This window comes from Hoplias malabaricus, chromosome 2, assembly GCF_029633855.1.
Source record: "Hoplias malabaricus isolate fHopMal1 chromosome 2, fHopMal1.hap1, whole genome shotgun sequence".
NCBI lineage: Eukaryota > Metazoa > Chordata > Actinopteri > Characiformes > Erythrinidae > Hoplias > Hoplias malabaricus.
Window position 1 is genome coordinate 308,347 of NC_089801.1, and position 288,358 is coordinate 596,704.

Below are 288,358 nucleotides of genomic sequence, written 5' to 3' on the forward strand. Positions count from 1 at the left end.
CAAGATGCAAAGCAAGAACACATACCTACTTTGCCCATTCAGTAATTGTTTTAAAAAAAGCATTGTGTATTAAATTCACTTAATTTAAATGAAGTGGAAACTGTGTCAGGAGCAGGACATGCAGGTTTTTAATAGAAAATGGTTGTAACTTAAATATTATTCATACGTTCACGTTTACAGTAAGAAGACCTCTGTTATCCTGCAGTAGCCCTATGATGGACTGGCCCCAATGATTGCCGGTAGGCTTAGGACACACTGAGAACCCTGATCTGAATGAATGACCCTGCACCTCTTATTATTTCAACTCTAAATTGTTGTACAATGACAAATTATTATTTTGTGTCATGAGAGTGATGGCTTTTCACAGAACTCAGGTCTTAAAACATTTTATAATCTGCTGTATGACCCAGTAGAGGGAAAGTTGTTTTAGGAAAAACATCGTAAGCCCTGGGCTAAGGGCGTCAACCGGAAGACAAATTTACCAGCTAGAGAATAGAGAGAAGATTTGAGTGCTCCCAACAAGACATTTCAACAAACTGATGAGACTGGTCTTGCATAGACTCATAAAATCATTAAGCTTAAGCATTATTCAGATGCCTTGCAGCAGTTTCTATACTCACGTGACCATGCTTTTTTTAAATGACTTGATCCTCCTTCAGACTAAAATTGAATACTTTTTCCATTCACAGGCTCAGTACTTTGTTCAGTGTTATATTTACACTTGATCCATTCTTAATCTCATACTGCTCTTCTTGTGCTATTGTTTTGCTTTGATGTAATGCAGAGGAGAATGACTTGCCCATTAGGGTCCTGATTCCCCTCTAGGTTTTTTTCCTAATCCTCTGAGGGAGTCTTGGCTTGCCCCTGTCACATCATCTGCGCTCACTTTAGGATAAAACACTTGTTGTAAAAATAATTTTGTGTATCATTACAGCCTCTCCCTCCTTGCGCCCAGTGATTGCAGGTAGGCTCCGGACTCACTGCGGCCCTGAATTGGATAAGTGGTTACAGACAGTGAATGAATGAATGAATGAATTTGTATTTATTTATTCATTTTTATTTCTTCACTAATGTTTTTATGGAGCATTGTATTTTAAAGGGGACATATTCTCAACCCTTTTTCCACAAGCTAACATAACTCTGTGGTGTTAATGCCATGTGTGTGAGCTGCTGTGACTTCTGTCACTCCAATATGAGTCCACCGAAGTGAAATGAGGAGCAGGATGTCTGGGATTTAGTCCCCCCCCCCACCCCCCACCCCCCCAAAAAAAAAAAAAGTCTCTTCCTTCTCCTTTCTTGCTTTCTGTTTTTACTCAGTACTCTTCTCTGTGCTCGTTGTCTCCCGTTCTACATTTAATCTCGTCTTCATGTTCTCACATAATTGTGGGTCGAGCGCTGTGGTTGGAGAGGTTCAAATGAGGATGCAGTAGTATTCTGAAATTTCCACACAGAAGTTATGCAAAATCAGAACAGCTCATTTACCCTAGAAGCTGACTGGGTGGTCTTGTTTCAGTTTGTGGATTGGCTCCAGATTTTCAAAAAAAATAATGTTTAAATGTACTGAACATGTGATATTTTTCATAATGTCACCTTTATTTTTTTTAAAACCTGCTTTAAAAGTATTTAGCATACTTTATTTACTAATATTTATATTCAGAGTTAAAATATACTTGAAATACTCTTGAGTGGTTTGTGTAGTTAAAATCCAGTAGAGTCCATTCCGATAATGAAACACACATTTGGAGAGCGGCTAGATTACTAGATTTAATCGGTTTCGACGTGTAGTTCCAAGTGCAGCATTTATGTTTCTTCTGTGGCACAGAAAATAGAATATCCATTTGAGATTTTTTCATACAAAATATTTAATAAATATGGCTTAAAAAAATCCATGAATAAACTTGGAGGGGAAAAAAAATTGGAATTATAGAAAAATGTACATCGATAAGAAATTGACTTCTAAGGGATCTTTGTGATGGGTTGTTGTTGCCTGCATATTTCTTCTTGTGGGGCAATAATTGGAGTCAATTGAGCATCATTTTATGTGAAAGGCTTCAGTCAAACATCTAAAAGCAAAGGCTGGAACTGTGTATACACTTGTATTTTTAACACTTGCATCATTTTAAAACTAATCCATTTCAAGTGTAGTCAGCGGTTCTAGTCCAGACAGGCTCTCTCAGGTACTCAGGGCACACCAAGTGGTCTCAAAAGTATAAACTCCCAACAAAGGAATAGAACAAATGTAGGTCATTTGGAGGACCCTGAGGACTGGTTTGAGAGCAACTGATTTAGGGAACCAAAGGTGGTTCCTCTATGGCAGGAGTCACCAATCTTATCCACAAAGGGCTGGTGTGGCTGCAGTTTTCATTCCAAACAAACAGGAGCACACCCTGTATAACTGATTAGAGAAGGTGACTAGTTGATTTAAACAAGTAAAATCAGGTGTGCACTGCTTAGCGCACTGACCCTTTGTGGATAAGATAAAGCCCAAAGGACTCACCTTTACTTTTAAGACTGCAAGAACGGGGACTGGGTTTGACCCACTGGGTACTCACTGATCATCCTACTGATCAAGTTATAATGTGAGTTATGCAATATAAATAATAAGTAAATGACTGCATATGAGCAATGATTTGAGGATTTTCGCATTTCAGTGGGAAAAATTTGGTTTCCCTTGTAGTTTTTTGGCAACTAATAAACCAAAAAAACTGCTGTTTTCCTTCCATCATTCCCTCAGCTACTATAAGTAAGTCCTGGCAAAATAGATACTACAAGTGATGTCTGAAATAATAATATCTGACAATGAACAGGAAAAACAAACCGTTTCAGGCACACGCATGCCCATCCTTGTCTTTAAAAATAGACTGCCCTTTTTCTCTTCAAAACTGTGGCATCTATAAAACAGAGTTGTGTTGAAAATAAGGAAGCCATAATCTTACAAGGCTATCAAAACGTTCAAAAGAAGACAGTACATATAAATAAAAGGAATGATATTTTAAGGCTCTTGATTATTAAGTTAATAAAACAAAAATATACACAGTGATTAATTAAAAACAAATGTACATATCTACACATTCCTAAATACACAATTCTTCATATTGGCAGCAGCTGTGAACAGACCCTCACCTGGGGCCAGACTGTGCCAATTTTTGAACCCTCTGCCTTATAATCTAGTGCTGCTTATGTGTAGTCATTGCCCACAGTGGCATCTGTTGTTGCTAATGTAATCCAGTCAGGTAGCAGATCTCAAACTGATATTAAGCCAAACCCTTTTAAACTGCTTTTTTTGGTTTGTAATTATGTATAGCACAATTAGCTGATAGCTTTATAACTAAGAATTCTAATTCTGTAGCTTCTTAAGAGACTTAAACCACGTTAAGCCGTTGTTTAGGCTCATGCTAAATGTCAGACAAATCCTCTCTTAAAAATATGTAAGGACATTTATTGATATGTTATGGGTCTTATTATAAAAAAAAAAATACAAAAAAAACCAAATTTTTGAGTCTATCAAGTTTTCTGAGGTTTAACACATTATTTAAGGGCAATAATGTTTGCTGCTTCATTAGTTAGGAGCTATTAAGCATTGACAACAAGAAAGAATTAGCCCATTTCACCACTTTTTGGATTTTACTTTTCCAAACTAAAAGAAGATGGCGGTTCATATAACATTAAAATTTTCAAATTACATGCTTGTGACAGGTTCCCATTGTACCACAAACCACAGTGTGCTTGTCGAGAGTAAAGGTCTCGTGTTGCATTTCTGAAAATTGATTTGGCTACATTTGGTTTCCTGAATGCAGGAAGCAATACTGTAGCAATATCTTTACCCCACAATTAACAATAATTGAAATGATAAATGTGCTACTGGGAATGAATATCTAACAGACGAGCCATTCATTGGTCATGTTTCAGGTTTTTATACAGTTTAATATACTGCCCCCCTGGAGTGCCTGCACACTAACTTGAGGAACAGTACATTTCTCAGTGATAAAACTATCAGAGGTTGTGCTATGCATAATTACACAAAACGGCAACACCTCATTTCAAAAGGTCTAGGGGCGAAAAGAGTGAATCTAAGGCAGATATCAATTACATTCTGAACATTCTGGACCCAGGCAGGACCAACACATCCTGCACCGTGAAAAGAAATCTAATAAATAATTTTTTACTTTTTTTTTTGCTTGTCTTTTTGTCCTTAGTCATGTTACAATAACAGAGCTGCTGCAAGGAAGAACAGCAAAGGCACTTTCAGTACACAATAATTGTAAAATCTAACCGGAGCGCTCCAACAAGGGGGGGGGGAGGGGACACGCTAGAGCAGTGATATTGTCATCGTAATAACAATCATAATAATATTTATAATAACAATAATAATAATTATAAAAAAAAACACTTAAGACTATTTGAAAATTGTACAATAACTCAGATACTCAAACGTATCCACAAAAAATAGACATTGGAAATGTATGTGGTGCTGGTAGTGTTGTCATTTTCGTGAAGTGGAAATGCACTCGCAGACTAGTCTTTGTATGGACATGGAATACAGCACTTTGGTTTGTCCAAACAACCACAACAACCGTCAGTTGCCAGTGTAAGCCAGCGTGTCAAAACTTAAATTAATACAAAGACTCTGCAAATAATAACCTTAGGGTCAAAAGTGACACAACAGTTTTACTTGCATCAGCCTCCTCCAGCCTCTGAATGTTCAGTACATGGTTAAAGGAGGAGGTGTTTGGTCACACGGCAACACAGTTGCCTGCTATACGATGTACTCCATCCTGTTTAAACTGTGCACTGTCTCCAGGTCTCTGTTGTCCTGTTTGTTAGTCCAGTTGGACGTTTTGTTGGGTGTTCGCTCCTCATTGTCCACTAGCGTGTACGCTGGTTGCTTTGTGAATCGTGCTTTCTGCACATGCTTCTCCATCTCCTCCTCCTCTCCCTCTGTATTGTGTGTCCTAATTTTAGCAATGATCGAGTTCTTCCCCTCGTAGTCTTTTATGGCCACGCTGTGGGCCGCGTGCTTTTCGATCGGGTTCTTGATCTGGTTGAGCTGCTCCCGCACGTTGTTGGTGGTGTTGTCCTCAGTGGCCAAAGCTGCTGTGTTTCCATGGGCGTTCTGTTTCCGCCGCCGACGGATGCACCAGAGAAACAACGTTGCCAGAGCAAAGATCCAGAGGAGGATAAAGATAGAGCTGAGAAGAGGAACCAGATAATCTAAAAGAAAGCAAACAAGGGTTAATTAAGAAATCTTAAAAAGTTCTAATTAGTTCTTTGCTGAAATCTTCATTCATTATCCGTAAACGCTTATCCAGTTCAGGGTCGTGATGGGTACAGAGCCACCCCGGAAGGCGGGAACACACCCTGGACGGGAAGCCAGTCCATCGCAGGGCAACACACATACACACCTATGGACAATTTAGAGTCGCCAGTCCACCTACACTGTAAAAAATTGCTGTCAATTTACAGCAAATCAGCTACAGTATTTTATTGTAAATCACAGTATTTACAGTAAATTATTGTATTACTCAATTACAGTAATATGCTGTAAATTTGAAATACTGTAAAAATACGGTAAATGGCTGGGAAATCTGCTGCAAGTATTTTACTGTAAAATGTACAAGAATTTTTTTACAGTGTACTAACGTGTTTTTTTGGACCATGGGAGGAAACCGGAGCACCCGGAGCACACCTACGGTCACTTTTGAGTCACCAATCCACCTACCAACGTGTGTTTTTGGACTGTGGGAGGAAACCGGAGCACCCAGAGGAAACCCACGCAGATACTGAGAGAACACAGCAAACTCCTCACAGACTGTCACCCGGAGCAGGGCCTGAACCCACACCCCAGGACCTTGGAGCTGTGTGAGAGTGACACTACCTGAACTATGTGATGCTCTATGCTATAATCTACAGTTCTTTTAAACTGATGCTATCATGGTATTACTCCAAAGAAGCTCTTCCATAATCACATTCAAACAGCCAATCAAAAGTCTGACATCATTGTAAAATCTAGGAAATGTTACATGTGTCCCGAATGATGAAAGGCACTGCATATAAGCATTGAGTTTTTCACACAGGCTTGTTGCTTTTGGACAATTGGTTTTCTTCAGTAAAAATAAATTGACATTTTGTTTGAAAATATGAAGTGACATAGGCATGACATTTGTCTCATCACTGATGCAATTTAAATGCAGTATTATTGTTTTTAAGTTGAAGGCCTAGTTGAAGGTTAAAATCTCCCACATGTTAAGACACTGAAAAATGTCATTGTAGCTCCTGCTGTTGGACAATTACACTCCAAAGTGTAGGGTGTCAGTTTAACAGAAACCAAAACATTCGCAGTTGGTGAACAGATAACACTAACAGTTAATATGTCTACGTCTGTTTTCATAAACAAATACAAAACTTTGCATAATTTTCCCAGTGACAGCTGGGTATCGCAGACTCCAATTAGTATCAATATGTCCACCCTGCATGGCACACTGGCCAGAATCACTCACAATTTCGCAAAAGAACATGCCATGTGGCACAAGCTGAAGCAGTGTAGGGCTCTGAATTTTGATGAATGACGTGCATAAAGAGGCATCTGATGTGAAATTGATGCTGTGTCCAGCTGGCAAACTTTGAGGTTTCATGGAATATATGACCTAAGACTCCAGCTTGGAAACAACGTTAAGCCTTTATTTAATGGTGTACACAGAATTGACTTAATAGAGATGTGACTGTTTTTTTATTTTTTTTTTTAGGTCCAAATGGTACAACATAGGGCAATAGAACTGTGAAGTTAATACACTCTACTGCACATTTAATAAAGGACTATGCAATTCCCTACCTCAAGGAATCTTTAGAACTTCTCTTTTTCCACTGGCTCTTTATTTAAGTTGTGGCATATCTGTAGATCCAGACTCTCACTGGGCCGAGTTATAACAGTATAAGATATCAGTGTTATATAGTAACTGCAGACAAATAACATTGTTGTTGTAAAATGGCGACCAATACCTTTTGAATATTGTTAACGTATAATTAAAAAATTCAAGTCGACCTTTCAGTTGACCGTTGAGCAGTAATTATAAACAGCCAGATGCTTGTCTCTGCAAAGCTTAAATGATCACCCATTGATGTATTGTTTGTATGTTTAACAGTGGGCAGCACGGTGGTGCAGCAGGTGGTGTCACAGTCACAAAGCTCCAGGGACCTGGAGGTTGTGGGTTCGATTCCCGCTCCAGGTGACTGTCTGTGAGGAGTGTGGTGTGTTCTCTCTGTGTCTGTGTGGGTTTCCTCCGGGTGACTGTCTGTGAGGAGTTGGTGTGTTCTCCCCATGTCCGCGTGGGTTTCCTCTGGGTGCTCCGGTTTCCTCCCACAGTCCAAAAACACACGTTGATAGGTGGATTGGTGACTCAAAAGTGACCGTAGGTGTGAGTGACTGTGTGTGTCTGTGTTGCCCTGTGAAGGACTAGCGCCCCCTCCAGGGTGTATTCCCGCCTTGTGCCCAATGATTCCAGGTAGGCTCTGGACCCACCGTGACCCTGAATTGGATAAGCGGTTACAGATAATGGATGGATGGATGGATGTTTTACCAGTTCATACCTGTTTTGGGGTTTTGTTGCAAACGCACTCCAGTGACAGCTTTGATGATGGAGCTGTTGCCAGCACGCTTGCTCACCAGGTCAATAATTCTATTTGTAATCTCTTTAATGGGACTCCTGTCTGACTGGGGCTCTTCCGTTGACTATAGACAAGGATATGAAAAATAGAAAAAGACTCTTATGTAATATTTGGATTTGCATTAGCCTTCGGTAACAAAATCAATACATCACAAAAATAAATTAAATAAATACATTTTAATGTGTGGAGTTTTACAGAGGACACCTTTGAGCATGTCAACAGACCCCATCCTTTGTAAGCTACCATTTAAACTCACACCAATAAAACATAAGTTGTGTACTCACTATGCTGACGTGAATCTCATTGCTGGCAGAGGAGGATGGATCACAGCTGATGGAAACAGAGTACTCTGAAGAGAGGTTCTTCACTATGTACACTTGCCTCAGTTCATTACACACATCTTCTATACTCAGACCCTGCAAAGACAAAACTATTAGGACAAAGCTGGAATAATTATTGAAAGCAAAGCCCTCAGAGCACTACACAGAAGAAAGATTTTGTGAATGCTGTCTGAAATCGTATGGAAGAGAATATAAGAGAATAATGAATATAGAACCGGATTTCTTAGACTGAGTGTTCTAATAAAATTCAGTCTTGTTTTCTGTCACACTCATTCTTTGTAAGAACGCACAGTCCTTCAGTCTTAAAGCATGGTAGTCCTGTCTTTGTTGCCACTGGACAGTAGGTAAGGTATATTTCAGTTCAAATACAGATACTGTGTCCTGTCTGAATGGCCAAATTCTTGTTTGAGCCTGTCAGTACCCTTTGCATCGGAGCAGTGGTTGATGACTTGTCAAAAAGGGCTTTCCTAAAACTTGAAATAATATTTGTTTTTTATAAGAGTAGTATCTGTTTTGTTAATATTTGCCAAAACCCGAAACCTGAATCTGAATGATTTTGGCCCAAATCCTATCATATGTAGTGTACATATTGACGTTCAACAGTTCGGCCTTTAAGCTCTATTCTAGTTATTCTAGTTTCATGCATGGCCATTCTGTTATCTAATTTGAAAGGGATGTGACTGATTTGAATACAGTATTCACAGTTTCCCTGAAATGATCCACTGTGGAAAGCACATACTGAAATGTAATAGCCTAATGGTACCTCTCAGTGTTATATGATAGCAATAGCAACAGTGTATAATATTAGCAGGTTAGGTGGGTACAATACAGTGGGGTTGAGAAGGAGCTCTAATTTCAGCCAGTTACTGAACAACCATAACTGCCAGAAGCTGTTTCAGACCCACAGCCGATTTAAAACGATGGTTCTGTTTGGGAATTACTCAAATTACAGCGTCCTCTAGGGTTTGGATTAGACTAACAGATTATAGGGGCATTAAAGGCAATACAACCACAAATTGATAATGGATTAAAATCACAGATTTCATTGGAAATCTCCCCAAGGTAAAACAAACCCTCCCCTTAAAGGCATTCTAATACTAAAATTATAGGGTTTACAGATTCTAGTTAATGATAAAAGCCCCTCGTCTGCCAGACAATGCAGAGGCTGTTTCTGTGGCAAAAATATCATGCAATTACCACGTTCAACAAGAAAACAAAGAACGAGAAATGTCTCTTCTTTGCAAGGGTGACTCACTCGAGGCAGGGTCTCTTTACTGAAGGTTAACGTGATGTTGGCACAGATGTCATCCTGGTAAGGCAAGCTGTGGTGGCATTTTGAGTTTGGTAGAGGTGGTGCAGAGGGCCAGCATTCTCCCAGGCCATGGCACGGCTTCACAAAACAATGCTCCTCTTTGATGGGGAGACAAGACTGGCTCAGCTGGCATCCACTACGGCTTGTACCAGTTCGACAAGACAGTGGTCCACACCACATCTGAGGAAAAGCAAAAACCAGGCCCATTATTACCTCCAGATAGAGATAACATTTAAATTAGATTAGCGTTCATTAATTCTACTGTAGAGTAGAACAGGTAAATCTGTGATTACTAGCACTTTAAGTGTGCAGTTAAGTGTAAAAAGGCCTGCCATTCGCGAAGAACTACATTTGTGGCATATTGTACAGTTCTGACAGTTTGCCCCTGGTTACTGTTGCTAACCTAAAACTAGACAATGAATATTTAGGGATTGAGTTTCACACATACCTTAGTGCAGTGGACCTTTCCATTGTGACACTGACATGTGTTGCAGTCTTCTTCCCATTTAGCGCCATCAGCAGTAACTTGACCTCCTTCAGAAACGCAGGGCCTACCTGTGGCTGAGTGGCAGAAAGACGAATTTAGGTCAGTTAACCTTTTAATGAGCACTTGAAGCAGACCCAGGCCTCCTTTTGGATTAAGCTTTTTACTTTGTCCTCCCTGCTGCAAGGTGCTTGGGAGGCATCTGAGCAAATGCCCTTGTATTTAGCATATTGACAATTAGCTGGCAACTCCTGGCCTAGGGCTTTTCTCTTTCCTGGCTAAAGAGTGTCCAGTTACTGTGGATTATGTGGTAACAGAGGAGAGAGTTCTGTGTGGGTGTGTGTGTAAGGTGATACCGCACTCACTTTCTTGACAATGAGGCCCAGTCCGCCCCTGAGGACAAAGGCAGCGGTAGCCGTTGATCTCATCCACACATGTAGCACCGTAAGCGCAGGGCGAGGACTGGCACTCATTAATATCTGGAAGGAAGTACAGCCATCACAAACACTTGCTTTAGTTTGTTTCCAGTTTACTGCCCTTCTTCCAAATATAAACACAAAACTGGGGGTAATTAGATGGTAAGGATGGTGCATGGGGGGCATTTTACAAAGCAAAGTCTGAAGTGAGCAACCAGTCCAATTTTAAAAGCTTTGATCTAACACATAGCCATGTTCGGCTGATAGTAATTTCATTAGTGCTGACTATATTTACGGATAGGCCTGCATCAAACAACAAAGCCTGAGGTATGTCGCGTAATAAGGAGCCAAGTGGCCAGATGAAAGCTTTTAAAGGGGACAAAATGAACTCTAATCAGTGCTGAGCACCGAGGCTGAATGGCTTTTGGATGCTGTAAGCCTTTCCCCTCTAGGAGCTATGAACCCAGAATGGAAGGAGAGCACTGACTGTGTTTGGCACTCTGCCAGAATGGCTGGGTAATTTGCTGGCTAGACCGTGCATTTATATCCCAACCCTGACTATTAATGAACTGATCCAGGGCCAGGATTGGCCGAAGCCAGAAGAACACATCTCATAAGGCTTGAACTCACTTATGCGACAGTCGGGGCCTGCGAAGCCGGGGGCGCACTCACACCGGTACCAGTTGTCTCCGTCCACACAAGTCCCACTGTTGTAGCTAAAGAGAAAAAGGAAAAAGATGTAAAAACCACACTAGCAAACACCCCACCCCCATCCGCTCATACTTTATAATTCAGGGGGATGTTTAAACAAAGCTTTTACCAATACAGGCTTGAGTCTTTCTAATGTTGAATTTGATACCTTACAGTGGAATTCCCCCCTCAAGAAGCAATGCCCAAAGTGCAATGAGCTATTTTTCTTTCGCCCCCCCCCCCCCCCCCACACACACACACACACACCCGCCAACCCTTATGCTGTACTGAACTCAAACGATCTGAGTCAGTCGAAGTGGAAAATGGAGCAGGGTGCGCGATAGACAGCGGGGCTGAGCGCACCTTTGGAATGACAGCAAGAAAAGGGCGTGACTATTTCCCAGCACATTGCCTGCAGAGTGTGAGAAAGTTCTGCACAGCTGTACAGGCTTGTTTACAGGCACAAGCTGTGTGCACAAAAGTGATTTGCCTGGACTTACCATGGGTGTGGGCTGCAGTCGTTGGTATCTGAAAGAGAAAATGAGCAAATGAATAGATTTTTGTGTTTGTTAGTGTAAAGGAGTTTGCAGCAAAGGAACGTGTCCTAGCTTGTCTCTGCGCATATGAGTTGTTTTTCACAAACCTCATTTGGTTTGTCAAATGGTTGGGCCCTAATCAATATACAGAGCACGGGACTGACTGATGTCTAAGGAAACCTGGCTGATGAAGGTTAGCCATTTATGAGGATTTACTGGTTTCATGATTATAAATTGACAATCAAACTCTTCAATCGCTGCGGTGCAGGCTGAGCAGGTACACCTGAGCAAAAAAACACTCAGCTTAAACCAGTAGAAAAATGTATACTGCATTCAGACCTCACCTTTTACCACAAGAACAACATTACGCTATGAAAAACCAGAACAGACTGAAAACAAAACAGAACTGCTACGTATGTGAAGTTCAACCCTCTCTGCAATATTTATATTAAAAGAGACTCTCCCTATTAGAGGTGTAGAGGAAGACAAGAAGGGAATGTGCAGAGAAGAAGAAGCACAGGGGGTGGGCTGGGGGGAGGGAGCGGGGTGGACATCTGTCTCCACTTTCCTTATTTAATGTTGTTGTTTTTTTTTTTCATGGCTGGAGGCATACAATGTTAAGCCAGACTGAGAAAACTCTAGGAGGGCACAGAAGAACAGTGGAAAGGAACAAGCGAGTAAGCCAAAGCCTACATTGTCCAAAAAATGATGCACTGGCAAAGGGAACACCTCATATTTATATAGTATATCTCATAATTATCATAATAAGATTGGTGTAAATAATATTATAAGACCCAGCAATATGTGAAATTCAGTACAATGAATTTGTGCCTCTGCATTTAACCCATCGTGGCAGAGGAAACACATACACACAGTAGTGCACTGGGGCGGTGAGGACTCTCACACCTTACTCAAGGGCAGTTCAGCCTTGGATGTTGAGGAAGGAGACAGTGCTGTTCCTTCGCTACCCCACCCCCATGTTACTGTTGAGGGAAGGGTACCGGTGATATTCCAGCCCCCTAACCCTTAGCCCATGGCAGCCCCACAAATGTTTAATCTATTACCCACACTGGGAGGTGAAATCGAGTCACCTCTGTGATAACCAGTATTCCTATTCTAACACACAGAACTTTTCTCTATCAGTTCTTTACGAAGCATGTCTCCACCAAAAATGCTGAACTCTTGATGCCTCAAGGGAGTTATACTTACTCTGGGAACAGGTGGCTCCCTCCCAGCCTTCTTTACATACGCAGGTGAAGGAATCTCCACTAACCACACAGGTGCCTCCGTTCTCACAAGGATTGGGCAGACAGCTGCTGTTTTTAGCTGTAGGGGACCACAGAGAAAGTTCTAGGTTCATGTACCATGCAGGGTCTGCATGTAGCGGAGAGTATGATGACAGAATGATAGTTGAGGGGTTGATATTTATTATAATTGACATGTGTACAAACCTATAAACCCGTCAACTGAACTCACCTATATTACAAGTCGCTCCCTCCCAGCCTGGCGAGCATTTGCATTTGAAGGTATCTCCCTCATCGTGGCAGGTACCTCCATTGTTACAGGTAGCTTCATCGCACTGGCTCTCACCTGGAAGGAGAAGGTCTTACTGTGTGTTGCACACTATGTCAAAAACAATTTAATACTCATTCAATATTTGCTAGGCAAGCGTTCCTGTTACATTCCACCTGAAAGTTTATTTATCAAAACAAATATTAAAAGATTCATGCTGTCTTTAGTTTTTTCATTGTTTCATTCTGATGTAGATTGGCATATTGTGACGTTAGTTAACAAGTGTGGTATTGTTACAGCCCTGTTCTTAATAGGGCTGGGTCGGAGAAACTTACGGGAGTGGCAGGTCTTTCCCTTCCAGCCATTTTGGCACTCGCAGTAAAAGTCATTCACCAGGTCTTGACATGTTCCCTTATTTAGACAGGGATTCAAGCCGCAGTCATCTATATCTGGTAGAAAAGAGGAATGGCTTGTTAGATATAAACATATGGCTTGTTAAATATACAGATATGTAAGAAACAGACCAAAGAAACATTGCTGCAAAGAAAAAACATACTGGTTTCGCAGTGGGCTCCTTCCCATCCATCAGCGCAAATGCACTGATACGTGTTCACTTTATCGATGCATGTCCCACCATTTCGGCATGGGCTGCTCTCACAATCGTTTATATCTAAAAAAGGAAGAGTAGACACCAATAGTTAGGTTTCCTTTAAAATGATAAAGGAGAAACCAATGGAAATAACATTCCAGTTGTGCAAAGGTTTACATGTGTTTTATATGATATCCAGGTATAAAATTGCTTTATCAAATTCAGATATGGACGTACTACCTGTACTGCAAATTATATCTGAAGCAAAAGTGGCCCACATGTGGTCATTTGCTCGTTTGCCCAAACATCCCTGGCCCACGTCTGGCAAAGATATAGCTGTACTGGCCCTTTGGGAAACTGGATATGATCCAAATTGACCCTGAAAATTACTTCTAATTTTGTGTTTATGTGACCCTCATTTGGCAAGTGGGAGTGGTCCGCTCAAGGGCTGTCATTCCATGTGGCAAGTGAGCCAGGAAAATGGTGGATGTGGGCTAGACCAGCGTCAGAAACATTTTGTTAAGATCTATTGTTGCAACAACTGGAACAGTCAATCCACAAATATTATTATTACTGCTGATCCTGTCTACTAACATGATATATATTTGTAAAATGTGGCTGTTTAATTCAGTGAAATGCAAACCGAGTAGAGTAGAATGGATCAATATCCAAAGATGGGCCAAAGTATATATGTCTGAAAGTGATGCAGCTCTGTGTGAAAACAACAGTAAAATCTTACTTTCATGGCAGTAAGTGCCTCTGAATCCCTCCTGACACTCGCAGGTGAACTGGCCTGCAGCTTGGCTCCTGCAGCGCCCATGAGGCCCACATACATTAGAAGAGATGTAACGCATTCCCTCGGGTGTGCTGTTGGACGCAACGGCTACAGTGCAGCTGTCAATCACTGATAAACAGGGAAAAGAGATTCAAATATACCCATAGAAACTGTGCTCTACTTTTGAGATCTTCTGAGTTAAATGAAAATCCACCATTTTATGAATTTTTCTGCATCATGACATTAATTTTTGAAACCGATCATAATGTTAATAGTTAAACACCGTGACAAAGCAAAACCGCAGCCAAACAAAACTTAATTTTTACACTGGTAATAGATGGTACGTTTCTCTACAGCGCACCATGTACAACATTCTGATTAGCATTCTAATATACATGTCTGCTGTATTTCCAGCACACTGTAGGGCTTCTGCTGTAAGTGTTTTCTATTATACTTCTGTTTTCTAAACATACAGAAATCCATCCACATTATGTTCTGTAGTTGACTGAATAATATGGAAACAGCAGATGGGGATTAGCTGTTCTCTTTTGAAATCAGAGGCAAAGATGTGTGTAGCCTCCTGAGATGTTTTTCTACTTCATTCTAATCACACTCCTCTTCTGCTCACATAGACAAAGACCTGGATCTTATGGCTGTATAATAATCATCAGTCATTCTCCTCCTGTGAGTAGACTGAGTGGCATGATGGGCTTATCTAGCTGTGGTTGGTCTGCCTCACACAGCCATGAAACCACCTGCACCGCGACCAAAATACATCCCACCGAGGGATTAGACATTAGACGAAAGAACACACACAGAGCTGAAAAGACATTGCCAGACCTTCAGGAAGATCTTGGAACATATGTACAGTAAGAGTGTGTGTGTGTGTGTGTGTGTGTGTGTGTGGAGGTGTTTCTGTAAAATAGTTCATTCTGGCAGTTTCACTTATGAAACCAAATATGACGCCTCCACCATCCCCTCAGGAAGCAGTTTGGAAAATGGCATGCAACAAACAGATCACCTTACAGCATGTTTATGAGGGTAGGAGGAGGTGTGTTTGAAGATCATCCGGGTGAACAGAAAGCCTCACCTTGGCACAGAGTGGTGCGGCAATGGTCCTTGAGGTGAGAGCAGTTTTTTCCCTCGTAGTCGTCCGGGCATTTGCACAAGTAGTCAGATGCCAGGTTGAAGCAAAGCGCGCCATTCTGACACGGGTTGGGCCGGCAGTAATCAATATCGAGCTAAACCAGAGAGGAGAGGAAAAAGAGGAAGAGGGGCTAAATGATGAGGAGAAAGCGATTTCCAGACATTCTTGGTGACTTACAAAAACCAACTGCATCCTCCCTACTGGCTCTGCCAGGAAACAACACAGTGAAATGCAAAGGAGAATGAAAACAAGAAAGAGAAATATTTTAGAGAAACCGGCAGTGGCTGCTGTTCACTCAGAGCTTTGTGTATGTTTGGTGGATGTGGGATTTGTAAGACCTTTTGAAACAGCTACACTGTTAACAACAATCATTCCCAAATTATTCGAGGCTTGGAGGTATGGCACTTGGAAACAAACTTTAACTGGTATAACATGTTTAAACTGTGGAGATAAAGCAGGACAAAACGTTTCACAGGAGATGAGAAGCAGATCTTAGGCCTTGCCACATGTATATAGATATTTTTTCCTGTAAGTCCTGGCTTTCGGTTCACATGAAAATACCACTGGAACCAAAAGAGACATTATGTAAATTCTTTCCAGGGCGGAGATATTTCCAAAAGCTTGTACTTTTTCTGGATTTTGTGTAGACTTATCTTTTGGAGGGCCATTTCTCTTACCTGACAGAGCTGACCAGAGAAGCCAGCAGGGCACAGGCAATGAAAACCATTCACTTCGTCCTGACATCGACCTCCATTAAGGCAAGGACTGCTAGCACACTCATCAATGTCTTTCTCGCAGTGCTCGCCTGAAAATCCAGGCGGGCAAATGCAGTGATAGCCGTTGACTAAATCCTGAGAGAGGAGAGAAAAGTGATATTAATAGTGATTATTTTGTTAAATTTGAAATATTTCATATATTGGATATTTTCCAGAATTTGTAATACAACATATAAAAAAACCAAGTTGTGCAATGTGTCCAAATGCCTCAAACACTGACACCGACACAATGATGTTTACAGTAATCCAAGCTCGGTATCACTTCACAGCTCATACTTTCACACTAGAGAGCACCGCCAAGCTCTAATAACTGTAAAGAACACTTTGAGTAAATGCAGTTTGAGTAAATCATGTGGGCTCATAGTCCATGATTAGAGCTTGAAACACAGCTTGTATGTTTCAGCAAATGTGATACACTCACCCTGCAGGTTCCTCCGTTCAAGCACTGTCCCTGGCAGTCATTGATATCTGCAAAACAGAAGAGATATCTGTGAAGCTGCAAAGAATAACTGCTTAAAAGACCCAGCAGAACGGAGCAATGAATAAAAAACAGTGATAACATCAAACATATGATTTCTAGTAAAAAACAAACAAACATATTTTTGCCTTTAAATTTAAAGTGACATATCTCTCAGAATGTAGCAACAAACAACAACTGCCATACACTACGTCAACAATGATAGCTGGATGGATATATCCATCCATCCATCCATTATCTGTAACCGCTTATCCAATTTAGGGTCGCGGGGGGTCCAGAGCCTACCTGGAATCATCGGGCGCAAGGCGGGAATACACCCTGGAGGGGACGCCAGTCCTTCACAGGGCAACACAGAGACACACACACATTCACTCACACACTCACACCTACGGACACTTTCGAGTCGCCAATCCACCTGCAACGTGTGTTTTTGGACTGTGGGAGGAAACCGGAGCACCCGGAGGAAACCCACGCGGACACGGGGAGAACACACCAACTCCTCACAGACAGTCACCCGGAGCTGGAATCGAACCCACAACCTCCAGGCCCCTGGAGCTGTGTGACTGCGACACTACCTGCTGCGCCACCGTGCCGCCCTGGATGGATGTATATTATTTTTAAATAAAATATCTAATAATACCAAAATATCGTAATATAACCTCCCCTTTTCCTGATAGAGGAGTGTTTGTGGTCTACAATGACATAATTTAAGCAGTTTTTGATTAACTTACTAACTAGTTTGGAACAGTGAACATTAATATGTACTTTCAGTTCAGCTGTGTGTATTTTGACCAGTAGTGCATGTGCTTATATCATAAAGCAAATACATTTGTGATATCCGCTATGTTTATATTGGTAAAAGAGCCATCACTAAGCTGTCCTCAAGTTCAGTAAATCCAGAGCAGCCATTCTGATATCACTCCATTATGTGTATGGTGGCAGTATACTGCCAGATTACTGTACTATATATATATATATATATGTTATTAATGCTTCTTTCTTTTATTTATATCTTGCTGAATTCCCTCCCCAATAATAAGTCGTCTCCATTTTCACCTGTCGGTGGTTCCCTCCTATTACACATAGTGCCACCAGCCTTGGAAATGTATGAAGGAACATGTGCCAAGGCGCTTGCAGCCAGCCCACCCCTTCTTTCTGAACTGCCACTAATGCAACACCAGTGAGTGACACACATGGCCCAGATCTATCACATCGGCTGCTAGCTAAGCCCATGAGCAAAGAAACTGGGGACAGGAGGGGCCATCTTACCCACCCAGAGAGCAAGGCCAATTGTGCTTGAATGGCTGTGGCTATCACCGGGGGTCAAATCAGCCGTATTCTAATGCTTAGCCACTGCCCTGTTTCTTTCCTTTAAATTAATTGAGAAACATTAATTGAGGTAGTGTCGCAGTCACACAGCTCCAGGGGCCTGGAGGTTGTGGGTTCGATTGCCGCTCCGGGTGACTGTCTGTGAGGAGTGTGGTGTGTTCTCCCCGTGTCCGCGTGGGTTTCCTCCGGGTGCTCCGGTTTCCTCCCACAGTCCAAAAACACACGTTGGTAGGTGGATCGGCGATTCTAAAGTGTCCGTAGGTGTGAGTGTGTGAGTGAATGTGTGTGTGTGTCTGTGTTGCCCTGTGAAGGACTGGCGCCCCCTCCAGGGTGTATTCCCGCCTTGCGCCCAATGATTCCAGGTAGGCTCTGGACCCACCACGACCCTGAACTGGATAAGCGCTTACAGATAATGAATGAATGAATGAATAATTGAGAAACTCAAGCTCTGGTCGACTGACTGATCTGGCTGAAACTCAGGAGCAAGAAATCCAAGGTCATCAACTCACTTGTGTCACAGTTCTGACCAGTCCATCCTGGGAGACACTCGCAGAAATATCCACCAATCAGGTTACGGCAGGACTTTGCGTACACACAAGGCTTGTTGTCACATTCATTGGCGTCTTTGAAGAAAAATGCAATGGTAACGTTATGCTTGAAGAAACCTACACAACTCAAACACTGTGATATATTTTATCTTTCCAAAATATTTCCAAATCTTTCTTATTAGTTTGAACTTTCTCACCGATCAGACATGTCTTGCCGATCCACTGAGGAGGGCAGAGGCATTTAAATCCATTAACCGCATCCTGACAAGTGCCTCCATGGTTACACGGGTTTGGTGTGCAGTCATCTACATCTAGAAAGAAGAGAGAATGTTGGACAAACGAAGCATGCATGCCAAGTGGAGGGATTCAGTCCAGTTTTCCACTAGTAGTTTAAGGGTTAATAACAAGGTTAATGTTATGATTAGGTTTTCATCTGACACCCAGATTAGGATTAGGATTATGGCCAGGTATTAGGTGTCGAAACAGAGAACTGGGTTCCGTTCTCACTGCACTCTGTTACAGAGTTTACCCTGAAGCAAAGTGAAGTGTAATTATATGTACAAAATAAATTGTGATCATCAGTCACACAGTTGCAGAAATGCTCTGTAAATATTCTTACTGATATTGCAGGATGGGCCACTCCAGCCAGCCGCACATGAGCACTCATAACCCTGACCGGTCTCTGTGCAGCTTCCCCCATTTGCACATGGGTTAGAGAGGCAGGCACGTTCAGCTGTAAACACAGACACATGCACATCACTGACAGTCCAGCACTTATACAGCAGAATGTTTTCTGTTCTCCAGACAAATAAGCTTTTTTCAAGTGGGAAGTCATTGTCTACCACTGATTTAAGCTGGTGGATATGTGGTCCAGTTAACTACAATGCATTTCCTCAAAACAGACAGAAAGCCCTCTCATCATTACGTCCTGATAGTTTGTGACATTATCAAGCTGCACACCCAAGAGTAAGACAGAGGGTTAAATGTTTATGCGATATGTGCTTAATTTCTTGAAATATCCTTCCCCAGAATGTATTAATAAACAAACAAATTCACATACAGTGACAGAATATGGCTGTATGTGATTGAGTGATATTAATTGCGTGTATCTGAGGTCTGGAGTAAAGGATTCTGGCTTCCCATTTGGCAGACTTCATCACAGAACCCATCCTGCCACTTGACTGTCAAAACAGAGGAGACTGTTCCAACAGAGCAGACACCTAACACCTTCTGATCTCTCACTAGTGGGTGATAGCTAGCATTTGTTTAAATCAACAGGGAGTAAAGCACCCCATATATATGTAGGTCCAGTCAATACTGACTAATACCATCGAAGTTCCCTTTAAGGAAAACCGAAAATGTCAATTTCAGCTAATCTAGGGCGTTTTCAGAAACAGAACACCACAGCAATGTTCTGCACTGCTGGACCATTTCTGTAGAATTTCACTCCAAAGTCATAGATGCATGCACTCACCTCTTTCACAATTGGCACCAGAGTAGCCATCAGCACAGGAGCACTGGTACTTGTCAGGTCCTGTGTTGCTACATGTCCCTCCATTCAGACAGGGCTGGTGAGTACCACAGTAGTTCAAATCTGAGAAAATGAAAAATATATATACACTATTGGTACTGATTTACAATGCATTTCCTCCATTGTACCAATACAGCAAACCAAGTTCCAAAACAGCTGGGACAGTATGTTAAATGCTAATAAGAAAAGCAGTGATGATTTTATATTATTTACTTAGAAAAGTGCAAAAACACAGTAGTTAAAGGCTAAGCACCAGATATATGAATGTGTCAAACAAATAAATACAGTGGAATTTGAGTTCCTAACTTGTGATTATTTATAGTCAGAAAACATGTTATTTCTTACTAATTGAAGGAATAAGGTTTAACAGACCATTGTCCCCCCCCCCCCCAACGGTGTTGGGAAACTCTAATAGGCGTCTTGCCTGTGACGTAGATGGTGGACAACAACTCTAGAAGCTGCACTTAATTTAATGCAAAATGAGGAAAAGGTGTGTTGTTTTTGGCTGCAATCATTCAATGTACAGTGGGACATCTGTGCACAAATGACCCAAAGATCCCAAAATATCCAGAAAATGGACTAAATTTGTCCACTTTAAACGGCACTTTGGAAAGGACCATCCACTCACTCCGTTATCTGTAGCTCATTTCACTGGCGCTTTTCCAACAATATGGGCATGTAAGGACACCAACGAAAGGTGTTCAAGAGCCTCTGTAACATGGAGGTAAACAGGGTAAGGACACTCACTTCGCCTGTTTTAGTTGGTGTTAGTTACCGTTAGCTTGACTCGCTAAACTCGGTGCTCAGATTATACTCGGCTACGTAGCTGCATTACGGAGGTTTATAGTGTCGGATGAATTCGAGTTCGACTTCGATCACATTTACAAGAATAACGGTACCTCTACATTTGAGTTTAGCTTATTGCTAGGCTATTGTCATGAATAATGTTGGTTATTTAGCTAGCTAGATACTGTCATAACAGTCAGTCATAACGGTGTTTTACCACGGCGTTGTTCAGCTGTTGTCCACCAGTGACGTCACGGTCGGGTTTGAGAATTTCTGTAGCGAACTCAGGTTTTTCTGTCAATTTAATAAAATTGTCAGTTTTAAAGTAAATTAAGCTGCTATTTTCATTTTAATTCATACTTATATCTGTCAGTAACTACAATAATGTGGAATATTCATGGAGGTCCATTAAGTGGTGCTTAGCCTTTAATGTCTTTATTATGCCTTATTAACATGTGTTATTTCATCTTTGCTTCAGTAACACCATTAATGATCATTTGGAGACTGAAGTTGCTGATCCAGTTTCTGAAGCTGAATTCTTTTCCATTCTTTTGTTATAAAAGTCTTTAGTCGCACAAATGTACAGACACAGCTTTTGTTACCTGTTTTTCAATGTGAAACAACCCTGGTCAGTTAGATGTTCATTATGCGCTGACAAGTCCCTCTACCATGACAGACATTAGCCTGCACTTTGCATTACTAATGATCTGGAAGGTTTTTTTCTACTTTGGCCCGAGTCTCCACTCTGAACCAGGCCGTTTCAGATGAGCTCTAACCCTGCAGTCAGTAAATAATGTTTTTGAACATTATTGACAAATGGCTTCCTTCATGCATAGTAAGCATTAGTGGATGCCGTGCAAAAATGTGCTTATTGAGAGTAGTTAGTCAAAGTATTCCTGAGACCACGTAATGCTGATGTTTTTATTTTATCTTTACACGTACTATGGCATTTAGAGACCGAAATGATTAGAAGTCTTACAATCATTTAACGAGGAACATTATTTATAAACATTTAGATTATTCATGGCAAAGTGGCAAGCCTTGGTCCAATTTGTTTTATACTGATGTCTTTACATTGGACATTTCCTTCAGTAAATACATGTAACCTGTTCATCCTCCCACCTCAATGTACCACAGCATTGTTGGTGGCACTGCTGTGCTGAGAAAGATCTGAAACCAAAGCACAAACCCAAAATAAAGCTTGTAATGAATTAGGTTTTAGTTTTTAATTGCATTTTAAGGAAGTGTCTCAACTTTTCTGGAAATGGGTTTGTATTCCTAGGGTGTTCCAGTTCCATTACGGAGTAGAGGGGTGATATGTAGCAAAAGATGAGCTGCATTTGGAAATATTTACTGTAAACCTACTCAGTGAACCCGTATGGTTGGTCTACCACAAAAATCTGATTTAGGAGAAAAACAAGCACCTTTGTTACAGAGTTGTCCGCCCCAGTTGGTGTCACAAAGACACTGCCAAGGTTCCTCACATGTTCCATGTACACAGCCTGGGTGAGGAATGCACTTATCACAGTACACACCCTGCCAGCCGTACAGACACCTGCAAAGAAATCACACAAAACACAGTGAGACCTTCTCTCACATGCAGTGATTTCTATCCTTAACAGAAACTACACTGTTTTCACTACACAGTCTGAAGAGATGAAGGTGAATCTGACTTTCCTGTTTAAAAAAGAAAAGCAAAAGGAAAGCTCTCCTGAAGCATTTCTCACACCACTGAGTTATTTCAAGACGTTCATAGAAAGTTTACAGCTTCCCTTTTAGACATCAGGCTTAAAACACTGCCATGGTTAGTTGGTGAGAAACAAAAGGCTGTCAGCTTCTATTGGTCAACAAACTATTTAGCGCCAAACCATACAAAACAACAAACAGCAGCTTTTAAAACTCCTCTAGGCCCTTTAGCTGAGTTAATATTAGCCTGTGGCAAGACACGCTCTTTGAGTCTGAATGTGGTTTCCTGGCATGGGACTGATCAGACAGCTGGGATGATATGTGTGTGATTTTGTGTGTGTGTGAGAGAGAGAGCGGGATCAGAATGTTGAATAGTAGTAATGTCAGCTCACAGAAGCATGTCTACCCAAAGTCTTGCTCAATCACTGTAGGGCTAAAAACCCAACAGCCCTTATATCCAACCTGGCACTGATATTCTCCGTATAAATGTATGTAATTAGGTTATAATCAACATATCTAGCGTTTTTGGTTACGATATCACAACAATACAAGTATATCTTGTGTATATGAATCTTATAACCTAGAAGCAAGAAACAATACTGAAGAAATCTGTGGTAGGTGCACCCTCAGCACTTCCCTATGTATAAATATTAAAGCCTAGGGGCTTTTGTTGTCTACTTGGCTTTGAGGAATGTCACCACTGAGAACTGATAATCATCAGTAAGTAAAGCCCCCAAGGCTAATTTCCACCAATTTCCTCCCATTAGCTAGGTCTCCCTCTTCTTACAATGCTAAGAAGATTTAAGGATCAGGGCAAGTAATCAATGTGAAGTCAGCCACCATTTCTTTTTGAACCACTGTTTAAAAAAAACCATTCAGCTCAACACACTCAGAGAACGGCATATTCTCAATTCTACAACATCAGAAAACAGGTGGTGTGTTGGCTAGCATTTCTCCAGGTGATCAGGCAGAGAGGAAGGGTAGTGTGCGGATCGCGGTTGGTCCGCTGTGGCGACTCCGAATGAGAGCAGCCGAAAGATGAAGAAGAAGAAGTATTACAAATGTGTATGAATGTTAATAACGTGAATAGCATTATGTAGCAAATTTTTTTCAATGCTGAACTTTGAACGCACAGTTCTTGTGTGTTTTCTCAGACATAATTCATAAGTCTTTCTTTTTTACATATACAGACGATCAAAAACATTGCCAGCTCAGATATATCTGTGCATTAATCAAATAATTACTTTAAAAATATATATATCCGCATATTGTAAATATTTGCATATTTGAAAGAAAGCCCATTGAAACGTGCATGTTTCTGTTAAGTGTCTCCCAAATAGAGCAAGGGATGAGAAAGATGCTTGGACCATGTTGTACCACTGAGCACCAAATTAAAAGGCTTCTCCAAAAGCCACAGTGACAGTTTTCCAATGCTTCCCTCTTTAAGGCAGAGGCGACTGTAATTAAATAGGGCTTCTTTGAGCAATTAAAAAAAATACAGCTGTTTTATGGAGTGCTCTTATGAGATAGAGACTCTCTTGAGAACTCCGGCAGGAAAAAAGACTGCCCTCTGGGAAAAAAAGAAAACAATTAGCCTGGGGCAGCGACTCAGCTGTAAAAATAAACACGGTGGTTAAGTAAACCTCACTCTCTGATTAAAGAGGGTTATTCTTAAATGTGAGCATGGCTTTCTCCATGAGAAAAAAGTGCAAAGAAAAAAACACACACATAAAAACATATTTCCGGTCAACAGTTCACTCATTCTTCTTTTACCCTCCCCAAACTCTTGCAGAGTGGGAAGCGGACAGCTGGCATTGGAGCAGAAAGTGGCTGACATTTCCCATTCAAGACTGATTGCAGGCCACTGAATGGCCGAGCAAATCCATGTGAAATATTAAGCTCACAACAATCTTACCAAGTGCAGCCCACGGCTGTTGTGTTTTTATTGTGGTTACTGTTGCTGTTGTTTTATTATATTTTGGATGTATAAATGCAGAAACCTAATTTTAACATTGTATAAGTAATATGAGAATGATAAATGACCTTGAGTAAACATAGCAGTGTTTACATCAATAGGGCTGGGCAAGGCTGACCTAGAAAACATTCATACTGTGAAACTTCATTAGCCTGAGGCTGCTGACCAAGTGGGCATTCCACCATACAGCATTTCTCTTCAGCTGGATGACTTAAGCCCAAAGGTGGGGATTGTCTAATAGAAATGTACCTCAGCTCCTCTAATGGACAGGTTTGACTTTGGGCTTCAGTCGTCTGGCTAAACTTATGTCAAACAAACAGGCAATAATTCAAGCAGCCTGTGTCCTATACATTAAATATCCAAGCTAATAAGCTAATAGTCCTGTAAAATGCAGTGGTGGGTGGAATGTAGAGAGAAACACAGCATTGATTCCCTGCCCTGGTTACTACACTAATAAGTGGTCCTTGGGCAAAACCCCTGAAACTGCACTTGTCTAACTCTGTAACTACTAAGCATTCTGAATCTGACAACTGTGAAATGATGATTTTAGTGCTGTTGTCAAAGCGAAGAATGGGCTAATAGGCATGGCCATCTGCAGTGGAAGATGAGAAATTGCAGTACAATAGCTCAAAAATGATGCTAAAATCTTCATTCCACAGCTTTGTGTGATAATATGTCACAACTGCTAACTGCTGATTACTAATTATTTGAACATTTACTGAAATAAGGAAAACTCTTTAATAAGCCCCAAAGGCAGAGCCTGCTACAACCTGCAGAGAACACCCAGGTCGAGAGTTGCGTAAGATATACTTTGTTTATGAGCTTGCAATAACTCTCCTCTCCTTGACACACATGACTTACACATGACATTTCTTTATGACTGGGTCATTCTGTGATAAGTAAGTTTGGAGGTATGCATGTCAAACTATGATAGCTACTTTTTTGTTTGGCATGAAAAATAAAGCGATAGTTCATAAAATGATCGTATTTACATAATTTTGCCCATCTTCCAAATATTATACATCTATGAACTTTTTGCTCAGTAGCTCAACCTTTTTCAATCATGGCCCTAAGACTGAGAAACAATTTACAGTTGGATATTAGGGGAGCATCTTCTGTGCCTTGTTTTAAACCCAAATTGTATTCTCTGGTCTATGAATGTAGTTGAGAACAATATCATTGTGGTATTGTGTTGAAAACTACGGCTTTAACTTATTTAATTTGGTTTTTACAAAATGAATACATATAAAAATACATAAAAAAACAACAATAAAGGTATCAAATTTGAAATTAATAGACATTAACATTTACTATTATTGATTTATTTATTTATCTTCTCTCGTTTTATTGTAAAATACTTTGGTGAACATTTTTGGTGAAACCCAGAAACTGAAATTGTAACAGTTTCCAAACTGCAAGGCTAATTCTGCACCTAGCTGCCACCAATTTGTGTGGTTTATGTCCACAAATTGGTCCCTTGATCCCCCGATATTTTGCTAATGCTAGAATAGAATGTCAGCAGGCTTTGCTTTTCATTGTCTGTGGACAGGAAGAGAACTGGAGCTGCTCTGAGAGACTGGCAGCACAGGCAGGAGACAATATTCAGTTGGGATTTGATCATGACGCACTCGCTGGAGCTCTGCAGCCTGGCAGTCAGCTGCAGGAGGAGACTCTGAGCCTGTACTGTTTCTACTCCCACTCTTCAATAAGGCTTAAATTACCCCGAAAGCTCAAAATGTCAAGTAGCCAAGCAACATGGCCAAGACGACAAACAAAAAAACCATACAGACTGTCTGGGAACTTGCAGACAAGGATTCTTTCAAAATGTTAATTGTATCATAAAGGAAGAGGCGGATAAAGTGACTCACTCGCAGTCTCCTGGTTGTTTGCAGGATCCATGCTCGATGCTGCATCCCTGTCTGCATATGGCTGGTGGGAAAGAAAGAAAGAGGGAAATCAAGGGAAGAGGAAGGAAATGTGAGTGTGAGTTGTGGTCTGTCCATCTTTGTTGTATCATGTCAGATCATGCCGCTCTCCCCTCACCCTTGGGAATGGTTCTGGAATGTAAGAGGGTATCTATCAAATCCCTAATCCACCCACAGAGCCCATTCAAACCCAATTTGGGGCCTGTCATCAAGCCTTGAGGCACATTAACCTCAGCAGTCTCCATTGGCTGGAGCTTTACGTAATAGCTTTGTAAGCCAAACCACGCTCTCTAGCCTTCTAATAGTTTTCTTCAAGGAATAATGAGCTCAAAACTGGACTGTAACTACTCTGACCCTTTTTGTTGACTAATGATAAGGTTTCAAGTGGGGGAAAAAAACAAGTTGTCAAGATGCTAGCCAATGTTTAACTTCTGGACACATCTAAAATGGGGGTCTGGGGTAAAAGCTGAAAACTTGACCTCCATTTCAGTACTGTTTGTTACACACTGACACTGACTTCATCTCACAAGTCCAAACTGTTTTCATGCTGTAAACTGTTTTCGGGGCCCTAGTGTAATCTCGATGAATGAATAATTGCTATGGTTGGCTTAAGAGAGCAATCAGTCATCTCCAATGATTCTTCATGTTAGGAACAGCCGTTATACTGACACCTAGTGGCATGGGTGGTTGGTAGGTCAAGAAAATCTAAGAGCAGGGCTTATGCCGGTTTGTTTAGGAAGTACTGAGTAGCACTTCATTGAACAAAATATAAAGTTAATAAACGATCACTTTCAAAAATATGGGTTGCTACATTTTGGTGCTAAATATGACCCACAGCTTTTTAAGGTGGGGGTTTAGAATGAGATTGTTGGGTACAACCCTTAGCAAGCTAATATAGCAAAGAATCAAAAACAGCTTATGTATTTTTCTCAGGTTAGAACAGCAAATCCCAACAGTTCACAATGATTTATGCTCTCAGAATTTACATTTATGTCGACTGAGGCAAGTTATCACTGTTACTTTCCATATTTTTATGGAGCTATCCAAATGATTTCAACAATAAAGATTTCTGCCAAACTTTAGTGTTTAATTGGTTGATAATCAACAGGAATTCATTTTCCAAAACCTGCAATATACATTGTGCACGCCTAGAACTAACATCGTGGCTTTTTCAGCAGCTTACAGCCATATGTAGAAAACACTTTATTTTAAAAGGAATTTTAAAAGGACATTGGTGCACCTCTTTTAGCACTTTTTAGTACACTATTGATGCTTTCAGAACAATAAAGTCCTCATTTTTGTTTGTAATTGAAAATGTGTTGGGCAAAGTATAGTTTGTGAACTAGTTTTAAAGCTGAAATACCTGTGCTGTATATTAAAAAAACCCAGCCAGGTTTAATGCTGATTCAACTCATTGCACCACCAGGGAGTTGTCAAACAAACTTCACAAACTTTACTTGGGATAAAGCTGTAATGGAATATTAAGTCAGGGATTACTCTGAAAGGATACAGTGAGAGCAAGTTGACAAAGACGTGTTAAAACAGTACTGAAACAGTGGGTTGAGCCAGTCTGGATCTTGAAATACAACATGACTAATTTACCTGTGTTGCAGTCAGGACCCGTCCATCCTTCCAGGCAAGTCTTGTTGCCGTTCTGGTCGCAGGTGTAATGTCCAAAAAACTCATCCCGTGGCCGGCAGAACTTGTTGCAACCAAAGCCGTAGTAGTGCTCCTCACACGTCACCCGGATTTGATACTCAAACTGGGCCACAGGCCCGTTGTGTGTCAGCTTCTGCCACTGGTGACTGGGGTTGATCATTCCAGAGTGATAAGCTTTCTCTATGAGTCTTCCAGTTGGACCTGCACAGGTGACAGGACATTGTAAACGTTCAGAACAATAAGAGTTTTGAAGGAGCAAGGAAACTGTATTAGGACCTGGAGGGTCAAACATATGATAGAGGCCCAATAAACGTTTTAAACCAGCTCACAAGATTAAATTAGACTGTGTCCTAAACTGATTCACACTGATTTGAAAGATCTTGCATTACAAAAGAACAGAAAGCTCAACTTTCACTAGTGAGTTCAGCACAGCAGTGATAAAGAATGCAATATTTGGCAGCGCCAGATTCATCATTCTGAAAAACTAGATGATTTACAGTGTTGGACAACTTATAACACATCACTGGTGTTGTTGAAGGGCAGGCTGTTTTTAACCTTAACACTGACATCAGTGATGCAGCTGTGTGTCACACTTCTACAGTCTTGGCAATGAACCTAAGACTGTTTTGATGGTGATAACATTCATGTGAGATTGTAATATCATGAACACTTCAGTATTCTTACCTCACCTGTACTACACTGTCACATAATTTGTGTTAAATCACAATCCTTTGTTTACACTCTGTCAACCACTGCGACATGAGAGTCCTCGATATGGAAGAGCATAAACAGGACAATGGTTCATGAGCTTCTGGAATGCAGAGGGCCACTGTGGCATTTCGCTAGCAGCCTGCAGCTTGTGGCCCGAGCCAGGTATCATGTCCTTACTACCAGCAGCCTACTCCACTTCGCCGTGCAGTGAGGAAGTAACATTAAACAGACAATACAGTGTGTCCCAAATATAAGAAAGCAGAAAAGTAAGGAAACACTTATATGGAAAAATGGTGATCCAATTTTAGACACAAGATGTAAGGAACAGGGAATTCCTGTTAAGCCATGGTTTCCCTGAGCCTTTTATCTTTTATATGGGTGTTTCCTTACTTATTTATGACACCCTGTAGAACTTCTACCCTCAAAGATCACACACAGGAAAAAGATACAGAAATCTCTGTTGTTAGTTCTTCTAAATATGAGCTTTAGAGATGTTCAATGCCAGGTGACGTGGGTATGTTGTTGGTGTCTGTTTACAAATGAAAGGAATACCGTTATTTAGCGTAGTCTCTTAGTAAAGGAATGAGACCATGTTTATCCCTTTTCTAGTCTTTAATACTGAAAAGTCTTATGTGAGTGTACCAACACAGAAAAACAGCATAGCTTGCACACTATATCAATAAGAAACATGTCTTTCATATCTGTCTTTTGCTTACTTTTTGTACCGCAAATATCACCCACTCAATCATTAGTTGCCTACCAAGTCATGTGACCACTTGTGGGGCCAGATGTGATCTCATCATGAGAACATCTGGGTTTCAAGCATGAGAAAATATGACTAAACATGGATGGGAACGTAAACTGATTAGGGTAGGAAAACACGAATTTCGCAATTTAGAGACTAATACAATGCCTTGTGAAGTAGAGAGCAATGATGCACTGGTCAACGCTATCCAGCAGACAACAAGCCTCTTGAGGATTTTACCAAACTGAAAAGTCTGGCCAGAGAACTTGTGCACTCTTGCAATTTGAATAAAGCAGAGTATACTTTCACTGTACTCTTGGATGTACCAAGGATGTACTCTTGTTTTTTATAGCAGCATACTGAGTAGTGTGTAAGATTCAGTAACATCTTGTAGTGAGGTTGCAGAATACCGCAATAGATACCCCTTGATAAGATCTATATCAGTCACCCCTCACCTTCTAAGCCTCGGCAACAACCACTGATTTTCTTTCTTCCGACTGGTGCCACAGCACCACCAAACTCTGCCATATAAAGACATATTTGCCAGTGGTTTGTTTATCTGTTTTAAGCTACTGCAGAAATATGGCGGCACAACACGGCAGCTTCTGTTGATAGACCTACCTGCTCCCTATATAGAAAAAGCTCATTCTAAGCTAAAGATTACACAAAGGTCAGTATTAGCAGGTGATTATACACTAATCAAGACTTGGTTTTGGATACCAGATTCCATTTCTGCTCAAAGGTCTCCTGAGGTATTAAACACTACGACTTTAATAAGTTATGAAATCTTATTCTGCAAGACAGATTCATAGCCAAATGTGGTCAATCTGAATGCTTATCTACAAAGAAACAGACTTCCAGTCAAATACTGACTGGAGTTTGTGTGGAATACTCCTTGAAATGTCGGAAATGGAAACTTCAAGGATTGCTGGGAATAATTCCAGAAGACTATGAACCAAGAAATCTGAGCTATGACCTTAACCTGGCACACTGTGGATGCTGGTTTTGTTTAGTCCTGGTGTGCAAATCCTATCTGGTGCTCAAACTGCGTGTTCACCCTAAGACTTCCATTTTTTTTCCCAAACCACATTCCAGTCTATTTCTTTTGTCCATTATCAAATTCAGAGGCTGTTTGCTTTCAGGGACACTTCGGTAAATCAGTACTATTCAATGTTATTTTCCAAATAATTCAAAATTGTTCAAACCTACTGGCCATCTCTTCTCTCTGTTACGACCCACATCCTTGGCTTAAAGTATGGTGCAGGAAAATTCCCCCAAAGCAATGACGGTGAAGGCCATGGCATGTTGTTCTAAAGGTAATGGTAATGAGTCTCTCACATTCCTACAGCCCTTCCATGGGTAAATCATTAAACAAACCATCAATGCATAGTGTTACTCCACAAGGGCCTGAACAGGTTTGCAGTTGCATTGGTTCCATGTGGAAGTAGGGGCTCAGAAAGGTCATGGCCAACAAATGCATGCTTAGCTAAAGTTGTATCACCCTGACCAGCACCTGCCATTACTCATCAGCCCCATTTAAAAACATTTTCATAAGCATGAGACCAATTCACCTCACGCTCTTTCTGTTCTGCCCCTCACCACACAATGGAACACTTCTCCACACACACACACACACTCTTCCCCTTTTCTTTTTCCCTGTTCAGTTGCACCTGTCAGCAAACTTTAATGGCCAGTGGGCTGAAAGAGGAGGGGGTCCTGGAACACAAAGCTACAGTTTCTGCCTTTTAACCCTTAGGAGTCCAGTTATTGTATTCTTATATGAATACATTGCCTTGTCACCCCCCCACCCCAATAATTGACTGTACTCCATCTGTGGCTCTGAATACTCTACTAGCCCCCTTTCACCATGTTCTTTAATGGGCGGGATCCCCATAGAACCACAGCAGAGCTGGTACATTTTAGGTGCTGGATCATACTCAGCATTTCACTGATATTGACATAGTGGTCCTATGGGTTCCTGATCATCAAAGAGCATAGTGAAAGCAGGCTTACAGTGTATGCAGAGCTACAGATGGACTACAGTCTGTAAGTGTAGAACTAAAAAGTGCCCCTATATGGTAAATAAGGGCAATGAAAGTAAGGGTTAATATTAATGTTTGAGACTTTGTCTTTGTATAGGCATCTCTCTATTAAATAGAAGAGGTGCATAATATAATATTCTGAAATATTTAATAAATATAAAGGTTTTTGGTTGTGCAGTAGCAATAATAATTATCTGTAGAAGAAAGATTCAAAGACATAACTGCAGCCCAAAGTTACTAATTACAAATAATATCAAACGAGAGACAGAGGAATAGATACAGGTATAACTTACTTTCACCAGCAGTACCATTATGGAAGTCCAGGGCCTCCACGATCAATGTGTAAGACCTCTGTAAAACATAAGAACAAAATGGTTCTTGTCAGAAATGAAACCACAAAAAAGAAGATACCATAAAGTACATCAGACATCAGTAAGCTGTCAGCTGTGAGGCTAATGCTCAGGTTCTAAGCTACAACAACTTCTAACCATGAGCTCAGAGAAGAACAATATTTTGCCGTAGAACATTTGAGGCCAAGATTCCTCCTTCACTGTGAAAGAGCAGTCAGCTGAGGAGCGGTCATGTTTATCCTGATTTGTTTTGAATGCGGTTGGCCCCGTTAGTGATGATTAGAACACAGTCAAAATTAACAGACGCCCCACACACAGCAGGAAGCCGTCTGAACCGGGGCCTGTCCCAGTCAAACTGTCAACTCCATAGATGACATCTAATCCCTGTAAAGCTCTAGCCTCCACAATACGGGATGACCAGGTCAGTGAGGTCACTGGATAATTTCTACTGACTCTCAATAGAAAACTGCTGTGAGGCATTGTCTTTAACATAAAGGATTCTTGCCATAGAAGACCTGCGTTTTTTTCTGCCGAGAAACATTCATTTCTTTTTATTTAAAGGAACTATATATATATATATATATATATATATATATATATATATAATTCGAGAATGCATGTAAAAACAAGTGGCAGTGACTTAACATGTGTAGCTGAATATGGCATGGTTTCAGATCCCATTTCTGAAGACAGGTTTGTGTGGTTGGTAAAGCACGCACCCTGGGCAAGAGACTAAATGCTTAATGCTTTCCTCTGTAGCATGATTATAAACTAATGTCACTTTCGAAAGTGATGTGAGTATCGACAGACATCTGTCCAACAAGATCTCTAAAGACTAGTTCATATATTTCCTACAGATTTCCTTGTAGATTTTAATTGTTTATGATGCATATTTATGTGATGATCACTGAGCTCCTGTTCATTGGTGCTGCGGTTTGAATATGTCTTTTACCCAAAGAAGAGCTACAGAAACAGTGCTGTAATCTGTCTGTAAAAGCATTACACCAAAACAGACATTGAAAAGAAGAAAAAGGAATTTGTAGGGTACAGACTGGTTTATGGATACCTTCAGTGTCAGGTTTCATGTTAGGTTTAGTTTTATGGTGATGTGAAAGCAATAGCTTTAAATAAGCACAAAATGCTAATTTGTCCTAAACATTTGGTCCTTAAGTATGCTTATCTTAACCTTTGGGGTTAAGATAAGCATTAAGATTAAGTTTAGGGTGATGATTAAAATTAGTGTTAGGGGAAATTTATATAAACATCCATGAATATATTTTGTACACTTATTGCACATGCTAATTATAATTAGCATATATTGTATGAATCCTAGTAATGGTCTTAAACTAAAATATGTACCAATTCACCTTGAGACCAGCTGGTCTTCATTCATTCATTCATTCATTATCTGTAACCCTTATCCAGTTCAGGGTCCCGGTGGGTCCAGAGCCTATCGGGAATCATTGGGCACAAGGCGGGAATACACCCTGGAGGGGGCACCAGTACTTCACAGGGCAACACACAGTCCCACATTCACACCTACGGACACTTTTGAGTCGCCAATCCACCTACCAACGTGTGTTTTTGGACCGTGGAGGAAACCGGAGCACCCGGAGGAAACCCACGCGGACACGGGGAGAACACCCAGGCTTAGGCTTCTTAGGCTTCTGTGTATAAGTTATGGCACACGTCTCAATATAAGATAAAGCTTATTGCTTGTACTTTGTAACTCTGCCACATGGTTTAGCTTGTTCATGTTCACTAATTCACTCGGCTTTGGTCACAGGATTTCATTAGCAGCTGGAACTGACTTGATGCCATCATAAGTAAAAGGTACTGTAGAGTATATATCACCTTAAGCCTACTGCCAGGTCAGCTTATTTTCTTAATTAAAGACATAATCTAGGCAAACATTAAGCAGTTAAACCTCCCAATGGTTATCGTTGCTGGACTCCGTATGCTGACACGGAGGCTTAACTCATGTATTCCCAAGACACATCGCTAAGTTTGGTCGGTTGTGAAAATAAACACTGGTGGAGCACCAGCTCTTGCTCTCGTCTCAGTTACACAGGAGTCATTGTTGACTGAAAGCATGACCTCAAGCTTGTCCATTAATAAAGCCAGCACTACTTTACATTCATGTTAATACCTCACACTATGCCCATTCTCAGGATTCATTCATATTATTATATTATTTTGGGAATTTTTCCCTCTAAAACCCACTGAAATGAATACGTTAATCTAGGGGGGGAAATGATATAAGAATGGAATGGCACATTTTCCTTAAATCTTAGTGCTTTTATTTTTTCCTACTATAGATTTCTCTGACAGGCAATCAATAGAGAAATATCCCTTCTGTCCATTTCACAACTGAAATACAATCAGAAATTTCCTGATATAGTTTAATCGAATTCTTCATTCACATTAAGCAGAGCAAATATTATCCATTAGAAGGTGGTATTAGCACCTGAATATTATTTATACACATTCTAAGAAGAAAAAAAAGGAATCAGACATGGACACACACCAGCTGAATCTTACAAATGCATATGTTTATAGTAAGGTTGAATCTTCTTAGAGTATGAAAAAAAAGACCTGAAATGCATATGACATAATTACACAAGCACAGAGAATATTCCATGCTGCTGCTGTTCCATTTGTCATTAAATGTGCAACAGTAGGAACAATATATTTGCTGGGTTTATAAAAGACAAACAGGCTAACCCCAACACTTTTACAGAGAAGCAGGACCTAAGCACTGTGCTGTTTATGATGAACATAGAACATGATTGAAGCCTTTGTTCCCTCACTATCCAAATTATAATTCTATTCTGCAGTGATGCAGAGAAAACGCTAAAATTCTGTCCACCTTTTCGAGGGGCAGAAGGGACTCTGAATCTTTGACCCCTCGTTAGGTCAGACAGGGCTAAACACATGTCGATTCAATGTGTTTTTGAGGTCTTTTATGTGTTCAGCAAGTTCCTCCCTGTCCCTGTAGAAAAGAACCTAATGCAGGGATCTGTAAGCTGGGTGCTGGATGCTGGAGGGGGTATCTGCTTTTAGGAGGACTCTCATGCAGAATGAAATCTCTGGGGGCCCTGGCTATGTTTCAGCACTTCTAAAACGCTTTGTCTGACTTAAGGTCATCACGTCTCTCACCGGTATCAGGTAACAAGAACCAGATAGAGAGAAAGAATGAAAGAAAGAAAGAGAAGAAAGCAGGAGAGAAGGCTACCACAGCAGAGGGAAAAGAGTACGGGGGAATGAAACAGAGTTAGGACACTGCGTTGGACCATGAGAGTAGTTCGTTTATTGTACGTCACTCTGCAGGAGTTGCTGCCCATGAGGTCTTGTCCGAATTCTCTAGCAGATCACATAAAGTCTGTTATGTTCAAATGTTATGTCAGTTATGGCAGAACTAGTTTGGAAGAGAGTCCTCAAAGTGGGCTTGGAAACGTGTTCCGGTTTTGCTTATTTTGCTTTGTGTGTCTTTTCATAGAACTAGGGTTGCATTTTTAGTCCAGGATTTTGGACACTACCACAACTTTGTTGTAAACAACATTTGGTCAAAATACCTCTAGCCATCTGCTGGGGACCAGTGTTACATTAAGTCTTCTCAAACTACTGATTACGGAGCACTAATTTAATACATTCTTTTGTGATTTGCAGTTATGGCAAAGACTTTTGTGTATAAACCTTAAGCTACAGAGGGGGAGAGAGAGCATGTCAGAGAAAAGTAGCATGTATTAGAGACAAAGACTATGTGTGTGTGAATGCCATTATATCCTCTAAGCACCTCCTTATAGCACCTACTTGCCATATTCGCACCCTCCGTCCTCGCAACACAACTGCACAGAACTTCCATCACGACCAGGTTCTCACTGGCTAGTAATGTCCGACAGCCTCACTCATCACACTTCTCTTTTACCTTCAGGTGTCTGAATACTGAAAATCATGTTTTATATTCCTTTTCAATTTCCAAATGCTATGATTTTGCTCATTAACATGTAGCTCAATGTATATAGGCCCCATTAATAGCTATCAGTAACTGAGAGGTGGATCTTCCTTAACACAAGAGTGACACTGAAATATTGGTGTAGACGCGTGTTTGTGTATTTTGTTGCTGGGATGAGAATGATCTGATTAAAAAGACCAGCCAGCAGCATGCCAATGCCATGGCCAGAAACTAACCAGTAACAAAGGACGACTGACACAAACAGTGCAGCAACAGGTGAGCTACTGGGTTTCACTCTCCTGCTCATCATTTGTATAAACTAAAGCTGCACTTCTTTGTAATCCGCTCAACACAGTAACAAGACACTAAACTGCCCGTGTCACTGGTGCTGAGAATAGTCATTCACCCAAACAATACCAGTGGTCCATGTGGGAGTCTTAACCACTGATAGCTGACTAATTAAACAGAGAAACATATGTAATACAATCAGTAACAGTAGAACTACTACAGGGAACGTGATAAAGGGGCCAGTGAGTGTACAGTGAGTGGCATGTCCATCTGTTTTTCTTTTCTGTCACCCTCATTCTGCTGCTCTCAGCCTCCCTCCAGGCATTCCTGCCAAAGATTCACTTGTGCCCTCTGAAAGTGTTAAGAACATGCCCGGACACAGAGCCCATTACTCTGCCTCTGTAGCTGCATCAACAAAGCCATGTGGTGAATTCTGTGTTGGTGTTTTTGCAGGTCTGGCTAAGCATTTGGTAATATGTCTTATTTATGAATGAGCATAATTGGGTGGGAGTACTGTCAGGAAAAAATATAGAGGAAAATCCATATACGAAAGTAATGAAGTCAGAAGAAAAAGAGGCATACGCAATAACTAATACAATTAGAAAAGATTAATACCAAGTATCAATACTGAGCTGATATCAGCAGAAAACACAGGGCTGGATACAAAAACGATTAACCTGAACCAGTCTTGTAACATTCATTCATTCATTATCTATAACCACTTATCCAGTTCAGGATTGCGGTGGGTCCAGAGCCTACCTGGAATCATTGGGCGCAAGGCGGGAATACACCCTGGAGGGGGCGCCAGTCCTTCACAGGGCAACACACACACTCACACCTACAGACACTTTTGAGTCGCCAATCCACCTACCAACGAGTGTTTTTGGACTGTGGGAGGAATTGACTGATTGTTTTTGGACTTGTTTCTGGAAACCGGAGCACCCAGAGGAAACCCACGCGAACACGGGGAGAACACACCAACTCCTCACAGACAGTCACCCGGAGTGGGAATCGAACTCACAACCTCCAGGTCCCTGATGTCTTTAGATGTGTTTGAAATGTGCAGCTAATCATTGTTTTTGGAGCTTTGACAATATCCACAACTGGCTTGAAAAAAGTGTATTATGGCTTCATAAATCGCAATAATTATTCATGCGCAACAGAACTCAAAATGTGTGAAATAAAAATCACGGCCACATAATGCGTACGTACGATGTAAATCGACACAGTAAGCACAGCTGGCAACACAAAAGCCTGGTTAAGAAAAGACTGCTCAAAAATATTATTTATGCAAATGTATGCGTTTTATGTTCACACGAAACTTTTATTTTTATCTGATTAGACACTCAAAACATTTGTGGAATGTTTCAAATCTGATTCAGATGGGAACTCTAGACCTGCAGCTCAGTTTGACCAATCAGATCAGATTTCCTTTTTCTTTTCAGCCTTCCAACCCTCAGCATACTGATACCTGCCCTGTTATATGAGGACTTAGTAACTTGGTGTCTCTCACTGTGGACACCTGGCTAATAAATCAGACTGAAGGAATACATCAGATTTGCTTGTTTGTGTGAACATAAGACCTTAGAATCTTAATTTAAATCTTCTTTAAGGAACCCAACCTGAGTCTTTCCTCAAACTTTTATTTTGAAAACTATCTGTGCATTTGTTATTTGCATAATTGTTTTGAAAGGCATTCTTTGTTTCATGCAAAATGCCTTTAGATGAGATTCCACGATTTAAAATAAAAGGTTTAATTTAAGCAAAACGAACCAAAATACTCTTTGAAATCTCTTTTCATGGAGATGTTTTTGGCAAGGTTACTGCAGAGCTAAAAAATGCTTGCATAGTGCTAGTTCAATCCATCTCACTCCATAACTCACAATCGAGTTATCAGTTCTGAATGCCTGCTGCCGCCAGGTTCATTTTTCCCATGCTCGCCACTGACCTCTGTGTTGTCTTTGAACTCTCTAACCCCCCACCCCCTCCACCCCCAGCCTCCCCCTCCTCTACCCCAACTAACTGCAACTCCTCCCCTCACTCCGTCCCAGCTAGCGACAATCCCCGAAATAGGCTTGTGTTTCTCTTATCATCCTGAGCCTGGCTCTGTGTGTCCAGGACTTCACAACAGCAAACTCATTTCATCTGAGCTGCTAGACAACACTCTTCTTTCCCCTGGGATTTGCACTAAGGACACGATAGGCAAAAATGCAGTACTGTTGCCATAAATGGCTAGGCCTGGTCTGCTGCATGGCCAGAGGCGGCCTGTGCTTGGCACGATGGAACTGACCGTGGGAATCTATTGCTGGCTCACAGCTTCATCGATAAGATTAAAACATGATAAAAAAAAAAGAAGGGTGAAATGTAAAGTGAAAAATGTCAACATCGGCTGTGGACTTACTGAGTCAGATTCCTATCAATCAACCCAACAGTGGCCAGCTGGGTAAAAGTTCTCTTATGGCCCACGTGTGAACATGCTGGCTGTTGTTGAACTTCCACTGTCAATAAACTGGCATTCTATTAATCAGGCTATCTAAGGATCTAAAGCTGTTTGAACTCCATTGTTGAGGAAAGCAGTCACTGGTTAATATTTAATTTTAATATTAATGTTAATATTTGCAATTTTCAAGTACAGATCACACCTTCAATAGCTGTAATGTGAACCATTATGTGGACCTTGTTAGCAAATTCTTTATTTCCCAACTAGTTTTAATTCCAAATCTGATTCTAAAACAACTCTACCTCGTGAAAAAGATAATAGTTTCACTACAGAACCACATCTGAACCACAACTGTTGCTAGTTCTGCTAGAAAAGCCGAAAAAAGCAAGTGGCTGAAAAGCAAGTTGCTTCTCACTCCTATAGTGAAGTACATAAGTCAATAAACTACAATGTACATGCAGTTAGAACTAGATTTTTGATTCCCACATATGAATAAATATAAATGATGCTGTATTACTGCTGCACTTTTAAGATTGGGAAGTACATTTCATAGAGAATATGGAGTGCTTTGAGATTAAACCTGTGTTTCTCTCATGTGTAGTGGTGTTTTGAGGTCTCTCTTTAAGAGGTACTATGGCCCCCTACTGGACCGGCATGAGAATACAGCCGTTTTTCGTATTCGTCTGGATGGGGATGTTTTCAAAAACTGAGATTAAATAAAATAAATAAATAAAAACAAATTCGTGTGGACAGGGCCTTGGATTCCTACGATCTCTGTCCTTTCCCTAGCTAACAAGCTAAAAATACCTAGCTAACAAGGAAGCTAAAGTAATAACTTATCACATTGCCATCCTCCTCATCCGAAGTGTTGTGTAACTAAATCATGCTCACTACATTATTACATATGATAATATGAAGCATCAAAAGCCCAATGGCATAAATGTTAATAAAAGTAGAAAAGCCTGATTTCATGTATCTGCCTCAAAGGGAGTGTAGACTATCCTTCTGCCTTCAAGGTATGTCATTCAAGGTGTTGTCTCAATCACTGTGGACACACAATACTTGAAATCCCACTCTAAAGGGAGTGTTAGCATGATAAGAAGCAAGCAGACTTGTTTACATGTGCAGTCACATTAAACCTTTTCCCATCAGCATGTTCAGAATCATGTGACACATTCACAAGCTTCAGACTTTCCCCTGCCTTCCAGTTCTAGTCTCAGCAGTAAGTTGTGCAATCACTGTTATTATTATTCTCATTCAAATCTCTTATGAAGCCATCATTAATTGTTTATTTAGTGTGTTGATACAACCCTAATAGGGACTGCAGAGATTGAGTAGTGTGTTGGAAGCTCAGGTTTTGCTGGGAGATATCTATCAGAAGCTGCGCTAGGAGATAAGGGATTCTGTGAAAAGATTTTGACAGTCCTCTCTCTGCTCTCTAAGCCGTAGATAAGGAGAACCCTAAAGCTGATAACATTCTCTCTCACTCACCAGTCCGCACTCAAGAACCGCAGTCACTCTTGTTATCCCTAGAGTTGTCACTGACAAGAAAAATTCTACCAGTTATTAAGTAACAACAACAAACCACTGTACTGCTGCTATATAAAATGAAGCAAAAATTCAGAATGACTCATTTTTTCAGGCAAACTGATGTTTTATTTCTGACGTTTGTGAAATGGTAGGCTTCACAACTCCCTATTAATGTGCACATGCGCTCAAAAATTGTGTTTATTTCATATGTCCCCTTTAATAAACAAGTATTGATGTTTAATCAAGTGAGTAATTAACCCCCGGGCTTGTGACAACCAACTGTGGTTTAACAGAGCACAGCATCGGTCCGATCAGCTCACAGATGTTGAACCTTGGTCAAAGCACTTTTTGGCAGAGCAGCAGGTAAAGTGCACCAGCAGATCTTTCACAGTAACTGCCTATTCTGCTACATGTCAAAACTACACTCGGGTTGACAGCAAGGCCAGCCCTCAGCCGAGGTATGCTCACTACTTTCACAGCAATCAGCGTAGGTTTAACTGAGCCCTTAGAGGTGTGCCAAGAAATAGCAATTAAAAAAGAAAACGAGACGAGGGCTTTCGTCATGTGGTAATTTGCTCTTGCACGCCACATCAAGACTCCCTGTCTTTATTCATGTCATTAGAAAAGCCTGCAGGGCTTTCCCTCAGGGGCAGACAGTTTACCTGTTCACTATAGACTACTGACATCCACCATTAAGCCTGACTGATATGAAAACAGAATCGCTGTTTCCTTTTTATTACAGTGCAAATTTTACAGTACGTCACTGTTCTTTCATCAAATATCAGCCTGGCTTTAAATGAAAAAGTAATTAACATTGATAGTGGGATGAGCTTTTTGTTTGTTTGTTTGTTTGTTTCCTCTTGTCTCTGCAGACCCCAGGTGTATTCAGAGCCCGGGGCCAGAGAAGCGTCCCGCAATGCCACAATGTGCTGAAGCGGCCAGAATGCGAAGTAGGGTCAGGGCTGGGTTTGTCTAGGAGCCCATCTCACCGCTGCTGAGTCCAATGCTGCTTCCTGTTGCTTGTTCTGGGTCGGCAATATTCCTGGACCAGCTCCATTATGTACAGTAATCCTCCCTGTAGCCAGCTTGGCCAAGCAATTGTTCACTTGCTCCATGTTCACTGGAACTGACCCTGGCTGGGTGGGCCTGCTCCAAAAAAACCCTCTTTCTCTCTCGCTGTGTCTATCCCTGTGCCGCACTAAACGGCCAAAGACAAATAAGACAAAAGTGCTAACAACTTTTTGCTGTATGTTCAGAAAAGGGTCAAGCTGGGTCAAAGTTGTACCCAATACAGAGCGTCTTAATATAGGCAGGTGATGAGTAAACCACAGCTAAATGCATTTAGATTTCACAGTTAAACATCTGTCCTCATCAAGGGTAATCACAGGGACATGCGGAGTTTATCCGAAGTAAATATGCACATGATGCTGAAACATCAGAAGAAGTAGGCCTACTATGCTAATTTCCCAGAGCTGATACCAGCTCAGACCTCCTAACGCCTTCTCTCTGTAGGAGACCTGCATTTTTACCACCTCTTGTTGGGTTTAATTGGTAAAAGTCCCTCCAGGTAAACACACAAAACCGTTAACTGTAACAATGTGTGGTCCAGACCAAGGGAACCAGACGACAGGTTTGAACACACCCTTAATCAGTTCTTAGCTTCCTGTTTTTTGTAGCAAAAAAAAAACCTTAAATATTGAATCTTCCCAAACTGCTTTATCAAAGCTGAAACTTTCAGAATGTTGACCGCACTAGCTATCACATTCCCCTACCTCATATTTGCCCTTCACGGGTATACAATTACTGCCTGCGATCCATATCTTGCTTTGTCAGCCTCATTATTTCCCATTGTCATGGTTTCTCCCCTCCGGGGAATGGTTCGGTCCTGCTCCGGCTCCACCCTGGTGCCAACCCTTCACACCCACACACACACCTGCAGTGACTCATGGACTCATTTACTCACTTCTCCATGAACCCTCTGTTTTGTCTGGTTTGTGAAATCTGTGCTTCACATTTGTTAATCTTCCTGATCTCTGTTGATGACCATTTGTGTTTGGATTGGATTTTGGATGTGAACCTGTCTGCCCCATGTTCTGACCCATGCCTACTTTGAGCATGACTGTTTCTTAGCCCCCATGTGCACGTGCATCCTGCCACCACACCCTTTTCATTGCATCCATCCATCAGTGTTAGTCAAGTCAGTTGGTCCACCACCCAAAGGTGATGTCTCTAAAAAAATCTCTCCATTGATGCTAAGGTAGAAGCTGGCTTATAAACTGGGCAGCAACCGATGGTATAATAGTAGCTATTTCTGATAAAGTGGCAAACAGGATGTACACAGCTGATAAACTGAGCAGTCAGGGAATAACTGTAGGGGTGAATGATGTCCACTCAGAAGTGTGGGGCTTAATGGAACTCCTCAGTGAAGGAATCACACAGGCTGGGGAATCAGTCCATACAGCTTTGTTTAGAGTTTGAGGTCTAGTTTTAATTGCGACCTCAGTTTAACGTAATGCCATTTACCCTGCTTTCTTTCATCTAATGAACGTTAGGTGCAGTTTCTCACTGCTTGTTTGTTTCATTGTTCATTGCTTAGACAGACTTTCTTTTAGCATGCCACAAACACGTCTAGTTCTGTCCTTTGTTGTTCAAGTGTTCTCTTTGCAAAACAGTAGCTTTCCATCTCTTCTACAGTCCATTATTATCTTACAAGTCTACTTCATCATCACACTAATGATACTTTTACTAACACTCTTGATTAGTGCCAGAGGAACTGTTTTGGACAAAAGCAGGATTCGGGTTGAACGATGCTAATAAATGGAAAAGCCAGTTTTGAGCCTGAACACTGAATTAAATACAGGATATATTACAAAAAATGGAAATGAAAAACCAGTGGATTCGATGAGAACAACTGAGGACTTTACATACAACCGTCAATCCGGTTCCTCTTACTAACTGCCTTGTTTTGTTTAGTTGTCCTGCTTTTCAAGCTGTTAAATGCAATCATGGTCAATGTCAAACACGACAGCTTTTAGACACATTGAAGCTATGTGAAAAATAAAATCAAACCCACTGATAAATATGTTAAATAAATACAGTAGCCTTTCCACAAAAAGCAGCAAAACATCTAAAATTTTCAAATAGTTAAACTGCCTGGTCTTTTTAAAAAAGAAGTTCATTAACACAGTTGCGCCACTCAAATCTAGAGCCGAATCGGTGAATTCCACTTTGACAAATAACGGCATCCAAACCAGGATGTGATTTTTCTGACCAATAATGTGATTGAGATTTAAAATGCAATAGTTTTGCACTTAAACAGAGCAGTGTTAAGTTGCCTCTGATTAGTCTAACACTGCCATTTAAATGTTAAATGAAACCTCACAATAGTTTGCTTTTAATAATATCCCGGTTTGATCACACACTAGTAATCTGCCATGTTTGAAGGTGGGCTTGAGTAAGGGAGTTGCCAAACTGTTTGGGATAGAAACAATGCTATGGCATCATCCGTAAAGCACAGGTGGCTTATTCCCTGCTCAGAAACTGGCGAATGTATTTCACACCCCTGATCTGGTGGCCATAAGGTTCCTTGAAAGCTGACTGAAGCCAGACAACATGAGCATGGGGCTTGGGAAATCTGAACACTTTCTTCACATATTTTAGAGCTGGCAGTCGGACCCTTAGGGCATGCTCTCTCGTTTCACGTCAAGGATAGTCATTTAAGGTCAAACCAAACATCCACCATGCCCTGAAAACCAAACATACCAAGTGTGACACTATAACCCGCAAAACCATCAAAGGGGCAAAAGCAAAGCATGGAATCTACCATATTCCTAAAGATAAACTAACATTCAGCATGCGTTTAACTAAACAGAAATCACACACACACACACACACGTCAAGTACATGAAAGCATTAAAGACCTCTGTCCAGTCCAATCTATGGCGTGCACTCTCTTGTTATTCTAACTGTTCAAACAGTGAAAATCTACATTGTGGTCGGAAAATATCCCGGGCTGGTCTTCTCCACTTTTAAGTAAGGGATGTTTGTAAGTAACTAAAAGACAAATGCTGCCTAACAACAATCCAGCCAAGCCCAGCCCGGCTTGGTATGCACCCCACTGTTATAGAGGCTGTATTGGAGCAGGAAAACACACATCCTAGAACACTGGTTCTCAGCTGGACTTACCATGAGGTCCCCGTTTTCCCTTGGTCATTAAATTCCAACCCATGTCCCATTTAGCACTCCTTAGTGGGCCCCACGTGGCTAGCTGGGTTCAAGTCAGACATGGGCTCATATAAGAGGGACCCAGGTGGGCTGCTTATATCTGATCAATGTGCACAGCCCAGTAGCTCTATATATGTGGTCAACATTGGTCTATAGTGGGTTATCTCAGTTTGGCGAGAGTTTTGGTTTTCAGGTGAACACTCTATACTGACCCAAGGTTTAACCCCTCCTGGTCCCATCACTGACCCTAGAGGGCACCCAGAACTTGCTGGTACCCAGCTGGGAACACACTTCTGATCATTAGGCTGGTTTTCCTTATACGAAAATATCCTGAAACTCAAACTATGCCCCACCCACTCCAAACATGTGCTTAGCTCCCTTACACAATACTCAGGTTTAAATAATCTGATGACTGATGAATGCACACAGGTCGCCTGAGCCTGTTCTATCAATAGGAGATTGTAAAGATGTTAATAACATAATTTAATCCAGGTAAAAGTTACTTTTGTGCTACAGTTATTTGTCTCTAAGTCATTTCAGATGTTTACAATCGGCAGATCTTAAATAACTTAAGTTTTTTGAAGAATTTTTAAGTTTTTTCAAGATTGTAATTTGGATCCAGGATAAAGCCAGATATAAACCATATTGGCACCATTTTGTTCTTACAATATTAAACTCTTTTAGCACAAACATCTGAAGAACGTCGTCATTAAGGTCGGCCAGAGCTGTCCAGCCTTGTGCACCCCAGTGTCCACAGGTCCAGAGCAGAAGCACGTGGCATCGTCAAAGGGCGCTGCTCAACATCAACCAACAAATACAACCAAGAAAACGGAGCCCGCCACTCACCGGCCACGCGAAACTGAAGCGTAAAACAATCCTGGCCTTGTCGGCGGCGCCCGTGCCTTTGGTGCTGAACGTATTCCCGCCGAGGACGGGCGTCGTGGCGGTGCCGAAGCTGCACGGGCCCGCGGCGGACACGCGCGACTGGTATTCCTTGAGGCAGACCCTGAAGTACGTGTCGCACTGGTCGGGGGCGCACGCACGCTCTGCTCCGCTGCTGCGCGCGCCCCCGCAGCACGAGCCGCTCTGCAGCTCTCCACGCGCGTTGTGCACGGACAGGATCTCCAGCTCGAAGTGGCCAGCCGCGCCGGACACCTGTGTGAGGACAGAGGAACAGAGACAGAGAGACATTGGAAAAACGGGGGTCCACAGGAAGCGAATGAAACAAAATAAAACAAGCTGGCTAACGTACAACAACCATACTCTTACGGAGAGTTTATCAGCGGTTTAAATTAGCTTAAAAGGCTATTAAAAACTAAATACACACCTATGGTTTTGCTAATTTGGACATAAACACATTCACAGTGAATGTAGAGTTCAAATACGTCAATTAAAAACCAACAGTGTAGTTTCAAAACAGCAGGTCCAGTCCGGGTTATACCCTACTCGCTAACCACAGCTGCAGCACATATTCATCAAATATGCCGTAATAGCTCACTCTTTACACATCAACGCGTCCGTGTAAACGTTATGAGTTCCTATTTAACACTAAAAGCCTGTAAGACTAGGTAACTCTACAGCACTATCAACCGCTTGTGTTGTAAAATGGCTCAGAGCTTCCCCAACGTCTGCCGTAGGTTTTCGGAACCGAAGACGTCCCGGACAGCGTTTATGGTTTATGACACGTTGTAAAAAAGAGCGATATGAAGAATACGTGGACGTTTTTTAGACTAACTACATAGGGCCGGGGGTTAACGAGTTCAAAACACTTTTTTTAGAAAGCCAAAGTTTCTGCTCTTTGAATAGAAGGGGGTTCGAATCCGCGCTCGGGCACCGCACATAATATCGCACCAATAGAGCCCAAATAATAGGTTCCCCAAGCTACTATATCCGTCCACGTTATGGCTGTAAATGTAAAGTAACAAAAACCCAAATCTCAGGAGCGCGTGCATGGCAAAGAAACAACAACAACATCATCATCACTAACAGCGCAGGAACTTCGCCTACCTTGGTCCGCAAGCACAGCAGCAAGGCATGCAGGTAAACGGCTGCAAACGCTGGGCTCCGTCGCCAAAGCATGCCGCTGCCGCTCCGCTTCCGAACCTGCGCGAGTCTACAGCCGCCTCACGGCTAAGATACGGTCCTCGTTCTTCACATGCACGAGCGGAGAGCCCCACGCTCTTTCTGAAGGGTCCTTTCTGGGTTTCTCCTGCTCCTTGTGGTAAAAAAAAAAAGGGGAAAGAAAAAACTCCGAGTGCACCCTTAACTCCAGCAGGTTAGAAATGTGTCTCCTCTCTTGCTTTCCCCCCACCAATATGTTTAATTTATATTTAGGTTTGGGAATTAATGCTCTCTCCGGCGAGGATTCCCACGAGCCATGAGCGCGAACGTCCTTCTCGAGCGCCTGCAAAAAGTGAACTGCGCACTGTGGAGAGAACTGAGCGCTCAGAGATCCCGAGCAAGACTAACGCATGCGTCAACCCTCAATAGAGTCCCCTCCCTCCCCGTACACACAATACACACAACTTCATCCTGCTGGAGTGGTGAAGCCCTGAGAAAGGGCTGGAGGGTACAGACCACACGGCCAGGGTTAACTATGATGGTCTGCACTGACCACTGAAGATCCCAGTGATTTACTCAAACAAGAGAAAATGTCATAAGAGTTTCAACATTTTGGATACAGCACGTTCTTCAAAGGAACAACATCTGATAGTGGGGAAATATAACCATTCTTATTTAACTCATAAACATAAACATAACCATACCCAGTAAACATTTAGCCGTTGATTCAACGTTGAAATAACGTAATGACTGCCGTCTAATCAACGTTCTCTTAAGGTTGAAAATGAAAGTTGAAAAGACGTCCAAACACAGACATTAAAACGACGACTTTTAGACGTATTTTGGACGTCCATTGACGTTATTAATTGGTCCCGAAATAAATGACTTGTATAAAACGCGTTTTGGACGTCCACTGACGTTATCGATTGGTCACCACTTAACTAACTTATTAAGATGGATTTTGGACGTCCATTGACGTTTAAAATATGTCCTTCACAGACAGACTACTTTTAGACCTATTTTGAACGTCCAGGGACGTTCCTTGTTTACTGGGTTGCATGATTCTTTGAAGCTGAAGATTTAACTTGTATATTGGCTTTGTTAACGTCTCTGTGTGGTGTTGTTTACCATTGCATTTCTGTTTTAAAACTGCAGTGTTACAAAGACAGATTCAATGAGCTGATTCAAACAGCCAAGGTTTCTGACATCATATACCTAAAGAAGTAATCCACTCAATGTGAGGATGTGTCTTTCTAGCCACAGGTGTGTGGTGTAGTGGGAGACCCACGTGTACTGAATGAAGGAGAAGGTGTACAGTTTCATCTAATCCAGCTTTAAAACATGAGGAGAAAAATTCTATATATGTCACTCTAACAAACAGAGATGAGGTGTTTGATGCAAACCACTGAGTAGCGCCCCCTTGTGGAGTAGTCCCTAAATGTAAATAGCCCCCTTTAGGGCACATTCCTAATGTGAGGGAGTGAATGACTGAGTGAGAATGAATGTGAGTGGGTAAGAGAACTTGGGAGTGAGTGTGTGATTAAGGCCCATCCACATGAAAACGTTTCTCTTTGTTTTTGAAAACTAAATAGGGAGTGAGGAGCTATTTGAATTTCAGCCAGAGACCGGCAGTTTACCTTCATCCTCATGAGAACAGTGACAACATTCATTCATTCATTATCTGTAACCCTTATCCAGTTCAGGGTCGCGGTGGGTCCAGAGCCTACCTGAAATCATTGGGCGCAAGATGGGAATACACCCTGGAGGGGGCACCAGTCCTTCACAGGGCAACACACACACACACACACACACACACACACACACACATTCACTCACACACTCACACCTACGGACACTTCTGAGTCGCCAATCCACCTACCACTGTGTGTTTTTTGACTGTGGGAGGAAACCTGAGCACCTGGAGGAAACCCATGCGGACACAGGGAGAACACACCATACTCCTCACACACAGTCACCCGGAAGAAACCCACGCAGACACAGGGAGAACACACCACACTCCTCACAGACAGTCACCCGGAGGAAACCCACACAGACACAGGGAGAACACACCACACTCCTCACAGACAGTCACCCGGATGAAACCCACACAGACACAGGGAGAACACACCACACTCCTCACAGACAGTCACCCGGAGGAAACCCACGCAGACACAGGGAGAACACACCACACTCCTCACAGACAGTCACCCGGATGAAACCCACACAGACACAGGGAGAACACACCACACTCCTCACAGACAGTCACCCGGAGCGAGAATAGAACCCACAACCTCCAGGCACCACCGTGGATGGGAGGCCAAAACACAGACAAAAAGCTCCGTCCATCTGTGTGGATGTGGCCTAAGTGTGTGTGCACAGTTGAGAATGTAATTGAGCTATGTAAGGCGGAGAATACAGTTGAGTGAGGGAGTATGTCAGTGAGTTACATGAGGTGTTTCACATCTCAGTTCAGGTCGTGTGTGTATGTATGTATGTGTGTGTAACAGTTCTTTAGGCATAAATATACTAAATAATTATGCTTACAAACGTAGTCATAAAGTCTTTTGTGCTGTAAATCACCGTTTCTCTACATGAATGAGCCCTGTAGTAAAAATGTAGTATTGAAGTCAAGGCTTTGAAGATGGTGAAGAAAACATCATGCAGAGGCAAGAATGCCTTTTATTGGGAATAGCGGTTCCAACTGTCAAGACAAGACAAGAATAGCCCCCAGCCCAGTGCTTACAGATCACATAAAATGCATGGGGTGTAACACCTGAAGGTCAGGTGTGTCTATAGACTCGGGAGAATAGTTGAACCACACATCACAGCAAAACCACCGTCCCTGTAAAAATAAAAAACTAATACAGGTGAATTCCACATACAGTAAAAAAATAGCAATGACAAGACTCACTGAATGCTTGTTTGAGTTTGTGGTGGACACCACTATATACACTATATTATATATGCTTATTGACTCTATTAGCAGATTTATGATGTTGTTGATAGCATTAGAGAAACCTCATAGTTGGTCACGATGTGTTTCAGCTCAGTTCAGTTTTGTCCATAGTGGGGTCCACAGACATTGTCAGAGTTAACACCTAGAAGAGCATGACTAATATCGATAGAAATGATTTTCAAGGGCTTGAATGTCAAGCATGACTTTGTCTTTTTTGGAATTTTAACTTTCAGACTCTTGCAGACTGAGTGGTCAACATGCCTTCAAGCTGAGTTCAGTTCTGTGTCTAACAACAACTCGCAGAATATAATCATTTATATCTTAAAAGGCCCTTTAACTGGCCATGGATTTCTCAGTTGCGGTGTGAACTTTGCCACATTAATGTGCAGCCACTCCTAAGCAAGATATCCCTGCAGCATCTGGGACTGCACCAACCATATAGGCATATCTTTATTGTCCCAATAGCCCTTGTTGCCCCACTGTGGACATGTGGTAAAACCTAAGAACAAAGCAGTAGATACACAGGTATTCAGTCACACACAAACACACACACATTTAAAGATGGTACTACAATACTGCTTCTGTTAAGGCCCACGAGTTCTATATTGAGCCATTTGTATGTTTAGATGGTTCTCATGGTGAACAGGTTCTTCAGACTGAAGGAGAATGCGCTGTATATGGCTCTCTATAGAATCTTTTAGAAACTGTTTCTATGTAGCACCAAAATTGCTCTTCTGTTGTTCTAAGCTAGACATTGTAACAATCAAAGAACCCTATTTGGTGCTGTAGAGAACCACAAGCAATAAATTCTTCATTAATATGGTGAATATTAATAAAAATATTCTAGAAAACACCTCATGGTTCTAAATAGAGCCATTGTCTTTAACCCAAAACCGTTGAAGACATCTTTTTTTAAGCTTGCAGCCGTGGGTAAATATGTTTAAGAATGCAGTGAATTATCTGCCATTTTCCTAATTACACAACATTGACTCTGGGCCTGCCCCCAGACCCCAATGTCCACCATCATCAGGCAGTGTGTGAGAGAGTAGTTAATCTGTAACTAGTGCAGTATTTCACCATCTCATTTTATAACCAGTGTGGTGTGTGGAACAAGCAACATATTGCTTCTGATAAGCAGCCAGAACTGTAAGTTGTCTGCCAGAAGACATTTCCAGATGTCTCTCAAACTACTCAGTAGTGCACTGTCACGGGAGCCCATTGTCCCTTGTGCTGAATGAAGACGAGTGAAAGTCTAGCTCTTGTTATCGCTGCCTTAGATCAGAGAAGATTAGAGGAAAGAACAGAGAGCCGCAGGAACAATAGACTGCGCCGTTGTCTTGTGAGCTTGAGGGTTGTAAAAAAAACAGAAAACCCTGTGAATCTTAAAATGATAAAAGATCATTGGCGGGATTAGTTTAATGTTTAAGTAGTAAGCTGCATACACTGTGTAGGAAAAATAGTTTGCCCTTCGTGTTTGTACAAGTGATTTTCACCTACAGAGTGTGGAAAAATAGCCTGAACACTAACCTCTAACCATGACTTTATAAGTAACCACAACCCTAAAGTCTGTATTAATGCGTGTGGGCACCTAAACGAGAACATTTGCATGTTTAAGTCCATGTGCCCTCCTGATATTTCCTGCCTGTGAGGTTCAAGATTAAAGGTGAGCTAACCCCTTTGTCCGGGCTTCGGTACCTCTGCGACATTCCAAGCCCTTAAGGGGTCTCACATTACTCGCTTTATTCAAACGGTCGCTGTGTGTAATGAGGGTTAATTAGGCTAACTCTTTAAACCTTGAGGCTTGAGTACTTTCTCCTCAAAAGAAAAGAAAAAAACACGATATTCTCGTTTCCTTTTTGTCCAAGGCCTCTGACCAAAGGCTTCTGAGAGCCACACGTTTTTTAGGCTGTTCTCGGATCCCATGTTCATTGCACCTGTCCTCTTTGGTTCTATAAAAGCACTTATCGTTAAAGATGAACCCAGCTAACGGCTAACATCTCCAAGAGCAAAACAAACGTTTCTGGCTGTTTCCCAATGTTTCTCAAACTCCCCAGAGTCAGTTCTTAAATGTCGTTAAAAAGCTTTTACGAGGTTTAGTTTGGATGTTTCAATTCACATAGTTTTGTTATCTTGAGGTTTGGACGGGCTGGAAAAGACGTGCACCATGTTCTAGACCAGTGGTTCTCAGCAGGTGGGTTGCAAAATTGCTCTGAATGGATTGTTGGGTAAAATTTTTCTTTGAAAATTACATTTGCTGGGATTGAATTGTATAAAATATATGGGTCGTGACTTAATGACCACAGGAAAACGTGGTTCCCAAGCTGAGACCATTTAAGAACAACTGTTCTAGACTTCTAGACCACTAGCCTTCTGGCAACTTCATGCAGTTTTTCAATATTACAACATAATAGATTACTTTCAGCTTCTGATTTCAGAAGGAAAAGACATTAGTCACCAGTGACCTGTCTTCTACTTGTGTTAATATTGAGCACACAGGTGTCTTACCATCCAGGAGAGTTCACAAACAAAGCATCTAGACTGAACATTCAGATAGGCCTAAAGGCATTTATTACTTTATTACTATAGTTTTTTAAATCACTAGATTTTTTTGTATTATAATTATTAAGAAATGCAACTTGGGCACGGTGGCGCAGCAGGTAGTGTTGCAGTCACACAGCTCCAGGGACCTGGAGGTTGTGGGTTCGAGTCCTGCTCCAGGTGACTGTCTGTGAAGAGTGTGGTGTGTTCTCCCTGTGTCTGCGTGGGTTTCCTCCGGGTGCTCTGGTTTCCTCCCACAGTCCAAAAAATAACGTTGTAAGGTGGATTGGCAACTCAAAAGTGTCCGTAGGTGTGTGTTGCCCTGTGAAGGACTGGTGCCCCCTCCAGGGTGTAGTCCTGCCTTGCGCCCAATGATTCCAGGTAGGCTCTGGACCCACTGCGACCCTGAACTAGATAAGCGGTTACAGATAATGAATGAATGAATGAAGAAATGCAACTTGAAACTCTATTATGCAAAGTGGAAGACATACATTAAATCGGCACAGAAACTGGTGAAAAACATGGAAACGTGTTATGTGGTCAGCCACAGATTAAAAAGACCAGCCAGACCCTTACCAATCAAAAATGCTAAAACCAGCATCTGTGCTGACAGCAAGGACGATCCGCATATATGTGAAGGTACCATTGATGCAGGAACTCCATGTCTATTTCAGCAGGACAATGCCAGGCCTCATTTTGTACGTGTTACAACAGTGAATGTGCTTGACTGACCTGCCTGTAGTTCAGATCTGTCTCCTATTGAAAATGAAAATGGCAACCACGGGCTATTGAGAAGCTCATGCCTTGTTTACAATAATAATGAGCAAAAAGTTGGTATAGTCCATTCCCAAATTATTACAAAGTGTAGCTAGCTTTAAAGTTATTATTATTATTTTTTTAATCTCTATATGCTTTTTAAAATCAAACAAACAGATTTAACTTCGTTGTCAAAAACTAAAAAAATCTTTTAAATAGAGTGTCTTTTAAATAGAGTGGATTTAGAAGGGACCAGATTTCAGCTCCATCTTGGGTTGTATCTTCGGGGAAGAACAAAGAGACAGACAGAGGCAGTCAAGAAGAAATAGACAGCAGTGCAAAATGGACAGCTTGCTAAGCTAACTAAAAATGACCTGGTGAAGAGTCATATAGAACGAAGCCAAGAACACTGTGATGAAGAGAGAAAGATAAACAGCAGTTATTTTTCACAGGAAACTTACTGTAAACACTAACTCAAACAATGACTCAGCTCCAGTGACAGTCTCCCAGAGTTAATGCGATTATGATAATGACAACACAAGTGAGAAGGTGTGGTTGAGGAAGCCCAGATTTAAACAGGGATTAAAATCCATCGGTAGGGGTCATCAGACTGGCCCATAATTTATGGACCTCTGTGCCCGGCCCTGTGCTGCAGCCCGCCAACAGGATCAGCAGAGGTCCTTGAGCGTAACTAAATCGACCGAAGCCGCAGGAACAAAGGGCTCGATGGCTGCTGGAGAGATGGCTATCTATTGTTGTCAGACACTTAATGCCGTATACCAATCCAATTACTTAACCCTGTTGCCACCTCTCGTATTACAGTGGCCTATTGAGGCAAGCTCGAGTGCAGTCCCTTTGAAAAGAATGTAGTGGAACAGATTACGTTCTTAATGAGAAAGACCCTGCGCTTTCACTCAAAGCCCACTCTTTATTCTCTCAACACCACTGACCAATCAGGGCGCACTTATAATAAGGGTTCTTTGGAACCAGTTTTGATTAGTTGAAGAACCAATCAGGGATACATCTTTTAAAAACACCTTTATACATTCAAAAGATTCCATACCATTAAACAGATTCCCTGTATTTAGGCCCAGAACCGATTCGTTTCAACAGTGTCCATTACTGCAGACATTTACAGACCTTTACTGACACTCCTTGTCTGCAGTCGTAAGAGTTCACAGATGTTTATTTATTGGCAAACCCCTGCTCTTGTTCTGTTAGAAACTCAGTGTCTGAATTCTCTCTCTCTCTCTCTCTCTCTCTCTCTCTCTCTCTCTCTCTCTCTCTCTCTCTCTCTCTCTCTCTCGTCCTCCACAACTGGCTTTATTGCTTTACATCGTCTTCAAGCATACACTTTAGGATCAGTGTAGGGAGGGAATATGAGTAATTCACATAATCAAAAAAAGGGTTGTAGAACAGAAATATAGGACAATAGTCTGTAAAATGTCCTCCGTATTGCAGATGGGGAAATGCCAAATGAAAATACATAGAGTGTGTTTAGAGCTTTGTTACCTCAGTCTGGGTGGGTAGTGTGGAGCTCTTTGCTCCATCATTCTGCTCATGATGCTAACTAGCAGGCGTCTGTGGGCTGATGTGACAGATCTGGGCAGTTTGCATTCACCTCAGCCATGTTAGGCTGTTCAGTGGCATTGCATTAACAGCAGCAAAAGCACCCTCCTCAGACTGGTGACACTGTGTGTTACTGGGGAATACACATTGACAGTGGGACTGGTAATAACTAGTAATTGAGGAGAAAATCTGTCCAAAAATGGGGGAAACAAACAAATTAATAAACTGATTAATTGAAGGAAAGAAACCAACTGTTGTTATTCAAAGATGGAATAAAATCTGCAATCTGTTGATTTTTCTTCTTCAGGGAACGGCTGGTGTTTATTTAACAATAAATAATTAAGAAGCTTCAGTAACTAAATGTATCATTTTTGCAGGCATGGTCTACACTTCCAAAGTTCAGTCTTAGAAGTTGGTGCATTTTTCTGGTCTGGTTTTCTCAATATAAATTATCCAGAAAATTTTGAAGCAATGCTGAGGTCGCGGATCTGAAGTGGCCAGTCCACAGTTCTGGGAACACCAGCAGTTTTTTAATTACATTTGCCAATTTTTCATTTTTTGTCTCTTACCTTTTGTCTCAACCCAGTAAAGGTTTCTTCACAACTACATTTCCCTTCAGACCCACAGTGTGGAGTTTTGTGTTCTCACAGTAGTAGGCTGGCTCAGGTAGGCCTTCATGATTACTAGAGCTCACGGAAATTAGTTGGCTTTATTTGTTTTACCAATTGCTTTATTTTGAAAGGGATTTCATTTATAACATTCCAAAGTGAATATATGATTCAAGTACATAAAAGTAAGGTAAGCAAAATGTAAAAGCTTTAACAAAACACAGCACTGTGAGGTTTTTCACTGCGGTTGGTCCAGATCCTACTCTGAATCATTGGGCACTAGTCTGGAACACACCCTGGACAAGGCGCCAGTCCATCACTAGGAATCGCACACTTACTGTATTTGTATTAGACTCCAGGAACGTGCTTTATCTCTGCAGTGGTTGTGTACGCACAAACCACAGATCTGTTTAGAGTCATAAATAAAAACTAGCCTTTGGTGAGTTTGGCAGTCTCCAGCACAAGATGGACAGCGAACACTGTAACATGTCTTTGAGCATCAATAAAAGTGCAAACAGCTGGGTTCTTGGACTATTCCAGAGTTGGACATTTACTGGCAGACAAACAGAGAACTGTGGAGTGCGGGGGATGGTTAAAGAACTTCAATGCCTTTCGGAAATAATGACGTACTAATGTTTTTCCAAAAATAATACTGTTGTGGACAGTCAACATGTGCTCTCGCTTGGGAGAGAAGAAGGGAAATGATGAGGGGACAGGACAGAGAGTAATGAGCAGAAAAAGCAAGGAGTCATTTAAAGCTTTTAGACTGCTTTGTGAGTCTTTACGCTGTACGCGTTTCCGATTTTGCAGTCGTTTAATTCCAGTTTAATTATGCCACACATTTCTGTCCAATCAAAGAGGTGAGCAATAAAGCACCTACAGACTCTGTAACCTCGACATACTATGATTATATTCTTAATTCGCAAGTCAAAGAAGTTCAGATTAAATATTTGACATAAAAATCTAAACTTCCACATGGTTTCTGTTTGTTATTGTTTTTAATAAAATAATTTAATCATTTTAAAATGGCAACTAACAGTTAGAAACAGTCCAGAAGCACACAGTAACATTAGGTAAATAGTCAAAGAAAATGACATCACGTTAAAGTACTTTCAATAAAGCCTTCCAGCCATAACATTATGACCACGTCCTTGTTTCTACAATAACAGACTGTAGTTCACCTGTTGCCCTGCATACTTTGTTTGACCCCTTTCACCACAGAGCAGGTATAATTTGGTGCTGGATCATTCTCAGTGCTGCATTGTTAGTGGTGGTGTTAGTGTGTGTTGTGCTGGTATGTGTGGATCAGACACAGCATTGCTGCTTGAGTTTTGAAACACCGTGTCAATTTCCACTTGACACACCCACCTTGTTTGTCCACCTTGTAGATGTAAAGTCAGAGACAATAGCTCATCTGTTGTTGCGCAGTTTTAGCTCGTCTTCCTGTAGTCCATCAGTGGACAATGGTGCCTTTGGCTGGATGTTTTTTAGTAGGTGAGCTATTCTCAGTCACACACCACCACCATGTCAGTGTCACTCAAATCATACCTGCTCCATGGTGGTCTTTTAAGGGCCCTGACTATTGAAGGGATTGGCCAAGTTTGCAGAGCAGCAGGTGGACAACAGTCTGTAATTATCAAATTAAAACGTGAACCTACATGGTCAGTAGAGCTGATAAAATTAGGAACTGATTAGATAAAGTGGATATTGGATGGTAGCTCCAAACTTGAGGGGGGCGAAAAAAAAATTGACATATTTTCTAATGTTTTTCAGATGTGTAAGGGTTCTGCAGAAAACTTTATGGAGTTTATGTCTGCATGTGTAATGTGCACTCATCTTTATCTGCCTGACTGTGAATTAAGCTGTCCAGAGATACTGAGCTCTCTTACCCGATAATGCAGCTGAGATTTGGGAAGGGGGGGGGGTCTCTGGTGCTGATCCTGGCCAGATGACTCACACTAAAGCCAGCGGTATTTGGGGGAGTGAGAGAGCGAGAGAGAGAGAGAAAGAGCTTGGGAAAATTTCTCGGCTCTGAGCTCCTCACACAAGCTTTTGGAACATTTACCCTTTTTGTTTACGAAACTAGCTTTTACTGAGCAAGGCTCAGGCGGCCCAAACCATTGGCCCTGGAATAAATATTATTCTCCCCTGAGATGTGGTATCTCCGTTGTTATTTTCAACATTTATCCTAAACCTGTCCTTGTGAAATGAATAATGGCTATTTCATTGATGTCGGAGTGTGTGGGGTGATGGCAGCTATGTGTCTTTGTATATGGTGATATATATTCTGTGTGGAGAGTGAGAGAGATGAGGTAGAAGTCTAATTGGGGAGTTGTTTTATCTCTAGGCTGCTCCAAAGACTAAAAGGAGAAGCCAGAAATTTGAGTTTCTACTTTAACCCATGTATACTAGTAAAAAGCTCATACCCACAATTGTTTGGTAAAAACTATACATGGGGTAGTGTCCAAAATCATTCCCTAACCTCCTGAATTCACTTCCCATTATAGTGAGTAATATAGGGAGCCATTTTGGATGCAGCATTAGTGTCTCAAAGAACCTAGCTCCAGAGCTGTGGCATTCTGGCACAATCTCCACCTTGTTTGTGTTATCTCTGTATCTGCGGTGGTTTCTTTCAGGTGCTTTGAACTGCTCACTGTCACTGACCGGCTGAGATTAGTCCACGACCAAAAAATAGCCAGGCTATCGCTTCCTGTGTCCACTGATGAAGGACTAGAAGACGACCAAAAGCAACTGTGCAGCAACAGATGAGCTACTGCCTGTTTTTTTTTTATAATCTACATGGTGGTGGTAGGTGTGTGAGTGAGTGGATACAGTGTTTAAAAACTCCAGCAGCACTGCTGTATCTGATCCTCTTATACCAGCACATCACACACTAACCTACCACCACCACATACCTGCCCTGTGGTGGTACTGTGGGTGTCCTGACCAATGAAGAACGGAGTAAAAGGTGGTTAATTGACAGAATAGCTGATCACAGCTTCTTTTTTTCAATACTAGGCAAGATTAAAATCAGTCTGGTAATTTATGAGATGTCCCAGAGGGTCAGGGTCAAGGCAACAGGCTCCTGTGGCCCTCTCAACTAAAACAGAAATTGACCACACTCACCAGTCTTCCTGACCCTCGCTCCAGCAGACAGAGGGTGACCAGATAACGTCATGTAAATGGTCTTAATGGCCAAAGCTGTGTCTGATCGCTGCACATTCCAGCTTACAGAGTTATGGACTGAGGCCCTGGGGGTTAAAGGGGGAGGTTATGATCACAGAAGGTGACTAAAAAGACAAGATTTAAGGCTCTTCCTCGGCCTGAAACAAGCACTGAATATAAATAGGTGTAAAGTAGTGACTCTGTATTTGAGTGAAATGACCGAATGTAGCTCTACTTTAACAGACTAGACTTTGCTTAGCCCCTGGTATTATTCTCAATGCTGCAGTGACACTGGTGTGGTGGTGGTGTGAGTGGATCAGACACAGCAGTGCTCCTGGAGTTTTTAAACACTGTTCCCTCTATAAGAAGCAACTATTTTATTTGCTTCACCTTGTAAAGTCAGTAAAGACACATCTGTTGTTGCACAGTTGGTCATCCTCTAGTCCTTCATCAGGACGCTGCAGGGCAAGGAATTGGGATTGGGTATGTTTACCCGAATGGGGGAAAACTCTGACTGGACTGTCACCTATATTTCCAACACCAACTTGCACTGAGATAGCAGTTTTTCTATAACTGCAAAATTAAAACACAAAAAAAGATTAATGTAGTGCATAAAATAAGATTATTCTCAGAACCCATTAAACCTTCTCTGAAGGCTCTGAGGGTTTCCCCTCTCTTGAATACAATAAGCAAATTCCTGGTCTGCTGTTCCCCCTGTTCCGCAGACTCTGTCTACGTCCTAATCCAGGGTCAACCTAGATGTGGCTAGATGTGGGCAGTGGCTGTGGTTCCTCTCCTACATCCTTGCGGTCTCTGCATGCATGTTTCACACATGAGGAACCATGCAAAATACACATTACAAGATGGGTGTGGTGAAGGAGTCTCCAGTGTGTTGACAGGCCAAAAGGACAAAAAGCCAAAGAGGTCAGGAAACGAACGGTTGTTTTCCACTTTGTACAAGCAAAGAGTGTTAGTCATTACAGACTTCATCCAGCAATGTTTTCACCTCTGTATATTCAAATGATGCAGAGGGAAAGAGCTTAAAGCAGATTTACCTATGGCTAGCTCTCAGGGCTATATCTAATGTCTCTGTACGGTGTACGTCTTATACCTGGCACTGACAGCGTGACTAATATGCTAAGGCCTGGTTTTCTGTCTGTACGTCAATGAGGTTAGCACAAGGGGAGCGGATCAGGGCTTCAGGGCTCAGTGCAGGGATGAAAGTGGGTTTGGATGTCTGTGGGTCAGAGAAAGTGAGTGCAGGTCAGTGAAGAACGTGCTCAATAATCGACTGACACCCGCTGCAAGCCAAGCGTGTTTTGATCCTGTTAGGGAAGCAGCAGCAGTGGGGAAGCCTTCTACCTACGCACTCAGGAAGACTGATCTGATTATCCCCCGCTAATGCTACCGTAATTACGTTAACACTAAACGTCCTGGCGTCATTCTCCCCTCAGTCTGATGTCTCACATGAAGTGCTGAGTAGTGATGTACGGCATGTACTCCATTTCATAATTCATGCTTGACTGAGATCATCAAGTGATCTTCTAAAGAAGGTGTTTGTTTTTACCACCAATCAGCACAGAGAAGATCTAGATTACCATGTTATACCCAATGTGAAGCAGGGTTACAGTGCTGTAAGGACACATGTCTTTGTCTGTATTACTAGTTTTTTTACAACATCACTCTGTATATGGCTGTATAATACAGTGATACACAGAGGTAGGGTGTGTACTGTGTGTTTTCTGTATAACGTATACAGAGATAGAAGCTTGTTTCAATTTCCAATAAACTGCAACAGAATTTATTTAGAAGGGGAACAAAGCCAACCACCTCAGGGGTATCTCCCTCACTCTGCTTTAATTTGATGTGGTCACACTGGGGTTCGTATCACAGTGTTCTCACTCTTTCTCACCATTGAATCAAAGCTGCCAACTTTTAAACTGGACTTAAGTGTTTTATTTTAAAACCCAAGGGATCCCAAATGTTTGGTTGCTTTTTAATTGGGTTAATTATGGTCTTGTGGATAACGTAAAAAAAAAAGAAAATCTTCTACTTATTGTTCTTGGCATGATTTTCGGTGACTGCAGTCAGGACCTTAACCCTCTCAGATCTTTCTCTATTTGTGCAGATCTTCTTAAATTCGCCTCTAAATGCACGTGCACAGAACCTGATCTTCATATGTTTTATATCAAAATGTGCAGAACAGTCTCAGCTCTGGTTGGAACCAGACAATGTTTGACCTAGAGCTCTGTGAAAAGAGATCATTCAGACCTAAAGCCAGGTTGTAGAAATTCTTCTTACCTCTTGGGAAATCTTATCTTTACTCATGGTCAGTGTCACACAAAATATAGACAGACACACGAATCTACCATTTACACACGGTGAGGGGCAAATGCCACGTTTCTCGTGTATCTCAACAGCTTTAACCGTTAATGTGAGTTGTGTATGACTTGTAATTAAGATTGATGGAAATGGGTTTACTCTACAGATTCAGGACATGTTTGAACTGTCTTATTGCATTGCATTATTGCAAATATCTTGATATAAACATCGGTAAACCTCAAATTAGATGCTCTTCGATCAAAGGGGATTAACTGCAGCTTTAATAACCCCTTCATACATTTCTTTAATGTGTCTTATAGACGGTTGATGTTTCATTCAAAATTTTGAATAAATGAAAAATATGGAGGTCTCTGGGAAAAAACAAAAAACTATACTACGTGGGAAACGTGTTGGCTTTGTATTAGTTACTTTCTTGGTACCTCATGTAAACTCTTTTCTGTCCCAAACAGTGCCCTACTCCCTAAATAGTGCACTTAATGATTTATAAAAGCAAAACTAAAAAAAAATGGCGGTGTAATTGCAGAGCAACGCAGACACCAAACTCAGAAGTATAGACGCTCACAACAGCGTAGGCTCTGCATCGAGTAAACGCAGAAGTATATTAGTCATTAGTGGTTTGACCAGAGGAGGATGGGTCTCCCCTGTTAGTCCTGGTTCCTCCCAAGGTTTCTCCCTTGAAAGAGCTTAGAGAGTTTTTCCTTGCCATAGTTGCCTTTATCTTTCTCACATGAGGTTCATTCAATTTTTGTTTGAATTCTCAGTGTCTGTAAAGGTGCTTTGTGAAACCATCAGGTTATTCCAAGTACATATTCATATATTTATAAAAATGGCTGACAGTGTTAAAAATTATAGATATGAGTTCACACATGCCTTGGCTTCCACTCTCAGCCGATATCATCCCAGAGGATAGAGAAGGAAAAATGTTAAACTGATTAGAGCACTTTGGCTGAGAGAGGGTGATATGGTGAGTTAATTGACACAGTGTTTCCTCAGCGACAAGTGGGCCATTTTGAGAAGTGATGAATGCTCTCACTTCATGCGCGCAAGTGCCCTCTCTATGTCCGCTTGAAGCCTCCGTGAAAAGCTGCATTAGCCCAGCTGTGTGGGAACCCCACGTAATGGCTGAGAACTCTCGTTGCCAAGCGTACAGTCTGAGAACCTATTGACAGCAAGATGGGGTGAGGGGGTGGGTGTTGGGTAGTGCTGGGAGGAGAAAAAGAAAAACAAGCATGCAACTGCTGGAACTCTGTCTGCAATGTTAGGAATGGAGATGATTGATGTGATGTGGTCATTTGATGAGGAAACAAGAAGAAGGGGGGTGGATTAGAGGATGTGAAGATGGCTGAGGGTCTCTGAGCGCTTGCTGAAACAACACAAGCTCTATCCTACCATGGCCCCTTCAGTGGGAACGCTATGGGACCTTGGTGGGGTGTGTGTGGGGAGGGGGTGAGTGCGCTTCTTCACTTGCTCAGTGTGCCATGTGACAGGCGGGCAGTGAAGTGGAACTGTGTCCCCTTCGTACAGGAAACGGGTCGCTGGGGCTCGTGAGGCCAATTACCAACATTTCCCATGCACAGGAAAGGACGTTTTGATAACCCTCCCCTCCCCTTCCTTATTTTAAACACTTCCTTTCTCCTTTAAATCCTTTGTGCTTTCACCCCACTCCCTCCCCCAGATGTTTCATTTGATCTTAGTCTACAGCTTGAACCACCGCAAAAATATATCACAAGATGCAGATCACAGGTGGGTTTAGGGTATGAGCTGTTTATGCACAAAAACTTTTAAACATTTGACACAAAAGTGACTGTTGCATTAATCTATATTCCAGAGGCTTTTAACAATAAGACAACAAGCTAGGGGCTAGAAAATAGATAGATAGATAGATAGATAGATAGATAGATAGATAGATAGATAGATAGATAGATAGATACTTTATTGATCCCCAGGGGAAATTCAAGGTCTCAGTAGCTTACAGACTTAGACATCACATACAACAATCACTAAACAGCAATGGACTAATAAAGTTTAAAAAAAAAAAACCCTAAAACAAATATCAAAATCAAATACCCAAGAAGTTGACAGTGTGCTTAAGAATAATCAATCAATCATCAGAATAATCAAACATAGCCTGGCAAGAAACTGTGATACTGTGAGCAGCTGGGAATGATCTCTTTAGTGCAGCATATGATTTAAAAGTTGAAAAAGTGTGGAAATATGAATACCTGCTTTTATTGACCCGACTCTTATAAACCAGAGAAAACAGTTAATCCAAAAATCATTGTATAAGTCACACTCTGAAGCAAAATGCTAATTAGCAATTTGTGCTAACACTGCTGCTGTTTTTCTTAATTTCTCTGCTGGCCTGGGTATAATTCCCATGTTTGGCAAAAGAAGGGCTTTGTGCCTGTGCCAACTCTGGCTCTACGTCACTTGTGTGCTTTCCTCATTTGAGTATATTTACACAGCAATTGCTCAGCATGGAATGAACAATGTGCAGCTAATTAGGCTTTGACAGTGGGAAAGTCAACAGCGCCGGGCTAACTAATGACGACATTACTTTAGCGTTATAGAAGCTCTCTTAATCTGCTAGTTTTCAGACGGATATGTTCAAAGCCATAGCTGTTACAAGCTCCCCTCATGACTTCTGACACCACCATTTTCCCCAACCCTGCCCTCCTTGACCCTCTTTAGCCGCCTGGCTATGAGGCATGGGAAACGTCAAACAAAACAGCCTTTTGCCGTCCTTAGAGGTCTGAAGCAGTGCAGATTTGTGACTTGGCATTTTCCTTGTTGTGGACTTTGCTGCTTTTGTTGAAGACAGAGCTCTAACTTAAAAACTTTATGATGTGTGCCTTATTGTAGAAAACTAATGCTAATGTGCTGTTGAACCTTGGTTGTGACGTTCCATATTCTGTGCTTTATTCGGAGTTTCCCAATACGTACTGTGCTATTCCCTGTGACTGATAAAATGTAGGTTAGGTACAGTATTTTTAAAATGCATTTTGTTGCGTACAGTTACACAGTGTGAAAAAACAATGTGCCAAAAAGAGGGTCACTGGAGCAATGCCATAAAAGAATCAGTTCTGGTTACTTAGCAAACTTTTAAATGCATGGTTCTTTAAAAAGTTTATTCGTGGGTGTTACGAATGTTAACCTTTATAGACTAGAGATATAGTGGAGGGTATATAGTGGAGTACATACATATGAAAAGTTTACTTAATCTTTTAAGTATGGATTAGCCTTAACCTCATTTTGTCGATGTGTTTGATGCTGCTGACTTGTCTTAACTGCTTCTAATTCATCCACCATTTTAAATAACAAAACATTTGTTGCATTTTACACTTTTTTTAAAAATCTTTTTTACTACGAACCACTTTGGCTGACACTTTCTACGTTTTAAATGTGCCATATACATAAAACTGTCTTGTCTTAAGTCCTTAAATCACACACATTTTCCAAACACAAATGAAATTTATAATGGACCGACAACAAAATAAAAACAGAGGGAATAGCCTCTCCACACAATTTATCTCCTTTCATTACATGCGGTCCGGTCTCAGAGCCTGTAAAACATTTTCTATGAAAACAATGACATCACTCAGCAGACAGTTAGTTTGTTGACCTGTGCTTGTAAAAAAAAAAAAAAGCTGCTTAGCAAATTGACAAAAGTAAGCTGAAAATGTTCCAAAATCTAAAACAGCGTCTTCAAAATTGCTCTGTACAAATAAATGTCGACCGGCCCCAAAACCGATCCTTTAATTCTGATTCTGATTAAAGATGACTGGACTGAGAAATATGTGTTCATTTGTCTTGCTCATTTGACTTCTCTGGACCTTTAGCTCTGTGGAGAATTGGTAAGTGGACCTCTAAGATTCATATTTAAGTACCCCTGATGTACTATAGTCATTCGTTAAAATTTCCAACCCCCACTCCCAAAAACACACCACCCAGTTCCATTCACCTTATGTGAAGGAGTCTTTAAGCTCAAGACACTTGAATAAACCTTCAGTACTCAAACAGCCCCTCTTCCATTTTATTTTAGTTCATTAAGTGGATAACCCTAACTCACACTGAAATAATACATCTTTTATACAGTGAAAGAAAACACAGTTACTAGGTTCTACAAACTAATACATTTTACTGTGTCAAATGGAAACATCAAATGAGTAAAAGTGGTTTGCATCTGAAGCAAGATGACCAGTGCGTTAATATATACCCCATATAGAGGGAAATGTTCTCTATGAGTTTAACATTTTCCCTACAACTATTTATCCAAGTTAAATGTGTAGAACCCAGGGGTAAAGGTGACAGTATAGAAGTAGGAAATGCACATCTACACTCACTCAAGTTTGGCTCAGTTATGTAACTTAAATTGCCCAGTTCCTTTTGCTGCATTCTCAGTGTGTGGGAAAAAGGGAGAGGGAGGAGAAGAGGGAAAGACTGAACGAGAGAGAGAGAGAAGTGAGGAAAAACGAAAACTGCACCTTCATTACATGCACATGAGAACCTCCTCAACTCACTCTGAAACTTAAAGATGTTGTCAGACGACAATGTGGCTTATTGAAAATATTTTTCTTGCCGGATTGAACAAAAAAAAAAAAACGTCCACTGCGGCTCATGACGTAGCATTTTAAAAAATTTTTTTAAATCCATGACACTGTCGATGATTGTTTCCAAATGGCCCTGTCACAATCAATAAATCCAAAGCCAGAAGGTCCATTCGCTTTTAATGTAAACAGAATCCTCTGACCTACGGGGCAGACGGCTCATATGAACCCATAAAAGCAATAGCTTGAAGTGGAACAGGCAACATTGTAAGATGATGTATGCGCTCTTGGATGAAGGAATGGAATGTATGGGCTGGTGGTGGCTGTGGGAGGGTCAGATTAATTCTGTTTTCCTAACGTACAAATTGAAAAGCATAATGTTATTTCAGGCTAACAACATTAACCAATAAATTTGTACAGTGAACTTTAAACGTGAGACAACTTAGTTACTCGGCTGATTAATCCCTTTAATATGTCTAAAGAAGTGCTTAATGGTTGATTTGAAAAAATGACCTCCTTTGTTTCTACCTTCATCGTCCACGTTATCAGTTAACTACAGTCAGTTATCAACAGTTAAAGACTGTAGTCCATATGTTGCTCTGCATGTTTTGAAGCCCCTTCCACCCTGTTCTTCAATGTCCATAGCCCCAGGGTACTACCATAGAGCAGGGGAGTCATTCTCAGCAATGCCGTGACACTGATGTTGTGGTGGCTTGTGAGTGGATCAGACACAGCAGTGATGCTGGAGCTTTTCATATTAAATCAACCAACTATGCAGCAACAGATGAGCTACTGTCTCTGACTTTATATCTACAAGGTGGGCCAACTAGGTAGGTGTGTCTAACAGAGTGGACAGTGAGTGGACCAAGCCTACCAGCGGAATACAAACAGCAGCGCTGAGAATGATCCCCACCCACTAGACTACATTCTGTAATTGTAGAACATAGCACTGTATGGTCAGTGGGGCAAGATACTTTGTAATTACAGTGATGGGAAAGGTGTATACAATTCAGAACTCATCCTCAGAGGCTCATATTCCAACGGCATCGTTTTCTTACAGAGCTGTTCGGTTGCATAACAAAGGACACATCTACACTGTCCTTCCTCCAGAAGATGCCGGAACTCGTTGCCTCCAGCTCATTGCCAGGACAAAGATCAGTGCAGAAAAGCCAACAAGCCCCTTTCATGGTCACCCATAAAAATGCAGGTCTCTAGGGTCAGCTGTTTATCCTGAGTGATTTTTTAGAAATACATTTCCACGCACAACTAACAAAGCCCATCCACTGAAAACAAACACAGTGATATATGGCGAATACCGAGCAAGGGCCACAGTCATTTCTGGAAGCGGACAGGGTTGCTCAACACGTACAAATGTACTACAATGGTTGTGAAGCTTGTCTGTGCGCCAAGTATTTGTGCACTATAGTAATACCAAGCATTAGAGGTTGCTGGGTTTATTTGAAAGAAAGGCACAGACAGTTTGAGTTATGCTTCAGTCTGAGTCTCGGTTGTTGTTGAAGCGGGACAAAGAGCCGCAGCTCTCAGGGAGGGACTCAATAAACAGCACATTGTGGTGATGCAGTGCTTTCGGATGTGGCAAGAATGCAGAAATGTCTGTGAGAAAATGGCTCTCCTCCAAGAAGATACTGCCCGAGTCTGAGTCAAGTTACAATACTGTAGGCATTGTGGACCAACATGGTTATATCTGAAAATAGGAATGTTTTCGGACATACCCGGAATTGGAAAAAGCAGAGAGACTGTACAGTGTACGAGTGGAAATGGTATGATTTTTTTAATATTAAAATCATTTTAGATATATTTTCATTACGCTTATTCAGAATCGTGACTAGGAATGTCTTCATGTCACTGTTTTAATGCATTATTGTTATTTGCAGCCAGCTCTAATTGGCTGCTGCCAGCTTTGTCTACAAACGTCTCATCATTAGCCACTTTCTAGGTGCTTTCTGTTTTTCTGAAAATGGAGAGGCAGTAACAGACAGTAATGACAGACTTCATGGATCTTAAAACCCAGGAAAAAAAGAGTGTTTCACAGCCACTTGAAAGACAGGCCGTAATGGAAACTGCACACTTACAGCATGTCGCTACTGTTCATGTCGAATGACGCAGATATTTTCCAACCGCCCTAAGCTTTTACAGCAGACTGCCTCTTACGGAACAGCACTTCTCATTAGCATGTAAAGTCATGTCATGCCATGAAAGTGACACCTTTTCTTTGCAACTTTCTGCATTTAGAACAGAGCAAAGTGTACAGGATTCGAGACAAGTATACCCTTCAGTGATGGCTAACTCACCTGGGGATTTTACCACAGCCTGTGTTTTTACGTATGGATGCCCTGTGTTTTTAATCCCATTCACATTTTATTTATCTGTCGTTTTTTACATTATTTAAGTCGACTCGATCCCCAGGAGTTGCCTCAGCCATCTCTAATATCACTCTTTCTGGGGACTTAGTATGGCTCTCCATCTCCCCTCATCTCAGCATCTTGTGAGGCAGCTTTTGTTTGACATAGCACTCTCCTCCAAGATTGTTGAGCTCTCCAGGGGAAGTGTCAGCAGCAGATCCAAAAGAAGCAAAAATGGGCTTCACGTGACTCAGGGGACGCTTGCGTTCATCATTGTAGTGGAGTGTTATTGTATCTGCTGGTGGGCAGAAGCAAAATTAGTTTTGAGCCATTGTATCAGTGAGATTTCATGTAAATGCCTCCAAACTCATGGAATGGCTGTCAAGTTTTGTAGATATGCCATTGTCAGGTTTTGTTTGGAAACACAGTTGTTTAATTCTGGAACATTGTCCAGCCCAGATTTATTTCTCAGTGGTGTCTACATAGATTTAGGTAACTATTTGTCCTATCTAGATTTTTTTTTTTTCAGCAGTGGTGTATAACAGATATAGCCTAGGAAGCTCTCCCACTGGTCAGGACTTTAGAACCTAACATTGTAGATTAACTACCAACATAAATAGAAAGTGACAAAGCGATGAACCAATGCAACTTTTATTCCCAAAAATGACCAAAAAAAAAAAACCAAAAAAGCATTCTAGTTGCTTTGGATGAACTTCACTGATCAATGATAAACTGCACATAACCTTTTTCTACTGAGAAAGCGGATGGCTCCATTTGTGCTTCCTGTTATTTTCCCACCACTTTGAAGTCAGGTTTAAGATCATGAGCAAAACAAGAGAAATCCACTGGAACTGTTTGTTCTCTCTCTGGGACTAAATGGCCCAAAGCAAGGATGAATGAGAAATTGAGTTACTATGAGAAACAACAGGGGGGAAAAGAAAAGGGAAAACAAACAAGGAAAATTGATAAGAAACCTGGCAGGCAGCATGTTTGATACATGATGCCAGGCTGTGGAGCTTTTAGAGAATACTGCATCAGTGTGTGGAATATACAGATGTAGAAGAAGACCGGCTGAGAATGCAGCAGTTATCAGTTCATAAATGGGCTTTTCAAACAGTTGAGTGTCACTCCGGCCCTGGCCAGAAATATCCAGCCACAAATATGAACACTCACAAACTGTGCAGCAGCAGATGAGCCTGCAATTTTACATCTGCAATGCAGACAAACAAGGCAGCTGTGTCTAATAGTAGCTGCCTGATTTACCTTAAATGGTTCTGCAGTTACCCAGAAGATTCATGCACAGCTGTCGGAATGTAACTAAGGCACCAATTAAAGTGGAACAGCGGATTCAGAAAAGAATCAGCTTCAGATTAAACTGCCTTAAAGGCTAACTACAGCCCCTAGATTCAGCTAAACCCAAGGGACACAGCAGAGATGCAACTGATAACAATAATCAAGGTTTATCTGATTATTTGGAAAATATGTTTTCATACTGATGTTATACTTGGTTGTTACTTGAAAGTTCATAGTTTGGGTGAAGTTACTCTTTAAGCCCAGCTTCCCAAGTGCTGTAGTAATTATTACAGGGTCCTGGTGTTGTGGGTCAGCCCCCACCTCGGGTCACTGTCTGTGAGGAGTTTGGTGTGTTCTCCCTGTGTCTGCATTGGTTTCCTCCGGTGCACAGTTTCTTCCCTCTATCTATAATTGCAGGCTGCTGTGTGGATCGGCTAGGTGAAACTGTCCACAGGTGTGAGTGACTGGGTGAGTGTGTGAAACTGTCCACAGGTGTGAGTGAATGAGTGAGTGTGTGAAACTGTCCACAGGTGTGAGTGAGTGAGTGAGTGACTGGGTGAGTGTGTGAAACTGTCCACAGGTTTGAGTGTGTGAAACTGTCCACAGGTGTGAGTGAGTGACTGAGTGAGTGTGTAAAACTGTCCACATGTGTGAGTGTGTGAGTGACTGGGTGAGTGTGTGAAACTGTCCACAGGTGTGAGTGTGTGAGTGACTGGGTGAGTGTGTGAAACTCTCCATAGGTGTGAGTGTGTGAGTGACTGGGTGAATGTGTGAAACTGTCCACAAGTGTGAGTGTATGAAACTGTCCACAGGTGTGAGTGTGTGAGTGACTGGGTGAGTGTGTGAAACTGTCCACAGGTGTGAGTGTGTGAGTGACTGGGTGAATGTGAGATGCCCGGTGATAGACTGGTGCCCTATCCAGGTTGTGTTTCTGCTTTGTTCCCAAAAATTTGGGAAGGGTCTGGATCAACAGCAACTCTCAAAAGGATGAAGCAGGGTTGTAGAAATTGAACAAATGAAAGTAATTGAGATTAACTACACAATTATATGAAATATCAATTCAGCATGATTGACTCAGCTGTTCCATACATTTAAAATATCAGACTGTATTCTCTAAATTATTTATGTTGTTAGCTTAATGGATCAAGAATGACATGATATCACAGTTTAATTCAGAGTGAATAAAGACAACAGGTGGTGGTGCGTTACTAATGTATGATGTGCTCTTGCACAGATGTTGAAGATTGTTGGCTAATAGGCAAGGTGTGTTTTGACAAAGGTGTGTCTATCAGGGCCTCAGCTGAAATGTGTTGAAAGAAACTACTTGCTGCTGAGAGGAACTTTGCTTGAATTGCCAAATTTACTCGTGTAATATGACAGACAAAGCCATTTTTGTGTACTGTACTGTTCTGCACTTCATTCAGAGGGCTCTGGGTCACTGGCGGTCATGGAAGCATAAGTGGTGTCTGAGTGACACACACTGAACTTATTCAACATTAATGCTAATATAAGGACATTTTCCATAGCTACAAGTCGTAAAATAATACTCACAATTTTCTGCCCATCTCAGCTGTAGCTGATCAACCAAGACATGTTTGTGGTCGAATTCTGACTTATTTTATTTAGCACTAGAGCTATGGGGCCTTGCTAACAAAGAGTACATACACAAATATTTTCCATAAACATAGTATTGGTTACAAACCTCTGCTCCAAGAAACTGTAGTTTACTGCTGACAATTATTTTATGAGTTTCAGTGTGCAGAACCAGAGCTTTTTGTGCCATAGGAACTTATACCATGGGTAACACTACAAACCCTGGCTTTCAAAATTTATGATGGTAACAATCTGGACTAATGTCCGTTTGTTCTATAAACAATCTGAAACATTGACACGTCTAACCACAGTTCAGATGGGAAGACATTTCCACACTTCCTGAGCCAATGTACTGATTTCACTGAAACATGCCCATTAATGCTGCAGAACGGTCTGAGGGATCGAAGGCTACAGGACCTTCCGTGAGATTCCTTGAAGTTCAGATTCTTTTCATTTTTGGAGATATTCATACAAGTGAAATACCTAAAAGAGTGTTGTTCTTAAACGGCTGAAGTATTTGCTTTAATATTTTTTGGCAAACGGCAGGCCCTGACCCATCCTTACTTCTACAGCACTAGGGACTAGGAACATATGTCTTAGCAAGATGACTTTACATTTGACAATTGTCTTGGAAGGTATTGCAGACAGTTATTTCAGAATAATAGTTTACAAAAGACGTTGAATAGATAAATCATTTTAGGTTTATGTCTATGTACTATTTTTGTATGAATACAATTCACTATAAGTTCTTATTGGTTTTACTTGCTCATGCACTGCCCGGATATTTTTGGATACAGCCGTTGTGTATTTAATATTATAATCCTGTAAAGCATACAGATTAATAACTTATTAAAGAACATACCTCACCATCTGCACAGGGTTTTGTTTTGTGTTATCTTTGCACATCTTGGCTTACTGAGGAATGTTAGTAGGAGAAACACAAGCATGTGTGGAGCTCATAAAAACTCTATATTTAGTATAATTATAGAGCTAATACAAGATATAAAGTCCTATATGTTTTTTGGTGGTTTCCCAGACAGGGATTAAGCCTATCCTCCTACCAATGGAAAATCACCATTCAAAAAGCTGTATAGGACTAGGCTTAATACCTGTCTAGGAAACCAGCCTTTTATGTTTATTTTTATAATCCTGACCCATTTTTATTATATGTTAGCTTAATACATAATTTGCATGTTTAAATGTGTAGCACCTCATGGGATTGGCTTGTAAATTAATTAATACACATTTTCACTCACTCACTCCAATACATACTCAATGACATTTAGTAATTGCTCCACAAATAGCACGATTTCGTACATACTCTCACTTAGGAACTGCACCACAAGGGGGCTGTGTTCAGTGTTTTGCATCAGACACGGTGTGTCTTCTTGGAAAGCATTGTAAGCCCGGAAGAATACCAACCAACATCTGAGGCTTTGTCAGGAGTTAGAGTTTCCCCCGAAGTTTGAATGTTTTAAATCTTTTAAGAGAGTCATGACCAAAAACTAGCAGCACAAACAGCCAAAGAAGTCCCTCTCCAAAATGTCCCTTTTGTCCTTGATACTTCAAAAGCTAGATGTTTCAGTAATGTCTTTTGTGGCTTTCTGAAATGTTTCCTTACTTTTGCCATCATGTTTCACAATCTACCAAAATCCCCATATTAATTCTGGCTCAATTAATCCCAAATCCACTCTCAATGGAGGGCAATCATTCTGCTTGGCTGATCTGAAGGCCATTGTCATTGTGCAACTTGAAGGATTCTTTTATGTAGGCGAAGAATGGGGAGCTGACCCTCAAATGCCACAGATCAGGGCCACCGTGTGTGTGTGTGTGTGTGTGAGGGTATGTATAGTGTTTCTTTGCCCAAGTGGCCATGGGCAGCGCTGAGTGACGAAGCAAGAGAGGGATCCTAAACTTTATAGCTTTGATGATTGAAGTGATACGAACAGAATTCGTTTGACCAGAGTGGACAGTCCTTTTGTGGTCTTTCTTTGTGGGACTGAAGCATTATTCTGAGAAATGTGTAGTTTAAAGAAACATCATTTCTCTTTTAGACACCTGAAGGTCTATTCCTTTAAACTCATTTGTGTCTGAATTGTAATTCTACGCTCTCAATACCACCAACAGTTATCTCATAAACTAGTTTCAGTGGCATATCAAGTCACATCATCTGATTGGTCGTCACTCAGTATAACTTCAGAATGTAACTATACAATGACAGTGATATAACTTCATCATGGATGTAACAGAGAAGTAAAAATGGAGGTACTGCAGCAAAGTAACAAAGTTATTGTTCCAAAGTAACCAAATGAAAGTCCCCATTTCTCTGGTCACTGATTAAACCACTAAAAACTCACCTCTGTTCATCAGATCTACACAGAATGCACATCTCCTCTTTCATTCAGTACCCATGGATCTATGACTATGCAAATAGTCTCTACCTCTGTCTCCACCCACCGCCCCGCCCCCCCAAACTGATGGGATTGGTTTCTTAGGTTTATGATGTCAAAAAGCCACGCTGTCGAGTTCTTTGTTCACTTGAGATATCTTCTAGCACATAAACAACGCAAATTCATATTTAACCAATGGCTGTACAGTGGAAGTGAAGGTAGCATCTGGAGCCACAACAGCTACATTTGGCTCAGTGAGGGTCTTAAACATTACTCACATAATACAAAGAATAATTTGTTATTATTATATAATATATATAATGCTTGAATGATCTGGCTTGCAAAGTTACATTCCTGGACACATGGCTTGGCTCTCTTCACCATGGGCTTTGTCTGCCTTTCAGTAAAATAATCCATCACACTTGTGACACTCTGATTGACAACTGCTCTCAGCACTTCTTGTGCATGTGAATGTCCATGGGTCCACTGTCTGCAGTACAATGGTAAAGGGGTCCGGGCCACTCTTAGCAGGCCACTCTGTCTGGCCTCTGAACCCTGGCCCTTCTTTCGGGCACAACTGGTCTTTATCTTCATCTGAGTTCCGGATCCTTTTTTCAGGGTTCCGGATGGTGGACATGGCTTTGGACTTTTTCTGTGTGTGTATGTGTGTGTGTGTGTGACAGAGAGAGAGAGAAAGAGAGAGAGAGAGAGAGCGCTTTAGGGTGAGACGGCCTCAGTGTTTTGGCTCTTGCCTCAGGGTAAGTGTATAGAAGTGTGTCGAAGCAAAAGACAGACAACAGCCCACACAGACAAACACCACAATTGATGTATTATAAATCACAGCTGCCATTGCTGGTTGTATCTCAGTGGCTGAAGTGGCCATGTGTTTTCTTTCTTACTCTCTCTCTTTTCTCTCTCTCTCTCTCTCTCTCTCTCTCTCATTTACATTTATACTTCTAATCATATGTTCTTTTCCAGAGTGACTTACACTTTTAATGTAGGTAAACAGACTGTTGTAATTCTTGACTGAGGACTTTTAGCTTTAGTGCGCTTACCTGAGCAGGGAATCAAACCCCAATCTTCTGCATAGAAAGCAACAATACCAGCCACTACACACTAGTGCTGGATGGAATGACCAAAATTCTATATCATGGTAGTTTTCAATATTATATCAGTTTCACTGTATTGGATGTTTCCATCCATCCATCCATTATCCACCGCTTATCCGGGTCCGGGTCGCGGGGAAGCAGTCGGAGCAAAGAAACCCAGACCTCCCTCTCCCCAGCCACCGACGCCAGCTCCTCCGGGGGTATACCGAGGCGTTCCCAGGCCAGTCGAGACATATAGTCTCTCCAGCGTGTTCTTGGTCTGCCCCGGGGCCTCCTCCCCATTGGACATGCCCGGAACACCTCTCCAGGAAGGCGTCCAGGAGGCATCCGAACCAGATGCCCGAACCACCTCAACTGGCTCCTCTCGACGTGGAGGAGTCAGCAACTGACTCCACTCCGAGTCTCTCCCGGATGTCCGAGCTCCTAACCCTGTCTCTAAGGGAGAGTCCAGACATCCTGCGGAGAAAACTCATTTCAGCCACTTGTACCCGCGATCTCGTTCTTTCGGTCACTACCCAAAGCTCGTGACCATAGGTGAGGGTTGGGACGTAGATTGAACGGTAAATCGAGAGCTTTGCTTTTCTGCTCAGCTCTTTCTTCACCACAACGGACCGGTACAGAGCCCGCATTACTGCTGACGCTGCACCGATCCGCCTGTCAATCTCACACTCCATTTTTCCCTCACTCGTGAACAAGACCCCGAGGTATTTAAACTCCTCCACTTGAGGCAGGATCTCACTTCCAACTTGGAGAGAGCACTCCACCCTTTTCCGACTGAGTACCATGGACTCGGACTTGGAGGTACTGATCCTCATCCCTACCGCTTCACACTCGGCTGCAAACTGGTCCAGCAAGAGCTGGAGGTCCCGGCTCGATGAAGCCAACAAGACCACATCATCTGCAAAAAGCAGACATGGGATCCTGAGACCACCAAACCAGACACCCTCCGCCACTTGGCTACGCCGAGAAATTCTGTCCATAAAAATTGTGAACAGAACCAGTGACAACGGGCAGCCCTGACGGAGTCCAACTCAGACTGGAAACCAGTCGGACTTACTGCCAGCCATACGAACCAGACTCCTGCTCTGTTTGTACAGGGACTGGATAGCTCGTAACAAAGAGCCCAGTACCCCATACTCCCTGAGCACCCCCCACAGAATACCCCGAGGGACACGGTCGAATGCCTTCTCCAGATCCACAAAACACATGTAGACTGGTTGAGCAAACTCCCATGCACCCTCCAGGATCCTAGCGAGGGTAAAGAGCTGGTCCTGTGTTCCACGACCGGGGCAGAATCCGCATTGTTCCTCCTGGATCCGAGGTTCAACTATCGGTCGGACTCTCTTCTCCAGTACCCCCGCATAGACCTTACCGGGGAGGCTGAGGAGTGTGATCCCCCTATAGTTGGAACACACCCTCCGATCCCCCTTTTTAAAAAGGGGAACCACCACCCCAGTCTGCCAGCCCAGAGGCACTGCCCCCGATGTCCACGCGATGTTGCAAAGACGTGTCAACCAGGACAGCCCCACAACATCCAGAGCCTTGAGGAACCCGGGGTGAACCTCATCCACCCCGGGCCCCTCCGCCAAGGAGTTTCACTACCACCTTGGCCACTTCAGCCCCAGTGATAGACGAGCCCCCCCCCCCAGGGTCCCCAAGCTCTGCTTCCTCTGCGGAAGACATGCTGGTGGGATTGAGAAGATCCTCGAAGTATTCCTTCCACCGTCTGGTGACGTCCCCAGTCGAGGTCAACAGTTCCCCACCCCCACCATATACAGTGTTGGTGGAAAACTGCTTTCCCCTCCTGAGTCGCCTGACGGTTTGCCAGAAACGTCTCGGAGCCGACCGAAAGTCGTTTTCCATGTTCTCACCGAACTCCTCCCACACCCGAGTTTTTGCCTCAGCGACTGCCGAGGCTGCGAGCCGCTTGGCTCCTCGGTACCTGTCGGCTGCCTCCGGAGTCCCCTGAGCCAACCAGGCTCGATAGGACTCTTTCTTCAGCTTGACAACCCCCCTCACCCGGGGTGTCCACCACCGAGTGCGGGGATTGCCACCCCGACAGGCACCGACAACCTTGCAGCCACAGCCGCCTCAACAATGGAGGTCCGGAACATGGCCCACTCGCACTCAATGTCACCGGCCTCCCCCGGGATGCAGTCGAAGCTCTGCCGGATGTGGGAGTTGAAGATCTTTCTGACAGGTTCCTCTGCCAAACGTTCCCAGCAAACCCTCAGCACACGTTTGGGCCTGCCAGGTCTGTCCGGCATCCTCCCCCGCCATCTGATCCAACACACCACAAGGTGGTGATCAGTTGACAGCTCAGCGCCTCTCTTCACCTGAGTGTCCAGAACATATGGCCGCAGGTCAGATGATACAACTATAAAATCGATCATCGAAATGCAGCCTAGGGTGTCCTGATGCCAGGTGTACTTGTGGACACCCTTATGTTCGAACATGGTGTTCGTAATGGACAAACTGTGATGAGCACAGAAATCCAATAACTGAACACCACTCGGGTTCAGATCAGCGGGGCCGTTCCTCCCAATCACGCCCCTCCAGGTCTCACTGTCATTACCCACGTGAGCGTTGAAGTCCCCCAGCACTCCCTCTAGGGTCCCCAAGAAGGCATGGTACTCTGAACTGCTGTTCGGTGCATAAGCACAAACAACAGTCAGAGCCCTTTCCCCAACCCAAAGGCACAGGGAAATTACCCTCTCGTCCACTGGGGTAAACCCCAACGTACAGGCGCTAAGCCGGGGGGCTATGAGTAAGCCCACACCTGCCTTACGCCTCTCACCCTGGGCAACTCCAGAGTGAAAGAGCATCCAGCCCCTCTCGAGGAGATTGGTTCCAGAGCCCATACTGTGTGTCGAGGTGAGCCCAACTATATCTAGTCGGTACCTCTCAACCTCGCGCACCAGCTCAGGCTCTTTTCCCACCAGAGAGGTTACGTTCCATGTTCCAAAAGCCAGTTTCAGTAACCGAGGATCGGAACGCCAGGGCCCCCGACCCCGACCACCACCCGATCCACAATGCACCAGACCCGGATTACTACCTCTCCCACAGGTGGTGGGCCCATGGGAGAGTGGACCCATGTATCCCCTTCGGGCTAAGCCCGGCCGGACTCCATAGGTGAAAGTCCGGCCACCAGGCGCTCACCAAGGAGCCCCTCCCCCAGGCCTGGCTCCAGGGTGAGGCCCCGGTAACCCTGCTCCGGGCAAGGGAGGCTGTGTCCTCGTTATTATATTTTTCATTCGTGTCTTTATGGATCGCTCTTTGTCTGGCCCATCACCTAGGACCAATTTGCCTTGGGAGACCCTACCAGGGGCTATTGCCCCCGACAACATAGCTCCTAGGCTCATGCAAGCACGCAAACCCCTCCACCACGTTAAGGTGGTGATCCAAGGAGGAGGTATTGGATGTTTTTTTGTATACTGGCTGTATTGGATGTTTTTTACAACATATTTAAACAAAAAAGAGGTACAGTGGAACCTCTACCTACGAACTTGATCCATTCCGTGACCCGGTTCGTAAGTGGAAAAGTTCGTTTCTCGAGTCAATTTTCCCCATTTAAAATAATGGAAAAGCAATTAATGCATTCCAGCCCCCACCCCGAAAGTCACCTTTTTTGCACTGATATATGTTTACAACACTCTCAAATTAGTAAAAAAAAACATGTAGCATTACTAACAATAAAAAAGAAATACAGTGGTAACAGTAATAAAAAATATTTTTTTTTAGTGGTTACATATCGAAGACGTGACGACTGGCTGGAGGAGTAACACAGGCACTGGCTGTATGACGGGAGGTGGGGGGTGGGTGGAATAACGGAGAGTAGGTGGGTGAATGTGGGGAGATGAAGAGTAGATACGGCTTAACTTAGCATGAATTTCGATGTCTGCTATTTACACTAATGCTAAATTGCTAAAGCTACAATTTGCTAATCTTAAAAGCTCACTCAAGTCTGGGGGCGCTGGGAGACTCACCTATTGGGGTCAGTGGACATTTCCAGCCACCGGCTCGGCGGAGGCTCGGATTCGTTTCTAGAGTCATGGTTCGTTGCTGGATGCAAAAAATATTCAAATGCCCGGTTTGTATCTTGGAAAGTTCGTTAGTGTAGGTGTTTGTAAGTAGAGGTTCCACTGTATTTAGATATAAAGGAGCCAGGGCTGTTGTCAAAGGTTGCGCTAAAGAAGTTCCAAATACCTTCATTAAATAGGGTTAGGGTTTAAACCAATAAATAATAACAATAATAATAAATAGCAACAATGTGAAACTCCCAGCAAAAACACTATTGATACTTTAGCTTGACAGCATTTGTAGTAAGTGTTTGTTTGGTCCACGTCCGAACTTTTAAACCCAGACAACAGACATGGCTCCTTTTTTGGCAAAAGTTCTTCTGGGTCATCACCTTCTACTTCAATGTCTGGTACAACTTCTGGTTCAGAACTTCCAATGTCCAGTTTCACTGAGCTCAACAACTCCACTAATACTTGCGCTCCATTCCATATGTGTTTAGCGGCGCAGCAATGAAAAACGTCCCCTGTGAAACAAGTTACCACCACGCTGCGTTCCAGACATGATTAGGCTTTTTAAACCAGTGTGGCCAGTATATGAAAAATTAATATCATATCAAAACAAAACTAAAAACTGGTTTTTGGTGCAAACTGGTACCGCCAGCACTACTACACACTGTAATCTGGTGTGCTTACCTAGGGTGACCAGATGTTCTCTTTTACCCAGACATGTCTTCTTTTTTAGACTTAAAAAAAATGTCCGGGCGGAATTTCACAAACGTCCGGGATTTTGTTTTTCTAGAGTTTACATAGAACTTCGAGAAGTTTCGTTCACAAACTAGTCCCGCCCTCCACTACTCCGATTGGTTCGCTTGAATGAGAAGGGGGCGTGGTGAAGTAGCCTAAAATCTTCTGATTGGACGGTCTGACTGCAGAGCTACCGTTATTGGTCGATAACCTTCTCTGTAAACATTTAATTGGTCAGTCTGCACATCAGTAGTCCTTGTTTACGTCAGGCAAAGCTCATGTACCCACCCTCAGCTCGAGCAGCTATGCTGAAACGTAAATGTAAGTTCTCGGATGAATTAAAAAAATATTCCCATGTTTTCCCATGTGTAGCAAATAAAGGTGTAAAGAACCTAAAAGCACACATAGGTTCAGAGCATACAACGGCAGCAACCCCCCCCCCCTCCCGACACGAGACATTTCCTATTTTTCACCATCTCAGATCTGGTCACCCTAGCTTACCTGAATGTGTACCTAAGACCTACAGCTATATTATACCAAGCTACCAAGCACTCCCTCTCTCTCTCTCTCTCTCTCTCTCTCTCTCTTTTTCTCTCTCTCTTATGACATTATAAACCCACAAGTATCAGGTATCAGATAGACTGCGAGGATGTGTGAAAATCTGAAGATGAAAAAAAAAATACCACCCCAACCCCTGGCTAGAATTCCCCAATTACAAGACACTTCCAAGCTGCAAGAGTGTAATATCTTCCGCCTTTTCATACCTGGGAGATATATATATATGTACCTCATAGTAACTTTGAGTAATGATCTGTAAATCTGAGAGTGAATCTATGAAAGTCAGAGAGAGTGCTGAACCTTGCTAGAGCACAAAGAAGGAGAAATGCCCTAGAGGAAGCTAGAGAAAGAGAAACCTGGCACTTCAGGGAAAGTGTGAGTCAGAGCCCCTGAGCAGCATATTTGAGTGTGTGTTCAAAGTGAAGCGCAGTGCTGATAATGACATACGGTCTGTCCGCCCGCCTCCTGCAAGCTGATTTTCTGTGTAATTATGCGATCCGAGGCAAGTTAGTGCCCGGAGAAGCCTTCAATCTGAACATAACAGGGACGATTCTCTTCGCTAACCTGTAATCACCAGCCTGGCGCTTATTGGTGTTAAGTGTAATTTTAGTAGCCATCTCACATAACTCATTATTTGCTGTCTATTCCTCAACCAGCTTGCGGGGTGCGGTGGGTCCAGAGCCTACCCGGAATCACTGGGCACAAGGCGGGAACACACCCCGGAGGGGGTGCCAGTCCTTCACATGGTGACACACACTCACACATTCACGCACACACATCTTACATCTATGGACACTTTGTAGGAGGGGTGGGTTTTGGACTGTGGGAGGAAACCAGAGCATCCACCAGAAACCCACACAGACACGGGGAGAGCACACTTAACTTATCACAGACCCCAGAAGCAGGACTTGAACCCCCAGGGTCTTGGAGCTGTGTGACTGCAACACTGTTATTGAGTTATTAATAACCTGGTGTCAGTAAAAAAGGCTGAGCTCTGTTACTGAGTATTAGATTTTCCTGAAGATTTCTGGCACAGGGCGGCACAGTGGCGCAGCAGGTAGTGTCGCTGTCACACAGCTCCAGGATTCTGGTGTTGTGGGCTTGAGCCCTGATCCAGGTGACTGAGGAGTTTGGTGTGTTCTCCCTGTGTCTGCGTGGGTGTCCTCTGGGTGGTCCGGTGTCCTCCCTTGGTCCAAAAACACACGTTGGTAGGTGGATTGGCGACTCAAAAGTGTCCGTAGGTGTGAGTGTGTTGCCCTGTGAAGGACTGACTCGGGTGTATTCCCCCCTTGCACCCAGTGATTCTGGGTAGGCTCCAGACCCACTGCAACCCTGAATTGGATAAGCGGTTTCAGACAATGAATGAATGAATTTCTTGCACGGATTCTGTTTTTCTTGCCATTTTCCCCTCTGTGATACTCATTTGAGGTTAGGACCTCAAAGTTCTGTAAAGGTGCTATGTAATAGTGGCAGCTGTAGAAAGTGCTATATAGATAATAAATGTGTATTGGACTACTACCTCTGAACCCTCAGTCTGTCATAGTTCCCCTCAGAATGGGGTGGGTGGGTTTTAATATGTGGATGGGAAATAGAGTTACATCCATTTTCCCTTTTTTCCAGGGGTAAGCTTAACTTAAACTCTATTCCTCAGACATAAATTACACTGAGGTAATTAGACGCGAGATTATAAAATTGGGGCTTGAATACCTGGCCTTCAAGTTCACCTGCACATACCCTACTGCTAACAATCACATACCTTCAGCAGGCAGAACCAGAGCCTACGTTTTATATAATGTCTATCACTGTATAAAATATGCACAAGGCCTCCTTTGTTTGACGCACCATAATTTTTAAAGCAAACAGCGCTGTTGTGATGAAAAGGGCTGACAATAAAGTTGCTGTTGACTTTGAATTGTCCAGTATATCCTGCGTCCAGGTCTGGCTCTTTGAGGATAAGACCGGCTGTGCTGTTTTGTCGGAGCAGTTGGAAACAAGTTTTCTCATCGCTGTCCCATCATAGGTGGACGACTGTTATTACAGCTGATGCCTGTTGCTCCAGAGTGAAATATATGGCCTTGTTTGTTTTCAGAGACGGCCCTGGCGCTTTGCTTGAAGTTCATATTTATTTTATGAAGGAGATATGTCCACGCTGAGCCAAAACCCCATTTTCTATTCTGTTACGACCCTGCTGTACTACACCTTTGGACAGTCTGTCCAGCCAAAGCTATCAGCAGCTATGAGGGACGAAGCCCTTTCAGACAGATGTACTCCAGGGTGATGGCTTGCTCCACTGCCTGATAAAAATTGGTCATACACTCTAATTCTCTACACTCTGTGTTCATTTGACCAACTAAACTGACCGTGTAGGTGGTTGCTGTTGCTGTCCATACTTTTGGCCCCTTTTACCCTGTTCATCAATGCTCAGGCCACCACAGAGCAGGTATAGTTTGGTTGGTGGATCATTCTCAGTACTTCAGCAAGGCTTGATGTTGTGGATATGTGTTAGCTTGTGTTGCGCTGGTATGAGAGGATCAGACAGAGTTTTTAAACACTGTGTCCACATACTGTCCGTAGACACACCTACCTTGTTGCTCCACCTTTTAGATGTAAAGTGATGGTCTTGAACATTGAGGAATTAGGTGAAATGAAGTATTTTTTGCAGCAACATTTGGCAAATGCTTCGCGGTGGGTCCAGAGCCTACCTGAAATCATTGGGCGCAAGGCGGGAATACACCATGGTGGGGGCGCCAGTCCTTCGCAAGGCAACACAGACACACACACGCACACATTCACTCACACCTACAGACACTTTTGAGTCACCAATCCACCTACCAACGTGTGTTTTTGGACTGTGGGAGGAAACCGGAGCACCCGGAGGAAACCCACGCGGACACGGGGAGAACACACCAACTCCTCACAGACAGTCACCCGGAGCGGGAATCAAACCCACAACCTCCAGGCCCCTGGAGCTGTGTGACTGCGACACTACCTGCTGCGCCACCGTGCCGCCCTGCATGGGATCAAATTATATTTATTTTCATGTAATTAGCTGTGTTCCTTCTAAAGCACAAGAATCCAGAATTTACCAGGTGATCTTCCTCAGGCACATAACTGCCTTTATCTCCTAGGTGGAAAATGCTGGTAGCTTAATGTTTACCAAAAAGTTTAAAGGGCTACTAGCCTTAGTTTTCTTTGTTCACTATGAACCCAAATTATAACCCACATTTGCTCAGGCAAGATTTCTTCTAATCATGGGTGGTATTAGCGACACTGTGGACCCAATATTCTGTAAAAATAGCCTCTGAAAAAAAAGCTTCCACTGCTTCATAGCCTATTGTTGAGGGGCTTAATACCCCTCTAGCTGATGCAGTGTTTCTTAGACCAAGGTATGGTTATCCAGAACACACCTTCTATTGGCAGTGTTTTTTCATTCAGCTTATGATGTTCACATATTTTTTCCTGAGGTCTGTTTGTGATATTTCTGTTTTTGTGACATCACAGGGACAGGTTACTCAAGCAGTAATTCCAATTAACATTTACATGCTACATTAAACAATTCAGGGAAGTAAAACTGGGTTTCTGTGATATGGGCCCTTTAATTATGGAGTGTGTAGTCTCTCTGCAGGCTCCTTCAGACAGAACATCACGTCAACGTCATATTTACTGATGTAAGGCAGTTAGATCAGTGATGCAGACTACTACAGTGTTGCCCTTGTTTCTGCTGCTTACACAAATGGCTAGACAGAGCCTCATCCTCTGCAACCCCTCCATCCTCCTCACAACACACACTCACAGAAAGAGAGAGAGCATTAGGGAAGTCCCATTGAGTAATGCAAAAGGGGAGTGGGTGGAATGGGTGAAGGGGCCAGCAGCAGGCCTCACACACACACACTGACCTAGCTCCATTTGGACTGGTACCACAGCTGGGATGGGCCCACATACTGGGACAGAGTCTTTGGACTCTGCAGCAGACTGGAATGTTCCCACTTGTATCAAGCTTAGAAAGTTACAAATGACCTTGGAGGTCCATTCATTTAATTATAAATAACCCACAGAGGAGCTATGTATTGTGTTAAAATTTGGAATGGGTCCCTTTCCCTAGGGCATCTTGAAAAGGTTTGTCTCACTTGTAGCTCATGGAATCGAATCAATTCTGTCAGAGTTGCTGACTGAAAGCTTGTCTATAAATACACAGAGCATCTACATTTGTGTTCATGGGATGACAAGATTAGTTATCTGCCTTCTGTGGCGTATCACGAAGAGAATCAGACAACTGTAAACATGGACTGTTGAGTAGCTGAAGCCTTGACCGGTCAATGTGTAATTAAGTGAAAAAGTGATTTAACACAGTGGAAAACATGTCTCTGTCCCAACTTTTATGGTGTGTGTTATGTGGTTCTTCAGTAGAATAAAATATATAGTAGTGTAAAATATATTTTGGAACATAATTCAGTAGAACATAGTTCATAGCTTTTTTTGTTATATTTGCAATAATGCAGCACAGACGTACAGTTCTAACATTTCCTGAATGTATAGAGTCCAGCCCTCTGATTCCATTTCATCAAGGGATCATCTGGAGTTATGAGACTATGAAGAGGGGTTGAGATACATGAGATACACATCATCTGCCCGTCACTGTGTGTTCGTCTTCATTTTGTAGATAATTGTTGAGTCTGTTTTGCTCAATTTAACCTCATCTGTGACCGGAAAGACTCGGACTAGGAAGCGGGACAATTCTCTAACGTCAGAAGCAGAGCAAATTCAGAAAGACTGGTTTTATTCCATGATTTCGGACTTAGGCAGCCAACAGAAACTGACTGGGTTTTCTTGTTTCAGTTTATGGCTTGGTCTCCTCCAGATACACAAGTGAATGTTGAAACAGGAAAAAAACCCTTAGCTTAGGTTTGTATGTACGAGTCATTGTGTAATAATGTGTATGCACCATGCTGACTATAACACAAAAGGCAGGCTTCGTAAAAATGAACAGCTGAAAAACTAGTTTTAAACGATATCCATATTTGGCTTCGGTGGTCAAATAAAACCCAGTCCAGCCTCAACCAAACCCCCAGTTAAGACCACATAAGATACGAACGGCAAATATGCATTACTTAGAATGTGTTACATATGCATGAATTGTATAAACAGAATAAGGAATTGATGTGCATGCATTTGTGACTTTAGTTCTGGACTGCAGCCTTCTTTAAATGGAGCATTGCATGGACTTGAATGTCTGAGCTATTTTGCAACACAAAATCATATATTCCCTTCCTCTGTCTTTATGTCTCTCGGGGTGAGTGGAGTGATTGGACATGGTTCTAACTGCTGCCAAAAACCACATGCTGCAACCTTATGCTACAGCCCAGGGGTGGGCAAAATAACAGTTCTTTATTATAACATGTATAAAACCACAGTAGGCTTTACTGAATGTACCATGGGTATGATCAGTGGTTTATAATTCTGGTCCCCCCACCCCCAATCCCACCATACCTGATCAGGCTCATTAGCTTTTTATCAAGCTTTTCATAAGCAGGATAACATGAGGCAGATTTGAAGCTGGACAAGGGAGTTCCCTAAGACTTCAAGCAACTTAAAAAAGGCATATATAAACATAGCACAAAAAGTAAGGAAATGTGTGTTTGTAGATTATGTCTTTGTTGTAACAATGCTTCTTGGCAATAAAGCCTGTTAATAGTTGGAAAGCCTGTTAAGTTCCCTTTTAAATGGTGCCACATTTGTAAGGAACATACATTGTTGAGATGAGCAGTAGAGCTGAGTATGTGGGTTGCCCCCATGAAAAATTTGCCAAATCCTCTCTGCCAGTGCAAATCTTATTTTGTGTGATGGTGTGGGGCAGCATCTCCCTCACTGGAAAAGCAAGGCTTGTCATTGGAGGCAATCTCAATGCAGAGAGATATCGAGATGAAATTCTGCAACCAGTAGCAATCTCATGTCTCCACAGTCTGGGACCTAACTCTATCCTCCAAGATGACAATTCTCGCCCCACAGAGTGGGGTTTATCAGAGGATCAGACACAGCAGTGCTGCTAAAGATTTAAATCCCCTCAGTGTCAACCAACAGCACCGCCAACCAAAAATACTTAGCCAAAAGAATCCTGTGGGTAGTGTCCTGTCCCCACAGGACATGAAGAACTAGAGAATTACAAAATGGAGCTGATAAAATAGCCAGTGTGTATAAGAGAACCAGTGTTTTGGGTTTTCAGGAGTAACAAAGAAGTAAAGGAATAAGAGTGATGCAATGTTTGATTCCAGAAAGTAAAAATATACTTATATAGATTAGTCCTATTACAATTTGGAAGATGTAGCAACATATTTGAGTTCTATGAATCTCTGATGACCTGAGATGTATTAAGCACCTAAAGTATTGAAACTGAGTCTGAAAATACCTTTAAAACTGTGAGTGCATGTGTTTCGATTTGTGCAGGAATGTGTGTGTGTGTGTGTGTGTGTATGTGTGTGCGCAGGCATGTGTGTGTGTGTGAGCGTGTGTTCACTGGTGTGTTCCTAAGGGATTACTGGACGGCTTTCTCATCCGGAGCTACTCACTGTGTGTAGAGTGACAAATCATAACAGTTAGAGCAGTGTTTGACCTCTCGCACCACTCTTATTAGGCTCATTGGGTCAGGTTCACACATTAGCACAGAGCAGAGCTTAGTTACATCACCAGGCTAAGCCTAAACTGAGCTTTCATCTCTCTCTCACACACACACACATATACACTCCTGAGGCCGATTTGAGGATTATCACTTAGTGTATCACTGCGCAATAAACAAAAGCAGCACAACTCATACACTCACATGTATGAGAAAATATATGTTTATAGGGGTTTAAATGTAGCTGATTAATCATTGTACAGATATTGTACTGGTGCTACTATTTTATGGGAATGTTTTGATTGGACAGGAAAGGGTTAAAATCTTGAAAAAGAATTGATGGAAACCGATTGGTCAGGGTTAGGCCTGACATGTTAGATCAACAGGTACATGTGGATGTACAACTGAATAGTAGCAGTTTACCAATAACAGTATCACCCTACACCTTCTGGAAGTTCTAGACACATCACTGTGAATTCAAGCCCTAGTCTAACACAAGGGCTGTTCCAGAAAGCAGGACTTATGAGTTAGTTAGATAACTTCAGCTCAGGATCAGCTGTTTAATAAGGATGTCTCTCTGGTCTTTCCTATTGGACATGATTTACTTGAGGCTTAAAGGGAATATGTTATAAAGGGGGGAAAAAATCACTTATTCAGTGCATTTGCACATCACCATCCGATAAACTGTGAAATAAAACCATTCAGCCAGTTTCTTGTAAGCTGGTTAAGTTAGAAAACATGTCCCACCTTCTCATCTGAGTCTCTCCAGTCACAGCACTGTAAGAAGAAGCCCTGTAAAACAAAGCACTGAATATATAGAGTGACAATGACAACAGACAAAAAAGAGAACAGAGTGAAAATGGCTAAAATCAGAGCTCCTCCTTGGGGGGCGGGGGGCGGGGGGGGGGGGGGGGGGGGGTTGCAGCTGTGGTGATTGACATTTGTCTACACGAATTTTATGAAAGCCTGGGAAAACATAGGCCATGGAACCACACTGAAGTCTGGATCCACTGTGAGGATTCATTCTAGCTGTTTTACAGATAGAGAAATATCAGGTACTAATGTTGGGTAATATATTTAAAAAACCTTAAATATCTGTTAAATCCAGACCAGCTTAAGGTCATGTGCACCAGTGTTAGCTCCGGGCTAACATACTAAGCATTAGCTAACATAATTAGCATTATTTCAGTGTTTGATGTTTTGTTCATATGTTTGTTTTTGACATTTATGGTCCGAACTGAGGGCTTAGCTCTATAGTCACTGGATTGTCGCTAGCTGAATGGTAATGTTGCACCATGTCTCAATCTGTTGGCTTTCACTTGTCAACACAAGCCAAATCTGTATTTGTGGATCAAGTACTGTGTTGAGTCACCAAAGGGTAATATTTGTGTGCAGGATTTGCACTTTGCTGGCAGCCTGTATGAAACGGATGCTAATCTGCTTACAAACAGGCTCTTGGAGAAGGATTTTAAGGCACGACGGACAAACAGTCATGACAGATGAACTCCGTCTCTGGTTTGGCTCTGACTTCAGACGGTAAACAGGAAACCTGAGATTCAGATGTTGCACCTTAGTCTCACGATGTCCTTCAGAAGAAAGTCTTGGGATATAATGAATAATATTTTTATAAGAACTACACACACACACACACACATCACTGTTATACAAATTAAACTAGAAATGTTTAACAGTTCTGCCTTAACTAAAGTCAGTAAAATTCCCATAGGTGGGATTAGTTGTGCCAAGTTAAAGGGTGATTTGAAATCATTGCAAAAAGAGTAATCCCTGGAACTAATATAGATTCTATATATTTCTCTGTTGTTTGAAATAAAATATTATTCCATAAAATCACCACCCTACTTGAAGATCACCAACACTCCCCACAATTCTCACGAAGCTACCCCAAGATCAACACAACTCTACCCCAACATCACAACTGTTCTACCCCTAGATCACCCTCACCTCTACCCAAAGATCACCATTGTTCTAACCCAAGGTCACTATTGTTCTACCACAAGACCACCACCACTACCCCATGATCATCACCATTGTACCCCCAAGATCACCACCACTCTACCCCAAGATCTCCACTGTTCTACCCCAAGATCAAAACTACTGTACCCCCAAGATCACCACTGTTCTACCCCACGATGACCACCAGTTGAACATCCAAAGAAATCATATCATTACAGTGGTCCAGTTGAGCACCATTTGCCAAGGAATTTGCTAAGGGATGGTTTGAACAAACACAAACTTTTCAACCTGCCTGCCAACCAGAAAGCAGCTTTGGCCTTCAAGCCTGCCCTATTGTGTGCTCCATTCTTGACCAAAGTAATAATGAGACACATTGTTGCCAACATCAATATCGAGACGAAATCCGAGTGGTCTCGAACCATTGATTTGCGTGCACTTCCGCAGTAGCGAAAATGTTGGCAGCTGAACAATTGCCCCATTGAGGTGCGCAAGAACCTCTCAGGGCATGCAGAGGTCAAAAAGTCAGGTCCGTCGCCGATGTCTGCCTTTCCCAGGGCCAAGTTTTATCAGAGCGGGGCATCACAACAGCCAGCGAGAATGAGAAGAGCAGTATGGTAATGAAGCAGCTTCTGTTTCATCAGTATCAAATGATGATCGTGTGAAGCAATAAAATACGGTGCTTGAGCACTGGTTTTCAGCTCAGATCATGCAAGGATCATAATGAATGGCCCCGGCAGATTAGACAGTAAGATTCACAGTGGTGGGCTATATGACAGTGTGTTATCCTGATATACTGTAAGTCGGTACTTGTTTCTGAGGTAATCAGGTATAATCAGTGCTTCTAGAACAATTAGAACCTCCATCTACCCTTAAAAGACCAGTAGACTAGTAAAATGTAGGGATTTTTGTTCGTCTGTTCATGCCATGTTGCTTTTTTCTTATCCGTTGTATCAGTTATGGGATATTCACTGGGTTATTGGGTGTGTGCTTTACAAAGAACAGTGTTGATGAATAGTCTATGGGGTTGGCACATATCATGTTTCCTATCACTGTGTAAAAGAAACATGTGCACATGAGTAGCGTTAACATTCAGAACCAAGTATTCTACTCCAAACTGATCAGAGTGAATAACATTAAAAGGCTCAGGAAAATCGAAATATCTTTCTATTGTATGGAACATGAGGGGATATACTGCACATTCTCCAAACATCTCTAACAACTCAAGCAAGCCAAAAACCAACACAAACTAAATCCTGCCTGAGGTCATTTGTGCTGTGTGGTAGCTTGTGTGGTAGTTATTTAGTGGGATGGCTGCTGGAACTGGAAGAAGCTTGCAGACAAAAGAGGCTCCACCACTGTAATGCTCAATTTTTACAGTCTCACCAGGAACCTTCTGGCAGGTCCTGTAAGTGCTTTGATGGCTCTTTTCCTCATTCTTTAATCCACTAAAGTCTCTTTCTAACAACCTCTGGGTCTTGGCTTATTTATAACTCCAGAGAAGGATCATTTTCCCCATGAATGCCTCTGCAAGTGAGGCCAAAACTGCGTTTCATTTCCAAAAGGTCCCCCACCCCCCACCTTTTACGTATCTTCATAAATCGGAATGGAGCCTAGGCTCTATACAGCAGCTAAACGTGCTGCAGTTTCTGATGTTTTGATTTGGAGGCAGTAAGTTTTTTCTAACACTCTCTCTTTCAAATAACCAGTGCTGTGGGATCCTCAAGGATAAATGCTCTATATCTCTGTAAAAAAATCTGGACCTGAAAATGAAGCTACGTCCTTGGTCTGCAGACTCGCCTTGAATTCCGATGTCTGGATCACTTTTTGCCTCGTTAAAGAACCCCGGCTTTGTGATTTTGAATGTGTAAATGGAGTTACATTTGAACAGATTTGGAAAGAGTTGCCTTTGTCCCATCCAAAATTTACCCCAACATCCTACACCCTATACTACATTATTAAAATATCAGTACATTCTTTAGTTCAGTATAAATAATGTAGTAGTCTGTGGTTTGAGGCATAACCCCTCTCAAGGTGAGAGTATTCCTGAGCACCTCAGAACTGGACTTGACCCATTCTTAGAAATAAATGTGTCTTAAAGGGTTTTTTGAGTGATGCCAAATAAGATGTGAGTGAAAAGAATCTATGGAAAGTTTAATGAACCTTGTATTTTAAAACTGATTCAGGTTCTCTAAACATTTACATGTTTCTTTAAACTCCCATAAGTGTTACTATAAATAAACACATACATAATTTCACAACTTCTTTTCCAGCACAGTTCTCTATGTATCCAATAATGTTCTTGTATTGCATCACAGTTGTGGAGTGTATTTTTCTCATACATTATCAGACATACTATCTGAACACATGAGCATCACACCTCTATGGACTTGTTAAACGTTCCAATCCAAAACCAATAACATGGTTTTTGGAGAATGGACTTCAAACCAAAAGACAAGCATGGATGTTGGACTAGATGGTTCCGGTGTAGGCCAAAGGAGTCTAGTGAGGTTAAGGTCAAGCCACTGGAAGTCCTCTATTTCACACTCCTCAAAGTGTGTGGTTATTTACCTTACTTTATGCACAGGAGCACGGTCATTCATTCAATTGGGTTTAAATGTTGTTGTAGAATTAACATTATCCTTCACATGACACAACTGAGCTTCCCCTGGTTTAGCCCTAACTTTGAAAAATAACCATAGGCCCTTACCCCTCCTTTGCCAAACCTAATCACATAAAGCAGGGTCTCGCCCAAAGACTCCCTATGGCCAGAACTCCTCAGTGGTGTAGCATGGTGGTATTTCAATTGTGCTTCAGTCAGCCTACATGCACACTCAAGTCTGTCTGTCTGTCTGTCTGTCTATCTATCTATCTATCTATCTATCTATCTATCTATCTATCTCAAACAAGGAACGATTCTAGCTAGGTGGAAGGGAATGAATGTAGTTTTTAATCTCAGGAGACTGGAGGTCTGGCTCACTCTTCAAATGGCACAGTGTTAGTTGGGGAATGCGCAATTACGGTGCACAGGCCTTTGATCCCTTTTTTTCCATCAGGCCTAAATTGTCCTCACATTGAGCGCTGCAGTGTATCCTTGGGCACTCTCTGTGCGCTTGCTCTCTTTCATGTACGCCCCTCTGGAACTCAAACCATCCCCAGCCTGAAAACTGAGCTTTTCCCTGGCCATGCTCCAGTGCTGGAGTAAGCCCCTCTTTTGTTGTTGGTGTGTGTGTGTCTGTGTGTCTGTGTGTGTGTGTGTGCGTGCAAGTACACTGGTACTAGTGGGAGGCATAGTTAAAGGGCTTTTTAGCAGAATATGTGTGTGGGAGAGTGCACTAAACAACAGCAAGAGTCTTTGATTCCAATGAAATGTGTTTGTGTTCATGAATTACATCCTCACTGCCACTTTGAACCTTGTAACTCCAGTTATTAACTCATAATTTAATAACACAAGTTGTCCTTTAAATAAGTGGACCAATAACATATCATCTAAAATGGCTCTGAATAAATTTTTGATATATTAATATACGTTAAAAGTGAAGCAGGCTTTTAGCTCTCCTGAGACGTTAACCTGTGTCATAGTTTGTACTATGTCCATATGCTTTCTCAGCGCTATGACTACATGCCTCTGTGTGTGTTTGCATGTGTTTTCCCTGAGCGTTGCACATTCGTGTCCTGGATTTTTTCCATATGCTCCTGTATAGTTATCTGTGCTACACATTATAGCTTCCACCTATGAGAGATTAACATAGGAGCTGTTTTTCATCCTCCCATACCACTTCTATCTTTTTTCCATTTATTAATCACGAGTTGCAGACACACTGTCTATTTGGCTACAGAAGCACAAATGGTAATACTGTGTTGCAGTCTGCTATTATGTTCTGCATATTACACTTCTAATATGCTTTATGACATATTCATTCATTCATCTTCTTTAACTGTTTCATCCTGGTCAGGGTCGCAGTGAATCCAGACATTAGGTGCAATCAATGGCAGCAAGCAGCGTGCTAGACTGAGCACATATAATGTCTTTTAGTGGTGTCGTATAGAGCTGAATACGTTCTGATAAGATTAGCACTAGCTTTGAGGGAAAGCACAAGCAGAAGTGTGTACTGGCAGACTGGAACAACCACTGAAAACCCAAAATGTGCAGCGCTGACCTGCCAAAAACCTACTGCCAATGCCATAAATCTGCAGCAGTGGAAACCATCCTCAGCCAGAACTGTGAGGGATATGACTGAATTTTGCCAAGTCATGTGTGAACTAATGAGGTGGTAAATATGAGGCGTAGCCTTAGGCACCTCCTTTTGGAAGCTAGCCACAAAATAAAAACACTGAGATGATGTCCCCGGCCAGTTAAAATGTTGCAAAAGGTCCTCATTTTATAAATCTTACTGGTCACACAGGTCTAGCCGTAAAAGCTTATTGCTGACAGAAAATGTGGCCTCTGTCAGCAAAAAGCCAAACGCAATGTCCAGATAAATCCACCCAAAAATGTGCATGTGTTGTCTGTCTGCAAAGAACAGTCAGCATGAAACACAGCATTATGCTTCTCCAGTGTTACTCCAGGCTGTGGGAACTTAGCAAGGCCATGCCCGTTTCTCTAGGCTACTTGAGGCTATTTAGCCAGCTAACATTCCGCAGGAACTTCTCATTTTTAGTCAGTATTCATAAATATAACCCCACTGTATATCACAGGCATTCCTGTGATTTTAATATTTGCTGGTTGCACACCAAAAATTAAATATTAGTTATGTCACTGATATGATGGAGAGGCAATGCCCAGAGGAAACATTTCTTAAAATACAGATGGGCTCTTAACTGTGTACTTCTGTTGTAACTCTGAGCAAAGTGACAGGATCTGGTCTTTCAAAGTAAGAGCACATTTGGCCTTACATACACATAAAAGTTTTCACGTTGTGTGCAAGAATGCTTACGTTTGCATGTGAGAGGAAAGTCTGCTTGTATCACCGCCCGACTCCCCAGGGGATAATGAAACAGCTTTCAGAGTAGTAGCAGCTTGAACTCGTTTCAGAGTAGCTGTCATTGAGGCTTGTACTCTACCTGCACTGCATCCAGCCTATTCTTTCTTGTCTTGCCTATTCTTTCTTGTCGCTTACATTTTTGTACAGTCCTCTGTGAATATACTATCTGAAAAGCTCCTTCTCTGGGAGAAAACACTGAGTTAGAGCTCAGCTGTCATGGGTTGTTAAGCGGCTACAGGAATTTGATTGATGTGGTGGCAGCAGCGGCAGGGCTCATGGCCCTGTGATGAAACCACCTTCCTCTGCTTCCCTCCCAGGCCCAGCTGCCAGAGCCAGCAGGGAGGTATGACCTTGACTCACTAAACCCAGAAACAAAATGTTAGTTAGTATTTCTCTCCTAAGAGAGGGGCGCTCTCTCTGATGTGTTTTTGCTCCCTGGAACCACCACACATACAGTGTGCCTAAGATCTTATTTACAGTGCGGAACAGGGAACAGTCAGAGCCTTCTTGGCCTTCCATATTAGTTTTTGTTGGATATTTGTTTGGAAAATGATCCAATCAGGGATTTTTCCCTTGTGGTATCTAGGCAGATACTGCCAATGGAGCTATGCCATTGGTTAGGATTCAGAAGCTAAATTGAAGGCTAACGTAATTAGGAAATAATAGAGAAATTAACTACAATTTGATTTACAAAGTGAAAAACAGTCACTTTATTCCTTTTGAGAGTCCAAGCTATGTCCCTCGCTCCGAGTGATTGCACTGCAAGTGCATTTCAATCAGATGTTAGAAACAGACAGTGGAAGAAGCAGATCTCTGCTAGGGCTCATTGCTAAATGCTAATTGTTAAAATGTAATTAAAATGTATGTTAATGCCTGTTAAAACCTGACATTTCTTATTAAAAGCTTTAAATGTCCACATGTAATGCAGAAAGGATCATGTATCATAGTTAGCTTAATGCTAATGTTGTACAAGATTCTCAGAGGACTTCTATGACAAAATAGCTTTATTGTAAAGGTGTTTTTTTAGGGCTTTTTTTGTTTGCATTTCAACATTCATGAGCTGAACTGATGGCATTAAACTTGTTATTGTGAGTGTGACAATTCACTGTCTAAACAAAAAGTATGATTAATGCTAAGCATACACAAGAAGACTCTGCAAAGCCTCAGATCTAACAGCCTCTCAAATAAAACCATCTATAAAGAGTTTTTAGTCAAAGACTCTGATAATAGTAAACTCTTTATCTGAATACCTTGATGAGTAACTCACTCAAACAGCTAGGTGCCAAAACAGTAGCTCTGGTTGTAATCTATTTTTTTTTTATTCAGGCATTGGATATTTGTCCGCACCTGGGAAATCACCTGAAAAAATCGTTTGGCAAAAGGCCGTCATGAGTGAATATCTGTTCACAGGAGGTTTTGTGAGTAAATGTAATGAACTGCCTTAAAAAAGACCGTCCCAAATACATGTTGATTGTATTTTGACCATATGGCTCCACTCTTATCCTATATAGGACTCTTGTCCTATAACAGTTCTCTGGGGTGCCACTTTTGGATCTGGAGTCCTTTAAAAAAATAATTACAGTAAATAAGATGTGTTAACAGGTTTTATGGAACATGTAAAGGTTCTATAGCAATTAACATTTTATTTTTCGAAAACCTTACTTTGAAGCCAAGAACTATTTAAGAATATTTTTGCTTTTAAGAGTCTACACCAAGATGTTCCCAGCTCTCTGTTTCTCAGAAGCTTGAGGGCAATCGCCTGCCGTGGAAAGTGATTTTTCATAACTTTCCTTTACACATTGCCTTCTAAGAAATATGCAACACGCATGACAAAGCGAGGCGCTTGCTAAAAGGAACTGATGCCAAGCCTGGTGCCGGCTAGAAGCTGGCCGTCTGCCCTGCTAAGCCACAGATCAGTGTCTTTAATTGGCAGACCAAACAGAATAACCCTTTCATAATCTGAATTTACACAGTCGCTTGGTGAGGCCCTAACACACTGATGGAGCAGACAAATAGAAGTGTCTCCTTTTCTTTGTTGAGAAAAAGCAGAGGATGGCGGAAGCACAATACATCCATTGTTGGACGAAAGGCCTTAAAGTAAACAACACTGCGCTAGATTGGACAAGAGGAGACGTCCCTCAGCCTTGGGCGGCGTTTTCATTAGTAGAGCTGTTGTTTAAATGTTATTTTCTCCTGAAGCGATGATCTACGAGGTCCCTCTCGGCTTCAGTGGCCTTGTTTCCTCTCAAGGGTACACCGACACCCAGCTCATCAATTTTAATTTATCCGCTAGTGGTGTGAGTGCGCACAAGTGTAACTGGGGGTGCCTATGTCTTTGAGACACTCGATCTCCTCGTAGATGATTGATGATTGGTGCAAGGTCACTACTCCCTGTGGAGTGGCCCTGCTTCTTCCCTTGACCCCTATCAGAAGGTTGGCACTGCCTGAAACATCTGTCGTGCCGTAGGGGAGCAACCCATAACCAACAAACTCCAAGGTGAGAGCACAAGGCTCTCTCAGTCTTAAGCATTTTAAAACAGTTTTGACCCAACAGAGGAAGTCAGCCCCTGCATACATCCAAGAAAGTTGTAATGTGGAGTCACAAAATATAATTCCACATAAACGTCAGAGAATGGACCACAGCAAACCTTCTTAACTTTCAATGGATGTCAATGTAAAAAAAATTATTCCAAAAAATTTTGGAGCAAATCCACATGGTATTCATTGGACAGTGAAGATATTTAGCTCACTGTATATGTGAATGAAAATGGGGTGTGGTATGTTCTACATGTGTCTGCATGGGTTCCCTCTGGGTCTTGGAGTCTAAAACTCCAAGGTAGTAAGTGAATTGACTATACAAAAGTGTCCATAGCTGTGAGGGATAGTGAATGTGACAGTGTTTGAGGCCCTGTGGTTCTGGATAAGTTCTGTGGTTTGTGATCAGTGATTGCAAGAGCTATACTGGCCTGCCTCCAATCCAGGCTTGCAACCCACTAACACTTTATGAAGAATAGACCCCTTGGGTGGCATGGTTTTAGAATCGTGTGTTCCTGAGTTGGAGCTTCACCCCAGGTCTGTATCTGTGTGGAGTTGTGTGTTGCTTTATGCTGTGCAATGATGGTAAAAAGCATGTTTACATTTATGGGTTTTCTAGATACTTGACTGCAATTCCAGGAGATATTGATCAACATCTGGCTGCCTCTGCCAGGTATCAAAGCCTGGGTTATTGTTAGCCCTCGCACCAGAACTACAATCCAAGTCATGCCTTCAAATACAACACAGAAATGGTTTCACCAATCACAGCTCCTTGACCTAAACCTCACTGAAAGCCTGTGGCATGAGTTGAAGAGAAAGCCTTTTAAAACCGGTGCAGAGGAATGGTTTCAAACCCCTTTACATTTGTTCTCCAGTCTCATCCAGGATTAGAAGAGAACACACAGTGCTTTTATGTTGGAAGTGTGCATAAGTTAATAAATGATAAATGATCTTTGGAACATTGAGTGTCTATTTACCTAGAGATGGTCGCTGCTTACGTTATCTCTGTGTAGTTTGTGTATTTATTTTTTTGTGTGTGTGTTTGTTGGTTTTGAACTGCTGTGGAGTATTTTTTATAACTGTTACACCTTTTTCCAGTCTACTCAGTGTTGGTAAACCATACATTTTCTACAGATATTTTTTCTACTTCCTTATACTTCGTAATAGAATGTTTAAGAAGTAAACACACAGTGGTCATTAATTTGATGCTAGAGACAGTTGCCAAGGTTCACAGAAATCTATTACCTGAACCAGTTTTGCATACACTGCCTGACGCATGAGACATTGTTTTATGACAGTTTATAGTTCCGTTAAAGTGTTCATGATGGAGAGGTACATGCATAGACTAGTAAGACAATATTAGTCATCAAATTATTCCACACATTCCTAGACCTATAGAAGAAATCTGTTAAACATATGTGATGTTTGTGATTGTTTGGAACAAAGAGCATGAACACGACTGAGGTCTCATCATCTCAGCTACTAAGATGGTCCATAACCAAAGGATGTAGATTCAGACTGGTCTTCAATGAACCTAAACAGATTAAAATGTTCTAGAAAGTCTATGACTAAGACTTTATATGAATATGAACAGGTTTGTCTCCTGACGTAACAAGGACAGATCACTGTCGCTGAGGAACATGAGAAGCTCCAGCTTTTAGAGCCACATTGAGACTGAAACTGCCATCTGCTTCTGCAGCAAATACTTTGATGGTCCCCTGAGATGCATCTCCATTAAGCACTCAATACCAGTCCAGCTGCCCCCGCCTTTATATCTCATCTGTCCTCTGCAGAGGATACGTGCCTCGTCCCCCACGTCAATCCAAATGTGGTTAATTCTGCTGGTGTTACTGAGCTGCACACAAGAAATCATACACAACTGTGGCCTGCTTAACCTAACCGGGGCAGGAAACTGAGACTGGGAATGTGTGTGTGTGTGTGTGTCTGCTGCACTCTTGCATACAACTAACTAAGAGTTCTCCCCAAGTTCTTCCTTTTCCCAGCCCCCCACACTGACAAACATTTACAAACAAACTCTTGATGCAAAATATTTACAAACACAGGTTAAGGCTTTTCAGGATTTCCCATGCTGTCAAAATCCCACAGACTGCCAAGGTAAAGGAGTTGTAGAAATATATGTACAACGCGCATCCAAACTGTCCAAACCTGTGGACAAGTTCACACAGCTAATCTACCCATCAACATGTTTGTGCACTATGGGAGGAAACTGGAGCATGTGGAGGAAACCCATACAGACACCTGGAGAACACACCACAGTCCTCACAGTCAGTGACCCCGCGACCCAGGATGCCAGGATCCTAGAGCTCTCTTATACACTAGGTGGTATTGTGTAATGTTGTTGCCAAACAAAGTATTGGCGGTTGATGTGAGGGAAATGTGCAGAGCAGAAGATGTTTGTGATTTTTCTTTTTGCAAAGCAAGACTGAGCGTAAATAACACAGATACAGACCACATTCATTAGTCAGGATTGTAGGATTTATGAAATCTGTATTCATTTTTATATAAATTCTCTGTAAAATATATGTTTCATGTAAAATGACACACTACTTATAAAATAGCAATAAAGGTCTCCTGTATCTCACTCGTTCCTCGTCCTCCCCGGTTCGCCTACTCGTGTTTCAGAAGTCTATCCTTAATTGTGTTGTTGTTTGTTAAATAACATGCCATGATTTCCAAACTTCCAAATCCGGTAGAGGATGGATCTTTATGGAAAACAGATGGGTTCACCTTCCAACTATAAACTAAACAGAAGGATGTAGGCAGGACCAGCCAAAGGACCATAGACGGCTTCTCGAAACTAAGACTCAACAAGTCAAATTGCACTTGACTCCAGATATACTTACCTCTAGTGTTAGTTCATGCTTGAATATGCCATTCCTTGTGATTTCTCTCTGATTCTCTTTTTACAGTGATTAGTTCTGACAGTCTGACTGGTTAGATACACAGTCTCTGTGTTGTTATATCTGATTACTACATAACATTAGTTGCTAAATGACAACAGTGATTAGTTTTCGAGCCGTAGAAATTGCTAAAATTTGCACAGTCTATTCTCCACTCATTGTCCATTTGATTAACTCCACTAACCACACTGTTGCACTTTGTCATTACACCAACACAGACAGTAGTTCATGTGCTACTCTGCAAAATTTGTTAGATCCCTTTCACAGGATGCTGGATAATTTTGGTTTGTGGACTGTTCCCAGTGCAGCAGTGTCACTGAGGGTTTTAAAAACTCCAGCAGCACTGCTGTGTCTGGTCCAGCGCAAATCACACTAATACACCACCACCACGTCAGCATTACTGCAGTGCTGAGAATGATTTGCCCGCCAAATCATACCTGTTCTGTGGTAATTCTTTTGGGGTCTTGACTATTGAAGAATTGGTGAAAGGGGGCTAACAAAGTAGGTTAAGGTTTTCAGAAATTATACAGTTTGCTGGATGAATTCTGGTCATGTTAAGAACAAATTCTTGGTCCCTTCACCCATAGGGCACTGCTTAGATTGAGAAATTATGGCCTCACTGCTAATACAATGTCCAAAATTTTAGTATATATATACATTAATTCATTCATTATCTGTAACCCTTATCCAGTTCAGGGTCACAGTGGGTCCAGAGCCTACCTGGAATCATTGGGCGCAAGGCAGGAATACACCCTGGAGGGGGCGTCCTTCACAGGGCAACACAGACACACCTACGGACGCCAATCCACCTACCAACATGTGTTTTTGGACTGTGGGAGGAAACCAGAGCACCCAGAGGAAACCCACGTGGACACGGGGAGAACACACCGACTCCTCACAGACAGTCACCCGGAGCGGGAATCGAACCCACAACCTCCAGGCCCCTGGAGCTGTGTGACTGTGACACTACCTGCTGCACCACTGTGCTGCCCAGTACATATATATTTTATATATTATATTAGACATATAATGAAGTCAGGAGGAAGTCAGTAAATGATGAAGTCAGTTGCGAATCAGTTTCTGTTGCCACAAAATGTAATGAGCAAATCCAGACATTATCTCCGGCATTTTCTCCAAGAAAATCTATTTTTAGAAGGTTTCCCTTAAACAGAACAGCAGAGGAACCCTGCATCCCAGGAACCCTGCATCCTATTATTTGCCAAGTGACATTCAGCATTTTGGTGTATACGCTAGCATTAAGAATTCCATCTATGACGTTAACTCATATTAAAACACTACCACCCCCATGTTTCACAGTTTCCACACTCTGTGGTATTCTAGACCAGCCTCGTGCCAAGCATGGAGAGCCTCACCTGATCCAAATAAGTTAAAGTTAGTCAGATGGTCAGAGAATGTGCTGCCAGTATTTTCAGGTCGTCTTTTATGTTTGTGCAAACTGGACCTTTCTAGTGAGTGCCAGTTATTTATTAATTTTCTTCTTGGACATATTGGTAGAAGCTGACATTGAGCAGGCACTCAGCTGAATATTACTCACTCACTGAAAGGTCAATTTCTGAAGATATGTCTGTTGCTAAGCTGGAACCACTGGTGTGCCTGTAGTTCACTAATGCAGCTGTGTTTTATATAACCTATGTTCAAATTGTTTCTTGCTATACTGAGTGATGATGATTGCACACAACTCTTAAGACACCGAACAGGAGAAAATCTGTATTAATCACTTGTTTGGTCTTGTAAACTACTGGCAGTCAAGCAGCCAATTAAGGGCCAAATAGAGTCACGTCATTAGGCTTAACTGAAAATTGCACCACAGGTGAACTCACATTTCTTCAAAGAGTCTGTACTTTCAAAATAGTCTGTCTGAGTGGACTGGATTTGGTTGAACATAACAGAATGTGTCCTGTTCCATCACTCATTCATTTTCTGCAACTGCTTCATCATAACCAGGGTCACAGTGGGTCCAGTGCATGCCCAGAATCACCTAGACAGGACCAGGACAGTGTCTCCTGTTATTTAGTACACATGTAATGTTGTTATTTAAAGAAACACCAGGTAGATTTTACCTTAAAGTTCCAGTTTAAATTCATTGTGATGGTTCACTGACCTGTACTAGTAAGAATAGAGCCCCTGTTGTTGTTACTTCAGGGTCAGCACTGCACCCCATTCTGTAATTAGACTGTTTACATGTTTAGGAACTGAGGATACTAATTGTTGTCACTTTTCAGGTGAATTGTTTCGTTCATTCTCGCTCAGTACAAGGCTCAACAGTCTACAAATATGGAACAAGGCGGTTAAGCATATTCACTCTGTCACTGAAGGCATGTTTTGTAGCACGTAAAGAATGAAGCCTGGTTTTGTCAAGCTGAAATTGCCACTGACTTTCTGGGAAAGGGTGACACCTTGATGGCAGCATACGTCTTTCAAAAATCCCAATTTATACCTCATTCTACGTGGTACCTTACACTCTCATAGACCCTGGACCTTCACTGATAATAACTCTGGATAGTTCTTACTGTCTCTGGCCTAGCCTTACACCAGTGGTTCCCAAACATTTTGCAGGGTCCCCCTTTTGTAGATAAGAATATTTTTGAATATTTTTGAACATTGTTCAGGTCGATACAATATAAATAACCAAAAGGCAAACTCTTTGCTATTTTACATCACATCCATAATAAATGTTATTATAGAGGATTATAATTGGACTATTATGGGATTCCTGGATCAGAATTTAGGGTTGTATCAGTCTGTGCAGCAGATGTTTAAAAATAAAAACACTCTATGTTTATAGCAAACACGCAGCTACACTATCTCTCTCCCCTCGCTCTCGTCTGGCGTAGGCTTATGTCTGAGGTTGAAATAATCAGACGAGGGTGTCTCTGGAAATCTGTAGTTGTGTTCAGGCCCACACCCCTGGCATTCTGTCATTCCACTTTTGCACACCACCCCGAAATAAAGACATGTTATGGAGGGGATTTTCTAATACTCGCTCACTCTCCGCTTTCCCTCAAAGGACAAGCAGCGTGCTTTGTGGAATCCAGTCACCCACACACTTGATTCCAATTAGATATTTTCTTTTCTTTCTTGTTCTTGCATGTCTGGGCCTTTAGCTCTAACCCTCCTTTATTTTACTCTCCCTTCCCCCACCCCCCCACCCCCACCACCCACACTGATCAACCAAATCATTAAAGCCACGTCTTTGTTTCTACAGTCACGGTCAATTTTATCAGCTCCACTCACCTTACAGATCTCCAGTTATAGACTTTAGTCCATCTGTTATTCTACTGTACATACTTTGTTAACCCATTTTCAGGTATGATTTGGGTGGTGGATCATTCTCAGCACAGCTGTGGTACCAACATGGTGGTGGTGTGTTAGTGTGTGTTGTCCTGGTATGAGAGGATCAGACACAGTAGTGCTTCTGGAGTACTTAAAACACTGTGTCCACTCACTGGCCACTCTGTTAGACACATCCCCCTTGTTGCTCCACCTTGTAGATGTAAAGTCAGAGACAGTAGCTCACAATTTGCGGTAGTCACCCTCCTGTCCTTCATCAGTGGCCTCAGAGCACTGCCCACAGAATGCTGTCGGCTGGGTATTTTTAGTCGGGTGGCCTATTCTCAGTATGGCAGGGGTTTAAACTTCTGCCACAGATTGACTACAGTCTGTAACTCTAGCGCTAGAAACTGCACATCTATGATCAATCTATGAGCTGATACAATATAAATATGAGGGTAGAAATAAGGAGTTAGTTTTTATGTCTGACAGCTGTGCTGTAATCATTCATTTTCTGTGAACTTTGTGTGTAGCTCTGTTTAAAAGGGAATATACTAAATATGTGCATGTCATACCTTTTCATTATATTAATTTTTACTGAGAACAATAGAGCACATTTAGTAATAGGTCAGACTCAATTCCTCAGTGAAAGAATGCCTCATAAAATATGGGGGGGGGGTGGGATCTTGAATTTCAGGGAAGTAGCAGCAAATCAACTTTTAATTCAGTCCTTAATGAATGTACGTCCCTTCTTGCGAATAGTTGGGAATAGTAATCAGTTTAGCTCATTCTTTGTCTCTGGACACATCTTCGGTTGGAGAGCTACCCACTGAACCTAATGACAGCCTAGGCATACAAGGCATACAAGGCTTATATAAAGAATGCAAAGAGCATAATTACATATCCAAACACTAATTACAGTAATTAAAACATTCCATTGGTCATTATGGTTCATTTCTTACTTTCTTGTTTATTCTCTTCTCTTATTCAAAACACCAGTGGGACACCGCACTAAGAGCTGCTGGTGAGAAAATGCTGTTCTCCAGTTTTAATCACACGGCCAATTTGTAGGTGATGAAATCAGGGGGTTATTTTAGTCCTTCTTCTTCAAACATTAAAAAATTCAGCGAGTATTCATTCATTCATCTTCTGTAACTGCTTCATCCTGATCAGGCTCTGGATGGGTTCAGAACCTTCCAAGGAAGCATTTTTCAGAAGGCAGGAACACACCCCGGACAGGGCTCAAGACCATCATAGGTCTTCACACACCCCCAAACCTTCCATGGAAGCAAGGAACACAACCCGGACAGGGCTCAAGACCATCATAGGTCTTCACACACCCCCTCCATTCATTCACACTCACAGCTTTAGACAAGTTCACACACTCACCCAGTGTCTCACACACTCACACCTGTGGACAAGTTCACACACTCACTGTGTGACTCACCTGAAGTGTCTGATATCTACTTATGACGCAGCACATTATCAGACAACTCAGTTCAGCCCATATATTCAGACTGAGACAGACCACAGGATCCAGACTGAGTTGTTTTATTTCATGGTTTGTGGGTTGGTAGGTGATTCAGATTCCCAAATTAATGCGCTAATGCACTGCAAACGTCAGTTGTTTCATGAATATGTCCCTTTAAAAGGAAAATGCAGTCTCAGACTAGGTTTATTCCCTGTCCAGGAAATCACTTCATGACACCAGCTCCTCAAATTGTAGTTTACTGCTGCCAAAGCCACTTAGCAGACACTTGAGGAAGTGTGTTGGTTTGCAAGTATTTTTCTTAAGGTGGCCAGTTTAATGCTCTCAATTAAATCTGTAGCCAATGAAGGACAGCATTTAGTAATTAACACAAGTACAGCCTGTGTTCATCAATATTGCGCTGAATGCCATACGAAAGTTAACTGATTCACGAAAATTTCATACAGAATCATACAGATATCTGAGCTGAACTCATGCGCCTCATTTACATATCACTTACAGGAATCTTGGCCTATTTCACGCAGATGTTTCAGTAATGAACCGGTGAAAATTTGCAAGTCTGAGGCTTGTAAGCTAATGGCTGTCTTGTAGGTGGAGTCTGAGGTTGTGAAGTGAGGGCTCTGCTCCCCCTGCTGACCAGACTCATATTGTTAATATACAAATAGTGAAACAAACAAAAACATATTTAAGGTATTAAAATGATATGATGGTATCATGTGATCATTTTCCTAAAACAACAGATTTAAACAATGTATTAAAAGTTCAAGAAGCAGGCTTGGGACCTAAGGGTTGGTGGTTCGATCGGTTGGTAGTTGGTGGAGTGAAGGAACAGGATGTAGGGTTGCCACATCTGAGTAGTGGAAAACCATGATGCCCAGTGTGGGGTGGAGGTTGGAGGCTAACCCTAGCTGTTTAGTGAGCGAGTTTTCACTACGTATTCGAACACAGCCTACATAACAACCAATCAAATTAAAGCATTCATCCTTTACAGCAACTCAGAGGCTAGCATGCCATGCCTATGTAGGTGCGGGGAAGAGAACACTGATGCAACAGCAGAATATATGTTTATTTAAAGTTGAATGAATATGTGAATGGAAGTGTGTTTTCACAAAAACCATGACAATAGGCGTCCAGAGAAGGATGATTAATATTCTGGGACAGACAGTAAAAACAGAGAACATTCCCAGGAAAACCAGAATGTGTGGCAACACTACCCTCAACATCCACAGCTTTGAGTGGGGCACCTGACCCACAACTGCTCCCTAGACACTTGAGTGGCTGCACTTACTGCCTATGGTGTAGTTCTGTGTGTGTGTGTGTGTGTGTGTGTGTGTTTAATTTTTAAAGTTTACATTGAACTCAAATGACAAGAAAAAAATGAATGTAGAAAAAAAATGTACTCGATTTTAAAATCAAAAACAGCAAATCTGCAAACTCACAGCATGACCTCAGAGGTCTGAGCATTCAGGGTTTTTTTTCCCACCTTGTAGGGCTCCTTTTCCCTTATCTCCTAACAAGCGCCTGTTTTCCAGATGCGGGAGTGAGGGGTGGTCGTCCAAACTAATGGAGCTGTTTACACACTGTGGGGGCCACCTACCTCCATGACAGGAGCAATATGACAGAGTCAGGTTTTGTTTTGGTTTTGTAGCTCTACTCAGTCTTGACTCAGTAAATGGACTGGTGCCCAAGCCTGCAGCAAGCCGAACCCTGATTCATGTTGTCACTGCGTAGCAAATATAATGGAGCACCCAAAGTAAAATCACATTCTTCATGGTTTCCCTTCAAGGATGGCATAAACTAACTCACTGGTTATGGTTTACAGTGCCTTTTGATCTGCAGTTCTTCACGTTACCTTGTTAACTCTCTCTCTTGCACACATATACATGACATATGCCTGCCTTTTAAATTATAGCAGGGCAAATTCCTCCTGCAGTCATTTGTTTCAATTAGTGTGGTGCTCTAATGCAGAGCACATGTATGGGCGCAGTGTAATGAGGTGGCTGAGGGAATTGTCTGGGTGTGCGACTCTACAGCCATTACATCTGGGGACCTTTTTTACAACTTGTCTAGGTGACATTTCCCACCACATGACCCCTTAAACTCCTACAGAGGACCTACAAACTCTAGTCAATATGAACAATGACCGGGATCAGTCCCACGCGCTCACTAATAAAGCTGCCAACAGGGGTTTTAAAGTGATGCCGCTGAAGAAACTCATTTAGTTCTTTAAAGCAGTGGCTTTCAAATGGTAGTGTGTGGGAAACACGGCTAAATGAAGCACTTTCAACTCCTGCCCATCAGCTACTTTTATCCCACCCTATCACATAATCACCATAGGACATCTCCGTCTGCATCACATACTTCCATTCTGACCATTCTACCACCCTGGCATTGCTGTGAAACATATTTGTGATGTCACTAATGTGGTGTGGAAAATGTAGCACCACAGTCCAGTAAGGTGGCCCATTCATGAACTCTTTGGGAAAGCAGTGGTAATGTTACCATCTATTCGTGTTCATACTGAAGGCAGATGGCTAACTGTGGTTTTTAAAGAGATTGTATGTAACTGCACTGTGTTGAAGGGATCAGACTCGATTTTGCCCATTGATGATTTATTACAGAAGAAGGAAATCACCAAAACTGTGTCTCTGAAGGAATACAAAACAGATGCACTCACTTCTGAGGGAGAATCATCTACTTAATTCACACAGAGAGAAGACACTGGAGAAATGCTATACGTTATCTGAATAAACAGCAGCTCAGCCATATATCTGGCTAGTCCTCAGGGTGAAAATATACCCCATGACACTGATCTGATTCCAGCTTATCACTTTTCACATTATATGAATGCAAAAATACATGTGCAGATTGTCTGTCTGGCAAATAGGACCACAGTTTCGTTACATATGCTACATATTCTGCTGTGGTGACTGGAAACACCCACCAACAAGTCTCTGGCAAAGAGAAACCTGGGCTAAGCTGGTCTTACAACTAGCTTCACATAGCGCAAGGCTCCAAATTTTGACAGTTCAGAGGATTAATGGTTTAAATAATGACTAAATGGATGATTTTTGACAAGCTGGCTTTTGTCACTTCAATAATATTTGTTGGTAAACAGCACCTCTACCCGTGAGTTTTGGCATAAAAAAAAAACAAATTGGAGAATTCTTACACTTCCACAAATCATTAAAGGGATTGCTCTTTAAATGAATAATGCAGCTGTTTCCAGATGCTTGGCAAGAGTAATTAAAGAGCGAGAGTGACAAGAGCAAATACTCTGTCCATGTAATAATACATTGGCAGTAGTGGATGTATGTAAAGACGGTAAAGGCTGGTATGTGGCATGTCCAGTCAGTGATATCATTAGGTCACTGTGGGATTTTGCATGTATTTGACTAAAAGCATTCCCAGGATTCATAAACATTAATGTCTGATGCCTATCCAGTGTGAAAAACTCATCCTTAACCTTGTGAGAAAGCACTGTTCTTTCCTCTCCCCCTTTTTTCCTGCCAGTCCTGGAGACTTAAGTGGTGACATTCTAGTCCAAAGCCCACCTCCCTAACTTCTGTACACTGGCACAATTAGATTACATTAACAGCAGATTAGAAAGACGTGGGGAAACACTGCTGTATTTCTTTTAAGAATCATCCACTTGTTCTACTGTTTTTAAGAGCATATACTTAGCCTTAGTTATTACAAAAAGTCAGGAGTTCATTCAGACACTTAAACAGTATGGAATCCTAAAGCAGCAGAAATCTCAGCATGAGTGTTTAAAGAGAATGGGGCAAACACAAAGCGTGTGTGTGTTTTAACACTTCTCGTAACCAGAGCCTCAAGAAACGCCCTTGCTTTCAATAAAGTTAAAAAAACATAAGTCCGGGGGAAAACCGATGAAATCACTCGGTTGAATGTGATGACAATATCTGTTGTGGAGGATTTAAAGGTAATTTGTAGCCATTGTGGTGTTGTGAAAAACAAAACTGTTTGTGTGGAGGGTCTGAAATGCTAAAACTGCTGGGCTCCACTCTACCAGCCTGAATGTGTCACTGGAGGAAATTTAGAGTGGATCTGTGTATGAATCTATTTTCAGTTTGAAGAACAGCATGCCTGATTTTATTGAAGGTTTCAAATGAACACTTTATCCAAGCCAATAAAATCTGTCAGTGACAAAGCCTGCTCCACTTGTAGCACTTGTGAAAAAGGACAAACTTTAAAAGGGTCTTTGGAGCATTTATGAGATCTCAGTGTGCTTTCTTTCACAGCTCCTTCAGTAACACAGAATTATGGGTAGCATTGTCCAAGTTCACCATACGGCAGACCTGTCTAGCTCAGCCAACCCCGACCCAATGGTGAAACTTTCCAATAGCATCAAGCTAATAAAACTGTACAAACATTAACCCTCAGAGCACTGGCTCAGTCTCCAGTCAGGAGTCCACATATAGGGCATCCTCTAGTCTTCCAGGCCTCCAGATCTTCATCGGTGGTCACAGGACGCTGTTGGTTGGTGGACTATTCTTAGTCCAGCAGTGACACTTAGGGGTTTTCAAAATTCCAGTGTCACTACAGCGCTGAGAATGATCCATCACCCAATCTTACCTGCTCTATGGGGTCCTGATCATTAAAGAAAAGGGTGAAAGGGGTAAAAAACCTAGCAACAGATATCATTTTAGAACTGCAAAATGCTCCCTTTTGGTCAGTGGAGCTGAGAAAATGGACAGTGAGTGTAGAAACAGGTTGGTGGTCATAATTTTATGGCTGATCGATGTGTGTTTATGTACTATATCAGCATTTTAAGTCATTATTATATTACCGGGGTTTGTTAATAGTGACATAAGCCACTTGTGGCTGTGTGTTACAGTGATTTCACCATTGGTTGAGTTTTAACTGCGTATGTAACTTCAACTTTTCACAACAATAAAAACTCTGTTAAACAAACAGACTCTTGAGTTACTGCTTTAATAAAGTGAGAGCTACTTGCTCTTTGCAAGATCAAGACCCATGGATAGCCATTTTTTTCCAGAGTAGTTTTTTCTACCCCTAAGAGCTGGAAGTGTGTGACTGTGTGTATTCAGCAAGGTTCAATGTTCTTTGATCATGAAGCAAATTGCGAAGCTGGGCTATCTTCACAGTGCCTCAGGAGGTGGTCTGACACTGGTTCATTCGTGGGTCTGTTTACACGGATCTGAGTTTGTTTGACATGTTAACAGGTGGAGAACCATGCCATGGCTTGGAAACTGCTTTTCAAATGAATTTTGTTAAGTGGAATTTTTTCGTTAAGTTGATTGCACACTTCTGCACTTTTTTAATTTACTATTTATTTGCAGATTCGAAGTTTGTGGCCTGTGCAATATGTTATATATTTTATCATCACCCCTCATGTTGTTCTGTGTACAGTTATATACATAATACCTCCTGCTCCAATTATGGGATGTCCTGACTTCCCAAGAAAACAAGTTAAGCCATCTTCTACGGTACCAAACTCTAACTGTTTCTGGTAAGATTCATTACCTAGTTTTCACATGAGAATTCAGTAAATTCCATATTTTCACCAAGTGGTGTTAGCGTTCATTTGACAAGGGCCGAATGTGAAAAGGCCCTTTAAAAATCTTTGTTTGGTTAATTCAGAAAAAATTATGAAAGAAAACACCGTAGAAACACACCCATGAACCATGCCTCTGTAGCTTTGACTCATGCTTTATTGCTGAAGAGTGTAGTGTCCATAGTGTTTCCTGATGGCAGCTCTGATGCGTGTTGCTGCACCCCCCAGGGTGTGTGGGATTTGCACTACAGGGAGCATGTCAAAACAGATTTGGGCGAATACTTCCTGCCGTGTCAGCTTGCAATACAAAGAAGGCAGCAGCTGCAAAATTGCTGTGTGTGTGTGTGTGTGTGTGTGTGTGTGTGTGTGTGTGTGTGTGTGTGTGTGTGTTTGTGTATTGAGTCTCCCTTGGCTTCCACTCGCATGAAACTCTTTTCAAAGCACCACCCAGAATCACCCAGGTGTGTGTGTGTGTGATATTTTGTATGGTCCTTCATAGATGCCTTTAGTTTAGAATTCCTAGATCATGATCTCATATTGTATAAGCTCGTCTGTCACGCTTACAGTATGTTTGTCAGCAGCTGTATACGAGTACAATACTGTACCTGGTCGGGTAAGTGTCCACTCTCATCTCTCATCGACACAACTTTAAACACAACCTTTCACAAACCAAAGCTCCACACTTCACCCTCGGGTAATCATGCCCTGGTCTGGAGAGCACTCAAACAAAACTGGTCTGAAGTCAACGATACTTTTTTTTTTCTTTTTTGCTCTCATAAAAGCACACACCACGCACCTCACATCTGCTGCCTTAGTGCTGTTTACAAGGCAGCCTGCCACATCAGAGGGATATCCTGTAGCTCATCTATCTTCTTGGCTCTCTCTTTCTCAGTGCACTTCAGAAAGCTTAAATTAGCATAACAAATGCCTGTACATTGACAAGACTATAAATAAAAAGGCATGTCAGTATTGTTAGGAATAGATATCAGGCCAAAATATCAGGATAGTTTGGATATTGACTGCAATTAAAACGTGAGTCTGATACAATTGTGTAATGAATCTTGCCAGATGTGTGATTTGAGCTGAATATTTCAGTGTTTATGAAGGTTGAGTATGTTTTAGATGTTTGTCTTAAGTGAAGAAATTATGTTTATACAATTGTCACATTCCAATATCAGTATCTGGGAGAAAATAGTGCAATGCCATCCTTAATAATATAAATAATAACACATATTATAAACTACAATAACTGAAAGTGTGAGAATAATTGTGTTCAATATTTTCCTTGTGATAAGAGTTCTGATTGTGCCTCGCTAGCACAGCTAGCTGCCGTTTTTAAAAAAATTAGCCGAAAACCATGAAGCAGTTTTACCTGCAGAGCCTCAAGTGGCTCAAAAAAATGAGTAAGTTACTAGAAATTCTACTTTTGTCAAGCTACTGAAAAAGCTAGTTAAGTTACTAAACTTGCTACTTGAAGTTACCAACTCCCTAATCATTTTCAAAGAAACTACCTTCAAAATTTGTAGCATGCTACATTGGTAAAAGACAGACTATAAACCTAAAGCAAAAGTGCCAAATAGAACAATAAATAATTTATTTGAAATATATTTACTGATGAATCACATTGTTATGAAAGTTATTGTTGTAGGTTTGTTCTATAAATGTACGTGGAATGTAGTTAGCTGATGTTTGGTAGCCATGACAACTCAAACGAGCCATTTGAAATATGATTTTTTAAATTTTTTTGTGGTTAAACAATTCTTCTAAAACGTATATCCTGTTGTATATCATCGCTGTTCAGAGCAAAACCTGTATCTCCATTTTTGTTCATTTTCATGATGAATGGATCAAAATTACTTGGAATAAATTCTTTTTACATTGAGTTTGATTGAAAGTTAAAAGTTTTTTTCCTTCTTTTGTAAAGTTACTGTTTTGGAGATACATGTTTGTTTGTTTTTTGAAAAAAAAACAATGTATTTTTTCAAATATAAAGCACAAAAATGTGTCCCACTATCAATTCACAGAGGCGTTATAATCATCATGGCCTTGAGCCCTTAACAGTGTCTTGGGTCTCCTGAGCGTACTCTCCAGAGATTAGAAAAACAACAAAGCCTTTCTAATAGACAGCACTATTACATCTTTAGATCACAGCAAATGCTTTGAAAATGTGAAGTCTCTCCTTCTATCTTACCATGACTGAAGCTTCCTGACAGTCTTTACAGTGACCTGAGCACAACACTTAGACATGCCACTCAAGCAAACAGAGGGGGCACTGAGCGGACACTGAGCATTCGTCATGGGCGACTGGTGGAAAATAGATCCCCAAAGTACCATTACTTTACCCTGTCAGGAAGGAGTTAACCCCCACCAAAAGTGAACGTTGAGGGCAGACGTTAACAGAGCGTGTAATTAATGTCATGGGGAGCACTGACCATTGCTGGTGCTATTAAAGCCAATAGCAAAGGCTTGGTTAGAGAATCATTAGAAAGTCACTGGCACATGTACTGGCTTGGTATGTGGTCTATGTCTTTATCTCCACAGTGGGGTGTGATGGATTGGTGAGAATTGGCCTACAGGTCCTCTGCTAGCGGTCCTACAGCTTATCATCAATGCAGTAATGGGGTCTCAGAGGATGGAGTTACACTGCTCAAAATAAACATGCCTCAAATATTTGTGATGTATCAGATCAGGCTGAAAACCATGGTTCCAAAGGATGGTTTTGGAAAACATTACAGAGTTAACAGTGTCTTGCTAATGATAACAACTGCATATCAATTAATTTTATTTTATTTATCTTTTTCATTACAACATCTGCATTATTTATCATTTTTTAATGAGTTATTGATCTTGTGGTTTTTTTATTTCCAAATTTTATAGCTTACTGCTTCTGTAAAAGAACAGCATGATCTCTGTATTAAAAACGTAAATCAGGCTGAGTGGTCAATAATCACAAGTGGGGACGCGTAACCAAAATGTCAACAGATCTGTACTTAAGATCGTAAACACTGACAAGCCAGGAAGCTTTTGCATGTTTTTATTGCATCGACAAATTAGACTTTTACGACCTCCTGGAGGTAGACCAAACACAGGCATTATCAGCAGATAACGATCGTAGATAACCATAATACAGTGGTATGGTGTAGTAGTCTATAGGGAGAGAGTGGTTGTTGTTTTTTCTGTCTGAGACCTCTCAGTGTGGATGGTACACCCACATCCAGCAGGCTTAATCATGTCTACCGCGTTGCAGCATTCTTAACACCGCCAGCCTAAGGCCTTCGTGTCGACTAGTGTTCTCTGAGTCTCAGGGGGAAGTGTGATCAAGTGGCTCAATCACAATCTTTCTTTCTCAGCCATAAGCTGTACCCAGTGGGCACAGGTCTGCCTCCTCATTAAAGAAAGACACTGAGACGACACCTTTCACTGAGGTCAGCCAGCGGTCACAATGTGAATTTGGAAGTTTTTTAGGATCATTAGCATCATTTTCCCGACGCCCATGCAATGTAGTAACAGTGGTTATTTAACAAGGTCATTAAAGGTCATGTTAATGTCACATTTCTGATATTTTAACGTTGGGTTTGGACTTAATAGTGTTACGACTCAGTCTAGGGTTGAGGAAACACTATTTTTCTGTGTAGTTATTACATGAGAAAGCATTGGTTTGAAACCAGAAATAATTGTGTTCACACGATTACGTGTATTTCAGTACAAGACTGATAGGTTATTGATTACGTATCTATTTCTAATTGTTAAAGGGAAGCATTTTAAATAAACATATCCAGTGACAACAAATAAATATTAACAATTTTAAAGCAGATTCTAAAAAGCAGCACAATCACAAAATGTAGAGAGTGACATGTAAAATTGTCCTTCATTTTTTAAAGACATAATTAAAACCCTTTAAAAAATATTTTAAATTATAATATTTTAATTTTCTTTCAAGTGTGTTCTCCCTGTGTCCACGTGGGTTTCCTCTGGGTGCTCCGGTTTCCTCCCACGGTCCAAAAACACACATTGGTAGGTGGATTGGCTACTCAAAAGTGTCCGTAGGTGTGAATGTGTGAGTGAATGTGTGTGTGTGTGTGTGTGTGTGTGTGTGTGTGTGTTGCCCTGTGAAAGACTGGCGCCCCCTCCAGGGTGTATGGACCCACCGCAACCCTGAACTGGATAAGCGCTTACAGATAATGAATGAATGAATGATAATTTCCTGTCAAATTACTTTAATTTGCCTCAGAGGCCACAGCGGTTCTGGAGCAAAATAAAAGTTTGACCTCAGGGCTGGAGACAAGGCTTTTGAAAAACTCTGGCTCAAGAAGCGCTTCACAGATTCACTGATCTTTAGCTCGTTTTATGAAGTATCTCAGTGTGTGGTTAGTTGGTAACAGTGACACTACACTGGACCGAGACTAGGAATATTTTAATATATATGCAGTGCACTTGTTATAAAGCTAAATTGTGTTTCAAAGATACATCAACATCACACTTTTAACCAGAATCTCACTTCATTTTTCTATGTTGCAAACTGGTTGTGTTTAGATCATGTTCCATTCAATTTTTTTTTAAACAAAAAAGGAATGTGAAGCCCAGTAAAATGCATTTACTGCTCGTGCGTACAACTCCTCCTGGATACAATTTGTAACCTGATCCTGAGGATTACTTTTAAAGTAAAAGTGCTGCTGCTTGTATAGTAATGTAATATGACTATTGTCTGATCATTTGCTTTAAAATAAAACAGAGATCACATAAGAAACTAAAAATGATTTTCTGACAAACTGAAACAGGATTAGAAGAGATGCACAAAAGCAGTGTCAGTCACACAAGCAATTTGTTATTGCTTGAGTTGTTGATTTTCCCAAGCTTACAATGTTAACTGCATATCCTAGGCATGGAGAATGTCTACATAGATGGTTAAGGTTCAGGAACTTCAAATAAAATATTTGTTTTTCTTTTGAGAAACCTAATGTTTCCTAATGGAATTGTATTGACAGGACGGCAAAGTGTAAATCAAGTAGCAGTGAGGCACTTACCTGTAGGTGGAGCTGTGGATAATTGAGGCCCAGCTGTGATTCCACTTCAAACAGCCACAGCTCTTATCAATGTAAATGTTATATTTGGCACTGAAGAGAAATTCTTCACTTTCACTATTTCATCAGAGCTTTGTTTTGTTTTGTTTTTTTCTTTTTGAACCTGAGATTCTTACTGAGCAGGACATTTTTAAGTGCTTGTGAAGTCAACAAGAATTATTTTATTATATATATATATATATATATATATATATATATATATATATATAATAGGAAGAGGAATGCTAGACTTGTGAACACTACATCACACAAAAAACTACAAGCAAGTCTCCAACACATTATCAGGGCAAAAAAAAATCCTAAACCCAAATTAAACCCTATCCTTAAATGTAATCAGTCAGCTCAGATGTTTGGAATGCAGAGGTTGTTTCTCCTAGATTAGCAGTGGAGCTATTAGTTTAATGCGGCTAATTAATAACCATATATTCTCCATGCCTTCGTTGTCACACAGCTGCATAAAACGGCATGTAAGTAAAGATGAGAAGAACTTTCGAACTTTCTGATGCTATTTTTACGTAAAGCATGTAATACATTTGCCAATTTGGACCGACCTCTCAGTGTCAGTGTCAAACTCTAAATTGTGAGATGCTCACATTGCTATTAAAACTAATTGGATTACACACACTCACTTCTGTGGACAATTTCACATAGCCAATCCAACACCCACACTTAGGACACTCAGAGAAAACTCATGCTCCCTTACTCAGGAATTAAATATAATATTTTAAGGGTGTGGGCGGCACGGTGGCTCAGCAGGTAGTGTCGCAGTCACACAGCTCCAGGTTGTGGGTTCGATTCCCGCTCCGGATGACTGTCTGTGAGGAGTGTGGTGTGTTCTCCCTGTGTCTGCGTGGGTTTCCTCCAGGTGACTGTCTGTGAGGAGTGTGGTGTGTTCTCCCTGTGTCTGCGTGGGTTTCCTCCGGGTGACTGTCTGTGAGGAGTGTGGTGTGTTCTCACTGTGTCTGCGTGGGTTTCATCCGGGTGACTGTCTGTGAGGAGTGTGGTGTTTTCTCCCTGTGTCTGTGTGGGTTTCCTCCGGCTGACTGTCTGTGAAGAGTGTGGTGTGTTCTCCCTGTGTCTGTGTGGGTTTCCTCCGGGTGACTGTCTGTGAGGAGTGTGGTGTGTTCTCCCTGTGTCTGCGTGGGTTTCCTCCGGGTGCTCCGGTTTCTTCCCACAGTCCAAAAACATTGAATGAATGTGGATTGAAGAATGTGTCCGTAGGTGTGAGTGTGTGTCTGTGTTGCCCTGTGAAGGACTGGTGCCCCCTCCAGGGTGTATTCCCACCTTGCACCCAATGATTCCAGGTAGGCTCTGGACCCACCGTGACCCTGAACTGGATAAGAGTTACAGATAATGAATGAATGAATGAATATTAAGGGTGAAATGTATTTATATATATTATTTAAACCTGAATAAAATGCAGGATGAAACAAGGGTATAGACAAAGTTAAATTAGACCATGCAAGTATTATTAATGTAGCTGGCTAAATCACAGTATAACAGCTAGTTACAATATACACTGATCAGCCACAAGATTAATTGTGTTGTGGGTTAAACAGAGTAGACAGTGTGATCTTCTTGGGTGTGATGCCGTGTGATCCTGCTGGGAACCTTCGGTCCTGGCCTTCTTGTGGATGTTAAAGCATCTGATGCAAATGTTTTGGTGCTAGATACCACAAGACACTTTCAGAGGTCATGTGGAGTCCACGTCTCGGTGGGTCAGAGCTGTTTTGCCGGCACCAGGGTAACCTACACGTTTTTTTAAACTGGTGGTTTTAATGTTTCGGCTGATCACTGTACGGCTTTCCTCAGACTAGCCTACACGACGGGAGTGTGCCAAAACTTCTTGCAGCTCTCAAGCCAGATGCTCTTGACTGACTTTTCTGCCACTGGCCACCAGGAATTTTGATGACCGAAAGCCTCCTAACCCTCTTGTCACTTGTGGTCAGAACTCGTTGGCCACATGAGAGCATTCCTGAGGCAGCATGGTCTCGCCACAAACTCATATTTATTGTGTGTGGTGCCGCAGTGCCACAGTGGGAGCCACAGAAACACACATGGTCTAAACGTGGAAAGCACACACATACTAACAATATGGACGTGCAAAGCCACACCATGTAGCGAGCCTTCTGCTCTCACTCACACAGACATGCACAGACACTTATGAAGTGCACTCTTAAGTCTCCATTTTGAGGGAATGTAACACATTGAGTGCTGTTCCAGTAAATCTCTGTGTGGTTGTGCAGTTGATGGGAATCTATATGGAAAAAAATGCAAGAGCTAAGTATCACGCTATTTGTTTGTAGCTGCTCCTGTTGACCACTCCTGTGACCACAGTACAGGACGGAGCACTATGGGAAAAAACAAATCACAACTAAACCTTTCAACAGCAGACATTAGCTATCGTTATATCTCCTTTTTCTGAGGGTCTTACAGTGGCCCTCCAAGTAGCCACATAGCTCAAAGTTTCTGTGGTTTTGGGGGTGATCCCACCATGTCAGATCTGAGAAGAGTTTGGTATATTCTCCCTGTGTCTGTGTGGGTTTCCTCCTGTGGTCTGGAATAACACATTGATATGTGGATTGACTGTTCCCACGGGTGTGAGTGTGTGTTGCCCTGTGTGTTGTGTTGTAATGGAGCTCAGTCCTGGTCATGTTCCTGCTTTGTGCCCAATGGTTCCAAGTCGGCCCAGAGACCCCCACGACCCTGGATGACGTGGTTATAGAGGATGAATGAATGAGGTCATGCAGGTTGTTGTGAGTATTAAAGGCTTAGAATGGCACTATTTGTAGTCATACAAAAACATCTAGCTGCACCTGGACATTTCTTGGTTTTCAGATATTGCCGTATTTATCTAAAACTAACATCACGGTGTGGCTTTTCCCTCTATATGGTTTATCTTAATTTATGGGACTTTGCTAGTGGAATTAGTTACATGTTTTTTGTTTCTCACTCCAGTCCCTCCACCACCCACAAAATGCCACCAACCACCAAGCTAAACGTAATTAGTCGAAGGCTACAACCTTTTGGATTTTAATTAACCCGGATTTAATTGCGTTTAATCACTTTCACAGAACATTTCCTCTGCTTTATGACCCCTGCTGCATGTTATGAGATCGACATGGCGTCACGGCAAGCTTTCCTTGACAGAGACATCTTATTAGCAGCCAGTAATAAGCAAGGGGATTCTTTACTATGGGGTCTTTGGTTGTGAAGTGTCTCAGTAGTTTTAGTGGTCCTTGGCTATTATCATCCTCTGAGGTAACACACGAGAGCCCTCTTTTATGTCTTCAGTGAACTTTGGCCAGCTGGATGTGTTTAGGATGGCTGTAATGTGACAGAGGTTCAAAAGACTTCACTACCTTCCATTTACTTCTCCTGCTGCCCGTGTTAGGTTAGTTTAATATTCTTCCACAGGGGTCTGGCATTCATCAAAACCAGATGGGCAGAGAAACAAGAGAGGGTGAGCTGGAAGTTTGTGTGTGTGAGTGAGAGTGAGAGAAAGGGAGAGAGAGTACTGAGGTTAAAAATGAACCTTCACCTATGAAGATTAAACTTTTCCTGTGGTCGGGACTTCTAATAAAGGAGCAGAAGTCAATGACCCCACACCCACCACCCCACCCCCTCACACACACACACACACACACACACACAAAAGTTCTATCACAGTTTAGAATACCGATTCATGTCAGATATGTGGAATTTTTTACCCAGTGTAAGCACATTTGACAATGGAGAGAGGTCTGCATAAGTACCCTGACCACTATGCAATATGTGGCTATGCACTGTATGTTCTGACACTTCACTGTCATAGCGTGCTTTAATTATTTCAGGAAATTATGATACAGTAGAACTTCTGCTGGATTGGACCAGACTTATGGGGGCCCATGACCCTGCCATTGATTCACTGTGTTGTCCTTCCTTGGACCACTTTGGGTAGGTACAAATAAATACATACTGGACACACCCTACAAGACCTGCCATTTTGGAGACGCTCTGACCAAAACAGGATTTGACCTATTCAACTTCGCTTAGATTTTTAAGCTCATCCACTGTTTCCTACTTCCAACACAACAACTTCAAGAACCAACTCATTTAACCCACCCCTTGACAGGAATGGGACAGTAAACAGTGGTTTGTTCTGGCTAATAAGTGTATATTGCAGTATGTTCTTTTAAATGCAATGGTGTGAAAAAGTGTCTTGAACTTGGTCTGCTTTTGCTGCTAAGTTGCCATATATGGGCATTATGGACTGGGAGTGAACTTTAACAGTGTTTATGTACTCCATCAAACTCTTAAAATAAGGGAGCATGACGTTTTCCATGATATAGGCCCTTTAAAAATGATTCTGAGGGAAAAATCAATTTGCTTACCGCTATGTCTCTTGAGAAAACAGGCCCCTTTGTTCCGTTCCACACTTACATTCGAAAATAATGTCCTCATGTGTTGTGCGTCACTCTAAGTGGGTTACCGTGGAGATGTGGTGGTGTACTGTAAAACTTTTACTGAGGCCTAGCGGTGTGACACAAGATGGTCTTTGCTTCAGCTCCATTACAAAAGCCTGTGCCAAGCTGCTGTGGCTTTAAATGATCATTCTTTCATTCCTTTATTTGTTTATAAATAACTAAACAAACAGAAGAAGAAGAGGAATAGTGGCTGATACCAAACCGAGTGTGTCCCTCTGCGTTTTACTGGAACCGCTAATGCTAACTAGGCCTCCAACCAAGCCCAGAGAATGCAGCCAAAACCCCATTTGAGTGCAGAGAGGCCACCAATATAGTCACTGTAACTGTTCTGTTTTCTTTTTCTGCCTTTACGGGGCAAATATGTCATTCAGCTTCAGAGGCCCTGCTGAGGAATAGAGCACGTCATGCAGGGAAACAAAAGCGCTGTAGACTTAAGACAAACTCATGAAACATTAGCACTATTAATACGGCTCCTAGCTAATACGTGCGGTAATATGTTTTGCGCGTCTATGGGTGGATCAGACACAGCAGCGCTGCTGGAATTCTCAAACACCCCAGTGTCACTGCTAGACTGAGAAATGTCCCCCTCCTCCAAAGACACATAGCCAGTAGCCAGTAGCGACGACAGAGGCTCTAATCTCCTTATTACAGTTCAGTGAAGAATCACAATGATTTTGAAAATGTAAATTTAAGATAAATATAGTACCTACTGTTTCTTTGAATGAGGGAGATGCTAGAATGTTTGAGAAGTAAGGCAAGAGCTTAAAATCCAGTGGCGTTTTCTTTTTTCTTGTGATTTCGTAATCATCAGAGCTCAACACTGGCTCTTCACCTCGTCCTGTTGACAGACAGCTGACTGATACGATCCAGAGAGGAGCAGTGAGGTTTAGTTCAGGGAATGGGTGGGCCTCTTTTTGATTCTGATTTGAACCTGATTTTGGTTAGATGTTCGGCTGTTACACAGTGCCCCTGACGTGAGAAGTATCTCTGGTTGAAGGCCAAGCCCCACAGTCCTAACAGAGAGAAGAATGTCTGATGAGTAACAGCAGAGAGAGTTTTGAGTAGAAAGAGAGTGTGTTTGTGAGGTGAGGGAGAGAGCTTGTGTTTGTGAGTAGAGAGAGAAGGAGAGAGAGGGAATGTGCGCTGTATTTACTCAGGTGTGTTCCTGTGCTTGGCTGCTGTGCTGTAATAATACTGGAAGCAGCCTGCTAAGCTTTAAGCTTTAGAAACAACCTGTACAGGAAGATGATATTTCAGTTCTTAACTGGAGTGTCAGGAGTTCCCTCTATCAACCATACCATCTAATCACCTGCAAGGCACAATATGCAGTGGCTGCTTCATAATCATTATTCGTTGCTACACAAATGATAATGAATGAGAAGATATTATTTTTCTAGAGTCATGTCATTGTGAGGATGGAAATTTCCATTTCTGTTCCACGTCTACACCTCTGCATTTACATGTATGGCATTTAGCAAATGCGCTCATCCAGAGCAACTTAAAATCATGCTTTGTCACCTTACTCAGAATACATCCTAGTCCTATTTAAATTTTGCACATAAAGAAGAGTCTTCATCTACATTTGAAGACTGCAAAGGCTTGTTCAGGCACTAAATGCCAGTGGGAATTCATTCCACCATCTCAGAGCCAGGATAGAGAACAGTCTTGATGTCTGTCACCCATAAAATTTCAAAAATAGTGGTTTATGCCAGTGGATCTTGAGGCATGGATTAAGTTATGACCATTGCCATCACATAGGGAGGGGCTTGTTCATTCTTGGCTTTGTAGGCAGGCATTAGGTCTTACATCTGACGCCAGCAGCTAGAAGAAGCCAATGGAGGGAGTATACGCTTAAGAATACTACTGGCAAATAAGGTTCCAGCTAAGAGCTAATATAGTCGAGCATCTGCTTGTGTATTTAGACACTGTACATCACTGACTTTTCTCTGGTTAAATATCTTATGTTTTCAATTCTTTCATAATAAATGAATAGAATTTCTGTTTTAATAAAGATACTGGTCTTTACTTTCTGATATTTTGGGGGTTACACTAACACCTGTAGAGCAGAGGCTAGGCTAGCAGTCTAGAGTGCTACAGCAGCACTGTAGTGCATTTTATGCTGAGCCCACAACTACAAGTGCACATGAGGACCCTGAGGCTGGTGTCCCATTTCTCATTGTGCTGATCAATGAGGGGTGCTCAAGTTGAATATGACCACAGGGCTTCAGTCTCTCACCTTCTCTCCCCTCCACAGGTGTCACCTCCTCATCAGCTCTAATTAGATGACCAATCAGATCCTAACTAGTGTAATTGGGTGGAGCTAAATTGAGTGGGCAGCCAGCAAAATGGTTGCTGTGCACCCAGTTTAAATGTCTTTGTTGTCAGTTTTTTTTCCGTGTATGTTCCCAGTGGTTTTAGGGTCTGTTTTATAACCTACTTGTGGCAATTCAGCATACTTTTTTTTTTTTTAAAGCCATGTTATGCACCCCCCCCACCCCCCAAAAAAAAAAAAAAACCCTAGATACAAATTGGGGCTGTAACTTGAATCCTTTGTTTGTCAAAGTTTACAATATTTATAACCAGAAGCTATTCTAGATAAAGCTTGATTAATTGTTTTATGATAAAATACAGCAAAACTAGGAATAAACACAGCTCTCCAGAGAATAAATTTAGTGAAACAGTTCTCCGGAGCAATGTCGTTGGAGAGACACCTTTGGTTCCTTGAAACTCTTTTAGTTAAAGGGTCTTTTAAAGGGATATTTCAGCATTTTTCAACCTCAAGCTCTGCCAGTGGGCACAGTAGTCATTGGCTCATGAGCTTCTGTTTCCCTTTTGTTTTTTTGTTTGTTTGTTTGTTTTGACACACTACCAAACATCTGTATGAATTAGTTGAATTAGCATTAATGTAATATGGATTAGTCTCATGTAGGCCTGGTAGTCTGGTGCTTGACTTAGCTGATTCATCAACTGTGTTCAAATCTCAACTTGTTTCCACATCGTATACATGTTTCATGAGCCTGATTAATCAATTCATACATCATTCAGTGCACACATCTTTAGGCAACATTGATGAATAAAGGCCATTGGCTTCAACACTGTACTGCATTTGAAGCCATGCTTCTGTGCTTAGATTTTCCTTCATCACGTCATTGCCAAAACTAGTTGCGAATTTGTGACTGTAACTTTCACATTAGCAGGATATTCCTCATCTGCTGGCCATTGATTGATATAACAGCAGCCAAATGACATCAGAAATACATCATAGGCCGCGTCTCAATGCCGTTTCCAGGGATGGCACATTACAACACACTAATGTTTGAAGAATGATGGGATATGGTTTTTACAGCAGAACCCAAAACCAGCTGGAAAAGAGGTATGAAAACATTTAAACAGAGAGTTGGAGAGAAATTTGGAGAGTTTTGGTTACATGTTTAGTGCAGAAACCAAGTCAAATTGCGTATTATGAACAACATTTCCCAAATAGCTTCATTGCATGTGTGAGTCAACCAATCAGGGCTGAACTCGGCCCGTGGCTGAGTGGCTTTACTCCATTGTTAGCAGGGGGAAAAAATCATGCCACATTTATGCCTGTGCACTCTATCATTGGCCTTACTGCTAGCCACAGACAGAGTTCTGGTGAACACAGGCCTTTGGAAAATTCTGGGTGTGTTGTTCTTCAGTTTTTTATATTCTCAGTTCTCTTTTTAAGAGCCTTGTTTACAAGGTTTGTTTACAATGACTGAGCTGAAGCGCTGCTGCAGTGCTGACAAGCTTGACCCCGTCTGTGGTTGGTTGTGTCTTTTGTGTGCATGTTTCACTCAAGTTGCATGAAAGATTGACCACTGAATAATAACCATCCACAAAGCTAACAGCTCTAACAGACAATAACTAAATATCAGTCACTGAACAATTATGAAAATGATTGACAGAGGCAGATTCTGATGAAATTGTACACGAACATTAGCTTAAAAAATTTAATAAATTAAGCAAAGCATTGTGACTCATCCCATAATCTGTATAGAGCTGAAAACCACATGTATATAGCAGCTGAAAAACAGATATGATATGCACGGTCTGTTTTGAGCTCCTGGGAATTTTTGGCGCTTCATTTTAGCAAGGATATATGTTCTAACCAGAAGAGCCAACAACGTCTGCTATAATTTACACCCTTTAAATACAAGAGGTGGCTGTAAAAAGTGGCAGCAGATTGATGTTCCAAGACGTCTGGCCTACCAGGCCCTGTGCATGTACTAGCCCTGGCTGGCGATAGCATGGCGCTAAGTTTTATTTCCAATCAAACAGAAGAATACCTGATTCCACACTTCAATTAGGTGGTCCTAGTCGTCAAACAAGTGGTCAGTTATACTGAGATGTGATTTGGTTAGAATGCCAATCTGTAGCCACATTTGTGCTTTGCATCTGAGATTGGTGACTGATGACTGAAAAGAATACAGTGAAGAGTGCTTTCTCAAACTACAGTTCAGTTCCACTGTTGCTTCTACTTAACTTTTAAAAACTAACCATGCATCAATGACCACAGGGTGTAGCCAATCAGATGCTACCTTCTTTAGAAAACCTGTAAGAAACATTTTACTCTTCTGTAACTGTTTCATCCTGATGAGGGATACAGTGTGTCCGGAGAGTACCCAGAACCGTTGACCCTGTCATGTGAAGATTGGCTGATCTTTTGGATGATGTAGCAGATTTGGGGCCTTGTCTGAGTACTTGTGATTCAATTGCCACTCGGTTGTTTTGCATTAGCGGTTAAGCAGAAAGGTTAGTGTAATATTATTAGGTCTCCGGTTGCCCCATTGATTATTGCATTCACATAAACCAGTAAATTAAAACAGCAAAAAAGGATTTTCTATTGTTAACTGCTGGATTTATATCTGTTTACTGGTTAAAGATGTGCTTTCCCTTGAGCACTTTCTTTACACATTTCCCTTCGGAGATCCCCATTTGTTATTAGCAGCTGGTAAGAGAAAACCTCAAAGACGTGCCGTGTGTGTGTTTACCCCCCAGACCACAGAGGTTATTACTTCTGTTAACTAGTGTCTGTATAATGGCTTGAACAGCAGGGGGCCCATATGAGGAGACATTTTGTTGTTAATTAGAGGGCAGTGATTTTGGCCCTGTGGAGCTGCAGCCCACCAGTGAGTTCCCTTCCCTTCATCTTCACACCAGCACGCTCTGCCGCTCCACAGCTATGAGTCAAACGCTGCCTGCATCCAGACAGGAAGCGCCTTTACGCGTTTACACAAACAAACACACACATCTGCCCACTGCCCAGACTCATCATTTGCCATCTCAGAGTGGCATGATTACAGGAGAAACTCAATAACAAAGGAGGTTAAAGCCTCCCCCCACTGACAGTTACTTGTTCTTTTTCTTTCTGCTTCCCTCATTGACTTTAGTTTTAGGGCTTGCACGATGGCACCAAAGCCAGAGGCTCCCTCTCAGAACATCGTAAGTCACAAAATAAGTGCACGTACAGTCATTTGTATTTACACACTGTTAGGACATCATATATAATATGCCATGCTGACACTGACACAAAACCAGGTAGCTTAATTTCCTCTATTTTTAAATGAAATTTAAGGCTCTACTGCCCAAAGGAGAAGCCATTTCACATCTAGAAATCCTCTGACTTCTTTGGGCTAATGTGTCATTTCACCAACCAAAGAGAAAAAGGACCATGTTTTTTTTTTGTAAGCATCATTCAAATGTCAGCACCTATCATGGTATGGGGGTGTTTTAGTGAAAATGGAATGAGTAACTTCCCAGTGAACATGGATGGACTTTAGGTATCCAAAGATGTACAAATCTGGCCAGCAAGTCGCTGCTCCATTTTCCACATAATATAGTCATCTTTCTTCTGTGACTATAAAAGGAGTCATCTTTTATGTGAGAGCGTCATAATAAAAACTGGTCTATTTCATGTTTTTGGACCTCTTTATGCTCGCTGGGTTACACATTTGTGAGGGCACTGTACACTGTCATCTACGTATTGTCTTTTTCAGCAAGATGCCAAGAACATCAAGTCACATTCTGTACAAGTTCCAACACTGTGTGTGTGTGTGTGTCTGTGTTGCCCTGTGAAGGACTGGTGCCCCCTCCAGGGTGTGTTCCCGCCTTGTGCCCAATGATTCCAGGTAGGCTCTGGACCCACCGCAACCCTGAACTGGATAAGGGTTACAGATAATGAATGAATGAATTAATGTATTTTAAAGCACTTTATGACTAGTATTTTCTATTTAACTTATCTAAAATATCTAGGCTGCACACACCTGCACAAATACACATATATGCAAATGTATTTCCATGCGTTGTGAGATGATTACACAGACATACATTTAATTTTGTTAAGATTTTTCCATAACCAAAACTACAACCTGACTAAAATTACCCTTCACTGCTGTGGGAACCAGGTTGTAGTCCCAGCAAGGAAGAAATGTTTGTCCCCACAACATCACAAAAACCTGTTACACACAGTGATTTATAATCAGATTTCTAATGATATAGTTATTAAACACAGGTGCTTCATGCAGTTACATCCCGGGCCAGATGCAGCTGATAAGACGCAAAGGAACATGAGATGATTCTGCGCTTGTTTCCACCGTCTGAGTTTAATCATTGTTATTTGTTTGAAGGTTTCCATGTGTGAATCCTGGGTACCTGTACTTTTGCCCTTTTCTTTCCTGATTACAGTTTTCAGACTAATCTCCACAACTTCCATATTATTCCAGAAGTGACTTTTAAAGGATTTTCCCTGAGCCATAGGACGCAGATGCTTTCCTAAGATCAAAGAGTTCAAAGTGGGGTGGTTTCATACGGCCCTCACACAGTTTGTCTCATTTAGACTCTGAGTGAGTGAGTGAGAGAGTGAAGCATAAGTCTATATACTTAAGACTATCTAGTTTACCTCTCCACCCTTATTATAAAAAATGCATTCATAACCATTCTATGGCTTCACTTTCGGTGAAGTAGCTTTCATTCATTCATTCATTCATTATCTGTAACTGCTTATCCAGTTCAGTGTCACGGTGTGAAGTAGCTTTAGATTCATTAAATGCTTTGGATGTCTGGTTGCTATCACCAACACTGTGAACAATGGTGATGTGTTTCTAGAGAAGGGCACATTTCCCAACAAGCCGTGCTGAATATCCTTTAAAGTTTTAAATTATCATGATTTGATTATGCAGAAAGTTAGAAATACTGGTGGAATTCCCCTTTAATGATTTGCTATATCATAGGATCAGAAACGGAAAGCAGCATTCCAGTTTTTCATCAAACCCACAGAGGCCACGGCTCTGAACCACTGAATAAACAAACAGGACTCGTTCACTCACTGATGGACCCTATTTCTAGAGTTACTTGTGTTTCATTCATTAAATTCTATGTAAAAAAAAACAGTGCATGCCTTGGCTAAGAGAAGCTGACACGAGTCACTCTGAGACTTCCTTCGCCTGGCACTTCTAGGGCATCTGGTGCCAGCCGAGAAGTCGTCACACCCTTAATGAATGCCTCCCTAACTGCGACTTAGCGCTCCAATGTTGATGTCAGTGTTTGGACACTGTTAGGATAACATATTCCTTGAGTGCACGCAAGTTCTTTGTGAACCTTCACTGATGAAGAGCAGACCTCCCAGAAATCGACGTGGTCATGACCTCCTTGAGTGAATCCATTTAGCTCTAAATCCCTTGCTGAGAAGGAGCCAAGATCGGATGAACTCGCGTCTTAGAGCACAATGATTTGGCCAATCCTATAATCTTTGGTAGGTGTAAGACTCTGAGATCACATACACTATTACAAGGACAAGACGGGATAATTATTATCTCGAACTGTTAACGCAGACAAAAGAGAGATTTGATTTCTCCGGTTTCTTCTCAGTATCGGCCAAACCCTAGCTATTCCCTATAACAACAGCGGTACACCCATCAGCCATAACATTAAAGCCACCAGCTTGTTTCTACACTCCACGTTCATTTTATCATCTCCACTAACCAGGCAGGAGCACGGTGTTGTTCTACAATAGCAGACTGTAGTCCATCTTTTGCTCTGCATATTATTTTAGCCTCCTTTCCCTCTGTAATTCAATGTTCAGGACCACCACAGAGCAGGTTCTCAGCACTGCAGTGACACTAAAGTGGGTGGTGTTGTATTTGTGTGCGCTCTTATGACTGGATCAGACACAGCAGTGCTGCTGGAGTTTTTTAAAACTGTGCCCACTCACTGTCCACTCTCTTAGACACTCTTGTTTGTCCACCTTGTAGATGTAAAGTCAGAGAAAATAGCTCACCTGTTGCTGCACAGTTGCGTTGGTCATCCTCTAGTCCTTATCAGTGGTCAGTGGATGTTGTCAGCTGGATATTTTTGGTTGGTGGACTATTCTCAGTCCAGAAGTGACACTAAGGATTTTCAAAATTCCAGCAGCATGGCTGTGCAGCACCCTCCCACCTAAATCTGGACATCCTGACCATTGAAGAAAAGGGTTAAAGTGGACTAACAAAATATGCAGAGCAACAGGTGGACCACGGTGTGTAATTGTAGAACTACAGGGAAAGTAGGAGGTGGAAACACGGTGGCTGATCCATGGGACATATGAAAAACATATTTACAATGTTTGTCTAGTTTCTTTAATGCTTTTCAGACTCAGATGCTCTAACTGGCGAAGTGATTAACACACAGGGTTTATTTGTCAAGGCACGTAACACGAAAACATTTCTAAACTCTTCTATGAAACGGCTCTGTTTACACAGCAGTGCTAATGCAGATAAATGGGAATTACTCATAACTCTGCTCCAATAAATCATTGAAGGTGAAGGGAAAAGCATCAAGGGATTACCCTCACTCATAGCTGCCAATAGATTCTATAGTAATCTGAAATGCGTTGGGATGGGAACCAAGCATGCAGACATTTACAAGGCTTACGGGCTGTATTCCAACCTCTCTGTCACTGTCATGGTGACTAAGGAAGCAAAGCACTGTTGGTTTTGTGTTTGAGTGTTCTTCTCAATCTCATAATGACTGGTCTCAGATCAGAGCGCATGGGTGACTCAGCGGATTTACTGCTTGGATGCTCTCTAATAAGATGCTCTCCATTTCCTTTCAGTCTTAGCTTTGTGTTGAGTGAAGGTTTCATAGGCACGGTCGTCAGGATTGACATGAACCGATATGAGTGCTTGTCCTTTGGAATGCTGTGATTTTTTTTTTGTTGTTGTTTAGTAGACAAATCAGGGAACAGAGAGCTGAAAGGCTCAGCAATATGCCCGGTCCATCAGCACTGACACAGTTTGTTAGGAGGTATGTACCTGGAATGTCAGGAAAGATGACAAGCTAAGCTCCAAACCTGCGGATTTTAGCTTAACTTGTCAGATAAATGATTATGTTCACTGTACTGACACGAATTCATTCACTTCTGACAGGATGTTGTTGGAGCGAATGGGCTGGGTGCACAGAAGGCATTACCAGCAAGCCCCAACCAGAAGCTAATGATCAGACTGGAGGAGATGGATCCAAGCAAGGCACACCCTTTTCAGGGCAGGAACCTTCATTTCTTACAGCAATATGCAGGAATACTTTTCGAAATGTTGCTCATTAGTTTGTGGGCTTCTGAAATGAGTTTCTGTGGTTTCTCTTCAGATAGATTTCCACTGGATAAACTCTTGGACTGGATATTATGTAGGAAAGGACAAGACAGCACTGTCATCTTCAGAGGACCAATTAAAACGCTGACCCTGAATGATCAGATTTCTCTTCTGCTTCTTGGTCTAGGGCTGCAGTTCAAGCCATGTGTCCACGAAACCTGAATCCATGTCCTCCACTTCTAACTGACTTTCATTGTGCTTAAATGTTCCTGTCAAGTTCTGAAGCACCAAAATTACAAGTAATGTGATGTGATTTATTCAGTGTTGTGTGACTGCTGTCATTGCCATCTCTTTTTTGAAACCATTGCCAATGTTAGAGTGTTGCCGTTAGTCTTAGAATGACCGGTCTGTGTGCCTCCACACAGGAGCGTGTTATTTTCCCCCCTATTGTGATGTCATAAGGCAAATGGGTGGGCTTTTAGGTCCTGCTGTTGCCCTCAGAGTGACTCAGGTAACAGGAGGAAGAAGGATGAAAGAGAAGATGTGAGTGGCTCTCTTTTACAGGCTCACGCTGGACAATTTCCCAGCCTTCTGCATCTCATCACCAAACGGAGCAGGCGAAAAAGAGGCCCGAGTTAAAATGCTGCAGTGGAAGCACCTGGATGTTATTTGGCTTAATGGACTGAGGGCTTGCTCACCAACAGTCAACTTGGGGGGCTTTGTTGCTTTGTTGTGCTTTCACCCTCCTCCTTCTCTTCGTGGCTCTTTCTTCCTCACTCCTTCTAGCTCTCTGCTTTGTCCTCTCCATCGACTTTTTTCTCTTGCACCCTCCTGTTGTTTAATAATGTCCTGTTAGGACAACCTTCAGTTATTATCATGCAGCTGCGCTGTAGTGTGTGGAGAGAGCCGTGCAGTTGTCCCACATAAATAAGACACCTCACATCAAAGCAACTCTTACCAAAATCAACTGAAAAAGGTTGTATTTTGTGAATATAGACTAATTTTATAACATGTCTGCAACACACTAAAATTAGGACAGAGGCATATTTCATCACCTTTCCATATAAATACGCATTTAATCATTTGGGAAATGAGGATACTAATTGTTGCCATTTTGAAAGTGGAATTTTCCTCCATTCTTTCTTAATACTAGGCTTCAGCTGCTTAACAGTCTTTTGTTGCTGTGTCTATGATGCAACACTTTTGTAGCATTTGCAGAGTGACCTCCATGTGAGATGACCTTGAGTCCAGAGAACAGAATCACTCTTTCCGTGTAGTATTGATGTATGGCTTTCTCTTGTGTAAATAGCCGTTCTTCGTTGTGTTTCTTGATGCAGTAGTGGACTGTGTTGAGGCAAAACAGTTTCCAAAATTCTCCTGTGCCAATGTGGCTGTATTTGTCACAGTAGCATGAAGGTTTCTCATGCAATGCCATCTGAGGGCTGGAAGTTTACACACAACTTGTATTCTGGATGCTTGAATTATTAATAAAATGGGTGCATTTGGGAGAGTACTATTTTCGTCAGACTTAAGACCTTTATGCTTGCCTACGAATCCAGGAATGGAGCAGTTACTCCCTTTCTGATAGCAGTGCTAAAAACCGAAGCTGTGCTTAATGCCTCAAATACGCCTCGGGTTGAACCATCATCTTTCATGTTGAGCATCAAGACTCTTCTCTGTCCGGCCTCCCAGATAGTGGAATGAACATCCATTAGTTGTACAAACTGCAGAGTCCCTCACTTTAGATGACCACTAATCCTGCACTTACTAAAACATCTTAGGCTTTCTTCATTTCTTGAATTGTGTTCCTCTTTCCCAGGCATCAGTATTGATTGTGGCTTCTCAGTTATGTTCATAAGAATGCATCGTTGGAAAGCTACTAAGTCGCGCAGTAGTCTAAGCATTGGCCCTAACATGGGGAGATCGCCAGAGTCCAAGAGTGCACAATTGGCCCCGTTCTCTGGATAGGTTGGCTGATAGGACTTTCCCATGTTGCACAAGTGTATAGCCAGATCGGGCATCTGTTAGCTGAAGATGATGATGTTACACTTATAGAGTAATGTTTTCTAGACCCCCAATTTGCTTCACATGCCCTGGAACATTAGACAGTCACCTAAAACACTACCAAAGGGCAGCATTAACCTGAACAATGTGACAGCAGCCTATCCGCACTAGTACACTCACCATACACCAGCTAAGGTAGACCCACTTCCAGAAGCCATCTAAGAATTTCTTGGAGGTCTCCCATTCACCACCCTTTTTTGTATGTTTGGGGGGAGTTCTACCAAGCTATCGAGTGGAATCGGTGATGTCAATGGGTGCTCTCATACTTAACCCCATGTTGGAAAGTATATTTCCACTATCTTCCAATGATGGAACATAACATGTCCCCTAACTGTGTTGAATGCTGCGACCTTGATTTGACAGCCAAGTACTTGACTGCCACACATTCAGTACACGCTTTTCCAGTAGACAGCACAGAGTGTGGAACCTAGGATGAAAGTCTTTGAGCCTGGAGTGACTCATAACCATATCCAGCCACAACCACACAGACACACAAAGCCTTCACATTAGACAGTTTCTAGTTTGTGTTCGTGTTCATCCCTTTGTTCTGCTTTTTTCTCATGGTTTTCAGGTCTTTGAAGAAGAATGACATGAGACGTCCTGCCTATGACTTCTTCTACCCTTTGTATTATTGCCTCATTCATTGTCTTCTCAGAGGACATAGTCAGCTTAGTGTGCATTCATCACTGATGCCTCAAGGAGCAAGTATGTCTTTGAATATAGTACATAGGCCCTGTTAATCATTGCTCAACTATTTTCCCTGCACTGATTTCTTGGGAGAGAGTGCATGGCTCTCTCTGTTGTATAGCGATTTATATCACACTGGTTTGTTCTTGATTCCTGTGTTTTTTCTTCCTCTTGAACTCAAATGACAAACACATTTTGGTTCCCAGCAATGGAAAATGGTTCATTTGTCATATCTACACTCACATCTCTCCAGCTCGGGGCTTACAGTGAAGATACGACATATTTAAAGCAACCGTAGTTGGGGGTCCGATGCCTAACAAGGCACCTGTGTATCTAATGCTTCACATATGGTTTATTGGGTTGATTGCGACTGTGGAACTTCACCATATTACCCTTTGAAACAATGCCATAAAGAAGGATAAGTAAAGATATGTTTGCTTAAATAATCTTTTAAATAACTGGTTTCAGTGTATTATATTTATCATTAGTTTGGTGTTGCAAGCTGGCACTGCCACGCAACTCCATGGTCTAGGGGCTGTGGTTTCAATCCCTCCTTGGGTCACTGTCTGTAAGGAGATTAGTGTGTTCTCCTTGTGACTGTGTGGGTTTCCTCCAGGTGCTCTAGGATTGGTTGTGAAACACAGGTTGTCCACAGGTGCGAGTGTGTGATGTCCAGGGTGTGTTCCTGCCTTGAGCCCAATTTTTTCCGAAAAGGCTCTGGACCCAGCGTAACCCTGAACAGGATGAAGCAGTTACAGAACATGAACGAATAAATGAATATCATTAGAGAGGCTCAATTGTTTTCGCCTTTGGAATCATTCCAAAGCTCCCGAGTGCATTGTCACCCCATCTAGCTTTACAGGGGTCATGGTTCAGCAAGATGCTTAATAAATCAATGGTGTCAAGAATAACCTTAGCAAGCACCTACAACTTCTCCTGCTCGACTGTAACTGTCTTCCCAAGCCCTCCTGCCCTCCTCCCTTGGAACAGTTGGAACTTGAAAATAAAGGATCAGTGAAACATTACATTTCATCATTTTTCCATTCTTTAATTTTCACCACAAAACCTGACATGTTTTAAGAGGTGCAACCTAATATTGCCTGAACTCCAGGACCCACCACAAAGATCGCTGGGTAAATGCGGGGGGAGGAAGTGCACAGACAGGAAGATGGGTGTGTATGGAAAAGCACACTGCGCTTGGCTGCAGCACGCCCTTAAGTAACAACACATGGCAATGGAGGAATTCTGAAATTCTTGCGTCGCCGGCGCTGGTTCCAGGCTGAGGAGTGAACTTGGAGAGTCCAGTCTTGTTTCTTCTCTAGCCGCTCGGCCACTCGTCCCATAATGGAGAGCTGATAAGGCCAGCTATACCTAATTCCTTTCCATGTTCTCATCCCAAAGAGGGCATCACAATGGGCATGATTCATGGGGTAATTCCACCAGCTACTGACTTGGCTCCCACTTGCATTTGGGAAGAATGTGACCTCACAATAAGGCTCTTTCAAAGGCCCATCCCTGTCTTTTCCTCTTCAGAACTGAGCCTGAAACATACCTCTGTTCCCAGAGAGGGGGAAAGAAAGAAAGAAAGAAAGAAAGAAAGAAAGAAAGATGCATTTTTACCCTATTTGCTGTATTTAAACATTCTAAATTGCATGTCTACGTGTAATACATAATGTAATACATACGTGAAATAACTTTAAACATTTTCATTAAAAATAAGTTATTTAAATGTAATATTAACGATTGTGGGGAAACACAGTCCTCTCTAGTTGTTCACATTCAGAAGCTCTGCATCTTTTAAGGTGGAACTGTGTTTTTGAGCTGAAAAATTGACAGTTGTTTGTATGTGGCTGAGGTTTAACTTGTCTCTAAGTTTTTATTAACTGTTGATTGACCAGAGAAACTCATTTGTAACTCGAGTAGTTTAGTAATGCAGTCAGCTGTCTCCCAGCTTTAAAGACATTCCCACCTTAAATAATCTGAAACAGCAAAAATAAGTCAGTTTTACCCACATTTGGAGCAGCAATAAAGTATTATCCTCACCTCATGCTTTCGCAACCTTTGGAGTTCTTTCTGTTGTCTAAAACCTCCAGATGCATCTGCCATGAGCAGAGAGAGAGAAAGAGAGAGAGAAGCATAACTGACCGAGATGCTCTGTTTTTTTACTCATTTATAGATACTGGGGCTTCGTAAACACATTAGACCTGGTTTTGAGCGCGTGAACAGACTGGAGAGCACCAAATCTTCAGAATTTTATAAAAAGTATTTTTAGACTGTAATCTTGAAAGTTGCCCTTTAAGAGCCATAGACCCCAGGTTCTCCATCAGAGAGAACCATTCAGAATCCTTCCAGTGCAAATCAAGTGTTTAACCTTGCTACCATGTCTTTGTGCTGTTGTTTATGTGCTAGGTGTGTTTGGCAATGTCATGGTTAATTATTTCTGCTTTGAAACTTCCTGCATTAATGGAGGACCATATTTCAGAATCATGTACAGGTCAGTGTGACGTTAAAGGATGTTTATACTTTAGAAGTTGCAAATATCACTATATATAGCTTTCCATTTTTACAATAACAAGGCAATTCTACTGAATGGCTTTAAAACCCATCGCATGCAGATACAAGCCCAAAGCTAGAAGGAGTGAATGAATGAATGAGAGTGTGACTGACAGCGGGCGAAAAAGTGAAGCCATAGCTGGCCCTGAACTTTCCCCGGCTCCATTGCTCTCTGTAGGCTGCCAGAGTGAATGGGAGGCAGACATTACTCAGTGTACGAATGGAGACTGTCTGTGTTCCAAAAGCTCAAGGCTTCATTTGTTAACGCGGAGCTTTGCCAATAACGCTCGTGCTGCTCTAGTGCAGCAAACAATGTACATCAGATAACTATGCGATCTCTGGGCAGGCTCACAGTATAGGACACTCAATGCTATCACTCACCAGTCTGAGCCCTTCCCCCAAAAAAGCCATACATTTGGGTTTATCTGGTCCTCACCCACACTTCTGACATGTCGGCACAGGGAGAGCCAAAACCACCATGTGGTCTCAGTCATCATCAATCTCCCTCTCAAAAGCAATCCCACCATACTAACAGATCTTAACTGTCTCTTGCTGCAGTCAAACATCCTGGCCCCTCTTCTTAACCAAAAGCTATGATTAATCCAATGCATAGCAAAGACTCCTTTAAGATTGTTTACAACAGCCCAAATTGTCTTCTTTCAGTCTCGTGCTGTTCGGAATTGTTCAAGATTCCACAGTCACTTTTATGTGTTACAGCTCCTCGAGGGCGCAGCGCTGTTCTCCTACAGCCAGCCCTTAGCTTTTACAGTTGTTATCCAACTACAGAAAACAAAGGCATGTAGATTAGAGTCCCGTCTTACTGAATATGTATTTCCATAAGGTTAAAGACTAGGGAGGCAGAGATATGGGATAAAGCCAGTTTCCAGTATTTTGTATGTACAGGACCTCTATCAATGCAGACGTTGATGCCTATACAGTGACAATAATCATACACATCTTTATATATTTTAGAAAAATGTCATTGCTTAGAAAATGTAATATTAGTTTGGGCATTTAGAGATACTGTGGAGTTTTTTTTTTATCTCTGTCATGAATGATGGATCAGGTCTTACATGCTGAGCAACTGTGCAGTCCATACATTCCCAGACTGTTGCTATAACAGTTACTTTACTGACTGAAGCCATACTCTCACCTAAAATAAGCAGAGCCCTCTTGTGGGTTAAAGGAAAACTACATTTAATAAATCTTGCTAATTAAATAATAAAACATCGACATGTGGATCTCAGTATAACAGCACTATTAGGAAATCAAAAATACAGGTGCAGTGAAGTAAAACTCATCAGGTGCGCAACTAGACTTCACACTAGACTTTGGTCAGTGAAATTTTGTGAGCGAAACCATCTTCATTTTAACAGGTTTTGCTGAGATGAGCTCTGCATATTCAGGGTGAATATATTTTGTGAGTGTACCGTTGTGCCAAGATTAAGTTTGGTTAACGCTGACTAAAGAGCAGCTGCTTAGGCAGTAGTGACCCTACTGTCTCCAGCTCAACCATTAATTCTGCCCCTTGGCAATGTCTCTCACCTGCAGCTGCTCAAACCCAGTAACTCCTTCTTAGAGCACTGTGTTTTAATCCATTTTTTAAAGGTCTCTGTGAGCCCTACCTGAGTCCTGAGCCTTGTTCTATGATGTAGTTTCTCCGTTACTACTCTAATCTTGGTCTTTGTGCTTTTGTGATTATGGATTTGCCTGTATTACAAGCAGCTCTCTGCGATTTAACCCCTGCCTGTTGGAAATACGTAGGTATTTCTGCATGTGTGTCCTGCTCTTGCACCTCCTTCTTCACATCAACACTGCTGTTATTTTTTGAGCACTTTGAACTCCTGTTACAGGAGTCTAAGTACATTCATGATGTCAGTCTATTGGACCCATTTACTCTGCAAATGTGTGTATCAGCTGGCCAAACAATTAGCACTCGGTAGCAGTAACACTAAGCTCCACACTGGAAACATGACTTGATGTTTTCTTTGTCTGGATAAGAATAGAATCAGACTAACAGAGAAGATGATGTAATTTCGTAGTGTGAGATTTGTTTTCTCACGTGTTTCTGTGGAAAAGCTTGTCTGAGCTTATTAAATGTCTATATATTGGCCTGTTTTATAGAATTCCACTTGTAGCCATAATTGCATGCAGTAAAAATGAAGCAGAGCTGCCAAACTGCAAATGAACACATTTGTGGCAATCAACCACCTTTTTTCATGCGGACAATAACTCATAAAAGAACAGCACATCGACTTCACATGTGTGACATCATCGTGTTTAATAGCGTGAAAATCTACAAACGTTGCAGCCTAGGACAAATTATTCAAATGGATTTTGGAAAATAATTGAATATTTATTACTAAATAAGGTCAGCTAATAACTCTGCTGCAATGAAGTTCAGGATGTAATGTAAGAGTTGCTTGGCAACCAAACACAGTTTAACCTCACTAGTCATTAAATAAATGGCTGGGGCATGGCACAAAGTCAAGTACCAGTCTTCATGGCGACAATTCTCATGACTCAAACATCTATACCCTGTTAGATATTTTCTTATACAATTTTGTCTAAAATACACTTGGAAAAATGTTGACCTAGTCACTGTATTTTCACATTCCACAATGTCTTCCCATAGTCCTTCATTCACAGTCACAGGACACTTTTAGCTGTGTGTTGTAATCACTGATATGTCCATGAATTTGTGAGGCACTCCCAGTGTGGAAAACCCTTTATCTTAACCCTAACCCTAATCCTTTTTAGTGTATTTCTATACATTTCTGGAGACCTATAGGATGCATAGGCGACACCACATTTTATTAAAGCATTGTTTATTTCTTATATATGAAAACCTTTGAACATATGTGTCTAGCCTTGTCTTAATCTTTCTTTTACTCCAGTGGATTGACCCACTTCCTTTGGTAACCACACATGATCCCAGCCTGCTGTTTGTGTATATGTTGTAATAGTGGTATTGGGAAAGTGAATCAGTCTGTCCTATTTTAATCAGCTTTAGATGGCCTTGATTGCTCTCTGTCGCATTTATTCACCATGGCAGAGCTCTTTTGATCAGCCCCTCTTCATGTGTAATGTCTGATATCTGGATACATCCCTCAATAACTGACGTAGGTCACCACCATGGAATCTGTTATGGAATTTTACAAAAATGGTTGATGCAAAGACCCTCTGGTGTCCAAAATAAGACAAGCTACTCTTTTTGTTTTGTTTTTTGTCTCCCGTTTTTTTTTTTGCCTGTGAAAAGCTTGTCTTAGATGTGGCTGCCATTGTTTGCGCTTGAAGGCAGATTGTATTTATTTTAAAAGCACATATTGCCTCTGTTCTCCCTACTTCACTAAGCTACTGTTTTGTCATTTGTGCAGAAGGGTCTAGTGGCAGTCATCCAGCAACAGGCCTGTCTCATGTTTCACCACCAGGAGTCCCCAGTGACGTCAGTGGGAGCGTGCTTTAAAAGTTGATGTGCCTAGAGCGGGCAGTGAGTGGTCAGTGTATTAAAGCTACAGCAGCACTGCTGTAGAACACACAGAAACCTTAGTTAACAACATTTCCACCTTTGGCTGCAGGCCGCCAATGACGCCCCATGGGTCTCCTGCTGGTGATGAAAGTCTGCAGTGAGACCTTATTGTCATTTGATACTATAGGCTTGAAGCGACCCCATTGTCTGTAGGTCTGTGAAGCCTGTGTGACCTCATTCTAGAGCAGCGTCAGTGGGTCAGTGTAGCTTTGTGGGCAGGATAACTGTCCATCTGTATACCCACACATCTGTATGCTCTTAATGCTATAATCCCCTTCATCACATGGTACTCCACATCCCATTCACCCCAGTTCACAGTTGCTTTGCTCATGTAAACAGAGGAATGGAAAGGACCAGGTTCATCTCTTGCTACTCTTTCACCCTGAAATGGCTTTAATTAACATACGTGAGGTAGGTGCTCCTTCTAGATATTCTAGTGGTTAATAAGAGAGAGAGAGTCCATTGTTTTCTACTGTGCTTTCACATGAAGCCAGTGTTCACATGCTTTAATTGCATGCTGGATATATTCATGCCTACCCCACTGCTGAGAAGTTGTCTTATTTAGAACCTCCCACATCCCAACCCCTTGATTTGGTCTTGGTATGTAATTATTATGTATACCAACCAGTTCTGATGCAAACAAAGCAAAAATGCAACGTCAGTCCCTGAAAAAGACGAAAAGGAAAAGACTGGTATCTTAGTGGCACACCATAATGAGAGAGAAAGAGAGAAATTAAACTGCAATTATGCACACCACATTATACCACCACTGCAGTTATTGCATAAAAAATGTCTCTGCTTTTCAAGTAAAGTTCATTATATGATGTTTATTCATTTATATTTATCCTGATTGATTGGTGTTGTTTATTGTCCTTTTGACCCTAAAGTATAGATGTTCCTGGTGAAAAACTGTGAAGTCAGTTATAGACATAAGAGTCGGCAAAATCAGCCCCATCAGAATGGTTTATTATTGTCAGGAATTCAGGAACATCACATTCACCTCCTCATGATGACTGGATCCTTATAGATCAACACAGACAGGCAATTTAGGAACCCCATTCTCTTTGTTTACCTTTAGATTTACTGTTGATGTCTCTGTGTGTGTAGGTTTTTTCTAAAGCTTTCTTCTTGGGAAAAGCTCACCACAACAGCAGGATTTTAAAACAGGAAGCACAGTCAAATTCCTAGAATACTGGCTGAATAACATGTTATAGGGAAAGTTTTCTCTTTAAAAGTGCAGTGTGTAAGATTTAGATCTTGTGAGGTTGCAGATTGCAGCCAATTACCCCTCCCTCACTCCTCTTATGTAAAAACCCTAAAGCACTCTCTAAAGTGATTGGTTTATCCATTTTTGCCTACTTTGCTTCTCTGCATTTTGGCTAAAATCAAGTGTACTATTGGTTTGTATCAGCTGAATATCTGTTACATCTTACTGCTGGTGTCCTCTTTTAAGGGGTGGCAAATAGCTCATCACAGAATACTTCACAAACCTCTTGTGCTGGAATTTAGCAGCTGTCCATTGTCTTCTCCTACAAGTAACATCAAATATTTTGCTGTTACTTTCTAAGTAGAAAAAAGCACACTTATAATCATCTGTAATGAAGAGTATGGTTGTAATCTGGCCTAGATTAAAGTTAAAAACAACTGTAATGCTCCAGTACTTAAAAGAACTAAAATGGTGGCAGCGAACTGTGAAGACAGCTGAATAAATTCTGAATGACAGGGCAGAGTTAAATACTTTTTGATGCTCAGTTTCTCTCGTAACTGATATACACGATGTGACAGCTTGGTGCCCCACCTTCAACTACTCTTACTGTGTGGAATGTGTGAAAGCAGCAGAAAGAGGAAGTTTCTTGTCATTAAAGCACATCAATTTTTCACACTCCACAGTATAGGTCTTCCATAATGATCCTCTACTTAAAAATGACACTAAAGAATGAAGGGTGCTTTGCTGGAAAGTACAGAAGGGAAAATTTCTCACCTGGGTGTGTAATTTTTGAATTTAACATTAATCATACAGATGCATAGGCAGAGCAGCTGTGGTTTTGTATCAAACAAGAATGGATTTCTGTTAGTATTTTCAGTTTCCAACTACCTACATGGAAAGGTGATGTAAAGCAGTAGTAAATATGCCTCTATTCTTTTGGATTTTTTTTTCAGGTAAAAAAAAGACTCAGTGAAATAAATGTATCTGCAGACTACAGTTGTCCAAAAAAAAAACCCAAAACATAAAATCGGTACAACATATGTAGCATTAACACTACCCTTCACAAGAGCTAGGGAGCTAGTTCCCAAATGTAAGTGTAGCTAGCTTTGCTAATCTTTTGCTAGCTATTTCCAAAATGAAGCTAGGTTTAGGGTTCCAGCCCTTAACAAATGAAGTAAATAAACATCACTACCTCTTCTGTAAGTCTAATTACCCACAATGCCTCTTGCGGTGGGTGATTTGTTTTGGCTGGAGGTAAATTTTTTTGTGTATATATAAATGACCGTGTATTCAAGGATAATTCACATAATGAAATGTTCCAAACAGTTTTCCTTCTACTTCTATTAGATACAGGGTTTCAGTTCTTTACTATGTATAAGAAGTCCTCTAGACAAGATTGTACATGACAACTGACCATCTGTTTAAGATACTGTAAATATTTATTTTTTAACTGTAGGGCAAACAAGAAATAGGATGTAAGATTAAGCTGATATCGACATATTTTCCATCATCTGTATTAGGTACAGGTTAAAACATAGTCCAATTATGTGTCTTAAGTTTTGGTATCGTAGCCAAAGGTGACAAATAATTGTTGGGTTCATATTACTGTTTTTAATATAAGGCAGATCCTTTTCCGCCAGTAGCTGTGAAGATAGCTGTTGTGTGTTGTGTGTGTGTTGTGTTAGAGGGCAAAGAATTCATATGAGAACATTCCACAAACCCAACCTTCCTTTATTCACTTTGATTAAAAAAAAGGCCTGTATAAGACACAACTACTGTATCAGCCAGAACAGCATAAAATGCACTTATTGTTGATTTGTATCACAATGCTGTTGACTGTTTTTGGTTGGGGTCTATTCTCAGTCCAGCAGTGACACAGAGGGGTTTAAAAACTCTTGTAGCAGTGCTGTATCTGATCCACTCTTACCAGCACAACACACACCACCACAACGTCAATGTCACTGCAGTGTTGAGAACGATTCGCCACCCAAATCTTACCTACTCTGCCGTGGTCCTGTTTATTGAAGGAAAAGCTGAAAAAAACAGGCTAACAATGTATGCAGAGCAAGAGTTGGACTGCAGTCTGTAATTGTTGAAATACAAAGTGATTATGTATGATCTATGGAGCTAATAAAATGGCTGTAGAATCAAGGAACTCGCTGTAATATTATGGCTGTTCTGTGTAGAAATGCATTGAACCTTTACAGTAGCCAGGCTTTGTCACATTTGCCATTTCCTGATGACTGTAATGGGGTAGACTTCTGTCTAAGGAGGTTGGTACTCATCGTAAAGACCATTCCCATGGGAAAGTTTGTTAGAGTGTCATTTAATTTCATTCTTTAGTTTTTTTTTCTTTCTTTCTTTCGTGACCACTTTGCAGTGCTGTTCATTATGCCATTAATTGTGTGTGTGGTAAGACTTGGAGTAGTGAAGAGGTTTAGGCCTTGCTGGGAGCCTCAAGGAACCCACATCTTGTAAATCAGGTCTCTGTGTTCCACAGCTCTATGGCTGCTCTATGAAAGTAAGTGCAAAGCCCATCAGAAGAATGACAGTCTGAAAGATACACTCAACATATGAGACAACTCGACTATTGTGTCACTGTGGTGGTGACATCATCACTACTTGAAAAATGCAGGCCCTCTCTAAGTGTGCTGTAAAACACAAGTTTGCAAATTCCTAGCCACGCTGTCCATGGGAACTACCAAGTTTCTCATAAAAGCAAAAAAAAAAAAAAAAAACAATTTCTTGGCTTCAAATAGAGTCAAGGCATGCTTGCATACCTGTAGTCTGAGCTTTCTCCTTATCTGGCCTTGCTTTGTGCAATCTTGGCATCACAAATTATTTCATATCTTTGTGTAACCGTTAGCTTTCGTTAACAGTTGTAGTGAAAACATCCATCAGTTTGACGACTCACATTATTTGATGTCTCTTTATTTAGAATGACTGAACTGTGAAGACTGAGCTATAAGTTGTTGGCCTCCTTCATCGTGTGAAGTAATCAGCTTTAGTTTTGACTCTGAGGAACCCAGCTCCAGAATATCAGGTTCCTGGGTTCAATACCTGCCTCAGGTGACTGACAGAGAGGAGGTGTGTTCTCACTGTGTCTGTGTGGGTTTCCTAGCCATTTATTTCCTAATAAATGAAGTTATTGTCTTGTTATTATTCCCTGTTTGAACGAGTAGAAGTGTGAGGTCATGAATGTGGTAAAGTGTGCAAACACATGCATTGCTTGAAATCTGATATGTGGAAATATATCATCTCTATCCAATTAAAAATATGTATCTCCCAAAATAGCAACTTCACAGGAGATGGGAAAAACCTTCCTAACTTTCAGTGGAAGTCAAGGTTTAATTGTAATTATGGAGCATTGGTCGATTCATCATGAAATTTTCACACTATGTTAAATGCATTCATCAAAATTCATTCATTCATTATCTGTAACCCTTATCCAGTTCAGGGTCGCGGTGGGTCCAGAGCCTACCTGGAATCATTGGGCACAAGGCGGGAATACACCCTGGAGGGGGCGCCAGTCCTTCACAGAGCAACACACACACACACACACATTCACTCACACTTTTGAGTTGCCAGTCCACCTACCAACATGTGTTTTTGAACTGTAGGAGGAAACCGGAGCACCCGGAGGAATCCCACACAGTCACAGGGAGAACACACCAAACTCCTCACACACATTCACCTGGAGCAGGAATCGAACCCACAACCTCCAGGTCCCTGGAGCTGTGTGACTGTGACACTACCTGCTGCACCACCGTGCCACCCGTGGTGTCCAAATTATGTATTAAACTAAAAATCTACAAAAATTGAGATATATGTTTTTAATTGGACAGCAAACTTATACAAAGATATAGATTTCAAATATATTATACAGGACATATAAGTCACATATATGATAATGTATTCTAAATCGGCCATTTTCCGCTAAGCATCATACGCCTTGCCTATTCAACCCTGGCTGTCAAATTAATGTAAATTGTAACTGGCCATTTCACATGGCTGTTAAACCAAGCATTACCCAGAATGCTCCAGAACAGAACATGCAAATCCACTGAAGTTGGGCCTGGTCTTTGGATGGGAGGCTTTGTTGGCTGATGGAAGTGGTGTTGTAGGGGCACTCTTCCTGAGGTCTGCATCCTATTCCAGAATTATATTCTGGACTCAAATAGGATCTAGACTTATACATTGATTCAGATTATGTTTTTCTATACACAGCCAAAACTCAGTAATACTCTTGTGACTTAATTTCTTTGATCTGCTCACAGTAATGTTGCAACATCCAGCGTAAAGCCTTGCCAGAACAATAAGATCTGTTGCTGTACCAAAGGGAACAAGGGGCGGACTCTGTTATATGCAGGATCATCATTAATAAGTAGTGGAGCTAACACCACGTACTTTTGATGAATTGGTTATGTCCCAGCTGAGAGTGGAAAGCTGCTTTCATTGTATGCTCTATGACCACATGAAGCTAAAGACAATCATGGTGTGCAGGCTGTGGCTGGACGAGTGGTGTTAGGGTCTGGCCGAAGCTCCGGCTTTGGAACAGGGAGAAATGTGGAGGTAATCATAACTGATTAAGTAGGACTCAGGAGTGGGTATGGTCATGTTATTCCACCGTGAGGCAGAAAATTGGAGACTGGAAAAACGAGTCACAGGAAATGTTCAATATGTTTCAAAGCATTGCAAACCATGCTGCAACTTTCTTTAGCAAGGAGCCACTTCTCCATAGCTGCAGTGAAGTGCTGTTCTTGGCTAGGTGTCTAAGCCTACTCCAGGATCTAGCGCTCTCTCTGGTGGTGAGAGAAACACAATGAGACTAATACAATGAGCCATGCTTAGATGGAAAAGTGATTTGTCGAAAAGCAAAGGATGGACAAGACTTGTAGTCCCTATGTACAAGATGGTGAAATTAACAATGAACATCCAAGGACATGTTCAGTGATCATCGGTTGTTTTCAAGTTAAATCAATCAGACATCTTTTAGTATCATTTTTTTTAAACCTGATACGTGAACTCTCCAGCTTCACTGTTGTCTTTCTTGTCCTCCCTTAACTGCAGGCCCCAGTTAATTCCAATCAAGCCCTGGACTTGTGAGGATTTACTGGGGTTGAATAGTACAGTCTACTCACATATTTCAGTAACATGATTGATGTGTAGATTTCAGAGTCTTAATTTAGAGTTGTGGTTGTTGTGATGCTAAACAGCTGTGACTCAGGAATGCAGTTTGAAACCTACCTGAAACAGCATTTTTCAGCTGAGAGTAAGATTTTTGTTCATAGGAGAAAACTTCCAAGTTTATTACTCATTTCCAACAGACCCTGTATTTATTAATGTTATGAAGCTATCAATATGAATTGTATGTCCACACAGACATGTTCCGGCTGTTTTCCATTTGAAAAGCCTTTAATTAAAACCTGTTTTCATCTCAAGTGTTCGGCTGACATGACATGATACCTTCAATCAATTGTCTTCCACCCCACTGCTAAGCAACACACTCAAAAGAGTATATTAGCATAGCTTGTAGTGGGTATTTATGAGCACCAAAAGAGCACCATGATGCCCTACTTTTTTTTTCAAAGCTTCAATATTTAAGATAATGAAAGCAGGCAATTGCATGCTTTTTGCCTTTGCAATCCTTCTAAGCTGGAGAACCTAAGCTAAGCTAAGCATTTGTTTGTTGGCTTACCACTGGACAATACAGCGCAGATGTTGGACCGAAGAGGAAAGCATTTTAGGAGGCAGATAAAAGCACCTGCCAAGTGCAAGTCCAGGAGGAAGAACGGGCTTATGTCTTTGCAGAGATTTTTCTGTTGCTCTTGTATTCAGACAAGTGAAAAAGACTCTTGTCTTGGCTTTGGGCGTGATGAAAATGTGTGCTCGTGTGGTGAGAATGGAGAGAATATTCATATCATCGTTGAACACCTGGGGGTGGACAATCCTAACTTCGCTCTTCCAGAAAAGGAAGACTATGTCCCTGCTCAGAGAACTGCAATGGGACGCTCTGCAAGCTCTGTGTCTTCTTGTCAGAGAGCAATGCAGAAGAGGAAGCTAGCACCCCTTAACTCAATGCCTCTGCAGTCCAGAACTACCCAGGGTAGCCTCAACAGTGAAGAATATGACTCTGCTACCAATTCTCTGCTTTTCAGGATGGGCAGTGTCAGTGTCAGCGATGGTGGCTTCCTCACACCACCCATGATCAATTTAATTCCACCTACGCCCTCGGATGTTATTGACGATGACCAGTTTTTTGACATGAACTCGGAGGAAGAGAGTGTGCCTCATACTTCAGGAAGTGAAGGGGTGGACAGCATGGGCAGTGCAGCCCCTGGAAGTCAGGAAAGTGTAGAAGAGTGTAGTGACAATGGGCCTGAAGAGCTAGAGGCTGCTCATGTTGATGATAAAGAGGTTGAGCTTGATGAAGAAGCAAATGAAGCCAAGGAGGAAAAGTTGGGGCAGAATCATGTCAACTTTCTGCGCAGCTCCTTCCAAGTGCCCCCTCTTCCTGAGTATCCACGAAAGAGTAAGAGTCTCTAGAAACAGGATTTGTGTGTGTTCCTCAGCAGTCATGTGTTTGTTCATTCAAGAGATTTAAGGATTTGTCCTTACTCTAATTCTGAATGTAATAATATTGGATCTGAACAGCTTCTTGTGTAGCAGTAAAGTCTTTGTTTTAATTGACAGGGAGCTTCAACACTGGGATTAATTTGTTGGAATTTACTGAACACAACTTGGGTGAGTCTGTTTACTTGAATGACAACAGTGCATTATTCTTTGGATATACGGTGAAAAATAATGCAAGATCTTGTATTACACTCTTAAAATTAAAAGGTCCTTTATGGCAACTCCATAGATGACCACATATATATCTCTTCAATGGAATATTGTAGTATTTTTTTAACCTAATCTCCCACTTCTATAGCATGCTGTCACCTGCCATGATCAGTAAATACAGATGTTTCCCTGTACCCACTAACGAAATGTCATCCCGTCAAAATACACCTATATGAAGGGGTTAGGCTATTTTTAAAAACAGATAAAAGTGTAACAATTAGAGTATATTTTCATCAGTTACACATAGCAGATACTGTGTTCCAAAGTTGATATGATTCTTCTCTGACATCACTCCAAAGAACCCATTTGACTCTTTTGGCTTAAACTCCCAGAAGACAGAAGGGGAAAGACTTTCATTCATTATCTGTAACCGCTTATCCAGTTCAGGGTCGCAGTGGGTCCAGAGCCTACCTGGAATCATTGGGCGTAAGGCGGGAATACACCCTGGAGGGGGCGCCAGTCCTTCACAGGGCAACACAGACACTCACACACTCACACTTATGGACACTTTTGAGTCGCCAATCCACCTACCAACCCGGAGGAAACCCACGCGCACACGGGGAGAACACACCACACTCCTCACAGACAGTCACCCGGAGCAGGAATCGAACCCACACTGTGGGAAGTGTGACTGCGACACTACCTGCTGTGCCACCGTGCTGCAGGGGAAAGACAACAGGGTCTTATTAACAAGCCTTATGTCCTGGTGCATCAAATCATCAGGTGATTTTGACAATGGGCAGGGAGCAAGTGCTCTCTGACCAGTCTGTGGCCATGCAGCCAGATATGAAGCAAAATTCAACACAATGTGTGTTTTGACCATCTTCAAATGTTTCAATAGCCCTTCTCTTAGTTCAAACCTCAGGGGATAGCCTACGTTGCTTTGTGCTTTGAAGACCCTTGACTGAGGAACACTCTAGAACTGTCCCTTCAAAGAACGCTGTCTGGTGATACTCCCCACTGCAACCAACATGTGAACTTTGAGAATTGTTGATACTAACAAATGACACATGTTGATATGTTCTGTTTGTATGAGATGATCAATGTTAAGTTTTATATGAGTGGGTTTAATATAGAATACAGACATTTTCGGTTCTTCAATATGAGAATGTATAATGTTACATCAAACACTTCTAAGCTTTTTATTTTAATTGACTGAAAATTATCCCTCATTCTTCTTAAGGAAAGAGCTCACAAATAAAAGCCTAGACCCTTCCCATGGTCCCAAAGGGCACGTCGTACCCTTAATCCACTGGTTTTCTTCAAGTCCAACTTTAGCCACTACTTTCATCACTGTGTGTGAGAATCTTTCTGTGTGTATCTCTGTGAGTGAATGTTGTGTTTCTGGCACTTGCTCCATCAGATCTTGACCTGTGGTAACTTATCAGCATTACAGAGATTTTCCCTTCTGTCATGTGGCAGGCTCTGCACATCTACTCTTCCTGTCCACAAGTTTGGAACTTCCAGAGGCTGATTGCAGGGCATGGCATGTGGAGCGCTTTCCCAGACCTTTCTTTCTCTTATTTGGGCCCCGGGTGCCCTGTCCAAGGGACATAAGTCATGCTGTGCACAAACAGAGACGTTTTCTCCATTAGTCATGGACGAAGGAGTCAAGCAAGCACATCTTGTTCTGTGCTTCTGTGCACTGAGATGTGCATTTTGTTAGCTTTCACACATGGTATCATCAATCATTTTGGATGTACTTAGTTAAGCTTTATTACTGACTGTGTTGAGAGATGATGTTTATGGCTTGGCATGAGAACAGGGTGGTCAAACAGAGACCAGATTCCAAAGTCAGTAACACGCTTAGGGAACGGTCGATGATGAAAGTAGCTAGTGTGAAAAGGTGAAGTATCTGCGCAAACCTTCTGTGCATGCGAGATATAGCCACCGATCCTAGGAGGAGTTGATTGAGCCGGGTCAGAGGGCCGCATTATTAAAGCAAGAGACTGTCATATCGGAATGACCGTTTCCAGCCTTTCCATTTTTATACTTGTTATGAGAGTGGCGGAACTCATAAGCAAGCAATGTGGTGGGAATGTTAGAATGTCTGCTTTCTGTGGGAAAGTGTAGCTTTGTCACAAATATGTGCCACTTGCCAGCTAGGCTTTACTTGTCTCTTTGAGTTACCAGGCAACTGCAATCACAATATCCAACAAAGTCAAAGAGATGTGTCTAATGCATTTTTTAATAAAGTAGCAAAGCTAAAACATAATCTCCCAATATGTGCATATGCTCAGTGATACACCCTTACCAAAATCACACACTGCACTCATTTTTCATTTTATCAGCTCAAACTTTCCCTACAGGTGCAATTTGTAGTTTTAAAGTTTCAGACTGTGGTTAAACTGATGCTCTGCACACTTTGTTAGGCCTTGAGACACCAAAGGGCAGCTAGAGTGTCCATGCTTTACTGAGAAATGTCCACAAACCAATAATATCCAGGCAGCATATACTGAACTACAGAATAATCAAAGCAAACTGCACAGTAATAGATAAGCTACTGTCTCTGACTTTACATCCACAAACTGGAGCAACAGGGTAGGTGTGAATAATACAGTGGACACTGAATGAGCATAGGCCACTAGGGAGCTAACAAAGTATGCAGAGCAACAGGTGGACTACAAATTACACAATGTACAGGGTCAATGGAGCTGAGAAAATAGACAATATTAGAGTGTGTGACTTTATTGTCCAGGCAGTATATATATGACACTTTGCTATACAAACTACTGATATGAGTGTTAGTTTTCAATTATATGACATTGTCAACTCAGTTCCAGCCAGGATTTTAGTTGTGTTTAATGAAACTCAGTAAAGCAGATATGGACTTTGTGAACCCTTAAGCCAAAGGTTTATGATTTCTTTTTCATTATTATTTATATTATATTGTGTTTTTTCCCCATCCATTAGATGATCTGAACAATAAGGACATCAATAACCATGTTTTATTAAAGACAGAACTACAACTTCTACCTTTCAGCAATAACATGGATTTCCTACTTCATCAAAAGGTAAGAGAGACCTTTTGTCAAAGGTACCTCAGCCAGCAAATAACACTTTTTTTTTTTACTATTTCTTGATCTGAGCCTTTACATTATTTCGAAGTTCATGAGACTAAAACATTGGAGTATTATTAGGGAAGCTGGATTTCTCATAATCTGATAAGTCCTTGCACTTTTATTCTGAAATTTCACCAACTAAGACTCTTATTTTAAAATATCACCTTATAGGAAGAGAAGGAAAATGGATAAAGGTTTGTTAGGTCTTATGTAAACAGATCAGTCATAACATTAAAACTGCCTCTTCATTTCTACCTTTATTGTCCATTTTATCAGCTCCACTGTCTACAGAGTTGCACTTTGTAGTTCTACAGTTACAAAAAGTAGTCCACCTGTTGCTCTGTATACTTTGTTAGCCCCTTTCAAACTGTTCTTCAGTGTCAGGACCCCCAAACGGCAGGTATAATTTGTTTCCTGTATGCTTGTGTGTGTATGTATATATATATTATATAGAATTTTGTCTGATCCACAGAAACCAGTGACAAGATCTTGCAGCTTGGAGGAAAGAGTTCCACACAGTACTTTTCACACCATGTGCCATTCTTCAGATGACATTTCAGAAGATGAAGGCTCACCAAAGCAAAGAAGAATAACTGTCGGTAATTAATGTTTTTTGTTTATATACTGCTTTATATAAAGGGTTTTGGTTTTAAATTTGTATCTTAGATTGTGTCCAATCTTTAACATGATGGCCTGTATTCATGCACTGTTTCCTCCTCCCCTCTTTTGTTTTGTTTTGCTGTGGTTCTGTTGCTCGACCCTTGCTTTTCCCTTCCCCCTCGGGGTTGTCAGTTGCCACAGTTTCCGACTGAGTCCAGGAGATACTTTTTGATCTGTGTATACGTACCCTTTGTTGTTGTCTTGTCCATTGCTTGGCATTTATTGTGTGTGTTCAACTGGGTAATATTCCACGGAGCAGAATTTATGATTTAGCTAGCCACCATAAGCCCATAAGGTTCCTTTTTTACGTAGTTTAATGTTTTTGTCAGTAACCTTCTTTTTTGTAAGCCTTAATGAATTTAGTTTTTTTCTTTGCTTGTTTTTTTATTTCTCACATTAAACCCAAACCACAAGTTTGCATCCTGCCTTCTTGACTTGTATGTTACAATAGAACTCTCTTCTCATCTTTTTCAAAGTAGAAGAATGAGAGAATTTGTAAATGATCACACAACGCACCAGTAAACTTATATATGTTTTCTCTTTTTTCAGCATCATACATCCCTCAGTCACAGGATCAGAATGGAAACTTTGGAGCACAAGTAAGCTTAGTTGCATCTCAAATCTCCAAAATATTTACAGAGAATGAAACTCCTAAGAGCAACGTAAGGCTGCCACCATCAGTTAGTCAGTACCTATAACCAAAAATTCATAATTAAGGTACATTCTTGCTTTACTGCTTTATTGTGTAATTTTCCAATGCTAGGGGTTGAGTTACAAAAAAAATCAACTAACTAAATACATAATGGCAAAATATTATTTGGAAATAAGTGGAGTTAAACCATGAGGAAGGAACATTACAGTCAGCTTAATTTTGTGTAATATGGGACCCTCACATTTGCCTGTTGGGTTCATGTGTGTGCTGCAGGACTCAAACAGGCACCGAGCCAAAACACTAGCAGAGCTGAATGTAGAGGAGGTCTGCCAGTGGTTCAGCAGCATTGGCCTTGAGAAATGCCTGTCCTTCATTAGAGGTACGGTCTTGGCTTTTTACTATCACCTACCGTAAACACTGCTCTCTGTCTTATTCACCTCTATTGGTTACAGCATATTATTATTTCCACACTGGTGACATTTTGTGTAGCAAGGAAAATGTTATTGTTACTTTTTTAGTATTTAAAGATGTAGTAAGAAAAGACAAAATACACAAATTTATGTGGTGAACCTTCCATCACCTACTGGAACCTGATAGTGGAATCACAACAACGTGTGCATCCCAAAATATTTGGCTTGTTTAATTTGACAAACTGAGCATCAACTTATTGGTAATAGTAAATCTGTACGGTAGATGTAATGGGTGATAAGTATGAACATTTTTTTTTTGTAAAGTATAAGGAAAGTGGTATTGCTACTGCTAATATGGACTGTTACATTTCACAGAGGCAGAACTTAATGGGTCCCACATTGCTTGCATTGACCTCAGAACTCTGGATATCCTCCAAGTGTCTGGTGTGGAAGAGCGAGAGAAGTTGTTGTCTGCCATCTACAAGGAACTTCACCCACCCAATACCACCACTGAGAAACTGGACTCCCTTCTTGGTAACAAACATTATTTTATCATTCATAAAAGCAATCAGAACCCCCATAGGAGCTTCTAAACACGGTGCCCACTGTTGAAGATCTGGGTGATAGTGGGCTTACAAAGTATGAAGAGTGGCAGGTGTATTAAATATTTATTTCTATGACAACAAAGTGCACATTTATGATAAACAGAGCTGGTAAATGGACAACGAGGGTAGAAACCATGTCTTTAATATGATGGTCCTGTGGGGGGCTATGCCTAGAATATCTGTTTTAATGTTGTTTTGTTGCATTTTATTAAAACAGAAACATTTGGTCCCAACAATGTTGAAAAATTCACTGCTGCTTTAGTGTCCATGACCAAGTCGAAGTCCTTACCACAAATCAACAGCATCACCAGGAACCAAAACTCACATAAATTCAGGTACATGTCGGTGCAGGCCAGACAAAATATTGAGTTAATATCACTTACAAAAATTATATACCCTGTTAAACATGTTTCATATGTGATTTGTTTCGTTCTCACAGACACAAAGGGCAAAATGTGAACATTTACAGAAACTCTCATCTTGTGGAGATTACGGTTAATGGTAATACATTACTAATGTTGTTGTAGTCCACATAACCTACCATTGGCTAAAGCCACAAATAGCAAGTTCATACAATTTCATAACAATGCTCTGTCTACTGTGCTGACATCGGTAACATTCTGAAGTAAGATGTTATATCAGTTTGTCATACTTTTTCCCAGCATTATTTGTTTCATGAGAATTACAACACAGATATTGATATTGACAGAGACTTCTCATGTTGATTAGTGACTGGTTAAAAGGCAACTAAAATTTTCTGTATCACATTCCTATCATTCACCATAGGACAAATGCCATGGTAAACAATGACCATTGTCTTTCAATGTAATGCCTTCAATAAATTACACTTTCAGAAAAGAGGCCCTTTACAAGTACATTTTAGTTTTCTAAAGGTACAGACAGTGTAAATGTACCCTCAACTGTACAAAGCTGTTCTTAAAGTCCAATGGTGTTTTGAAAGTACCTCACATTCACTTCGCCAGGAGTAAATTTTTGAATATTTTAATTGTTATTTATAAAACTATTTTACTTAGAAATCCTAAAAAAATGTGGTTTAACTGATGCATGATACTACAGCTTACAAAGGTTGTCTTATTATTTTTTTAGCATTAGAGCAAATAGTCCATTTGAGAACACCAAGAGATACAAGTGTCGGGAAAGTCATGGAATCCTGTCTAAGAATGCTGGGAATAAAAGAAGACAAGAGTAATTTCAGCCTGAAAACCAAGGAAGGTATGGCATTCGAATGCATCAGAACAACAGTGGTGTACAATTTCAAAACATCTGTTTATTGGGTTTCTCTGAGCTTTCTGCTGTATAACATTGGGATTGGGCTGAGTGGTGACACAACAAGGAGCTCCAGGGACATGGGGTCCTGGTTTCAATCCTTGCCTCAGGTCATAGTCTGTGAGTAGTTTGGTATGTTCTACCTATGTCTGCATGGATTTTGAACTTGAGCAGCACTGATGTGTCTGATCCATAGTAGTATCAGCAAAACAAACACTAACACACTGAATGATTCACTGCTCAAATCTTACCTGCTCTGTGGTGGTCCTGTGGGGTCCATGAACAATCGAAGAACAAGGTGAAAGGGGGCTAAAACAGTATTCAGAGCAGCATATTACGTACAGTCTTTAACTGTAGAGCTACAAAGTGGAGCAGATTAAACGGTCAGTGAGCATAATGTCAGAGCGAACGTGCTGAATGTGTGAGCTTAGATTTTTACATCATCTGTCTCTCTTTAAAGGCTCTTCAGAAGAGATATCTGTCGACCAGTCAATTGCTAATTTCTCAGGTTCAGAAACCAAACTATTGGAGCTTGACTTATATAAAAAGGTAATATTCATTATTCATGACAGAATTCAATAACTTTTACAACATATGCAGCACACATATGCACGGAAGCGTATTGCTACCACACACGTATATAAAAATCCACAGTATGTTGTTATTATGAGATAAGCATCTCGTTATTATGAGATATTATGTCGTAATTATGAGAATGAGATATGTCTGTCTCCATTCTGTCGGTAACAGAGCTGGTGCTCACAGCGCTCAAATGAGCTGCTGCTAAATTACCAGCGTGTGAAAGAGGCGTGGTGATCAGGAAAATAGGCCCACACACATAAAACATTATGTGGACGTCGAACTAGACACAATTGGACCAACAAATCATTGCTGGTCACTCCTTTCTGACACATGTCGTAAAACAAATGTAGTAGTAAACAAAATATCATGCCTTATTGAATCTAAAACACTGTGTCTAATACTGACATGAAAAGAATGCGTATATGATTGAGAGTAAGTTAAAGCTGTAGGACCCTTCAAATGCAAACAAATGATATACCGCTTACATATAATTAGCATTATTATCATGTTATTGATCATACAGAAGTTCCTAATATTCATGGAGATGCTCCTAATAACTTTCTGAGAATCATCTTTTCTTTATTCTGAGTTTTTTCCCCCGATTACTATATGAAAAGTAATGCCTGTCTTGTGATTTTACTTTCAACCAACAATTCAGGAGAAACCCAGTAATACTCCAGAATCCTCTGAAAGCAGTTTAGTAAATAAACTTGAAAACAATCTCCGAATCAAGAACCAGGAAGGTAAAGAAGAAGGGAAATGGAAGATTCAGGAGTTAAATCAACAGGTGGACTCTCTTCAAAATGTCATTCTTCAGGTGTGTCATTTCCAGTAGTTCAATCCAGTGCAATACGCTATCTTCAGTTCTACTGTACATTGTGATTTGTAGACCATACATACATGTAAACGATACCATTTCTAGATGTTACTATGATGTTGACCACTCTATAAAAGTGGTAGGGTGCTGCTGTTATAGCTATTAGATGTAGTCCACTAGTTAAGAATATATCCGAGCATAATCAGCACCTTGTCAGATACTATGTTTGTGATTAGCATGATGATTAGATTTGAGTGTGAATAATAAATAATGCGACACTTGAATGTGTGTTACATGCTGTACATACTCTACCTTGTTTAAGTTGAGCTTGTCAGAGTAGTATTAATCTCCCAGTGGACAGCTTTTTGTCCTCTGCACAAAGGGTTTCATTTACTATTTCATCTTCCTACATGTGGATCATTTTGAATATGTATGATTCTCAGGTTCAGGAGCTCCACCATGGGCTAGTAGCATTTTGTTGTGAGCTGAAGAACATGGACAGACAGCTGGACACCGAAATGCTGGACGTCCTTGAGCTAAAGAGACGTCTAAATCAGACCCAGGATCAATTGCAGGAAAAGAGACACAGTCTTCAAAGATTGAGGGACAAATTTAGTGTTCAACCTGAGCAGAGTAACATGTAGGTACACTTTGAAAATTGACAATAAGTATATTTGAAATGATATGAAATGGAGATGGAGGGGTATACACTGTATAGATTATATAAGGTTTGAAAATTTGCTGGGAGAGCATTTTGGCAACTAATTTCAATTGAATACCCAAGGTTTATAGGAAGAAAACAATCAAAAGAAATAAAACAATCAAAATAAGTGGCTCATTACAGCACATACCATAGAAACATAAGATGTACTTTAGTTAACAGCTTTTTGGATGTTAACTTGGTGGGAAAAAAATGAAACTAAAAAGAATGAGTATCAAAGCCATCAGTATGAGGCTATAGAAGAAATCTGGAGGGTCTCAGTTTGGCCATGTGTGATTGATTTGGACATTTCTTTAAACCACAGATCCTAGGCAACCATTGATAATAGTAAAGTAATGCATCATGTCCAGCCACTCCTTATTATCTGATAAGCCACTTAACTTTAAGCCACATTGCTGAGGGCTTCAAGGCTACCCTGTAAACATGAGCTCAGTTTAAGTGAACTTCTCCAGAAATAACAAAATGAATGTCTCCATGCTTATCTTAAGCTTGGACAAGTGAAAGCCTTTCTTGGTGCACGTTGTTGGATTGTTGCAATTCATCAGACTATGTTCCCAACCTTTCAATACTTTGAATTCATTCTCTCAGATGCACTGTCCTCTAAGTGCTTTCTCTCATGTTAGGTACTCTGGACAATTTTCTTATTAAACAAAACCTTATCGTGTGTTGTTAATAAGAACATTCTTGATTTCCTATAAGCTGCCATTAATAACCATGACTTTGACATTACCCAATCATTTCACATCCCCCACACACTCAACTCACCTCTTATGTCTCGTTCGCTTACATTTATTGATTCTTATACTGTACTAAACATCCCATTCACATATTAATTTACAGAACTGCAATACATTTATTGAAAATATACAGTGATACCGTGACAGTGACGGATTAGTGTACAATGACATAATAAACTTTAAGTTGCACAGTGTGTGAAAGTCCGTGGGTGTGCTTTCGTGGGTGTCATGTGTGTTTGTGCTCCAGGCGGGCGGAGGTTTGGTTGCTGGAGAAGATGAGACTGAACTGTCAGGTGTTTAAAGATGAGATTTCACTGGTGCACCTCAATCGACATGTGGCTCATCTGCAGACAGCGCTGGAGGAAACGGAGATAAAGGTGAGGCAGAAATGACCAAAGCTACAGGGGTTGGACAATGAAAGTGAAACACCTGGTTTTAGACCACAATAATTTATTAGTACGTTGTAGGGCCTCCTTTTGCACTTTTAGTTGTACAATAATGGACTGTAGTCTTTCTGTAGCTCTGCATACTTTGTGGCCCTTTCACACTATTCTTTAAATGCCCGCAAAGAATCACCAGGAGAGTGTAGGTATGAGTTGGGTGGTGGATCATCGCTGATATGGTGGAGGTGTGTTAGTTTGTGTTGAGCTGGTATGGGTGGATCAGACACAGTGCTGCTGGAGCTTATGTTTTTTTTTTTTGTTTTTTTTTTTAAAAACCATGTCCTTTCACAGTTCATGACTTGACAACACTGCTGCAGCCACAAATGCAAGTTAAGGATTTCATAAACCTTTCCAAAGTATCTGGAATTGTGGTTTATGTGAAGTTCACGTATATAACAAATGGCCCTGAATAAAACGGACAATGAGCATAGATGCAAGAGTTGGAATGTTTGTCCCTGCATTTTAAATATATATAAATAAATAAATAAATAATCTAGGAGTGGCAGAACCTGAGTGTAAAACTATTGTTCCTCCTGAACCTCTTTTCCCAACCCCTCCCTTTTTTTTTTTCTTTCATCCTTTTGGCAGAGGCCTAACGAGGTGCCATGAAAGGACACACGCAGACTGGGCTTTGGAAAAAAAAAAAGTTGTGTCACGTTGCTGCCCTCAGGCCACAGCGTTCAGGTGCTGAGCTGGTGGGAAAAAGGCAGTGGTGCTAATGTTTATCATATGACCTAATCAGAGTCAAAGGCACGGGTCAGGGCACGAAGCAGTCTGGGAACTACACCAGCTCAGCCCTAATAAGGAGCAGACTGCAGTTTATTTGCTTGAGATTATCCATCAATAAGGAAATATTTCATTATTCCCTGTAATCTCTGGGATCAGTTCTAGTGCACAGTATGAGTGCGTCTACGAAGACGGGGGAAACAGAAGGAATGAGGACTGTGGTAATTTTCAGGAGACATATCTATGTGTCTACAGTTTTAGGTAATGTTTTTGTGTCCTGTAGTTTGGAACTGTGCTATAATTTCATTGGAATATTTCAGTTTTCCAACAATTTGCTTGTCTTTCTGCTATTTTTAAAAAAACATTTATTCAAATATTACAGAAAGAACATGGTTATCTCCTTTTAGGTGAGCTGCAACACATTCTATACTCTCTGTATTCTTTTATATTAATATTGTCATATTTATAATAATAATAATAATAATAAACACAACAATCATACACTTCCTGTCAGGCCATTGAGGTAGCTGTGGTTAAATGCACAGATTGGGTTTCACGGTTCCTGTGGGAAAGGTAGTCATTATACTGCAATTGTGGTGGGCCACGGGCTCCCAGCAGTCAGCCTCACTTTGATTATTCCCTCTTTCCAGACTCCTGGTGGTCAGTGTGTTGCGCAGTCTCAGTGGCTAACAGGCCCAGTGTTTCATGGCTATGAAAGCTTTTGGCTCAGACACCGATTTATAGTAGAGTAGCCCTTTCAAACCCCTTATTATAACTGACAGCACACCACTTTAAACATTAGTATTGACCACAGTTTGTTAACCAAGCTCCAGAAACCTTCTCTTGCGAAACATAAGCCTTGGCTTGGCAACACTCCCTCTCCCATCATCAACAAGCTTGTGGAGTTCTATAGGTGCATCCCAAATAAGGTGCTTCACAAAGAGACATGGTCCAGTATGACGTAAAGAAACCAGCCTAGTCCTTACAGCTAGTCCACTCATTGATGATGAAGGTATTAATGTGTATCTTATACATGAGTGTGGAATGCTCAGAGATGGACTGATGTCCTGTACAGGGTGTGTTCCTGCCTTCTGCCAATGACTCAGTGCAGACTCTGGACCCACCACCCAACTATCCCTTGCTCTGTGATGTTCCTGTGGGGGTCCTGATGACTGATGGTTAGGGGGAAAGTTGCTAACAATCAATACAGTCAGTGGAGCTGAACAATGAGTGCAGAGTATTAGAGATTGTGATTTTTATTTGGCCAGGCAGTATATGTGAATTTGATGTTTAATGTTTTAACTAAAATATTCATTTGCTTAAAGCAAATGATTGTTTTTCATTGATTGTTTTTTGTGTGAATTGATAGGAAAACACAGCAAGGAAGAAGCCTTCTTTGGCCCAGCTGGTGTCTCCAAACTGTCCTGTCATGCTGGTGGCCACTGAAGAGCGAGCAGACCCAGGCGGTCACTACAGCTTCACTGCTCACTGTGTGGAAGGCCTAGGCCTGCAGGTGATACACACAGGGAACAGTAATCTCTGCTGCAGTGACAGGTAATTTGCATCACACATGGCTAGAAAAAAAATTCTATAAGTAATGAAAGCCCTGGTTCATTTATATGAATCCAGCATCGCACCACTAATTAATCTAGGCATGGAGATGAGCCAGCCCATTACAGACTCTCTTTACAGCATTCTGAGTAATTAGATCCTTGCTTGATCGGTAAAGAAGAAACTACTCCCACACAGGAAGGAAAGGAAAGCTACCCTGGTCACATTTTGACTAGTGACTTGTTAGGTATTAACTTCAGCCAAGGGTTCACCTTTGTGAGCCCGAGTTCCTGAATGTTTTCTTTTGACGTCCTAACTCTCTAATTGGCTCTTCATCCCAAAGTTTCCAGTCTTTTGCGCACTGAGGATCACAGAGGTTCCATCAGGCCTCCGGTTTTCCCCCCTGTTGCTATGGTTATTGGTAGGAGGCTAGGAGCATAACAGGAAAACACTGAAACGTAAAACTTGGATGGCGAAATGAGTGGACAGGCACAGATAAAAACAAGAAAAAAATGTACAGTCAGACTGTAAGGGTTTGGCAGGGAATAGTGTGGATGGTTTTGTAACACTCGTACACACGTACACACACTTGAGAATCAAAGTTTATGTGACACATTGAAGAGAGGGTATGAAAGAGAGAAGGAGAAGAAAATAGGGGAGAAACATAAGTATCGACTGATCAAAGAAGGGAATCTCTTGGCATGTTTCTTCATGTTCTTTGTAGCTGCCAATGCTTTATAAACACAAGGTAAGTACACTCATAAACCTTAATAAAAGAGTCAAATATATTAGGCCTAAAATCAGTGCTAAGGTGATACCACTTATTTAGGTGTTTACAGGAATTGGCAGCATCACAGGGCCCCCCCAGAGTCGCCCACTTCCAATACAGGAGCACTCTGTAGTTCTACAGTTACAGACTGTAGTCCATCTGTTGCCCCACCTACCTTTTTAACCCCCTTTCACCCACAAGGAGGTCACATTTATGTCATGGTTGATCAGTGTCTATAAACTATTGACTTATTACTACTGTAATATCTGAAGTCCTCTGTATACTTCTTGCTTCAGCCAACAATATGATGTAATGGGGCCTAAAATGAAATGAACAAGTGCAGATGTTATGCAGAGGCTTGTTGTTTCACTGGCACATATGACAGGCAAATCTTGTGGATGAACAATGACATTGCCTGTTATTTGTTCATGCAAAAATTCACCCGTCATTTACAAATGAATCAGCCAAAACAAAACTGCGGGAAGCATGCAAGCTTGGAAGTATACACAGGAGGTTTTGACTTTGCCTGTAACGTTTGTAAGCTAAATTCCCCTTTCAGTACCTTCGCATGGCTTAAATCATGTATGTGTGTCTCTCCTTCAGACTAGTGGAAGTGAATGGGGTGAGTGTGGTGGGCAGTACCGAGGAAGAGTTAGCTGCTCTCCTTCAAAGACCAGTTTCCCAACTGATAGTCCTGCGCCAGCTGGCCTTGCAACCCTTTGTGGACAGCCCCCAAAGCCCTCCATCCAACCAGCCTGCAGCCATGAGTGGATGCCCTGATGGATTAGCACTGCAGTGACCATAGTATGCCACAGAGCTCATGACAAACAAACACCTGAATCACAAAAGGTGACCAAAAGGAGAACTGTTGCTGGTTGCACTTCTGCCAGCTCCATTCACTTTGTAGCACTTGCATATTTTTGGGGCATCCTTGTCAGCTATGTTTTGAGGTATAATCCTGCTTCCTGGCACAAAAGCCTTGTGCCAGTCACTACCTCTTTTCACACTGCTGCTCATGCCACGTCCCTGGAGATCTCAATGTAATTGGTAGAGAAAGCTAACTGCTACAGCATCCAACAGAAGCCTGAATATATATTTCAGTCACACATATAATTGATTTATCACCTTTGAATTATACACTTAAAATGTATTTCCAAGAAAATAAACCCTAATGCTGTTTAAAGTGTCTTAGATGTGACACAGCACCTTTGCTTTCATTCAGTACTTGCAGATCTATGAATATACAATTGGTCCCGACCTGTAAATACACTGAATCCCCTGTCACCAGACCAGCTTGAAAGCCCTGCCCTGAAAATTGACAGGATTTTTTGTTTCTTAGCCTTCAGATGTCAGAAACCCTGGCTGTTTGAATTTGCCAATTTGAGAAGTCTTTGGAACACTTCAGTTTCAAAGCAGAAATGCTGAGCCATGGTGCTGTCTGCTTATTTCTCACATTATACATCTTCTAGCTTCTTAAATAAAACCTTGGACATTTCTGTGAGACATGTATGTTTATGAGTTGGTGTCGTGTAGTGTGTAACACAGCTATCTTTTCTGCAGAAAACTAAGGTTTGATTTCCAATGCAGGCAACAACATCATAGGTCTTTGAGCACTAACTCTATATTTGCCTGAATCTGTGACATGATTCAAGTTGTAAGTTGCTCTGGATAAGTACGTATGCTAAATACCAAAAAATGCAAATATTTACATTCAAGCCTGTCGTCGGCACAGATAGTAAGATATTAGTTGTCAGCTAAAATGTAATGACAGTTCTAATCATTGTGTTATTGTTTTGTAAAGTATTACTGACCACAGAAGGGTGGGTTCCCTTTCTGAGTCTTGGTTCCTCTGAAGGTTTCTTGCTCATGATTTAAGGAAGTTTTTCCTCGCCACAGTCGCCTCTGTGACGCTCACTTGGTGCTGGGACACAGATTTCTGTAAAATTGCTTTGCAACAACGCCCATTGTAAAAAAGTTGTATAAATAAATCTGAACTGAACAGAAGTAATATTTCTGAGAACTGAATGTGTCTTTTTGTTTCCTTAAACGTATTCTTCATGCATTAAAAATCGTCTTGGATGCCTGCATTATTTAAAAGTCACCAGAATAAAAGATTCCTCGGATTGGGTATTTCACTTAATGGTAGGGTGCAGAGAGAAAGAAAAAGGGCAGAACATTTGATTTTCTTGACTTCTGCCCTATGGTATGTGGTCTGGCGTGGCAGGCTAGAGTCGGAAAATATCCATTAAAATTCAGATTTCATGGGAAAAACTGTGGCTGAAATCCTGAAATAAAGCAATGCCACAGTGCCTATTGTATACAATTTTCTAAACATGCCGCAACACCTGCTGCAAATTCTATGAATAATATTAATGTGAGAAAAATCTTTCCAAGAAAGTTGGGACATTTTGTAAATAAAGTAAAAACAAGAATGTGATTGACAAAAGTATACCACAAAGATTGGACGCACTTAGAAATTCTTAGGTTCAAAGTTAAGTAAATTGTTACCTGACAGGTGCAACACCATGATCACAAAATTAGTTCATCCAAGGCTCAGTCATTCCACTCCGGTTGTGCTCATTTTAATAATCTCTGAAATATCTGTCTAAAATCAAAGAAGCTGCCAGAAATATGACAAATATGTTGTGATGCATAGTGAAGTGATGATCTAGGAATCCACGTTTCCACATTGATTACATTCATTCATTCATTATCTGTAACCCTTATCCAGTTCAGGGTTGCGGTGGGTCCTGAGCCTACCTGGAATCATTGGGCGCAAGGCGGGAATACACTCTGGAGGGGGCGCCAGTCCTTCGCAGGGCAACACACACACATTAATGGACACTTTTGAGTCGCCAATTCACCTACCAACGTGTGTTTTTGGACTGTGGGAGGAAATCAGTGCACCTGGAGGAAACCCATGCGGACATGGAGAGAACACACCACACTCCTCACAGACAGTCATCCGGAGCGGGAATCAAATCCACAACCTCCAGCCTCCCTGGAGCTGTGTGGCTGCGCCACTGTGCTGCCCCACATTGATTTAAGTTTGACACAAAAGTACATATTTAACTAAACATTATTACATATAAGCACTGAATTCTGTGATAACATGGGACAAAAAAAAGACTTTTATTAGTGTAAAAAAATTGGTAGAAGTATGTGAAGTATGGTGGTGGATCGGTGCTGTTTTTGTAGCCCTGTGAACCTTGTTAATATGCATGGATTTACAAACTCTAATGAAATAGCAGGAGATTTTAGATTAAAAACCATCCAACTACCACTGCCAGGAGTCAACGCCTGAGTCACGGATGGCCTTTCCAGCAGGTCACTGATCCAAAGCATAACTTTGAAACCACAGAAAAACTGACTCACCACAGAATGAAGCTTTTACAGTTTTCACTCCAGTTCCTTGACCTCCTCTTAGGAAGAAGGGCTTATAGCTTTTGAAACATGTCTTTTTTCTAAGATAAAGATATTTTTCATTGCATTTTCCCTCTTTAGGATTAGCAAACTAGCCTACCAAATCTAACGTTCATTGATAAGCTAATTTGTTTCCATCGTAAATAAACCTAAAAATTATATTTGAACTTTTAGACTTGAAGATTTAAGAATCAATTCCAACAAAGAAAGACCCGCCCACAACATACAGACCTTTGCAACCTGTATGCACAAATGAAATGCATGGGATGACGGATGGTTGTGTGTGGGCCATGTGTCAGCTTTAGGAGCGCTGCTGATTACTCACTTTAGGGACTCCTTGCATCCGGTCTCCTGGCCAAACCTCGCTGGCTCCACAGCACTAAACTTATTAATAAGAGTCTGGGCACTTCTGCTGGCATTTGGGACTCCCACAAGGATAAAGGTCAGCTGACCCATGACCCCCATGATGGAATTACATGGTCATGTGACTTATGACTTTGTGAAACTGTGGCAAGCTTTAGAATGAGGGACTGCTAACCAACACATACATACACACACACACACATACACACACACATAAATATATATTTGAATTTCTGTTTTTTTCTGTTATTTTTAGAAAATTAGTCATTTTAGAAAATTAAAAAAAAAAACAGAACTAATATTGCAACTTGATGACTCCAGAAATCAATATTTGGTGGAATAACCCTGATTTTTAATCACAGATTTCATATGTCTTTGCATGCTTTCCACCAGTCTGTCACATGGCTGTTGGGTAACTTTACACCACTCCTGGCACAAAAGTTCCAGAAGCTCTCCTTTGTTTGATGGCTTGTGATTATCCATCTTCCTCTTAATCACATTCCAAAGGTTTTCAATGGGGTTCAGGTCTGGAGATTGGGCTGGCCATGATAGGGTCTTGATTTGGTGGTCCCTCATCCACACTTTGACTGACTGTGACATGGAGCACTGTCCTGCTGAAAAAGCCAGAGTTGGGGAACACTGTCAGAGCAGAAGGAAGCAGGTTTTCTTCCAGCAGTTTTGTAAGTGGCTTGATTCATGTTTACGTCACATAGACAAATCTGCCCGACTCATATATATTCATCACCGATCCTGCCCCAAATTTCACAGTGGGTCCGAGGCACTTTGGCTTTTAGGCCTCTCCAGGTCTTCGTCTAACCATTACACCACCAGGTGTTGCACAAAGCTGAAAATTGCACTCATCAGAGAAGATGACTTTACTCCAGTCCTCTACAGTCCAATCCTTATGATCTTTCGCAAAACCTCAGTCTGGCTCTTCTTTGCTTTTTGTTGATAAAGGGCTTTTTTCTAGCTTTACACAACTTCAGCCCTGCCTCCAGAAGCCTCATCCTCACTGTGCAGTTCACCCCAGCTGCTGCTTGCCATTCTTTTTATAGGCCACTAGACGTCATCTTTCAGTTGAGTTGGTGGTCATTGCGGTCAGTAGGGATTCGTTTTCTTCCTCTGCCAGTCTGTCCCATGTGTTTGCTGCTTACAGTTTTTGAAATTATAAATATGGAAGCAACCTGATGCTCACTGTATTCCTCTGACAGTAAAGCTACAACTGAAGAATAAAAGAGTTTAGCCTCTTTCCACAGGTCCCTTAGTGACCAAGCTGCCCATATCTAAATATTTTCATGAGTTAGGGTGTGCTTCATTTAAATTATAAATTAATAGACCTTGTAGGCAGGGCATAGCCTTTCAAAGCCTGGCTGACCACTCCTGTGCCATGATGCACTGCCACAAATGTTGTGAAGAAAACAGGACTTACACCAGATTTTCATTCCCTTGATTAAAAATATGATTTCACCTTTAAAATATCTGTTAATCCTAAAGGTTCACATACTTTTGCCATTCACAGATATGTAACTTGGACCATTTTCCTCAATAAATAAATAAATACTAATACTAAGTCTAATATTTGGATCTCATTTGTTTGATTTGTGTCTATTTATCTATTAGAGCTTAAGTGAAAATCTGATGATTTTAGGTCAAATGTAGGCAAAAGTATAGGAAATTCTAAATGGTTCACAAATTTCCAACACTATTTTTGTTGATGCTGGTTTGTTGTCACAGCAGCCATCATTTTTCCCACATTTAGCACACTTTTTTCCGCCCATATTTAACCTGTTACTGTGGGTGAAATTAGTCATCTTGTTTGAAGTGTGTACAGGCTAGAACACGCTAACAGTTAAAGATGAAGTGGTTTTTGAGCTGTGTGTAAGTTTGTCTTGTAGTTGGCTCCTAAGCTGAATGGTTAAGATGCTCACATTTCCTTTTCATTCATCAGGGGAGCAGCTGTTGGTTCTCACTCTAAAAAAAACCCAACAAATGTACTGGAATACAAAAACTGATTAATCTAATATTGTATAGATCTCCGGGGATTGCAAAAGCAGCTCTGATCTGTTGGACCTCACATGATCTCTGAAAGTGTCCTGTGGCATCTGGCACCAAGACATTTGCAGCAGATCCTTAAAATCCTATAAGTTGTGAGTTGGGGTCTCCATGGATTGTTTTTCCAGCACATCCCACAGATGCTCTATTAGACTGACATTGGGGGACATTGGAGGCTAAGTCAACACTTTTAACTTTTTCACATGTTCCTCAAACATGTTTTGCAGTGTGACTGGGAGCATTATCCTGCTGAAAGAGGCCTCTGCCTTTAGGGAATGCTATTTCCATGAAGGGCTTATTTCGTCTGCAACAATGTTTATGTAGGTTTTACTTGTCAAAGAAACATCTATTTAAATGCTAGGACTCCCCAAACATCACACTGCCCCCATGAGCTTGCTTACTTCCCGTAGTGTATCCTGGTGCCACTTCTTCACCAGGTATGTGAAGTACATGCACAGGGCTGTTGACAGGATGTAAAAACAATCCAGGCCACCTTCTTCCATTGCACACCGCTCCAAATCTGATGCTCATAATATTGGTGTTTTCACCAGTGGACAAGGGTCATCAACAATGCAACAACATACGCAGCAAGCTGTGATGCACTGTGGCCTTTCTAGCTGAACCTGTATTAACCTTTTTTAAAGCAATGTGTGCTTCTGGAGTTCTTCTGTGGGATCAGACCCCATGCGCATCTTTTTGGAGATGCTTTGACCAAGTCGTCTAGCCATCACATGATCAAGTGATGTACCTTGTGGTTACTGTGGCACAGTGTGGTTTGGATCACTTGTTATTGACCTTTAGGAGCTCACATACAAACTAACTTTATAGGAACACTAGTTAAGATTTGGGTTTTTTGCTCTTGCTCTTGCCCACTACTGTACTGAAACTTTACATAGTGCAGTTTCTGCAGTGCTGAGCCCAGAGCAGCAGTAACAGAGGCTGTTTCCCTATTACAGTTCAGTTATGTTATATCCCAATGATTTTAAAGCTGTAATTTTAAGGTTAAAACAGTATGTAATGTCCATTAACCCTTTAAAGGCTGCTGTCAAAAAACATTAACACTAACAAATTAGAAGCACCTTTTTAATTTTTGAGTAACGATATTATTCTAACAGTAACTGTGTCTCATTCAATGAGGATCACACACACACTCATATCCCTTGTTCACACTCCTTGTTCATTTTCTCAGCAGCACTGACCACACAGGAGCACTTTGTAGTTCTACAGTTAATCTGTTGCTCTGCATCTTTTGTCGGCCCCATTGTCAGCCCCCTCAGAGGACCACCAGAGAGCAAATATGTAAGTTCTACAGACTGAAGAGTGAATGATTTGTTCTATATGTTAGCGGTGTTTCCTAAATCTCTGAATTGTATTATGATTTAAGTGTCATGATGATAATAGTGCATTGAGGGGCCCCTAATGATTCCCACCCTTAGTTTGTGCGTGCATATCCACCCTTAGTAACTCCAGTAAAACTGTCAGAGTCGTAATAATTCTCCAAGGCTACAACACTTTGACCACATCAAAATGGCCAGCAGTATATGAACCACAATCTTTCTTAGCTATGCAAAGCGTAACAAAGAGCAGCCTATAGGGCCTCCCCTGATAGATCTCGCTTTGGCAGAGCAGCGGCAATTTCATAAACAGCACTTGCTGGCAGGGAAAGAAAGACATCCTGGTTTCTCTCTTTCTCTCTCTCCCACACCCATCTCCACCCAATCTAGTTGTGACATGTCTCCACTGAGGGAAATAAGCAGGCCTGTAGGAATAAGAAGATTTTTAATAATAATCATCAACACTGCATACTGAGAACCAAGAGGCATGATAATTAATTGCATCCATTATCTGTAACCGGGGCGGCACGGTGGCGCAGCAGGTAGTGTCACAGGCACACAGCTCCAGGGGCCTGGAGGTTGTGGGTTCGATTCCCGCTCCGGGTGACTGTCTGTGAGGAGTTGGTGTGTTCTCCCCGTGTCCGCGTGGGTTTCCTCCAGGTGCTCCGGTTTCCTCCCACAGTCCAAAAACACACGTTGCAGGTGGATTGGTGACTCGAAAGTGTCCGTAGATGTGAATGTGTGTGTGTCTGTGTTGCCCTGTGAAGGACTGGCGTCCCCGCCAGGGTGTATTCCTGCCTTGCGCCCAATGATTCCAGGTAGGCTCTGGACCCCCCGCGACCCTAGAATTGGATAAGCGGCTATAGATAATGGATGGATGGATTATCTGTAACCCTTATCCAGTTCAGGGTCACGGTAGGTTCAGAGTCTACCTGGAATCATCGGGCGCAAGGCGGGAATACATACTGGAGGGGGCGCCAGTCCTTCACAGGGAACCACACACACACACTCACACACTCCGTGGGAGGAAACCGGAGCACCTGGAGGAAACCCACACGGACACAGGGAGAACACACCAAACTCCTTACAGACAGTTACCTGGAGTGGGAATTGAAGGTCCCTGGAGCTGTGTGACTGCGACACTACCTGCTGCATAACTTTAGGCCTCTGTGCTGCATTTAACCCAATCTGTGCAGTGAAACACACATTTACACACACTAGTGAACACTAGGGGGCAGTGAGCACAGCCTTAGCCTTGGAGCCTGAGGAGCAGTTGGGGCTTAGGTGCCTTGCCTTGCTCAAGTCCAGTCATGACCTGCCAGCACTGGCAACTTTCCGGTTACAAGCCCAGTTCCCTAACCATCCCTAGATCATCAGTGGACTGCATCCACATCCCCTAAAGGACCGCCCTAAAGCAGGTAAATTTAAAACAGGATGAAATGTGGCTAACAAAGAGGCAGTGCAACAGACGCTCTAGAGTCTGTAACTGCTGAGGTATACTGTGCACCGATGTTGTCCATGGAGCTGAGAACGTGAACACTGAGTGTAGAAACAAGGAGGTCATTTTAAGACACAGGATGCTACATTCATGGATAAAGCTGCCTCAAATGTAAGTTATGTTGTTTAATCTGTACTTCCCTGCAGTGAACAATATAGGGCCTGCTGATTGGTCAAATCCACAAGTCTGCCACACGAGCCATCACAGCTTTCCATATACGGACGAGCCAAGAACATGAAATATGGATATTTTTACTGGCACAGCAGGAAAGACAGCACACAGACATGGCTGCTGAAGCAAATGGAGCAGAGATGTTGGCCTCATGCCACATGAGGACACTTAAGAGGAGTAACCTCCATGCAGTCTGTGAAATAGTTTGACAGTAAATTAGGCCATTTCAGCTCGAGTGTGGGTGAAGGGGGAATGTGAAAAACTTCAAATTGTTTTCAGTTATTGGTTGGCTAAATAATGTGAGAATTTGAAATGAAAAGAATAAATAGTTTTTTAAAAATCTAATATACAATAATTGTATTTAGAAAATACCTCTGTATTGTGTTGCAATCACACAGCTCCAGGATCCTGTGGTTGTGTGTTCAAGTCCCGTTCCGGATGACTGTCTGTGAGGAGTTTGGTGCATTTCCTTCCATGGTCAAAAACACATGTTGGTAGGTGGATTGGCGACTCAAGTGTCCATAGGTGTGAGTGTGGGACTGAATGTATGAGTGTGTGTTCGTGCCTTATGGCCCAGTGATTTCGAGTAGGCTCCAGACCCACCGCGACCCTGAGCTGGATAAGCGGACAATGAACGATCATGTGTAATATGTCTAGCTCCTGTAATGCTGCAGTTCCCTTCGGGATCAGTAAAGTGTTATCTTATCTTGCACAGATTAACGATCTGCAAAAACAACCCATTTTCAGCTCATTGTTTTTATGGTGACATGGTTGTTTTTACAGAGGCTACATATCCACAGAAATGTCACTAATGTGACTGAATTCACTAATTATGGACTGAGATTATTATTAGATGACTGCAGTATAGTCATGGCCTATTACTCTTACAGGAATACAAGTGGAAAAGAACATTTGAAAAAGATAATTTGGCAACAATAAAGCATTTACTGGTCCCTTATGAACCCCATAATGGAACAAAAACCAGCAGAACATTCCTCCTCTTGTGCTTGTCGGATGATCCTATACCAACACAGAAGCAAGCTCTCGGCATCTGTTCTGTTTTAAACGCTCCAGCTATGGCCACCTTCAGCCCTAAAGATAAGCTAAGAGCTCTGCCTCTAACTCCAGTGCTTCCAGGTGCATCTCTCCTGTCTGTTTCTCTGCTCTGACATTTAAGAGCTCCTGGCATCCGTTTGAAGTCACAAAGAGCATTAACTCTGATTTCCTGCTCCAAAGCCCCACATAGGCCAATAAAAGGTTTGAGCCAGTCAAGAACCTACCAAAAAGGATTCATTGTCCACAAAAATGTTGGACAAACAAACGTGGCATTTATTCGTTATTACGGCGGGGGAGGGAAATGAGTATTGCTGTGTATCACACAGACACACCACCATGCCCCCCAGTTTCATAGGTCTCACCACATGTTTATACACTGTGCTTCTGCTTGGGAATGACTGGGTAAGACTGTCTTTGAGTTAACTGTAAAAGAGTCTGGTCTCAATGTGAATTTGTACGTTTTTTGAGTAAAAGACCTTTCCCAGAAATAATGATTGCCTGGCTTTGATGTATGAGTGATTTTGTGATGGCTATGCAGCAGGAAAGACTTTACCTTTAAACTTTAACCCTGCCATTAACCCTAATCCCAACCATAATCCTAAACCTAATCATGTGCCCAATGTCAGAAGCAACAGAATTTACTCTTGTGTAACATTCTACAACAGTTTACAGTTTATTTATATAAATAAATCATCATCATCATCATCATCATTTTCTTCTCCGCTTCTCCATTTCAGGGTCGCGGTGAATAAATAAATAAATAAATAAATAAATAAATAAATATGTGGTGGGGTGGCACGGTGGTGTAGCAGGTAGTGTCGCAGTCACACAGCTCCAGGGACCTGTAGGTTGTGGGTTCGACTCCCGCTCCGGGTGACTGTCTGTGAGGAGTTGGTGTGTTCTCCCTGTGTCTGCGTGGGTTTCTTCCGGGTGCTCTGGTTTCCTCCCACAGTCCAAAAACACATGTTGGTAGGTGGATTGGCGACGCGAAAGTGTCCGTAGGTGTGTCTGTGTTGCCCTGTGAAGGACTGGCGCCCCTCCAGGATGTATTCCCAACTTGCACCCAATGATTCCAGGTAGGCTCTGGACCCACCGTGACTCTGAACTGGATAAGCGGTTACAGATAATGGATGGATGGATGGATAAATATGTGTGTTTACTGGTATATGTTCTCATTTTTGTAGATTCTGTTGCATCGCATGGCTTCTAGGAACATCACTATAATAACAGATATCCTACAAACTTGTCTATTAATGTCTATACCCAGATCGTGTATTCTGAGATTGTATTGAAATGCATGCTGTAACACAAGACGTTCTGTTAACTACCTCCAATGCACACTGCCTCAATCCCTCCCTTGCTTGTTTTACCCTAAGAGTCTATGCTAGGCACAGTGACTGTGGTATTTATGCAGTATATCATATCATTCAACATATTTCAAAGCTTGGTTATGTTTATCTTCATATGTGAGAACCCTAGTGTCTACAGACAATGGCTTTGAAACTGGCCTGGGGATTTTATCATCACTGGGGCCTGGGCTTTCTTGTTTAACCATCACTAAGACGTGGCCTATAAATAAGCCATAAATGAGCTTTCTTTTGAGAGGAGTTCTGGAAATGTAAATCTGGCCCAGCTGGAGTTCACTGCTGGCACAGGAGCACAACGTTTCACCCATATCTCTTATTGGATGTAGGCCAAGCTAAGCTCGACTGAGGCAATGTATGAGCAACGGTGTGAAATTCCATGCTGTGTCTGTGGGCTTTTCTCTGTTAGAGATCTCTTTACACAAAAAGTAGGCTAATCATGAAAAAAAATACATTGTGATCTTCTCAGATTGAATGTGATGACAGTATGTGATGACAGCATATTGCCCTATACGTGTACGGCTTTTATTCATAGGGATCTTTTACTGATACTTACTGAGGAAAGAGAAAGGACAGGAAATGTCTTGGAATCTACTGTTAGCTAACTGGCTAACTACCTGGTAACATATAATCTGTAGTCAACAGCAAGACCTACCTGTATTACCAGAATAATATAAAGATGTTAGGGCAGCCACACAGCTCCAGGGGCCTGGGGTTGTGGGTTCAAACCCTGCGTCTGTAACAAAGATAAATGATTATTACAATTAGAGATACTATGTTTGTTCAAGTAGGAAATAGCACACACTCACAGCAAGTAAGCCTCATATTGTTAGCTTTGTATCTCTTCCTGACAGAGAGTAGAGTAGTATGAGCATGATATTCTCATTCATGATATCAGAGGCTCTATGTAAAGCGCTACAATTTGTAATATCTTATTTAAAGGTTAGTATTTTATAGATTTTAAAGGAGAAGAGTACTCTTTTTATCCTCAGTGGCAAACTGTGTCAAACATTTAAGATTATTCCAACAATCAACTGTAGTCAATTATCTTTATTGCACACTTTCTCTATCTATCTATCTATCTATCTATCTATCTATCTATCTATCTATCTATCTAACACAAACACACATACCTCTTTAGGAGGGAGCAGTCAAGGAAATCCTCATATGCCCTAGACCCCCATTTCATTTCCCATGAATCTAAGGAAGGGGCTTTGTCTCTCAAACTGATTGCTCTCACACTAAGACCAGACTGGAGACAGTTGAGAAACTCCCTGAGGATATTCACGTTTTGACCTCAGGGTAATTAGTGGTTACCCTTTTGACATTGCCGTGGGCTTCCTTACATACTTTAGAGGCCAGGGTGCTTGTAAGCAATGTTTAGTAAAAGCTTCTACTGCCATCTCCTTGTTTAGTAAAGTACTGCAAATCTACCAATATAATTTGATTCAGTTTTTCAAGAAGTGAATTTCCATGGTACTACTCATTGTGTTATAATTACTGTGGCTGTTATTGATGCAGGCCTACATGGGAGATTTTCAGTCCATAACTATGTGATTGCAAAAGTTTCTGGATTCAATAAGGAGTCCCAAGGAGATTGCGTGATTTTGTTGGTGTCCCGGAATCCCATTCAAAAGAGCATCTTGAATGTTTATGGTTATTTCAGTTACACTGACTCTCTTATATTGGTTTGCTTCTGTAAGACAGTGTTCATAGTATTTGAATATAATATACACTGTAAAAAATTGCTGTAAATTTACAGCACGTCTGCTACAGTATTTTATTGTAATACTCAATTACAGTAATATGCTGTAAAATTGAAAAACAGTAGTGTTCCTGTAAAAATACAGTAAATGCCTGGGAACTCTACTGCCAGTATTTTACTGTAAAATTTACAAGAAAGTTTTTACAGTGTAATATTTGTTGTTGAAATCATATAGCGTGCACATGGCTCCACAGTTTAGGGAATGTCCCAAAATCTTGTAAACGTTCTATGTCAAAACATGCATGCTCCCAAGTAGGCTGTCCCATTGCCTATACCTTAAATACGCAGCACAATACGCTACCTTATTATAAGCACCTTTGAGGAAGCACAGAGAGACTTAATTTTAAGATGGTGGAGTGTGTTTAATGTTGTTTTCCCTCACATTGTTAAAGGTAAAGACCAGAGAAATAAAGTAACACTTTTCTTTTTTATTATTTCGGTTTTGGGCCATCGGCATCTCCAAACTCCTGTTCATTTCTCTGTTTATCCAGAGCAAATCTGGTTGAAACAGCAATACAATGCAGGAGTAGGATCCATGCACTAAACTCTGAGGTAAGTGTGAGGGGAGAAATATGGTGAGTCATTCCATATACTAAAAAGCATTTTTAACCTTAGTTTTTTTGACGATTTAGTCATTGCTCATCAAACCCGTTAGCTTTGATTCACAGATTACACAGTGCTACCAAGTTGGCTGGGTGAAGACTAGCACCAATGAGACATGTGAAACCAACCACCACTTCTTTTTGAACAGCCACTAGCACAAATGGACAGCTAAACCTGCTTGGAAGAGAATGCTAACCGCTAAGTTCTGTTATGTTACCTAAAAAATGCCTACATTGGCTAGTATCGCACTGAATAAAGTGGAAGAGGGAGGGCAATTCTTACAACACAGAGAGTGAGACCAGGTCTCTTGGACTCCAAGCCTCAAATGATTGAGGCAATGCCCGGACAACACTCTAACTGTGAAAGATGGTATAATATGTAATAGGTTAAGATTTGTCAATATTTTAAAACATGCAATAGGTTTTTGGTGTAGTATGTATAATGCTTCAGTTACACCTAAGTATTTATACAATTGAAGTCCAAATACCAAAGCACTGGAGAGAATAGTACACATTTGAATGTACGCTGCAGGCCTATAATATATTCATGAGACGTATTTAAAATGTGTGACCTATATTCTCTGCACAAAATGAATAAATAAACAGCGGAGGCATGGGGGAGGGTGTTCTGTTATATTGGGACTTCCAAGAGGCTTGTAATAAAAGCAAGTATCTATGTTTGCACACTGAACAAATAATCCAAACTATATTCTTCAGTTATTCTCCTTTTAGAAACAATGTCCCACAGCATGGGCCTCACACGCTCCCTTTCTGATGTCATTTTCAGTGTTTGGAGTCTGGAATTTGAACAATAAATGACTAATAACATATGAAACCTGCTGCAGCATGTAGTATAATGTTATTTAAAAAATGTAATTTATTTACTATTCCCAATGTTTGCATTATTGACTGAAATAGATTATGGACTTTGTGGTTGTTTGCATTGCTTCCTAACTCTTTACTTGGTCTTTTTCGATGCTGATTTGCAGTTGATGACAGAAGAAAAGACACAGTCTCCAGAGTCTTCACATGAACTTGTATTACTGCCTCACATAATAAAACACACGGCTCTGGAGCCTGCTCTCATTTTATTCAAGTGAATTTCGGAATGCTGTGTCTCAGTGAGAATGCAGAAGACCATGCTGTGGTCACAGAGAAGGCTATTTGAGTTTATTATTAGTGTTTTTTGTGTGATTATGGATTTCTTTCAAAGGCTTTGAAATGGAATGTGCCCTCATTCACTTGAAGGATACATGGATTCTTTATGCTCATTCTCCTGATCCACTGAAAGAAAAGAAGCCTACTACCTAAAACCTGTTGACTCCTCTGAGTGGACGAGGTGACCTTTTACACAGACAAATGAGAGACTAAATGTGGCTTTGCACACAGCCTATTGCAGCTGCAACCTTTTCACTTATCGGCAACTCAAAGGCCATTCTGTCTACAACCTGACATCTAAAAGACAGGGGAAATGCCTCTGGGACTGGGTGGTAAAAACATGCTCAGGTAAATGTTTGTCATTGCCTAACCTTTTTCAATCTAATATACATAAACCAGTGGTAGTTATTTATTCAGATAGACAGAGAGATCAGCCTAAGTCATAACACTAGTCACAGCTGATATTATCATTTAAAGTGATGACGAATGTTCACTGTGGTAACATGAGGAGGAAGCTGTTTGAGTGTTTAGATGAGACAGCATCTTCAGCCAGAAATAAATGGTTGGAAAAAAGAGTCTCTGCCACTCTAGGTGTCCTGAAGCACTCTCACTCTAAGTGCAATCATTTTGCTGTGTTCTGGGCTGAACATTTAATAATAATGTTAATTCAGAAACTGATGCTGATGTCAGTGCTAGTGTTGATACTAATAGTAATGTGGATAGAAATGCTAATGCTAATCTTATAAAGCTAAATGGTACCGTGCTAATGGTAATGCGGATAGAAATGCTATTGCTAATAGAAAGCTAAAGCTACTGCAGGGTGGTTTGATGCCTGGATGTATCGTGCCTGCAGTTTCATCACCAGTGAAACACTGGTTGTAATTTTTTCATTACAGTTGTCCCCCTGAAAACTAATCAGCTTTAGGTCACATGTTAGTCATTGCCGATATCTCATAAAATTGTTTTATTGTAGAAGAGGTCTTAAAACTCGTGCCAGTTTATCACTGTAATAATTTAGTGTGTTGATATCCTTCCTGCTTACTGAGAGTCAAGAATAAACACAACACAGGAGCAACAAACACAGGAGCAACAAACCAAGTCAGCTACCTGTGGTAATATACCAAGCCAGCTACCTGTGGGGCCTTGTTGACAAAATGCTGATTTGATCAAAAGCATTGGACCTAAGCTACGGTGACCAGACGTCCTCTTTTACCCGGACATGTCCTCTTTTTTAGACTTAAAAAAATGTCCGGGCAGAATTTCACAGACGTCCGGGATTTTGTTTTTCTAGAGCTTACATAGAACTTCGAGAACTTGCCGAAATGTAAATGTAAGTTCTTGGGTGAATTAAAAAAGAAATTTCCATGTTTTGTGTAGCAAATAAAGGTGTAAAGGACCTAGTATACAACGGCAGCGAGGGGCGAGAGCTGATCTTCAAAGGTTAAATGAGATCAATCCAGGAAATATTCTTCAAACAAGAAAAAATTGAGCTGAGGAAGAACAGATCATTAAACATTGAATTAGAGGTTGCAAGTTCTGTAGTGTTTATATCTGCACTTTCCAGGAGAACTGGATGAAGCATCAATAGTGATTTTCCAAGGAGTTTTCTCCTAAATCAGAGCTACTCCACTGTATTTTTACTGTAGCAGTCACAGGGCCAGAGACAAAAAAAGAGGCAACATGAAAAAATACTATCCAGGTATACACTAGGGCTAGTGTCAAGCTGCAGAGCTCACACCTTAATGCTTTTGAAATAATATGAATGATGTCTCACAGTTTGTTGATTTGCAAGGTTCACCAGTGTTTGGTATCATTCTCGTTTGGTTGAGTTGGTTTTGTTTTGTTTCTGAAGCGTTAAAGATGTGGATAAACTTTAACTGGTTAAGAATTTGATGGGAATACGTTCACAATGGCAGTGTATCTCGATCTATTCCTATATTTCCACCTGTCACCTGTATCAAGGCATTTATTTTAAATATATATTCCTACAATTTAAGATTCACATTGTTATTTGCACCTTTTCCAACCTTTCAAAGTTACTATCAGTGCTTCAGGGCTTTTTCTGAAAATGTGGGTGTCCTATGGGACATCCTACTTGGGGCCCCTGATCACCAAAAATATAATAAATAATGCAAAAATAAAAACATGTGCCTCTAATTATTAACAATATCTACTCAGATATTGAGAAGACGATAGAATCTCTCTGCTAATGACAACAGCAGCTTCTATTGTATCCAGCAGATTCGTGGCAAACATGGCTTACAATGAGCACTTATTACATGGTCTACCCACAGAACTGGCCTGATGATGATGTCCTGTTTGGTGAAGCAGAAGATATGTACATGTGCCGCCAAGGAAAATTCTCATAGGATTCCAGGAATACAAGGAGTGAAGGGGCAAGGAAGTCCCAGAGAACATGAAACCTCTAATCATTGGGCTAGATACAATGGCCATCTCAATTGCTGATTGTCAGCGAGGTTTTTATTTCAAAGAAGACCACAATGACATTACTCGTGGTTCTCTTGGCATTGTCAGATTAAGCAGCATCCTGTTTCTCAGCCTGGATGGCCCACCACTCACCCAGCTCAAGCCGCAAAGCTGTGTTCTGTCAAGGCTTTGATATGCAGAAAAAAAGCCATCTAGTCTCTAAGGAACAAAAATCATCAGGCCGAAAATAAGGAGTGAAAATAAGGCGAGATGGGGGAGGGGAAGACTGACAGAAAAGAGGGATGTAACAGAGATGTGAAGAAGGAGGAGGAGAGAATATAAGACAATATGCAGTTCAAGTAAGAGCTGTGTTTTCACCGCCTGTTGCTTTGCATACTTTATTAGCCACTTTTCACCCTGCAGGGATTATTTTGGTGGTGAATAATTCTCATTGCTGCTATGACATTGACGTGGTGGTGGTGGGTTAGTGCGTGGGTTAGTCTGATTGGATCAGACACAGCACTGCTGTTGGATTTTAAACTACTGTGTCACTGCTCGACCCAGAACCAATACTATCCAGCCAGCAGCATTCTGTGGGCAGTTCTCTGACCCCTGATGAAAGAAAAGGACATGGGTTTCAGTGTTGAGACCTGGCCCCACACACAGTGTACACATCTGTCCAGCATACTCTGCATGAGGAAAGAATCTGGTTAAAGATATTCCCCCAAGGCAAACAGACAAATCAACAAATCTGAATACAGATAACATGCCGAAGGAAGTAGGAAGTAGCAGGTGATATTCAGAGTTAAAGGCACTGATGGAGCTGCCATAATCCCCCTGTGAAAGTTTCCTGAATGTCTTCTCAAATACAACCTGGAGTCTGACTGTGTGATCTGGTACTGACCTATTTAGTGCCCTTAATATATCTTTACACACACCCACCCCTCGGAATGACACTACTAAATCCACTACACACTTTTTTAAAAATCAAACTGACATTTTAATTGCACCACAGAGTCAGTGAGCCATGTGCACATCATACACCCTGATATTCTGTTCACTTTGTAAACATACAATTTATGAAATGCACACATGCTTATGTGAGTGCTGTGCGTAACGGTAAATTCTCATTATCCTGGTTAGCATTCCTTCAGCCCTGATGCCATCCGAAAAGGTCAGGCTGAGGTGTCATCTCTTCTTAGACCAAATGGCAGTCACTGAGAATTAATGTTGATGAAGCCAGTGCCAACAGCGTCCTCAAAAAATAAGTAAATAAAAATATGGGGCTCTAAAATGACCCGATAGTCTAGGCATAGGCTCCATTGTGGTGGGGAGCCCTAAAAGAGCACAACCGGTCTTTCTCTCTCTAGATGGACAGGCAGGATGGCCCCATTCTATCCCAGTGCCAGCCATCAGGGGTGTCTGTCAGCTGACATGACGAGCCAGAGAGATATGCACCCACCTCCAGTGTGCAGGGCTGTCTAAGAAGCAGTGGTTGCCATCACAACTTGGAGAAAGCGCATGCTTGTCCTTGTCCTCCCATAGTGTGTGATGAGGCGAGTTCAGCTAAAGGGTTGAACCGGAGAAGCCTAATGATTTGGTAAGAATTACGTCAGAATAGAACTAAATAAAATGTAGCATAGTACTGTGACTTTACCTAACCTTTCCTTACTTTGCACATATCACTTTTTGGTGACAGTGACAGCATTATTACTGTTGCTCTGAAGCTGTGCTCTGCTTTCATTAAGTCACAGAAAGACACTGTGCTCTTCTCTCTGACAATAGAGACTTCATTATAGATCCTCAGCCTGTTGTCTGTGTGAAGCTTCGAAATGAGTCCCTCAGTTACAGATCCCCAATCTGAAATTCTGTAGTCAGAGGGAGATAAGAAGAGAGCAGGGGTTTGAAGGCAATTGAGATTGAGTTGGGAAGGAATTCCTCCCCAGGGGCTGAGGCAGACTGGAAGAGTGAAAATGCACATCCTCACAATCAGGCAAATGTTTTCATCTCCATTATGAAGGTGAGGGAGAAGGTGAGTCCCGCAGCTGGAGGAGCAATAATTAAAGGCCATGTTAATTAACTTCTTTCCCTATTCACTGATCAGCCAGAACATTAAAATAACCTGCTTGTTTCCACACTCATTGTCCCCTTTCACCCTTTTCTTCAATGGCCAGGACCACCACCGAACATGTATTACTTGGGTGGGAGATAATTCTCAGCACTGCATGGACACAGATGTGTGTGTGTTTTTCTTGTACGTGTGGATCAGACACAGCAGTGGATATTGGAGTTTTTAAACACTTTGTTTGTGTACCATGTACATGTGTACCTTTGTTTGTGTAAAGTCAGAGACAGTAGCTCATCTGTCGCTGCACAGTTTGTCCTTCATCTGTGGCCACTGGACGCTGCCCTCAATTATTTATGTAATAATATCCAGCATATTATATATATATATATATATATATATATATATATATATATAGATAGATAGATAGATAGATAGATAGATAGATAGATAGATAGATAGATAGATCTCTTCTGGTTACGCTTGGAAGGTCTCAGAATATGTCTTTTGTGCAAGATATATAAAAAACAAACAAAACAAATAAGACTTCACGGACTGGATTCAAGGTTTTATATTTCTTGATTCCAATTAGCTTTTTTTTTTTTTTTGAAGTAATCACTCACATATTTTATCATTCATTCATCCATTATCTGTAACCGCTTATCAAGTTCAGAGTCGTGGTGGGTCCCGAGCCTTCCTGGAATCATTGGGCGCAAGGCGGGAATGCACCCTGCCAGCCCTTCACAGGGCAACACACACTCACACACATTCACTCACACCTACGTACACTTTTGAGTCGCCAATCCACCTACGAACGTGTGTTTTTGGACTGTGGGAGGAAACCGGAGCACCCGGAGGAAACTCACACAGACACAGGGAAAACACACCACACTCCTCACAGACAGTCACCCGGAGGAAACCCACGCAGACACAGGAAGAACACACCACGCTCCTCACAGACAGTCACCCGGAGGAAACCCACACAGACACAGGGAGAACACACCACCCTCCTCACAGACAGTCACCCGGAGGAAACCCACACAGACACAGGAAGAACACACCATACTCCTCACAGACAGTCACCCGGAGGAAACCCACACAGACACAGGGAGAACACACCACACTCCTCAAAGACAGTCACCCGGAGGAAACCCACGCAGACACAGGAAGAACACACCACACTCCTCACAGACAGTCACCCAGAGGAAACCCACGCAGACACAGGGAGAACACACCACACTCCTCACAGACAGTCACTCGGAGGAAACCCACGCAGACACAGGGAGAACACACCACACTCCTCACAGACAGTCACCCGGAGGAAACCCACGCAGACACAGGGAGAACACACCCGGAGCGGGATTTGAACCCACAACCTCCAGGTCCCTGGAGCTGTGTGACTACGACACCTACCTGCTGCGCCACAGTGCCGCCCCATATTTTTACAACAAAGACTTAATAGGTAAATGGTCATTTCAAAGGTTTTATGCATCTATGACTGTAAATCAGTTTTTCCAAATGTGTAGGTCTTTTGACAAGCTCTCACACTCGACAACAAAGACATCTCAAGATCATCTTTAGGACTTAGACCACACATGCCCTGCGGCTAATTTATTTCCCTCATATTTGAATGATGGTGTTTTATTGGGTCATGCTGCAGCATATGAAGAGGAAATTGGTTACATCTCAAGCAACTCCACTTTCTTCAGTCATTTCCATCATAATAGTGAGTGGTGCAGAGTGATAGCTGCAGCAGTTTTGCCTGAAGCATGTAGTGGCTTGGTAAAGCTGGAGAATCAGGGTCCTCTATCACTGCAAGATCATTCTGATATTGGTTCATCTCATCAACAGAACACTGTTCTACATCTCGGGTGTTCTCAGTTTGAAGTTTAACACTTTGTCATGAGTCGAAGTTGGTTGGGGTAGGCACTCAAATAAATAATCATTTGAAAATGACCAGTTCTAAGTAAATGGCATAAAATGAGATTTTTTGGGGCACTGTTTATTCAGAAGGAAGAAAAGATTAATTTATGGTAGTGAGGAACTACATTTGTGGTCCTTTGAGGAAAAAAAATGGGGGCAAGGGGAGTGAAGGAACAACGGTTCCTTTTCCCTCAACATCCACAGCTGAAGTGCCTTTGAGGAAGCATCTTCCCTGCATCAGCTCCATGGGCACCAAGGGAATTCAGTTTAAAATGGAGGTCAAAGAGGCTTTACTAATCACTGCTACAATCTAATGTAATTAGGGTGCAACACTGACTCAAGCCAGCGACTTAAGTACTCTCTCTCTCTCTCTCTCTCTCTCTCTCGCTCTCTCTCTCTCTTTCTCTCTCTCTCTCTCGCTCTCTCTCTTTCTTTCTCTCTCTCTCTCTCTCTCTCTTTCTCTCTCTCTTTCTCTCTCTCTCTCTTTCTCTCTCTCTCGCACTCTCTTTCTCTCTCTCTCTCTCTCTCGCGCTCTCTCTTTTTCTCTCTCTCTCTCCCTCTCTCTCTCTCTCTCTCTCTCTCTCTCTCTCTCTCTCTGTGTTTGTTTGTGTTGCTTGTGTACCAGGTATATATCACATTGTGGGGACCAAAACCTATTTATATATTCAAATTGTATATATGCAAACCATAGGTGGCCCCCACAATGTAAATCATTACTAAGTGAAAACATGTTTTAAGGTTGAGTTGAGCTAGCAGCACTTATGTCCGAGTTAATGGTAAGACTCCACAACATGAATAAAAGGCTATATAATGTCCCCACAATTCACAGATACAAGATGGTGTTGGTGTGTGGAACTACAGGAGCAGGAGGTAAGTGCTTATTATCTGGCAGTGGTTGGTCACAGCCTGTACACACACACACACACACACACACACACACACACACACACACACACACACAGACTAAGGCTCATTCTGTCCATCCATCCTCCTCAATCTGAAAAGCTCACACTGCCCACTGAAGTTCGTATTTGGCCAGAAGCCTGGCTGCTCTGCTGGATCCATGGCTTCCTCTCCTCTCTCCACCTGTCAGGTGCCAGTGGCTGTATCAATGGGAAGGGAAGGACATGGCCAGTGGTCACTGTGCCAGATCCAGCCTGTGCCAGCCTCCCCGTGCCAGACTTCATGGCTGTTCGTTTCACAGCTTCGCTCTGCTTCCACTTCCTTTCAGCCAAGTCTTCTGCAGGTGTTGCTCAGCAGAATGGAGGTCTGTCCCAGCCACCACAGAGGGTCACTTTCTGTCATCTGGTAACAACAAGAAACAGGCAAGTTAGAACCATGTACACAAACACACACAGGCATAGACATGCCTTGCACCTGGAAGTGAATGATTTTTTAGTTTTGTATTTCATATAATAATAGAGCGGGCAGCACTGTAGTGGAGCAGGTAGTGTCACAGTCACACAGCTCCAGGGACCTGGAGGTTGTGGGTTCAAGTCCTGCTCCAAAAGACTGTCCATGAGGGGTTTGGTGTGTTCTCCCTGTGTCCGTGTGGGTTTCCTCCGAGTGCTCCGGTTTCCTTCCACAGTCCAGAAGTACACGCTTGCAGGTGGATTGGCGAATCAAAAAGTGCCCTTTCCAGGGTGTGTTCCCGTCTTGCACCAAATGATTCCAGGTAGGCTCTGGATCCACCGCGAGCCTGAACTGGATAAGCGCTTACAGACAATGAATGAATGAATAATAATAGTGGAAATAATAGTAACGATGAAGATATAGGTTTAAACCTGCAATGGACTGGCACGCTCTCCAGGGTCTGTTCCTACTTGCTACTTCATGTGCATGTAAATAAGAGAGTCAATAATCAATCAGAGAAGGCACATCCTGTTCATCACAGACTCACAGAGTTGTGGTTCTCTGAAGACAGGCTTTATGTGTTAGCACTTGATTTATGCTCCAGTATTAACTTTCTCGTGTTTCATTATGAGGCTGGTAGAGTGGTTGCTTCCCAGCTTGACCCTGCACAAGCACTTGAGAAATCTTGGAACCATCTTCCAAACCTAATTAAAACAGCACTCATCTTTCTCTCACCTGTGTGGATCAAAAGTATACAGTACCAGTCAAAAGTCTGCACACATCTTCTCATTAGTCACTGGTGGAATGTACCAGCCCCTACCTCTGCACAAGCCAATTATGGTCTCAAACACATTAAGAAGGCGAGCAGTTCTACAAACTAACTCTTGACGAGGCCACAGCTGTTCACTGAAAACCTTTCCAGGTGATGGCCACATGTTCCTTCATAGTTTTACTGTTGTCCATATTCATTTACAGTGTACAAATTAATATTAAAATAAATAAATAAATAAACAACCATTGAATAGATGATGTGTCCAAATTTTTGACTGGTGCTGTACATTCACAATATGTGGAAAACCTCTCTGAGTGGGTGTGTCCAAACATTTGACTGGCACTGTATGTTTTCATATTTTTGGAAAACATGAGCTAAAAAGCTTTAATGATCTAATGGCTTTTTTTTGTCAGAGCATTTGTTGGCAGCATTTAATACTGCTTTTATGTCACTGCACTGGAGAAAGGCATTGTCTGTCCTTTCTTTTCTTTAACAATGGAGAATTCATCATATACCCTTGTGTGTGTGTGTGTGTGTGTGTGTGTGCGTGTGCGTGTGCGTGTTAAGCTTCGAAAAGAGTCCCTCAGTTACAGAGTCCCCAGTCCAAAGCTATATCTCTGCAGGGAGATAAGAAGGGAGCAGGCATTTACAGGAGACTGATTTGGGAATGCACTATTCCCTTGAATCTGAGAGAGAAGGGATGGGTTAAACCACACAGAGATCTCTACACTTCACAGTTTTTCATTTCCATTAATAAGAAGAGGAAGAGGATCTATAAATGATTAAAGAACATATTGGAACGTATTCATTAAGAAGACTTGCGATTGCAGGTCCTGATTTATATATTATGACTTACACAATCTGTGAAGAATAAAAAAGAGCTATGGTCTCTGACTTTACATCAACCAGGTGGACCAACAGAGTAGATGTGTCTCATAGAGTGGCCAGTGATTGGACTAACAAAGTATGCAGAGCAACCAATGTTCTACTCATTCTCCTGGAGCTGATGAAATGGACAGTGAGTGTAGAAACAAAGATGTGGCTGTAATGTTACGGTTGAGAAATGGAAAAACACCATCAGCTGCCGCTTTAATTGTAAAAGGGCTTTGAATATTCAAGTAGTAGCTGTTGAAGGCCATGTGACCAATCGTGTCTTTTGTGCGTGCCTATTGGCTGAGCTGCAGGGGCTGCCTGGCTCCCTACAGGGCTGTTCTCTCAGCTTCACTCATCCAATTCAACTCCTGCAGTCAGCAAAACACCCGGCAGAGCGCAGGTTCACAACTAAAGCATCCTGCAGAGACTTCAGAGGTTGTGTGTGTGTGTGTGTGGGAGAGAGAGAGAGAGACTTCACTGCTGCAGCATTAAATCTGGGGCTGTCACACAGGCTCAGTAGAGAGAGAAGCAGGATAAAGAAGAGCATGGATTCTAAGAGATGCTGTCCATCAGTAAAGCACGCGTAAAATCACAGGAGGGACTCGACCTGGACCTTCTGCTGAGGACCCTCACTTCAGGACCGTAGGACGAAGACCCTGATTACCTTCTGTTACTTAAAGGTGAAGATTTGGACTATACACATGTAAATTAGTGTTTATTTTCTTTTCTTTGGTCCCTTCCGTGTGTCCCTCCCAGTCCTCAAGTCTTGCTTTTCTATTCTGCATGTCCTGCTCAGCAGGTGCACACACTCATGGTGGATGCCAAGGGAAGGAACATGAAATGCCTGACGTTCTTCTTGATGCTTCCAGAGTCTGTGAAGAGCAAGTCCAGTAAGAGCTCCAAGAAGGGAAGCTCCGCTGGCTCCTCCAAGCTGCCCCCTGTCTGTTATGAGATCATCACCCTGAAGACCAAGAAGAAGAAGAAAATGGCTGGAGAGATCTTCTCCACCAAGAAGTCCTCATCAACAAGCACCGTGCAGAGATACCAGCAGCAGAATCTCAACAACAACAACACCATCCAGTGCTGCAACTGGCAGGGTCTCTACTCCACCATCAGGGAAAGGTAGGATTGATCATGATTTCAGCTTCACTGTCCATTTTGGTGTATTTTGTAGTTCTCCAAGTACAGACTGCAGTCCATCTGTTGCTCTGCATACTTTATTAACCCCCTTTCAGCCTCTTCTTTGATGGTCAGAACAGCTAGAGGACTACCACACTTAGACCACTCTCAGCACTGCACTAACATTGACGTGGTGGTGTATTAGTGTGTGCTTTTCTGTTACAAGTGGATCAGACACAGCAGTGCTACTGGAGTTTGAAACCCCTTAAACTGAGAATAGTCCACCAACCAAAAGCATCCTAGGAGCAGCGTCCAGTCAGTGACCACTGATGAAGTACTAGATGATGACCAAAACAAACTGTGCAGCAACAGAAGGTGAACCTAATAGGGAGGATCCATTCATACCAGGGCAACACACACTAACACATCATCACCACCTCAGTGTCACTGCAGTACTGAGAATGATTCGCTGCCCAAATCATACCTGCTCTGTAGGGGTCTTGTTGGGGTCCTGACCATTGAAGAACAAAGAGAAAGGGCAGTGACGCTGCTAAAAGGGACAATGATTGTGGAAACAGGAGGTAGTTTTAATATCATCTCTGACTGATGTATATACAGGGGTTGGACAATGAAACTGAAACACCTGGTTTTAGACCACAATAATTTATTAGTGTGGTGTAGGGCCTCCAAAGTGGCTCAATAATATTTAGATCTGGTGACTGTGCAGGCCATGGGAGATGTTCAACTTCACTTTCATGTTCATCAAACCAATCTTGCTGTGTGTATTGGTGCATTGATACATCCTGATACATGGCACCACCTTCAGGACACAATGTTTGAACCATTGGATGCACATGGTCTTACTGGTGCAATGTGGAGTTAATGAAGATTGGCCACCACGCTGCTCCAATTTAGCCATGAAACCTCCCACACTACAATGACTGGTGTTTCAGTTTCATTGTCTAACCCCTGTATATTAAAGATAAGGATAAGGAACATTTGTCCCTTTCATCTCAGGACAACCCCACATTGGGGAAATCAGAAGAATATTTCTAGGCCTGCTCTTGTTGTGTGTGTACAACAGCATGCCTGTTTACCCATTGCTCCTTTGTGGCCCACATTTCAATAATACACGAGGAAGGCTCTATTGTGCGCTGAAGAGGCAGTTCTCCACAGGGACAGAGAACATAACACAGCTGTTGTTTTTCTGAACAGAGTGAAATGCACAATGTATGAAATGGTGAATTTACTGAAGACACGGCATATCAAAGTTCCTCTTCCAAAGAATTTTCAGTTTTGCATCCCCCCACCCCTCTTCAACTTCTTTCCAGAAACGCTGTGATGTTCAACAATGAGCTTATGGCAGATGTTCATTTTGTTGTGGGCCAGACAGGAGAAACACAGAGACTTCCAGGACATAAGGTACGTCTCCTTTCATCATCTCAGAATAGTCACACTGTCAAGGAGACAGACAAGGAGGCAGAGAACACAAACAAAAGAATGAATATTTCACTCCCATCAGTCGTGAAGTGCAACGTGACTTTGAGAGACACAGCTCAATTATTTATGGACATGACTTTCAACAGAGAGGACAATTAAATATGTACAATTGGTTTGCACCTAATTACCAAACTTATTCTTTACATGTATATGAATAAACAAATCAGCCACAAGATTAAAGCCATCAACAAGTTTAGTCATTAACTGGCGAATGTGAGGATCTAAATCTTTCAGACAAGGGCCTAACATCAGCACATCTCCAAATTCTCAGGTCGTGCGAGGGTGTTCCCAATATGCAGTGTTTTATAGCTCAAACGTCAAATGTGGTCCCAGGAAGGACAACCTGACAAGATGCTTACACTATATTAGACTCATTTAGATTCTTATGCTCACACATGTTTTCGTGTCTAATATCAGCTTCAAGAACTGACTGCTCAGTTGTTGCCCGAGCACTTGACAGATTTCCAGTCATTCATTATATGTAAGTGCTTATCCAGTTCAGAGTCGCCGTGTATCTGGAGCCAGAGGGGGTGCTAGTCCTTCAAAGGGCAACACACACACACAAACATATTCACTCACACACTCACCCATTTACACCTATGGACACTTTTGAGACTCCAATCCACCTACCAATGTGTGTTTTTGGACTGTGGGAGGAAACCGGAGCACCCGGAGGAAACCCACACGGACACGGGGAGAACACACCACACTCCTCACAGACAGTCACCCAGAGGAAACCCACGCAGACACAGGGAGAACACACCACACTCCTCACAGACAGTCACCCGGAGGAAACCCACGCGGACACAGGGAGAACACACCACACTCCTCACAGACAGTCACCTGGAGGAAACCCACGCAGACACAGAGAGAACACACCACACTCCTCACAGACAGTCACCCGGAGGAAACCCACGCAGACACAGAGAGAACACACCACACTCCTCACAGACAGTCACCCGGAGGAAACCCACGCAGACGCAGGGAGAACACACCACACTCCTCACAGACAGTCACCCGGAGGAAACCCACGCGGACACAGGGAGAACACACCACACTCCTCACAGACAGTCACCCGGAGGAAACCCACACAGACACAGAGAGAACACACCACACTCCTCACAGACAATCACCCGGAGGAAACCCACGCAGACACAGGGAGAACACACCACACTCCTTACAGACAGTCACCCTGAGGAAACCCACACAGACACAGGGAGAACACACCACACTCCTCACAGACAGTCACCCGGAGGAAACTCACGCAGACACAGGAAGAACACACCATGCTCCTCACAGACAATCACCCGGAGGAAACCCACGCAGACACAGGGAGAACACACCACACTCCTCACAGACAGTCACCCGGAGGAAACCCACACAGACACAGGGAGAACACACCACACTCCTCACAGACAATCACCCGGAGGAAACCCACGCAGACACAGGGAGAACACACCACACTCCTCACAGACAGTTACCCGGAGGAAACCCACACAGACACAGGGAGAACACACCACACTCCTCACAGACAGTCACCCAGAGGAAACTCACGCAGACACAGGAAGAACACACCATGCTCCTCACAGACAATCACCCGGAGGAAACCCACGCAGACACAGGGAGAACACACCACACTCCTCACAGACAGTTACCCGGAGGAAACCCACACAGACACAGGAAGAACACACCACACTCCTCACAGACAGTCACCCGGAGCAGGTCCCAGGAGCTGCCGTGCCACCCATATATATTAGTAAAGTGTTGCTAATATATTCATTCATTCATTCATTGTCTGTAACAGCTTATCCAATTCAGGATGCGCGGTGGCTCCGGAACCTCCCCGGAATCACTGGGCTCAAGGCAGGAACTCACCCCGGAGGGGGGTTGTTAATTTTCTTTTCATTTATTTCATTCTCTTCTGAAGCTCAGCTGCTTGTGTGCTGTTGCCATTACACTTTGATAGTAGCCCTGTCATTTAGCAAATGTACATTTCAAGCTCTTCTAATGCAGCCTGAAAATATTTACAGCTATTGCAACACCATAAATATGTCACCATTTCCTTCATTTTAACAGAGCTCTAACGTACATGCTTCATATGCATCGCTTTGTTCACCTTTAGAAGTTATTTAAAGAAATCCGTTGTGGATCTCAGCCAATAATGCAGTGAGTCATGAAGAGTTATGGCTGAGCATCGTCTATGATTATCCATTTGGCTGCTGTTCAGATATGCATTAAGAGTTTTATTTTCCAGACCTGTGCTGTGGCCAAATGCCTTCTTCAAATTTTTTTTTTCTTTCTTGATGCTGTCTTTTGATGCTTTAGTCACAGACCAGCCAAATTAACAAGGAATACCATCAGTCAATAATTCAGTTAAAGGCATCCTTGTTGAGCTGAGGGCAAATTAGTTTGCTGTAAATAGAGCCCGTCAAAGCATGGTGTTCCTAATCAAGTGAGATCCAAAACAAATCGAATGTGTTTGTAGATCAAACATTAAAGAGTACATTTGACAAGCTATTGATCCCAGCATCTGTGTTTCCACTGATGAAGACCAGGCTATGGCCAAATTAGTGTCACTGCGACACAGACTCAGGGATTTGAGGTGGCCTGGGTTCAGTCCTTGCTTCAGGTCAGTGTCTGAAAGATGCAGTGTGTTCCTGAGTCAGTGTGGGTTTCCTCCAGATGCACTGTGTGAAATTGTTCCATAAACTGGCAATACATTGTTAGACACCAATCAAACAAGATCTCATTAATGGTGCTTTTCCACTGCATGGAACCTACAAGGCTCTACTTGACTCGGCACGGCTCTTTTGCTATTCCACTGGCCAAATTTGGTGCCTGGTCCCTAGATCCAGGTAATCTTTCAGTCCTAGCTCACTTCGGGTTCCAACTGTGCCGAGTAGGTACCTAATGGTGACGTGTAAACCCTCCAGAACGTTAACTGGCCAGAGCCATGTCAATCACCACGAAATGTCGAGATCATTCAAATCCCGCACAAACCGCCGCTTATAAAAATAGCAGCTTTCACATTTATTTTAATCTGACGCACAACAGCAGCTTGTAACGTTATCTTGAGGTATTTTGGGGAGGTTTAAATGCTCCTTGGGCTGATGGCTGATGAAAATTTCCAGTGAAAGCTGAATGTGCAACAAGTAAAACTGATCTGTGAGAACTGGGGCACGAAGCCATGTCTTTTCATTATCTGTAATCGCTTATCCAGTTCAGGGTCGCGGTGGGTCCAGAGCCTACCTGGAATCATTGGGCGCAAGGCAGGAATACACCCTGGAGAGGGCGCCAGTTCTTCACAGGGCAACACAGACACACACACATTCACACATACGGACACTTTTTGAGTCGCCAATCCACCTACCAATGTGTGTTTTTGGACTGTGGAAGGAAACCGGAGCACACGGAGGAAACCCACGCAGACACAGGGAGAACACACCAAACTCCTCACAGACAGTCACCCGGAGGAAACCCATGCAGACACAGGGAGAACACACCACACTCCTCACAGACAGTCACCCGGAGGAAACCCATGCAGACACAGGGAGAACACACCACACTCCTCACAGACAGTCACCCGGAGTGGGAATCGAACCCAATCGCGAATTGATTGGTCAATCACCTTGGGGCGAAGGTAGAATGTCACCTGATTGAATATGTCCAAATTTTCTTTATATAACATGGACTTTCAGGTGTGTGTGTGAGTGTGAGACAATGAGTGTGAGACAGTGACAGACCCAGGAGGCATCTTGGGAAGAACAGAAGCTCACTGGAGAGTGTGCTGTCCTGGGCAGTGATCTCCTGGGAAACCTTCCATCGAGGCTTTCTGTGGAGCTCAGCTGGACATGTTCCTCCTAATTAAGCAGCGTGCTAGGCAGGTGTCCATCAGGTTTTGGTTCATCTGTGTGGAGAGTGAGCTCATTTTAGTGTCATCCACAACTGTGTAGTGACAATGCATCAAAGGTATACCGCAGACAACCCATAATGCTGTAGATTCTACTCTTGAAAAATAAGCTTATTCTCTTGTGAGCCATAACACAAGAAGAGAATTACAACCATTATTAAGTCATTTGTGAGTGGATTTACTTGTGCTCCAGCAGAGTTCATGAATATGCGGTTCTAAGGGGATGGGAAGAAGCCAGGATTTGCATCAGTGAAGACTTGACCAAACGTGGGATGTGAGAACAAATATCATCCAGGAGAAAGTTGGCAGATAAAAGATACAGTGGAGACCCAGTTTGAACCTCAATGTAGGGCGTGTTGCTTTTTTCCTATGTGTGTTAACCTGATTAAACATCTGTGCTAGTTTTTGTTCTCCTTCTACATGGACTGGTCTCTTGGCGAAAGCATATGAAGTATTAAGGACAGGAGATATGTATTTATGGGAGTATGAGAGAGCGAGGGACTACAGCTGTTAATAAGCTGTTATTTCATATAGCTAAAACTGTTATACAAATTATTGTTTTGAAACGTCTGCATATATTTTCATGAATGGTTTCTATAGCCATATTTGCAGTTTGGCACATTCCAGTTTTTACACACATGCTAAAATTAAAAAAGTAGGAATTTGCAAATCTTGCCCTGGTGTAGTTTTCTGTAACCACTTCATCACCATCAAGATCATGGAGGGTCCAGGGCCTTCCTGGATTCACTGGGTGAAAGGCAGGAACACACCCTGGACAGGGCACTAGTCCTTCACAGGGCATCGCCCACCCACTCACTCACTCACTCACACCGTTCACACCTGTGGAAAATGTCACACAACCAATCCACCTTACTGGCCTGTGGGAGCAAACCTGGAGAACCCAGAGGGAACCCACACAAACGTGGGGAGAACTTGCCAAATTGATCAAAGGATTGAGGACGCTTGAGCTGTGGGGCAGCAGGGGTATCTGCAGCACCAGCTTGTGATTACAAACAACATAGAGAAAGCAACACCAACATGCAGTGAACAAATACTTCAATATTTATGACTCATGGTTTATGATTTTAACTGCAACTGATCTGCATTTCTTTCTCCTCCTCAAGTATGTCCTGGCTGTGGGAAGTTCCGTCTTTCATGCCATGTTCTATGGAGAGCTTGCAGAGGATAAGGATGAAATCAGTATTCCAGATGTGGAGCCTGCAGCCTTCCTAGCTATGTTAAAGTAAGATTCTGTCTCAGTACATGATACTCTGGAGTGTGCTTGCTGACAGCTTGAGATCTCCTTTTAAACAAGTTTCTTATCCACTCTGTGGAAGACTGAGCTATATATATATTAGGGAACATGTGTCTATACTGAGTCCTTCGAGCCACGTAAGATAATGGCTCTGAATGTTTGAGAGGATCTTAAAGGTGATATATCTGACATTCTGCCACTAGAGCACTAGTATTTAGAGCATCATCCATGCTTTTTATTCAGCTACACCCTGCACATCATACACATGCATGCACTGTTATGAAAACAAAGAGCAGAGGACAACAAACACACACAGAGAGATTCATTCTCTGCTTTCTACTCCAAAATTTATTTACATAGAAGTTGCTGCTGTATTTGTGTTTAAATTGTCTGATAGATCACTTTTTAAGGGTTGTTCCTCTAATACTTCATTAGCTCAGGTAAAGCTCAGGTGTGCTACATGACCCAAGGGTAAGGGCTTGTGTAAAACTGTGATGACTTGAGAAGCAAAACTCTGTAACCTGAGCCTGACATGCTAAAAGAGTTGGAGAGGACATGTTAAAAATAAATTAAATATGATGAAAAACCGACACGGAAACTATCTGACCAGAGGGCAGGACAGTGGAGTCCCTGAAATGAGAAACTCTGTTTTGTCACACAAATTAAGTGCTGAGGACGTTAGATCCAAGGCCCAGAGTCGAATACCTTAGATTGGATATTGAGTGTTACAGATTTTGGCCCATTTTTAAATCTAGTTTGTCAGTCGCAAACTAAACTAGAGGATCAAGCTGGGTTTCAGCTTTATCAACCATTGCCTTGCATGCAGTGTTGGGGGAGGTGATGCCTGGTTAACTACTAACATACACAAAGTGTTTTTGAAAATGCCACACACAGTCAAAATGAAGTGTAGGTCCAGTTCTCTTTGCAAAATGGACAAACCGTATTGTCAATGGCTTTTCAATTATTGCCAGGTCCCCTATGTGTCTTTTTAACGGGGGTGTGGATTTCAATATTAGTAGTGTATGGCACCAGTCTGCAAAGCCATATGCTTTCTCTATATTTCTGATACACATGGTACCACACTGTACTGAAAGAAGGGCTTGTGCATCGGAAGAAATGTCCATATGGGGTTGTGTTTCACACTCAGACTGAACACCCATGCTGCATCTTGTCTTTTGGACCGATTATTTTCATGCAGTGTGAGCAGATAATTTGTGAGCGTTGGCCGTGCATGAGGACAATTCAAATGTGCACTCTGATTTCATCCAAGCATAAGGTTTCTGAAATCACACAGTATATTCTTGCCTTTAAAGAGGACATATAAAGAAAAATAGCACTGACATTAATATTCATTTGAGGATCTGAACCCATAAATAGTGAAATAAAACAACCCAGTATTTTATTTATTTATTTATTTTTAAACATGGGACAAAATAAGATGTTTTCTTGTCCAAGTCTCTCCAGCCACAGCATTAGACCTGCATTTATGTGAGAGCTCAAAATGGAGATTAAGAGACAAAACAAGCACAATGAGCATGGAGAATTAAGTGTAGTGATTAAATATGGAGAAGAAGAAGACAAGAAAGAGAAGAAAAGGAAATTCTAATTTTCAACAGGCAGTGAAATCTATCTTTCTGGGATCTTTAGACAGTGCTGGGTTGTTTGATCCTTGTGGTATTTTGGCCAACCATCACAGAGGTTTCATTAGGTGTTTACTTTTGTGGAAAAAAATGCATATGTCCATTTTAACATGTTTTTTAAAAACTGGCAGTTGGTCAATCATTAGACAAGTAGCTCTCCCTCCCATTTTTCTTTGCCTTCCTCCCCCTCTGTCCATTCTCTGTTCTTTTCCTGCCCGTGAATGTGTAGGTGGAAAGTTACTGTGAAAGAGGAAAATCTTGGGTAATCTTTACAGATATAGAGTGGTATGGCTCCTGTGTTTATAAAGGAGATGCTCAGTTTACGCTGATCCTTGCCTTTTTTACCTAACTGACATTTTTACATTTATTACTTAATTAGTGTTTTATTTCAAAGTGGTTAATTAAGTATGAAATGATATCACAGAGAATTGTATTATATTAATATACCCCTGTGATATTCTACCGCTTTTCCCACAAGGTTCAAACACCAAAGCAGCATTTTTCCCATGTCTAAACAGCCCTGGTGAGAATGACCAGTTTCGGCACCTATTCCTTTAAATGAGAATAAACCACATCTCAGTTCAGAGTAAGAGCCCAGTAGCTCTGGTTTCTAGGTGACTTTTTTTCATTTTTATTTTTCTTGTCCATTGTTGTTTTTTCCATATTTAATTAGTACTGTTAGTTCATGCTTGTTGTGTTTGCTTTGCTTGCTTTAACCTCATCTTTGAGCTCTCACATAAGCGCAGACGCAGTGCTGTTATTAGACATACTCAGACAAGGGGGCGGCATAATTTGAAAGTAAGAAGCAGCAAAAAATCAGAATGACTCTTTCTTTTTTTTTTATTAATCCCAAGTTTTCTGATTAAGGCAGCCCACAAAAATTGACTGGGTGGCCATGGTTGGTAGGTTCCAGATTCTGTCATGGTTCTGTCACAGTTTGGGAGGAAGTAAGTTCTCATGGCATGGGAAATGTGCATATTTTGGTAGGTACCATTAATGCTAAAAGATATGCATACAGTAAATACGTACTGAAGCAACAAAGGCTGCCTTCAACACTCTTAAAAATAAAGGTGATACAAAGGGTTTTTAAGTTCCATAAAGAACAGTTTCTGTTTAAGAGATGTGAGTGTGAAGAAACTTTACAAAAAGTTTTACAAATCTATCTGATCCATCAATCTTAACGTTCTTTATCTATTTAAAATATTAGCAAAAGTGGTTCTTCTATGGCATAGCTTTTTTTTATTGTAGGTCAATGATATTTCAACCACACCCAGTCTACTACATGCATGTGTTATGTCATCTCTCATTAAAAATGTGTAGCTTTTATTAGCATGTAACATTCTGTCCTATCGTTTCTGAAAGTGAAATTTGTACATAAATGAATATCCTGTGTTTCTAAGCGAGATTCGTATTCTGTATTCCTCAGGTACATATACTGTGACGAGATTGACCTGAGCGCTGACACTGTGTTGGCGACGCTATACGTTGCTAAGAAGTACATCGTGCCACACTTGGCACGAGCGTGCGTCAACTTCTTAGAGACGAGTCTCAGTGCTAAGAATGCTTGCATCCTATTGTCTCAGAGCAGCCTGTTTGAGGAACCTGAGCTAACGCAGCGCTGCTGGGAGGTGATTGACGCACAGGCCGAATTGGCCCTTAAGTCTGAAGGCTTCTGTGACATTGACCCTCAGACTTTGGAGAGCATCCTGCGGCGAGAGACACTGAACGCCAAGGAGATTGTGGTGTTCGAGGCAGCTCTGAAGTGGGCCGAGGCTGAATGTCAGCGAAGAGATTTGACCATTTCCATCGGTAACAAGCGCAAGGTTCTAGGCCAAGCTGTCTACCTGATTCGCATTCCCACCATGGGCCTGGACGACTTCGCTAACGGTGCGGCTCAGTCAGGTGTGCTGACGCTGAACGAGACCAATGATATATTCTTGTGGTACACGGCAGCTAAGAAGCCAGATCTGCAGTTCGTCAGCAAGCCCCGCAGAGGACTGACCCCACAGAAGTGCCACCGCTTCCAGTCATGCGCTTATCGGAGCAACCAGTGGCGTTACCGTGGACGCTGTGACAGTATTCAGTTTGCGGTGGACAAGAGAGTGTTCATTGCTGGTTTTGGACTGTATGGTTCTAGCTGCGGCTCCGCAGAGTACAGCGCCAAAATCGAGCTGAAGCGCCAAGGAGTGATACTGGGCCAGAACCTCAGTAAGTACTTCTCCGATGGTTCCAGCAACACCTTCCCTGTGTGGTTCGACCACCCTGTACAAATAGAACCTGACACTTTCTACACAGCCAGCGTGGTTCTGGATGGGAACGAGCTGAGCTATTTTGGCCAGGAAGGAATGACTGAGGTGCAGTGTGGGAAGGTGACCTTTCAGTTCCAGTGCTCTTCAGACAGTACCAATGGAACAGGTGTGCAAGGGGGTCAGATCCCAGAGCTCATATTCTATGCTTAGGGCCCCACAAAAAAAGACACCTGGGAGGTGTTATGACAGTATTATATATAAATATATATAATAAAATAATTGCTTTTGATTTTGAAAGCATTTTGACTGTGAATATATGGACTTTGAAAGCCTGACAGTGATTTGAAAGCAGAACTGGACAGTGTTAATTGGTGTGCAATATGTATTTAAATAGATCAATGTAATAAAAAATATGAATATATCTTGCAGTGTCCTGGTTATGATTACTGTCCAATATCATTTTCTCATGTTTGCTTGCATAGACCACACACACACACACACACACAGGACCTGGAGTAGTTAGCATGTAATAATTTGCAATATCTATTAGAGAACAAGGACACAGCTACCGCACAACAGCCCTAGGGCTACTCTCTGGTCTCTAGGCCTACTCAACTTTATAACTTTCTCACTCTTTCCTTTTATCTGCTTGAAAACTTTTTAGAAACCAGGGTTAATATTGTTTAATTACAGATTTACAGATGTTCTTAAAATTGATTTTGTATCAAGCAGGAAGATGAAGACTGTAGTACTGATGAGTTGAAAAACATAGATACACTGAAGAATGGATGGATGGATGGGTTGGTTGATGGATGGATTTATTTGTTTGTTTGTTTGTTGGTTTAAGCAGATATTAGGTCATGCCCAGAACTATGAGTGTAAAAAGAAGCAATCCAGTTTATTGGGTAAATATTTTATTTAGGAGGAAAATTAATCCTAAATTAAATTCATCATTAAAAATAATTTATTAATTATATTAAATTAAACATTGTGCGTTTTTGATCAGTGATATTACTTTGTAGAACTAGCTGGTAAAACATCTTTAAATTGCAGAGATTCAGCCTACAGAAGTGTATGAGGTATATCACACATTTAATAAAAATACACTGAAATACTTGAAAATGAATGAAAGTCATCAATTAAAGAAAATATATGGGAATACTGTTTCTTTTATAATTTGGTGGATCAATTATATCAGCGATGAAAATCCGCCAGTTGAAATAAAACAATACTTATTAATGAATTAAAATATATGGTGCATGTTTTTGTATCGGTGATTTGGCGCCATGTGGCGGACACCGCTGGAACTACAACTGTGGATATACATTGCAGCTGTTCGGCGGTTCACTGGGCGAGTTACAGATTGATGAGGGCGAGGAAAACCCGGTCGTTAAACTTAATATTCAGACTTTTTAGAAAACTCTCTAATTCTGACCCGAATCCTGCGGAGGACATAACGCAAAGAGATTTTCAGCTAAAATAATATAAAGCTGTGTAGTTTGTAAACCATTACAAACTTTAGGGGTGAGCTTTGGATTTGAAAATAAGAGCTGTACATTTGATTACGGTTTCTCAGCATTGGTGCACCTTAACAGTTGATTCATTTCTAAACATAATTAAATAGCTATTTGGATAAATTATGTATATTCTTTTAACTAATCAGTGCAGACAGCTCGTGGTAACGTTTAAACCAAGAAACCCTAGATATATCGGAATAATGTATATCGTATAACATATTACATTAATAATTTAAGCACTTAAAACAATAATCAATTTTTTGGTTCCTAAATGATGTGTGTATTTTCGCTAGATGGCGCTCTCTGTTTAGTTTATTAATTTGAGTCGGCTAGAAGAATCGACTCGTGTAGATTAACAATGAGTTTAATTAAGAGTATGTATTTGTCATAAACAATTAACTTTGAAGAGCATATCGTATAAATGTGTCGTTTATTACAATGACATTAAAATAACTTGCCAAAATGTCAATAATACTGACTGGAAATCCATTCAAATAACGAAATAATCGACTCTACTCAGTGAGCCGAGTCCAGGTGTCGTGACTCAATGAAAAGACCCGGAATGCTTCATCACAACAGTGGAATTTCCCTCACAATTCAAGCCCCGCCTTTTTGTCAGCCTGCACACTTTTGATTGGCTGTACCAACTTTTTGTTAATTGTTGATTGGTTGACAGGTGTGTCAATCATTTCATTTCCTGTTGTTTCTGAGGTCTGATGTGAGGAAAGTTTAAAACGCGGCGATGTCAACATTGGTAAGTAGAAATGCTTTGTTGGAAATAGGTTTAGTATATTACAGTTTTAAGTGTTTGGGTATTCTTTATTCTCTTTGGTCTCTGCTGAGTCCTTAACATAATTTAAACTAACTGGTTTGTTTAATTACTACAAGCTTGTCTGGACCAGGGATTAAGGCTGAATCTCAAATTGCTCCGTACTCCCTCTTTAGTGCACTGCACGGGTCATGAAGTTACGTTTTCTACTCCTAAATACAGCACTAAATATCTAAAAGTAAGGCGCGTAGCGTAAATCTAAATATAAGTTACTTTCTACTATATATTAAAAGTACAATTTTGAGTTAAGTATTGACCTACGTACTGCCCTAGGTAGGGAATAGGTGGCGATTTGAGCTTCACAGCATGAGATATTTAAGATAAAGCAAATATCACCACCAGTTTTCTCATTGTGATTCACTTAACTGGCAAACTTTCCCTCGTTTTTAGTGTTAATGCCTTTTCTCTTTTAAAGTACAGTGTTTTCACGCAACCCTGTCTTGTGCAAACAGTGAGCAGTTCCCTTCACTATGTCCGGTGTCACGCACCAGAACCGGAGGCGGCGCCCCTCCAGAATGTACATGGTCACGGCCGACCACAAGGTGCAGGATCATCTGGAAGGTACCATTCGCCTCCAGAGGGGTCAACTTTGCGTGGAGCAGGAAGGCGGCGGGGAAAGGGGTGGAAGGGGGGATTACCTGTGGGTAAAGGTAAGTGTCTCCCTCTCTGTTGGTTGGTTACAAACTACTACTTCATTCTGGCCGAGGCATTACGTTATCCCGCTTGTTGCCATGAGCGGAGGGAAAAACAAAATTCAAACCCATCATATTATTGAACTGAAAGTCATTGCAGCCTACTAAGGACCTCTGAGTTGAGCTCAGAATGATCCCCACATTTTCATTTTTTTTTTTTTTTGCAGGTGATAGACAATGGCAGCATGGTAAAACTTGACAAACATTTGCTGAATGAAGTGACTCCTGAGCTAGCGGGCTTGTTGGAACCAATTACTGACCTGGACATTCGTTTCAAGCTGCTGTGCAAACCTCATCGGCTGCTGAGACTGACTGCTTTGCCCCTGGGGTCACCAGTGTTGGTGCGCTGGAACCAGCAGACAGGAGAGTTTGCAGAAGCTGAGCTTCGTTACCGTGGCCCACTAACCCGAGGAAGTGCTGTGTACTTTGGTGTCCAACTAAAAGTAAAAATCTTGTTGTTTTTTTCCCAGAAATGTTGTACATTGTCTTTTAATATGAATGTTAACAGTTAAAACTACACCATTGGCTGTACAATTCAAAAAGGGCCCATTCTCATAAGAATGTGTTAAAGTGGCACTTCATCCAAAAATCTGACATTTTATTTTACATTGTTCTTGGTCTTATTCAGGGCCCTGCAGCAGGGAAAGGCACCAGCAATGGAAGCTACAAGGGACACCAACTCTTCACATGTCCAGAGCAGTGTGCCATGTTCGTACCTGCCAACGAACTGATGCTCCGGCGCTCCTCTCGAAGCGGAAGCGCGGGGGAACATGAGCTTGACCGTGAACCTAACAACAGGCCCAACCCAACCCAGGTAAACCACAACTCCAGTAATAACCAGAACTTCAGCAACAACCAGAACCCAGCAAGCATCCTACAGTCACGAACTGCAGAGTCAGTTTCAGCTCCTTTGTCTCCTCCTCCACTACACATTGGTCAGAGACTGAGCTTCAACCTGGATGGCACTGTCCAGTCGGGCACAGTGCTGTTCTGTGGACTTCTGCCTGGAAGGACATCCTCAGGCCTGCACGTGGGAGTCCTACTTGTGAGTATCGAGATCATCTTCAAGAGCCAAGTAGAAATTTTCCAGTTGTGATACTGAGGTCTGGGCTGTGGTGAGGTCTGGCCATTGATTAACATCTTGCATTGTGCTTTTCAAAAAAACTGTCCGAGCTGATTGGTTATAACGTTAGAAATACACAGATCAGCAACAGTCTTTAAATGACCCCAGTGACCATTCACTGCCCGTTTTATCAGCTCAACTCACCACTTCCTCTCTGTTCGTCAGTGGTCAGGGCTCCAACCAGACCAAAACAGAGCAGGTTTGATATTTGTGTTGAATCATTGCCTGCGCTGCAGAGATTCCTTCAGGATGATGGCACATTATTGTGTGTGCAATTGGTCCAGACACTGTAGGGCTGCTAGAGGTATTTAACACTGGGGGGTTCCTTGAAGATTGAAGAACAGGGTAAAAGGGGCTAACAAAGTATGTAGAGTAACAAGTGTGAATTACACAGTGCTCCTATACAGTCAATGGAGCTGAAAGAATGGACAATGAGTGTGGAAACAAGGAGCTGTCTTTATTAATATCACGGCTGATCGATGTAGATGGTTGGGCCTATATGAATTTTTAAAATTTAACATGCTGTTTTTGCAGTTCGGTTTTCTTTTTTGCTATTCCATTTCTGGCTGTGCATGCTGTTTAATTAATGTTGCTTTTATGTTGTGCCTATATTTCTAGGATAATCCAGTCGGAAACTGGAATGGTGTCTATAAAAATCACAAGCTGTGTTCTATTCCTTATCCTGAATATGGCCACATTCTTCCCATCTCTAAAGTAACTGCAGGTAATGCTAAACAAGCCAAAGTAATTGCTGTGTGCAGCATAGTTATTTATGCTGAAGGATATAGCCACGATCACATTAGATATTAACAAGTTGAGCCTGTAACCAGATTGTCAACGCAAATAGTGAAGCTCAGCATGTCTTGCAGCGTAAAATTGCTCATCACAGTGATTCCATAAAAATAAATGGGTTTTCACTTACCACATTTCCCTTTCTAATATCTAGTGTGATCATGACTTAAGGTCATAGTGGAATCTGATTAATTCAGCAGAGTGTAACATTGCTTTATTTTGTTTTGTAGAAACGAGATCAGAGCGAGCATCTGCCCCTGGATCTAACCCAAAAACTCCAGCCATTCCTCCACTTCCTTCCACAAAAACCGCCCTTTTGCCACCTTCACCCACCCACAACAAGAACCCACCACAGCCTTCAGTTCCCACAAACCCAAAACCTAAACTGCCTATACACCCTGATATGCTGATCATGGCTAAATCTGCCCTACATCCTCCTTCTTCTTCTTCAGCATCATCATCTGGAGCTCCAAAAGTTGCTTTAAAGCCCCCTCCGCTTCCTCCACCTAAATCTGCTCCTAAACTTCCTCAACCTCCAGTTCCGCCCATCAAACCCCAAGCTCCGCCTCTTTCACCCCCAATCGAGCAACTGTATTCCTCAAATGGATTTCACAATCCGCCCTCTCCACCATTTCCTGAGGAGAGGACAGATCCTAAAACCTGGCTAGAAGTGGGCTCTATGGTGGAGATGAATGATCCTCCGATTTTTGGAGTAATCCGATGGCTTGGACAAATCCCAGGCATTACAGAACCGGTAGCAGGAATAGAACTGGTACGGCTTTGGATATTTGTATGGATACCACGAGTTGCCTTCGTTACTGTATATAATGATATAAGATTAGGCCTGTAATGATCATGAAACATTAGCTGACAATTTTTTAAGGGGGTACAGCATAGTGGCTAACACTGGTTGCTGATTCCCAGCTAGAATCCTGGTTTAACATCACCTTTCCTTTACATTGTCTTCTGGTTGTCTGTTATTCTGTAATGATGTTTGTGGTGTCTCTTCTAGGATCAAGAATTGAGCGCCGCCACTGATGGCAGTTATCTCGGTGAGCGTTACTTCCGTTGCCCCCCCAATAAGGGGCTGTTTGTCAAACTGCGAAATTGTAGGCGGGATTCCAGATTCCCTGCTCCTGAGGCACCTATAAATCAGGTGGAACGCTGCAATTCAATTGGTGAGTATATGATAGGAGTGTTCAGTTTTGCACACAATTTATAGAAAAAGAAAATGAATGGGATGCTCTAGAGCAGCTGCACATGAACCAAAGCTTCACCCTCACATCATACTCACAGCAATGGTCCAGTTCATAGTGTGAATTTTGTGTCTCAGCATTTGCAGAATGGGGCAGTAAGCGCGTTGAGGAGAACACTCCGCCAGTTTTGGGTCAGGAGGCTCGGAAGTTATATGAAGGCTTTAAGAAAGGCATCCAGGGTCATCTGAACTCCTGCTACTTGGATGCTTCCCTCTTCAGGTGGGATTAAGGCTTTATCTGGAGTCATAATGATGAGCGTTTATAGTTTTATGATGCAACTGTATATTAATGAAGTAAACCTCTCTATTTCTGTTTTCAGTATTTTCTCCTGCTGTAGTTCAGTGGACATGGTTTTGTTTTGCCCGTGTGAGGACAGCCAGCGCAGTGCAGATGCTCAGGAGTTGCTGCGCTGTGAGATTGTTAACCCTTTACGCAGGTTTGCATGTTTGAATCTTCTTCATTCACCTTTCACACCAGCAAAACACAAGTGATCAGGACCTCACACAGTCGTATTATGTCAGTGAGTTAAATCTGAAATGCGATTTACCCTGTTTTGTCTAATTTCAGGTATGGTTATGTATGTGCCAGTAAGACCATGGCTCTCCGGAAGCTTCTGGAAGCTGAGACTACAGATGCAGGCTTTACAAATGAAGAGAAAGGTACTGGTTTTGCTGAGAAGTCGTCTTTGGTGCCCGTGGCAAGACAGACAGGATTCTTTACCCCTGTTTTTCTATCTGTGTATTTTTTTTTTTAGATCCTGAGGAATTCCTCAACAAGCTTTTCCAGCTTCTCCGGGTAGAACCACTTCTGAAAATAAGGTACCTCCCACTTACCATCTCTTCAAACTCCTCTAGTTTTTTTTCTGTGAAACCTTCCTTTCATAATGTAATTTATTCTGATTTTTTTTCTCAATGTCTCACTGTTCATGCAACATCTCAGAACCCTTTTTTCTTCTCCAGGTCAATGAGCCAGGAGCCGCAGGAATGCCATATCTACCAACTCTTCCCTCCCTCTGTCTCCCCTTCTCCATCCTCCCCTGTTCAATCTCCCCCCTCTCCCTCTCAGTCCTCCTCTCTCTCCCCCATCCCTCTCTCCTCACCTGCTGCAGGACTGAGGGTGGCCAGTGTACAGACATTGCTAGAATCCTCCTTCATGCATTCCGGGCTTAAATTTACTGAGGTAATGGCAACACAGACTCGTATCAAAATAGATTTCTGTTTGTGTAGTTTTAGATCCTAATTAGAGTTGTCGCAAGTTATGGGCAGGTCACTGTCGGTGAGGATTGTGGTGTGTTCTCACTGTGCGGATTTCCTGCAGGTGCTCTGGTTTCATCCCATAGTCCAAAAATATGTTGGTGGTTTGGCTTCTTGAGATTGTGTGTGGGTGTCTCTGTGGCTGTGGCTGGGTGAGTGTGGGATGCACACAGAATATTTGTGTTTGCACTTTATGACCAGGATGTAATGGTTACAGAAGATGAATGAATGATTAAATTAATTAATTCATTATCTGTAAGCACTTATACAGTTCAGGGTCACGGTGGGTCCAGTGCCTACCTGGAATCATTGGGCGCAAGGCGGGAATACACACTGGAGGGGGCACCAGTCCTTCACAGGGCAACACACACTCATTCACTCACACACTCACACCTACGGACACTTTTGAGTCACCAATCCACCTACCAACGTGTGTTTTTGGACTGTGGGAGGAAACCGGAGCACCCGGAGGAAACCCACGCAGACACAGGGAGAACACACCACACTCTTCACAGACAGTCACCCAGAGCAAGAATCGAACCCACAACCTCCAGGTCCCTGGAGCTGTGTGATATATATATATATATGTATGTATATTAGGAAAACGTTTTTTCCTCTTCTTATCCACAGGCTCCTTCCTGTTTGCCTCTCCTCATGCCACGTTTTGGTAAAGAGTTTAAGATGTTTGATGCCATTCTGCCTTCCTTAACCCTGGACATCACTGACCTACTGGATGAGAGTGAGAATAAATTTATTATGATTCATAATAACCATACAAACTATTTAGTATGGTCTAGTATAGCAACCATTATGGAACCATAGTGTCCATTCCAGCCACTGTTTTAAACCACTTTATTTTATATTGTTGAGATCCATTGTCTGTGTGAATGCAACACATACTCTTAAAAATGCAACCAACTATTAAATATACATGTGTTGTTTTTTTTGTTTTTTTTTTACCCCCACTCTAGCTCTCAGACAGTGTAGCATATGTCAGTCTGTGGCAGAGTGGGAGTGTCTGCAGTGTTATGAGGATCGGGACATCACACCCGGCCAGTTAAAACAGTTCTGTAACACCTGCAATTCACAGGTACATACTTTGCTCTGATGATATGAAATTACAAACACACAAAGGAAAAAGAGACCCAACAATATGAATTCAGAACTCACAATGGCATCATTCATTGTTGCTTGCTGGAGGTTTTATTCGTACATAATGTTTTTACACAAAGATACCAACAACACAGTTCGTCCTACATGCAGAGGTAGTAACATTTAAAATGCTACTACACCATAACTTTCCCTCCAGCCCACAGCTACTCCTCCTCCTCCAACACACCTCTATTCTTTCACTTCAGAGAATTTTTTTTTAAAGTTAAACTTTTGGTAGAGTTGTCTGAAGCATTTCTGAGTGTTAAAGGCGCCCCCTTGTGGATCATATTCATACTGCTAAATATGAGCATAAATGCAATTGAAATTCTTTTATACAGAACTCCAAACACTTTGCAATATAACAATTAACAATCATTAAAATATAACCAATTTTTAGAAAAAACTTTTTTTAATGCAGGTAGTTGCATATGTCTTGAACTGTCCTCTCTGCCTCAGGTCCATGCACATAAGAAGCGCCAGACCCACAAACCGCTGAAGGTCAGAGTGCCCAAGAGTACGTGGGAGGGGCCAGTGCATGGCACCCGTCAGCAGCTGTCTTTGTTTGCTGTGACTTGCATCGAGACCAGCCACTACGTGAGTTTTGTGAAGCACGGACCGCTCCTAACAGACTGGCTCTTTTTCGACAGTATGGCCGACAGAGAGGGTATGTGACAGAGTATTAATTTAATATTTAAGCTTTATGCCTCTAAAGCATTGTGTGTAATGACCTTAGGCTTGTGTGCAGCTGCTTCAGAGCATCATATTCTATTGGTTAATGCATTTCTGGGGGATTATACAAACTGTGTGCAACTGAACCCCTTTGTCACTTTGGCAGGAGGAGAGAACGGCTTCAACGTGCCGCAGGTGAGGGCATGTCCAGAAGTTGGGCGTTACCTCGGCCTGACAGAGGAGGAGCTGGGCCGTTTAGACTCCGCCTCCCTCAAGGAGCCCGTCCGAAGATTACTTTGCGATGCCTACATGTGCCTTTATCATTGTCCTGAACTGAGTCTGTATAAGTGACCAAACACACTTATTTCTGAACTGACCTGAGTAGTCTCAGCCTTATCAACATGAGAGTCATCTCACACAGCAGGACTTTACTCAAGCTACGTCTTCATCAGTAACATATGATTTATTACCACCAATAACTTTTGTTCTCTGTATCTACCTGTAAAATCAGTTGCCTCAAAAAACATACATACAGTAGGTGTTAAACTTGCACTTTGGTCCTCATTTTTGAGGTTTTTTTTTTTTTCGTCCTCTTCCTGCCCTAAATCCTGACCTATTTAAAGCACCCAGTTTTTGTCACTGAAGGTTGAACAGCACTGAGTATTACAGAAGTAGGTTTCCTCAGTTTAGCCAGATAAAGCCCAAAGTCAATCTTGTACAACAGGAATAGAGCTGAGACACATTGCTATTGCCCAGTCCTCACCTGTGTCCTGCTTTTTGAAATACCCCAGGTGTGTTCAAGACTTCAGGAGTTTGGAAAAAGGCCTCTTTGAGTTTCCTCTGTAAGTTACCATTGAGAAGGTTAAGCAGTTTTTCTCCTGACTTTAGCTGTTACAAATTTGTGATTATCAAATCATATCTACATAAGGTGTACATTTTGAGAGTTGTTCCTCTAATAGGTTTGTGTGTGAAACATCACATGATCTCAGTGGAGTTAATAGACCAAATTATTTAATACCCTGAAGGTTTTATAAAATGGCTATGATCATTGCTGATCATCACTGGGCTTAAACACTCATGTACCTGCATCTTACCACACTTTCCCACCACGTTTTATAGGCCGTGACAGAGAAATCCTTCTTTGTGAAAATGCAGTAAGCCTCTTCTGTTTGTTTCTGTAACTGTGGGTGGGTTACAAATGCCGCTCAGTTCTTTTCTTCTACGGTAAGAAATAACCTGAAGAAAAGTGAAGCCTTGCAGTGGATGATATGATACTATCAAGCCTACAGTTAAAAAGTCTTTGCCAGTATTCATTCTGCAGAAATAAGACCAATGCCACTGTTATCATTAGATCAGCTGCTTTTACTTTTTTTTTTTTCAGTGGTTTTATAATAAGATTTATGGCGGTTCAACAAGCACATCTGTCTTTTCTACCATATTCCTTTTGCACTTTGTCATTTTTTTCTGACTAATTTTCTTCATGGAAATATGTTGATGTATATATTTGATGAATTTCACAGTTTATATGTTTTCAGTCACAGGTACATTTTATAAATGTAAAGTCATGACTTTGATGACTTTTTTATTTTTTGAAATAACATGTATTTCCAACAAATGGCTTTCATTTTTCCACCACTCCATTCGCTGCCGTTGTATGTTTAGCTGAACCTATGTGTGCTTCTGGGTCCTTTACACCTTTATTTGCTACATAAAACATCCAAGAACTTACGTTTCGGCACCGCTGCTTGAGATGAGGGTGGGTACATGAGCTTTGCCTGACGTAAACAAGGACTACTGATGTGCAGACTGACCAATTAAATGATTACAGAGAAGGTTATCGACCAATAACGGTAGCTCTACAGTCAGACCGTCCAATCAGAAGATTTTAGGCTACTTCACCACGCCCCCTTCTTACTCAAGGAAACCAATTGGAGTAGGGGAGGGCGGGACTAGTTCTCGAAGTTCTATGTAAGCTCTAGAAAAACAAAATCCCGGACGTTTGTGAAATTCCACCCGGACATTTTTTCTTAAGTCTAAAAAAGAGGACATGTCCGGGTAAAAGAGGACGTCTGGTCACCGTATATTCATGGCAACAGACGAACTACCATTTTAATATAAGTGTAAACTTGACTCAAGTCCCTGAATACTTTTTGTAAAAGTACAGTGCCTACAATGTTTATTGGAGAGCAAAACATAACAGCTTTCTCAACAAGAGATTTCTAATTGTAGTCCAGTTCAAGGGCAGTTTAATGATGATTAAAATAACTATCCCCAAAAAGGGAAATAATTAAAGTTAAAAGACACAGGAAAACAAAAGAAATCCACACGACCTTAGCATCCAAGTTACACGTTGTGTGTTGATATGCTTGTAGTCATTCTTTATAATCAGACCACTGACCTTCAAGCGGCTCCACCTGTGGACACAGATATTCAGTGGACCTGCAGCTCGAACAATATCCACAGAAAAGGTTGAAATGAAATGGACTGGAGAACTAAACCTGGGCCTAAAATCACTATGTGCAATACAAAGGGTGATATCTGCCACGAGTGCTGCTGGTAACATAATTTCACTTTCTTCATTTATAAAAGCATAAGAACGAGGGCCGTTACACAGCCTCAGACTGTGTCTGTTCATTTCATTAGAGAAGAACTGATCAGGGCTGAAATCAGATATCCCTGAGAACTTGTATTTGGAAAAGAGCTAAAGACAGAAATCTGGAGCAATGAAGTCTACAGCAGATGGATCAGATCAATGTACACATGTTCAAACTCACACAGTTCTGAGAGGGAAAGGCTATTATAAAATACATGTCCACTTTAGAGGAAAGTGTCATGATAAACATTCATAAATACCCCCGTAATAAATTCTAGATTCCCTACACAGCCCAGTGTGTGACCACTTTATCCAACATGACTTTCAAAAGAATTTGCAGGTGATCTTCTCTCTCTACTCTACTGCTAAAGCTTTACACTAGATTTTGGATCATCGCATTTAGCTTTTAGAGTGTCAATGTGGTAATGACACTGGATGATTTGTTCTGGATCACAAATGATATGTACACAATTAAAGATTTGTGTCCTTAGTGTGTGCACTGTTAATTAGAAAGGTCGTCCAAAACTCGTGAAACTTTGGACATAAAGTTTCAATTATTTATTTGTTTGTTTGTTTGTTTGTTTGTTTTAATAGACAATATGCAATTATATGACGTCAGAATTCACAGTATCTCATTATTATTAAAGTATGTTTATTTTGTAAAAAACAACAACAACAAAAAAACCCTGGCAGTCTAAATTCACCCGTTTGTCTTTGGAAAAATGCAGTTATACATCAGAAATTCTCAGCCAGGCAGATGTCTGCTCATTTCTTTAGGCCCTCCAGGGTTTAAACAACACCTCGCAGAGATGTTAACGAGTTTAAACCCTTGCTTTTCACTGGAGTGGGTCTTTAAGAGCAACTCTTTGAATTAAATTAAAAAACGAAATTTACAGTTCAGATCTGTGACAACAGGAAGAAGTGAACATTAAATAAAGTAAAAGCTCTTTCTATCTCAGGTTTTTATTTGAGAATCGGTTGGATACTATTGAGTCGGTTCGCCCCATTGCTGTATGAATCAATTTCCTATCAAGCCTGGACAGATTCAGGACTCCAGTCCGCCAGGTGGCGCTGTCACTGTTCACTGTAGACTGTAACATCGCCGTTATCGGCCTGGTAACACAGCAGTGTAAAAGCAGCTGTTATTAAACTCTTTTTGTTTTGTTATATAAATATTCAACTCCGTTTCCAGCTCCTAGTGGTGCTGAAGGAATAAATTATCTTCTGTGGCTGCTGTCGTCGTTGAAAGGTATGACTCCCGGGCGGTAGTAATTAATCATTAAGGTTAACGCTAATATAAGCTAAAATTTTAGACCCATTGAACATTTAACACCTTAATATGTATTTATTAATACTCTTCGATATGTAATACAGACAGAGAATGTGTTGTTTATGCAGCAATACGTCAGTAAGCTACCTTTTCCTATTCGAATTCTTCATTCCATCTTAAATGCCCATGCAGTTTACTGCCATTTAAGGTGGAATGATCAAGTAACCGGTCATAAATTCATCCTTGAATCTGTTGTTACCCATATTTTTGTGTGTGTGTGTGTGTGTGTGTGTGTGTGTAAGGAGGATTTCACGACTTATTAAAGTTTATATATCATGACATGATTAAGGTATAAACATGCTTCTTCAGAGTTCTATTTCAATTTAAAATGCTCAGTTCTAGTGAAATGAACAGAACCGCAGATGCTCCAAGTGGTGATGAGAGGAACCAGACGTCTGAATCATTAAAGATGCACATTACATTAACAGTAACATGTCGGCACATATACATCTGTTTTTGACACGGGCTGCAGTAAATCTGTTGAGACTATGTCATTGTTTATTGTTTGTTTGTTAGGTTGTTTAGCTGAGTAAGCAGCATCATGTCGTCACCTGGAGGCCAAGGAGGAGCTCTGTCTACCAGAGGAGCAGGTGGACCCAAGAGAATGAAATGGGCCCTGGAACTGAGTTTAGGCAACACCAGGTATGTTAAGGTGGAAATTTGTGTCAATAACAACACCTTTTTTGCAGCACCTCGCTACTCACACACCTTTTTCACATAGCACAGTGCTGTGTTTCATGTTAGCTGTGGATGGCAAAAACATCCTGATATAAAATGATCAAGAATCACTGTTGTTACTTTCAGTCTGATGCGATGGAACAGACACCACAAAGAAGTGAAGCAATATTTTTAAAATGCTGTCAAAAGATTAAAATAAAGTATGTTTTCTGAGTGAAGTATATGTTCAGAGAGAATCTGGCTCGATGAGCAGCATTAAAATACTGATAACGTCCACAATATGCTTAGAAACATTTCTGATCGCAGTGTTTTATCAACAAAACTGATATTACAGACTTTTAGCTTTAAGGCTATGTCACACATCTGACAAAGGCAACAAAGAATGATTTTTTTTTCACATTCTTTCCTGTGTGCAGGAGCCGAGGGGACAGGCAGAGTAAAGAGGGAGACGTTATGTATCCAGTTGGATACTCAGACAAACCAGTACCTGACACCAGCGTACAAGAAACAGACAGAAACTTGGTGGAAAAGGTGAGATCCTCACAGAGCTCGAAAGATGCAGTAGTAGAAATGCAATAGTAGGGTAATAACACTAATAATAATATTAGGGCTAGGCCAATAAGCTGTTTATGCATAAAAGGGCAAAATAATCAATGAATAATGAAAGAATATATATACAGTTACTACTTGAGCACATTAAGGATTATTTTGATTTGTACCAAAGTGGAGGGATAAAGCCTCAAGGCCTTTTCACACAAGGTCTTTACCGGACCTTGATAAGGAAATTTCACACATTTTTCTCAGTATGTTTTAAGAAACTTTTATACTTTGACATGTTTGTTTCCATTCTCTAAGTTCCTCAAATGAAACCGAAACAGATGATCCCTCACTGTTATTGTCCATCTCAGTCTCCCAGGAGTGTCAAATGATGAGGAACAAATATTCTTGGCTGAACAAAAATATGTTTCTTTCTCTCATTCCTTACTCTGTTTTAGAGATGCTGGGACATAGCTCTTGGCCCCCTGAAGCAAATTCCCATGAATCTGTTCATCATGTACATGTCTGGTAACACCATCTCCATCTTCCCTATCATGATGGTGTGTATGATGGCCTGGAGACCCATTCAGGCACTCATGTCCATGTCTGCCAGTGAGTAATATCAGAATCTTTTTGTGCATACCGGTCTAGATAAACTCTGGTGGCTTGTATTAATTATTCAGAGAAATACAAGGCTTATTTTTGTTATTTTGGCCAGTAGTCAAACAAACAGAATAACAAATGCTTTTAAATATCAAGCTTCTGCACTAAGCTCAACTCAGCTGTGTGTATAAAATAAAGTATGTAACCCCAGATGTATGCAAAGAAATGTAGCAAAACGTTATTCTGACCACATTCTGTGTTAAAATACATAGAATATAGTGGCAATATGCAGATTTACTGGTTAAAGGTTTTTAATACAGCATCTCTTTCTCAGCCTTTAAACTGCTGGAGAGCTCAAGTCAGCAGTGGCTCCAGGGCTTGGTCTACCTCATCGGCAACCTACTCGGCTCTGCACTGGCAGTCTACAAGTGTCAATCCATGGGTCTCCTACCAACACACTCATCAGATTGGCTTGCTTTTATTGAACCACCACAGGTATGACACAATTGCAGTGTGTGCTTATAGACTACAAATATTGATGCTGCTCTGTGTATAAAATGCAGTGATCCAAAGGTGAACTTTTTTGCTTTGTGTTTTAACTGAATACAAAATAATCTTTCTTTTTTTTCCTTACAGAGGTTGGAGATAATGGGTGGAGGAATGTTGTTGTGAACATCGAAAACCATTTATACACACACACACAAACACACACACGCACACACTATCTAACACTTTGTAACTTTAATTTCTTTAACTTATGTATGATCTGCTGACTTTGTTGTTAATATGCTTCCACTGAGATGAAAGAGTTCCTTACAAAAAAGATTTAATTAAATCTATTACAGACTGTTTGATTAAGAGTATCCGTTCCTCTGTCACACCCATACATGAAGAGAAACAGCACTGTCTCCTCCCTCAACATTCATGACTGAGGTGCACTTGAGCAAGGCACTTAACCCCTAACTTAGACTAACGTTATGCTAAGCTTGTTTAAGCTCACAACAGTTGAGAAAACATATTTTGGGCCAGATATGAATTAGTCATTACTAGCTGTTTATGAGAACATTTTGATATTAAAAATACAGGTATTGTGTGATTATGAATGTCTATATATTATATCCAGAGAGGTAAGTGTATCTATGTACTGTATGTTAAGCAATATGTGCCATTAAGATGGACCATGCCCACAGGCACACAAACTTATCTTCCAGTATAGAACCTAATAAAGGCAAAGGGCCAGACGGAGAAATATGTTGATCTGAAACATTACTTCACCACATTCCCTTCATTTGTTTCATGTCCAAGTAAAAGCCTATGTACGCCCATTTGTAAACAAAGGCTGAACACATTCCTGGACTTATCAACTAACTCTCCCTGTTCTGCAGCATGTTTTACAATCTGGCACATCTTCAAGAAGCTACATTTAGACCTAAAGGGGGCATCTCACACTTTTGTCTGATAGTATCACATCAGTGATTGTGGTTTGGTTGTTTAAAATGACTTATGATAAGGAAATGAGGGACATTGGTTTGTTTTATCATGGCCTAAAATCTCATGGCAGAGTTGTGTAAACATTTGGTCAGACGGTTAAGTGACATCTAAAAATAAGATATATGCTGTAAATGTGTCATGACCCGCACAAGAACAACCAAATCTCTTCATTTAGAAAGGCATGGCTTACTATATTTTAACAGAAACTCGTTAGTCATGCTTGCCAAGCAACAATATGACTCAGACAGTCTGAGGCAGCAGTGAAATTTGAGGAAGCTCCGTCTGATAAGGAATCAAAATACTTAAAGCAGTATGATGGGATGATACATCGTATATTGAAATTGTAGGTTTGTTCTAGACAGAAAAAATTAATGATTAGCCTGAAATCAAAGGTATTAATTGGGATTGTTTCTACTAACAGAAAAGAAGGCTTTATTTTCTTCTAATTGATGCTCAGCCTTCACATGGTCACCTAACACTAATGTGCCTGAGCCAGGCCTCTTGTTCCTCTGGTAACCATCGTCAATGTACGTTATATTAGCTGGTTTAATACAGGGTAACACCTGTGGCTCCTGAAAAGGTTTCAAAATATTTTGTAGTGTGGTTGCACTTTTGGAAGTTCTCACACACTTGGAGTGTTTTGAGTTACTGGTGTAAACAGGAAGTGTCAATTCATCATTTGTGACTTCATAATTGTGAGGGGGGGATAAACAGTGTAGCTAATAAATAATAGAATTTAAACTGGATATATTACACTGGGAGATGCTCACATTCAAAACTCAAAATCTTAATATAAAACATTAACTTCTTATATATTTGTGATTTTGAGAGCCTGTAGGGAGTGTCCATTGATGGCCAAGAATGCTGTATGTTTACATTACAAGTTTGTTGCACGATTGGAAAATAGCAATGAACTTTTGTACTGATGCCAGAAGGGATGGATTCCTCCTCTTGCAGATACAAGAGCTGTATGATTACGTAACTTACCAAAAAAAAATCAGAACACAGTCGTCATGTTTACTACTATTAAAACTAAATAATCTGGGTCCTGTGCCGAGCTGTTTCTTAGCACACACAGCTGCTTACACTGTCAGAAAACTAAAGGTATATAAGGGTGTAAATGTACCTTTAAAGTACAACAGTGTTTTAAAAATCCAATTGTGTTCCCTAAAGGTACATTACATTCTCTTCTACAGGAGAGGGCAATATGTGTAGCCTTTCATTATAAACCTGTGTAATATAAACAACATATAAATATGGGCATATGAAATCAACACAATTTTAATCTCTACCATTTTAATAGAATAAGGTACATTTATGTTCATAATTAAAGGTGCTGTACCCTTCAGAGCACAACCAGAGTGAACTCTTCATTTACTTGTTCATTAATTCATTCATGTGTCCAGTCTGATCTTATATTGGCTTAACGTGACTCTACACATCCATCTTCATTCAGTACATGAGGCTCAATGTGCATTTATTTTATTCCACTATCACTTCTGTCCCTTCCACTGCTTGGATGCAGCTGGAAAGCACCACCCCAGGAGTTAATGGTTCTTGAGGTTTATTACGTAAAAAACCTTTGGGTATGTAGGCCCTTCCGATATTGGACAAATCTTGTGAAATAGGGCCCATGAGTAGTCACTAAATTTCAAACTGCTTTTTGATTCAGGAGGGCGTAGTTAGTTTCAGTGCTCAGTGGAACCTGTTCGACTCGAAGGGACAGGCAGTGAAAGCTTTCCACAAGTTCGACTACACGTTTGTGGGTGTGTGTGTGGAAATGGTGGGAGGGTCAGGAGTGTGTTTTAAATAAGCTTGGGCTATTCCTCATTTTAGTCAACTTCATCCTTCATGCCGTGTGGACGAGGGAGGCAGGGGTTCAGTGAGACTCAGTTCAAGCCTCTTACACTTTTATTTTTTATGCACTTTCCTTCACGATTTAAGGTTTTTAGACCGGTTGGTGTTGTTTTCATCAAAACCCTCCCTGGACACGTTCACTTTGGACCACGTTATTCTGGCTTTACCTTCAACAAACTGCGGCTGGCGTGAAGTTAACGTGAACTTGTCGAGCGGCGTATTACACGGTTTTAACGGCTGAAGATGGACTTTGTTGGACACTGACTGGTTTTAAACGGATTAAAGTAGCCTCGGGTAGTTGGGAATAACTGTAAATAGCTTAAAATAGCTTTCTGCTTCCAGGCGAGATTTTTATTCTTGCCGTTGGTGTCGCCATGGAGACACACCGAACCTCCACAACGCACCCGTTTTTTCACCAGATTAAAGCCACCGGAGCCCTGAAACTTCGGGTAAAGTTCAGTGTACTTTTAACGCTTTGTTATTTTCGAGTCATTACAGTTGCTTTAAGCGTAGTTTTGTTTGTTGTTACACTGGTCTCAGCTTGCCTTATTTCTGCGCATGCGCAGTAACAACGAGTTACGCAGCCTGAGAACATTTCTGGGAATGTTCTCTAAAACAAACAAAATTACCCGCATTTATGTTCTGCAGTCGGAGAACATTAACCTGCTCCACCGACTGTATATTATATATTTTTATATATTCTATAAGTACAGACTTTAGTCTCTGTTGCACTGCATACTTTTAATAGACAGGGCCATAAAGAAGCAGGGATGATTTGGTGGTAAATCATTCTCAGCTGCAGTAGCACTGACGTGGTAGCTAATATTGTGATGTCAGACAAAGCAGTGCTGCTGGGGATTTTAAACACTCCACTCACTGTACACGTTGTTAGAAGCACCTAACTCGTTAGTCCACCTTGCAAATTAAAAAAAAAGATTCAGAGACAGTAGCTCCCCTGTTACTGCACAGTGTGTGGTTGCCCTGTGGTTCTCCATTAGTGAACACTAGATGCTGTTGGCTGTATTTGTTTTGGTTGGTGGAGTTTTCTCAGCCCAGCAGTGACACTCAATGGATTAAGAACTCCGGCTGCAAAGCTGTGTGTGATCCACTTGTACCAGTGCAACACACTAACACACCACCACCACGTGTCAGTCCAGCACTGAGATGGGTGAGGGTCATGACCGTTTTCAAACAGGGTGAAATAGGACTAACAATGTATGAAGAGCAATAGACTACATTCTATAACTGTAGAGCTTTTTTTGTAGAAGTGCACCTGTGAACTGATAAAATGGGCAATGAGTGTAGAATATTAGATTTTTTTCCCCCCAAAGGCAGTGTATTAGCACAATGTGATAGTGCAAGGAATTTTAGAAACTAATCCTAAACTGATTTTGTATAGTCTTAAGTCATGGTCAGTGTTGTCAGTTGAAGGTTTCTGAAAAGCTGCACAACTAAAAATGTAAACATTCCAAAGAGTTTGAACTAATGCTGTTGCAGTGTGGAAGAAGGTGGTGCTGGTTGCCTTGGTACCAGCCTTAATTAGGCCTGTCATTTCCAACTGTGACAACAGGAAATATGCAAATGTCAGTGATGCATGTAAATAAGTTGGTTTCATTTTTCCAGAAAAGTCCCGTCTGAAAGATGGTCGGCTCTCTGCAGGCTTCTCACTCTCCAGAAAGGCCCCAGGTTTGGGCTGTTAAATAAAGTCTGATTCTATCATTGTGAAGTAAGACATTAGTGTTCATACCACCTGACCCCTATCTAGTTTTGCCTAGACAGTTGTAGTTTGTATGTTTGAGTTTACTTCCATCTGATACCTACCACATTTATGGCTTGCAGTAAGTTTCCTGGATGGGCTCCTCTCCGGCTGCTTGTTTGAAATTAATTGCAGTGTGGTGTAAACTGGTCTAAAATACTTGTTGAATCTATGGTGCAGGTATTGCTTTGTTGTTTGGAGGACCAACATGTAATTAGAGGTAGTGCACTGAAGTGTAGCACAGATACTTCAATATTGACAGTCTGAAATATTTGGAAATTCTGTTGCATATGTTGCAGCAGGTAGGTGTCGCAGTCACACAGCTCCAGGGGCCTGGAGGTTGTGGGTTCGATTCCTGCTCCAGGTGACAGTCTGTGAGGTGTTGGTGTGTTCTCCCTGTGTCTGTGTGGGTTTCCTCCGGGTGCTCTGGTTTCCTCCCACAGTCCAAAAACACACGTTGGTAGGTGGATTGGCGACTCAAAAGTGTCCTTAGGTGTGAGTGAATGTGTCTGTGTTGCCCTGTGAAGGACCCCCTCCAGGGTGTATTCTCTAGGGCGCCCCCTCCATGTTGCATATGTCTATTTACTGACTATATATGGTACAAAAAGGCATATTGTTGCATAAGGTTATTTATCACAGTGACAATTAATGTATTGCCCACACCTACTTTTATTTAATAAAATATGTCACTTTGGGAACTATGTCCCAAAGAGGTAGAGCTTGACACGTTGTGTTTATACTGGGCAGATATTTTCTTCTTAAGATGGAATAATCACATATATTCAGGGACTACAAAACTATGTTTATTTTCCTTGGCGTGGGCCCCACACATCGGGGCAGCAATAGGTTTACCACACAATTTCTCATGTACCCAGATGACTAGGTGCCATTAAAATGGTTTCACAACCTGATGATGAGTCATTGGAGGTGATGAAAGTTTTTGTAACATGTTCCTCCTCCTGTTTTGCAGAATATGGTGCTGGGCTGCCTTCTGTTCCCCATTCGCATCACCCTCGCTGCACTCTTCTTTCTGCTCATGTGGCCCATAGCTCGGCTGCGACAGGTCGGGCTCTCAGAGGCGGAGCGGGCTCGGCCGGTGCAGGGCTGGAGACGGTGGCTCTTGCAACCCATCGTCCTCTTCTTCAGTCGAGGAGTGTTCTTCTTCACAGGTTTCCTGTGGATAAATGTAAAGGGTCGGCAGGCGGGGCATAAGGAGGCACCGGTCTTGGCTGTAGCACCTCACAGTGGATTCTTGGACATGCTGGTGCTGTGTGTGTCAGGGCTGCCCACGGTGGTCTCGCGCTCTGAGAACGCTAACCTTCCTGTTATAGGAGGTGAGAGAGAGTGAGACTCAGAAAATGATGTTCGTAGGCTCACTGCACAGACAGATTCTAGAACAATGGCACAAAACAGGAGTCCTCTAGAAACTGTAGAGAAAATGTGATAGTAATGTATTAGCTAGCTTTCTGTCATCCTGACCTCACAGTTTGATCACTCCTTTGGGCAGTTATGAAGATGTGGTACTTGAGCAAAAATCAAAGCAGCAACAGACAAAATGTAGACACTTTCCTTCCTTTAAAGATGTTGATACTTTGTTTCAATGGATCTTGCCACCTGAGGCGTTATGAGGTATTGCATAGGCATTTTTTGGTCCCTCCCTAAATGATAACATCAAGTTTGAAAGGATTTTAAGAAATATATGCTACACCAAAAGACAAAGTCTCTTTTTCTTCTTCTCTCCTCAGCCCTGTTGGAGTTTAACCAGTCAGTGTTGGTGAGCAGGAAGGACCCGGAGTCCAGGAGGAAGTGTGTGTCTCAAATCAAAGAAAGGCTTACCTCCAATGGCTACTGGCCTCAGGTACGATGCAGGGTCATTGGTCATCTGAAGAAACTTGTTTGACCAAGCGATCACCTGCTAAACATAATCAAGCAGAGACAAAAACATGTACCTATATTGGGAATGTGCCCACCTCTCACATCCATCCATCCCCATACCTGCATTTTTCCCCCCTCCCTCACTCTACCTCCATCTCCCTCCCTACAGATGCTTATGTTCCCAGAGGGGACCACCACCAATGGCAGAGCCCTCATCAAGTTCAAGCCTGGTATGTGATGTGAAAAAGAACAGAAATCAATTCAATTTCTATTTAAACAACATAGACTAGTGGAGGCAGTGGGCAAAAATTATTAATGCTCTTGCTCTCTTCCTCATCCCACCCCCCCATTTTCTCTCTCTTTCTCTCTCTCTCTCTCTCAGGTGCTTTCCTGGCTGGTGTTCCAGTGCAGCCAGTCTTACTTCACTATCCTAATGAACTGGTGAGTAGGGAAACCACCAGGATATTAATAGCCCTGTTAATACCCTTCATCTTTTAGTACTGCTGCCCAGAACAGACACTGGACGATTTCCAGTTTGCTTGAAGGCTACTGTCACTAGCCTTGCAGGAAGGAAAGTAAATGGGGCATGTAACGTAACAGAGCATTTAGCCTCAAACAATTAACTTCATCTCTGAGATGTCCAAACATTGGTTGTCAGCGCTTCTAAAGAGTGAGTTCAGCTGGTGTAACGTTCACCCATTTCTCATACAGATGTTTAGCTGCAAACATAGTTTGTATAATCTCCATAGAAAAGCATTAACCAATAGAATGGAATGCTCTGAAGTAGCTGTACATGAGCCCAAGCTGACCATGCCCAAAGCCAAATATCAATTTCCTGATTTATTTATTTTTCCATAATATGTCCCCTATTTAAACGGTTGGTTCTCATTCTGAAACGTCTATTTTCAGGACACTGTCCGCTGGACTTGGAAAGGAACATCATGGTAAAAATGTCATATATTTTTAAAAAATTGTATGCATCTTAATAACAGTATGTAGATACTGATGATGGTGCACATTTGGGCATGTGGTGTTTTTGTTGTCAGTGTGCAGTGCTTCTAAAATGAATTTTGTTTCTAGGCTCGATTGTCTCTGGTACACCACCTGTCAGTTTTACACTAACGTTACTGTTGAGGTAGGGGTCTCTGTCTGTCAGATATGTGAAATATACTTTATTTATGTAGTTTCTAGCTAAATCTAGAAATAACACCTTGCTGTTTCCCTGCAGTTCCTGCCCGTCTACACACCTTCGCAGGAAGAAAAGGAAAACCCAGAGCTTTATGCCGATAATGTACAGAAACTTATGGCCAAGTGAGTTTTCAGGTTACTGTATGTGTACAGTGTGTTCAATACTATCAGTGTGTCCCTCTTAATCCAGCCATATGGCTAAAAGTGGCGAAGATTTATTGTATCATTTTCTTATTAAATTTGACTAGGTGGGGTGTAAAATGCTTTTAAACTAAACAGATATTGCTGTCACAAAAGTCTTTTAATAGCAGGAAAATATTTATAGATTTCAAATATTTTTTTTTACAATGTGTGTTAATGTTTCAGAGCCTTGAAAGTTCCTGCCACCGACTATGTAATGGAGGGTTTTTTTCCTGCCACCAAACTAGGGGGTCTCGCTCTTCCTCTGGAGTCTCCAGCCAAGGAAACCCTCAAACTGTTGAAGCAGCACGGGTAAAATTTGCATGCATGTTTATCTATAGTTGGAGAACCCACAGAAACAATAGGCTTATTTTAGACATGTACAGCACTGTTCAGAAGTCAAAGACCCCACAGGCGGTTTACGTTAAAAACAAGCTCTATACCACAGACAACCCAAATAATAAATATTAAATCAAGTTTTTCCCTATGAAGTGTGTTTTTGATATAAACAACCTACTTAGGTCTCTCCCTTGTTTCGATGCTATCCCTGATCACGAGTGCTTACGTCTTCTGAAGTTTATGCGCAAAAGTGCAGTGGATGGGAATGCGACCCATTTGGCATATTATTTTAATTTTGTTTTTTTGTTTTTTTTTGTTCCCCCCAGCTGTTATTTCTTTATTACGTAAAACATACGTTAATGTTTTGGATGCAAACCCACCTACGTTTGTGGCATGTATAAAAATATTGAGCAGATCCAGTGAACTTCAAATTTGGTTCAAGAAGAAAGTGTAGATAAAATCGAATATATTTTTTTTTCCACTTGGTTATTCACCTCAGCCTATATATCTAGAATAACCAAGGTAAATACAGTGGAACCTCTACCTACGAACTTGATCCGTTCCGTGACCCGGTTCGTAAGTAGAAAAGTTCGTTTCTCGAGTCAATTTTCCTCATTTAAAATAATGGAAAAGCAATTAATGCGTTCCAGCCCCCACCACGAAAGTCACCCTTTTTGCACTGATATATGTTTACAACACTCTCAAATTAGTAAAATAATACATGTAGCATTACTAAAAATAAAAGAGAAATACAGTGGAAACAGTAATAAACAAGAAATGAAGTGTTAAGTGGTTACACATCGCTACCTTGAAGACGTGACGACTGGCTAGAGCAGTAACACAGGCACTGGCTGTATGACGGGAGGTGGGGGGGGGGGGGAATAACGGAGAGTAGGCAGTGAATGTGAATGAATGAATGAATGAATTGCATTTATTGTCACATACAAAGTTATACAAGTACAACATTGCAGTGAAATGATTATTTCGTCTGTCCACTCGCCCAACAGGCAGCAGATTGAATGTGGGGAGACGAAGCGTAGATACGGCTTAACTTAGCACGAATTTCGATGTCTGCTATTTACACTAATGCTAAATTGCTAAAGCTACAATGTGCTAATCTTAAAAGCTCACTCCAGTCTGGGCGCTGGGAGACTCGCCTATTGGGGTCAGTGGCAAATATCCAGCCTCCGGCTCGGGTTTGTTTGTCGAGTCATGGTTCGTTGGTGGAGGCAAAAAATATTCAAATGCCCGGTTCATATCTTGGAAAGTTTGTTAGTAGAGGTTCCACTGTGTTTGTAATAACTGCTGTTATTTTTTTTATTTGGATTATTTATATGTGAACAGTCCAAACCTATTAAAACAGACATTTTGTTCTGATGTTTATTGATTTTTGGTTCCTTCCATTTAATTCTCTCTCTCTCTTCAGTTTTAGTATTGCTCAAGTGGAAACAGTAATGAACACTATGATTGACTACTGTCAGTCCAAACAGGAGTACATGGTAACAGTGGAACAATTGGCTTCTTTATTGGGATTGTCGGACAAGAACACAGCTACAAATATCTGTTCCCTCTATTCCAAGGTGTGTCTTTGTTTCTGTTGTGTATCTGAAGTGTATCATATGCAGCTTAATATGGTAAAAAAAAATCCATGGAGGTCTCTCCAGCTTTATTGCATAAGCCTTTATCAGCTTGTTTTAAAGGGATGTGTCTGTGTTGTGAGTGTCTCTGTTTAAACTGTTCGGTGTTTACGTGTTCCCACTAAGACAAAGGAATCTGTGTGTTTTAGAATGACACACTGGATCTGAGGCAGCTTTGTCTGAGTGTGTGTACTGCTGCAGGACTCTGGAATCTAGAAGATCTCCTTCACACCGCGTTTGTGGTGAGTGTTTGTGTCATCTTTTTTTCCCCTTTAAAAATAAACAGCAGGGCAGTTATGTGCCTGACCTAAAATGAGCCCTTTGGTATCAGGGAACCAGTAAACAAAGCACATGGCATTACAGTCTGACATTTATCTTTAGTTAATAGTACCTTCAGGCACCAACAGAGAGAGAATTCATTATGTCCAGCACGCCCAAAAGCAATATGAGGAGGCGAGGTCAAAGTACACCTTTCACAGTTTGCTTTAGTCACAGCTTATTGGTATAGCATCATTGAATGACTTTTACAGCTGTGAGCACTGTTTGAATGTTAATTGTCTGTTGCCAGTTTACACAGTGAGGCAGCAGTGTGCTCCAATGAAACCTGAAAGATGTTTCACAAAGCACAAAGATGTTTCTCAGTAACATGGATAACTTAAAGACTAAGCACCACTTAATGGACCTCCATGAATATTCCACATTATTGTAGTTACTGACAGATATAAGTATGAATTAAAATGAAAATAGCTGCTTAATTTGCTTTAAAACTGAAAATTTTATTAAATTGACGGAAAAACCCGAGCTCGCTACGGAAATTCTCGAACGCGACCGTGACGTCACTGGTGGACAACAGCTGAACAACGCCGCGGTAAAACACCGTTATGACTGACTGTTATGACAGTATCTAGCTAAATAACCAACATTATTCATGACAATAGCCTAGCAATAAGCTAAACTCAAATGTAGAGGTACCGTTATTCTTGTAAATGTGATCGAAGTCGAACTCGAATTCATCCGACACTATAAACCTCCGTAATGCAGCTACGTAGCCGAGTATAATCTGAGCCACCGAGTTTAGCGAGTCAAACTAACGTTAACTAACACCAACTAAAACAGGCGAAGTGAGTGTCCTTACCCTGTTTACCTCCATGTTACAGAGGCTCTTGAACACCTTTCGTTGGTTTCAATCTTTTAAACCTTACTCCTTGAATTAGTAAGAAATAACATGTTTTCTGACTATCAATAAACACAAGTTAGGAACTCAAATTCCACTGTATTTATTTGTTTCACACTTTCATATCGCTGCTGCTTAGCCTTTAAGTCCAAAGTGAAGTGAGTGGTCTGATACATGAATTTTATTTGCTGTCAAAAACGATGAGTGAGACTTCACATGTTGCATGTGATGATGATGGCACACATTTAAATTTGCTCAGTTGTCTCAGACATCAATACGAAGAAGCATTTTGGAAGACTTTAGATGTCAGGTTCCTGTCAACAGTTTCTAACTATTTAAATATGTAGACATGTTGAAAACTATGTATTGTTTAAAGTGAACATAAGTAATGCAATTTACTTAATCTTGCTTTGTGAAATGCATCCCTTCACTTATGAAAAATTAAAAGGATCTTTTGAAACTCTTCTGTGTTTCAGCTGTATGATAGTGATGCTGATGGTTTGCTGAGTGCAGTGGACCTCTCAGGCCTGATGGCAGCGTTGGTGGGAGTGCCTCAGTACAGTATTGCAGAGATGTACACGGAGCTAACAAAAAGTGGGCAGCCCACAGAAGGTCAGTAGTAGTACTTCATTTGTTTAATGGAAATGACTTTACTGATTATTCTCTTTTTTAACAAATGAAAGTTAGTGTCTGGAATTTGATAAACCATTTTGAAAGATTGTGTTAAACTTGTAAACACCTGCTCTTTCAGGGGGCTTTGTTAACTTTTACTTTATTGAAAGTGTTTACTGGGGAGGCATAAGACATGATGGCATTTGCCCATGAGACTGTTAGTGAGGTTTGATTATTAGCTCAGGATCATAATCACTCCATAGTCAAATGTTGGGGTCTTTATCCTTTCTGACTATTGCTTGGTATTTGGCACAATGAATTTAGGCTTCTGCAAAGTGGCTCCAACATGTCCCAGTTTGGTTCTTGCTGTTCTCCAGAGATTACACAAAATGTGTGTACCTTGAAGTGATAGAAATCACTAATTATAGGCTTTTGGAAATGATGCATATATGGGTGGTGTACAATTTTGCTTATGCTTTGGGGAAGTAAAAATATCAATTGGTCTTATCAGATCTAATTTTAAATAATAAATATTGTAATCAGTTAAAGAATATGGTTTATTGTAATTTTTATTTCTTTATTTTTTACTCCAATAGCTGCATTATACGGCTTGCTGACAACTCACCCAACTTATCAGAAGCTCCTGGGTGAATGCTTCCAGTCTGAAGTGGCAGGGCTAACCATGTCAGATGGAAATCACAATGGTGTTCCAAACGGAAAGGCCAGCTGCAGCAACAATGGCCTTCGTAATGGAAATGGATTCCACAACAAGAAGTTTTACTGAAGGTTATTAGGGCAGACTTTAAAGAAACCAGTTGTGGATGGGTGTATTGCAATATGATGGACAAATGGTTGTGAAACATATAAATGTATATTTGACCCACAACCAGTATCCAGTATATACAGCCACTTATTTTATAAGACTTCTTTGTGTGTGTGTAAGGTTGGGGATGTATGTTAGTGAGAGAGCCTAAAGTGTGTGTGTGTTTTTTAAATGAATGGTGCTTTAAATGCGAGGATAATGTTTACTGGTCTGAATGACTTTTGCTGACCCTCTTGTCCTTATTTTTCTTCATTATGAATCAAAGCCATGTGTACGCTGTGACAGTCTATTTTTCGTCAGACTGATGTTAGTGCCTTATTGTATGTACTGTATTTTTTTAAATATTACCTGAAGGACTGTTTCCTGTTTTAAAGTATGTCGTCTTATGAACAAAAGGATTTTGTACCAAAGAAACATTGTCATTTTACATTTTAATATATAAACTTTGTAAATAAAATGATAAAATCTGCTCAGCTTGTCTTTTTTTTTTCTTCTTCTTTGTCATGGCACATCCCTTGTTCTTTGCATGACACATTTGCTTTTCACGTCCTCTGCTTTTAATTTCTGCATTTGTTGCCTGCTTTTGTCTAAGACAGTCCTGTCATTTTCTTTCTCTTTTGACTTTTCCTTTTTTAACTTTGTCCTCTTTCTCACAAAGGATGGAGCTGAAACTTTATGGCCATTGTTGAGCACACCTTTCTACTCTTGAGAGTCACAGATATGGTTGTAACCCAGCTTTTTATCTGTACTGGGGGTTTTGACCTTGATGGTGTGCCCATGGCTTTTGCACATGTAGTTATTCCCAATTAAAATAAGGACCATGCCTTGATTTTCTTGCTTGTTCAATATCTTTCTCGTCTTGCAAACATTTGCCCAAGCTCTGTCCTCTCCTTGAACCTCTGGTTGTTTTGCTCTTTTTGTCTTTTGTATTCCTTTCATTCTTTTCACTCAAATCCATTTCCCCTATTCTCTGCTTCTCTTCCAAACCTGTCCTCACGCTACTCATTTTTGGCTCCCTCTGTTGCTGCTGCTGTCATTTGCCAATTTTCTTTCTCTCGTTCTTTTATCCATCTGAGAATGTTGAAATGGTGCACAGGTTCTTATTGACCGTTCCATTGAACTAACGTCAGTCATGTTGTTTTGCCCTTTGCCTCTCTTAAACCTTGTCCACATGCTGTTTTTCATGTTGTCGTCTGTTGCCTTTGACTTGTCTTTAACTGGAGCATTAGTACTAAGCACCGAGTTGTTTATTCTCAATCTTTGGCCGGACCCGCTTGAATGAATTCCTCCTGATGCATCAGCTCTACATTTTTCTCCACATATTTTGGCTAATTCTTTTGCAGTTGCCACAGCCACCAATTCACCACGGTTTCTCGTTTTCTTAGTGCTGTTCAGCCAACCAGTATTTTTATTGCTTTCTAAAGGCTCTTTAATCCTCACTTTCCCCCTTTTTGTTCTTCCACTGGTAATTTCATCTTCCTTCTCCCTGTCTGTGATTTCCTTTTTTGCTCTTTCTATACTCCTTGTTATTCTTGCTGGCTGTTCTACGAGACTACTCTCTTTCAAAGCCAACATTTTTCCTTTGTCTGTATAGATCCACTCAGTCTCAGTGTCCTCCCCAAGTTCAGTGTCAGATCTTGTCTGTTTTGGATCCATCAGTATACCACGACCATGACCGCTCCTCCTTGATGCTGTACTGATCCCTGCCATGACCTGGTGGTGTTTTCTCTCTACTTTCTTTGTTAAAGTGGTACGTTCAGCATTTGGTTGCTTTGCTTTAATTTTCAGTGTCCCTGCTACCTCTTCAGATGGCAGAATATTAAGTCTTTTTGTCCTTCTTGTATCCATCAAAAAGCTAGAATAAGCCTTGTAGTTTTCTGCTGTTCTTTGTTTACTCAGCCTCTCCAATCTGCTTGGGATGTGCCCTTTCTCTGCATTTATCCCACTTTCCTGCTTTTCATCAAATAAATATTTCAGTCTGCACCTCCCAGTACTTTTCACATCCTCATTTCTTTCATCCCTTACCTTTTGTGCCACTTTTGTTTCAGCCTCTCTCTGGCCTTGTCTAGTTCCTGTCGCTGTTCTCTCACGTCTTTGAGCTTTCATTATATCCACACTTACCTCTGATACTGTGGATTGGGTTCCATCAAATTTTGTTAGCTCTTTCTCTTTGGCTGAATCAACCATTTTTTTGTTCTTGATACTAATATTCTTACTCTCAGAAAGTGGAGATGAATCTGCTTCCACGTTCCTGATGGGTGCCTTTGCCATGATTTCTAAGTCCCTGTGAGCTGCTGCTGTTGATTCCTTGCTTGCCTGAGATCTGGTGTTTGATCTGGTCACTCTTTTGTTCGGTCTTTTACTTCCATCACACTTGTTTGAGTTGAGATTTTCCTTTGAACTTGACTGCAATGTATCTTTAATTGTTACGTTTTTCTCCTCATATTTAGTGGCCAGAATCTTAGTTTGTATCGTGTTGCTTTTGTCTTGTTTATGTTGGACAGCTCCTGTTTTTTGAACCAGGTTTAATTCTTCTTCACTCATGCATAAAACATCTCCAGCTGTGCTCTTCTCCCCTGCCGACGTGCTTCCGTTTTCTACTGTTGTATTGGGCAGGGGCATTTCAGTCGTCATCTCCGTCACCTTAGCTGTCTGAACATTGTTTTCCCCAGGCAGATATACAGGACGTATATTGGACTTTCTTCTCTTTATCCCAGTCTCTTTCCACTTTTTAGAGACCACTTGTGTGTTATTATGTTCTACTGTCAAACTGCTCTCATGACCAATCTGACCATTTGTGTCCTCAGTTACCTCTGCATCAATCTCTGTCGATTCTTTGCTTGCAGCATCCTCCACTGCACTGTTACATTCAATGTCCTTATGGGAAGAGCTCATTTCTGCACCTCCAGCCACAGGTTCCAGAGGAGTTTCTACCTCTACAAGCCTCAGGGAGTCCTGCAAATTTGTAGCCAGCTTGAGATCAACTATATCTAATGTGCTGTCTGCTTTTGTGCTTGACAGCTCTGTTGTATTAAAATCTAGACACTCTGGCACAGTTGAGGTGTTCTCTAAATATTGGGTCTTTTGCGCAGTTCTTGATCTTGCTGCTGCGTCTCTCAATTCACCTGAATGGATGTTTGTTACAGCATCATATTTAGTAAACTTGCTTAGGGCTAAAGATACCATATGATCCTGTGCGTTTAGAACTGTAGTTGGAGAGGATTCCCTTTCTGAGGGAAGGTCTTGATCTACTGAGCTGAAACGTGTGGGATTAATATTTGTTGTGGAATCTTTGACTATTGGGTTTGATTGCTCATCCATTTGAGGTAGATCTTGAAGGTTCTGGTCCACCACTATTTGAGGAATCACCTCAGTTCTTTTGGCTGTGTGTTTAACTGGTTTTGTTTTGTCCTGGCTTGACTCAGTCAACTTTGTTCTGTCAATATCCACTGCACTGTAGCACTTTAGACTTCCAAGATATGCATCCCCTAAATGGAAAGTTTGTTGTTCATTGACATGTGTCTTATGGTCTGTAACTGCATATTTTTGGTGTGGGATATGTTGTTCCGCTTGGAGGTTTTGGTCCTCCATTGTTTCAGGCAGCGCTTCAGGTGTTTCGGATGTCTCCTTAACTGGCTTTGTTTTGTCCTGACTTGATTTTATGTCTCTGTCTAATACATGGCTGGATTTTATAATTCCAGCTGTTGTTCTTTTAGGGTCTTGTTTTTCTGTGTTAGTTGAAAAGACAGGTTTGTGGTCAGAAATCGAGCAATTTGAAGGAGCATCTGGAACCATCCTTTCAGTGTGTGTAGATTCAGAAACTTCAGTGAAGCAGGTCAGTTCTTGTAACCCATCTTTCTGAGTAGGATCCTGACTGGAATGATCAGAAGGTGGATAAAAAGACTCAAAAGGGCAAGGATAGTGTAGTGAAGATCTAACCAACTTAGACACCTCAGTTACCTTCTTTATAAGCTCGGCTATGCTTGGTGAGTAGTTCCTTAGAACACAAAAAGATAGGTGTGACAAACTTGGTGGACAGCATGAGGAACTTGTTAAATGACCTTCATCTTTCTTGGTTTTATTAGTTTCAACATGGAAACTCATTGATTTCTCTTTGGGAGTTTCTCTCTCCGGTGTCGATATATGAGAGGGAGGACTCAGGATTCTTGGAGGCCTGGTGGAGGTAGAATGGTCTTGTCTTGAGGAAGATGATGTGGAAAGCATTGCCACTTCCTGTAAATGCCCTGTCTCACAGTCAACAGAAAGGTTTGAGTGGTCTTCAAGTAACAACTCTCCAGTGGAACAAGCCTCTTTAACGTCTTTATTCTCCACTTTTGGGAGGTCATCGTTTTTGTCTAAAAACAGTGGCATATCTTTCCCATCACTGTCTTTGTCTACATTAGATAAGCCTTCTATGACTGTCTGTTTTAGGGTCATATGTTTGTTTTCCTTCTCTATATTGACAGTCTTCATTCTGTTTTCAAGAGAGGTCTTTGTTTTTGTGCTATTTGAGCTTTTGAATGTGCATTTTTTGTACCTTGCCAGAGTTACTTTATGAATGTCTAAATTAGTCAACTTGAATTGCACATGACCTAGGGAACCAGAGTCCACTACAATGGTCTTTAACTGCTCCATGCTGTGGGATAAGGTTTCAGTCACAGGGCCATTGGTGTTGTCCACAGAGAGAGACCTGGTGCTATTGGATTGATGGGGCTGAAGAGGTTTTGAATGTTGGGGTCTAGACAGTTGGGGAGCTGCATGGAGGTGAGGTGAAGGTCCAGGTGATGGAGACAGATGTGGTGCTGCATAAATGGATTCATCTGTGGTCTGAGGACTTAAGAGGCACGCTGTTTGCAGTAAAGGGACACCACTGGGCACACCCTGTGTATCGTCCGAGAAGTAAAGGGTTACATTGACATTGTTTAATCGTTTCAGGAAAATTAGAATCACTTAAATGACCATTGTGGTGGCACACAGAGGAATTTGTTCTCTAAATTTAACCCAATCCGTACAGCAAAACACACATTTCCACACACTAGTGAACACTAGGGGGCAATGAGAACACGTGTCCAGAGCAGTTGGCAGCCCTAGTGACACCTCTCGGGAGCAGTTGGGAGTTAGGTGCCTTACTCAAGGGCACTTCAGTCATGACCTGCCGGCTCTGGGAATCAAACCGGCAACCTTCCAGTTACAAGCCCAGTTCCCTAACCACCAGGCCACAGCTGTCTCCAAAAGTTAGAATATTTTGGTGGTCTTCAAGGTTTGCAAAGTTGCTAAAATTCCCATTTTCCTATATATCTTTTAATATTTAATAATAGTCAATTCACTTATTTTCCTTTGACTTTTCCCTCATATGTTTGTGAAAATGTGTAAGATGTACGCAAATATCTTCTCACTTTTGCACAGCACCATTAAAAAAAAAGATAAGTGGTGTATACTGAATATAAAATTTGATTTAGATAAAAATACACAAGAAACATCTGAAATCACTAACCTCATCTAGCCGTGTCGGCACATCTGTAGTGGTGGAATCTGCAGACAGCAGAGAAGAGAGAAAAGCCATGTCGATCTCCGCCCCAACCTGAGAAAAAAGAATGATACTTAAAGTCTTTATGAGCTAAATTTACAATGAAATGTAGAGCTTTGTACCTCATTAAAAAACTCTCTGCAAATCTCATTGGGATACTCAATAGTATATATTTTAACCTCATTTTCAATGTCATCATTCACATCCTCGTCCTCAGTATCCTCAGAGCTCCCTTTCTTGTTTGCTTCCAAGGCTTCCATGATCTCACTGTACTCCTCTAGTGCCTTTTCAAACAGGTCTTGAATATTACTTTTGACTTGCCGACCACAACATGATGCTGTAGGACCACTTTTAGGATTTTTGGTCCTGCGGCCTGCATCTTGGTTCAAGCTTTGCTTAGGTCTGTTGCCTTCAGAGAGAAAAAGTAAGTGTTTCTTTCAGATTTATTCATAACTGATATCTCTTTAAGACTCTAAACCCCATTTAAGTGCTGACCTGTTAACCTAGATGATTCATTTTTTAGAATTGGATTCTGATTTTGTCGTGGAGTCTCCTGGCTATATATAGCCTTTTCTTCTGCCCAGAAGTGTTTCAGTTCCTCCACCTCAAATTCCATGAACCTGAAAAAAGACAGGTATATCTATGGGTCTATTATTCCATTTTGAGTCCCAACTGTTCACCCCTTGTACCTTCCAATGTCTGAAGCACACCCATAGTACCACCCCACAGCTTCCTTTAAGATTGGAATGGCCGCCTGAAACTCTAAAATAATAATCCAACATCAGAGCCTTTTTACATTTATTCATATCCTGTAACCATATGATTCTGGTGGGTCTGATGCTTACCCATAACCGCTGGGTGCAAGGCAGGAACACACCTTGGAGAATGTACCACAGCATAACAGGGCATTATTCACTCATTCATTCCTGGATACACCGTGCCACCCATATCAAAACCTGATCTAAGCAAACTGCTGTTGAATCCTCACACTATTGTTCTAACATCTACATTTACATTTATGCATTTGGCAGACGTTTTTATCCAAAGCGACTTACAAAAGAGGATCTAACATTCAAACTACAGCACAATTTATACAAATTACCTTACATTGAGTGCAATATGCAGGAAGTAAGAAGTGCATTAAAGAAAGACTTTCAGTGCAAGAGATAGTCTTGGAAGAGCTGGGTCTTCAAGGATTTCTTGAATGCGGACAGACATCTAGTCTATAAGCCCTAGTTAAGAAGACGTGGGAAACACTCCATTTTAAAAAACGTCACAGAGGAAATATTGGATGAACTGTGGTTTACTCCAGAAGTCCCAACACTAGTGGAGTAGCTGAGAGAACTTGTCCACAGGTGTGAAGGTGGAAGTAACAGGATTAGTCAGTGGTGTCTTGCTATGGACTGGATCCCTGTCCAAGATGTGCCCCGTTCTTTTACCCAGTGATTCCAGGAAAGCAGACCCATTGCCACACTATACAGCTTGAAGCAGTTACGGTACATAATCCATCCATCCATTATCTGTAACCGGTTATCCAGTTCAGGGTCATGGTGGGTCCAGAGCCTACCTGGAATCATTGGGCGCAAGGCGGGAATACACCCTGGAGGGGGCGCCAGTCCTTCACAGGGCAACACAAACACTCACACACAAACACTCACACCTACGGACACTTTTGAGTCGCCAATCCACCTACCAACGTGTGTTTTTGGGCTGTGGGAGGAAACCTACGCGGACACGGGGAGAACACACCAAACCCCTCACAGTCATTCGGAGCGGGATTCAAACCCACAGCTGTGTGACTGCGACACTACCTGCTGCACAACCGTGCCGCCTAGGGTAGATAAATGAAGGAATATTGAATGTGTTGTTATTTATGTATTGTTACGCTGCGCTGTGTATGTGTGTGTTTTCTCTCTCTCACTATCTCTGTAAATGTATAGGTTCTGCAATCTGTTCCATTCCATGTTCCAGTTCGTGTATTTGTTCACCGTCCAGAGTCCGGTCCACCATCCAGTCCACCATCCAGTCCATGTGTTGTCTGTCATCACTTCGTCTACGTCATCTCGGCGGGAGTCATAAATACGTGTCTGTGTACGATGTTAGAGAGCTTTGTTTTGTGCTGTGATTTGTATTGTGTATATTGAATTCTGTTTGCCTGGTTTTGACTTTGATCCATTCCAATTTCGACTACGAGTTTGTTTTTGCCCTTTTGAACACTGATGCTAGATCTATCTTTTGTAAATTTTGTGTATATATTTCACCAGAGTAGGGTTGGCTGCCGTTTGTTTTGGGAGTGGGTTTTGTGTGTGTTTTTGTGTATAGACAGGGAGGAAGGTAAGGTGTTGTCTTTTGTTTCCTTTTGTTTACACTTAGGTAAGTTAGAGTTGTTTGTGGGTCAGTTAGGAGGGGTGTTTGTTTGTTGTTTTTGTCGGCTAAAGGCCTTCCTGAAGTTCACTGGTGTTTGGTTTCGTTGTACATATCACATTTACAATATATATTCTATTCATTATCCATTCTGTGTTTCCGTTTGTGTCCTTTTTGTTTCACCATTTACATCTGTTACAGTTATTCTCTTCACATATATTAATTACAACCCATTCCTCATTCTGTTACGGCTCAACCCTAGACTGGGTCGTAACAGTATTTATTTATTTATTGCCAATATAGCGTATTATAATCCAATCAACTTAATGTGTATAGGTAATTCAGTCTGTGGGTACTCTAGCTTTTGGAATATGTCTACACATCACAGATGTAGATGCTAAATTGGATACTAGATTGGATACTAAAAAGTGATGTTGCAAGGAATTTTTGGTACTCTATTGAACATTCGTTTTGCACTGATTTTCCAGCCTACATTGGCTTGCAAAAGTATTCATACCCCTTGAGCTTTTTCACATTTTGTCACCTTACAACCACAAACTTAAATGTACTTTATTGTGATTTTAAGTGATAGACCAACACAACGTAGCCCCCTTCACTCTGATTCCCCTAAAAATCCAGGGCAATCAATTGTCTTCAGAAGTCACTTAAAACTAAATCTTAGTTAATAGACTCCAACTGTGTGTAATTTAGTCTCATTGTAAATACACCTGTTCTGTGAAGGGCTCTGTGGTTTGTTAAAGAACAATATTGAACAAACAGCATCATGAAGACCAAAGAACTCACCAGACAGGTCAGAGATAAAGTTGTGGAGAAGTTTAAAGCAAAGTTAGGTTATAAAAACACATCCCAAGCTTTGAGCATCCCAGGGAGCCTTGTTCAGTTCATCATCCAAAAATGGAAAAAGTATTCTACAACTGCAAACCTACCAAGACATGGCCGTCCACCCAAACTGACTGATTGAGCAAGGAGAGCACTGGTCAGAGAAGTGGCCAAGAGGCCCATGGTCTCTCTGGGGGAGCTGCAAAAATCCACAGCTCAGGTGGGAGAATCTATAAGTTGTGCACTCCACAAATCTGGCCTTTATGGAAGCGTGGCAAGAAGAAAGCCATTGCTGTGGCAGTTTGCCACAAACCATGTAGCGGATGCAGCAAACGTGGAAGAAGGTGCTCTGGTCAGATGAGACCAAAGTTGATCATTTTGGTTTAAATGCAAAGTGTGACAGAAAAGTAATACTGCTGATCACCCTGAACACACCATCCCCACTGTGAAACATGGTGGTGGCAGCATCATACTGTGGGGATGCTTTTCTTCAGCAAGGAGAGAGAAGCTAATCAGAGTTAATGGGAAGATGGATGGAGCTAAATACAGGGCAATCCTGGAAGAAAACCTGTTGGAGGCTGCAAAAGACTTGAGACTGGGAAAGAGATTCACCTTCCAGCAAGACAATGACCCTAAACATACAGCCAAACCCGCAGTGGAATGGTTTGAATCAAAGATTATTCATGTGTAAGAATGGTCCAGTCAACGTCCTGACCTAAATCCCATTGAGCATCTGTGGCAAGACATAAACAGCGCTGTTCACGGACGTGCTCCATTCAACCTGGCAGCGCTTGAGCTATTTTGCAAAGAAAAATAGGCAAAAATCTCTGGTAGAGACATACCCCAATTGACTTGCAGCTGTAATTGTAGTGAAAGGTGGCTTTACAAAGTATTGATATAGGTAGTATTTCATGTCACACTTTTCAGATTTTTATTTGATTAAAATTCTGAAAACCATGTATCATTTTGGAGCGGCACGGTGGCGCAGCAGGTAGTGTCACACAACTTCAGGGGCCTGGAGGTTGTGGGTTCCATACCCGCTCCGGGTGACTGTCTGTGAGGAGATGGTGTGTTCTCCCTGTGTCTGTGTGGGTTTCCTTCGGGTGACTGTCTGTGAGGAGTTGGTGTGTTCTCTCTGTGTCCGCGTGGGTTTCCTCCGGGTGACTGTCTGTGAGGAGTTGGTGTGTTCTCCCTGTGTCTGTGTGGGTTTCCTCCGGGTGCTCCGGTTTCCTTCCACAGTTCAAAAACACGCGTTGGTAGGTGGATTGGCGACTCAAAAGTGTCCGTAGGTGTGAGTGAATGTGTGTGTGTGTGTTGCCCTGTGAAGGAATGGCGCCCTCTCCAGGGTGTATTCCTGCCTTGCGCCCAATGATTCCAGGTAGGCTCTGGACCCACCGCGACCCTGAACTGGATAAGGGTTACAGATAATGAATGTAATTAATGAAGGTAATGAATGAATGTATCATTTTCGTTCCACTTCACAATTATGTGCTACGTTGTGTTGGTCTATCACTTAAAATCTCAATAAAATCCATATAAGTTTGTGGTTGTAAGGTGACAAAATGTGAAAAATTTCAAGGGGTATGAATACTTTTGAAAGCCACTGTAAGTTACAGTTCACACTAACTTTTGGGCCATGTGGTAGTAGTCCATGCGGTCATAGTTGGAGTGCTTCTCCCACTCTGACACAGCTGTCTTCACTGCTTCAGGGAGAGAGATTTCAGGACACTGAAGAGTGATGGCACGAATTACTGGTCTAAAAGACAAGTATCACAGCGATCAAAACTGAGGTATACTGCTAAATTTAAAAGCAATGCATGATTGTCCATGTTTAAATTATGTTTAATATAGAATCTCTGACACATACAGGCCACTAGATGTCAAGATAATGACAAATAATAATAATAATTGTAGTAAAAATGTGACTGCTCCTATAATACTTACAGGAAGAAGCAAGCCAAGGCCTCCACATCTGGACTGCTGCTGTAGAAAGACTTTGCTTCCCTGCAGTACAACTGCCACAACCTGTAGCTTTTGTATAGTTTTTGAGAGAGACTAGTCCCCTCACAAGGGGAATGTATCACAGAAGGCTGTTTAAATCTACTATGGCACGATGGACCTTGGGCATTTGAATGAGATAAGTGAGGACTGATCTTTTGAATGTGTGGGGGCAGAAACTGTGGGTCCTTGCAGAGAAATAGAAGGTGGCTTTGGGGGCTCATACGAAATACTGGTGACATATTTTTAAAGTTTATCTGAGGCTCTGGTTGGCCGGCTGGCTGGAACTTTAGGTCAGAGACTGGAAGGTAACTGGGCTCAATGTGTGACTGGACATAGCAAGATGTAGACGGATTATTCGACTGTGTGCTGTTGACATAAAGAGGTGGGAGGCAAGGAGGGTGGAATTGTTGGGTATACTGGGGGTATTTTGAATCCAGCAAAACTGGTGGCTGCTGGGCTTTAAGATAGTTTAAGGGTTTGGCTGACATTGTATGAACTGGTAAAATTGGTGGTCCTGGAAATTCCCAAAAAGCTCCAGCATTCAGATTGGGAGGCTGAAGTGAGTTGGGCAGTGGATGTGGTGTATTTTCTGATATTACATCAGAATGTAGTTGAGAATTCACAAACATGTTTGGGTTGTCTTTAAGTTGTAGTATGGCAGCCTTCTCTGTGGACTTTATTAAGGGAACTGAAATAGAAAGGTCCACTTCTGGGATACTGGACGGTCCTGGATCATTTTCCTGAATCAATGTATGTGATCCTAGCTGCAGCTGAGTTTGAACTGGATACTTCACAACCACATGAGGTGTTGAAACATGTGGAATATCATTCTGATGGGGTTGCACAGGTGTTAGAAATGAAACCAGCTCAGCTGGGTCAAGAATGTTTTGCATATGGAGTGACTTAATTTCACAACTGTTTTGTGTAATATTCCCGAGAGGGGGAAGAGGGAAGTAGCATTGGGATTAAATATATTCACCGGAGTCTCTTTCGGCTACAAGATAGGATTGATACGTTTTAAGTCACTGGTTCTTCCTTCCGACCTCCTCCAGATTTTCTGTTTCCTCAACCAGGTCTACAGGTTATACAACCTCTGTAAACATGTGAAAAGAAAGTTTAGTGCACATAGGAAAGTTCATATTATAATAGGTACATTAAAAATATGAAGTATAGCTACTATACAATAGCTTAATTGAAAAGAAGTCTCCTGTTATATTACAAATCTCCTTTTAATAACAATGAGACAAATTTAATAAGCACACAGAATTAATCTAGTTTCTGTATTTTAATCTGTTTATAGGTCTTAATCTTTAGAGTCAAAAATTGTTCTTTAATTGTTCTACAAAAATGTTTTTACTGTAAACTATCCCAAACATGTTCTTAACTTAGGCCCAAAGGTTGTATCAATGCAGTCCTACCAATCCTGAAGGTTAACACATAGGAGTGAATAATTTATTAATTCTTTTTTAAAATGTATATATATATATAACATAAAAATAACATAAGCCCTCATATCCCTCAGCTCTGCTCTTATAGGACAGGCTTAAATTCTGCTTTGAAAAATATCCCTCAGAGGTGGCCCTAATCAACAGGCCGAGCTAACTTTGTACTTCTCTTTATAATGGCTTTTTATGTTAAGACAAACAACCATGTTTTTATTTGAAAAAAAGTATTATAATTTTAATAATTGCAATTTTTAAGCTCATTTACCCACCTCTGAAAACACAGGCCAGAAACTGCAGTCCTCTACGGACGGCCACACATTATAAAGCAGTGAAAATCTGCAGTGCATCTATCATATACGGGTCTAATTTCAAAAACAAACAGGTGTAAACATTCTGACAGAAAAGCTGAGGACGTCAGTTACATTACAGAAATAAACCCCTAAAACTGATGAGAAAATACAAAAAAAGGTGTGAAGGATGTAACTGTAAGACCCTAAATTAACAGAGGTTTTGTTAATATTTGAGCATGTGGTATTTCACTTTCCCAAATCTATATCAGTGAACGGCAGCATATTTTACTTAACAATGTATTAAAGTAGCTACACGTTTAGAAATACGGTAATTACGTTAGAACCAAGCAACACGTACATTACATAAATAATTTAATTAATAAAAATAAAATGTGAAGAAAAAATGGGTAAGTGAAATAACGAACGCAGTAGGTAAATGTCCCCAACTGTAGGTGGCAGTCGCTCGCTTTTGAGTTAGGAAGCAACTACATTTCCCATCATTCCCTGCGCATATAACATCGGAAGTCATTTCCACTGGAGAGTGGAGGAGAACCGCGTGGTGGTCTTTGGAGCTCTGTTTCGCGTTTGTAGCTCTTTGTTTATCGAAATAAAAGGCTTGGGCTTAACTCACCATAAACTCACAGCCCTCAGAGAAGAGAAACACCTGAGAGGACCTTAGCAGTCATCATGTTCCTGCAGTTCTTCCTCAACGAGAACGGAGAAAGGGTCTACACCCTGAAGGTGAGTCCGAACACCTCATGTTTTTCTTCAGTTTACACTAAATAAGTACAATTCAAATTGCAGTAATGTTGATTGAACCGTTGGTAGAAAAACCTTTTTCCGTACAGTCTTAAATGTGGGTTCTTCAAGTGTTTTATTCATTATAAGGACTGGTTGTGTTTGGAACCATTACCAAGTGTAGAGCCTTGGGGAAATGTTTTGAATTTTTTTTTTTTCAAATTGATAGAGAATCTATCTATTAGCATCTGTTTAAACTGGAAGTATAGGTACAGCACAAAGCGTTCTTCTGTTGTAATAAGCCATCATATGGACATCATAACAATAAATCCCTTTTTAATACGCAACACACTTCACCATTCAAATTGTTCTAAGCTAAACACTACTATAAAGTACCCTTGAAAAGTATATTAGGAGTCTAGGCATAATTGCATCCCCTGTCTTCATGGATGTTGTTTAGTAATAGAAAACAACAAATCTTCCAAAACAAATTATTTATGATGTTGTGTTGTCATTGAAAATACAAATTGATAACTGACCTATTTAATTTGTTGGGGTCTAATGCAGTTGTTGTTTAAACAGTGTTTACAATCAGCATCATTCAGTGACTGACTGACGCCCTCCTCATCCCTCCCACCCACAATACGGTTGTTGTCGACAGCAACAGGATTATAGTCACAGTTTTAATAATCTGAATTTTACATAAATATAACGAGAATATGAAGTTGTTGACCTGCTGTCGTAAGTCCAAATGTGTGTTGAACAATTCGGTCATGTTTACTTCATCGTTTACTTACTTTCCTGTTTCAGAAGGTGGATCCAGAAGGCAAACCCACCAGCTCTGCACACCCGGCTCGATTCTCTCCAGATGACAAGTTTTCCCGCCATCGAGTGACCATCAAGAAACGCTTCGGACTTCTGCTGACCCAGCAGCCAAGACCTGTTCTGTGAAACATGAAGAAATGGACAATCGTGCAAGTGTGGATGGATGTGGATGTGGATATAGATTAGTTTCCCTGTGAATTATTGTATTACTCTGTTCAGTAGAGCACACGTGATGTGATCTGAGTTGGAATTTTTTAAACCTGGTTCCTAACATGGTTTAATTCTAGTGAAGAGGAGCCTTGCATTTTCAATAAAATATGATTTGCTGACATGCTGCGCTGCCTGTTGTATTTTTATGTTCAGATTGTGAATTTTCACAATCTGAGTCCCAGGGATTAGTTCACAAAGTAGGCCAGATAACTTAAGGGTTTGCTCAGTGACAAGTTTCCTCAGCCTTACGTGTATTCGATAGGTTTAAGGTAAATTGTTTTGTACCTCAGTTAAACTGCGAAATTCTCATTTTAGAAAATAACTTCAAGGAATAAGAGCAGTATTTCAAATTATATTATATAGTTATATAATTATAAATATTATATAGTTAAATACTATTATTATAAAATGTCCTTTAGCTCAGATATGTACCTTGGATTAAGTGTAATATGTTTTCTGGTTTAGCTGGGAAATTTTATATTTCCTTGGGACGGGGTGGGGACTACATTACCCATGATGCTTCGTGGTGGTGTACAGCAAACGAAAGGCGCACACAGGACGGGGCTGACGCTGTTGTGTTAAGAGAGGACGGGCGGCAATTCAAGCATGAATGGATTTAAATTAATGTAATTCAGTTCATCCAGCTCAAGCACGGATTTCCTTGGACGTGAGGCAAGGTGGCACAAGGTAATGTAAGCGGTAAATAAAATAGGCAGTTTTTTTTATTTATTTCAGGAAAACCTATGACATATTGATCCAGTTTATTTTATTTGTCGCCAAATTGTCTCAAAGACGTGGGCGCTTTTTATAAAATAAAACTTCAAGAAAGCAATAGAATGTGTTTTCTCTCTAACTTGGTGTCATTAAATGTTAGTATATGGCATGGAACGTATGGCAGATTGTATGAATATTGAACAGGACGTATACTACAGCGTTTCCTAGAAGGATGTAAGCATTTTATGTATTTTTTCTTAAGTGTCTTCTTAGAAAGATGGTAAGTATGGCTTTTAAATTGTCCATTCCACCTTAAATGGTGCAGCGCCTATGTCCCTGAGCCGGTGAAGGCTGCACCATTTAAGGCTGATCGCCGAACGTGGAATAAGACACTGGTAAACGGGGAAATTAGCCGCTAGCCTGCAGCTTATTGTCTTCTGTGAGCACTGAGGAGGGTGGTGGTGTATCGTTAGTGTTGATTTCTACAGAGGTCTGCGTTTATTATTCACTCACAAGTCGCTTTTCACGAGACACAGACTCGAGTTACCGGTCCAATCCAGAAATCCTAATTGGCTTAATATGGATGCTAGCGGCGCTAGTGGCGCGATGCTAGCGTTCAGTGATGGGCAGTATTCAATGAGGTATATGCCCAATGACTCGGCTCACCAGTAAGAGTCGACTCCGGCTCTATTAGACTCTTCATTTAGTATTGTAACATTTCCTTTCGGCCCAAAAAGGGGTGTTAGGAGATAAATAATGTATGCCTGTTTGTATCTCCAATACTTAAACAACCCAATACTTTTATATATGTAGCTTCTAATTAACTAACGAACACTGCACTGTTGTAAAATAACCAAGTCAATTTTGTATGTTGGTTATTTTAAATTAGATTAAAATAAAAAAGAGAAATATAGCAGTGTAAATGGATGCTGAAATGTATGTACAATTCTATATGTTACTCCGTACCATGGTAGGAATTACGCGTGGAGGGAATATTGGACCCTTCTCTCCAATCAAAGAAGTTAAACCTACAGTCCCGGGGAATGTGTGAAACATTCATAAATATTACAATGGGTTAATAATGTGATAATCGTTATCTACACACGGCGAACATTGCATAAAAATATATCAATAAAATATATTTAACTTAGCAATACTTTTGGTTTCAGTCTTCAACGCGAGTCGACACTTGATAGATCACCTAAAAGAGCCCATTCAAAGAGTCGAGTCTTTCGCCACTGACTTATTGCTGATTCAGTCGCAGCTGGAGAAAACAACAACGACGCTGCTGAAGATCATTTAAGCGTTTATAAATAAGTTATCAATTCATGAGGAGATTTTTCACTTCTCATGCTCGTCTGTTTAGCTGTTGTCTGAGAAAGTAAGAGAACAGATGCGCACAGGCCTTTTATATGAATCTTTAGGAAAATTCTGGCATTTTCGTCCTGCTCAAAAAAACGAATCAGTGCCTAAATGTCCAGGAGTTTTTGGTGTTTTTGTGGCGACTTGCCACCCTCCATCAGAACCGTGTAACCTCCACCAGAGCGGTCTAAACCCGGGAAGAGGAAGAATGAGGCCTGATTTAGAATTTTTCTGTGCATTATTTAAACTGAAAGTGCAAACTGACTCGAACTTCAAGAGTCGTTGTTCCTTAACCGGTTTGAACCGCCTCTGGATAATGAATAAATTAACCGCTCTCTCACCTCAGAGCTAACTGGATTCATAAGAGATTTAGTAAGCCAAATCTTCAAAATTAAAACTATAATTCTGAGGAAATTTTGGTCAATTTAAAAAGTTTAAAATCATGCCCTTAGCATCATACACATTCTCAATTTATATTTGTGATATTATGTGCAAAAATCATTCCTAATTCATTTTACACAGCTGTTTACCAACATTTTATTTTATCCCTTAGACTCAAACCTGCTAATAAACACTTCTCTTTCTACTAGTATATCCAGAATGCCTCTTTTCTGACAGGGAGCGCTGCAGTGTGCCCCAGTCAATAAACATTCTGTGCTGAAACACTCCTTATAACTCTCATATGAATGAGGGAAACTAAACTGCTGTAAGTTGAATCACACGGTCAAACTCTATGTTGAATAGGAGGGAAATGACCTGTTATAGGGGTCACTTGAGTTTATATTTGTGACATAGTTTGTGAATACAATTGTCAACCAGTTATTTTGTCTTTGTGCCTTACTAACTGTAGTTATCTTTCTCTTTTTCTCTGCTTTTTTCTTCTTGCACAAACACCCAACATTTTCTAAAATATTTTGTGCTACATTCCAGCTGTTTTTAAAAATGTGCACTGTAGTTTTGCGTTAAAGAGTGGAAACATATGTAGCTTAGTCCACTTGTAGGGAGGTTTCACTTCCTGTGCAGAACGGCATCTTAAGGGCCAAAGGCATTGCCAGCAGATTTTGAAGATTTAAACCGGAATGTTTAATCTGATCCATGAATACTCAATGAAAGCCATTTCTCAGACATATCCTCTATTTTTTCATTAGAATAACACTTTCCAACAGTATAGAGCACTTTACTGAGAGCACTTCTACCTCGGAAATAGCCGTCTCGTGTACAGTTCAGTATTGATACAGGGTAAAATTTGTCTCAACTATTTCACATTTCATTCTAAAGTGTAACACATTTTGGTGTTGAGACCTAATCGCCAGCTATTTCATACCTCTTCTGGAACTAGTTGACCCATTTGCCAAATGTTTCTCCCATAATAAAAAGTGTTAATCCCTTCAAGGCTAAAGCAATCTATCAGTAAAAAACAGACTAGCCTATCCAGACACCTCTCTCAGTCACTTTCAATGGAGTCTCTCCGGCACAGACACGTTTGTGCTTATACCATTAGCTGAGAGTAGACGGCTCATCCCAGTGGTCACTCTGGCAGAATCCCAGCAGCCCCGGGAAGCCATGGCATCTTCTGTGCGCTTCACAGTTACTCCCACCAAGGCAGAGGACATCCCTGGCCTGTCTGACACATCGCCGGACCTCAGCTCACGCTCCAATGTTCGGGTCCGCTTTGGATCTCGCGAGAGTGTCAACCGCAGTGAGCCACCCAGCGAAGTGTCTGGAGCCCTGACCACCACGGTGGGAGTGGACACGCCGGACCGCAGCCAGGCAGAACATGGTGAGTCACAGGAGACTGATAGTGTGGTATTGGGCTAATTTATCTAGTTAATTTAACTTGTTAAGTGGTGGAAGTCTTTGGTCTCTTTGGTTTTGGGCAAAGTCATTCATTCATTCATTGTCTGCAACTGCTTATGCAGTTCAGGGTCGCGGTGGGTCTGGAGCCCACCCGGAATTGGGCATAGTCAGTAATCACATGATGTGTTGATTGTCTTTACACTTAACACAACCCTAAACTAAATATGAATTTTCTACAACTGAAATAATACACAATTATTATCCATTTGTTCACATCCAGTCATTGGAAAGAAAGCGTTATATATTTTTCCAAGCTCAGTATTTCTCAGAACAGGTGTGATGCTCACAAACAAAAATACACCACGTCTTATCATATTACAGCGAGACTAATCCCAACTTCATTGTGATTACTAAGAACTCTGGGTTCAGCAGCCAGTTACAGAAGGTCATTCATGCCACATTCATGACTGAGCTGTAAAAGCTGCAGACATGGCATATTTGAACTGAAGTCAGTCACTTAGATTAGCAGTTCCTCATCAGGTTAAATGAATACCTCAAGCATAGAGCTGTATGTGTTGCCTGAACATGTTACAGCTGTGTAAAAACGATTACACATTTATAATTAACGAGGTGTCATAATGAGGCTGTAATTAAGGTAGTGTGAGTTTGTACATGTTTTTGGTCAGAAGAACTCTCTAGGCTAAAGGGGAGGGAGGGGTAATAGAGTCTGCATAATCTGGTCAAAAGTTCAGATGTTTAAAAGAACATTTATTGAATACAGTATGTTTAGACAATTGGGGAAAATGTTGTTGAATTTGTGTCCAGTTGGAAGTGCAGACATTTTCCATTTTTCAGTCTGATTAGACATAGCCAAGTGCTTGGAAGCTACAAATTATGTGTGGCACAGCTGGCTTTCAGACCTGAGTCCCAGCTGTGGGTCACGGATCTGTACTGTAAATATTTTTTTCTGCTGGGCTATTTTGAGAAAATTTGCCATTTTGCCTTTGTTCTCTGATAACGAATACATATGCAGTACATTCAGATACTGGATAATTTCCCTTTACCCTGCATTTAATCAATCATTCAGGAATATGTTTCACATCTGAAACATTGTTTTTATGTGTTATCTAATCGAATGAACATTGTGCAAATCTCATGCCCATTTGGTTAGATTAACAGTGTAACAGCAGCAGATAAGTGTGTCATGCAGTGTCAGCCACCACATTAACAAGTAAATGTGAGATTACTTAATGTGTCAGTGCTTAAAGTAAGTTTGTTTTAAGCACAGTTTGCGTAGTCTGTAGAATTATAGAGTTTGTAGCCGGCTTAGAATGTTTGAGTGTGGAAATGGTGTAAATCAGATATTTCACTGAACTGTTCTATCATCAGTAGTAAACTTTGTGCAGTGGCTGTAGTGGAGTAGCTTCTGTTATTTATCATTTCTCTAAAACTGCATCTTTCCAGTCTCTTCCCACTGCCGATGAAGTGTGTGAATGAAACAGTGTTTAGGAGGAGAGAGAGAGAGACAGAGAGAATTTCAGCCATTTCAGCACATCTTGTTTTATTGTGGTATTTTTAGTCATTTATGCAGTGTATGTAAAATTTGAAATGCCTTAGTGGACTCATTCAGCTGAGCTAGTGAATGTACCCTCACACACACACACACACACACCTGCAGAAGGACGTTATGTTTCATATTACAGGCTATTTTTGCTATGAAAAATTAATAGGCTAAAAAAGGATGTTTTAGATGCACATGGATTTTGGCAAGTGAGCTGAGGTGTGTTGTAATGTCACTGACACCTTGGATTTATTTGAAGGCTGGAAGTGTTAAAGCTACAGAAGGATGCACCAAAGTATAGTGGATTAATCAATGCTTGTTAGACATATGCCGCTTTCAAACATGCACGGTAATCCAGAAATGCTCTGGAGTTTACCTGTGTGAACACGACCGCCCGTGACATTCATCCCTGATATTACCCAGACTTTATCCTAGCAGTGCCCTAATAAAAACAGTGCATGTGAGAATGGTGCTGGAAATGTACCGGAGTTTTCCGTGCATGTGCACAGGTTCTGTTCCACGTTAAACCGTGTGTTTTGTTTCCCACTACGAGAACACGCTTCATGCAGAAAATTGTCTGCTGTGAGCTGCAGGTGTGAAAAACGACTCAGGAATATCCTGACCCAATACTCTCATGTGTGAAATAGTGCGGGGATCCCCTGTGTGATTTTAATTTGTTTTAACTGTTTTGACTAGGGCTGGACGACATTGCAAAACTTTATGTCACAATATATTTCTTAATTTTTGGTCGATGAGATATAATTCCAGGGCGGCACGGTGTCGCAGCAGGTGGTGTCGCAGTCACACAGCTCCAGGGGCCTGGAGGTTGTGGGTTAGATTCCAGCTCCGGGTGACTGTCTGTGAGGAGTTGGTGTGTTCTCCCCGTGTCCACGTGGGTTTCCTCCGGGTGCTCCGGTTTCCTCCCACAGTCCAAAACCACACGTTGCAGGTGGATTGGCGACTCGAAAGTGTCCGTAGGTGTGAGTGTGTGAGTGTGTGAGTGAATGTGTGTGTGTGTCTGTGTTGCCCTGTGAAGGACTGGCGTCCCCTCCAGGGTGTATTCCCGCCTTGCGCCCGATGATTCCAGGTAGACTCTGGACCCCCCGCGACCCTAAATTGGATAAGCGGTTACAGATAATGGATGGATGGATGGATGGAGATATAATTCCAATATCGACATGAATCGACTGAAAAACTTCCAAGAACAAACAGGAAACATGACGTCATCATCAAACATAAACCTGTTGGCTTTGTAAATATTAATATATTTATACAACATTTTAACTGAACTGATGACAGTGTCCTGTAATGAACATTAGCCAGTGACAGATGTTGTAAATAATGTATATTAAAATATTGCAGCTACCGAAGTAGTGTCTAGCCCTTGTTTTGACTGCCCATTAAACAAGTGAAAGTCTAATCCCCAAACTTTGAAAGGACACAATGTGAACATTTAAATCAATAGTTTTCTGTATCATTTTTCAGCGTAAAAGTGCTTGCTTGCAGGTTCACACACCAAGAGATGTAATTCATTTCCTCAAAGTTCTTTTGTGAAGTTACAAAGAGATTTGCATGTTCGTGTGTACACGTGACTGTCTGTACTGTTATGGGTGTGTTTGGTGTGGAAGTGTGAACGGAGGGAAGTGAGAGTAGGGCTTGTGACATGTTAGCTGAGGATTTTCAGACCCATAATGCTGAGGCTGGTGAAACAAGTGTCATGTCGAAGATGCTGTGGTAACAAATGTGGTTACTATCTACTTTTCGCATGCACACAGCCTGTAAGGCACGTTACAGATATCAGGTATAATTCAAATAGAGAGGTTTCCTCTTATTTATTTATTATTAAAACAGCTACACACGCAATATTGTATACAGCTCAGAAGTTATTGTGTTATTCTGGTGTCAGTGTCATGACCAAATGAAGAACTCAGATGAAAAGCAGATTTTCTACTTCAAACTACAAAGGAAATCCAAGAAATAAAGCTGTGCTTATGTTTTGTCAGTGGGTGGATGAGGGCAAACTGAATGTATGCCATGTTTTTCAATGGTGCAGGACATTTTATCAGGACATAAACACTCCTTGACATAGATGTAATTACATTACACTATTACACTGTTAAAGGCTAAGCACCACTTATTGGACCTCCATGAATATTCCACATTATTGTAGTTACTGACAGATATAAGTAAGAATTAAAATGAAAATAGCAGCTTAATTTGCTTTAAAACTGACAATTTTAATAAATTGACGGAAAAATCCGAGCTCGCTACGGAAATTCTCGAACGCGACGTCACTGGTGGACAACAGCTGAACAACGCCGCGGTAAAACACCGTTATGACTGACTGTTATGACAGTATCTAGCTAAATAACCAACATTATTCATGACAATAGCCTAGCAATAAGCTAAACTCAAATGTAGAGGTACCGTTATTCTTGTAAATGTGATCGAAGTCGAACTCGAATTCATCCGACACTATAAACCTCCGTAATGCAGCTACGTAGCCGAGTATAATCTGAGCCACCGAGTTTAGCGAGTCAAGCTAACGTTAACTAACACCAACTAAAACAGGCGAAGTGAGTGTCCTTACCCTGTTTACCTCCATGTTACAGAGGCTCTTCAACACCTTTCGTTGGTGTCCTTACATGCCCATATTGTTGGAAAAGCGCCAGTGAAATGAGCTACAGATAACGGAGTGAGCGGACGGTCCTTTCCAAAGTGCCCGTTTAAAGTGGACAAATTTAGTCCATTTTCTGGATATTTTGGGATCCTTGGGCCATTTGTTCACAGATGTCCCACTGTACATTGAATGATTGCAGCCAAAAACAACACACCTTTTCCTCATTTTGCATTAAATTAAGTGCAGCTTCTAGAGTTGTTGTCCACCATCTACGTCACAGGCAAGACGCCTATTAGAGTCTCCCAACACCGACGGTCTTTTAAACCTTATTTCTTCAATTAGTAAGAAATAACATGTTTTCTGACGATCAATAAACACAAGTTAGGAACTCAAACTCCACTGTATTTATTTGTTTGACACTTTCATAGAGCTGCTGCTTAGCCTTTAATGGCAAACAACTGCAGATTGCACTAGTCCCTGCTTTAAACTTTTCACTTGTAAACACCCGGAAAAAGCCAAAATGGAACATTATCACTGAGTTTACAATGAGAATTACCTCAGAATATTGTTACAAACAATTTAAAATCCCACTTACCCCCCTTTCTCTCCTTCTCGTTCATTTTCAGGTGATGTAAATGCCAAGATATCCAGCGTATATATAAATAACAGTCACGCTGTGGATGATGATGATTTCTATGACAGAAACCTGGCTTTGTTTGAGGTATGTTTACGACCACATTAATTATGCCAATGTCAGTGAAACTTTGACTGTTACAGGATTTATAATTTATGTGTAGCATAAATGTGTCTTTGCTTACTAATAAACAAATGCAACAGTGCTACATAAATGCCCACTCCAGATTGTTCATAAAGTCCATTTAGCAATTTAACAGAGTTCATTAATGCTGGATTATTGATGGGATCACTAGACAAAGTAATATGGAGCAAGCCTTTGCTTTCGTGGATTCAGAGTCAATTAAGTGAGAGCTGTCTTGGGAATGATGGCGCTGATCCACAGGAAATGCACTTAGCATGATATTCTGTCTGTTTTTATCCCACTTCAATTAATTGTAGATCAATATTATTCATTCTCTCTCTTTCTCCGTAGGAAGAGATGGACACTCGACCAAAGGTCTCCTCTCTTCTCTCTCGTCTGGCCAACTACACCAACCTCACACAGGGGGCCAGAGAGCATGAAGAAGCAGAGAGCATCGGAGAGAAACGCAAATCCAGCAAGGTGTGACACACACACACTGCACACTCAAAATTTTGTACACCGCTCACGTAAGCACGCAGATGCACCACAAGCTCGAAGCAGTGTGTTCACACTTACACTCCCACAGACTCTCACAAATGGATATTACATCATTCTCACACAAAAGTAAAAGTGGTGTGAACCGTTGTCATCAGTGAAAGCATTCAGATTTTGGACCTTGGATCTTGTAACTTCCAGTCACAGTTTTCAGCCTTTTCTCATTTTTATCTTTATTTTATACATATATAATACATTTTCTGACAAGTGACTCAGCATCTGTATCCTCTTCAGTGTCCTAGTAATATATTTAGCTTTCTTGAATAGCATCTGGGCCTAAGGGTATGCACTAACCCTGTAGACCCTTCTAGAGAATGGGTTAAAATGATTTGAAGAACTTTAACAAAGTTGTTGCATAAAAATATTTTAAGATAAGAAATAACACAGTATGAAAACAAAAACAGGAAGAGGGAGGTTTGGTTTCTTTTTTTTTTTTTTTAAAGAACTAATCTCTCAGATGAATCTCTCAGTTTATGCTGTTAACTGGTGGTTGCTGAATTTTTGTATTGTTTTTGTTGTGTTACTAGGTGGTTGTTATGGTGTCCGTAGTGTTTTGCCAGTTGGTTGTCATAGTGTTTTATGTGGTTGCTGGTGTATCCCATTTAACTGCTAGTGTGCTGTGGTATTTCTAAGGAGTTTGTAGGGGTTTTCTATGGTATTTCTGGAGGTTGCTAAGTGGTTGTGAGGGGGTTGTTGTAGTTATGTCCCTATGCACTATAACAATGGGACCCAAAATTGCACAGTGGCGCAGCAGGTAGTGTTGTAATCACACAGCTCCAGGGACCTGGAGGTTGTGGGTTCAAGTCCTGCTCCAGGTAACTATCTGTTTGGTGTGTTCTCCTTGTGTCCGCGTGGGTTTCCTCCGGGTGCTCTGGTTTCCTCCCACGGTCCAAAAACACACGTTGGTAGGTGGATTGGCGACTCAAAAGTGTCCATAGGTCTGAGTGTGTGAGTGAATGTGTAACATTGTATATTGTTATATATATTACTATATTAGGTCGATCAATATAGAAAACTATATTGTGATAACATAACATATGATAGCATTTTTGGCCATATCACCCAGCTCTAATTATTAGTGTTTTTGTCCTATTTGTTCTCCCTGTGTCTGCGTGGGTTTCCTCCGGGTGCTCCGGTTTATTCCCACAGTCCAAAAACACATGTTGGTAGGTGGATTGGCGACTCAAAAGTGTCCATAGGTCTGAGTGTGTGAGTGAATGTATGTGTGTGTCTGTGTTGCCCTGTGAAGTACTGGCGCCCCCTCCAGGGTGTGTTCCTGCCTTGCACCCAGTGATTCCAGGTAGTCTCCAGACCCACCGTGACTCTGAAAATAAGCGCTTCCAGACAATGAATGAATGAATGTAGATGCACTGAGCTACTGTTTGTTGGACTACATTCTCTCTCTTTGTCTGTGCTTTGTCCCATAGGCTCCTCAGATGGGCACATTCATGGGTGTGTATCTGCCATGTCTGCAGAATATCTTTGGCGTCATCCTCTTCCTCAGGCTCACCTGGGTTGTCGGCACTGCTGGAATTTTACAGGCACTGTGTATCGTCTTTATCTGTTGCTGCTGTGTAAGTTACACAAGCACACACATGAACACACACATGTACACATTCTCACACGCATTCAGCAATCATACTTATTTACTTCTTTCCGTGGCATGGCACATGTAACTGTTGGCAGCAGTCCTTCTGCATTCCACTGTATTCAAGGGAAAGTACAAAAGTCACTTATTAACTCACTAATCTTTCTCTCTCTCTCTCTCTCTCTCTCTCTCTCAGACAATGTTGACTGCTATCTCAATGAGTGCTATTGCCACAAATGGAGTGGTACCAGGTATGCCTCTGTCTCCCTGTTTCTTTGCCGTTTCCCTTGGTCCCTTAAATGATCAACAAGTAATTGTACATTCTTTGTAATTGAATGTAATAATAATAATTTTTGAAAATAAAAAGCTAGATACAGTTTTTGATACATTTAATGAATACACTGAAAGCCCAAAAGTTTGACTCTTTTGTATTTTCATAATTGTTTTGCTCTAATTCTGGACACATTGTAATTTTCCTGTTCAACTGAGTGTGAGAAACTGTGAATATAAATGAAACTTTTTCCCATTATTGAAATATATTTAAAGATTTTAGCTTAGTTGTCTTCTTATCGCACTTTTAGCATTTCTAACAGTATTGACAATAGTAGTGCATGCATCTAAATGCAATTGTAGTTGAAGTAGTCTAACTGTAGATATACTAATACTTCCTCTCTTTGTTTCATGTAGCGGGGGGCTCATATTTCATGATCTCACGTTCCTTGGGCCCTGAGTTTGGGGGTGCTGTGGGTTTGTGTTTTTATCTGGGCACTACCTTTGCTGGGTCCATGTACATCCTTGGAGCCATCGAGATCCTTCTGGTGTGGGAGCCCTTCTCATACATTATTTAAATGCCTCCTCTTCATGATTTAAATAACACCTTTCACACTCTTATGTAGTCTTTAGAATATTTAGAATAGTTAATTTCACCAATCTTCTATCAGTCTGATAATTACTTTATTGCATTTCTGTAGCCACCTTTTACAGTTTTACATGGCTAACATTGATGACATATGCATTCTTTTGTAGCCTTTGTTGTAAGTTTCTCAGTCTCATTAGAACGTATTTGAACGGTTCATTGAACCTGCCCCTACAGATTTCTCTCTATAGACTGCTACGTTCATTTGGGGTGAATTACATCCTTTTCTCTCTTACTCAGATGTATATAGCTCCAGGGGCCGCCATTTTTGTTGCCCCTCATCCCGAGGGTGATGCGGCAGCCTTGTTGAACAACATGCGCGTCTATGGCTCCATTTTCTTGCTGCTCATGTCACTTCTGGTCTTTGTGGGGGTCAAATACGTGAACAAGTTGGCGTCTGTGTTTCTGGCTTGTGTCATCATTTCTATCCTATCCATCTACACCGGTGCTCTGGTGTCTGCCTTCAAACCACCGCCTTTCCCGTGAGTGCCAGTAAAATAGCTTGATTTTAGCCCATTTTTAAGCACAGTCTGTCTTGGATTGATAAAAAACTATGTTTAACGCAGGCTTAATCAGCCCCAGTAGCCGTTCACAATAATGTAAATAATAGTTAATAATAAAGAACCTTGTTTTAAGAACCCACCGGGCTATAGAACTGAAATTGAATACTGGTTTGTAGTTTAGGCTTTAATATTGCTAGATATGTTATTGAGAATTGATTATTGAGATTCTGATTCTGATTCTGAGAAGTTTTAACTTTTTTTCCACTTGCAAATTAGCTTTACCCTTATCACACAATGCATTTGACAACTCAAAATACTTGAAGGAGATCTCTTAACTGCCAGTCCTGTAATGTCAGCTGATACATACCGGTACTGACTAGCTGTGTGATGAGCGATTAATGTAGAGGGAGAGCCTTTGAAGAAAATTAGTTAATGATTTTTATTAAACAAGAACGATTCTTAATTGACTTTATGAGGAATTTGACCAATCTATCTCCTGCCTCTCCTCAGTGTGTGTATGCTGGGGAACCGGAGCCTCTCCCGCCATGAGCTCCATGACAATCATTGTGCCAAGACAATTCTGGAGCAGCAGGGTTCTTTAGCGCAAGAAGAATCTAAAATTAACATCACCACAGGCTTCAACAGCACAGATACCCCTTCTGTTCCAGTAGTGTTGGTAGAGAAGACAACGGCGTTATGGACACGTTTCTGTAATTCTTCAGAACTGAACGCTGTGTGTGACGAGTATTTTGTTCACAACAATGTCACACAGATCAAGGGGATACCAGGACTCGCAAGTGGGGTTATTACAGGTATTTTTTCACTGGCTGAAGGATGTATTGTATTTGATAGTGGAGTTATAGACAGTTAAGGATGGTCAGAAATATTAAGAAATAAGAATGTAGCTATATCCTTTTGTTTCCATGTTTGATCAACATGGGCCAGTCAGTCATTATAGATTTATTTAAAAAGGCAAAATGATGATTGGTTTAATCTTCTGTTGATTTAACGTTTGTTGATAATGTCGAACTGTTCATTAATTTTTAGTGATAGCCCAACTATGGATGTGTCCGTTCAAATGCCTGATCTCTGTTCTCTCCCTCCAGAGAATATTTGGAGTTCCTACCTCAGTAAAGGGGACTTTCTGGAGAGAAAATCTGACTCCACCCCAAACCCCAGCACCCAACACCACCTTCCGTACGTCTTTGCTGATATCACCACATCCTTCACGCTGCTGGTGGGAATATTCTTCCCTTCTGTCACAGGTGCTCATTCACAGATGCTGTTGTTGAAAATGTACACTCACTGGCCACTTAATTAGAAACGTTTACCTCCACCTTGCTGTTGTACATTTAGAGACAGCCATCTTTCAAAATCTGCAGGTTTTGTGTTGTGTCTTGTAGTCTTTCTCCAGTGGTCAGCATCTGTCCAGAGAGAGGAGTTTTGTTGAGTATTTGGAGTGGTGGACTACAGTCTCCTTAGCAGGGACACTGTGTGTGAACGCTCCAGAAACAGTGCCCATCTGTCATTGTACTGAAAAAGAACCATCACCAAAAGATTGAATATTTAATCATTTAAATAGAAGTTATATGCCAAGTTGGGCTGCAGTATGTAAATGTACACCTGTGTGGGGGACATATAAGCTCTATTTGGTGAAAGATTGCAGTTTCTAATAAACGGGTATAAATGTATAATAAAAGATTATTTGAACATTTTTCTGCTAACTTCTGTTTATCTTTTAAAGGTATCATGGCGGGCTCTAATCGGTCAGGGGATCTGAAGGATGCTCAGCGGTCTATTCCTATTGGGACCATTTTTGCCATTCTGACCACATCACTTGTCTGTATCCTTTTATACTCACAAACTGGAATGAGATGTGCAATTATTTGTCATTGTGCAACGTACAACGAAATGTGTTATCCGCATTTAACCCACCTGTGTCAGTGAACACACACACACTAGTGCACTAGGGTTAAACACACACCAGTTGTGGGTTCAGTGCCTTGCTCAAGGGCACCTCATTCGTGGATTGAGGGAGGAGGACAGTGCTGTCCTTCACTCCCAATCTATTTTCGGTCGTGGGAATCGAACCAGTGATCTTTCAGTCCTAAGCCCTCTTCTTTAACCATTAGGCCACAGCTGCCCGTGTATAAACAGGCCCATATTAGTTGTAAATATAGAAACTTAATTCTTATTTGATCACAGTCTGTCATATAGTTGTGGGCAGCATGTTGGCACAACAGGTCGTGTAATTGGCACTCAGCTCCAAGGCCTTGGGATTGTGGGTTAAAGTTCCACCTCAGGTCACTTTGAGGAGTGTGGTTTTTTCTCCCTGTTTCAGTGTGGGGTTCATGTGGTTGGTCCAGCTTCTTCCAAGAGTCCAAAAACACATGTTGTCAGATGAACTGGCTGTGTACGTTTCAGTAGATGTTAGTGTGTGCATGATCGTGTCCCCCTGTAACAGAGTGGCTCCCTGTGTGTTTGCACAAAATGACCTTATTTGACATTATCTGTAACCCTTATCCAGTTCAGGGTCGTGGTGGGTCCAGAGTCTACCTGGAATCATTGGACGCAATGCGGGAATACACCCTGGAGGGGGCGCCAGTGCCCCCTTCAAGGGGCAACACACACACTCAGACACTTTTGAGTCGCCAATCCACCTACCAACGTGTGTTTTTGGACTTTGGGAGGAAACCGGAGCACCCGGAGGAAACCCACACGGACACGGGGAGAACACACCACCAGCTCCCTGGAGCTGTGTGACTGCGACACTACCTGCTGCACCACCGTGCCGCCTATGAATGTAGATGTTATGTAATTTAAATATCACTGCAACATGACTATGTCTAGACTACCAAGGATAAAGTCCAGATGGGTTGGCAAAATAAAATGTTCCAAATCTTGCATATACAGCATCTGTTTGGCCTGGTGTGTCACCCTGGTCTTTCTCTATGCTTCCCTCCTGTATGCATAATCTTCAACAGTTTGTGTGAGATTTTTCTGAGACTGAATATCAGATCTGAGCTGTGTTGTGCTGTTTGGAGCCTGTGTGGAAGGAGTGCTGCTGAGAGACAAGTTAGTTTAATATTCATTTTTCAGATGTGAAACATTTTGGAATAGGTTTGTGACACTCACTCAGTTAACAAATCCCTTGCTTCCAAGAGCTTGATAATCAGCTGATTCAGATGGTGATTCGGCACTTCACATCATTAACACTGTGTGTTTTCTCGTTTTGCACTCATTCAGGTTTCTTGCTTTCCTCCTGCAGGTTTGGAGACTCTGTAAATGGGAATTTGGTTGTAGGCACACTCTCATGGCCCTCTCCCTGGGTCATTGTGATTGGTTCTTTCTTCTCTACTTGTGGAGCTGGCCTCCAGTCACTGACTGGTGCTCCGAGACTCCTGCAGGCCATCGCTAAAGACAACATCATTCCCTTCTTGAGAGTAAGACATACACATAAACATGTCTGGCATTTCTTTAGTGTGAGAACTTTGGCCAAAGTACTGCAAATTACATGATTATATCTTTTCATTTCTGTGCAAATCTATTTGTATGACAACAAGGCAGTCCAAGAAAAGATTGATCAGATAAAAAAGGGAACACAGTGTTAAGACTCTGGCTAAAGGGAAAAAAAAATATTCTTATTATATGTACTTATTCCCGTTTTGTATTGTAAGGATCACGGGGCGGACTTAGAGGCAGACGCAAACGCAATAACACAAACTTTATTAGAACGACAAGAAATAACAAAACAGGGATATGGACAGAAAGACAATACATATGGAAATAAACTGAGTCCTAGACTAAAGAGACTGATACTGACTAAACCTGGACTGAAATAAGTAAACAGACAGAACTGAACAGAGAGCTAAACAGAGAGAGCTAAACAGACTAAACTAGAACACAGAGCTAAACAGGACAAACAGACTAGAGTGTTAAACAGAGCACAGAAAATGAAACAGACGAGACAAACAGACCAGTGAAAGTGGAGCGAGGAACAGCAGAGACAAAACAACTTGTGAGCATAATGAAAGATGGAATGTCCAACAAAACAGGAAGTAACACAAAGGAGCCTAAATAGACGACACTGACAAGGGACACCTGGGATAGATAACGAGGGGGCAGGATTACAAAGGAAGCACAACGAGAGGGTGGAGCTAAGGCGGGACAAGGGCGGAGAGAGGAACAACAACAAACAGAGCCATGTGCTACATGAACACATGGTGGGGAAAACAGAGAGGACAGGATGTGATTTGGTAATTTTTTTAAACAAATATGTCAAAGTACCTAAAATATATTTTTATTGGTGTTTTGTTTTTGGCCTTTGATAAATGTAAGTATTTTTAAACTTCTGTAAATATTATATAATGTTTTCATGTGCAGCATTTAATCTCTCCATAGATCTTTCAAAGTGTTTTTCACTGAAAATGTATATTATTCCCTCTATATGTGTTTTAGAATTGTGGCACTGTTTGTGTTCTCTGTAGGTGTTCGGTCATGGCAAGGCTAATGGTGAACCTACATGGGCTCTACTGCTGACAACCATCATTGCTGAGCTGGGCATTCTCATTGCCTCCCTGGACCTGGTTGCCCCTATTCTCTCCATGTATGTGAAATATATTTTGCATATTAAACCTGCAGAGGGCTCTTGATAGGTGTAAAATTTGCCTGTGCTGTTTATACTTATCAAAACACTCTACTGGACATATGGAGCTCCCTATCACATAATTTGTTAAAGCTCCGATTTGCATATTTCCACAATGGATTAAGAAATGACACTGTATAATCCTAATGTGTGTTTATATATATCTCCCCATCCCCCCTCCAGGTTTTTTTTGATGTGTTATTTGTTTGTGAACTTGGCCTGCGCCCTTCAGACACTTCTGAGAACCCCCAACTGGAGACCCCGGTTCTCCTACTACCATTGGTATTCATACACACATTCTATGTTGCTTGCCTTATGAAGTACAAACATGACATTTTAGTTGGTATTTATTCATGCCACCCTCTTTCTCCCTTAGGACCCTGTCGTTTTTGGGGATGATTATTTGCCTGGCTTTGATGTTCATTTCGTCGTGGTACTACGCAATCGTCGCCATGGCAATCGCCGGCATGATTTATAAGTATATAGAGTATCATGGGTACGTTTCCATGGATACCTGACTCCTGTACTTTCGCTCGTGTTTGTGGAATTTGTTGTTGGTGGGGATAATGCAAAGGGACACGTTATGTTAGAAGTATTGGATTTTACATTGTTATATATTGATAATTTTGTGTGTGTGTGTTTGTGTGTTACAGAGCAGAGAAGGAGTGGGGAGATGGCATTAGAGGTCTTTCTCTCAGCGCAGCTCGATATGCCTTGCTCAGACTGGAGGAGGGCCCTCCACACACCAAGAACTGGAGGTACACAGACCCTTGTGCACACCAGCTTTTTTCTGGGCTCAGTTGAAGAGGTTGTCAAATTAAATAGAAAATGCCCCTTTTGAAGATATAAGACACAGCTGCAAAAATGCTGCAAATGCAAAAAAAAAACTGACCAGCCACTCTCATCAAGTGCCAAGATATACTTCACTTAATACTGTGGTTCCCAAAGTGGGGGGGCGCATAGAGCTATTGTGTGGAGGGAAGGGGTGTGTTTGAGCACATGTTTAAGCGCAGCTAGCAAAATATTCACAGGTTTGTGGGCGCTAAACATGCAGCAGATGATGAGTGTCTCAAGCCACAACAGCAGAAAAAGTTTGGGAACCACTGACTTAATTTACTGAAGTAGCAACTGGTCAAACTCCAACCATACCTGCTTATAATGACTTGAGTAAAATCAAATTAAAATAATGCACAGTTCTCAAGGAATGTTAGGGCTCCACAATACTGAGCACTCACTGTATCTTTTGCCTCGTGTGTATTTAGGCCTCAGCTGCTGGTCTTGCTGAAGCTGGACGAGGATGCTCATGTCAAGTCGCCTCGCCTGCTGACATTTGCTTCTCAGTTGAAGGCAGGGAAGGGGTTAACTATCGTGGGTACGGTCCTCTCTGGAAACTTCCTTCACACCTATGGGGAGTCCCTCGCTGCTGAGCAGGTCTGCTGACTTCAATCTGTCTGTGTTTCTGTCTTTTTGGTTTGTCATCTGAGGTTTTTAAAGTCATAGTGAACTAAAGCTTTATCCACAAGGTTTATTACTTAGTTATTATTCTCAAAACTTTAGTGAATAAGTTCAGTGGTCATGGGAGTGAGGTACTGACATTCATTCCCACATTCACATATTGATCACTTGTATTTGAAGGGTAGATCTTATAATAATCCTATAATTTTTATAAGTTTAGTTATTGAGATGATATTCTTACTCTTTTAAACTTTGTAGAATGGACAGTCTAATGCTTTATATATATAATATATGGCCGTTCTCTTTCCTCCTTCTCTTTTCAGACCCTAAAACACCTGATGGAGAAGGAGCGAGTGAAAGGTTTTGTCCAGTGTATTGTGGCCCAAAAGCCTCGTGAGGGCATTAGTCACATGATTCAGTCCAGTGGCCTGGGCGGCATGCGTCCTAACACTGTGGTGATGGGCTGGCCACACGCTTGGAGACAGAGTGAAGACCCCCAGAGCTGGAAGACATTTATCAGTGAGTGAGAGAGATGAGAGAGTGCAGGACTAGCTTTGAAATTATACTTCAAATCACCTTAAAGCAGCAACTTTCTAAACATAGTTTATCAGCCAGGACAGGTTTAGTGCTGACGTTTGCTTCTAGAGTTTTGCAGTAGAGCTACAAGACTAACGTTGTAGACATCATCATCATCACGTACTTGTCTCTAACCATGCTGTGTTATTAAATGACACAAAGAAATCTTTGTATTCAGGGAAGGTATCGATTGTTTATAAATGATGAAACGGTACGTCTCTTTTTTATATGCAATACATTCCCTCTGTTGTTCAGACACGGTGCGTGTGACCACAGCGGCTCACCTCGCTCTGCTGGTGCCGAAGAACATCTCTCTCTTCCCAACCAACAGTGAACCCTGCACGGAAGGATATATCGATGTGTGGTGGATTGTACATGACGGAGGCATGCTGATGCTCCTGCCCTTTCTACTGCGACAACACAAAGTATGAGAAAGAGAAAGCGCTATAAGCTTACAGACTTGTGCATAGCTTATTCCACAATGTAATTTGATTGTGTGCTTATGGTAGGTTTGGAGGAAATGTTCGATGCGTATCTTCACTGTGGCTCAGATGGAGGATAACTCCATTCAGATGAAGAAGGATCTGGCCACTTTTCTCTATCACCTGCGCATAGAAGCCGAAGTGGAGGTGGTGGAGATGGTATGATGTTTATTGGTGCTTATTAACATCTAGTTTTAAAATGTTTTGATATTGTATAAATAATTTGTAATTAATTTATTCACTGCTTCATCCGTTAGCGGTGATATTTTTATACTCCAGTCTATTCTAAACAGAGATCTCATACACCGGTCAGTTTCTCTTTAGGTTTAAAGAAGGGTTTAATGCATTTACTTATCGCCTTGGTTTTCAGCACAACAGTGATATCAGTGCATATACATATGAAAGAACCCTGATGATGGAACAGCGGTCACAGATGCTCCGGCAGATGCGTCTCTCCAAATCTGACCGAGAGAGAGAGGTATGATTTGTGTCTGTGTGTGTTTGTAGAAATCACTGGTTCGAGTCAGGGATCCATCCATTTTATAGATTTGAGCTGCGTGTTTGATACTTGCTGTTTTTTGACTGTGTTTGACTTGACTTTTTTAATATGAGCTCTGTCTTAAGCGAGTTCGGTGGAGTTTTGATGATGTAAGTTCTTCATTTACTTCAGCAGTTATTGACTAGTTACATCCCAGTATAATAGTTTTCCTGTCATTTAGACGAGCGTGTGTGTCTGTGTGTGTGCTATTATTGTAAGTAGTTAGTGTGTGGCTGTATGAAGTGTTACTGTCTCTCAGCATGTTGAAAATAACAATCAAGAGTAGATAACACCACTGCCCTCAACACAGCACTCTAGGGTTCACTTCCCATCTCAGGCAGGAGAACCATGCTATGCCAATAAGATTACTTGAGCAAGAATCCCTACATCTGTAATAAGAGCGTCAAACAAATTAATATTAAATTGTGGTCTAATGATGGGTTTCCCCAAACGTAACCGGCTAACTGTGTGTATGTTTGTCCACACGTAAATGACCCCTCCCAACAGGCACAGCTGGTGAAGGACAGGAACTCCATGCTGCGCCTGACCAGCATTGGCTCCGATGACGATGATGATACCGATGGTGGAGGTGGGACTGAGAAAGTGGGTGGAGCTTCAGACCACCGGCGCGTCCACATGACCTGGACTAAAGACAAGGCTCTTGAACTCCGCGCACAAGCACACATACCGTCGGGCTGCAGCACCCCTGAGGGCTTTAGGGACATGCTCAGCATCCGGCCGTGAGTTAGCCACTCACTCGCTCGTTTTTATACCTCGACAGGACATGGGTTCATATTTATATATTAAACTTCAATTAAATTACCTATATACTTATATGTAAAAGGCATTTACTAAGTGTGATCTTAACCCTTCGTACATTTACACCACACCATGTCTCACACATGTTTACACTTTTCTGCAGGGACTAACCCCAACATCCATCCATCCATTATCTGTAACCGCTTATCCAATTTAGGGTCGCGGGGGGTCCAGAGCCTACCTGGAATCATCGGGCGCAAGGCGGGAATACACCCTGGAGGGGACGCCAGTCCTTCACAGGGCAACACAGACACACACACATTCACTCACACCTACGGACACTTTCGAGTCGCCAATCCACCTGCAACGTGTGTTTTTGGACTGTGGGAGGAAACCGGAGCACCCGGAGGAAACCCACGCGGACACGGGGAGAACACCTAACCCCAACATGTGGAGCCTAAATGCACTAAACTTCCCCACACCCTCACTGCTAGTATTTTAGACTACCTTCTTGTTGTAACACCATGTTTCACACATCTTTACGCTTTTCTGCAGGGATCATTCCAATGTTCGGCGCATGCACACTGCGGTCAAACTCAATGAAGTCATCGTAAACAAATCCCACGATGCTCGTCTAGTTCTGCTCAACATGCCAGGACCTCCTAAGAACGCAGAAGGGGATGAAAACTGTATCCTTTCTCTTACAGCTTCTGCATTACCCTTTAGATGTGTGGAGTTAGGTTTGTAGAATACGCAGTTATATAACAAAGCTATACAAAGAAAATCATGGATTCCATTGACAGAAGGTTTTGTTCCTTCTCCTGTGAAGTTACTATTATAGAGATGTTGTTTTAGAGCAGTGATAATTAATCACACTATTTTTGTTATTATTATAATTAAGCTTTGTCAAGTCAGTCCTCTCTGCTGGCAACCAATAAGATTAGTGTTTCTCCAGAATTGACCTATCTACGTTGTTGATGATTTTGTCTTTTCTTTCCACAAAATGAAATTCAGATCTATTGTTTATTTTGAAAATCTGTACTCAGTATGGCTTTTCTGATGATCCTTGACTGTAACGCAGATATGGAATTCCTGGAGGTTCTGACTGAGGGCCTGGAGCGTGTCCTATTGGTCAGGGGAGGAGGAAGTGAGGTCATCACCATCTATTCTTGATTGCCAGTGTAAATAATTCAGCTGCACAGCAGCCGCGAATTGCACGCAAGAGGATACAAAGGGAAGCATGATGTTGTGGGAGATGTGGGGTTTGTCACAAAGAAGTTAATGATTTTAGTCATTGGCTGTAACTGAAAAAAGAAATGCTCCGCCTACTTCATGAAACCCCTCCCACTGTCAGCTAATTTTACATCAGCCTGTGTTCACCAACACCACTCAAGATTTATCAGCAGCTGTCACTTACTAATGATCAGTGTTCGAATGATGAGACTCTATGAGCTGTAAGTGTGTGTATTTTTCTGTGTGTGCCATCGTCTGTAGTTGTGGAGTTGAGGAGCACCAGGACAGACCAAATGATTAGAAACAATGCAGACAAAACGTACACACATTTATCACCAAGTGGGACAGAGAGCGGGTTCCATGGACTGACTCAGGGTTTGTTCTGGTTGAGGCTGGAACTTGAATAAGGGTGTGTGTGACATTGTTAGAGCTAGCCATTTATATGTAAAACATCCAGGATTGACTGATGGATCATTGCTGGTTGAGAGTTGATTTCAGCATACATCCATATCATTTGTTTTGTACTTAGTTCATGTGTGTCCTGCATGGAAGGTTTTCAGAATGCGGTTCTATGGAAACAAAAGGTTCGTAGCAATATGAAGCTGGCATCGTTGCACATTCAACCACTCTTTTTAGAGAACAATATTTTCAGCATGCCATTTTAGTGTTGTTCAGATAAACATGGTCTAGGCTGACAGCATGCTTGCATGTTTGTGTGTGAGAGAGGGAGCTGAGAGGCTTTTGCATAGGTTCATTTAAGGAATAATCCAGCATTTTTAAATGGAATCATTAGTGTCTGTAACACAGTGAAATTTACCAGGTGCCATAGCTTCAGCAACTTTCCATTGGCTTCTATTACAAAGTGTGGCATAAATCGAGTGCTGTGAAGGGATGCACTGAGTTAAGAATTATTAGCCAATATATACTTTTTTATTTTGCAAATATATATTTGTTTGTGGGCGGCATGGTGGTGCAACTGGTAGTAGTGTTGATTCCATACTCCAGGGACTTTGGGTTGTGCATTCCAGCTTGGGTAACTGTCTGTGAGGAGTTGTCCCTGAGTCTGCGTGTCTAAAAACACATGTTTGTAGGCGGATTGGCTGTGCGTAACCGTCCACAATCATATGTGTATGGGAGTGAAATCATCCCCAGATGTGAGTGACTGGGAGAGTGGGTGATGGACTGAAAATTAATCTGATTTCTTGACCCTGTGTTTTAAAAGCCGTACCATCAACTACTTGTTTGGAATATCAGTATTATCATAATTAATAATATCATAATTTTATTCCAAAATCATTCTGCATCCCTCAATTTCTATTAATGTCTAAATACAAGGAAACTTAAAATTATTCTCTGTGGTAATCGACTGTATACTGCAGATGTTGCAGATAAAAGTCCGGTTGAAAAATGTTGGCCAATTCCTGTAAGTATCCCATTGCTACAATGTGCGCTTTACTATATTTTTTTATTTTATTTTATTGTTGCAAGCAACCACTAGGTGCTGTCAGCCTTTGCACTGTAATTCCTCCGCTCCTTTAATGATTGTATCGTAGACCCTGCTCTTTTGTGTGTGGATGGGCGAGAGTTGGTGTATGCGCTTGCGTGCTTTACAAATACATTGGCAGCAAAAGAGATTTTTGTTTTTACTCAAAACACTTGTCCTGTCTTTTATTTTAATAACGTGCAGAGACGTGTCGACCACAAATCTTTGCTTGTGCATATATGCAGAAGGCCTAGGTTTTATGTTTTCGTTTTTTATTACGTTAATATTTGAAAACACAGATGACTCTGAAGTCAGAACAAACTGGAAATAAACTGATTTTGGAAAGAAACCACATTATTGCCTTGGTGTGCCTTCTTACCCTAACATTGTACCATAGTCCATAGCTTGTAGATTTAATGGTGATTTATTTTAGAGCTATTTTTATTACTACAGTTACAGTTGCGTTGCAAATTTTCATTGTAAACTGTTAATATCTTTTTAATAATACAGTTACTATACATTGTATTTTGTAATTAAACTAATTCCCTTTGTAAATAAATAGTTTTGAAAGGTAAAACACCTCACAAACTGTTCCCTTGCTAAATAATTTTTAAGTGTTGAATCAATGGTTAGTAAATATACTGTACCTTTTTTGAGAAGTACAAATAAATTTAAATTTAGAGGGTTATTAGCGAACAGTTTCCTTGTGAATCTTTTAAAAACACTTTAAGCTAACCCCAACATGGGGAGACTAAATGCACTTTTGAAATACAAGTATATGGCTAGTTAAACACTATTTTTAATTGTTTAAAAACATGATGTTTCCCCACACTTTCACTGTTAGTATTTTAAACTGTCTTCTTCTTGTAACTAGACAACTTTAAGGAGAAAGTCTGTTAAAAAGTATGATTTTCTTTACTCTTAATGAACTCTTAGTTATAGAATTTAGATATACTCTTAACTCTGGTTTTAGTACTAATATAAGTTTTGAAAAGCGATACCAGACGCCTGTGTTTTCTTTTTTCTTCACTCGTCATTTCCTCTGTTTAACTCTCGCCGGTGCCATGTTCAGAGCGTTTAAGTGCTCTTCGATTCCAAACACTTAAGAGCCGACTCCAATTCTGAATCCAAGTTACATGAATCTGATTCTACGAATCGGCTCCATGCTACTCGATTCCAAAAACCATCACCAAGTAAAGTCTGTTTCCTGTCCAGGAATGACCCTGTAAATCGTATCTCTGTTTATCAGACTTAAAGGCTTAGAAGCAGAATTCGAGAAACCTCTAATGATTTTACTTTAGATCAGACGTAGTCCCCACACAGACCACCTGCAGCTCAAAAACCCGGCCCAGCAAGTGATGGGATTAGTTCCTTAGGTTTATTACAAAGAAACTAAATTCTAAATTCACCTGTTTTAGTCTTTCTTGGTATTTCTAGCAAACAAACACTTAAAGAAGATAAACTTGATTTTTAATTGGAGGAGTCTTAAAGGTTTTTCTTTCATGACACCTGTTGTAGAGAATGGACATTACACAAAGAAAGACAAATGCTCTAATTAATATTACTTTTAATTACAGTGGTAAAATGTGTTTTCTAACATGTTATTAAAAACTACTAATACTAAACAAATAGATTTTACAGTTGGCTTATCGAACACCCGTCTACCACCATATAGCGTTTGGAATATGATCCCATCCACTAGGAAGGGCTGTTTGAGGGATGTGCCGAGTTTTTAAATCGACTCCTGATCCCGGTACTTGTGGAAATAAAGAATCGGTTAATCGAGAGTCAGTTCCTAATTCCGAAGTAATGGAATCTAAGGACCGATATTAAGAGTCGACTCCTAATGCCGACACATGTTGATTTGAAGAATAGATTCTTTTGGAGTCGACTCCGTGTGTGTGTGTGTGTGTGTGTGTGTGTGTGTGTGTGTGTGTGTGTGTGTGTGTTAGATCGAAGAGTCGCAGCCCGAGCTGAAAGCGTGTGGAGTTGGAGGATGGAGGTAAGAAGAGAGGTAGAGAGAGCTTATATATTAATGGTCCGGCTTTACTGCATCGTCCAGCGCCTATAAAGTTCATTCACACTGGCACATCCCTCTTTAATCCGGAGTTGTTTTATCCGGAGTCTGTTTTCAAGACTCCCGCGAACCCGCACCATCACAAACGGGACCCGACTTCCTCCTTTCGCAGCTAGCGCCATTAGCAGCTCGTTACAGTCGCTCCATCACATTCTTTCCACTTTTATAAAGATTTTATTTCTGTTTATGGCTGTTTCCCAGGGGCTTGGACGGTTAGCTCACGTTCGGGACACTTTTATCTCCTTTTAATCTTGTTAACGTTAAGTTCGACAGGCTGCCAGAGGATGAATTAGTGATTTAAAGCTAACGTTAAGTCAGATAAAGAAACTCCAGCCTGCCACTACACCTCAGACTGGTCCTTAAAGATATGCTTTATATTACTACCGTGTTTATGTTGTACAGTTATTTATAAATACTTAACCTGCAGGGTCCTATAGTACTTCTGAAACATGTCCTGCTTTTGTAGTGGCGTTTAAACACAAGATAACCCTCTGTTTACTCTGTTTCTGAAACGATATCACTCTTGTCTGACACCGACACCGATACTGACACTGATGCTGTAACCTAAAATATCGGCAGATACTGTTACAGTGTATTTTCCTTAAATATCTTCACGCTTTAAAATGTATTATATCCTGGCTTCAAATTAACATTTAAATTAGCTATCAGACATGTTATTTAATATTTATTAGCACACCATTGCCCCTCTAAAGGCCGTTACACACTGAATGTGATTTATTTATGTGATGTATTCAGGTGACAGCTAATTAAATGGAAAATATGTATAACTAATTATCTCTTTTACACCAAGTGCAAAGTTTTAAACAGACAAAATGCAACATTATTTTATTCACTATTTGTGTTTTGCAAAATTTCGACAGTGACATAAAGTCATTGATGATCATCTGTCTCTGACGTTGACATAGCAACAAGCAGCCAATCTGCTTCATATATTTTTGTCTCAGGTCCCAGTACTGTCTGATAGAGCTGCACAGATACAGTCCTCAGTGTGGGACTGATCACACCTACCTACAGTATGTCCACAAATATTTGGATATCCCTTATAACAAGTTCTAATAGATTTACCAACTTCCAACAGGTGCTAAAGCACATGTGATAATTTTTCAACTCTTGTATATGATGATGAAATCCTCTGTGATTCTATTAATTATACACAATATTGGCGTTTGTTTATCTCTATGAGCAGCAAAAAGGGATAATCTTCAATTGAAGAAAACACGAGTGGTTTTACCCATTAATTTAGCTGTAAACCATGTGGCACCATTCATCAAATGTCCCAGAAATGGCATTTGGTGTGAATAGTTTTGATGTAAATAAATTGCAGCTACATTTTGTGCAGTGTTGTGTGGTGTTTTCAAAGCATGTTCAGTGAGTAACAGCCTTTAACCTTATAGATTAGGCCGGATTAAAGATTTGAGTTTGATTGGTGTGTTGTTCATTCATCATTGTTGTTGCGTATTATAATTCCCAACAAGGATTAGGTAAATACTTGTGCAATCACAGAATCAAAACCACTCACAACTGATCTCGAGGTGAATAAATACAGCACTCAAACCCTAAGCACTTGTAGGCTTCAAATTACTCCTTAAGATTCATCTCTATTCATCTATCACAATCATGACCTCGCACTGTGCTAAATTACTCAATAATGTTTCATGTTTTTGTATACCAATAATGTTATATATTTTACACAATTTTTTATATTTGCCGTAATATTCTCTTGCCACAGTTTTTAAATGTTTTAGGTCAGTTCCTGTCTCAGAATTGTCAAATCCCGTGTAAATACCTTTGTTTACACCTTAAGAATTGAACTGAATTATGTAGTGAAGTATGTAGGGAGCTATTTGGTATTCAACAATATTCAGAACTGTACCACAGATGGACAGGAGGGTGAGGCAGGTGTGCTTTGGAGATTAAAACTCATAAAATATGGTTTATTCAGGATATGCAATGTCCATGTATATGGTAGTGACCTTTAAAAATTGGCATAGTAGTCACACTTATTACATTTTAAAAAATATTATTATTATTATTATTATTTTGTAGATCCACATCCTCAAATCCGCATCCGTAACTCGGGCCTCGATTAAGTTGCCTGTGACGTATGTACAGACATCGATTGAGCGATCGAATCATTTCACCACACCGAATCGACTCTTTTGAAGTGTTTGTGTTAATGAGTCGAACACCTGATTCAGTGTATGATTAAGTCGTTCAACGTGCAGAAAACATGGAAGTGCATTCAGAGAAGTTGTGACCAATGTGTCCTCTTTATTTAGACACAAATGCACTGTTGGAACATCTTGCATATTCAAATCAGAGATAGTAGATCATCTGTTGCCTCACCCCCCACTCTAACCATACCTGTTTCTGTGGGGGTCCTGTGGAGTTCCTGGAGGTTCCTAACTGTTGCAGAGCAGGGTGAAAGGTTCAGGTTGTATCATTTAAGCAATGTGACATGTAAAAGTAGTAGAGTATGCTGAACAACAAATGGTCTAGTTAGTAATTGTAGAAATACAAAGTACTTATGTATAGTCAATGACGATGACAAAATGAACAATGAGTTCAGAAACAAGTAAGTCAATTTAATGTCGTTGCTAATTTAATATCAGAGTAAAATTCGTTTATTGAAGACTGGTGAATCGATTCAATTGATTCCCTTAAAGGAACCGATTCAACGGAACCTGTACATAGTAGTCAAAGGAAAAAACAGCGTTCGTAATGTGACCGAATACCAGCATTTTTTCGGCTCTCTATTTATTTTTTGTAGATATTTATAGGCTCGTTTCCCTTCTGCGGCTTTGTTGGGTGGGGTGCTGTGTGGTGAAGGTGTTTTGTGAGCGCTGGTTTAGTCGTGTTTCTCCGCGTGTCATTCATCAACGGCGGAGGTGAACGTGAGCGTTACCCAGCGTCGCTAGCACTGAGCTAACGTTAATGGTCCGGCTTTTCTGACCCTTCTCTCGTGGATATAAAAGGCTGGCTTCATGTTTCACACACTGTAGTGGATTTCCAGACTTTTCCTTTTGTGCCTCTATTACTTCTACATGTCACTTTGCTGAAATTATCCAACCTGAACCTTTCTCCAGGCTGAACAATTCGAAGAACAGCCTCGAACCACGATACCGGTTTTGATTCATGGTTTAATTTCGATTATTTTCTGTGAGGCTTAAGGTGAAATTGTGATTATTAATAACAGTTTTATGTTGTTACACTCGAGAAATGAGTCTGAACCAGCTCTGATTGATTTGGGGAAAACTCTAATCATGTTTTTCTTCACCGGTACTGTGATTAGGATTTAATATGATAATTTTTTAGATATTATGCCACAAGGCTTTTCTCTAACAGAAGTAGACTGGCACCTCTTTTTTTGCCTTGACTCAAAAAAGGGCTTGAATTCTGAATTGTGCCAGACTGTGATTAATTTAAGTTTAATTTCTTGAAAATATTGGTGAATAATGTTCAGTGTTTTTAAAATGACCGTTTTCACCATTTAAAGATTGCACTCATTCAGTTTCTGATTACGATTAAAAAAAAAAAAAAAAAAAAAAAAAAAGACTTCTACAACCCAGATTCAGGCTTTTCGCGGTGCTTGCCCTGTTTTGAAGCTCTAGGAGTTGGGATTTGTTGCTCGAAATGGATCTTAATTTTTATTCTGACTTGACGGATGGATCCGGTCAGCCCGGTGACTCAGAGTTTCTGGACCCTCAGGCCTTTAACGGATTTGACACAGTTCAGAAGGTGAATTTGAGATGTTCGGATTTAATATCCTGGCTTAACGATGCTGTTGCTATATCTTACAGACTAGAAAGATATCCACATATGATTCTTTATTGTCTTAATAAATTGTTTTGATTATAAAAGGTTTTAATTCTGAATCGTTAAGTGTGAAATTGTGAAAGTCTGTGTTATAGATGTACATTCAGGGTGTTCTAAGTTAAAGAAAATTATTACTTCAGTCTTACTACCAATTTACCACTATGGTATTTCAATGGACATTTAACACCGAGATCCTGACCGCTGGTGGTCATTTTACCAAATGCTGCTAACGAGTCTAGTGCAGAATCAAAGAAACGGGACATAAATTGTTTAAATCTCATCTCTTCAGTGAAATGTTTCCTAATATCTCCCACTTTTTGTTTTTTGCAGTTCCCTGGAGGAAATGACAACTACTTGCCTATGAGCGGAGAGGGCCATCCTTTCCTGTCCTCCTCCGAGGTAGCTCTCCCCTCCACATACTCCCTTCAAATCCAGGTGCTTCTTTCTGTTCAGAGGTTTTTGTGTGTCTTTTTTTTTTGGTTTGGGGTCTGATGTCTTCTTCATTCATGTTTCACCAGCTCTTAAGTATGAATGCTAAGGCAATATCTGGACCATGTGAATTAGCGTTCACTAAATAGTCACAGACACAAAATTTCAGCAGTGTATATGTCTTCCACAGACCTTCCATACACCCAGTTTGGGCGATGAGGAATTTGAGATCCCACCCATATCACTGGATCCCTCTGACTCTGCCCTTAGCGTCTCTGATGTCGTATCTGACTTTGGAGAGCTAGGCGATGGGGGCCCTTCCTCCAGTGTCCCTGGAAATGCAGTTGTTGAAGGCGATGACCCTTCATTTGCCTCAACCTTCGTAAACCCTCCATCGCAGGGCCTAGAACACCTCAGCCTTATGAACCAGCAAGGAGGGGGTCCCATGTTGGGGTCCACACTAGGAATGGTAAGTACATGTTGAGGAAGTGGGTGCTTGAAATAGAGCTGCAGTAATACCACAAGGTTGTGTTCATGTAGATTTATAAAACATAATCGCTATTTTAAGTCCTGAACCTAAATGTAAATGAAATTTAACCTGTTGCAGGATCTTGGCCATCCTATTGGTTCACAGTTCAGCAGCTCCTCCCCCATGACCATTGATGTTCCACTAACAGATATGAACCATGGGCTTCTTGGACACAGCCAACTAACCACTATTGACCAGTCGGAGCTCAGTGCTCAGCTGGGTCTCAGTTTAGGCGGAGGGGCTATTCTGGCACGCTCACAGTCACCCGACCAGTCGCTGTCTGCCACCGGCTCACCCTCCGAGTCGCTTCATGATGACGACATGGATGACTTCAGGAGAGTGAGTCTTTGTGTGACTGTGTGAAATGCTGTTTTTATGAGTTAGTCACAAGCTTTTTGAAGACATCTACATGGTGATTTGGAGTGATTTTCGCTACTGGTTTTAATTTGTTTCAGTTGGAATTAATTTTACAAACACAGTATTTTATAAACACTAACAGAATTCTTAGTTACATTATAGATGTGCAGGTGTTTTAGACAGATACTGTACAGTAGCTTATAGTATAAGGTCATAGTTTTATAATCATACGTTGTAATTGTTAGGATGTAGTTGTTTCGTGTATTTTCTGGGTATCAATAATGTATATCTATATTCTGATGTTATTATTTCTTGTCATTGTTGCTATAAGTATTTTAGCAAGTTGTGAGTTTCTGATGAGCTCCTTAAAGCAGCAGATAGTTCATACATTTTCAACTCAATTGACTTGCTTTTTTTTTTTTTTTTTAAATAAAAGTTGGCATTTATCATAGAAGTAATCATTCATCACTTTTAACTATAAATAGTGCTGGCACTGGGATTTCACACATTTTTGTCATGAGTTAATGTAGTTAGTTATACACATGATCCTACTTCCTGTACTGTGTTGAACTATTGGTATCAAAATGTATTGGCATGTCTGAAATGTAATGGAAACTAATCTAACTTTTCTCCACACCCCCACCCATGCTTTCTCTTGTCACTCTTTCTTTCTCTTCCTATTTCTCATTCTGTCGATCTGCGTCTCACTCTCTGCACACCCCCTCTGGCTCAGAAGAGCGTTCTGGTGGATTCCCCAGTCTCTCTCTCTGTCTCTCCTGGTGTCATCTCTCTCTCCCCGTCTCTTGCCGAGCAGCCTGCCACCTCTGTGTCCATGGTCCCGCCCACTCTGGCAAAGAGAGGTGTGGCTGGTGGTGGAGCCAAGAAGGGGAAGAAGAAAAAAGACCCAAACGAACCCCAAAAGCCAGTGTCTGCCTACGCCTTGTTCTTCAGAGACACACAGGCGGCCATCAAGGGCCAGAATCCCAACGCCACCTTTGGTGAAGTGTCAAAGATTGTGGCCTCAATGTGGGACAGTTTGGGAGAGGAGCAGAAACAGGTAAAAGAGGACATGCAAAAGTATTAAAAAGGTCTAGCTGCATTTGTTTTGTAACATTTTTGTAAAATTTCAACCTTAAAAGAATGTAATGCTTAGAATGGTGTTCTTACTCATGCAATAACACATGCATGTTTGCTTCAGGTTTACAAGAGGAAGACTGAAGCTGCTAAGAAGGAATACCTTAAAGCACTTGCAGCTTACAAAGCCAATCAGCTTTCTCAGGTAAGCAATCAGTCAGTTTTAAACACTTTAAATTGTGAAATGCATGAGAGGAACTCAAAGTATCGAAGTACAGTTGTGGTGTGCAGTACACCAATTAACAAAAAAACAGAATAAACTTGAAAAGGTATTAGTAACCTAATATGAATAGGATAAAATGCAAATTAAATTTATGAATAATGTTTAGTAGAAAACTGTGTAGAAAGAAGAAAAATTGTAGTAATATTTTTGCTGAGGTGAGGGAACAGGTTTGGCAGGCACATGTTTAAGACAGATGGAAATTGGTGTTAGTAGACTTTGTAGGCTGCTACGTCCCTCCTTGTGCAGTTCGGCATCGGTGTCCGGAAAGTAAGGGCAGCTGTGAAGGAGTTATCCGAAAAAAGCTGAAAGGTCTAGTCAGTGGTTATGGATAAGGAGAGCACAGTCTTCTTGGGGAAATGCACTGTAGAAGTGCTGTTGGGTTGGTTGGTGATGAAGCATAAATAGATCACATGGAACTGATGGCTCTGAGCATGCGTTAACAGTGTCAGTGGGGCTCGATACAGCCTTAGGGTAAGGTAGGACTGTAAAAGCTAGCTTTGAGGGGGTGGGTCTCGGAAGCCAGACTTCACTGTTGAGACTTCCGGAGGTGTCATGGGCTTAATTCAGGGAAACACCTACGAGGGGACGTGCCCACCTGATGATCTCTATGATGAAGTGAGTGGTTTGGGTATCAAATCAAATCAAATTTATTTGTATAGTGCTTTTTACAACTGACGTTGTCACAAAGCAGCTTCACAGTTTCAAAACAGAACATTTAAATCAAAGCCCAATGCAAGCAAGCCGAGGGCGACAGTGGCAAGGAAAAACTCCCTCGAGGCTGGAGGAAGAAACCTTGGGAGGAACCAAGACTCACAAAGGGGACCCATCCTCCTCTGATCAAACTATAGATTGAATTTTAAATGATCACCAATGAAGTGTCATTATGCTACATATATAATAATAATAATAATAATAAGGTGAGCAGCTGGTCTGGTCTGGTGTGGGCCGCAGGAGAATCCAGCAAACAATCTTCCATCAGTGGGCCACCATTCTCTCAGAAAACAGTAAAACAGTAAAAGGGAAGCAGTTAGTTTAGTTGAGTGCAACAGAGAATAAGAGCATGTGAATATTTTCTTTAGTGTAGTGACGGATCAGACTGTAACAGACTGGGAGTAGGGAAACCAGAAGGAGCTCAGGCAAAGACATCCTTTCGTTCCAAGCAAGAGAAATTGTGAGCACATCATCCAGGTATACCCTGATTCTCCATGTCCATGAGTTCCTGAAATGACAACCTTAAACTAGACAGAGGTTAGTTGCCAAAGGCTAAACTGAACAAGTGTGTTTTGAGCCTAGACTTAAACATAGTGACTGTGTCTGCGTCCCGAACACTAGCTGGAAGATTGTTCCAGAGCTGAGGGGCTTTGTAGGAGAAGGCTTTCCCCCCCGCTGACGTCTTATGAATTCTGGGTACTAGTAAGAGGCCGGCGCCCTGAGATCTGAGTAATCTTGGTGGTTCATAGTGTGTGATGAGGTCTTGCAAGTATTCAGGGGCGAGACCATGTAAGGATTTATACGTGAGTAAAAGAATTTTGTAATCAATACGGAATTTAACTGGAAGCCAGTGAAGGGCCGATAAGACTGGGCTGATATGATCAAATTTTCTAGTTTTAGTGAGGACCCTGGCTGCAGCATTTTGAATTAACTGGAGTTTACTCAAGTTTCTGCTGGAGCATCCTGATAAAAGTGCATTGCAATAATCTAATCTTGATGAAATAAAAGCGTGAACTAATTTTTCCGCATCTGGGAGGGATAAGGAATTTCTTAACTTAGCGAGGTTCCGAAGATGTAGGAAAGCTGTTTTTGTAATGTTACCTATATGCTGATCAAATGATAGATCTGAATCAATTATAACACCCAGATTTTTAGCTGATGACCTCGGGAGAACAGGGAAGTCAAAATTATGTATTAAGTCTGATACCTTATTTATAGCAGGTTTTGGACCTAGAAGGAGAACCTCGGTTTTGTCGCTGTTTAGCAGAAGGAAGTTGTATGACATCCAGTGCTTCACTTCTTTAACACAGTCCTCCATTTTCTTTAATGTAGGTTTGTCATCTGGTTTGGCTGATATGTATAACTGTGTGTCATCTGCATAACTGTGGAAGGTAATGCCATGCCTGCTAATAACTCTGCCCAGTGGCAGCATGTATAATATGAATAGTAAAGGTCCTAAAATGGAGCCTTGGGGAACTCCAAATCTCATTTTTGTATGAGTAGAAGAAACATTATTTACGTTTACAAACTGATAGCGATCTGTGAGGTAAGACTTAAACCATGACAGGGCTGTTCCTGTTATTCCAACCATGTTTTTTAATCTTTCTAGCAGAATAGTATGATCAATTGTATCGAAAGCTGCACTGAGGTCTAGTAGAACTAGCATGGATACGCAGCCTCGATCAGAGGCGAGAAGAAGGTCGTTTGTTATCTTAACTAAAGCTGTTTCGGTGCTATGGTGTGGCCTAAAACCAGATTGAAATTTTTCATATATGTTATTCTTATGCAAGTATGACCTAAGTTGTTGGGCCACAACTTTTTCTAAGATCTTAGATATGAAGGGAAGGTTAGAGATGGGTCTGTAATTGGATAGTTCACTAGGATCAAGATTCGGTTTTTTGATCAGGGGCTTAATAACTGCTAGTTTAAATGCTTTGGGTATGTGACCCAGTCTAAGGGACGAATTTATGATTGTTAAAATGGGATTGATTATGACTGGTAATACTTCTTTAAATAGTTTTGTTGGTATTGCATCAAGTGTGCAGGTCGTACAATTCGACGAGTAGATGATTTTCTCCAGTTCTAGCTGTGGTAGTGGGTCAAAGTCCTCTAATCTTTCTTCTGTGTTTTGTTCTATATCATCCACACCAGATGACAGACAGGCTGGATTTAGTAATATGGTATTTATTGTTTGTCTAATATTTTCAATCTTATTGTTAAAAAAGTCCATAAAAGCATTGCTGGTGTGAATGGCTGGGATCTGTGGATCAGTAGCTGCCCGATTGTTTGTAAGTTTAGAGATTACATTAAAGAGTGCTCTAGGATTGTGTTTATTATTTTCAATCAGTGAGGACAGATGTGCTGAACGTGCATTGACGAGTGCCCTTCTATATTGGATAAGGCTGTCTTTCCAGGCACAGTGAAATACTTCCAGTTTAGTCGACCGCCATTTCCGCTCTAATTTCCTTATGGTTTGTTTTAGGGTGAGCGTTTCTTCATTATACCAGGGAGCGAGTTTTTTCTGTTGTAGCTTTTTACGCTTAAGCGGTGCTACACTATCTAAAGTTGATCAAAGAGTGTTATCTAAGTAGTCCGTTAGTCTATCCAGCTCCAGTGGGTCTGCTGGACTACTGACTGAGGTCAATAAATCAGTGATGTTTTCAGGGTACTCATGATGGTCTCAATGAGTAACCGTAGTTGTTGTGTGAAGCTGGTTGCCGATCGGCTCATAGACGGCCACAGCACCATTTGGGTCTAGGTATAGGATTTAGAGAGTGGCTTGGGCCCTGAAGCTCTTAATGGTTTAGCATAGGATATTTTACATCTTATCCTGTGTATGATTATAATGGCTTATGTTCTTCATGTAAATGTAACCATAATCTTTCAACATTGTATTTTTAACAGCCTACCATTGAAGTGCTGGATACACCCCCTTCTCCCCCGGTTGCTCCTGCCCCCACACCTGTCATTGAGCCTCCTCCACCTGTCCAGACGCCTACTCGCTCTTCCCGGATCCCACAGCACGCCCCTGACAACAACACCATCACCAACATCTGCATGTCCAACATCATCATCGACCTGCCACAGGTCACCACACGCTCTCGCACTGGAGCTCACAAACCGGCCACCAGCACCCCTCCAACTCCGCCCACCGTCACGAAGATCATCATCCCCAAACAGCAGCTCCAGATCACAACTGTCATGGCTCCATCTTCAGCTCGCCAACCTCCACCCCTCCAGCAAATGCAGAATACTCCTCCACCCCCACGCCTCCAGCAGATGGTACATTCCCCTGCTCCTCCCCCACTCCAGGCCAAACCTCGTGGAGGGGGCGGAACTGGCCAGGTGGCCACCACCGTCACTACAGCACCTCCACCTCCACTGCAGATCAAGATAGTCCCTGCCCCTGTGCACACAGAAGTGGCCACACCCATCATCGTCACGACTGCTGAGGCGCCGCAAGTCTCTGCCTCCCCTGCTGTCGCAATGGAGGTAGCACAGCCTGCTGCCATAGTAACAGCAGAAGGAGAGGAAGGGGTAAGAGTCATGTACAGACCGTCCTTGTTGATTTGCAAATTTCCAAGTTTACCGCACAGTTGACAGTCATAAATACATGCAAAAACATGTGTGCGAAATTTTGAGCACTCTTGGTCTGGGGATTCCCAAAAGCATTTTGGGACAAAGATGATTCTTAAGTGGTTTAGTGAGCGCCACATATGCACGGTAATCCAGAAATGTTCCGGAGTTTACCTGGAGGAGCTGTATGTGTGAATTTGAACCACCTGCAATATTTGTCCCCGAATCTTTCTCGGACTTTATCCTTCTTGTGCCCTAGTAAAAACCAGCTCATCGCATGTGGGAAAAAAACGGCACAGGAAATGTTCCAGAGTTTCTGCTACATGTGCAGCACAGGCCCTACTCCAGGCCTAAAGCACGTATTTCATCTTCCACTGCGAGAGCGTGCCTGATACAGAAAATCTCCCGCTGCACGCTGTATGCGTGAACAGCCACTCCGGGACGTCTCTGGACCCAATATTCCAGAGTTTCACATTTGAAAGAGGAATAAGATGTTTTTAGTTAACTGGGCCCAGTTTTGTTGACTTCATGATGTGACCTTATACAGAGAGCACAGTTCTGCCCATTACTTTATTCAAATCTAATAATAAGATTTATGCTCATGTGATTTTGATATAATCGTACATGCCTTAAAGGTAGTTCAGTAATATATCTTGGCTCATTTTATACTTGTCATACATGTTGTTTCCTTTATTTCCTTCCTTTCTCTTTTAATTTGTTGTCCTTCTCCCCTCTTTCAGATGGAGGTGGAGCTCAATGGTTCTCCGGCTGCTGAAACAGCTCCACCTGCAGGGCCAGCTGTGTGTGTAAGAGCAGGCTGCAATAACCCACCAGTAGAGAGCAAAGACTGGGACAGGGAGTACTGCAGTAATGAGTGTGTGGCCACGCACTGCAAGTACGAACACGCATCCACTTTTTTTTCTCAGGAATATTTGCAGCAGTTTGGTGTCCTATGTCTCGTTAAATTGTTGGCCATTTGACGAAGCTGTGTTTTCTTTGCTTGTTTTCCCACAGGGACGTGTTCATGGCCTGGTGTGCGATCAGAGGGCAGAACTCCACCACAGTAACCTAGGATCTCCAGCACCAGAAGCAGAATTAGAGAGAGAGAGAGAGAGAAGTGGAGGGGTTGGGTTGGGGGGGGGGGGGTAATAGACATGTATATAGACAGGTGAGAAACTTGAGAGGAATGGTTGGTACAGGCCTAAAGTATGGGTTTCAGTATCTCCAGCAGGGTTAACTTAAACAGATGGTTCAAGAAAAATGTACATAATTATGTAATTTCCAAAACCATCCTTTCACCAAATATGTAGTCATTCAGCTATGATGTATGGAAGATGGCAGCTACAAGGCATTGGGACAAACACTAATAATCATTAATGACCCCAAACAAGCCCAGACTTCCTGTCAAAATGAATATATGTTTCTTAATGTGGGGAACGGTATGAATTCTGAAAACAAATGAAAATTTACTGTAGCTGAACAGACAACCATTTAAAAGAGCAGGTGTTTTACTAAATTGTGGCTCTCTCTCAGCTTCAGTGAAAGCTTTGCCACAGTTTAAGTGACATTTTTGAGATGTATATACTAAACAGACTGGGTTGAGTGATTTTGTTAGCTTTTGTAGCTCCCACAAACGTCATGGCTTAATGACTACATCTAGGTCAGGGTAAACAGGAGAAAGTGGAAAATTTGTGTAAATTTTAATTATTTTTTTTTTGGTTTTTTGCCAAACCCCTCCGTTAAAGCTAATCTGGCCATTGGCTTTGTTCCAAAATTGACTGGACAACATTCAAGGTATAATTTCATCAATTTGTCCAGATGACTAGCTGTAAGATTATTTCTTTACATCTCAAAAATAAGTTGTAATAACAGCTCTGTTTAGTTGTGCATTTTTAAGAGGGCAGCTTAAAAAAAAAAAAAGCCATGGTCTTAAAATCTTGAAAGTTGATCAATTTCTGGGGGGAAAAAAGCCTCGAAACTGGAAAATGTGTATTGGTGCTTTGAAGGGTATGAAATGAAAATGTTATTAATGCAACAAATACAAATTCTAAACTGTGAAATGTATTGGTGATGAGTTATTCCTTAGTAAATCTGTTTAGTTTCTGCCCTAATGATATGCAAAAAGTTGCATCAATGTAATATATTTTAATTCAGTGGCAGTTGGATGTGGAGATTGAACAGTCAGGGGGTAACTGGATGGTGTACTTTAACATCAGCCTCTCAATGGACTATTACCATGATTAAAAAATGTGTACATTTTACAGACGAACATTTAAGAAGGCACTAAAGTCAGTTTAAAAAAACAGAAAAAGACTTGAGTTGCGGAAAGGACATGTTGGGGATTTTTTTTAAAATTAGAACTACATTCAGGTGTTTTTTTTTTTTTCTTAAATGTGCAGTGATCATGTCTCCAATTATGCAGGAAAATGTTTACTAGTGTGTTATGAGAGTCGATGGGGAGGATGTGAAGAAAAAAAAAAAAAAAGAAACTACGTACTGTCAGGAGTACGTGCGAGAGGCTGTGTATGAAAGACTGAATGAAACCACTTCTTAAGCTAAGAAATTATTGTTGTACAATTCATTAAATAGACTCTAATACCCAGCTTCTCTCCCAGACTACTCGTTCAGTTCTGTGAACATTATGTACAGCTTTAATTTGCTTTGATTGAACTACATTTCTACAAAAATATTTAAAACGTCTTTGCTGTTTCACACAGAAAACTACTGTTTAAAGACATTTCAGCAATTTAGTCACAAGACCCACGAATCTCATGTATCATTTCTCTGGAGAAAACTCTACATGGGCTAACAATATATATATTTTTAAACAGTAATACATGCAGTTTATAATAAGCTGTTTGCTACATATTCAAAAACAGTGTTTTATTCCAGGGTGAATTTTTGTTTTGCATCCAGCCGTAGATTGAGAACAGTATTGGAGCCCAAACTTGCACAGATGCTACATGATATTCTGTTACAAAACATGTCTGTTTTAGGTGTGTTACAACAATCATTTGGACATTTTTCTGCTAAATAAACATCATGGACAAGTCACGTGTATTTGTTTACTTTTGTTTATCTATGGCTTCAGAATTTAGAAACTAAACCAATTTGCATTGTTCTAAGGGTGCACATTGTACACAAGATGGGCTCCATCTTAAGAACAGAGAGAAATTGATAGAGGTCTTAGTTTGAGTTGTTATAGAAATTTACAATACGTGTAGTTCTTTAACAGTTTTCCCTTGATTTCACAAACAGTAATGCTATTAAATCACCGTCCACCAGGGGGCTACATTCAACAAGAACAGTGGCGGGAAATCAGGGGAAAGCGGGAAAATTGTGAAAACGTCATTGGTCAAAGCTGAAAGGGGGCGGGGATTAAAGTCGGCGCTCTTTGTTGTGATGAGTAAAATAAGAGCACACAGGCCCAAATGTAAGATTACATAATATTTAAAATTCATATAAAAATCCCAAATAATAAGGCATAAATAATTTCAGTGTTTTATTTCTGGCATTTATACATTTGATTTATGTGGATACAGTCATTTAAATTAAAAAAACATGTCAACTGAGCATAAAAATACAAATCACATCAGAATGAATACATGATGTGCAATATAAGTAAAATCATGAGTAAACAAATATGAATGGAATAATCTTAGAAAAGAAAAAGTCATGCACACTAAGAGGGGGCGGGGGGGGTGCTGGAGGGAAAAGAAGAAAGGGTAAAACCTCTGTATTAAAAAAAAAACATTGGATTAACCCATTAAGAAACAGATGAGTGAAAAAAAGATATACTGAATATGTTTCAAGCACTTAAACACATTGTAAGAATTAATGCAAGCCATGCATCTAACTGAACCAAAGACAGCTTTAGTATAGGTTTTTTTTGTTGTTGTTGTTTTTGTGTGATGTTGTTTATTAATTAACTTTTTTTATAATAAAAAATATATATTTTATAAAACTTTTGAGTTGGGTTTTCTGGGTCTGAGAATCCCAGCTGTACAATATAGAGAAATAGAGAAAGCCTTTAGATTTATTGATTAATGTTATATTTTTCTGTATTGTTGAGTTATTATTTTGGTATCAATTCAACGATTCAACTGTGGAGCGAGTTCAGGTATTTACGATAATATATGTGAGATGTGAAACCAAAAGTATCGACGATATCTGTGGAATCGATGGTATCGTTGCTGTGCAGCGTGGAGCGGAACACGCGCTGTGTTTTCGGGCATTATGCAGCTGCGGGGCGCCACTTTTGATAATCGCGTCGACCGAGAGCGAGCAGCAGATTTTATAAAGACTGATTTTTAAAAAAGACGCCTTAAGGCTTTGGGTTTACATTTGTACAACTCTGTGCTGATTCTGCTGAAGAGAAGGCGATTCCAGAGGCTTGAAAAGGAGGGAAGAGGAGGGCGATATTCGCGGGTTCAGAGGCGACACACAGCGCGTTCAGAGACTCTCTCTCCGGCCTCCATCACTCTGAAGCCGGGGCCTGGAGTTTAGCGCCCGCCGCTGAGGACTCGCCATGGCGGTAAATCTGGACAAAGAGGCGTATTACCGCCGCATTAAACGGCTCTACGGGAACTGGAAGGTAAATGTAGCTGGTTAGCGGTCTTGCTGAAGGACTGATGTGGAGGTTTGTTGGTCTCGTTCGGCAACGCGTCTCGGTCAACGAGGCCTTACCCAACGTTAACAACATTAAAAATGCTAACAGGGTCAGCGGCGCGTTAAACCGCTCCATTCCCCTCTTCCAGGGCCACAAAACGCGTCTGTTCGTTGGTAATGAATTGTTCATCATGTCAACTGTCAAATAACACTCGTTTAACTTAAAAAAACCGAAACAACGAGAACAAAACCACAGCCAGAAAGAGCGCCATGGCTTCCGTCCCGTTAGCTCAAGTGTTAGCCACAGAGTCGTTAACCTTAGCCACCTGTAACAGATAATGTATATTTTTAAATTAGTTTTGGCACATACCCATTAATTACGCCTCGTTTATACCCAACGCTACAGTACTGACCTTGCATCCATATGTTCTGTTGAGCACCAATGAAGGGAACCGAGTTATAATAACATACTTTTTAGTTAGCTCTGCTGGCTAGCTCATCTTTTCTCAGATCTAAAGAGTTGACGGTAAACTTGGCTTAGATTTAAACGTCCCCAGGCTTAGCATTGTCTGAGAAATACAATCGTAAAAGAGAGCCCTATCAACTAATTGCTACATTTCTTTGTTTAAGCAGCTTTGCGTTCTACCCTCAATTCAGTACCTTTATTTCTTCACCATATTCAGGGATGCAACTTGGCATTAAAGGCAATAGAAGTCATTTCTGAGGGGATCGTGTTTAGTTTTAACTTTTGTCAATAATTCCGTGGCTTTTGTTTGCGTTGACAGAAAGGTGAGGATGAGTTTGGGAAGGTGGATGCCATCGTGGTGTCTGTCGGTGTGGATGAGGAGATTGTCTACGCCAAGTCCACTGCCCTTCAGGTAAACCACATGCACTCAGTTTTATTCATTCAGTCCTTTTCTAAAGATTGAATATCCCTGCTACAAGTACATATTTCTATAGTAAAAAAATGTACATATCCTCTACAAGGGTCATTTTTGTTGAACATAAACAGGATAATACCTGGCCGTTTTAGATGTATTAAAAGTTGTTCAAATAAAAAGTAATTGTAAGTTAAATGTGCTTTTTAGAGAATATAATATTCATTTAACCACTATAGGTTTGTACTTTTAGAGGCAATACAATTCATACACAATATGGAGACAGTAAAAATTCACTTATGTAAGTGAAGCATATTTCTGTCATTTCAAATTTATGATCAGCAGTTAATCCAGTTTACTGGGATTTATTCGTCTGGAAATTGTATTAATTACTGAATACAGAATCAGACATTTTTACATTTTTAGACACAATCTGTGTTAACATGGTTCCGTACAAATACAAAAAAAGGAAGTCAGAGGCAGTTAGTGATGCTCTAAGAAAGAGTAGTGTGTTTGTGACTGTGACTGAGATCTTGCAGGCAGCACAGTGTCTGATAGAACAAAATAAATCTGACACTGCTGCCTGCAAGATGAGATTGAGACAACACTAACAGTGCATTAAAACTGTATTATTCAGGACTATAACTATTGGAGTTTAGTTTCTAAGTTCATGCATCTGTTAATTTGATTGATTTTTACAGACGTGGTTGTTTGGTTATGAGCTGACTGACACTATAATGGTGTTCTGTGAGAGCAAGATCATCTTTTTGGCCAGCAAGAAGAAAGTGGAGTTTCTTAAACAGGTGGCCATCACCAAGGGCAATGAGAACGCCAATGGAATCCCACCTGTCACTCTTTTGGTTCGAGAAAAGGTAGATTTTTCTAAAATGTAATAAAAAAATAAATAATTTTATTAATTAAAATGCTTGTCTCTTCCTGAGACCTCACATTCCTAAATCGATCTCCGAAGTCATGTCGTACTTTTGTAGTTGCCATCGTGCCTATAATAATCTAAGTAAATAATAAAAAAAAATGCTTTCTCATTTGCTCTCTCTCTCAGAACGAAAGCAACAAGGCCAACTTTGAGAAGATGGTAGAGGCGATCCGGGGTAGTAAAGAAGGAAAGAAGGTGGGAGTCTTCATCAAAGACAAATTCCCTGGGGAGTACATGAAGAGCTGGAACGACATGATCACAGCAGAGGGCTTGGAGAGAGTAAGTAAAGGTTTGAAATATCAGAAGGAGACATAGGCAAGGAAGGAATGATGTAAATGTGGAGCAGTTGGCTTAGAGGTTTGCCTTTTGTTCGTAGTCATGCTGTGGCCGTCTTTTCCAACCTTTTGTAAAGGAGTAAGGATGCCTCCATCCCCCTCCTGTCAGTCTTTACTGGATCTTGAAAGGGATCGGAGGGTCTGTTCCATTCATGAGTCCATGTGGGGAAAAGAAAATATGATTAGAAAATGGTCGGGGAATGTATGGGTATAGCACATGAACATTTAAAAATACCAGTGAAAGAATTATGTTGTGCACACTTTTTATGGTTTTTGTTTTTTCCCTCACGTAAAAATGGTGTTGCCTGGGGCGGGGCTTAATGTTTAAGTACCCCGGGTAATTAATTAGAGGGAGCCCTTACTAACACTGCACGCCACTAGCAGTTTGTAGTGTGAAAGGATAGCAGTGAGATACTGACTGTAATGAAAGTCCAGAGTTTGTGCGGGTTTTTGTTCCTTTTACGTATATTCTTTGTTGTTTGTCGGGACGCACAATAAAACCTTTACTAGCCGCATCACCCTCCGGGACCTTCTACTCAGCATCTGCATATATCCGAAATCTCTTCTGGGGTAGAACCAACTCACAGTGGTGATAGATCTAACATCCATCCATCCATTATCTGTAACCGCTTATCCAAATTTTAGGGTCGCGGGGGGTCCAGAGCCTACCTGGAATCATTGGGCGCAAGGCGGGAATACACCCTGGAGGGGACGCCAGTCCCTCACAGGGCAACACAGACACACACACATTCACTCACACACTCACACCTACGGACACTTTTGAGTCGCCAAGCCACCTGCAACGTGTGTTTTTGGACTGTGGGAGGAAACCGGAGCACCCGGAGGAAACCCACGCGGACACGGGGAGAACACACCAACTCCTCACAGACAGTCACCCGGAGCGGGAATCGAACCCACAACCTCCAGGCCCCTGGAGCTGTAGATCTAACATGTATTCTCATAATATAAAAAAGTGATTAGAATTTGACCTCGTCCCACATGTTTGCTTGACTGGGATGTACTTGTAATGGTGTAATATAGGATCCCCAGTGAAAAAATATTATTTGTATGAACACAAAATATTCCAAATAATGATTGATAATCAGTTTGTTGATGCTCATTTTTGTATTTTTCTGACGTGATCCATTTTATGAAACACATACAATAACATCACATGGTGCTGAGTTATACCGTCGGATACTAACTAATATTAGTATTACCATCTCATTGATGTTATTGTCTGGATAGTGGAATGAGTTCTGTGTTTATAATGCAGGGGAGACCTGATTACATTTAACAGTGGTGACGATTGGCAAAATACCTGTGACATTGTGTGATGGTTTTGGTCTTTGCTTTTGTCTATCTCAGGTGGACATCAGTGCAGTGGTGGCATATACAATAGCAGTAAAGGAAGATGGAGAGCTGAACCTGATGAAGAAAGCTGCCACTATCACAAGCGATGTCTTCACAAAGTTCTTTAAAGAGCGGGTCATGGAGATAGTGGATGCAGATGAGGTGAGAAACATATAATAATGCCTCAGTTTTAAATTGCTTGTTCTGTTTTACAGAGAAAGACGTTTACTGATTCTTTTAAATTGTACTTAGTACGATTTTTACTTGACAATTCAGCGTAAGCATCTCGTTGGCTTGTTTATGTCTTAACAGAAAGTGAAACACAGTAGACTAGCAGAGTCTGTAGAGAAGGCGATAGAGGAGAGGAAATATTTGGGTGGAGTTGACCCTTCAACAGTGGAGATGTGCTACCCTCCTATCATTCAGAGTGGTGGAAACTACAGTCTTAAATTCAGCGTGGTCAGGTGAGAAGCTTTGGTACCTGGACTAGAATCCCTGAGGCTTAATTCCAGATTGAGTCCAGATATTCTGTTCTTTAGGGCATTGAAAAGGTGTTTTGAAAAATGTTAAATCTTGTGTAATCTCTCTCAGTGACAAGAATCACATGCACTTCGGTGCTATAACCTGTGCGATGGGCATTCGGTATAAATCCTACTGCTCGAATCTCGTACGCACACTTATGGTGGACCCACCCCAGGAAATGCAGGACAATTACAACTTCCTCCTACAGGTGGAGGAGGAATTACTCAAGGAACTAAAACACGGTAAGGGTTTTGTGTGAGGTGCATGATGAGAAGGATTTTAATGCATGTGAATTGTAATTTGCCAATTGCATGTTTTTGATTTTACATAACAACAGTAATAATTATGTTAATATGTAGGGGTTAAGATCTGTGATGCTTACAATACCGCCATGGAGTATGTAAAAAAGGAGAAGCCAGACCTTGTCAGCAAGCTCACGAAAAACCTCGGGTAGGAGTTTTTAGACTTGCATGCACCTGTACTCACTGTCTCTTAAACCCCTGCAGACGATGATGATTATGGTGTGTTGTGTGTTTCAGGTTTGCAATGGGGATCGAGTTTAGAGAGGGTTCCTTGGTCTTAAATGCTAAAAATCAGTACAAACTGAAGAAAGGTGAGTGTGCATGAGGGGGCTAAATCTCCCTGCAAAGACACATTTGTTTTGAATCAGATTTTAGCTTTGTTAATTTAACAGTTCATTCTGTATGTTGAGATTAAAATTGTATGTAGACTGCTGCCTAAGCCTTTCCAGGTGAAGAGAAACGCAAACCGTGTACTTAAAACTGTATTGTGTTTTAGGCATGGTGTTTAGTATCAGTCTGGGTTTTGCGGACTTGATGAACAGCGAGGGCAAGAAAGATGAACAGAAAAAATATGCCTTGTTTATCGGAGATTCGGTTTTAATCAACGAGGTGAGACGTGCTTGTGGTGATGCTTTAACAAGCTCATATGCACACACACAATGTAGATGGAGTAAAATAAATCCTTTTGTGTTTGTATTTTGTAGGAGGATCCTGCCACCATACTAACGCCAGTAAAAAAGAAGATTAAAAATGTTGGCATTTTCCTCAAGGTAACTATAAACTATACCCAGTTCTTCCTTTTTCCATCCTTCCTTTCTGTAAGGGTGCTGTAGAAATTGTTCTTGTACGTTTACTCATTTATATCTTCAATAAAATAAAACATTTTCATTTAGACCTTCATACAAATTACTACAAGCCTCAAAGGTCAGTTTCAATGCATTTCAAGGTTTTTTTTTAATTAAAATATTTAACAAAATTCAAATTTTTTTGTAAAAGGAAACTGGTTATAACCTGACTGATATTTAAGGATGTGCTGCTGTCATTATACACCACCCTGTCATATACTACCAAAATAAGAGTGTTCTTTTAATCATTCATTCATTCATTATTTATTTATTTAATTGAATGTTTTTTTGCCTCCTTAGAATGATGATGAGGAAGATGAAGACGAAGAAGGCGATGATGCTGAGGAACTGCTGGGCAAAGGGGCTCGTGCTGCTTTGCTGGCTGATAGAACCAGGGTACGTGTTTTTTTTTTTATTTAGTTCATTCTTATCTCCGTCTTGTTGTATATACCAATTTTGTACCTGGGATTTCAAACCTGCAGTCTAATGTGATTGGGCAGAATGAGATGACAGCAGAAGAAAAGAGGAGAGCCCATCAGAAAGAACTTGCCAATCAAATGAATGAAGAGGCCAAACGTAGACTCACAGAGCAAAAGGGCGAACAACAGATTCAAAAGTAAGAGACACAAATCATGTGGGGTTGTTTTTATTGTGTTCATTTGAAATGTAGCCTTTGCAGGATAAACCTGAATCTATAAATGCATTTAATGCATGCATGTATTGTATTAGAAAATGCTTGCATTAGTTTGCTTTTGCAGTACAGTAGCTGAATGCTTTATTAAACTGTCTGATAGAAATTCCTGTAAAAGCTGCTGTTACTCCTTTTATCGTTTCTAGGGCCAGGAAATCAAATGTGTCTTACAAAAATGTGTCTCAAATGCCCCGTGAGAAAGACATTCGGGACATGAAAATCTTCATTGATAAAAAGTATGAGACAGTCGTCATGCCAGTGTTTGGCATAGCAACACCCTTTCACATCGCCACCATTAAGGTAATCCTTTCAACATTTATCTCCTGAATCCTGAACAGTGCTTGTGTGAAGGTTAGTTGGCTGTGAAAAGAATTTGTCCTTTGAAAATGTTGAAAACCAAACACATGAATCCAGAAATGCACAGTAATTTAACTTTGTAATATTAAATGTAAATATGTAATTGACTTTGTTTTTTTTTTTTTAGAACATTAGCATGTCAGTCGAAGGGGATTACACCTACCTGAGAATAAACTTCTTTGTGCCAGGAAGTGCATTGGGAAGACATGAGGGAAACATATTTCCCAATCCTGAAGCTACCTTTGTCAAAGAGATGTGGGTATACTCTTTATTGCGGTACAGTTGTGCGAATCTTAAAACGGCACGTCCGTAGTCGTGATACAAAGCCAGTTTTTGCGTGTAGTCATTCTGTTGTATTTCCACTTTTTCTCAGTACATACCGTGCTTCAAACCTCAAGTCTCCCGGTGACACCTCCGTGCCCTCCACAAACCTTCAAAACGCCTTCCGCATTATTAAGGAGGTGCAGAAACGTTACAAGACCCGTGAGGCTGAGGAGAAGGAGAAGGAAGGCATCGTCAAGCAGGACTCTCTGGTTATCAACTTGAACCGCAGCAACCCCAAGCTCAAGGATCTGTACATCAGACCCAACATTGCCCAGAAGAGGATGCAGGGCTCACTAGAGGCACATACTAATGGTGAGAGGGAAAGTCCATAGAAGGAGAAAAGCAGTAATTGCATTCATTGAAAAGTTTATTTTCTTTAAACATAGTGTATAGCAGAACTAATCCTACAAGAAAGCTGGGCCATAAATGTAATCTGCCTTGAATTCATGTTTTAAGGTTTCCGTTTCACGTCTGTGCGTGGCGATAAAGTGGACATCCTCTACAACAACATCAAGCATGCCATATTCCAGCCCTGTGATGGGGAAATGATCATTGTCTTACACTTCCACTTAAAGGTATGTGTGAACCCTGTCTTTGATGCAGGAAATTGTTGTACATAAAAGATTGAAACATGTGCATATAGTGCTGAAATTTCAGTGCTGCACAAGGGCAACCTGAAGTTTAATTAGATTTTAAAAAGTCCTTGGAGGGAGAATTCACTCCAGAGTGGTGTGATGTAATATATTGGCCTGAAAAGGAGTGTTTTTAAAGTCACTGTTTTGATTTTCAAATTGGAAATGAAGAGGAATTTAGTTTTAACAAAAGCATTCTTCTCGCTTAAAATTGAATTCGCAGTGGTCTAGAACGAATTCTTAATTGCGTTCTTTTCTGTACAGAATGCCATCATGTTTGGGAAGAAGAGGCACACAGATGTGCAGTTCTACACAGAAGTGGGAGAGATAACCACGGATCTGGGAAAGCATCAGCACATGCACGATCGTGATGACCTTTATGCCGAGCAGATGGAGCGCGAAATGAGACACAAGCTCAAATCAGCGTTCAAGAATTTCATTGAGAAGGTAGAGACGCTCACCAAGGAGGAGCTGGAGTTTGAAGTCCCCTTCCGAGACCTTGGGTAAGAGAATGGGGAGGGGATAAAGTTGTTAGCTTGTGTTTTCTCTTGGTAAATCTTGTGGATTTTATTTATTTAAATACATGAAGACATGCTTCTTTCTGCTTTAACCAAGAGCTACTCAAGATTAGCCATGCTAGGCAGATGGTTTGTTTTGTGTACCTTGATTTCCCTGTTCAAATGCATGCTAAATTTATCATATAACAGAAGCGTTCAATAAACTATTCTGGATGGGACCCCAGCACCAAAACCACTTGGTTTATTGGGTTATTTGTACTGATTCTATGAATTTGACATTTATGTGGATATTGAAATGAAAAGGAAAGTCTGGACTGACTTATTTGGTCTTTTTAAGAAGTCAATTATTGTTTGTCTTTAGCTTCCAGGGCGCCCCCTACCGAAGCAATTGTTTACTGCAGCCGACGTCCAGTGCTCTGTGCAACGTGACTGAATGGGTGAGTATCTGAACGTTTCTTTTGCACTCCTTGTCCAAGATGAAGTGTTATTAACTTCAGTTGTTGTCTCTGTGCCTCCATCTGCAGCCACCTTTTGTAGTGACACTGGATGAGGTGGAGTTGGTTCATTTTGAGCGTGTGCAGTTCCATCTGAAGAATTTTGATGTCGTTATCGTTTATAAAGACTACAACAAGAAAGTAACAATGATCAATGCAGTTCCTGTCAACTCCCTCGACCCAATCAAAGAGTGGCTCAAGTAAGTTTTTCTTTTTGTATGTGTGAGATTCCCGTATGTGACGACTTCACTGAAAGAAACACATTGGTTTGAGGATTGAAATGGTTTCTAAAACACAAATGATTTTAAAGGAATTTTCTCATATTTCCAGCTCATGTGACATCAAGTACACAGAGGGTGTTCAGTCTCTGAACTGGACCAAGATTATGAAGACCATCGTTGATGATCCTGAAGGGTTTTTTGAACAGGGCGGCTGGTCTTTCTTGGACCCTGAGAGTGATGTGAGTGTTCTTTGACTTTTTGATCTTTTTTGAAAGGTGCTAATGTTCCGTATATAATCCACCTCTATTTACGTTTTAGAAGTATACGCTCTAAATGTTTTCCCAATGCTGCAATTTTACAGACGTTTAGTTCTGTGGTTAAAATAAACATACCTCACCAGTAGAGGGCAGTGCTTGACCAAAAATATTATTCTGGGAATAAATGGTTCTATATTGGGCCAGCATTTATCACAACTTCAGTTGATTTTAAGTACCTGTAAATGTTGTGTTTATGCTCTTTCAGCTATTTATTTAGTAACCTTTATGAAAGATGTATTGCTCTTAATGCTTTCCTCTGTTAATTACAATTAAGAGACAGCCATGTTGTGATTTAATAGGGAAGCTGTGGTGAGGAGGGCTCCGAGTCTGAGATGGAAGATGAGACGTTTAACCCTTCAGCTGACGAAGAAGAGGAGGAAGAGGAGGACAGTGATGAAGATTACTCTTCAGAGACTGAGGATTCAGGTAAGTTTCTTATCTCATTCCTGTTTCCACAAGCTGCCAACTCATCATCAATGTGTGCATAGGATTGAATCCCTCTGGTGCAGCACTGAGCCTGGTGACATTCATGGAATGCTGAAGAGTTTCTCTTTTATTTATTTTTTTCTTCCCTCCCCTGCTTTTTTAAATTGTACAATGAAAATGCACATAACGCATCCATGGCAGAGAAACACACACACACCCAATGGTTTAGCTGGAGAGGTTGAGGGAGGAGACAGCCCCGTTGGAACCTAACTGGTGACATTTGGGTTCCAAATCTGCATCTCCAACCATTAGGTGCAACGACTGCTCCTAAATATTTGTCATGATTAAATCACTTCTACCTTTCCAGCACAAATTCTCAGATTTATGTGCTTCATATCTCTTCACTCTCCCATGACCCATACACCACTCCCTGATCAATAACTAGAAAGGAAAACCATTCAGGAAGTTTATAACATTCTTTCTCTCTCTCTCAGAATACAGTGCCTCTCTGGGTAGCGAAGAGGAGAGTGGCAAAGACTGGGATGAACTGGAAGAAGAAGCCAGAAAAGGTGGGCTGGAGGCTTTTAATCTCAGACCTAATGCTGTATCCTAAGACTCACTCAGTCAGTGTTGCCTGTGCTTCTTTTGTATTTATTCAGCTGACCGAGAGAGTCACTATGAGGATGAGGAGACCACCACTTCTACAAATAGAAAGAGAAAAGGCCGGTCATCAGCCCCGCCCCCCAGCAGCAAGAAGAAGCGGCGACATTGAATATCTACGCACTTCCCCACACACTCACCCACACTGCCAAATCACAGGTTACTTTACAAAAAACCTTTTTCCTCTTCTCTTATTCTTTCTTTCGCTCTTGCTCTCTGGCTCTTTCTTTCTATCTCGCTCATGCACACTGTAAATAAAGGATCTGCCCCTTCGCTTGTGTTAGGTGGTGAGTGTGATGATTAAATTTTTCATGTACCAGAGAGCAGAAACATCATCTTCCATTCCTGCTTGGCAATGTGTGGGTTCACATGTGTTTTTGTGAGCTTTTGGAAGAGGAGGTTTTCTTGTAAATTTCATCAAGCGTTTTTGTTGGAACCCATTGAGCTGCAGCAGTCTTGGTGTGGTCCCCCCTCTCCTTGTCACTTCTGCCTCCTGTTCTCCTTGTTCTGTACATCCATGTCATCCCCTGTTCCCCCCTGTGTCATTTAGTTTTTTCATTTTCATCACATTCAGCGCTTAAGGAACTGATTGAGCATAGATTTGTTTATAGATTCGTTCCTGTTCAGATTTTTTTTTAAAAACTTTTGTTCTTATGTTTGGGACTTGGGTGAATGAGGGAGGGGCACGGGGGATATCTACATGTGGACATGGACAAGCAATTTACAGATGTGATGTAAGAACATACACTGTCTTTTGTTATGACTATTTTTCTTCATCATAATTTGGTAGTCTTGTATTGTTGAATTAAAAACTTTTTTTCCCCTTTTTTAATAAAATTTAAAGTAAATAAAAAAAAAAAAGTCTTAATATTTGAGCTGTTGTTTATTTAAGATGCATGATATTGGTGCAGTAGCTTCAGGAAATACTTCAAAGATCCTGCTTTATGTCATCCTCCTGATGCGTTTTCTGCAACTGTCCTACGTTTGAGTTATTGATGTTGTGAGCAAATATTTACAGATTTTTAGAAGCCTCTGCTGTTTATTACACAGCCACTTTTGTCATTTGCCTCAGGTTCGTTTGGAGTTTCTGCCAGGGTTCATACGGGTGCTTGAAATCCTTAAAAATACTTGAATATTAACGTTGTATTTTCCAGGTTTGCAAAATGCTGGAATTTTGGATAAAGTGCTTAAAAATGCTTGAAATTGTAACTGTATTTCTTTCACAACAAATGGTTGGGGCTGGACGACTACTGACGTGCAGACTGACCAATTAAATGTTTACAGAGAAGGTTATCGACCAATAACGGTAGCTCTACAGTCAGACCGTCCAATCCGAAGATTTTAGGCTACTTCACCACGCCCTCTTCTTACTCAAGCGAACCAATCGGAGTAGGGGAGGGCGGGACTAGTTTGTGAACGAAACTTCTCGAAGTTCTATGTAAGCTCTAGAAAAACAAAATCCGGGACGTTTGTGAAATTCCGCCGGACATTTTTTTAAGTCTAAAAAAGAGGACATGTCCGGGTAAAAGAGGACATCTGGTCCCCCTTTATAAAATAAGTCGCAGAGCCTAAAACGAAAACTGCTTCGCATGGACTTGCTAGCGCCTATGCGTGTGATAATCATTGGAATTCTGACTCTTTTTGGTGAACCAAACTCATTTGACTCGGCTCACCCAGAAGTGCCGACTTTTTGGGTTCTTAAACGGCACTTCATTGTTCCCCGTGGAGAAAAATCACCCTGACGCTCTGCACTGGTTACAGGAAATGAAGCAATGAATGAACGGCTTGTTCACCTAAAAGGCTGGGCTCAAATAGCTTGTCTGCGACCTGTCAGTGTGTTTTCATGTGTGACCAGCCTCCCCGAGGACACAGTAAGTCGGAGAGAATCCGTCAAAATGCTGGAAACTGCCGTTTTAACGCTGACTAGAAAGCACTAAATATAAACAATGAATAATACGATTATAAAACCCACGAGTAGCCTCCTACAAAGTCTACAAAAAGCACCTGCAGCCTTTCACAACT

The 288,358-nt window shown here is 41.4% G+C and overlaps 11 protein-coding genes across 22 annotated transcripts; 9 read left to right on the forward strand and 2 right to left on the reverse strand.

The window, feature by feature from the left end:
* Window positions 1-1,777: 1,777 nt before the first annotated feature.
* Window positions 1,778-46,822, reverse strand: jag1b (jagged canonical Notch ligand 1b). The gene is made up of 26 exons (XM_066651243.1): window positions 46,450-46,822; window positions 45,289-45,597; window positions 31,949-32,006; window positions 28,101-28,358; window positions 26,442-26,502; window positions 22,337-22,467; window positions 20,070-20,189; window positions 19,215-19,328; window positions 18,793-18,906; window positions 18,557-18,670; window positions 16,662-16,708; window positions 16,142-16,315; window positions 15,408-15,558; window positions 14,282-14,446; window positions 13,510-13,623; window positions 13,289-13,402; window positions 12,918-13,031; window positions 12,651-12,767; window positions 11,406-11,433; window positions 10,846-10,931; window positions 10,165-10,278; window positions 9,764-9,876; window positions 9,259-9,495; window positions 7,947-8,078; window positions 7,585-7,726; window positions 1,778-5,211 (listed from the first exon to the last, which is right to left on the reverse strand). The coding sequence occupies exons 1-26, from the start codon at window positions 46,519-46,521 to the stop codon at window positions 4,757-4,759; spliced, it is 3,654 nt and encodes a 1,217-aa protein (XP_066507340.1). The 5' UTR covers window positions 46,522-46,822; the 3' UTR covers window positions 1,778-4,756.
* Window positions 26,471-159,392, forward strand: LOC136674928 (putative leucine-rich repeat-containing protein DDB_G0290503). 2 transcript variants are annotated; one of them, XM_066651255.1, is made up of 15 exons: window positions 26,471-26,556; window positions 147,326-147,426; window positions 147,947-148,073; window positions 148,684-148,733; window positions 149,060-149,165; window positions 149,572-149,730; window positions 150,019-150,136; window positions 150,241-150,302; window positions 150,909-151,034; window positions 151,549-151,637; window positions 152,329-152,487; window positions 152,931-153,127; window positions 154,193-154,322; window positions 156,484-156,668; window positions 158,038-159,392. In XM_066651255.1, exons 1-15 carry the CDS (start codon window positions 26,478-26,480, stop codon window positions 158,231-158,233), a joined length of 1,884 nt encoding a protein of 627 aa, XP_066507352.1. In that variant the 5' UTR covers window positions 26,471-26,477; the 3' UTR covers window positions 158,234-159,392. The 2 variants fall into 2 exon arrangements, with proteins under 2 accessions (XP_066507352.1, XP_066507360.1); XM_066651263.1 differs by lacking the exons at window positions 26,471-26,556; window positions 147,326-147,426 and adding an exon at window positions 147,711-147,874.
* A 22,628-nt stretch (window positions 159,393-182,020) lies between these two features.
* Window positions 182,021-193,673, forward strand: btbd3b (BTB (POZ) domain containing 3b). Of its 2 annotated transcripts, none has more exons than XM_066660819.1 (5): window positions 182,021-182,313; window positions 182,430-182,755; window positions 184,084-184,174; window positions 189,287-189,405; window positions 192,484-193,673. In XM_066660819.1, exons 2-5 carry the CDS (start codon window positions 182,445-182,447, stop codon window positions 193,514-193,516), a joined length of 1,554 nt encoding a protein of 517 aa, XP_066516916.1. In that variant the 5' UTR covers window positions 182,021-182,313; window positions 182,430-182,444; the 3' UTR covers window positions 193,517-193,673. The 2 variants fall into 2 exon arrangements, with proteins under 2 accessions (XP_066516916.1, XP_066516918.1); XM_066660821.1 differs by having other exon boundaries at window positions 182,503-182,755.
* A 1,849-nt stretch (window positions 193,674-195,522) lies between these two features.
* cyld3 (cylindromatosis (turban tumor syndrome) 3) lies at window positions 195,523-204,150 on the forward strand. Its single transcript, XM_066661829.1, has 16 exons — window positions 195,523-195,577; window positions 196,105-196,302; window positions 196,512-196,787; window positions 196,973-197,389; window positions 198,086-198,191; window positions 198,490-199,031; window positions 199,272-199,437; window positions 199,593-199,734; window positions 199,835-199,951; window positions 200,083-200,174; window positions 200,270-200,333; window positions 200,475-200,694; window positions 201,399-201,507; window positions 201,740-201,858; window positions 202,377-202,584; window positions 202,756-204,150. The coding sequence occupies exons 2-16, from the start codon at window positions 196,123-196,125 to the stop codon at window positions 202,938-202,940; spliced, it is 2,943 nt and encodes a 980-aa protein (XP_066517926.1). The 5' UTR covers window positions 195,523-195,577; window positions 196,105-196,122; the 3' UTR covers window positions 202,941-204,150.
* A 2,099-nt stretch (window positions 204,151-206,249) lies between these two features.
* Window positions 206,250-209,503, forward strand: emc4 (ER membrane protein complex subunit 4). Its single transcript, XM_066661330.1, has 6 exons — window positions 206,250-206,431; window positions 207,029-207,154; window positions 207,607-207,721; window positions 208,186-208,339; window positions 208,665-208,825; window positions 208,967-209,503. The coding sequence occupies exons 2-6, from the start codon at window positions 207,054-207,056 to the stop codon at window positions 209,000-209,002; spliced, it is 567 nt and encodes a 188-aa protein (XP_066517427.1). The 5' UTR covers window positions 206,250-206,431; window positions 207,029-207,053; the 3' UTR covers window positions 209,003-209,503.
* Window positions 209,504-211,630: 2,127 nt separating this feature from the next.
* lpcat4 (lysophosphatidylcholine acyltransferase 4) lies at window positions 211,631-221,643 on the forward strand. Its single transcript, XM_066658978.1, has 13 exons — window positions 211,631-212,127; window positions 214,405-214,768; window positions 215,180-215,292; window positions 215,479-215,539; window positions 215,692-215,750; window positions 216,219-216,253; window positions 216,390-216,444; window positions 216,538-216,620; window positions 216,864-216,989; window positions 218,443-218,596; window positions 218,803-218,895; window positions 220,304-220,439; window positions 221,036-221,643. Exons 1-13 carry the CDS (start codon window positions 212,053-212,055, stop codon window positions 221,221-221,223), a joined length of 1,542 nt encoding a protein of 513 aa, XP_066515075.1. The 5' UTR covers window positions 211,631-212,052; the 3' UTR covers window positions 221,224-221,643.
* Window positions 221,644-222,254: 611 nt separating this feature from the next.
* Window positions 222,255-234,202, reverse strand: LOC136683217 (centromere-associated protein E-like). 2 transcript variants are annotated; one of them, XM_066658977.1, is made up of 9 exons: window positions 234,155-234,202; window positions 233,709-233,801; window positions 232,974-233,087; window positions 231,938-232,824; window positions 231,621-231,749; window positions 227,285-227,409; window positions 226,969-227,198; window positions 226,757-226,843; window positions 222,255-226,143 (listed from the first exon to the last, which is right to left on the reverse strand). In XM_066658977.1, the coding sequence occupies exons 4-9, from the start codon at window positions 232,621-232,623 to the stop codon at window positions 222,265-222,267; spliced, it is 5,136 nt and encodes a 1,711-aa protein (XP_066515074.1). In that variant the 5' UTR covers window positions 232,624-232,824; window positions 232,974-233,087; window positions 233,709-233,801; window positions 234,155-234,202; the 3' UTR covers window positions 222,255-222,264. The 2 variants fall into 2 exon arrangements, with proteins under 2 accessions (XP_066515074.1, XP_066515073.1); XM_066658976.1 differs by having other exon boundaries at window positions 231,938-233,087.
* Window positions 234,203-234,263: 61 nt separating this feature from the next.
* On the forward strand, window positions 234,264-235,614 carry nop10 (NOP10 ribonucleoprotein homolog (yeast)). The gene is made up of 2 exons (XM_066658979.1): window positions 234,264-234,470; window positions 235,278-235,614. Exons 1-2 carry the CDS (start codon window positions 234,417-234,419, stop codon window positions 235,416-235,418), a joined length of 195 nt encoding a protein of 64 aa, XP_066515076.1. The 5' UTR covers window positions 234,264-234,416; the 3' UTR covers window positions 235,419-235,614.
* Window positions 235,615-236,050: 436 nt separating this feature from the next.
* On the forward strand, window positions 236,051-259,508 carry LOC136674482 (solute carrier family 12 member 6-like). Its single transcript, XM_066650488.1, has 25 exons — window positions 236,051-236,189; window positions 238,509-239,358; window positions 244,183-244,277; window positions 244,665-244,793; window positions 246,296-246,442; window positions 246,653-246,707; window positions 247,144-247,274; window positions 247,613-247,854; window positions 248,386-248,687; window positions 248,982-249,140; window positions 249,620-249,718; window positions 250,893-250,950; window positions 251,144-251,318; window positions 252,363-252,481; window positions 252,704-252,802; window positions 252,897-253,016; window positions 253,174-253,278; window positions 253,783-253,951; window positions 254,299-254,494; window positions 254,807-254,976; window positions 255,061-255,192; window positions 255,404-255,511; window positions 256,079-256,311; window positions 256,886-257,019; window positions 257,412-259,508. Exons 2-25 carry the CDS (start codon window positions 239,142-239,144, stop codon window positions 257,501-257,503), a joined length of 3,486 nt encoding a protein of 1,161 aa, XP_066506585.1. The 5' UTR covers window positions 236,051-236,189; window positions 238,509-239,141; the 3' UTR covers window positions 257,504-259,508.
* Window positions 259,509-260,959: 1,451 nt separating this feature from the next.
* Window positions 260,960-274,961, forward strand: tox4b (TOX high mobility group box family member 4 b). 8 transcript variants are annotated; one of them, XM_066659438.1, is made up of 9 exons: window positions 260,960-261,048; window positions 265,291-265,395; window positions 265,580-265,858; window positions 265,997-266,257; window positions 267,009-267,332; window positions 267,474-267,554; window positions 271,248-271,880; window positions 272,660-272,814; window positions 272,934-274,961. In XM_066659438.1, the coding sequence occupies exons 1-9, from the start codon at window positions 261,043-261,045 to the stop codon at window positions 272,989-272,991; spliced, it is 1,902 nt and encodes a 633-aa protein (XP_066515535.1). In that variant the 5' UTR covers window positions 260,960-261,042; the 3' UTR covers window positions 272,992-274,961. The 8 variants fall into 8 exon arrangements, with proteins under 8 accessions (XP_066515535.1, XP_066515537.1, XP_066515534.1 ...); XM_066659440.1 differs by having other exon boundaries at window positions 260,992-261,048; window positions 265,291-265,359; XM_066659437.1 differs by having other exon boundaries at window positions 261,015-261,060.
* A 1,129-nt stretch (window positions 274,962-276,090) lies between these two features.
* Window positions 276,091-287,442, forward strand: supt16h (SPT16 homolog, facilitates chromatin remodeling subunit). Of its 2 annotated transcripts, none has more exons than XM_066661419.1 (24): window positions 276,091-276,513; window positions 277,313-277,405; window positions 278,107-278,277; window positions 278,466-278,618; window positions 280,043-280,189; window positions 280,340-280,491; window positions 280,619-280,791; window positions 280,909-280,999; window positions 281,089-281,162; window positions 281,348-281,460; window positions 281,556-281,621; window positions 281,997-282,092; window positions 282,179-282,312; window positions 282,534-282,687; window positions 282,872-282,999; window positions 283,118-283,380; window positions 283,525-283,643; window positions 283,965-284,203; window positions 284,580-284,655; window positions 284,743-284,912; window positions 285,043-285,172; window positions 285,550-285,676; window positions 286,171-286,245; window positions 286,336-287,442. In XM_066661419.1, the coding sequence occupies exons 1-24, from the start codon at window positions 276,448-276,450 to the stop codon at window positions 286,446-286,448; spliced, it is 3,123 nt and encodes a 1,040-aa protein (XP_066517516.1). In that variant the 5' UTR covers window positions 276,091-276,447; the 3' UTR covers window positions 286,449-287,442. The 2 variants fall into 2 exon arrangements, with proteins under 2 accessions (XP_066517516.1, XP_066517518.1); XM_066661421.1 differs by having other exon boundaries at window positions 282,197-282,312.
* The last annotated feature ends 916 nt before the right edge of the window (window positions 287,443-288,358 follow it).

Coding starts and splice junctions, on each gene's coding strand:
- tox4b (XM_066659433.1), top strand. CDS start 264,778: ATGGATCTTAATTTTTATTCTGACTTGACGGATGGATCCGGTCAGCCC. Junction 265,396..265,579: donor CATACTCCCTTCAAATCCAG/GTGCTTCTTTCT, acceptor TGTCTTCCACAG/ACCTTCCATACACCCAGTTT. Junction 271,881..272,659: donor CAGCAGAAGGAGAGGAAGGG/GTAAGAGTCATG, acceptor CCCCTCTTTCAG/ATGGAGGTGGAGCTCAATGG.
- LOC136674482 (XM_066650488.1), top strand. CDS start 239,142: ATGGCATCTTCTGTGCGCTTCACAGTTACTCCCACCAAGGCAGAGGAC. Junction 244,278..244,664: donor GAAACCTGGCTTTGTTTGAG/GTATGTTTACGA, acceptor CTTTCTCCGTAG/GAAGAGATGGACACTCGACC. Junction 251,319..252,362: donor ACATCATTCCCTTCTTGAGA/GTAAGACATACA, acceptor TGTTCTCTGTAG/GTGTTCGGTCATGGCAAGGC.
- LOC136683217 (XM_066658976.1), bottom strand. CDS start 232,887: ATGCAAAACATTCTTGACCCAGCTGAGCTGGTTTCATTTCTAACACCT. Junction 231,750..231,937: donor GCCTTGGCTTGCTTCTTCCT/GTAAGTATTATA, acceptor CTTGTCTTTTAG/ACCAGTAATTCGTGCCATCA. Junction 226,144..226,756: donor TGCCGACACGGCTAGATGAG/GTTAGTGATTTC, acceptor GACGATACACAG/GGTGTGCCCAGTGGTGTCCC.
- nop10 (XM_066658979.1), top strand. CDS start 234,417: ATGTTCCTGCAGTTCTTCCTCAACGAGAACGGAGAAAGGGTCTACACC. Junction 234,471..235,277: donor AAAGGGTCTACACCCTGAAG/GTGAGTCCGAAC, acceptor TTCCTGTTTCAG/AAGGTGGATCCAGAAGGCAA.
- btbd3b (XM_066660819.1), top strand. CDS start 182,445: ATGGTGGATGCCAAGGGAAGGAACATGAAATGCCTGACGTTCTTCTTG. Junction 182,756..184,083: donor TACTCCACCATCAGGGAAAG/GTAGGATTGATC, acceptor ACTTCTTTCCAG/AAACGCTGTGATGTTCAACA. Junction 184,175..189,286: donor AGAGACTTCCAGGACATAAG/GTACGTCTCCTT, acceptor CTCCTCCTCAAG/TATGTCCTGGCTGTGGGAAG.
- lpcat4 (XM_066658978.1), top strand. CDS start 212,053: ATGGAGACACACCGAACCTCCACAACGCACCCGTTTTTTCACCAGATT. Junction 216,621..216,863: donor GTACAGAAACTTATGGCCAA/GTGAGTTTTCAG, acceptor TTAATGTTTCAG/AGCCTTGAAAGTTCCTGCCA. Junction 216,990..218,442: donor AAACTGTTGAAGCAGCACGG/GTAAAATTTGCA, acceptor CTCTCTCTTCAG/TTTTAGTATTGCTCAAGTGG.
- cyld3 (XM_066661829.1), top strand. CDS start 196,123: ATGTCCGGTGTCACGCACCAGAACCGGAGGCGGCGCCCCTCCAGAATG. Junction 199,032..199,271: donor CGGTAGCAGGAATAGAACTG/GTACGGCTTTGG, acceptor TGTCTCTTCTAG/GATCAAGAATTGAGCGCCGC. Junction 200,695..201,398: donor CCGGGCTTAAATTTACTGAG/GTAATGGCAACA, acceptor TCTTATCCACAG/GCTCCTTCCTGTTTGCCTCT.
- emc4 (XM_066661330.1), top strand. CDS start 207,054: ATGTCGTCACCTGGAGGCCAAGGAGGAGCTCTGTCTACCAGAGGAGCA. Junction 207,722..208,185: donor ACAGAAACTTGGTGGAAAAG/GTGAGATCCTCA, acceptor ACTCTGTTTTAG/AGATGCTGGGACATAGCTCT. Junction 208,826..208,966: donor CTTTTATTGAACCACCACAG/GTATGACACAAT, acceptor TTTTCCTTACAG/AGGTTGGAGATAATGGGTGG.
- jag1b (XM_066651243.1), bottom strand. CDS start 46,521: ATGCTTTGGCGACGGAGCCCAGCGTTTGCAGCCGTTTACCTGCATGCC. Junction 28,359..31,948: donor TAATGGTACTGCTGGTGAAA/GTAAGTTATACC, acceptor TCACCTGTGCAG/GTCCAACTGGAAGACTCATA. Junction 13,624..14,281: donor AGGCACTTACTGCCATGAAA/GTAAGATTTTAC, acceptor TTCCTTTTTTAG/ATATAAACGATTGTGAGAGC.
- LOC136674928 (XM_066651255.1), top strand. CDS start 26,478: ATGCTGCATCCCTGTCTGCATATGGCTGGTGGGAAAGAAAGAAAGAGG. Junction 150,303..150,908: donor TGTGGAGATTACGGTTAATG/GTAATACATTAC, acceptor TTATTTTTTTAG/CATTAGAGCAAATAGTCCAT. Junction 151,638..152,328: donor AGCTTGACTTATATAAAAAG/GTAATATTCATT, acceptor CCAACAATTCAG/GAGAAACCCAGTAATACTCC.
- supt16h (XM_066661419.1), top strand. CDS start 276,448: ATGGCGGTAAATCTGGACAAAGAGGCGTATTACCGCCGCATTAAACGG. Junction 277,406..278,106: donor CCAAGTCCACTGCCCTTCAG/GTAAACCACATG, acceptor TGATTTTTACAG/ACGTGGTTGTTTGGTTATGA. Junction 280,492..280,618: donor CTTAAATTCAGCGTGGTCAG/GTGAGAAGCTTT, acceptor AATCTCTCTCAG/TGACAAGAATCACATGCACT.